Source organism: Panthera tigris, chromosome A2, assembly GCF_018350195.1.
Source record: "Panthera tigris isolate Pti1 chromosome A2, P.tigris_Pti1_mat1.1, whole genome shotgun sequence".
In the NCBI taxonomy this organism is placed as follows: Eukaryota; Metazoa; Chordata; class Mammalia; order Carnivora; family Felidae; genus Panthera; species Panthera tigris.
In genome coordinates, this window is record NC_056661.1 from 144,875,601 (window position 1) to 145,118,354 (window position 242,754).

At 45.4% G+C, this 242,754-nt stretch overlaps 7 protein-coding genes across 23 annotated transcripts; 5 read left to right on the top strand and 2 right to left on the bottom strand.

The window, feature by feature from the left end:
• Window positions 1-12,093: 12,093 nt before the first annotated feature.
• On the bottom strand, window positions 12,094-49,321 carry TMEM209 (transmembrane protein 209). 5 transcript variants are annotated; one of them, XM_042972316.1, is made up of 15 exons: window positions 49,245-49,321; window positions 47,619-47,755; window positions 47,403-47,461; window positions 46,091-46,222; window positions 45,327-45,568; window positions 40,749-40,950; window positions 35,891-36,066; window positions 35,204-35,275; window positions 32,859-32,955; window positions 26,526-26,651; window positions 23,832-23,929; window positions 21,958-22,072; window positions 21,767-21,864; window positions 19,055-19,128; window positions 12,094-13,363 (listed from the first exon to the last, which is right to left on the bottom strand). In XM_042972316.1, the coding sequence occupies exons 2-15, from the start codon at window positions 47,753-47,755 to the stop codon at window positions 13,309-13,311; spliced, it is 1,683 nt and encodes a 560-aa protein (XP_042828250.1). In that variant the 5' UTR covers window positions 49,245-49,321; the 3' UTR covers window positions 12,094-13,308. The 5 variants fall into 5 exon arrangements, 4 of the variants coding, with proteins under 4 accessions (XP_042828250.1, XP_007078144.1, XP_042828234.1 ...); XM_007078082.3 differs by lacking the exon at window positions 49,245-49,321 and adding an exon at window positions 48,899-49,042; XM_042972300.1 differs by lacking the exon at window positions 49,245-49,321 and having other exon boundaries at window positions 12,094-12,507; window positions 13,317-13,363.
• Window positions 49,322-49,528: 207 nt separating this feature from the next.
• On the top strand, window positions 49,529-60,633 carry SSMEM1 (serine rich single-pass membrane protein 1). 6 transcript variants are annotated; one of them, XM_042972370.1, is made up of 3 exons: window positions 49,529-49,611; window positions 57,241-57,295; window positions 59,787-60,633. In XM_042972370.1, exons 1-3 carry the CDS (start codon window positions 49,591-49,593, stop codon window positions 60,281-60,283), a joined length of 573 nt encoding a protein of 190 aa, XP_042828304.1. In that variant the 5' UTR covers window positions 49,529-49,590; the 3' UTR covers window positions 60,284-60,633. The 6 variants fall into 6 exon arrangements, with proteins under 6 accessions (XP_042828304.1, XP_042828284.1, XP_042828294.1 ...); XM_042972350.1 differs by having other exon boundaries at window positions 49,530-49,611; window positions 57,238-57,295; XM_042972360.1 differs by lacking the exon at window positions 49,529-49,611 and adding an exon at window positions 49,876-49,992 and having other exon boundaries at window positions 57,238-57,295.
• Window positions 60,634-83,289: 22,656 nt separating this feature from the next.
• On the top strand, window positions 83,290-104,627 carry CPA2 (carboxypeptidase A2). The gene is made up of 11 exons (XM_007078087.3): window positions 83,290-83,354; window positions 85,234-85,315; window positions 85,988-86,122; window positions 86,919-87,014; window positions 88,838-88,939; window positions 91,230-91,328; window positions 92,678-92,788; window positions 93,919-94,009; window positions 95,579-95,778; window positions 97,844-97,928; window positions 104,393-104,627. The coding sequence occupies exons 1-11, from the start codon at window positions 83,290-83,292 to the stop codon at window positions 104,578-104,580; spliced, it is 1,254 nt and encodes a 417-aa protein (XP_007078149.1). The 3' UTR covers window positions 104,581-104,627.
• Window positions 104,628-107,199: 2,572 nt separating this feature from the next.
• Window positions 107,200-127,878, top strand: CPA4 (carboxypeptidase A4). Of its 2 annotated transcripts, XM_007078094.3 has the most exons (11): window positions 107,200-107,267; window positions 111,856-111,937; window positions 112,354-112,488; window positions 113,589-113,687; window positions 116,486-116,587; window positions 117,902-118,006; window positions 118,748-118,858; window positions 120,507-120,597; window positions 121,817-122,016; window positions 122,989-123,073; window positions 127,606-127,878. In XM_007078094.3, exons 1-11 carry the CDS (start codon window positions 107,200-107,202, stop codon window positions 127,791-127,793), a joined length of 1,266 nt encoding a protein of 421 aa, XP_007078156.1. In that variant the 3' UTR covers window positions 127,794-127,878. The 2 variants fall into 2 exon arrangements, with proteins under 2 accessions (XP_007078156.1, XP_042833354.1); XM_042977420.1 differs by lacking the exon at window positions 113,589-113,687.
• Window positions 127,879-144,889: 17,011 nt separating this feature from the next.
• On the top strand, window positions 144,890-166,382 carry CPA5 (carboxypeptidase A5). 6 transcript variants are annotated; one of them, XM_007078093.3, is made up of 13 exons: window positions 144,890-145,394; window positions 145,908-145,967; window positions 146,470-146,681; window positions 148,550-148,631; window positions 149,671-149,805; window positions 158,487-158,585; window positions 159,734-159,835; window positions 161,020-161,121; window positions 161,466-161,576; window positions 162,019-162,109; window positions 164,958-165,157; window positions 165,455-165,539; window positions 166,055-166,382. In XM_007078093.3, exons 3-13 carry the CDS (start codon window positions 146,566-146,568, stop codon window positions 166,240-166,242), a joined length of 1,311 nt encoding a protein of 436 aa, XP_007078155.1. In that variant the 5' UTR covers window positions 144,890-145,394; window positions 145,908-145,967; window positions 146,470-146,565; the 3' UTR covers window positions 166,243-166,382. The 6 variants fall into 6 exon arrangements, with proteins under 6 accessions (XP_007078155.1, XP_042828343.1, XP_042828350.1 ...); XM_042972409.1 differs by having other exon boundaries at window positions 144,890-145,264; XM_042972416.1 differs by having other exon boundaries at window positions 144,890-145,260.
• Window positions 166,383-176,596: 10,214 nt separating this feature from the next.
• CPA1 (carboxypeptidase A1) lies at window positions 176,597-183,055 on the top strand. Its single transcript, XM_007078092.3, has 10 exons — window positions 176,597-176,661; window positions 177,158-177,239; window positions 177,692-177,925; window positions 178,192-178,293; window positions 178,836-178,937; window positions 179,113-179,223; window positions 179,841-179,931; window positions 180,438-180,637; window positions 181,022-181,106; window positions 182,804-183,055. Exons 1-10 carry the CDS (start codon window positions 176,597-176,599, stop codon window positions 182,989-182,991), a joined length of 1,260 nt encoding a protein of 419 aa, XP_007078154.2. The 3' UTR covers window positions 182,992-183,055.
• A 9,926-nt stretch (window positions 183,056-192,981) lies between these two features.
• Window positions 192,982-237,840, bottom strand: CEP41 (centrosomal protein 41). Of its 2 annotated transcripts, none has more exons than XM_042972421.1 (11): window positions 237,613-237,840; window positions 223,789-223,852; window positions 210,006-210,053; window positions 205,691-205,752; window positions 204,614-204,683; window positions 198,328-198,472; window positions 196,490-196,641; window positions 195,780-195,847; window positions 194,565-194,679; window positions 193,873-194,088; window positions 192,982-193,177 (listed from the first exon to the last, which is right to left on the bottom strand). In XM_042972421.1, the coding sequence occupies exons 1-11, from the start codon at window positions 237,643-237,645 to the stop codon at window positions 193,029-193,031; spliced, it is 1,122 nt and encodes a 373-aa protein (XP_042828355.1). In that variant the 5' UTR covers window positions 237,646-237,840; the 3' UTR covers window positions 192,982-193,028. The 2 variants fall into 2 exon arrangements, with proteins under 2 accessions (XP_042828355.1, XP_007078151.2); XM_007078089.3 differs by lacking the exon at window positions 237,613-237,840 and adding an exon at window positions 237,162-237,440.
• Window positions 237,841-242,754: the final 4,914 nt, after the last annotated feature.

Sequence of the window (242,754 nt, forward strand, 5' to 3'; positions counted from 1 at the left end):
CAGAGGGCTTGGTGAGCTGTGATTTCTTTCATCCTCTTCCCTGCAGGGATTCTTGTCGGTCTCTATTTTCCAGAAGACTCTCCTAATGGTTTCTGTAGGACTTTGTGCTTCGCAGGCTTCAATTAAAATTTGACTCCAGCTTGGGAGGTGGGGAGACGAAAAAGCCTGCCAAGACTTTGGACCCTTAAAGCCCCCAAATCCTCTTGCTCCATGGGGGGTTGGGGGCCGCTTGGCCTACGAGTATGGTGGGGGCTCTGAGGATGTGCTGCTCCCTCCCCTCGATCCTGCTGCCTGGGAGCTAAGGTGCAGACTCAGGTCTGGCGTCCTCTGGATAAGCTTTGAGCAGCCCAACAGCAGTGCCCCCCGTTCTGTGGGGATGGAAGGGCCTGAGCCCATCCAACCTAGCTCTCAACCACGCAGATGCAAGATGGCCGCCGGCTGGGCTGCCTCAGCTGCACCCAGCTCTGCTGTGGGTCTGCCAGGAGCTGGCCCACCCTCACATTCACGTCGTGAAGGGGGTGAGGGAGGGCGGGCGGCCCAGGCAGGTCACCTGAGCCAGGTGTGGGTGCTGAGGAGACAGGGCCTTGCAGAGAGGGGCACACTACATCTCCAGTAACCGCCACGGGCCTCTTAAGAGTCTCTCTGTTAGTACAGAGCCTGATGCGGGGCTCGAGCTCACAGACTGTGAGATCATGACCTGAGCTGAAGTCGGACGCTCAACCAGCTGAGTCTCTCTGGACCGTCTCTAAGCTGTCACCATTTTATTTAGCAAGCAGTTCAGCACCGGCTGTGTACAGAACCCCACGGTAGACCCTGGTGAGCAAAAAGGAAACAAAAGAAACAGGAACTGTGTTCTGTTTCTCAAGGATATTCTAAAAAGGTCAGGAAACACAAATATACCGACAAAATGGCCCGAGGACTAAACCACCCCAGCGGCTGTGCATACGTATTTATGGTACATAAACCATGAGGTTTCAAACGCTGAGGCAGAGGGGGCTAATCAGAGGTGACGTGAAAAGTTCTATACCACTCGGGGCACCTGGGTGGCTCAGATGGTTAAGCGTCTGGCTCCTGGTTTTGGCTCAGGTTACGTACGATCTCACGGTTTGTGAGTTCGAGCCCTGCATCGGGCTCTGTGCTGACGGCGCGGGGCCTGTTTGGGATGCTCTCTCTCCCTCTCTCTCTGCCCCTCCCACTGTCAAAATCCATAAATAAACTTTAAAAAAGTAAAATTAAAATTTTTTTAAGTTCAAAAACACGCGCACGCAGGGGATGACTGTGACCCAGGGAGGCATCTGCTACCAAGCGTGAAGATGGGCCAACCTTCACACGTCCTCGCACCTCAGCGGGTGTGAAGGAAGCCTGCCCACGCCACGCTCCCTCCAGGTGGGGGATTCCTGTGCACTCCTCAGTCATTGCCTCACGCTGGTCGGGCTGCGCGGGAAGGTGAAGGCCTCTGGCTATTGTTCCTTTACCAGCTCTGCCGTGGAGGAACCTCTTACGTCTCAGCTGAGATGTATTGATCTCATTTTTGCAGAGAAAATGGATACAGGGAAGGGCAGCGATCAGCCGCAGGTGAGAGCGGCGAGGCCCTGAGCATATTAAGAGCTCAATAAATTTGCTGACTGACGTTGAAGGCGGGGAAATGACACCGAAGTCTTGTAGCCAGATCCCTTCTTCCGAGGCCTTGTGTGGCGGTCAGGCAGTGGCGACAGAGGCCAGGGCGAGACCGGCCTGGCCCGTCCCTCTCTTAGGTCTGGCCAAGCAGGGCAGTGACCTTCAGCTTTCCGGACACACGCCAGTGCCCCCCACTCTTCTCCCCAACCAGGGCAGAGGAGCTTCTCAGGAGAGGAGCCAACTCACGTGACCACGCGGGTGTAAGAGACCCCCTCCTCCTCAGCAGCCACAGGTACAGTTTTGGAATGGCCGACATCCGGCCTGTGACACCCCCCGAGTAACCCCGTGGATACAGAGAGAAGCCAGTGGAGCTGGTGCCTGAATAGCCACAGGGACCTTCAGGAGGAGAGGCCGTTGTTTCCCTACCTCCCTCTCCCGGGCAGCAGCCTAGTTAGAGGGCAGAGGTTAGGAACAGAAGCTCCTTCCAGGCCTGCAGCTGGGGCTGCTGCAGCTTCCTGGAGAAGGGGGGCTTCCTAGTGCCCTTTCTTGCTTAATGTTTATTTATTTTTGAGGGAGAGGGAGACACAGAATCTGAAGCAGGCTCCAGGCTCTGAGCTGTCAGCACAGCCCGAGGTGGGGCTTGAACTCACCGACCGCCACATCATGACCTGAGCAGAAGCCGGAAGCTTAACTGACTGAGCCACCCAGGCCTCCCTTCCTAGTGCCTTTTCTGAGGCAGGCTCCCTCGGACCCACGGCCACCCCTCTCAGGGCCCACGTCGGGGAGGGAGAAGCAGTCGACTCTGAACAGAGCCTTCTAGAAACTCGGGCCACAGTGGGGACCCAGGTGCCTTCAGGATGAAGGCCTGAGCCACTGGCAGCCCTGCGGCCTACTGGCGGGGATGAAAACCACTTGATTTCTTTGGCCCTCGGCCCCGCACGGCACAGGGAAGCTGGTGGTCACCGGCCTGGGCGTCCCGGCCTGGCAGGGAGGCAGGGACAGCATCTGTCCTGGCCGGGAGGGCCTCCGCCGGCACAGGCAGGGCGCCCTTCCCTCCTGCGGTGCGGGGCCCGCCGCGTGCGACCGTCGGGCGGCCCCGCTTTGTCCTCCCGCCGCGGGGGGTGGGGGGGCGCGACGGGATGGGGGTGGTGGCGGCGCCGGGACCGGCAGGGCCCCGCAGGCACGGATACCAGCGCCCTCTGGATTCACGCCAGGAGCAGGTGGCCATCAGATCCCCGGCTCCGGCCCCCACCCCGCGAGGCCCCCGCAGGAAAGCTGGCACCTTTCCCGGCGCCAGCTGCGCCGCCTGGCACCGAGTCCGCACCCAGGGGAGCCCGCGGCGCGCGCCGCTGCCCGGGGACTGGATGCGTGACTCACGCCCGCTCGCTAATCGCTCCCCTCTCCTCCGCCTCGCGTCTCGCGCAGCCTTCTTTCCCCCCCCCCTCCCCCCCCCCCCCCGAGACAAGCGTGCCCATCTGACACCCCGCCCGCCCCGCTCCCCGTGACACATTCATCTGCCCTTGCGCCGGCGCGACTCCCACACGGCCGCCCTCCCCGGCCCCGGCCTCCCGCTCCCACCAGGAGGGCGTGCCTGGCCTCTACCCCGGCCAGTGCCCTCGGGGCGAGCCCTCAGCACCTACCTGGCAGGTGCGCCGCGTCCCGCCCTTGCCTCTGTGCCCACCTCCACACCAAGGCCGCGGATGCCCAGCCCGGAGGCATCTGTGGAGAGGAAGTAAGTATCAGAGCGCAGTGGCCAAGCTCTTCAAGCCACCATTCAGCTCCCGAGGACTCGTGGCACATCCCCTAGAAGGAGCCAAGGACAGAGAGCCTCCTGGTTTTGTCTGCTTTGACCGTACAGGCTGGAGGAAGAATCTAGCCCAAGTGGGCGCTGGGAGGTCCCAGGAGTGTCAACGATGCCTTGTGGCCTGGCACCACAGAGCCGGCCTGATGGGGACAAACGACTACCTCCTGCGGCACCGCGGAGTCCGAAGGCCGGACTTCTAGAGTGGCCCAAGCAGGACCCTGGGCAGGGGCAGGCCCTCTTTGGGCTTCTGGGTCTTCTGTACAATGAGACGGTCCAGCTGTTTGATCCCCAAGGCCACTTCCAGGCTTTCTAAGCTATGACAAGGAAAAACATCTCACCCCAAAACTGAAGCGGCCCCCAAAGCCAACACTGCTTGCCTGTGGTGTTTCACACAATCTAAAGAGCTCCTTGGGGCGCCCGGGTGGCTCAGTCAGTTGATCTGACTCTTGATTTCGCCTCAGGTCACGATCTCACGGTTCACGGGATTGAGCCCCACATCAGGCTCTTTGCCGGCAGTGTGGCCTCTGCTTGGGATTCTCTCTCCCTCCCCGCTCACACACTCTCTTTCAAAATAAACAAACTTAAAAAAGATACACACACACACACACATCCTTTCTTTTACTAGGCTAAACACAGAACTGGTGTCAAAGGACTGCCACCTGGACAGCCACCCAGGACCCCACACTTAGAAGGGCCTTGTGATTGGTTTAATGCTCTGTCGTGGCTGTCTTGAAATTCTTGGTAATTTTTAACAAGAGACCCCACATTTTCATTTTTTTTTTTTTTTTAATTTATTTTGAGAGAGACAGAGACAGAGAGCACTTGGGCAGGGGAGGGGCAGAGAGAGAGAATCCCAAGCAGGCTCCATGATGTCAGCGCAGAGCCCATCGCGGGGCTTGAACCTGTGAACCTTGAGATCATGACCCACGCCAGAATCAAGAGTCAGGCCAACTGATCCACCCAGGCGTGTTCCCCGCCCCCCCCCCCCAATTTTAATTTTGCACTGGGTCCCACAAATTACGTAGCTGGTGCTGGCTAAAAATACTTAGAGTGTTAAGCAGAAGCATTGTAGACGTCCCTGCAATGTTTTGCTCTACAGATCTTGGCATCCGGAACACAGAAATGTTGAACATTTCCTTATCTTCGGTGCCTGGGGACCAGGGAGAGGGTTAGGAAACCCTTGGTGAGTTAACACCGTTCCAGGGGACAGTGGACTCTGTACCATGTTCACGGCCCTTGGAGGCAGGCACAGCCAAGGCTCTGTGGGTTTGTATAGACATCTCCTCAGTGACTGCTGCTGCTGTCCAACATCCAACCCCTCCCCTTCGTCTGTAGTGCTAGGATTATTAGCTGGCCATGGCCATGATCATGGCAGACAGAACCTACTTTCCTCAGATTCCCCTGCAGCTTGATGTGTCCCTGTGATTAAGGGCTGGCCAATGGGATAGGCCTGGAAGTACCTGCCGCTATGCAGGAGACATTCTTAAAAACCAGTTGGTGGGTGTCCTTTCTTCTAAGTTGTATTTTTGAGCAGAGAAGTTTTCAATCTTTAGACTGAGCTCTGGAGTCAGAAGAATATATGCCATGTGTTATTATCATTTCATAACGGAAATTCACATAAGAGCCAATCGGCGCCCCGGTGCCCATTAACGTGCAGTTCTTAACACAGGACGATGACGCAGGCGTCCCATCTCTAAAGGGGGGCGCTGGTGGGGGTAAGTAAAGTCTCACGTATGTGCAATGAAGAAGAGCTGAGCGGGGTAAGGGAGATGGTGACAGCAGTGCCATTTTAGGGTGGCAAGAAAGCGTCCAAGGAGGTGGCATTTGAGCAGAGCTCTTCCTGAAGACAGGAAGCAGATGTTACACACAGCTGGGGGAAGAGCCTTCTGGGCCGAGTGGGAGGTTCAGGCTATTTTGCCAAAAAGGGGATCTCTTCCCTAAGATTCAGACTTTATGTTTCCAGCTATCTGTTGTCATTCCATCTGGGTGTCCCAGTTAACAGCTCGAACTCAGCGTGTTGAAAATCTCTCTTCTGCCAACCGGTTCTTCTTCCTCCGATTTCCGCGATTAGCCCTGCAATCGTCATAACCACGCAGGCCGAAGTCTCGGGGGCTGTGTCTACCAAGGTACCACGTTGTGACCGTTCCTGCTTTCACAAACGCTCTCCAAGCTTTCCTGCCCCACCTGGACTTCGGCAGCAGCCTCCCCCCAGGCCTCCCTGCCTGCTTCTGTCATCCTCGGGACAGCGGGCAGGGGCATCTTCCTTGGGCACACCTTTGACTTCAATCTCTGCTCAAAAAGTGGCGGAGTCTCTCCGGTCAACTCTGCAGCCTTAGGTGAACCTTTCCTTCGAGCCCCAACTTCCCAGGCTCTGGTAAACACGGCTCGGGTGGGATGCTTTGCAGTTTTCCAAAGTCAGCTCCCCTGCTCCTGTCTTCATGGCTAGATCCCTGCTGCTTTCTCCTGCTGAAGCCACCTGTCCCACCTCACCTTCTCACTCAGCAGAGCCTTCTCTTCCTTTGACCTGTAAAATTCTATTTTGCACCACTTTCCCCCACCCCACCCTCCTTTCTGGACTTTTTTTTTTTTTTTTTTATTGTAAAAGCGACATACCATTGAGAGGGAATTGAAAATGGAAAAACAATCATCCACGTTCCCGTTTCAACAAGTGAGTTCACATTTGGATATTCTGTTGTAGTTGGCGATCCGCATGCATATTTTTACATAATTGTAACCACAGTAGACGTACGACTTCGATTTGCTTTCACTTCTACCCGACATTTCCCCCATCTTTTTACATAGTCTTGTTAGAGTTGTAGGAATTTTAGAAAGAGGTCAAGATAAGTCTGTAAGTATCTCATTCAAGGATAGATCTCACAGAATTGAGGTACAATAATAGATTAAACCGTTCTATCACTAGACATTTGGATGGATTTTGTTTTTAGCTATTGTAGACTAGAAACCATGGGAGGGGAAAACGGGTATATTAAGTCTCCTCTGTATTCCTAGCACCTAGCAAAAGAATTTAAACAATATTTACTGGGGGGATGGATAAATCAATAGGCAAATGCTCACAATGAATATCTTTAGGCATAACTTATTTTTTTCCTGTTGAATATTTTCCTAGGATACATTTTCCTGGGATCGATGAGCCAAAGAGTATTAATATCGCAGGAGGTGGGCATTGCACTTTGTGGTAGATCGTATTTTTCAAAAACGGCCACATCAATATATGACCCATCCCACATACTCTCTCCACTGAGAGGTGGGGTCTAGGCTCCCTCCCTTTGAAAATGGTCCGTTCTTTGTAGCCGCCTCGATCAACAGGATGCAGTGGAAGAAACGTGCAACTTTCGAGTCTAGGTTATAAAAAGTAATATGCTTCTGTCCCCATCTCCCCCCTCCTTTCTCAAGATACTTGCTCTTGGAATTAAGAGGTGGCTCAGGCCGCATGTGGAAGCCCTGTGTGGGCATTCCGCCCACATTCCCAGTTAGGCCCCCGGCCAATAGCCAGCGTCGACCACGAGCCATGTGAATGAACGAGCCTTAAAGACGAGTCAGTCTTCCAGCTCCCCGGGGAAAAGTGATACTGAATGATGCTTTGGGGGAATAGTTTGTTATGCAGCAGGAGTGACGGAGATATACGTGCAGCCCCGTGTTATGTTCCGAAAAGGCCGTACTAATTTCCAGGGCCACCAGCAATGGAGGAGTGTGGCCGATCCTGGTGTGGCCGCGGGGGCACAGACTCTAACTGTGGAACGGACGGACGCTATCCCCGGAGAAAGCATGTTCCAGAGAAGCAGCTCAGGAAGTACATCTTCTGGTCCAATGAGACACATACTTGGAGGAAACTCTGCAGTGTGCCAGGGAACGGGCTGATGGTATCCCGGGACCGGATCACGGGGTTCCCAGCTCTCACACCTCGCACCTATCCTAACACAGCTCCGGCTGTGTCAGCTTGCAGGATGCCACCAATTTTGCACCCAATTGAGAAACTGCTGGCAGGTGTGCATCTAGATGGTTCCACCCACTCCCAGGCGTATACGTACTCCTTACTATTGAATTAATTTCCATAGAGCCCAATAAAGGAGGATGCATGGAAATGTAGAGTGGGTCCTCTGACCTTCTTCTCTACAAGTTTAGAGCCAACTGCCAATTCCTAGCTTTTTTTTCCCTCTCTGCCACCCTTCTACTCACCAGCCAGAGAGCTCTCTACGGTCTTCAGCATGGAAAGCACACTGAAAATTCCAGTCCAGAACAAGAAAAGGATTGCTTTTCAAGTGAATTTCTACTCAATCCACTTGGTAATCCAACAAATAGTTCCTGAGTATCTCACATGCACCTGCCCTCAAGGACCTGAAGGAAGCCAGAGTCTCACAGAAGCTCCATCATTTACAGGAGTTCCACTGCCTGCTGGGCCTCTAGTTTTCCTCGGTATTTGTTCTAGCACTGCCCCATTGTTGCACCTGCCGGGACAGGGTCAGAAGGGCAAGCCAGTGAGAGCTGCAAATCCCTCACCAGCAGAAAACTACTGCGGGTAGGTGAGAGGGGAGGGCGTATGGGTGGGGAAACAGAGTCTTGAGGTGGGAAAAAGTAGCAACTTAGAGATAGTTTCAATGAAAGATCATTTCTCTGGCTGCATAGAAAATACGTTGTGTCTCATTTAAGAGAATCCATAATTCTGGGATGTGGACGTTAGCTCCGAGTTCTAAGTACAGTCTAACCACAACTTTAAGGTAGTTAGCTCCAGGAATTTTCAAGATGGCTTAAAAAAGACTTTAAAGAACTCATGCAGAACTTTGAACTGGAAGCAGAACATCGTACCGAATTTACTTTTTTTTTCAAAAAAATTTTTTTTCCATTTATTTATTGTTGAGAGACAGAGAGAGACAGAGCACAAGTGGGGGAGGGGCAGAGAGCGAAGGAGACACAGAATCCGAAGCAGGCTCCAGGCTCTGAACTGTCAGCACAGAGCCCGACGTGGGGCTCGAACCCACAAACCGCGACATCATGACCTGAGCCGAACGCTCAACCGACTGAGCCACCCAGGCGCCCCTTACTGAATTTACTTTTAAGAGTGGTTAACTAACTTGAGACGGATGCCACGTTAACACCTTTTCAAACCACCAGGTTTGGGGGCTGAGGGCTTTAGGTCTTTCTTCTGCCAAGTCTTCCTTCCACGAGTTAGCCGGCCTGCTCTGCCCCGCAGGCTGTCCAGTGGATGATGCCCCTCCCCATTAGGAGCACAAGGGGCCTTTCTGTGGAGCTGGAGCTCAGGACGCTGATGCCTGTAGTCTGGGCCAAAACTATCACAGAGCTGCCCGGTTCCAGTCTACACACCATGTGTCTGAGGAAGAATCGTGCCTGGCCGCTGCCTGAGAAAACAAGTCTTGCCCCCAGCGGAGCAGATCACCACCTTCTGACTTTCCCCCTATGGGATGCAGTTCATGAAAGCAGAGTCTGATTCAGGGTTGTTATTTTTTCCTTCTAGTTTAGAAATGGGAAAGGAAGGAGACGGTGTTTTCTTGGTAGACCAGAAAGTCCAGCCTTCAAGGTACAAAGGTAGCACTGTCTATGCTGGGGAAGGGCCAGATCTGGGGTGGGGGGAGGAAGGAGGGAGCAGGGGGCAGATCCAGCTGGGCAAGAGCAGTTGGGGTGGGGCAAGGGCCTGTCAAGGCCATGAAGCTCTCCTGGTCCATGAAGGAGATAGTGGCTTCACAATGCCAAAGGGGCCATTTCTTACGTTTATGCTAATAGGCTGTTTGGGGACTTTGCAAAGCCAGTTTTTTCCCTACCTAAAAGCACTGTCATCCGTTATTTTAGCTTGTAGCTTCTCAGTGATCCCTGAATCAGAATCAGTGTAAAAGGTGATTACCCTGCGCCAGTCAGGGAAAAGAGCTCAGTCCTCCCAAGCCTCAGCCCATTCAGGCCAGTGGCTCTTCTAGCCAGACTGGTTTTGGAGTATTCATTTTGCTTTGGGGACATGAAAGGATGGAACTATAGCTTTACTGTATTAAAAAAAAAATTTTAATGTTTATTATTTATTTTTGAAAGAGAGAGCGAGCGGGAGAGGGGCAGAGAGGGAGACACAGAATCCAAAGCAGGCTCCAGGCTCTGAGCTGTCATTACGGCACCCACGGCAGCAGCTGGGGACTGCCTGCAGGGGACACTGCGGCGAAACATCCCTGGGTGGACGGGGTCCTGCTGGCTCTGCAGCCCCATTCTGCTGTACCGGACTCCTCTTCCTAACCCTGACTGTGGAACCCACGACCTGTCCCCGAGGTGAGTACAGCTCAGTCAGTGTGGAAGTGGAATCCTGGATGACCTTCCAGGGCTCGAATTAAAGATGTGGCTCAGAAGCAACACCTAACAACCCTCTAGACTCAGCAGAAAGCCACTGGCACACCCAGTGAGATGTGGCAACGTCACCAGGCACCAGGAAGCACAGGTGCTCGTTGTGCAAACCCCTCTCATTTTAAGTGTGCAGACAAGGCCCCCCCAGATCCTTCTCAGAAGCTTTCCCGCCAGAGAGCCCAGCCCCCTGTTGCACACAGTCACGCGTTTTTGCCTTCGGCCACTACCCACGGTCTGGAGGCGGCCGGGACCGGAGTCACCGAGGGATGGGTGCACCCCGCGCCCCTTCCCGTGGACGCTGTGGCATTTGGAACAGCGTGCTAAGGCGCAGGGCCTCACCCAGCTCACTGAGGAAGACCTTTGGGGTGCAGGGACCCGGTTGTGGCATTTTCCTCACACCTCACTCGGGCAGCCCCCCTGTTGCTGTCCGGTCCCGGGGCTGCTTCCTTCTCCTCAGGCCTAACACAGAGGGGAGGCCAGGGTGCCTGGCTGCTCGAGAGGCGTCCTTCAAAGAGGAGAATGCAAGCCTTTCCCAGAAGGTGGCTTTAGCCATTGTCAAGTCGTCCCGAACAGCAGGACAGCTCAGACTAGTAAAAAACTCCGTTCTTTTCGGCAGATGAGAAAAGATACGAGGACGCACCGTTAGACCAAAAGTCACTTCTGAATCTATTCATATGGCTGCTGAGTGCCAGAAAAGGGGCACGGATCCAATCACCCTGGGGGGAGAAATGACTGCCAGCTGGAGTGGCCAGGACTAGCTCCAAAAAATAGCAGGTTTAATCAGAGTGAAGTCTCAAGGCAGGGGCAGGCTGCTCTGGGGGTTCCCCAGAGAGTGAGGGGGACAAGCGGGAGGAAGCGCACAGAGAGCCCAGCGAGCGGCAGCCCGCCCTGGCTGGGCCCGAGGATCTGGGAGGAGAAGGCTCGCTTGGGGCCAGATTGTGGAGGGCTTTAAATGTCAGGCTAAGGAAGTGATCAGGGGAATGAAATGATCAAACAGGTGTTTCAGGAAGATGAATTTGAAGGGAACGTGCGGGATGAATTGGAAAGTCTGGAAGCGCGGCGACAATTAGGAAGCTGCGAGATGAATTAGGCTGTTGCAGTGGTCCTATGTGAGGTGATAAGGGTGCAAATGAGCACAGGGGCAGCAGAAACGGAAAGGGCCAGCTGCAAGAGGCACTGTTAAGAAAGAATGGATGAGGTTCGCTGCCTAATTGGACTGGGGACCCAGGGAGCGAAGGAATCAAAGAGGACACCGGAGGTTTGAGCGTGGGCGACTGGTAGTACAACGAACAGAAAAAGGGAGGTTAGAAGAGCGAGCGGGTTTTGGCAGATGTGAATTCAGTTCCGGTCGCAGAGTCCACAGGACACGCGAATGGAAATGTCGGACGCCAGAGCTCAGGCGGGAGAGACGTTATGGTTGGTGGTGAATTTGGGAATCAGATGCAGAGAGGTGATAAACGAAGTTGTGGAGGGAATGAGATCTCTAAGGAAAAGCAGAGACAGGGAAACACAGGACCAAGACTGACCTCTGAGGAAAAGTCCACATTTAAAAGATGGATATTCTAAAAAAATAAAGGACTTCTGTTCCAAAGCCGGGTTTAGAAGTGCCAGCCATATGCTACATGTCTTCACCACGGAAATATCAGTTTAAAGTGTACCATATATCAGTTCGAGAAAGCCAAGCAACACAGCATTTTTATGTCTTCGTGGGAACTAAATTATGAACACCTAGATATGCCCCTAAAACAAATTTGGCTGAAGTAAAGGCTGATATTCATAGCGGGGGGGGGGGGGGGGGGGGGGCGGGGAAGGATAAATGATACAGAGAACATAATCTAAAAATCAACATAATTGGTGGATCTGATCCCACAAGGATGAGTCAAGCAATGAAAAGAAAAACTCGTGAAAAATACCCTATAAATAACATTTAATTAAAGTAGGTATTTACTCATTTTAACGCAAAGACCCAAAAAATTTTACCATATTTGCAGTGCACTGTCTTCCTGACGTGTGAATGCCAACTAATTTATCAAAGTATTTTTAATAAAGGCTACATTAAAGTATAAGTTGGCTCAAACACTTGTGGAGACTAGTCAGTATAGGAAAACTACCGAGAATATAGTAACCCACGCTAGACTCACAGTATGCAAACAAAAGAGCTTTTCTTTTTTAGCATGTCTCTCTAGTCTTTTTACATGTATATTTCCCACATATTATATTTTCTTGATAGTCACAAAATAAAAATATTATAGCTTTGAATTTTTGGACTAAAAGCTGCCATAAGTCCTATAAAGAAAAAAAACCTTTGTCTTAACGTGTTAAAATTTTTCCCTTATTCCCTTTAATAAAGAATGTTAACCATGTAACAACTGTTATTCCGTGACACCTTCAATAAGTTTTGAAACAGTACTTAGATTTTCACATGTTCTCGTATTTAACATGTTTAATTGACATTTTCTTCTAAAATACCAGAGCAAACATGTTCAACATACATCAAAAGCAGTGAAAAGAAACCTCCTTTCCTCTGGACATAGGACCTTCAAAACACAGGAACGACTTGTTGAAAAACAGAATTTACAAATTATTAAAAACGGGATGCACATATAGGACCAAAATGCAGTTACTCAGAAGATTCTAGTTTTGTTTCCAGGTTTCCGTAAGGTGACAGAAGTGGTCTCTAACAGGACGTCAATCCGGAAAACAAACACACTTGCTAGCTAGCCTTCAAGGTCCTATACATAGATACGTAAGAAAATAGAGTCAAGCAAAACTCAGTCACTTCTTACTCTCCAGATATTTTGAACATATCTAAAAAAATTTAAACAGATATTGTATGATCTTAAAAGAGAACTCTTAAAATAACACAGTCAGATTGAATTATTAAAAAAGCAAGAGTTTCTTAATGTCTTCAGCCTTTTAACCTAAGACCCAGATAGTTTAACTCTGTGAGTTAATCTGAGAGCTGACTTCTAAACATGCCAACACTGTCAAACCTCTTTCAATATTATTTAAAAATGCACATGGACTAATACAAGTTGATCTCATCTCTTTACATGTGGGCCTTGGGCTGATCTATAGAACAACAGGGAAGTAAAGAGATAAAAAAGGTGAATTAGCAATTTCCTTGTTTCTTTTTAAGTATTTACACCAAATAATGCGATTGAAAAAAATAATTTTTTTGTGGGGAAAAATGAGGTGGATGATTCTCATTTGTAGGTTACAATGAAAAAGGACTCAAATTTCTTAATTAAGGGGAAACTGCAGTTTTGGGTCAGTTTTTGTCAGTTTCACAGACAACTGAAAAATCTGAAAGGTAATAAAAAAAGTGAAGGTAATGTCTTTTGGTGTAGAGAACACAGGAAATACTTTAACAAGAAGTTTCAAAATAGCTAATTTTTCGTTAAATCTAAAAGAGTCTGTTAACACACACATATGTATCTTATTTCAAAAGACACAGTGACTCAGAGATGCTTAGATTCAACTCCTGGTTCCATCAAATAAAAGTCCTAATGTTTGGAATTAAACGACCCACATTACTCGCCAAAAATCCACAAAATATTCACACCGGATAGACCAAGATTAACTCTCCTATAAAAAGAAAAAAAAAAAAACTTTTTAGTTGAATTGATTTCCAAACATAAAGGAATACATATTTAACTGATAACATTTATGCCATTCTGTAATGAGTTATGTTACCTGTGGCTTATCAGGTGGACCCTAGCAATAGTAATTGCTTTCTTCACTGGGCTTAAAACCCCAATTTAGGACAAATGCGTTTACAGGGTGTGGAAAACTCAAGGAATATTACAGAATAATTTTAGCAAGATTAAAGTAGAGGTAGCAATTAAATTTTTTACATGGAGGATATGATATAGAGCTGCTAGGTTTCTTAGAGAATTTTAACCTATTAAACCCGAATTAAGAATTTACTAATCATTATGGATGCTTTAGTGAATTTGTACATGGGAATTCTTAATATAGCTTAAACTAAACCCTACTTATATATAAACAAAAAGAAAAATCTACTTCTACTCTAGAGAGTACTATACAGTATTCAAAGTACAAAGGAGAGGACTATAAGAGAAAGAGATTTTCATCTGACAAAGTAAGAAATCAACCTCCGATGTCCCAAACTGAAGAATCAAAAGACAGCTGCATGCCTCTATTATTTGGAACTATAATAATATCAGAAGAAAAAGGCTAAGAGAGTTTCAAGTGGCTGTCTTTAGTGGGCTTGGGGAACAGGGAACTGGTTATTTCTGTCATGAACTTCTAGCACCACAGGACTTGTAAAATTACGAGTAGTTATTGCTTTTGACAAAAATTTCAAAAATATATATACATATTACAAAAATGCCCTTCAAAAAAGGTCATTTATATATTAAATGGCTTTTCCCATTTCTTCAAGGAACTCTTCACCAAAACTGCAAATGAGAGGGGCACCTGGCTGGCTCAATCAGTAGTGCATGCAAATCTTGGTATCAGGGTTGTGATGTTGGGTGTAGAGTCCCATGTTGGTATATTTAAAAAAAAAAAGAATCTCAAAAAAAAACAAAAACAAAAAAACCCTGCAAATGCTAAATGTCAATCTGATAGAAAAAAAAGTTTTAATTTTGGCTTGTTTTATATGAGGCTAACCAGCATCTTTTTGTGATTGTTAGCCATAAGCACAAAGCTTTTTTGGGTAAGTTTTTCATGTCTATGACCATTTTCTATATATTTTCTTTCTAATGAATTTATATATGCTCTTTACATATGATGGATATTAGCTTGGACTTGCTATATCTGTTGCAACTATAAAATTTTGTTTCAGTTTGTCATTTAGTTGTAGCTTTAAACTTTATTTATGGTTTATTTGCTGAACAGAACACTTAAATTGTTGTGCAGTTAATTCTGTCTAGATTTTGTCCCCCTTTTGGAAGTAAACCAGTCATCTCATTCCAGGAACTGCACAAATATCTGGCATTGACTGGATAATGTATTTGGATCAATCTGCTGCTGCTTTATGGGCATGATTCCAAATGGACTCTATTTGAGCCACTTGCTTATTTCCTTTAAGTTATAGGATAGTTTTTAAGCATTTGATTGTTTTAGAATGTATCAAGTAGATTAATCAATCATTTAAAAAGTTAATAATTTCAAAGTTTTCCCCTTGGTTAAGAAAAAAAAAATCTCAAATAAATAAAAGATGTATTAGTTTTAGTTTGAAATGTTTCTTTTCCACATTTAAGTTGCTCAATAAGATACGCACTTTAAAAATTGTATGAATTCTTCTTGGCCTCTAAGTAAGTCATTACCCCACTAAATATTTCTATCTTATTTTACTTTATTTTTTAAGTAAGCTCTATACCTAACACGTGGCTTGAACTAATAACCCAGATCAAGAGTTGCATGCTCTACAGATTGAGCCAGCCTCCTAAATACTTCTGAAAATTTTCCATTTTTATGTGGACAAAGCTTACCTAGCACTCAACACAAACTTCAAGCTATCATGACAAATCATTAATGCATCAAAATGTCAATTTGGATCTAGAGAGGACAAGATAAACTTTCAATTAAAACCAAACATTCGAGGGGTGCCTGGGTGGCTCGGTCAGTTAAGCGTCTGACTTGGGCTCAGGTCATGGTCTTGCAATTCATGGGTTCTAGCCCTGTGTCCGGCTCTATGCTGACAGTTCAGAGCCTGGAGCCTGCTTTGAATTCTGTGTCTCCCTCTCTCTCTGTTCCTCCCCAGCTCACACTCTGTCTCTCTCTCTCTCTCAAAAATAAGTAAACATTAAACAAACACTTGCTGTTGATTTAAAATATCTTTTTTTTATAAAAAAAAATATTTTTTTTAACATTTATTCATTATTTTTTTTATTATTTATTTATTTATTTATTTTAACATTTATTCATTTTTGAGAGACAGAGACAGAGCGTGAGCAGGGGAGGGGCAGAGAGAGAGAGGGAGACAGAATCCAAAGCAGACTGCGGGGCTCCGAGCTGTCAGCCCTGGGGCTCGAACCCACAAGCTTTGAGATCATGACCTGGGCCGAAGTTGGACGCTTAATCGACTGAGCCATCCAGGCGCCCCTAAAGTATTTTTCAATTAATTCTTGGCTTCAAAATAGCCCTTCTGAAGCATTAAGTGAGGAATAATTATAAAACATTATATTTATAACATATTCCATATTTCTAATACATATTCATGCACATATTTATGATTATATACTGCTAGAAATTTTAGGAAAAAGGTCTGTATTCACTGACATGGAAAAATGTCTAAGACAAACTGTGAGATTAAAAAGCAGAGCACAGGGGCGCCTGGGTGGCTCAGTCGGTTAAGCGTCTGACTTCGGCTCAGGTCATGATCTCTCACGGTTCCTGGGTTTGAGTCCCACATCGGGCTCTGTGCTGACAGCTCAGAGCCTGGAGCCTGCTTTGGATTCTGTGTCTCCCTCTCTCTCTCTGCCCCTCCCCTGCTCATGCTCTGTCTCTGTCTCTCAAAAATGAATAAATGTCAAAAAAAAAAAAAAAGATTAAAAAAAAAGCATAGGATAATATGTTTAGGCACAATACATGTTTAAACAAAATGAAAAATAAAACCCAGATCAACTTATTCCCAGAAAGTAGTCTATAAACATACACTTTTAACTGCTAACATTGGGTACTCAGAGGCAGTGGGATTGAGAGGCTGACCAGACGGGAATTTTCAATTTCTAGTCTATATACACTGCTGTAGCATTTAAGTATTTGCATATTGGGCATGTATTACTTTTGTAATTAAAAAATAAGGAAAAAAGAATAGTTTAGATGCTTCACAAAAGTGAGTTTCCTATTTAATCTTTCTTACGTTAAAACATATGTGACAATGGGACACATGGATGGCTCAGTCAGTTAAGCGTCAGACTTCGGCTTGGGTCATGATCTCACAGTCCGTGGGTTCAAGCCCCGCTGTCGGGCTTTGTGCTGTCATAACAGCTCGGAGCCTGGACACTGTTTCAGATGGTCTTCCTCTCTCTGCCCCTCCCCTGCTCGTTCTCTCTCTCTCTCAAAAATAAACATTAAAGAAAAAAATATATACATACATATATATATATATATATGTATATATGTATGTATATATATGATAAAAGGGGATCCTGCGTAGCTGGGTCGGTTAAGCATCTGACTTCAACTCAGGTCATGATCTCATGGCTCAGGAGTTCGAGCCCTGCACTGGGCTCTGTGCTGACAGCTCAGAGGCTGGAGCCTGCTTCAGATTCTGTGTCTCTTTCTCTCTGCCCACCATCCCCAAAATAAATAAATATTAAAAAAAAATTTTTATATATGCTCACTAATTTGGATGTAAATTAAAAAAAATAAAATTAAGAAGAGAACTAAAAAAAAACTTGCTAGGATTTTGATAGGAATCACATTAAAACCATACACCGATTTGGTGAAAAAAAATTTTTTTGGACTGTTTATGTCTTTTAAAAATCTTTGAATCTAATATGTTTAAGGACAAGAACTTGGCTTTCTCTAGAGCAGTACTGTCCAGTAGAAATATAATGTGATGTCAGTGAAATGCAAACCACATACATCATTTAAAATTTTTTTCTAAATATATTTTTAATTTATTTTTGTTACTTCTTAAATTTTATTTATATTTAATTTTATTTATATTTAATTTATTAAATTTATTTGTTTACATTTAATCTTATTTATATTAAAAAAAAATTTTATTTTAAGTGGGTTCTATGCCCAACCTGGGACTTGAACTCACGACCCTGAGAGATTGAGTCATGAGCTCTACTGACTGAGCTAGCCAGATGCCCCCATAATTTTAAATTTTCTAGTAGACATCTTAAAATTTTTTTAATTTTTTTTTTTTTAACATTTATTTATTTTTGAGACAGAGAGAGACACAGCATGAATGGGGGAGGGTCAGAGAGAGGGAGACACAGAATCCGAAACAGGCTCCAGCCCGACGCGGGGGGCTCGAACTCACAGACCGTGAGATCACGACCCGAGCCGAAGTCGGACGCTCAACCGACCGAGCCACCCAGGCGCCCCTTAAAATTTTTATAAAAAGTAAAAAGAAACAGGTTTAATTAATTTCAGTAATATGTTTCATTTAATCCAATATATCCAATGTATTAATTCAACAGGTAATCAATGCACAAAAGTATTAATGAGATCTTTTGTATCCCCCTTTTTCTTGGGTCTTCAAATTCTGGTCTATATACATTACACTTACAGAACATCTCAATTCAGATTAGTCCTGTTTCAAAGGCTCATTGTCACATGTGATGGATGGCTGCTCTATCAGACAATGTAGTTCTAAAACACATATAAAACAGGACGCCTAAGCTAAACTGAAAAGAGGCATGCATATCGGAACTGGAATGGACCCCAGACGTTCTCCACTCCAAGCCTTTCCCTTCACATTTTCTTAACCTCAGGTTTTGAGAGTTCTAGACCTTGCATTACGAGATTTCCCCAGCCTTAACCAGTCCTCCTGCTTCAAAATATTATTTGATACGCTAATATTTCGTATCACCAAAATGACCATATGACAATTCTGAAGTTATTGAAACAGGACGTGAGCTTCATTCTAAATATTTAGAACAACAAAGTAAACAATTTCAACTGACCATTTTTCCGTCCCAGTTAATAATATTATGGAATGGGTGCTGACTCAGTCTCTCTAGAAGTATAAACATTTTGCAGAAGGCTGTGTCTGAAATGGGATGGCTTTTGTTTTGTTCTGTTGATAAATTTTAAATTGGCAAGAGCTTGGGGCGCCTGGGTGGCTCAGTCGGTTAAGCAGCCGACTTCGGCTCAGGTCATGATCTCGCGGTCCGTGAGTTCGAGCCCCACGTCGGGCTCTGTGCTGACAGCTCGGAGCCTGGAGCCTGCTTCGGATTCTGTGTCTCCCCCTCTCTCTGACCCTCCCCCGTTCATGCTCTGTCTCTCTCTGTCTCAAAAATAAATAAACGTTAAAAAATAATTAAAAAAAAAAAATAAATAAATTGGCAAGAGCTTGATATACATCCTCAGAGTTGCTTCTTGAGGGACACAACCGTAAAGCCAGTGAGGGAAACCAGTAGGGAAATGGAGGTTGGTGAGGAATCAATGGATTTGCCCGAGAGAATAGAACTGGTTAGTGACAGGGCTGAGCCAGTGCCAAAAGCCACATCTCTTGTTCGGGCCACAATCTTTTCAATATATGATGCTGTTTCTGCAGAATCTTAACATGGGAAGAAAAACAGTAAATAAGTTAAGTACTTGCATTTTTAAAGCATCAATACCTACCCAAGCATTCCTGACTCTTTGGTTTTTATGATGTAGAGAAACATTAACAATGTATGAAACATATTATTTCGGCCCTGGAACAAAGACAAAAAAAGACAGCAAGATTTAAACCAAGCCAAGCCAAAGATTATACAAACCAAACAAAAAGATAAATGCAGATCCTATCAATTCACATTCTACTAACTCAGAATTCCGTGTAATTCAGACTTTCATTTGCATGGATTTGTACAGAAACTTCAATGGCCCAAAATATTAGCACTTATAAAGCTGGAATATTAAATTTGAAAAAAATGCAATTAATACTCTCTTCTAGGAATCTGATGGAGAACACGATTTATGATTATAGTCAATATAAAATTTTTTTGTAAAGAAGCTGGTAACAACAATAACTACAAAGCTCATCAATAGAACTGAAGTCTGCAGTTAAGAGTAAGATACCTGAATAGAAATGTAAACTGGTACATAACCTTTTGTATAAAAGTAGTTTGATGATATATTTTAAAAGCTTTGAAAATATTCTGTAACCAAGAATTCCACTTTTGGACTTTAACGAAATTACCCAAAATGTAGACCGCTATATCCATAAAGATGAATATTCAGCAGTATTTATAAAACAAAGATTTAGAACATCCAAAATGTTCAATGGTAGGGGAACGGTTGAATAAATTATGTTACAATTTTATAATAAACTTAAAACAATTCAGAAAAAAAATTTTTTTAATGTTTTTATTTATTTTTGACACACAGAGAGAGACACAGCATGAGTGGGGGAGGGGCAGAGAGAGAGGGAAACAGAATTTGAAGCAGGCTCCAGGCTCCGAGCTGTCAGCACAGAACCTGATGCGGGGCTTGAACTCACAGACTGTGAGATCGTGACCTGAGCCAAAGTCGAACGCTCAACCGACTGAGCCACCCAGGTGCCGCCCTCCCCCCCCCCAATTTTTTTTAACACTTATTTATTTTTTGAGAGACAGAGTGTGAGCAGGGGAGGGGCAGAGAGAGAGGGAGACACAGATTCTGAAGCAGGCTCCAGGCTCCAAGCTGTCTGCACAGAGCCCGATGCAGGACTTGAACTCACGAACTGCAAGATCATGACCTGAGCTGGAGTCGGATGCTTAACCGACTGAGCCACCCAGGCACCCCATATAATGATAACTTTTTTATAGCCATTAAAAAGTATTTCTATGAAATATTTTTATAGGTTGGAAAATTATATTTAAGTTAATTAAATTAAGAAAGATTTTTTTTTTCTACCATTCACTTTTAAAAAAAAATTTAAATCCAAGTTAGTTACATAGAGTGTAATAATGATTTCAGGAATAGAATTTAGTGATTCATCACTTACATATAACACCCAGTGTTCATCCCAACCAGTGTCCTCCTTAGGGCCCATCGCCCATTTAGCCCATCCCCCTACCCAACCCAACCAGCAACCCTCAGTTTGTTCTCTGTAAGAGTCTCTTACGATGTGTCTCCCTCTCTGTTTTTATCTTATTTTTGCTTCCCTTCCCCTATGTTCATCTGTTGTGTTTCTTAAATTCCACATATGAGTGAAATCATGTGATATCTTTCTCTGACTTATTTCGCTTAGCATAATACACTCTAGTTCCATCCATGTTGTTGCAAATGGCAAGATTTCATTCTTTTTGATTGCTAGGTAATATTCCATTGTATTCATATACCACATCTTCTTTATACGTTCATCTGTCGATGGACATTTGGGCTCTTTCCATACTTTGGCTATTGTTGATTGCCCTGCTATAAACATTGGGGTGCATGTGCCCCGCCAAAACAGCATTTCTGTATCCTCTGGATAAATACCTAGCAGTGCAATTACTGGGTCATAGGATAGTTCTATTTTTGATTTTTTGAGGAACCTCCATACTGTCTTCCAGAGTGGCTGCACCAGTTTGCATTCCCAGTGCAAAAGAGTTCTTTAAGGAAGTTAATTTTTAAAAGGAAATAAAACTACATAAATAATACGATTTCAACCCATAAAATAGCACAGAGAAAAGGCCAAAATGAAATTTACCAAAGGCAATACAACAAAAATGTTAACAATAGCTGCCTTTAAGTAATGGAATGAGTGATCTTTCTTTTCAGAATTTATTTATTATGAGACAAAGTGTGAGTGGGGGAGGGACAGAGAGTGAGGAGAGAGCACGGATCCCAAGCAGCCTCCGCACTGCCAATGCCGAGCCCGACGTGGGGCTCAAACCCGTGAGCTGTGAGATCATGAACTGGGCCGAAGTCACATCCTTAACCGACTGAGGCACCCAGGTGCCCCTGCTCTTTCTTCTTTATGCTTTCCCAAATTAAGCATATATTACTTTTATAGTTTAAAAAAGGGACATTTAAGAAACTCATTTTCCCTAATTTAAACAGTTTACCTGTTCCTTAGACAAGAGACTTTAATTTAAAAAATATTATCAAAGCAAGTCACCATGACCTTCCTCAGTAGCCATTTCTACATTTAGAAGTAACTTTGGGGGCACCTGGGGGGCTCCGTCGGTTAAGTGTCCGACTTTGGCTCCGCCATGATCTCACGGTTCATGAGTTCAAGCCCTGCGTCCGGCTCTGTCCTGACAGGTCAGAGCCTGGAGCCTGCTTCAGATTCTGTGTCTCCCTCTCTCTCTGCCCCCCTCCAGCTCGTACTCTGTCTCTCTCTCTCAAAAATAAATAAACACTAAAATTTTTTTTAAAAAGAAGTACCTTTGGAAGATTGTACACATGACGCTGGTAGATTAGCTCATAATGAGGAGGGTTGATAGCACTCTGATAGATGCAAAAAACATTCTCATTTGTCACATCTGTAAAGGAAATATGCTACATTAAAAAACAAGCTAAACCTCTAGATATATCTCATGTGAAAATCTCAACTCATTCTGTTAGGAGGTTTATACCTGGTTTATTTGGTGTCTGAACAAAGTGCTGAGAAGTAAATGTCTTCCCGTCAGGGTACTTAGGATGGGGAGGCAATCTGGAATCAAGGTAGGTGCAAAATACATGCATGATGATCTGAAGATGAGGAAACAATTTTTTTAAATCAGCATGAAAATCTATCATAGATATAAGCCCTTTAAAAACACTGCTGTTTATGATGACTCCAATCTTTAAATGTTTCTCTAAAGAGAGAACTAGCAAAATGCTTTCAAGTAGTTATATTTATAAGATGAAATCTATAAAATGAAAAGACAAAGCAAGACATTCCAAGTCTTCTGTTAAGTGGATCATTCATACTCATATGGTTAATAACAAAAAACCAAGATAAAAATAGACATACATTCTCAATTTGAATATCATCATTTGAAGCTTTATGTTTTCCACACTGACAGTCACTATTAAAAAATAAAAAACATGACCTTGAAACGCTTAAATGTTCAAAAACTTTACACTCTTTGATTTCATAAATCTTAATTCTAGGAATCTTTCTTAAAGCCATAATCCCCAAGAATAAACATGAACCATGATATTCCTTACAATATTAAATTTTTTTTTAACGTTTACTTTTTTTTTTTAATTTTTTTTAACGTTTATTTATTTTTAGTATATGTGCTGCCGAAGCGAGCACGACGTTTATTTATTTTTGAGACAGAGAGAGACACAGCATGAACGAGGGAGGGGCAGAGAGAGAGGGAGACACAGAATCCGAAGCAGGCTCCAGGCTCTGAGCCATCAGCCCAGAGCCCGACGCGGGGCTCGAACTCACGGACTGCGAGATCGTGACCTGAGCCGAAGTCGGACGCTTAACCGACTGAGCCACCCAGGCACCCCAATGTTTACTTATTTTTGAGAGAGAAAGAGAGAGACAGAGAGAGACAGAGCGTGAATGAGGGAGGGACAGCGAGAGAGGGAGACACAGAATTCGAAGCAGGCTCCAGCCTCTGAGCTGTCAGCACAGAGCCCGATGTGAGGCTCGAACTCACAAACCATGAAATCATGACCTGAACTGAAGACGGATGCTTAACCGACTGAGCCACCATGACGCCCCAGTTACAATATTATTTAAAACAGAAAAACAAAAGTTCCTCCCCTACCACATTTCTCAAACTTTTAGGTCCAACATAGGAAAAGTTAATGGACACTGGGTAATAATGAAAAAATACTTAAACACAACAAAAGTGGAAAAAAAAAAAAAAAAGGATACAAAATTTTATGTATGGGATAACAACTATGATAAAAACATTAAAAAATAGCACAATCTTGGGGCACCCGGGTGACTCAGTCAGTTAAGCATATGACTCTTGATTTTGGCTCAGGTCATGATCTTAGGGTTGTGAGATCAAGCCCTGCGTTAGGCTCCGTACTGAGCGTGGAGCCTGCTTAAAAGATTTTCTCTCTCCAGGGGGTGCCTGGGTGGCTCATTGGTTAAGCCTCCAACTTTGGCTCAGGTCATGATCTCACTGCTCGTGGGTTTGAACCCTGCGTCGGGCTCTGTGCTGACAGCTCAGAGCCTGGAGCCTGTTTCAGATTCTGTGTCTCCCTCTTTCTGTCCCGCCCCCACTTACACTCTGTGTCTCTTTCTCTCACAAATAAACATTAAAAAAAAATTAAAACAACAACAACAACAACAACAACAACCAAAAAACCCCACCAAACTATTAAGTGGTTTGAGATAGATGGCAGTGGTTAAGATAGATGCTGGTACAATTTTAAACTTTTATTTCTTAGTTTCTAAGTTCTTTTTAATATTTATTTTTATAATGGAAAATAAAAGCACATAAATCCAATTAACATGGGAAAATGGTAAACTGAGAAAACAGAAGTAGTGACTTACAGCTGAGTCAGTGGGCAGGTCTGTATCCCACTTCCGTCCTTTGAAGTCTCCACCTCTATTCCACCTAAATGAACTCATACAGCCTCCCTGAGAAAGTTCTGAAGCAACAAAGATGAAATTTAAGAAGCCAAAAATATGCAAAAAAAAGAAAAAAAAAAAAAAAGAAGAAGAACAAGAAAAGGCTAAGGGGTTACAATAAGGGAAGCATAACACCTTCAAAACCTGATGAAAACACCCTAACATAAACACAAGATATAAAATAGTAACTCACACATCACCATGAAAAAAAAAAAAAACCAGACAATTCCAAAACACAGAATAAAACTACCATTCGGGATTCTTAAAAAAGTCTTTGTCATGTGGGGAGAAAAGGGGGACAGAACTGTTCTAGAGAAAGAGACCAAAGAAAGATAAAACACCATAAGGTAATGTGTGAAACCAGACTCTACTCTGGTTAGGAAAAAAAAAGAGTAACATTCTTTGGACAATTGGGAAACTTGAATATGAATTATATATTAGATGATTTTAGAAATATTGGTAATTTTAAAGGTCTGTTAAATGTACTAGGTTTATGTAAGAGAATGTTCTCATTTTTAGGAATTATCATACTAACAAGTAATGATGTCTGTAATGAATTTCAAATGGTAGAGTAAAAAAAAAAGTGTGTGTGTATATATGTAGACAAGGAGAATCAACTATAGCAAAATGTTGCTGTTTAATCTAAAAGGCCTCTATCTGTTCATTGTACTTTTTTAAGTACAATTTTTAAGCTTTTTTGTATATTTGATCTAGTATATAACAATACTTTATATGTACTTTGTATATATGTGTGCACACACATTTCTTTCTGGATATACAAACACCTTGCTATCTGTCAGGCAATCTTGCCAAAATATTGCAACCTGAATTTACACGAAATACAGAGGACAGAGGATCGTGTAAAACCATACCCCATGGGCATGCATTCAGTAAAATCCACAACGTGGACAACTCTACAGGACAAACAATCCAGTTTTTTCAACAAATAAGTTGTAAATGAAAAAAAGGATGGACAGGAAACCTATAGCTTAAAAGGAACTAAAATGCTGTACCAACTAGTCACAATATATGATAATATCTGAATCCCAATTCAAGCAATACCAAAGTAATTACACATTTTATGAGATGGATGGATGGATGGAAATCCGTACATACATAGGCTATATATTTCATGATATAAAGAAATTGTTTTAAAAATAATAGGTGTGGGGGTGCCTGGGTGGCTCAGTCGGTTAAACGTCCAACTTCAACTCAGGTCACGATCTCATGGTCCGTGAATTCGAGTCCCGCGTCAGGCTCTGGGCTGATGGCTCATAGCCTGGAGCCTGCTTCGGATTCTGTGTCTCCCTCTCTCTCTGGCCCTCCCCCGTTCATGCTCTGTCTCTCTCTGTCTCAAAAATAAATAAACGTTAAAAAAATTTTTTTTTTAAAATAATAGGTGTGATAATTGTACTGAGGTTATGTTTTTAAAAGGCTTTATCTTTGAGACACATACAAAGCTGTTTACAGATGAAGTGACAACAGCACATAGAACTATATATAACACAGGAGGGGAGCAGGTAGATGGGGATATAGATAGGGCCAGGGGTGCCGAGAGGCTAAAGGCTGCCAGGCCCAGGGGCTGTGTACAGGAGGCTTGAGCACACTGTTGTGTTTAGTGTTAGGAATATCTGAATTCTCCTGATAATAAAAAGTTTTTTTAAAAGTCATGAAAAATGCTTATTTCTGAACCCCAGTCCAAACCTGGGGGAGAGAGGGTACCATAATGTTTTCAAGTTAAGATTTATGATAAATCTGAAGAGTGAAATACTATTTCTAAAGCTTTTTTTGGGGCGCCTGGGTGGCGCAGTAGGTTAAGCGTCCGACTTCAGCCAGGTCACGATCTCGCGGTCTGTGAGTTCGAGCCCCGCGTCAGGGTCTGGGCTGATGGCTGGGAGCCTGGAGCCTGTTTCCGATTCTGTGTCTCCCTCTCTCTCTGCCCCTCCCCCGTTCATGCTCTGTCTCTCTCTGTCCCAAAAATAAATAAAAAACGTTGAAAAAAAAAAAAATTAAAAAAAAAATAAAAAATAAAAAATAAAAAAAATAAAGCTTTTTTTACTGATGAGAAATTTTTACAGTTTATCCAAATAAAAGCAGGGAAGCATAAAGAGAGTTTGGGAGTATCAGGGAGGCTAACTTTCCTGATTCTCAAGTCCGTCTCCTCAGAAGATCACATTTCCCTCCAAATAATCCGAATATAACAGAAATTCAAAGTAGCAACACATTAAATATACATTACAAGAATTGAAAGAAAGAAGGACCAACATGCTAAAATGATAAGGAATGTCACAGTGGCACCCGTTCTTAGTGGTTTAAGGGTAGAAAATAGGTGAAATATTTACTGCAGCCCATGTATCTCACATTTAAGTTTCCCTCTACAGAATGCAATTAATGAGCACATTTAAGGCTAACTACATCATTTTGACAATTCTTAGGCAATATGAAATATAAAACCCAAACGTTATTCAAGTATAATAAGCCTTAATTAAGCCCTAATTAAATATATGTTCATAAAACAAAAAAAAAAGTGATACTTAAAATTTTTTTCCCCTTGTTACTTTTATTTACAAAATCTCAAAGTAGTGAAATTTTTTTCCTCTTCAAATTACTAGTTACCTTTAATCCTTTCGAACAAGTATTCCTGATTGGGTGTAAGGTCTAGATACTGCACAATCGTGTTCAAAGTCGGGATGAGAGGAGCTTTGACCAGAGCAGCTTGCTTCAAGCTAGTAATGCTAGCCTCTGTTAAAAACAAAACACATAGGACACAGATTATTCTTCATGTGGCGTTCTTCAATAGGCGTTGAAGGAATAAGTGAAAGTAAGAATAGAATAGTTTATTTTCACCATGAGCATTATCTCCTTTACCTACAATTTATTTTATTTCTGGCATGGTGGCCAGATTTATAAACACACACACCACATGCACACACATGCCAAAAGCAGCAGCCAGATCCATTCTGGTAAATCTATAAACAACTAATACAAAATTTTTTTGTGGGGGTATGTATAAAAAGATGCACGATAGCTTTCAAAATCAGGTTGAGCTGGGGTGCTTGGGTGACTCAGTCGGTTAAGTGACCAACTCTGATTTTGGCTCAGGTCACGATCTTTCAGTTGGTACGTTTGAGCCCCCAGTGGGGCTCTGCGTGTAGGGCTCATCGCTGACAGCTTAGCCTGCTTGGGATTCTCTCTCTGCCCCACCCCTACTCAGCTTGTGAGAGCTCTCTCAAAATAAACTTAAAAAGAAAAAAACGTTGAGGGGCGCCTGGGTGGCTCAGTCGGTTAAGCGGCCGACTTCAGCTCAGGTCACGATCTCGCGGTCCGTGAGTTCAAGCCCCGCGTCGGGCTCTGTGCTGACAGCTCAGAGCCTGGAGCCTGTTTCAGATTCTGTGTCTCCCTCTCTCTCTGACCTTCCCCCATTCATGCTCTCTCTCTCTCAAAAATGAATAAACGTTAAAAAAAAAAATTAAAAACAAAACAAAACAAACGTTGAGGGGTTCTGGGTGGCTCAGCTGGTTATGTGTCTAACTCGATTTTGGCTCAGGTCATGATCTCACAGTTCGTGGGTTCGAGCCCCACGTCGGGCTCTGCACCGACAGTGCCTGCTTGGGATTCTCTCCCTCTCTCTCCCTCCCCTGCTCTCTGTTCCTCTCCTGCTTGTGCTTGCTCGCTCGCTCTCTCTCAAAATAAATAAATAAACTTAAAAAAAAAAATCACATTGAGTTAAAAGTTGCCCCTTGGGGCACCTGGGTGGCTCAGTCAGCTAAGTGTCCAACTCTTGATTTTGGCTCAGGTCATGATCTCACGGCCGTGAGACAGAGTCTAGTGTTGGACTTCCTGCTGAGCATGGAGCCTAAGATTCTCATTCTTGGGGCGCCTGGGTGGCTCAGTCGGTTGAGCGTCCGACTTCAGCTCAGGTCATGATCTCACAGTCCGTGGGTTCAAGCCCCACATCAGGCTCTGTACTGACAGCTCGGAGCCTGGAGCCTGCTTCGGATTCTGTGTCTCTCTCTCTCTCTGCCCCTCCCCCGCTCATGCTCACTCGCTCGCTCTCTCTCTCTCTCTGCCAAAAATAAAAAAAAACTTAAAAAAAAAAAGATTCTCATTCCCTCTCTTTCCCTCTGCCCCTCCCACTCTCAAGTGCTCTCTCTCAAAAAAAAAAAAAAAAAAGTTGCCTCTTAAGCCACTGACAAGCAGAAACTTTTTATGACAGTGATTTCTCTTATCATATCAGGAAACACAACTATACAAAGAAATTAATAAGCAAAAATTTTCAGAACGTCCAACCTTACTAGTAATATCCAGTGTTGGGGAAAAAGGCATTCTTCTATGTGACATGGTTGCTAGAGTATAAACTGGCATAAGCTTTTCAAAGGGTTAGGTACATCATCAAAGCTTTGATGTATTTATTCCTACTGAACTAACCACTTCTTTTTTTTTTTTTAATGTTTATTTATTTTTTGAGAGAGAGAGAATGTGCGTGTGCCCACTGGTGAGGGAGGGGCAGAGAGACAGGGAGAGAATCTGAAGCAGGCTCCACGCTGACAGCAGAGAGCCCGATGCGGGGCTCTAACTCACAAGTCCTGAGATCATGACCTGAGCCAAGACCAGACGCTTAAACAAGTGAGCCACCCAGGTGCCCCAACTCCACTTCTAAGAAATTATCCCCAAGAAATCATTACAAATGTACACAAAGATTTAGGCAAAATGGTATTTACTCACAGCATTATTAATAACAACAAAGGGAAAAAGCCCTACATTTTAGATAATCAAGATCAGTTAAATACAATGTATTACACATATAAAAAAAAATACAATCTAGCCACAAAACCAGTACTGGAGAATATTTAACAAATAGAAAAACTGGGGGAAAAAGCAGTCAACAAAATTGTATGACCCTAATTTTTTTTTTTTTAATTTACATCCAAATTAGTTAGCATATAGTGCAACAATGATTTCAGGAGTAGATTCCTTAGTTCCCCTTACCCATTTAGCCCATCCCCCCTCCCACAACCCCTCCAGTAACCCTGTTTGTTCTCCATATTTATGAGTCTCTTATGCTTTGTCCCTCATCCCTGTTTTTATATTATTTTTGTTTCCCTTCCATTATGTTCATCTGTTTTGTCTCTTAAAAGTCCTCATGAGCGAAGTCATATGATATTTGTCTTTCTCTGACTAATTTCACTTAGCATAATACCCTCCAGTTCCATCCACGTAGTTGCAAATGGCAAGATTTCATTCTTCTTGATTGCTGAGTAAAACTCCATTGTGTATATATACCACATCTTCTTTATCCATTCATGTATGACCCTAATTTAAAGTGGCTCAGTTGGTTGAGCGTGTGACTTCAGCTCAGGTCATGATATTGCGGTTTATGAGTTCAAGCCCCACACTGGGCCCTCTGCTGTCAGCACAGAGCTGATTCAGATCCTCTGTCCCCCTTCCTCTGCCCCTCCCCCACTTGCACACACAAGCGCTCTCTCTCAAAAATAAACATTAAAAAAAAATGTACAGCTAGGAATTTACCCAAGGGATACAGGAATGCTGATGCATAGGGGCACTTGTACCCCAATGTTTATAGCAGCACTCTCAACAATAGCCAAATTATGGAAAGAGCCTAAATGTCCATCAACTGATGAATGGATAAAGAAATTGTGGTTTATATACACAATGGAGTACTACGTGGCAATGAGAAAGAACGAAATATGGCCCTTTGTAGCAACGTGGATGGAACTGGAGAGTGTGATGCTAAGTGAAATAAGCCATACAGAGAAAGACAGATACCATATGTTTTCACTCTTATGTGGATCCTGAGAAACTTAACAGAAACCCATGGAGGAGGGGAAGGAAAAAAAAAAAAAAGAGGTTAGAGTGGGAGAGAGCCAAAGCATAAGAGACTCTTAAAAACTGAGAACAAACTGAGGGTTGATGGGGGGTGGGAGGGAGGGGAGGGTGGCTGATGGGTATTGAGGAGGGCACCTTTTGGGATGAGCACTGGGTGTTGTATGGAAACCAATTTGACAATAAATTTCATATATTGAAAAAAAAAATGTACATGTGTGATATATGTCCTCGGCTCCTAAATATACAGTTTTTAAATTTTAATGTTATATTATGGTATAACTTACAATTGATATACATATATGTAGTTAGTATCATAATCAAAAATAATAATTGTGACTTAAAATTGATAGTTGTTATCTCTGGAAGCAGAATTATGGATAATATTCTTGTGTATTTCTGTCTCTACTTTCCAGCCTTTCTACAATGAACATAATATACACTGCATTTTGTAGTCACAAAGCAATGTTGTCCTTTTTTATTTTAAAGTTTTTATTTATTTTTGAGACAGAGTATGAACGGGTGGATGGGCAGGGATAGAGGGAGACACAGAATCTGAAGCAGGCTCTAGGCTCCAAGCTGCCAGCACAGAGTCTGATGTGGGGCTTGAACCCACAAACCGTGAGATCAAGACCTGAGTTGAAGTCAGACGCTTAACCGACTGAACCACCCAGGAGCCGCCCCAGCAATGTTGTTTTTTTTAAAAAGCACATCACACTGGTAAAATGTTGTAGAAAATAACATTTTTATAGCTTTTAAAGAAAGCTCAAAGAAAACAAGCACAGGTTCAAATAACATTACCAAGATCTAGAAAGTAACTATTCTGGGCTTTGCAGTCTAACAGCTCTGGCCTCAAAACACTATTCTGTGTTGACACTGGGCAAGATACTTAATTTGTGTCTTAGCAGCCTCATCCATAAAATGGGACACTGACAGCTAGCTTTCAAGGTTGATGTGAGGGTTATACAAATTACACGAAACATTTAGATACTGAATAGACACCTTTGGGATATACAATTCTATTCTTAGTCTCCAGAGAATAAAGGCTGATCAAAAGACACCCAAAGTAAAAAAATAAATAAATAAAAGACATGCAAAGTAAGTAGAAAGTACTAATGTGCAATCCAAAGCACTTAAATATTTCAAGGAAAAATTTATTCTCTACAAAGAGGTGGTTGAGGGGCGCCTGGGTGACTCAGTCGGTTAAGCATTCGACCTTGGCTCAAGTCATAATCTCACAGATCGTGGGTTTGAGCCCTGTGTCAGGCTCTGTGCTGACTGCTCAGAGTGTGGAGCCTGCTTCAGATTCTGTCTCCGTTTCTCTCTGCCCCATCCCTGCTCATGCTCTGTCTCTCTCTCTCTCAAATATACAACAATACAAACATTAAAAAAAATTTTTTAATAAAAACAATAAGAAAGAGGCGCTTGACTAAGATACTCCTTTTTATTTTGAAACCTAATTACTTAACCCTAAATAAGTTATGGTAAATATATTTTTGGCAAATTATATGGAACCTTAATAGTTTCATTTTTTGCAGGTAAAAGAGTTGAAAATAGGTGATTTTTCAATTAGCACTGTTACACATTCTTTATGCTTTGTACAACTTTGGAATTAATATCTGACAAGGGACTTGTATCTAGAACATAAAAAACACCTCAATGATAAAAAGACAAATAACCCAGGGACACCTGGGTGGCTCAGTCAGTTTAGCGTCCTTCTCTTGATTTTGGCTCAGGTGATGGATCTCATGGTTCATGAGTTCGAGCCCCATGTTGGGCTCTGTGCTGACAGTGTGGGACCTGCTTGGGATTCTCTCTCTCCCTCTTTCTCTTTCCTTCCCCTGCTCGTTCTCTCTCTCTCTCTCTCTCTCTCTCTCTCTCATAATAAACAAACTTAAAAAGAAAGACAAATAATTGAATTTAAAAATGGTAAAGGATCGGAAAAGGTATTTTTTTCTCCTATGAAAATGTATGAATGGCCAATGAGCACAAGAAAAGATGCTCAACATCAGTAGACATCAGGAAAATGCAAATCAAAACCACAATGAGGAACCATTTCACACCCATTAGGATAACTATAATAAAAAGGATAGACAAGTGTTGGTGAAGATGTGAGGAACTGAAACCCTCATACGCTGCTGGTGGGAATGTAAAACAGCACAGCTACTTTAGAAAATAGTCTGGCTGTTCCTCAAAAGAATAAACATGGAGTTACCACATGGCTCAGTCATTCTAGCCTGGAGAAATTAAAACCTATGTCCACACAAACACCTGCATGCAACTCTTTATAGCAGCATTATTCATGATAGCCCAAAAGTGAAAACTCAAATGTCAACCAACTGATAAATGGGTAAACAAAATGTTGTAGATCAATATAACAGGACACTGTCTGGCAATAAAATGAAACGAAGCAATGATAAATGTCACAACACGCATGGATGAACCTTGAAAACATATTAAGTGAAAGAGCCAGTCATAAATGACAACATGCTATACGATTCCATTCATATGAAATATCTAGAACACACTTATCTATAGAGATAGAAAGTAGATTTGTGGGGGGCGCCTAAGTAGCTACGTAGGTGGCTCAGTTGGTTAAGCATCCAACTTTGGCTCAGGTCATGATCTCGCAGTTTGTGGGTTTGAGCCCCACATCAGGCTCTGTGCTGACAGCTCAGAGCCTGGAGCCTGCTTCAGATTCTGTGTCTCCCTCTCTCTCTATCCCTCCCACACTCACACTCTCTCTCTCTCAAAAATAAATAAACATTAAAAAAAAATTTAAGAAAGTAAATTGGTAGTTGCCTTGGGCTGGGGAATGCGTTATTGGGAAAACAGGGTGACTGCTAAAGGTTATGTGGGGTTTCCTTTTTGGGTGATGAGATATTCTAAACTTGATTCTGTTTGCACAACTCAAATCTCTGAATTGTAGACTTTAAAGGGGTGAACTGCACGGCAAGTAAATTCTAACATATATCATAAACATTTAGTTTTGTCCTCACCTCAAGATAACAAAGGAAGTTGTTAAACAGCCCAATAAAAAAAGAAAATTTCTACTTGGCAGATTCACTGAAGGAAAATCAAATGTTGCTCTCTATTTTCACATACCTCCTATCTGAAGCTCGGGACAGCCCATTCGTCTCATCTGTGTGCTGACAGACTCAATCTCTTGTACCAGTGGCACTAATATTGTCTCATTGATCCACTAGGGAAGAAACAAGGCAAAGATTTCACACACATAATTCTAAAGTATTTCTCAAATAATGATATTCATGAAACACTAAGAATATTTTTACTGTCTTGTACTTGAATATTCTGTTAAACAGAATATAGTGAAAGAAAATGAAGTAGCAGCTACCTGAAGTCTAGACAGTGAAGTAAGCAAGCCAGCAGAGTGTAAAAAGTTATACTCTTAAAGCACATATGCCTGCTTTTTGCTGACGAAAATATAAAAATTTTAGTTAAGTTTTTCTCAAAATTTCCTGTGGTTATTATACTTAGCTAAAAAAGGATAATCTCCGATTTACATTTCTACAGCAATTATCATACATTTATCCATGTCGTGTTTATATTGGTTTGTAATTAATAAGATAGTTTTTCAAACTAACATAATTAACTCAGCAGGCTTACTCAATTTGCTAACTACGTGGAAAACAGATCTATTTGATACTGGTTTATGCATATTAAAATATTCCTTTAGGATTAGAACTTCAAGGGGCGCCTGGGTGGCGCAGTCGGTTAAGCGTCCGACTTCAGCCAGGTCACGATCTCGCGGTCCGTGAGTTCGAGCCCCGCGTCAGGCTCTGGGCTGATGGCTCGGAGCCTGGAGCCTGTTTCCGATTCTGTGTCTCCCTCTCTCTCTCTGCCCCTACCCTGTTCATGCTCTGTCTCTCTGTCCCAAAAATAAATAAAAAACGTTGAAAAAAAAATTTAAAAAAAAAAAAAAAGGATTAGAACTTCAAATGCCACTTTGGATGGCTAACATCAATCCAATTCCGGATGTGAAAAGACTGTCCAAGGAAACACCCCATTTGAGTTGTTCGTGTGTTATGTGTTTTGCGTAGGTGTTCGTGGCAACTTTAACTGCTACTTTAGTTCTGTTTCCATGCTTCTGTTTAACTATAAAATGGAAGGGTGAAAAAGTTTCCGATGAAATACAAGTCTACAATTCCTTATACAAATTTGTGAATTAAGAAATCTATAAAAACAAAACTTTTCAGTAATCCATTTAGCAAGCAAATCAGATACACCGCAAGGCCTGAACTAAATTCCAATGAGGCTATTTACACACTTAGTGTGACTATTCACATGTTTTGCTACAAATATTGATGTCTTTGATCACCGAGTGCTAACCAGACTCTGCTAGTAAGTAGTATTACACAATATTATATGCTATATGCACACTGCTTTTTAAAAAATATCCAAAAAACTTGAAACTTTCAAGACTGTAATTAGAAATAAAAGAGAGTACAGTACTAGGACATCATTTTACTCATTCATTCTTCCAACATTTACTCAATGCATTCTACTCGCGAGCCACCCTTGGGCTGCAACAAAATTACCCAAGGGGTTCAGGGCTATATTCCCTATGTTGTACCTTTCATCCTCGTGAGGGAATTTTTATGTTTAGAAAGCCATCCAGTGCTTCTGGTTCAAGAAAACAGGCTGCTATTTTCACTACTCCCTCCTGATACCTAATTAAAATTATAGTAAAAGAATAAAAAAGTAGACAAGTGATTTCAACGTATTTCTCGAAGATGTAGAGTGAGTGGATGAGTGTTGAAGGGTGAAATAGTGGAAGAAGTGGCAGCCTCCGTGGAATCCAAGCGGAACTACCTGCAGTGGAGGGGGGCCAGCGTGTCCAACAGAACTTGGGACATACAGAGACTACAGAGGGGCAGAAAGAGGTAGGGCTGAAACAAGGGAACTCACTTATTCTGTATGAATTGGCCAAAGAGAAGAGGGTTCTTCTCTAAAACAACTGAAGAAACTGAAATATTCTGAAGGAGCTTATAATATATATTACCTTCTCTCTCTAACTTAAAAGTTCCCTGAGGGCAAGGACCTCATTTTTGTTTCCCTCATATTTCCAGACATATAAAAGGTTCTGCCAGAAAAGCTCTTTGAAAAATAAAATTGAAAAAAAATTTTTGAAAAAAAAAAAAATAAAACTGCGCTGTTGGGAAGATCTTAATAACTAGATATGTTATTTCTTTATCCACTCCAAAGAAACTGATTTACTAAATATGGAGAGAAAAACAATCTGATGAAAACAGACACCATAAGGTAAATGTCATGTTTATCCTTACATGTGTGCCATCCATATTGCATTTTTCATAATAATTAATTCTGATACTCTAATTAGTAATTAACACCTCTAAATAATATTCTAATAACACACTTCGCATAGTAAGAGGCAACAGTATTATCTGAAGAGTAATGTCAGAACTTACATTTCTGAACTTAGCTGTCCACGAATCCATATGATCAAGAAGTTGTCTATTCATAGTCACTCTTGCCCAAACCTATTAAAAATATGTTTCAAATGAACAATCAGTGAGGAAAAATCTTGTCAGAAATTGGTCACTTTCCTCAACTCTCAAAAATATGTGGAAAAAAAATCTGAAAAACAACTTCATCAACACTGATATTCATCTAATTAATATGCAAGAATTTTCTTACTACCCACTTGGTTGCTATTCATGCACAGATAGATCTTTAAAATTCCTTACGTTGGTATGTTTAAAAAACATTCCTGCTTTAACAAAACAAAAATCTTATTTTTGGTATTAAACTGATAAAGTTCAAATGTTCTAATCCAAATGTATTTTAAAAGCAGGAGTCTTGTATATACAAAGTACAAATAGATACTTGAGATACCTTTTTATAAATGAATGCAGAAAAATGTTTTAGGCAGGATACTAATGTCAACTGTATGCAAGGAAGACTAAAACGTACAATACAATTCAGTTTTAGATACACGAAGTTACATAGGAGTCTCTCCAGTGTTTAATGTGTGCCAGATTTATGTTTCTGGCCAGTGAAAGTGAAGACTACAGACAAAAAATGTTCCAGAAGTAGAAGAGACTTTCTAACAATCTGCCATCAGAAATATTAAGTCATTTTTATTTTCCATTTACCTCCTCTGCAGCTTGTTTAGAACTGAGATCAGCCTCATCTTTGTTAGCACATGGGGCCTGAGACCTACAGGCAAGCTGATACTGAAACTTCTTCAAAGTCTGTGCATAATCTCCCATGGAACGATTGTAGTTCCAGAAGGTAGGACTGGTGGAAGGCGAGGTAGAATCTGGACTCCCTACAATAATGAATTTAAAGAGCATCAGTGTGTGCTGTAGTAACTGTGACACTTAGAGTTAGCACACGAACACTGGGTATCTGGGCACCTAGGCGATGGCAATCAAGGAAGACAAAGCCCCAAGGGACTCTTCTCTCCCCTCCTCCCTGACATTACCTCTTCTTTAGAGAACACAGACTGCCTGTGCTAAAAATTAAAAAGAACATTTTCTGAGCAATATCAATCAAGTGGTTGAAAGTATCTGTTTATTTTTGTTGTAAAATTAAGCTTGTTCCATTCTCTAAGACTTTCAAATGACTCAGCAAGAAACAAACAAAAGACAAATTTCCTCAGGAAATAAATAGGCTAAGGAAGTTCCTTGCCTGAATTTTTAGTAGCTCTTTCTGAATGGTACGACTACAGCTTCCTATTAACAAACTACTCTGTGGGCCAGCAGCTCCACTCACTCTTCCCTGTACTACACTGCATTCTCTTTATAGCCTGTAATAATTCCTGCGTTGCATTCAAAGAGACTGCCGATTACACTTTTAAATTTATAAATTTACTTTTAGGAAATGTTAATAGTTAATATGGGGACTTAATCCTCTAGAGGATTCTACCAGAGCAGTTATCACACTTTAAGGCTACAGTCTGTCTTTTTACCCAAACAGAATTTGAGTTCCTTGAGGGCAGGAAATATTATTTTTCCCCAGCATCCCTGTGAGCTGATGCTGTGGCTGCTCTGGAGAATTCAGTAGGCTTTGGGAAACCTATCAGCTTGGATTTCACTGCCCAAGTGGGAAATGGTAATGAGGCAAAGGAGAGGTAGGGTTGGACTCAGACCCTTTTCTCCTACCTCTATCCCCTGTAGCCAGCACAGGGCCAAGAACCTCAAATGGCCACATTCTTGTAGATAAGAAAAAAATCTGTCCACTGGCACCAGGAGATAATAAGGAAACTCATCTAAGTTGTATGGGGATTTAAAAATTATCCATTTACATATGGGTTTAGAACACCCATTTATACTACCTGTGAAATCCAGGAACCTCCTAGCCCAGAAATTACCTAAGTTAGTTCAAGGTCATAATACTCCTTAGGTACTTGGCAGAGGCAAATACAAAACTGCTAGGAGACAAGGCTTGTATCCAGCCTGCCCAGGATAGAAAAGCACAGATAGAACTGTACTGCAGATAAACTTACCAAAAACAAACAAGAAATACATAAATCACAAGAGGAAACAGGGTTCCAAGCAAAGGAATCAACAAGACAAAAATGTGAGTATTTAATCTTCGAGAACTTTAGATAACTGAACTACAGGACAGAGACTTTTAGAAAGTCATGTTTAAAGTGACTGAGATAGGAAAAAATTGAAAACATAAGAACAAAACAAGATACACTAAAATAAATCATGCATATATGAAAGAGAACCAAGTAAAACCTTGAAAACTGGAGGAAAAAAAAGAACCCACCCACAACAAATGAAAAAACTCAGTGAGTTAAACAGCAGGTTAGATACTGCTAATGGAAGAACCAACCAGCAGCACAAACTGTGGGGTGAGGGGGACAACAGAAGAATGCCAAACTACTAAATGCAGAAGAAATGAAAGTATTAGAAAGTCTCCATTTTGCAACCACCACTGCGTTAACTCATTCAGATGCTAAAACCACCAGGTAAAAGGCTGTTGGGGAACAGGACTCACAAGTCTCAAAGTATCGCACTATAGATTATTTATTAATTACAAAAGGGAAAGGCCAAGGTTGCCATCATCTTGACCAACTGATCCAATTTAATCTCACCAATAAAGGGACAAAATGGTATCATGAGTCTCCTGATGTGATATGCTGAAAGGAGCACACTGCCACCTAAGTTGTAGTCTTGCCAAAAAATCGTATTTAAACTGATTCTTATCTAATCCAATAATGAAAAATGATCACACAAATCCAAATTTGCAAAACAACTAGGCTGACTTCTTCAAATGTAAATGTCATAAAAAAACAAAACAAAGAAGCACAAATGTTCTAGATTAAAAAGGACAACAGAAGCATGGCAGCTAAATAGGAAAAATGATCCTTGATCAGATACTGCACCAGTAAAAGAAAAAAAGCTACAAAGGCCATTATTGGGTCAATTGGAAGAAATGTGAATATGAATAACACTAGTATCTCAAGTATGGTAATTACGCTATAGTCAGAAAGGAAAATGTTCACATTCTTGGGAGATGCATTCGAAATAGTTAAGGATGAAGTGACCAGGCAGCAAAAAAAGTGTGTGAGAAAGAGTAAATGTGAGTGTCTGGTTTCTTACTATTGGAGAAAGGAGTTACAAATATGAAAAGGGAGGAGGCTAGAATAAACCCTGCATAGTTGGACTGCAACTGGAGGTATCAGTATGTACTCATGGTTTTTAATATATAGATGGATGGATATGGAAACCCATATAGGTGTATTTGTGTGTGTATATATACATATATATTCCTGGCTGTCTGTTGAGAGGACCTAGAGTAATGATACCCCATCAACAATGACATATCCAGTGCCCAGACATTAATTTCTCAACATCATTCTCCGCTAAAAGCAATCATGGTCCCCTTGGAGAAATGGACTGACTCCAGAGCTAGTTAATCAGGAAAGTACAAGAGAAGCCTGGACTATCTTGTGGTGCTAGACAGTAAAACAAAACAACAAACAAAAACCAGAAACCAGAGGATCCCACTACCCAAACCTGAAACAATCTAACCACTAAAATAAATGACATAATTGGGGAGAAGAAAAAGTTCTTACCTTGCAATAGAATGCCAACAAATGAACGTAAAAGGTGGTTGCACAACAATGTGAATACCACTGAATTATACTCTTAAGAATGGTTCAAATGGTAAACCTTATGCATATTTTAAACAAAATATTTAAATTTAAGCAAATTTTAAACAAAACCTTATGCATGTTTTAAACAAAACATGTTTAAAAATGTAAAAGGGAATAATATAGAAGGAATGATGGAATGAGATAGCCACTACAACACAGTAATAATTTTGAAAAGAAACTTAAAAGGATGTTAAAGCCAGTAAGTCAAATTTGATGAGGAAGAAGATACTTATATAGTCTCAAAGTAGCTCCTCACAAAAATACTTACTATTTAATTTATATAAATACTGAATTACCTAAAACCTACAGGCACAGAGAGTTCAAAGTATAAGGATGGACACGGATACACCAGGCAAATACTAACAAAAGAAAATCAGTACAGCTGTGTTAATATCAGAGAAAACAGATTTCAAGGCAAAAAGCTTAAGATAAAGATAAAAGAAATAACTGACCAGAATGATATTAACAATCATGAATTTATATGTACTTAACATAATTTCATATACATTTAGCAAATTTAACAGAATTACGAGGACACATTTAATGTAAAACAATCAGTGGGAGCTTTTAACCGACTTTCTTACTAATAGAGCAAGTGGATGAAGATTAAGAAGATAAAGAATTTAAGAACACGTTCAGGAAGTTTGGTTCAATGAGCAAATATGGAGCCAAGTATGTAGAGACTACGCCATCCTTTTCAGCATACCAAAAACCATTTATAAAAAGTGATCACACAACAGGCCTAAATGCAAGTCTTAAAAAATACCAAAGAATTAACAGGGTAGAGGTCACAATCTCTAGTGTAGCACAATTAACTTAGGAGGAAAAATAAAAGATAATCAAGCCTTCATTTCAATGTTTGGAAATTAAAAGCAACACCAATCACTAATATAACTTTTAAACAATAATAACACTTTTAAGTAAGTCCTATGGATCAAAGAGGAAATAAAAATGGAAGCCAGAAAATATCTCAATAAGACAAAGATAGGGAGAAGGAATGACATAGGTTGTTCTTTGCATTATACTCTATATAATTTTCAGAAAACTTGAAATAGTTCAAAATTTCACAAGAAGAAAAAGCATGCATCGACAAATAACAAGATAATATTGATTTGTTTCTTTGACATTTCTGGCACTTTCAGGCAAAATTAAATTAAAAATCAATGGAGAGATTTCAAGTGACACAAAGAGCCATGGTCCAATAACGGACTTCCTCATTGTGGCCATGCTTTAGCACCTAATGTGCTTTCTGTGAAAGTTCCTGAGGGGGAAAAATCATTACGTGGCTCAATAACCTAATTTGGTTTCAAATAATTGACTTTGTTATAATCAAATCCACCCCAAATGGATTAAGATTTGCTAACACTGTTTCTCAAAGTAAACTAAAGAGAAGTTCGAAAATGTTCTGAAAAACAGCAGCACTTCTGGAGTAAATATGTTCTCCCTCCTTTATCCCTCCCTGTCATGCCAATCTTCCCAAGGACCAAAAAGAGACAACTATCACTTCAATAAGCTTTGCTCTGCACCGCTTCAAAAACATTTTATAGCCTCAATTTTTGAATAGAAAGTATAACTTATATATAGAAAAAGCTTTCAATCTTAATGTAGATAAAAGGTTCAAGAATTCTCAGTTCAACTGCATTTTACTTCTTAAATTTGGTGCACTTAAAATTCTAACTCTACAAAATATAAGAACAAAATGTATTTCTCTCTTAAGCTACACATATTAGTAAAAAAGAAGTATTTATGTACAGTTATCAAAATAATGAAAACAATAGGGTAAGGATAACATAAAAGCAACACCAAAAATGAGAGTTGGATCTGAATAAAAATATACATACCCAGCTTAACTCTATGCTGTTTCTCTTCTTCACTTCTAAGAAAAGTATCCAAAGTTCGTAGGTCTGTCATGTAGTCTTCTTTGTCAGTAGGCGAGTTATAGACGGTGGGTGAAGAACGGTAGCGAGATCTCAACCCACTGCCCTCCACTGGTCCGACAGTTGTAGGGTATGGAGAAGAAGGAGAAGGACTATAGCTTGCCAACTACACAAAATAAAAGAACTTTTTCTTATTGAAATTTACTTTTGTGTTGGTTTTTGACTTTCAGAAGGTAACGCACCCATTAGAACGGCCAAAATCCAGAACAGTGACAACACCAGAAGTCGCTAAGGATGTGGAGCAACAGGAACTCTCATTCACTGCTGGTGGGAATGCAAGATGGTACAGCCACCTTGGAAGACAGTTTGGAGGTTTCTTGCAAAACTAAACTACACTTATCATCTGATTAGCAATCGTGCTCCTTGGGACTTAGCCAAAGGAGTTGAAAACTTAGGTCTGTACAAAAACCTGCCTACAGGTATTTATGGCAGCTTTATTCCGTAATTGCCAAAACTTGGAAGCAACCAAGACATCCTTTAGTAGGTGGACGGGTAAATAAGCTGCGGTACATCTGCATAATGGAATATTATTTGGCATTGAAAAGAAATGAGCTATCAGGCCATGAAAAGACATGGAAGAACCTTAAATGCACAGGACTGACTAAAAGAAGCCAATCTGAAAATGCTACACTGTATCATTCCAATTATATGATGTTCTGAAAAAGACAAAACTATGGAAAAAGCAAAAGGATCAGTAGTTGCCAGGGATCGGGGTCAGGAGTGGGACAGGATGAATAGGTGGAGCATGAGGGACTTTTAAGGCAATGAAATTACCCTATATGATACCGTACCATAATGGTGGGTATACAGAATTATATAGTTATCTAAACCCACAGAATGTACACAACCAAGAATGAATCCTAAAGTAAACTGTGGACTCTGGGTGATAATGATGTACCAACGCAGGTTCATCAACTGGAACAGATGTACCACTCTGGTGGGGGATTTTGATATTGGGAAGGCTGTGCCCGTGGGGGGGCAAAAGGTATAGGACAGGTCTCTGTACCTTCCTCTCAGTTTTGCCGTGAAACTGTTTTGTTTTGTTTTTTGAGAGAGTGAGCGAGCGAGCGCAGTGGGGAGAGAGGCAGAGAATCCCAAGCAGGTTCCACATCAGGGCAGAGCCCCAAACCAGAGCTTGATCCCACCACCTTTGGGTCGTGACCCAAGCCGAAATCAAAAGTCAGTCGCTCAACTGACTGAGCCACCCAGGTGCCCAAACCTAAAACTGTTCTAAAATATAAAGTCTATTTTTTTTAAAAAGCACTATGTGCACATCTTAAAAAATGGAAAGTTTGAAGACAATAAGTCATACTTAGAACTACAACCTAGAGGTAATATAATCCCTTTTCATATTTTATGTATTTTCAAAATTTAAGTGCATATAGCTATATCAATATATCGTTTTTACATATTTTTTAAACAATTGTTTTTTAAACCTCATTTTTAACTTTTTTTCTACGAGAGAGAGAGAGAGAGAGAGAGAGAGAGAGACAGAGACAGCACGTATGTGTGCGCACACAAGTGGCAGAGAGGCAGAGGGAGAATCCCAGCCCCGTGTGGAGCTTGAACTCACAAAGTGTAAAATCATAACCTGAGCCCAAATCAAGAGTCGGACGCTTAACCGAGTCACCTAGGTGTCCCTAAACCTCATTGTGTTTTTAAAGGTAACCAAGGATTTTCCTATAAAAATCCTCTGTAATATTATTCTTACTAGCTATACAATATTTCATTATACATACGTACCGTTATTTATTTTTACATTCGATACATTTGAATTATCTACAAGATTTGGCCACTGTAAATAATGCTAACATCTCTGTACATAAATCTTTTCTTTTCTTTTTAGTAAGTTCCACACCCAACGTGAGGCTTGAGCTCACGACCCTGAGATCAAGAGCCACATGCCCTACCGACTGGCCAGCCAGGTGCCCCTACATAAATCTTTTCTTAATTTCTGAGAAATGTCCTTCAGGAGATTCTTAGAACAGAAATGATCTGATCAAAGCATATGAACATTTAATACATATTCCGATTCTATTAAATGAAAATGTTGTGCTAAGTACTATTCAGAAAAAAGTTGATAGGCGGACCTATTTTGGTATATGTCCATTTCACTATTTTAAAATGTTTACTGGATATAGAAGAATTTTAAAAAATTTACATTTAACTTGTGTTTCCTTATGAAGTTAAACACTTTAAAAATATGGAGGCACGTGGCTGCCTCAGTCAGAAGAGCATCCAACTCTTGATCTCAGGGTTGTGAGTTCGAGCCCCAAGTCTGGTGTAGAGACTACCTAAATAAATAAAACTTAAAAAAAATACAACTACTGGTCACTGGTACTACCTATTTTATTAACTACTTACTCCAGTATAGTGGCAAAAGAAATGAAGTTGAAAAAAAAAGAAAAATGTTACTCCTCTTCCACATTGATTTTTCTTTTTTTTGAGAGTGAAAGAGAGCGTGAGTGTGTGAGCAAGGGAGAGAGGCAGAGGGAGAGTGAGGAAGAGAATCTTAAGCAGGCTCCATGGTCAGCACAGAGCCCAACACAGGGCTCAATCTCATGACCCTGAGATCGTGACCTGAACCGAAATCAAGATTTGATGCTTAACTGACTGAGCTACCCAGGCGCCCTGCTTTCTCTTATTTATTTTTTTATTAAAAAAAAAAAAATTTTATTTGAGAAAGAGAGCATAAACAGGGAGAGGGGCAGAGGGAAAGAGACAATCCCAAGCAGGCTTCGTGCTCAGCACGGAGCCCGACCCAATCCCACAACCCTGGGATCTGACTCAAGCTGAAATCAAGAGTTGGCCACTGAACCGACTGAGCCACCCAGATGCCCCCTTCTCTAAGATCCTTCTATATGCCATGATGATATCTGCGCTATTCACTAATTGGTTTATTTTTGCTGAGGGGCACATCTTATGCATAATGTACATTATTTTATTTTATCCTCTCGATAATAAGTCAATATTACTACCATACTAATTTCAGATATGAGAGATTAGGTAATTCACTCACGATTGTCCCAGGATTTCAATCCAGTTTTCTGACTCTAGAAATGCACTGTACTAGTCCCTTCGTTTTTGTCTATGTTTCAACATTTCCATAATCAAAAGTTGAAAAGTTTCTTGAAAACTTAAAAGAACTCAATGACAAAACTTCGGAACCCTAATATATTCTGCAGATATATTTGATTAAAGTTCAAATTTTTTCTTATTTATTTAGGTTTTCTACCTATTAGTCAATCTCGGCATTTTTTCCCTAGAAAAATTACTATTCCATTTCATTAACTTTTCCATGGTATTAACTTGGTTCAACAAATATGTATATATAGCATCGATATTTCATATACTATGCTAAGAAAACAAACAAGAATAAAAACACACAATCCTGTACTCAAGAAGGTTACAGTCTAGGAGAAAAAAGATAATTAATGTTACCAAGTTTATACAGAGCTATTTAGTACAGGTTAATAGTTTTTAAGAAATAAAAATAACTTACATATTCAAGAGTAAACTATGGTGTTTCCATTAGATGAGTATTAAGTAGCCATTAAACAGAAATTATGTTTGGTTGGTAAAACTATGAGTGATTTTTTTTCTCATGAAAACAAAAACTGTAAGTCATATTTGCCTATGGGTTATTAATTATCACTACACATACATTTCCTCATAAAATTTAACTTATACAAAATTTTCTAAATGTTATTATTTGCCAAAATTGTTATTGGGTAACCAGTAGTATGCAATTTCATTACAAAGAAATATTACGTAACGGGTAAGGGCAGTGTGTTGATTTCACTTCCAGACATTCCTCATTTAACTAGCAGCTGTAGGGATGTAGTTCTAACTAGTGAGAGCATCTGAAGACGTGACCATGCCCCCTTTAACACTCCTTTTATATTCTTACACTTCAGGCAGGAGTCACAATTTCAAATTTGTCAATTTTGCTTCTATCAAACCCACTTTGTGGAAGTTGGAATGGAGGTTTCTAGTCATCCCATGAAGGGTGGTGCCCATCACGAAGAGTCAAACTACACAACAATCCCAGTTTTTAGCTTAGGAGATATTCCACATGATGAAAAGCATTAAGATTCTGTAAGGATATACAAAAGTTTCATATAAACAAGCAAAGAAAGAGGGCAAACATAGATTTAAAAAACTAAAGTAAAAAAATTATCATAGTCTCAACTTGTTTGAAAGACCCTGCAGAAAGATCCTAGAGGGTGACTCTCAGTCCATTATCTTTCCAAAAGCTGATTTTTTTCTTTCATTTTAGGGTGTGGTATACATAACGTCTGACTAGGTATCAGGATCTGGGTTCTGTTCTTGGCTCTTAAATGGGCAATTTGGGCAAGCCAATTACCCACTGTTTCTCAGTCCTGTCAGTGAGAAAATGAGGAGTTTTGATTCATTTGGTGATTTTCAAGGTAGCTCCCAATTCTAAAATAATGTGACTGGCCAGGAAAAAAGATTCATTACCTTATTATAACCACTGATGGGAGAGTAAGTCACTCCAGGGCTATAGGAACTGCTGCCACCTGATGACAGACCTTGCAGCTGAGGGCTGTATCCGGTTATACAGCTGGTGGTGAACTTGGGGCTGGTACTGGGTGAACGAGATGGGCTATAGCTCAACACGCTCTGACCCTGAATTGAAGGAGAAGGTGGCGAGGGAGGGATTTGGGTTGCTGCCAGATCGTGTGGAGGAGTAGTCTGTACAACTAGAAGGAAGGAAGGAAGGAAGGAAGGAAAGAATGAATGAATGAATGAATAAGTAAATAAATAAATAAATAATATGTGCGTGCATGTGTAAGTAAAATTTCTATAAAAACAGACTTAATGAAATGAATCTTTTTCTTCAGGAAAAGAGAAAGTAATAGAATAACTTGGCTGTTAAATTACATATTATTACCTAAGGACACAAAATAGTGGTTTACCATTTCCATACAGTTTAAAGTAAGAGATTAGCTTCAATCCATAAGGGTTAGTCATTTAATTTTAACTGTGATTAAACAATGGAACAAACTTTCATGAGGTTGTTGAATAGTATTTCCATTCAGTTTATACAAATAGGAATGATAATCATTGGTCTTAAGACAATTTATTATAGACTTGTTTAATATAGTTGAACCAGATGGCTTTAGAAGTCCCTTCCAGCTGAGTCTATAAAAAGGGCAAATTAAATTGAGAAAGATTTATTGCCAACCTTTCCCCCACCTTTGCAAAAGATATAAAACACTTACCAGCTGTTTTCAACCCTAAAAGTGTTTGCTGTCCAGGGCTAACAACCAGACTTGTTGGTGCCACAGTATATTTGAAATACCTCCAAAAATCAAATAAGGCGTTTAGGCTGAAGAGGGACGCAAGGGCAAGCTCTGGAAGAGAACAGTTTATTTTTTTTAAGGGGGAGGATGGAAGGGATAACATTTAAAGGTGAGTGGAAAACAAAACCCTTCATACTTTAGCAATTTAACAACAAAACTGAAAACTATCTTCTTAGTCCTCATAACAGTTACCATTTAATGAATGTCTATTAGGTATAATGTCTATGGCATTTACTAGTAAATTTCAAAATATTATCAGGCACCTGGCTGGCTCAGTTGGTGGAGCATGCGACTTGATCTCAGGGTTGAGTTGGAGCCCCACGTTGGGTGCAGAGATTGCTTAAAAATAAAAAAATCTTAAAAAAAAAAATCACTAACCCTCACAACCTTGTACAATAAACATTTTCACCTTCAGTTGACTAGAGGAGTCAAGTGACTTTTGCAAGAGCACACAGCTAGTTACCGAAGTCATGATTATACACTCAGGTATGCAGATCCCAAAACTCTTGCTTATTAAATTTTTTAATGTTTATTTATTTTTTGAGAGACACAGAGAGATAGAGCACGAGCAGGGAAGGAAGGGGCAGTGAGAGAGAGGGAGACACAGACTCCAAAGCAGGCTCCAGGCTCTGAGCTGTCAGCAGAGCCCAACGTGGGGTTCGAACCCACGGGCTGTGAGATCATCACCTGAGCCGAAGTCGGACGCTTATTCGACTGGGCCACCCAGGTGCTCCCAAAACTCTTGCTTATTCACTTGCCACACCATGGACTCCACATTAACATGTGTATTAGACTACAAATTCACTTTAAAGGCCGTAAAGACTCTTTATACCCTCTTTATACTGAAGAGCAGAGGGAAGTAGAGAGGAGGACAGAACGAGGAACCTGAGGAAGGCATTAATGGAATAGAAATCTGATTGTTCTTGAAAGGAGACATGGTAGGGATTTAGGGAAGGCATTTCAGAGAAAATAAATGCGAATCACCACCACCAAAAGTTATTTTTCATCAGAGAACTCTAATGATTACCTGGAACTGTACTGTTTAATTACTAGAATGTTCCTTCCATGAGGGCAAGGATCTTGTTCCCTCCCTGCTATATTCCCAGTTTTTGGAACACACTACACACTTGAATATTTATGGAGTGAAGGAATGAATACTAAGCTGAATTAAACTTGAATGCAGTTTTTCATTGGTAGCAAACCTAAATCACAGTAAAAATTAATTACTTACCAATATACCAAAGGGGCCAGTATGTCACATTATAATATGAACTAATCAACTTTCCAGTCCTGAAAAAATTAAGAAGGCTTTTCAAAATCTTAAAAAACAAACAAACAAACACAAAAACCAAACAACAGAAAACACCTAAAATCAAAAAAACACAAAAACCTGTGGAACCAACCACTGTCTTCTTTAAGTTTCACTTTTTTTGATTAATTAACTTACATTTCAGTATATATCATTCCAGCCACAGATACATTTAGGAGTCCCCAGGCTAAAACCACTTTCTTAGCTTCTGTTTCTTTTCTCATCTTGATGGTTCTGTCAATAAGGGAAGCACTAGGATTTGCCTCCCCTTGCATCTATCCAAAAACAAAAAAGCACAGGAATTAACGAAGAGAAACCACTTCCCCATTTAAGAAATCCAACTTGTGTCCTTTATAATTGGAACTAAAAACTGCACATATTTTCCCTTATCTTTAATGTCTTTCCAAAAAATTTTATTTATTATTGTATGAAAAGGAAGCCCTAAATTATAACTTTATAGGCACCATATTGTAATCAATAGGGAACTTGCTCATCACTTCAGAGAACACTTCCAATGAATAAAAATGTCTTATTTTGTAATTTAAAAGGGTGGTGATTTTATGTGCAATTATTCCGTATTGTTTTGGAATGTCACAAAGACTAGCCCCTCAAAATACCAAGCTCTGAGAGAAAATATTCCATATTAGCTACAAGCCATTAAAAACTCTCCTCTTGGGGCGCCTGGGTGGCTCAGACGGTTGAGCCTCCGACTTCAGCTCAGGTCATGAGCTCATGGTTTGTAGGTTCGAGCCCCAAGTCGGGCTCTGTGCTGATAGCTCAGTGCCTGGAGCCTGCTTCGGATTCTGTGTCTCCCTCTCTCTCTCTCTGCCCCTCCCCCGCTCATGCTCTGTCTCTGTCTCAAAGATAAATATAAATATTAAAAAAATTTTTAAGGCTCTCCTCTTAACATCTTCACGCAGAAGATCGTAAACAACTCTGCACTCGGACCGCTGGGCGCCAAAGATCCCAATTTTGTGTTGCCGCCGGCAAAGTGTGAGGACTGAAGTTTTATAAGGGTGAACGCTCCTGTTGTGAAGGGGATGAGAGCGACTGGGGAGTGTGCAGTTTGGGTCCACGCGGGATTTATATTTCCTTTGTTTCGCTAGACCTCATCTCCGGCAGAAAAACATTAAGACTTCCATATCTGGAGTCGTTGCCCAGAAAGTACAGAGCAGCGCTCTTCCCGCCACCCAGTCCGCGAGTCAAAACTACCCAGTCCCGAGAGCTTCCCTCCCTGGGTCTCCCAGCACAAACTTCAGCAACCCCCATCATTTCTTTCTTCCTTTCCGCTACAGGTGGAGGGACGCCTGGCCACACCCCCCTTTGGCTGAACCCTCTGCAGATCCGCAGTCGTGGAAACCCCACAGCACGCGTGCACTCCGCGTCCACTAAGCACAAAAATAACCCCGAAAACCCACCATGTTCTTCGGCCGGAAGCTGCTGGCTCGCGCCACTCTCTACTGCACATGCGCGAAGCCAAGCACTAAGGCGTAGGCAACCAGTTTGCCGGACGACAGTTACCGGAAGAACGGACCTTCTCGCGAGAAGAGGAGGTTGGGGAGGGCGGCTGGGAGCCCCAGGGCTAGGAACGTTACCAGGGAAACAGCTTTAGGGTTTGTGCCTCCCGCTCAGCTGCGGGGAGAAGGTTGGGCAGCAAAAATTCAGACCAAGCTCTGAACCCGCAGTAAAAAGAACTAACTGTAACAAGCTGAATTTCTATATACTAATATAACTTTAGCTTCCTTAGAGCATTTATGGACTCACTTTTTAAAGCAGATTTTATTAAGCAGGGTAGCTAATTGTAGGGTAAAGAATGTGGTAATGTGTCCAGACGCCCATCAGCCTCAGCGAAGCATTTCTCACAAAAAAAGTGTTCTGACCCAGTGTAAATTCTTAAATATCCCTGTGATGAGGTTGCAGCAGTGAGAGGAAACCCCCAAACGTGTCAAAGTTGCTAGTGGTTTTGAGGTTTAAAAAAAATGCAGTCGTTCCTTTTCTTGCATATTCTTCGGAACTGATCCCGAGGGGGAAAAGAGGTTCATCGGGGAGTTCAGTTTGGTTTCATCGAACGAATCCAAACGCCTACTTTGTGCCACTGAGCCGCGCCGGGATGCGAAAGTGGAGCTCCCTGGTTAGCGTCTGGAAGAGCTCAGCCAGCTGGTGACCTAGGTGGGCAGGAGAGGTGGGGGCAGGTGAGCCCAGAGGCGTGCCACGGATGGGCTCCCGGAAGGAGAGCTTCCTGGAAGAGGCGACGCCGGCCTAAAGCACAGAGCCAACAGCCAGGAAGAGCAGGGCGCTGGGACCCGCCGTTGGGGCTGTGGAGAAATGTTACCCTAATGAAAACATCACACCTTTCCACGAGAAGCTAGTGGATTGTTACGTCACGTACGTCTCAATGACCCAAAGGTTTCCTAAAATGCATCTAAAGTCAAATAGAAGAAAATTGGTTCCTTAATAGATAATAATTATTATTTATTTACTGCGTATCATTAATATGCAATGGAATCTGCAGGTATGCTATGCTCTTAAAAGATCTAACAGATTTTTTTTTAAACTGCGATTTTAATAATTTTTGGACTGCCTTAGCAGCAGTAGTGTTTTGCTCTGGTTTTAGATTGAGACGGACTAACTCAAAAATGGTTCGCAGTGAAAGGGTTCAATGTACAGTCAAAATTAGAATACTAGGTTCCTCCCCACCCCATGTCTCTCTCCTAGGAAATTGTATACATTTGATGTCATTTACAACAGACTCCTCGTTCCTCTCTTGATGTCCTTAAGTTATCGTGCATTTGTTGAAGGCTTAAAAAGGAACGGTACTACTATCCAAATTTGATATATAGCTGGCATTATGTATTAGTTTGCTAGGGTTACTGTAAAAAGTACCCTGGACTGGGTGGCTTAAACAACAAAAATTAAATTTTTTCACAGTTTTCCAGGTTGGAACTGTTTTCTCCTGAGGCCTCTTTCCTTGGCTTACTGACTTCTGTGTCCTCACAGGGCCTTTTTTTTCTGTGTCCACATACCCCTGGGGCGTCTCTTACTCTTCTTATAAGGACATCAGTCATATTGGATTAGGGCCCTATCTTTATGACCTCACTTAACCTTAATTATCTCTTTTTAAAAATTAATTTATTTATTCTTGAGAGCTCGTGAGCAGGGAAGGGGCAGAGAGAGGGAGAGAGAATCCCAAGCAGGCTCTGCATTGTCAGTGCAAAGCCCTATGTAGGGCTCGAACTCATGAACCTGTGAGATCATGATCTGAGTCGAAATTAAGAGTCCAATGCTTGGGGCGCCTGGGTGACTCAGTCGATAGGGCTTCTGACTTCAGCTCAGGTCATGGTCTCACAGCTTGTGAGTTCAAGCCCTGCATCAGGCTCTGTGCTGACAGCTCGGAGCCTGGAGCCTGCTTTGGATTCTGTGTCTCCCTCTCTCTCTGCCCCTACCCTGCTTGTGCTCTCTCTCTCAAATAAATAAACATTAAAACAAAAAAGAGTCCGACGCTTAACTCATGGAGCCACCCAGCTGCCCCTCACCTTAATTGTCTCCTTAAAGCCCTATCTGTGATTATAGTCAAATTGGGGGTTATTCATTCAACGTATGAATTTGGGGGAACACAATCCAGTCTATAACACATTAGACCCACGTATGTTAATCTATATATGGTATGTGATACGATACGTGTAAAAGACACTGAAAAAAATGAATGAATACCTCAGAGACTTAGATTTTATAGGCGTTAAAATTTAAGGAAAATACAGTGTATACAAATTTCAGGAAAATAAAAAAAAAAAAGATTAGGGCAGAATGCACCCTATTGACATAGGGGGTAAATACCATAACCTTTTGTAGAAATAATTTACGTAAATCTTCCAAAAGCTTAGAAATCCAAGAAGTGTTTGCCGGTTCCTGTCACAGTTACTGAAGTGTATGTCATAATAGGTTGCCAAGGAAATTGTCATACACATGGAGTGAAGTACTTCTCAGTCATCTTCATTCTTTCGAGCATGCTTTATTTCCAAAGCGAGAAGCCATCATGGGAGACCTTTTTTCCTTATTTTGGGAGGTGGATCCTCCTCCCCTACCTTTAAGTTTTCCTATTCCAAGTCAGGATTATGAATGCCAGAAGGATGACTCTTGCGGGGCAATAGGGAGCTTCCTGCTTTGGTATTTTGTCATTATATTGGTCCTGATGTTCTTTTCGCGGGCTTCTGTCTGGGTAGGCTATCCGATTTCATTTTATATAATATGTTTACTGTAGAATAGGGGATTTTCCATAAAATAAATTCACTTTACTTCGATCCAACTACTTTTTAAAAGTTATTTTAAAAATAATGCAATCTCGCTCTAGAGCATCCAAGAATATGGAAAAGGATGAAGAAGAAAATTTAAGCTAATGTAATCCTATTCTCTAGAGATAACCGTTGTTAACATTTTGGAGTATATTCTAGTTTTTTTTTTCTTTTTCTCTATCTCAATATATTTCTCTCCATTTCTCCTTGATCTTACATTGTCGGCATTGTATTGTACATATTTTTGTATCCTGCTTTTTCAAAACTTAGTATTATATTGCAACACTTCCTCAAATCGTATTCACACAGCAGCACTCCTCATGACTGCATGACTGTCTTGTGGTTGCACCAGAACAAATCTGTGATTCTGAGACATTTAGGTTTGCAGTTTGTCCATAGGCTATGTAATGCTGGGATGAACTTCCCTACTGGTGAATGACCTCCACATTCCTTTTGTAGCCACATAATTCTAATCAAAGATACTAAAGTTGTCGTATTTATAGAAGATGTGTTGTAGGATTTGGGAGTTTGTAGAATGAGGCACTATACTCTCCCGACAGATAAGATGTAGAAATAAACTAAACAGAACGAAGGTCCGCATTCTAGACCACCTACTAGCAGAAGAAAATACCATCCTCTTAGGAAGGAGATAGCCCAAATTTTCAGGACTGTGAATCTCCAACATATTATGAGCAACCGAGCTCTTATAAATTGCTGACATGGAGTCCTTGCTGGCCATTCATACAGGTTGATGATTACTCAAACCTCCATCATTTGGCATTACAGTCAGAACACAGGGCTGGCAATGGGCAGCTAGACCGAGTGCTGCATCAGCTCTAGAAGGAGAGCAGGAGGGTTGGTCTATCTATGCCAGCTGGATTCCATTATGATAATCAGAGACTCTTCCCCTCACCACCTCTTCCCCCTGAGAAGTTTCATCTAAAGTCTAAATGCTTCTTCAAGTAGATACTTTGCCAAAAGGAGATTTAGAATAGTGATCGCTGATATGTGTCCTAAACTCCCTAGCTAAGTATATTGAATTTGTCTGGATGGGCCAGAAAAGATACTTTAGAAAATTAACAAAAAATTGAAATTGATTCCTGGCAATTTCCTCATGAAGACCACTTACGAGGTCTAAGCTATTCTTCTGCTCCTTTGCTTGCGTCAGCTCTTTGGAGTCCCAGAGTCCTGAGCTTCAAGGACCTGAAGAGAGCACGTTGTCCTGCTTCCTTTCTGTAGGCGAGTAAGGTATCAGTATCCCTCCTTTTTTTTTTTTTAATTGATAAACCCCAAGGAAATCAAGTGACTTGTCCAATGTCACACAAGTGGTTAGTGACAGAGGAGATATAGACCATGGTTTCCTGCCATATACTTCGTTTGCTTCAAAGCATAGCTGAAATGTTGAATTAAATCTATTCAGTGCTGATTAAAACCTTAATTATCTTAGAGGTTTCGTCTTTCGCTTTGTATCCTTATGGCAGTTACAATTGGTTGAACTGCTTCTTCTGAAGGGTCCCAGATTTGAAATCTGAGAACCATATGAGAGCTAGTCAAGGAGGATGGAATTTTTCTTTCACTTTGAACTTCATTTTCTCTGCTAACCTATGAGCCTTTATTTACAAACCTTGAAGTAATGGTAAAAGTGTGATGGAAATGTGGTGGTAATTATCCTCCACTGCGAAGCACAGGGATTTCCTCTGGATTTGCCACTCTTCAGGATGCATGTACTTTTTTGCTTTCAGAGACTATGAATACTATATTTAGTTTACACATTTGTTTAGTGTTTATTCAGACTGCTGGTGCCGGTATTTTTCCCAACAATGCCAGTCCAAAGCTTCTTGTTTTGCATATGTGGAAACTGAGTTTAAGAGGTGTTAAGTGAATCGGAGAAATTGCAGAGTTGTCCCCTGGTAGCCTTAGCCTAGATCTCTCCTCTGTTCTACCCTACTCCTCAGGGCAGGCTCTGCTGCTGTTTTCACTCACGGAGTCACACACAGATAGTTAATAAAATGCTTTTGATAACCACAGTTCGTATGATTCCACTTAGCTTGATGCAAAATCTTTCTCAGGATTTTATGATTATGTTTTAATGTGACATTAAGTCAAATATAGAGGCTTTCTGTGAAAATGATATAAACCTAATAAATGTTTTTAAACATTCCCCCTTCCTCATCCATTACAAAAGTATGCATTATAGAAAACGTAGAAATTATAGAAAAGTGCAAGCAATGAAATAAAAATCACTCCAGATTACATGGAAATAGCCAACCACTATAATTTTTAGGCTTATAAACTGCTAATCATTTAATAATTATCTCTATACATATTCAATTTAAAATAAGCCCCCCCCATCATTTCTAAAAGAGTCATTTCTTTTATATATATATATGTATATGTATGTGTATATATGCACATATATGTATGTATATATGTATTATATATTAAATATACATTAAAATATATATTAAATTAAATATATATTATATAGAAATTAATATATATTATACTTATAAATATATATAATATATATAAATTTCTATATAATATATAAATTTATAAATATATATTTATATATATTATATAAAAATATATAGGTTAATATACATTAAAATAAATATATATTAAATATACATACATATATATATACATATATATACACATACATATATGTACATATATATTTAATTTAAATCCAAGTTAGTTAACATATAGTGTAATAATGATTTCAGGAATAGAATTTAATGATTCATGACTTACATATAACACCCAGTGCTCATCCCAACAAGTGCCCTCCTTAATGCCCATTGCATCTTTTGTTCAAAAGAGTGGTTTCTTAAAAGAAGATTCCATTCTTAAGGTTTTCAGAGAATGGTTGCCGTAACCCAAAAAGGAGAGAGGCACCTTGTTAAAGACACTTGCCTGCTATTGCAGAGATCAGATATTAAGAAAGGAATGGGCCAAGGGTCCTGGATTGTAGTTATGAATACCCAAGTACAGCACTTTCTACCCGAAGGAAGTTGGACTTTCTACAAAAATTCATTTTTTTCCTAACTGGAGACAACTTAAAAAGGTATAAGGAAAACTATCACTCTTTCACTCAAACTCAACCATTGCTAACACTTGTGGACATTTCTTAGTCTTTTTTCATATTTTTATTGAACTTGTGATCATATTGCATATACAAATTTGCATCTTGATTTTTTTAATTTTATTTTTAATTTTTTTAAATTTACATCCAAATTAGTTAGCATATAGTGCAACAGTGGTTTCAGGAGTAGATTCCTTAGTGCCCCTTTACCCTTTTAGCCCATCCCCCCTCCCACAACCCCTCCAGCAATCCTCAGTTTGTTCTCCATATTTATGAGTCTCTTCTGTTTCGTCCTCCGTTTTTATATTATTTTTGTTTCCCTTCCTTTATGTTCATCTGTTTTGTCTCTTGGATTCCTCCTATGAGTGAAGTCATAGGATTTTTGTCTTTCTCTGACTAATTTCACTTAACATAATACCCTCCAGTTCCATCCATGTAGTTGCAAATGGCAAGATTTCATTCTTTTTGATTCCCGAGTAATACTCCATTGTGTGTGTATGTGTGTGTATATATATATATATATATATATATATATATATATACCACATCTTCTTTATCCATTCATCCATCGATGGACATTTGGGCTCTTTCAATACTTTGGCTATTGTTGATAGTGCTGCTATAAACATGGGGGTGCATGTGTCCCTTCGAAACAATACACCTGTATCCCTTGGATAAATGCCTAGTAGTGCAATTGCTGGGTCGTAGGGTATTTCTATTTTTAATTTTTTGAGGAAGCTCCATACTGTTTTCCAGAGTGGCTGTACCAGCTTGCATTCCCATGCATCTTGATTTTTAACTTAATATTATAACATGCATTTTCTTATGTTGTGACGTGCCTTTATTATAATAGTTTTTACAACTATATATGATGATTGTACCATAATTTATGTAACCATTGCCCCCTTTTGAATTTTGCGTTTTATATTATCTTAATTACTTTCTGATTATTTTTGTGCATAGTCTTCTCTCTTTGGGGGATTATTCCCTGGATTATTAGATTCCTAGTGAGAATTATTGTGTGTCAAAAGTGTTACCAGTATTTCTAAAATTTTGATACATTCTGAAAGAGTTGCTTTATATTCATATCTTTTGGCAAAATCACATTCAGCATCAAAAAATGGGGCATGGATCTGAACAATGGAACAGACTTATTTATGGAATATTGGGCTAGAATATTTGAAATTGGAACTCTTCAAAGAAATCCATTTCTTTTTTGCTGCCAGATTCACAGATAATGCGTCATGGTTGCCTTTTGGAGGAAAGTTCCTGAAGGATTTAGGAGATATTAAGTTTATGAACTTTGGTAAAGATCTTCAAAGATAATAGAAAAGGAGACCTGATGAAATGTCCTTTACAAAGTAATTTAAGGGGTGCCGGGGTGGCTCACAGTCTGTTAAGCGTCTGACTTCGGCTCAGGTCATGATCTCACAGTTCACGAGTTCGAGCTGTACTGACAGCTCAGAGCCTGGAGACTGCTTCACATTCTGTGCTCCCTCTCTCTCTGCGCCTTCCCCACTCACACTGTCTGTCTCTCTCTCTCTTTCAAAACTAAATAAACATTAAAAAAATTTTTTTTTAAGTAATTTAAAATCAGTCCCAGTACCATCAAATCTGTTTTTAAATGATGTTTAGGGGCACCTGGGTGGATCAGTCGGTTCAGTATCCGACTCCTGATTTCTGCTTGGGTCATGATCCCAGGTTCAGGGGAATCAACACTGAGCATAGAGCCTGTTTGAGATTCTCTCCCTCCCTCTGTCCCTGCCCCTCTCCCCCACTCAAGTTCTCTCTCTCTCTCAAAAAAAAAAAAAAGAAAAAAGATGTTTAAATAACATGTCTTTGCAATGTGAATACAGGAAAACTTTATAACCTACAGATCCTTATCAGTATTGTTTTCTCTCAAGTCTTTGTTCCATTTGGTTTGGTTCAAAACACATTGGCAGATTTGGCATCAAAGCCTGATCTTCAGTGGGCAGCAGAAGGATCACTGTAATGGAAACTCAGTAAGAATTTATTGAATCGTACTGAATGTTTAAAATTAGACATTGTCCAAGAGTCTAGGGCAGCAGTGGAATTTTTTTTAAATTTTTAATGTTTATTTATTATTATTGAGAGACAGAGAGAAACAGAGCATGAGCAGGGGAGGGGCAGAGAGAGGGGGAGAGACACAAAATCTGAAGCGGGGTCCAGGCTCTGAGCCGTCAGCACAGAGACCGACACGGGGCTCGAACTCACAAACCGTGAGATCATGACCTGCGCTGAAGTCGGACGCTTAACCGACTGAGCCTTCCAGGTGCCCCTAGGGCAGCAGTGTTTTACAAGTAAATGTAAGCGAAAACCAACCAACTGAGATTGCTATTACTAATCTGTATTTCTGAAGCAGATGTCAGAGAAGAAAAAGGAGGAAGACAGTGGGACCAGCACCTCGGTCAGTAAAGGTGAGCGTGGGTACATATTTGGTATTGGACTGTGATGAGAGAAATATGTGCTGAATGTGGAAAGCAAAGTACAGAGGAGAACAGCCCAGAATGGTTATAGGGCCTCCCCAGACCTGTGGTGGCCCCTTGCGGGAGCTCCTTGCTTTAGCCCAGGACAGCTTACCTGCTTTTGCAGAGCCGCTAGAGGCTATAAATTACTGGTAGGTAGAGCTCAAGCTCTCGCTTCATTCCTCAACATTCTCCCTTCACATAGCTCCCTTTTCATATACCTTTATTGTTCGGGTTGCTACAGCACTGTGAGCTTTGTATGACATCTTTTTAATTTTTTTTTTTAACATTTATTTATTTTTGAGATAGAGAGAGATAGAGCATGAGCAGGGGAGGGGCAGAGAGAGAGGGAGACACAGAATCCGAAACAGACTGCAGGCTCTGAGCTGTCAGCCCAGAGCCCGACGCGGGGCTCGAACTCACGGACCGTGAGATCATGACTCACGGACCGTGAGATCATGACCTGAGCCGAAGTCGGACACCCAACCGACTGAGCCACCCAGGCGCCCCATGTATGACATCTTTTTAAATAACCTAGAAGTTGTGGTGTGCTGTTAAGTGTTTTAACAACTGACTCCCCAAAAATGTGGATGTGTGTCTACGTGGGGTTTTTTTAAATGTCGCTGACATGAAGGATGTATGTCGCACAATTTACAAGTAACAAAACATGTAATACACTTTATAGTAAATTCCATATAGATCGCCAGTTGTAGCTAAATGCTTTCCTTGATTTTTGCCAGACCCTTGCATCCTTGGCCGGCCTGTGGCTGCAACGGACGAACAAGTGTAGCTCCAAAATGAATGTTCTTTTCCTTTAAATTAAGGAGTAAGATGAAAGAAACAAGATGTATGTTAGAACTTAACCTGGTTGTTAGTGATGTGACTTCTTTGCTGAATTGGATAATAGTTTTAGAATACTCTGGAAGCATATTTCCCTTGTTTTTGGGTGCTATTCAGAATGTGGTGGCTACAGGATGACACTTTTTTTTTTTTAAGTTTATTTGTTTATTTTGAGAGAGAGAGAGCACACATGTGTGAGCAGAGGAGGGACAGAGAGAAAACCCCAAGCAGGTTCCATGCCCAGCGCAGAGCCCAACATGGGGCTCAATCCCATGACCCGGGAGATCATCACCTGCCACAACCAAGAGTCGGACACGCAACCAATGAGCCACCCAGGCACCCCATGACACTTTTATCTTTTATTTTATTTCATTTTTTTTAAAGTTTATTTATTTGAGAGAGAGGGAGGGGGACGGGGAGAGGAGAGAGAGAATCCCAAGCAGACCTTGCACTGTCAGTGAGGACCCCAATGCAGGACTTGAATTCAAGAACCAGAGATTATGACCTGAGCTGAAGTCAAGAGCCACCCAGGCGCCCTGCCCATGACACTTCGAAATGTGACCTATGTTAGTAACCTGTTTTTCATCACTTTAAGCCTAGACAATCCACAAAACCATAAACTGAGACCTGATTTTTAGTGCTTGTTGATTTCTACGCCATCCATCAAAACTGATTTCAAATTACCAGTGTGATGTTACAGGGGAGAGATGCAGGGTAGCACATGATTACGTGGTATTTCCAACCAGATAGGACAGAAATAGCTTTAAGAGCCTACCTCATAATAAAATGTAATAAAATAATTAGGAAGTGATTAGTTTTGAATATTTATCACATTTATGTAACCTAAATTGATTTAATGGCGCGTTTGTATAATTTCATTTTTACTAATGGCTGTGTTTTAACAGCTATCTTATTAAACTCCTGAAAGCTTCACAATCTGTTTTTGCCAGCCAGCTGGGCAAAAGACAACTCCAGCACACTCACTGTGTAGAGAAAAGATCCTTTTTAGTTTCCCGCTACCCAAATCACATTCACATACATACTGGAATCTTTAAGACTTCGAGGCAAGGTTAAAAAGGGTCCTTCTCGGGGCGCCTGGGTGGCTCAGTTGGTTAGGCGGCCGACTTCGGCTCAGGTCATGATCTCACGGTCCGTGAGTTCGAGCCCCGCGTCGGGCTCTGGGCTGACCGCTCAGAGCCTGGAGCCTGCCTCGGATTCTGTGTCTCCCTCTCTCTCTGCCCCTCCCCCGTTCATGCTCTGTCTCTCTCTGTCTCAAAAATAAATAAACGTTAAAAAAAAAAAAAAGGGTCCTTCTCTGGAAAGGCTTAGAGGCCTTTCCCTTGGTCTTATATCGGGGGCCCACAAAACTTCAAAAGCCGTGTGTCAAGCTTCCATTTGACCCTTCTGGTCTTTAGGAGATTTGGTGTACAAGTGGTATAGATGCAGGGAGACGCCAACACTTGCAAGTGAGTGGAGAAAAGTGGTGGCTTGGCAAATGGCAACTGAGAGTGAGTCCACACGTGCCATAGGCTTCCTTAGGGAATATGAAGTTCCGGTGACCAATAATATGCCTAACATATTCATCTGTTTCCTTGGCTGTTAGCAAGCAAAGATACTTCCTTTAAGCGGCAAAGCAAAGATGGTGACTGGGCCTCTTTACAAATGATGAAAAAACCAAAGCAGAGCCAACTCACCCCTGTAACTGAGTCTGAACTGGCTTTGGTCAACGCCTCTCTGGAACAAAGACGAGCCAGGCTCCATTCTCAATTCAGCCGGGTGAATCAGACCCAACGTGATAGTGATTCTACCGAGTGTGACGGTGAAGAATCTAACTCGGGAGCCTCTTCGTGGAAGGAGAGTGAAAGTGAACATCACCCATCGCCAGCTAGTATTCAGAAGAGGAAAATAGCTCAGAGGCAAAGGAATGCGGGAAGCTACCAAACCAGGGAAAGGCCCTGCCTCCACTGCAAAGCCATGAGAACCAGTGAGTGGTTGACACGCCATTTCCTTCAAAACACTTCAGGAACAACCCACACGAAGGCAGATATTCAAGAGGAAAATCGTGTACCTGACATTAGCACAAAATACAGCAAAATTTGAATTTTATCAAGTCCTTACCTTACACGAAGCCAAATGAAAGAGACGAATAAAACACAAAAAAATCACCAGAGCTCTAGGTAGGGAGGCTTTTACAATAGAGTCTCTCTACTAACAACAAAAACATACTTGGAACCCAAGAGGTAAAATTTCTGATAATCCTTTGTCCAAAAACAGGCCAGTGAATTTGTTTATGGCACCGTTAGAACATCAAAGGTCTGCATCTCCTATGGGTTTTTTTTTTTTTTCAAAAGAGCAGAAGACATATATTATTCCTTGCGTATTTGTATTTTGTTTATGTCTGTACTACAAACAAGGAAGCTCTTTGAAAATATACTTATGTTCACAAACCATTTACATGTATTCGTATGTTTTGACGGTCTGACTGACTGAATGAATTCGGTGACATTGGTTGGCATGGAATGGACCACATTCTCCAGGTCCATATTTTCAGGTGACTCTATCTGAGCTGCATTGTTGCACATGCATCAGCTACAGTCGGTGAGGAGGAAGAAAGCCTGGAGAAAGACCCGAATAAGTTTTGGGCAATCTAATGTACAGCATAGGGACTCTGGTTAACAATACTCTTACAATGCCATCGTTGAAAGTTGCTAAGAGTAAATCTGAAAGGTTCTCACCACACACAGCAAAATGGTAATCATGCAAGGTGATGGAGTGCTAAATAATCTTATTGTGGTAATCTGTCACAATATATATGTGTATCAGATCATCATGTTATACACCTTAAACTATACATGTTATAGATTATGCATGTTATACGCCAGTAAAGTTGGAATTATATCTCAGCAAAGTTGAGATTAAAGAATTTAAAAAAAAACTATGCCACAAAATGCTACCAAAAAAAAAAAAAAATCTATCAACCATTGCTTGAAAAGAAAAAGACTATTGTAATAGGGGTTAAATCTGTTGCCATAGGGGAGAAAATCAAGCTCAGCTCCAAATACAGCAAGGAGGAGGGGTGATTTACAGCCAAGGAGCAGGATGGGGGGTGGTTAATGAATGGAAAATTACTAAGAGGAGACATCAAGGGTAGAGGATTCTCAACAAACTGACCTAACAGGATTCTTGCTAAAGATAGTCAAGGATTTAGGCATCAAAGATAGAAGAAGAGGATATTGATCAGATATTAAGGGTAGGGAGCTCTCACTAAACTTACTTAAGGTGGATTCTTGCTAAAAGTGGGGCCAGGCACCAAAGTTGAGATCTGGGTGTGAAGAAGACTCAGAGGAGCCTGACTAAAATTTGGTCAGAGAGAGTCTTTATGGAAAGTTAGCCACAATCCGGACGTATGTGAGGTTGGGCTTTTGAGTTAAGTGGGAACCCCAGCAGTGGGACATTCAGGCAGGTCTCAGTAGATGGGTGGCCATTCTGGAGACCATTCTCCAGATGGATAGCAGAACCCCAGCTGGGATATGAAAGGAGGCCCCGGATCCCAGAGAAGAAGGCTGGCAAAGACAAGAGAAACAGCAGGGACTGTAGTCCCTGGGCTAGAGTTCAAAGAAGGCCTTGAATCTTGGGAAAGGACTTAGATATTATATATGATAAAGACTGCAACCTGATTGATACTGGGGACTGAGCCCTTCATGACTCACAAGCTATGATCACAAGCTATGATTTTTGGCTCAGGGGTTACTCCTGCTAATAGTAGCTTTAAAAAAAAATTTTTTTTTTAACCTTTATTGTTGAGAGACAGAGAGAGACAGAGTGTGAGCAGGGGAGGGGCAGAGAGAGAGGGAGACACAGAATCCGAAGCAGGTTCCAGGCTCTGGGCTGTCAGCACAGAGCCCGATGTGGGGCTCGAACTCACGAACTCTGGGATCATGACCTGAGCCAAAGTCGGACGCTTAACCGACTGAGCTACCCAGGCGCCCCTGATGGTAGATTTCTTAACTGATGGCAACAAAGGGAACTGGGGGGCAATGTGGGAACCCCAACCACTGGAACTAGGTCACTAGAATCCAGGACTTGGGTGAAATTTCTGAACTTATTTGCGGAGACTGTCTTGTTCAGATTGCCTGAGTTTTGGAACAGGTCTGAGGCCATGAGCGAAGAGCAGGACTTCAAGAGTCACCTGAAGCATCAACCTTTTCCATGAAAACTTCCCTAACTCCTTGACACCCTCTTCCACGTTGTTCCCTCAGGCAGAACTCACTGTGCACTCCCTTATGCCCTGGCGTACTTTGCAGCATTCTCTATCTCAGCATCCTTAACATTTTCATGAATGGATTTCTTTGCATGTCCCTCTGACCTCTATACATATTTGTCCACCTTTAAGGGAGAGTCCGTGATTTGTCATCTTAGTATCTCTATGACCCAGCACAGTGCCAGACAACATGACAGATAAATAATGCAGCTGAATGAATACAAAAAAGGATTCATGACTGCAGAAAGGAGGAGTTGGGGAAAGCCGGGACAGGACAGGACAGGGGCCAATATCCAAGACGTAGTGAATGATTCTGATGTTTCTAACTTGATATGATCAAGATGCTTGTTGTTTACCAAAATAGCACCAAACAAAAACCCAAATCCCCCAAAAACAACAAACACAAAAAACAAAGGAACAAGCTGAAAATATAGTAGCAGGTTGCAGGGACAAGATTTAGACCCGCATTGTCTGGCTTCAGAGGTTGGGCTCTTTTTTTTTTTTTTTTAATTTTTTTTGACGTTTATTCATTTTTGAGAGACAGAGAGAGACAGGGCATGAGCAGGGAAGGGGTAGAGAGAGAGGGAGACACAGAATCGGAAGCAGGCTCTGAGCCGTCAGCCCAGAGCCCGACACGGGGCTCGAACTCACGGACCGCGAGATCGTGACCTGAGCTGAAGTCGGACGCTTAACCGACTGAGCCACCCAGGCGCCCCTAAAAGATCTTGATTTCAAGGTAAGTCAATCACCACCTCTCACACAGCCAGAAGTGATGTCCAAGCGACATGATCTCACCAGGAAAAGGAATATGATGACTATTTTCTGGATAACAGAGTGAGGACCCATGCCTCAGATGTTTTGCTTGTGGGTTTAGAATTTAAATCACATTATATAATACAAACATTATAATCTGAAGAGTCCTATCAAAGACTGCTACTTTTCTTGGCCTTATCCATGGGGGCTAGAACAGATTAGAGTGGGGGATAGGAGATAGTGGGGGTAGAAGAAGGAATCAGGATTGAGTTAAACCAGGGGCCATAAAGATGAGATTAGGGTAAATTTGTGAATACATGAAACCAAAACAGAGGTCCAGCACAGCTGGGGGGACATCCCAAGCCAAGGAGAGAAATGCACAGAATCAATGGAACAAGGCAAAGATGGGGTAGGGGAGGATCCAAAGCATGGCCAGGCATGGTTGGAAGTGGATTAATGGGAGAGGAATAGAACCTGTGAGGTAGGAGATTATTCATGAAACCAGGGCTGCGCGCACACACACACACACACACACACACACACACAGAATCCCTAGCAGGCTCTAGGCTCTGAGATGACAGCACAGAGCTCGACGTGGGGCTGGAACCCACGAACCCGGAGATCATGACCTGAGCCCAAGTCGGAATCTTAACCAACTGAGTCACCCAGGCGCCCTCATTTTATTTTACTTTTAAAGTTTATTGGTTTTTTTGAGAGAGAGCCCAAGCAGGGAAGGGGCAGAGAGAGAGGGAGAGAGAAAATCCCAAGCAGGCTCAGAACTGTCAGCGCAGAGCCAAACGCGGGGCTCAAGCTCACGAACCGTGAGATTATGATCTGAGCCAAACTCAAGAGTGAGACACTCAGACGATTGAGCCACCCAGGTGCCCCCAGCATAAGCCCTTTTATACGGATTCACAAGCCTGCAAAATAGGTGTTTTCCCAATTTCACAGATAATGAAACTGAGGGTCAGGGAAATTGAACGACATACCCGAGGTCACGTAGCTGGTGAGTGTGGGGGTGCTGGGTCTTGGGTTTTGTCTGGCCATAAAGATTTTTGTTTTCACCGTGATGGTAATACATTATCCATGTCCTTAATGGAGAGCAATTAGATAAGAACTTGGGAGACCTAAATATCAAACCGAGCCCAGATACCAGAGGAAGACTGTTCATAGAAAATGGAGTCAAGAATCAGAGATGGGAGCAGTAGGGTAAAGCTGGGGAGGGTCCCCACCGTGGAGCGGAGAGACCTCACAGCGTCAGCTCGCCTCATCTGCCATTGGTGAGCGTGGCCAGCTTATTGATAGCTCAGGCAGAAACTCAGGGTGGCCTTTTGAAGAAAAGGAGGGAACTGGAAACTCGGCTGGGAGGGCTGGTGAGGATAGGAAACGAGCTTTGCACAGCACATCCAGGAACGAGAAGAGACAGTAGTGACTAGAGCAGTGAGGTTGATGGCCAAGGATTTGAGAGGAGAGCCAAGAAATCTGGGAGCAACCACAGCTCTTCCCCAGCACCAGCCCCTTTCTCTCAGGATGGAATGCTATCTCCCAACAGATCCTCGTGTTTTCAAAACAGCAACCCATTCATAGATTGTGAAATCAATTTTCGAGGGCTGTGACTAGCATTTAGGAAAAAATAAATAGAAAATAACAGTGTACTGCGCATAATAAGGGTAAGTACTGTTTTTGTTTCAGTGTGTGCGTACTGAGTTGCCATGCAAAATGTGTTTCTTACTCTGGCAAAATGAGAAATAAAAGCCGCGGCTCCGGAGTAGTGTTCTTTGTAGATTTTCTGTGTCAGGCAGCTTTTCCCCCAAGTTAGTGAAGGCGGTCGTCACTCTGCGTTCCTGATTACTGTATGCTAGTACTTAGTAACTCTTCACCCACACTGTAGGATGGACCAACAGTCAAGATTAGTGAAAAGCTTGAATTAAACGATACTGCTTTAAAAGAGCTTCGGTTTATTATTTTCAAATAGAGTAGGTGGAAGCAAGCTAACCAACTGTTGCTTGGTAAGCAGGGGTGGGTTTTGCCTTGATGAATAAACAAGAGTAATTTGTAATTGACATTTCAAAGAAGGCTTAGAAACAGGCCAGCCTTTGTTTAAGTCATAATTACCCTGTTTGTATGTAAAAGGATACTTCTAAAGCTTTTCAAAACAACTGGTTCTTTTAAGTAGATAATTATTCCCCTTCCAATCTTGTTTACGCTATTCAGAACTTCAGCGAACTCTTTTTTTTTCTTCCATAGATAGTACAAAGGTTAACTTCAGCCAGCCCTTCCTCAAATGATCGCAAATTCCCAATTAGTACATTCTAAACAGGGTTTCCCTGTAACAATATACCAAAGACTTGTGTGATGTGTTCTTTATTGCTTTGAATAACATCTGACAAGTTTCCAAGTACCAGGCCACCTGGATCTTCTCTATCTGTCAGGAACATGTGGTCACAGAGGTGCATGGGAGGGTAAGAGGAAATACAAATTATGCACAAACATGCAGGAATGGTGAAGGAGACAAAAAGGAGAAGATACTTTTTTTTTTTTAAAGTATCTATTGCATGTGAACCGAACTGTACGTTGATAGGCACTTTTTAGCGGAAAGAAGAGCTTCACTTTATATCTAAATTTCACGAAGCTACAGATAAAAACAGAAAACGGAGCTTTTTTTGGTATGGAGACTGGAAGTTATTAGAGAGACCTCGAGGAGTTGGCAGAGGAATGATGTATTATGAAAAAAAATAGAATTGTCCTGTTTTGAATAACTTATTTCTCATTGCAGATTTCAGCTAAGTGCGCAAAGGACATGCACGAAATACTTTTCTAAAAAACAAAAATGTTATATAATCCCAGGCAATGCCCTCTTCTAGTTCTTACCTTTTATCTTTGGAGCTTGGCCTCTTTCATAGATGCTTCCTCAAGCTGCCTTATTACAAGGACCTGTTGTCTAGTATTGTCTTCATTTATTAGGGCCTTCTGTCACCATGAAGTTCCATGGGCTCAAAATCTTGATTTAGCAGTGAGAATATCAGGCGGGGAGCCAACTCTGTTACTAATTAGTATAAATCAAGAGAGGGAAGCAGGGAGATAGAAACCAGGCCCCAGTGGAAGGGTCTGCAGCCAGAGTTAGTAAGACTAACAGGTCATTGAGTTGAGTGTGGGACAAAGGGACTTGGAAAAATGCCACCTCAGGCCAGGGTCGTCTTGTCTCTTTGCATCTGTGGGGGTTTTCATTCTTGCCCCCATTCCTTTGTCAGCGGGTGGTTCACACGTGGGCATGGCAGCTAATTCTGGAAAGGGAAGTTTGCTGGTCGGGGGCATGCTGAGAAAGGTTTCTTCAGTCTTATAAAGACCTGCACAGGGAAGAAGTGGTCCCTTTTCATTTGGTGAAAGATGTCTAGTCTGCACGCGATGGCTGCAACAGTGACAGCTACCTGTATCCAAATGGAATTACTCTGAACACTTCCCAGCAAGAATATGGAAGAGATTAGGACCTGAGTTGCTGAATTAACAAATTCTGGAAACATCCTACTTTTCGACTTCTTTTGGGGCAAGAAAATTAGCCTTATTGAGCATTTTAAGTTGGTTTTGCTGTGATTTGCAGCTAATACAGGGTCTTAGCCATCTTTTTGTTCTCTGTGATTCTTAGAGAGGCTCCTTTCACCTAGAAGATAAATAACTTCTTTCATTTATTTAAAAAAAATTTTTTTTGGGGGGCGCCTGGGTGGCTCAGTCGGTTAAGCATCTGACTTCAGCTCAGGTCATGATCTTGCGGTCCGTGAGTTCGAGCCCCGCGTCGGGCTCTGGGCTGATGGCTCAGAGCCTGGAGCCTGCTTCTGATTCTGTGTCTCCCTCTCTCTCTCTGCCCCTCCCCTGTTCATGCTCTGTCTCTCTCTGTCTCAAAAATAAATAAACGTTAAAAAAAAATTAAAAAAAATATTTTTTTAATGTTTATTTATTTTTGAGAAAGAGAGGGAGATAGAGACTGAGCAAGGGAGGGGCAGCAAGAGGAGACAGAATCCCAGGCAGGCTCCCTACTGTCAGGGCAGAGCCTGATGTGGGGCTAGAACCCACGAACCATGAGATCGTGACCTGAGCCGAAACCAAGCGTCAGACGCTTAACCAACTGAGCCAGCCACGGGCCCCTTGAAGATAAATAACTTCTAATACAGTGTGTGTGCTCCTTGGATGGGGGCTGGACTTTGCCTGTGATGATGATGGTGGGAACTATTAATCTCTGAGAAAAGATCTTCATAAATGCTGTGGACCTTTTTCAGTTGACAGCCTCATTCCTTTTTTATTCCAGGAGATTCTTTCTCCCCCTGCTTCTCATGAATGTCGGTACATAGTGATCCTGCTTGTTCCCATCTCACTTTCACCCCATGCAGGCATGGATTTCAGAAGGAAAAGGATTTTCTTCCTATCAGAGTCCCTTCCTGCAGATTTGAAATTGGGACCAGGAAAGAGATCAGTCTCAGGTGACTGGACTTAGCGGCAGATTTTGGGGGTCCACGGTTCCCTTTACTTTGGGAACCAGAGAAGGCAGGTAGTGACTGAAAGATAAGAATGAAACCGACAGTGAAGGGCAGAGAGATGTGATGGCTTCCAAGTCCCTGATTCTAGTTAATTCCTGAGACCCCTTTGTTTATGCATTCATAGGCATCCAACACTTCACTAGCAGATTCTTATAATAATTTCCCCTTTTTGCTTACTCTAGCTCAAGTGGGTTTCTATTACTGGAAACCAAAAGAATCATTAAAACAGTGGTGTGCTGGTAAACGTTTAACAATCGGCTCTGATTGTTAAAAGCCTTGATTTTGTAGCGCTTGCTGATTTGCATGATATAAATACTCCCACTATTGCTTATTTCAGCCACCAAAGTGGCATCAGTGAACGTGGAGTTGGGAAGGGAAGAGCAGGTTGGGTTCTGGCGAGCTGGTCTGAGACGGTTCCAGAACATCACTGCCTGAGGAATACAGCCCGCAGCACACTTGGCAGAAAATCCGTGTTTTATAGGAGGTCCAGGGATATATCCTGGTGGTTGCTAAATTGGGAATACTGGTATTAAAAGTTTTTAATTGGGGCGCCTGGGTGGCTCAGTCGGTTGAGCCTCCGACTTCGGCTCAGGTCATGATCTCACCACAGTTTGTGAGTTCAAGCCCTGCGTCGGGCTCTGTGCTGACAGCTCAGAGACTGGAGCCTGCTTTGGATTCTGTGTCTCCCAGTCTCTCTGACGATCCCCCCTCCCCACCCCGCCCCAGTTCATGCTCTGTCTGTCTCTGTCTCCAAAATAAATAAACATTAAAAAAAATTAAAAAAAAAATAATAATAAAAAAAATTAAAAAAAAGTTTTTAATTAATTTCAAATGTGCAGAGTCTTGGGCCTGAGGGAGTAGAGCAAGTAGGATTAAGTTTTTAAATAATACTGAAAAATTCTTTTTTTAGTGTAATAACGATCTGGGTGTATTGGGACTTCGTGGGAGGTAGGGGGCTCAGACCAAGGAAGGGAAAAAGGCTGGGAGTGCAACTGGAAAGATGTGGAAGAAGGTGACCTGTGCGAGGGCAGGATCTAGGCCTTGACCCAAAGGAGAGTGTTTACCTCCTGCCGGCGAGGAGAGGCATTCTGGGAGTGAGAAGCTAAGGCTACCACACCTGACTTAAGTTTGGTCATTCAATTATTGCCTGTACAATCTGCTGCTCTGCTTTGTTTTTGTTTGAAGTTTAAGGAGGGAAAAGCCTTTTAAGGTATGAAATGTATATGCGGGGTTGAAACAATACTTTTATCATGAATGAGGTCAAATGATCAGTCAGTAAGAAGAAGCCTGACAGTGGATCCTTTCCTCCTTTGGTGAGGGGAGGATGAGAGGACTTTAAGAAGCCCCTTCCGGCCTAACCACCTTTCCCACACTTGATTCCTCTACCTGAAATGCCAGTCACCAAATCTTCGGATGTCGGACTCCTCAAATGTTGACGCCCTCCTCGCTATTAAGACCAATCTCAAAGATCACCGCTCTAGTAAATATTTCCTGTGGCTCTTCCAGGAATGCTGGGCTCCCACAGTTAAGCCCCCTGTTGTAGCCCTGATCCTATCGTACTATAAAGAACCCCCATCCTTCTTCCTCTCATGTTTCAAGGTCAAATAACTGGAATTTTTGGACATGATGCATTGATAACGCCTAACCTCCTAGAAATTGGATTTTTGTACCTGAGGTCACAGATGAACATTTTAAGCAACTGCGTTTGTTTGCTTTCAATGGCATCGCCGTCTTTGTTCATCAATGTTTATATATCTATTTGAATATTTAGCTCTTGACATGTATACATGGAAAAGTGAATGTGTTGATGTTAGCGATAAGAAAAGGAGATTTTACAAATTTAGTTCAGTTGAGAGAAAGCTGGAAATCATTAGACATCCTCGAAGTGGTGCATTTTAGCATCAGTCACCTATTCGGACGTAAGCCGGTTGACTCTGTTCATTTGTGGGGAAAAAAGAGATCAAAATTAAAGAACATGTATAAAATGCTGAGAAACATATTCCTGAAGAATATGTCTGAAAGGTGACGCGAACCAATTCCTTATATAAAAGTTAATTCCAGATGGAACAAAACTAAAAGATAAAACAAGGAAACCACAAAAGTACTAGAAAAAAAGCACTAGTAAAAAGTTTCCTAATCTCAAGGAAGTCTTGGGAAGACTTTTCCAAGCATAATATAGCTAAAATCCAGAAGTCTTAAAAGAAAAGGGTGTTACTTGGGCTACATACAAATATTTAAACTTCTGGAGAGAGAGAGAGAGAGGGAGAGAGAGAGAAAATCTCAGTAAATAAAGTGAAAAGGCAAACTGAGAAATTTTTTGGAACACAAAATTAGGACAAGCCCTAATATCCCCAGGATGTAAAGATTTTTTAAAAAGAAGACAAAGCCAAACTAGTTAGTAGCAAAATGATCTATGGAATAGAATATATGGATAGGAAGTTCACAGAAGAGGAAATGTGAATGATTCTAAATAATATGCAGAAAGATGCTCAACCTCACAATGAATTAAACGAATACAAAATAAAACAAAGTATTGTTCTTATGTTAGCCCAGCCTAGGTCCAGTGTTTGATGATATCAGTAGTGGGAAGAAAGGCCCTTTTGAAGCAGTATTGGTGGGAAAGAAAATTGGTATAATTTCTTTGGAGGAATATAAAAAATCTTCATGCTCTGTGACCTAGCAATCTACTGTTAAGAACTGGTCCAACAGAAATACCCTTTCAGGTGTATACACAAACAAAATAGGTACATACTTCAGGATATTCATTGAAATAGTGTATGTTTAGATTGCCAGGTTTCCAGAATCTGCTATTTATTTATTTAGTTAGTTAGTTAGTTAGTTAGCTTTAGGTAGGCTCCCAACGTGGGGCTTGAACTCATGACCCTGGGTTCAAGAGTTGCATGCTCTCCCAACTGAGCCAGCCAGGTTCCCCCCCCCCCCCCTCCAACCCCAGCCCCAGAATCTTCTTCTTAAAAATGACATTTTTGTGGTGGTGTTTTCTGATTAGAAGTGCACAGGTGCATTGTAAGAAACTCACAGAACACAGTTACATTAAAATAGAGAGAAAATTCCACCCCAAATGTGGTTATTGCTAACAGTTCAGTGTATATTATTTCCAGGCCATTTTTGTGCATAAACACACGTAATAAGCTTAACTCTTGCTTTCCAAACCTAACAACTAAATAGATTTGGACAAATACCCTGAGATACGTTTCTCTGTATCTCAACTCTTACTATCCATTATCTGAAACTCAGGACCTGAATACATTCAGAAAACTTAATATCCTTCACAATCTGAATTCACTACCCAGATTTTAACACTTGCTCTCTGAATTTAGAAATAAAAAATTTGGATAGCCAGGCAAAATGGTACAAATACTTTTTCTCTTACAAAAGTTGAATTGTAATGTACACTATTCAACAATTTGCCTTTTTTGCTTACATGTATATTTTTGACACCATTCTGTGTTAATTCATAAAGATCGATCTCATTTTTCATGTCTGCATAGTATTCCACTGTATAGTTATATCATAATTTATTGAACACATTTCTTATTGATGAGCCTTTACTGGTAACTTAAGTATATGCACTAACATGGAAAAGTGTCCAGATAATACATATATTTTTCTCTTCCCTTCCTCTCTATGACTGTGGGTCTACTTTTAATTGAGAGCTACATGGTTTGGCTCTTAATTATAAGCTAGGTTATAATTATATGTTTAATGGAGGCATGTTTATCTCATCTTTCCATACGCTGTAAATTGTAGGCTCTTTGGAATGAAGGATTATCTTCACTTAGGTGTCTTCCAAAATACTTATAAAAATGCCAGGCACACATTTTTGCAGATTCTCAAAAAGTTACACATAGTGTTACCCTCTGATCCATCAATCCACTCTTTTTAAAAACAATTTTTAAATATGAATTAAAATTTCTGTTTTGTATCAACTGCATGTTTTTCTTTTTACCTTTTGACTTCCTCCACCCAAACAATCTTTTTAAGTTAAAAAGTATATTGGGCGTGGGGGGCGCCTGGGTGGCTCAGTTGGTTAAGCGTCCGACCCTTGACCTTGGCTCAGGTCATGATCTCATAGTTCATGAGTTCAAGCCCTGCGTCGGGCTCTGCACTGGCAGCGTGGAGCCTGCCTGGGATTCCCTCTCTTTCTCCCTCTCTCTGCCTCTCCCCTGCTCTCTCTCAAAACAAATAAATGAACTTTAAAAAAATTGTTTAAAAAGTATGCTGGATAGCGTGTATAGTCTGTCTAAAATTTTGTGAAAGAAAAAAATAAGCTGGTTAATATAGATACAGAAAACAATTCTGGAGGAATACTACATCCAACTGGTAACAGTCATCAGAGGTACAGATTGGGACAAGGGAGAGTGGGCAACATGAGAGGTAGTTACTTTTTGTGTTAGAGTTTTCAGTTATGTTTAAATGTTTTTACTATGCAAATATTATTTTAGAAGCAGAAAAAGTAAACGTAAAAAGTATACAAAGGTACTACAAGCAGGGCCCCTGTGTGGCTCAGTTGGTTAAGCATCCAACTCTTGATTTTGGCTCAGGTAATGATTCCATGGTCATGAGATCAAGCCCCACATCAGCCTCCAGGCACTGAGCGTGGAACCTGCTTGGGATTCTCTCTCCCTCTCCCTCTCCCTTTGCCCTCACCCCCACTCACACTCTCTCTGTCTCTCAAAATAAATAAATGAACATTAAAAAGAAAAGTACTACAAGGCTGTTTCTTAAAAGAAATTTTTTTTAATGTTTATTCATTTTTGAGAGATAGAGCATGAGCAGGGGAGGGGCAGAGAGAGAGGAAGACACAGAATCCGAAGCAGGCTCCGGGCTCTGAGCTGTCAGCACAGAGCCCGACGCGGGGCCCAGACTCACGAACCGTGAGATTGTGACCTGAGCCGAAGTCAGATGCTTAACCAACTGAGCCACCCAGGCGCCCCAGGAATGTTCTTTGTAATATTGGATGCCATAAATAAGAACTGCGTAAATATATTATAGTACATCCATATTGTGGAATATAATTCAGCTCTTCCCAGAATATAGTTATCATGTCACACTAACAAAAATAACCGATAACAACAACGTGGGTTTTTTTAATTATTATTTTTTAATTTACATCCAAATTAGTTAGCATATAGTGCAACAGTGATTTTAGGAGTAGATTCCTTAATGCCCCTTACCCATTTAGCCCATTCCTCTTCCCACAACCCTTCCTGTAACTCTCTGTTCTCCATATTGAAAGTCTCTTACGTTTTGTCCCCCTCCCTGGTTTTATGTTATTTTTGCTTCCCTTCCCTTGTGTTCATCTGTTCTATGTCTTAAAGTCCTCATATGAGTGAAGTCATATGATATTTGTCTTTCTCTGACTAATTTTGCTTAGCATAATACTTTCTAGTTCCATCTACATAGTTGCAAATGGCAAGATTTCATTCTTTTTGATTGCCGAGTAATACTCCATTGTCTATGTATACCACATCTTCTTTATCCATTCTTCTATCGATGGACATTTGGGTTCTTTCCATACTTTGTCTATTGTTGACAATGCTGCTATAAACATTGGGGTGCGTGCACCGCTTCGAAACAGCACACATGCATCCCTTGGATAAATACTTAGTAGTGCAATTCCTGGGTCCTAGGGTATTTCTATTTTTAATTTTTTGAGGAACCTCCATACTATTTTCCAGAGTGGCTGCACCAGTTTGCATTCCCACCAGCTGTGCAAAAGAGATCCTCTTTCTCTGCATCCTTGCCAACATCTGTTGTTGCCTGAGTTGTTAATGTTAGCCATTCTGATAGGTGTGAGGCAGTATCTTATTGTGGTTTTGATTTATATTTCCCTGATGATGAGTGATGTTGAGCATTTTTTCATGTGTCGGTTGGCCATCTGGATGTCTTCTTCGGAGAAATGTCTATTCATGTCTTTTGCCCATTTCTTCACTGGATTATTTGTTTTTTGGGTATTGAGTTTGATAAGCTCTTTATAGATTTTGGATACTAACCCTTTATCTGATATGTCGTTTGCAAATGTCTTCTCCCATTCCGTCCGTTGCCTTTTAGTTCTGCTGCTTGTTTCCTTTGCTGTGCAGAAGTTTTTATTTTGATGAGGTCCCAATAGTTCATTTTTGCTTTTGTTTCCTTTGCCTCTGGAGACGTGTTGAGTAAGAAGTTGCTATGGCCAAGGTCAAAGAAGCTTTTGCCTGCTTTCTCCTAAAGGATTTTGATGGCTTCCTGTCTTACATTGAGGTCTTTCATCCATTTTGAGTTTATTTGAGTTATTTTGAGTTATTTGAGTTATTTGAGTTTATTTGAGTTTATTTTTGTGTATGGTGTAAGAAAGTGGTCCAGGTTCATTCTTCTGCATGTCGCTGTCCAGTTTTCCCAGCACCACTTGCTGAAGAGATTGTCCTTATTCCATTGGGTATTCTTTCCTGCTTTGTCAAAGAGTAGTTGGCCATACATTTGTGGGTCCATTTCTGAGTTGTCTATTCTGTTTCATTGATCTGAGTGTCTGTTTTTGTGCCACTTAAAAACAATTTTTAATGTTTATTTTTGAGAGACAGAGAGAGAATGAGTGCGAGCTGGGGAGGAGCAGAGAGAGAGGGGGAGACACAGAATCCAGAGCAGGCTCCAGGCTCTGAGCTGTCAGCACAGAGCTTGGTGCAGGTCTTGAACTCATGGACCACGAGTCATGACCAGAACTGAAGTCAGACGCTTAACCAACTGAGTTACCCAGGCACCCCACAATATATTTTTTGTATAGCTAAAACCGTTCATTATTTCTTTTTTTTTTTTTTTTCAACGTTTTTTATTTATTTTTGGGACAGAGAGAGACAGAGCATGAACGGGGGAGGGGCAGAGAGAGAGGGAGACACAGAATCGGAAACAGGCTCCAGGCTCCGAGCCATCAGCCCAGAGCCTGACGCGGGGCTCGAACTCACGGACCGCGAGATCGTGACCTGGCTGAAGTCGGACGCTCAACCGACTGCGCCACCCAGGCACCCCGACCGTTCATTATTTCTAAGAGTACCTTAGCTTTCACAGTTATTTCTGTAATGTTTCAATTCTTAACAAGCAGCATGAATTACTTTTTCAATTGGGATAAAAGGTTATTACTTAATTCATGTTGAAATTGAGGATTTTACGATATTTTTTTTACCTCTTGAGAATTAATTACTCTACTCTATCAGGTAAGTCTACTGCTTAATTTTTATGTATTAGACTTTGTGCACATTTGCAGGAAACTGTAATGTATTTTAGTAGGAGACTGTTTAGATGCCACTTTTTTTTTTAAGTCTAGACAATGCTATTCAATAGAAATAACATACGTTATTTTAAATTTTCTAGTAACTACCTTTTAAAAGGTAAAAGGAGGGCGCCTGGGTGGTTCAGTCAGTTAAGTGTCTGACTTTGGCTCACTTCATGACCTCACGGTTCATGAGTTTGACCCCACATCGGGCTCTCTGCTGTCAGCACAGAGCCTGCTTGGGATCCTCTGTCTCCCTCTCTCCGTGTCTCCCCTGCTCTCTCTCGCTCTCTCTCTCTCTCTCCCTCTCTCTTTCTCTAAAAAATAAATAGACATTTATGGCACCTGGGTGGCTCAGTCAGTTAAGCGTCCATCTTTGGCTCAGGTCATAGTCTCACAGTTTGTGGGTTCGAGCCCCACATTGGGCTTTGTGCCGACAGCTCAGAGCCTAGAGCCTGCTCCGGATTCTGTGTCTCCCTCTGTCTCTGGCCCGCCCCCATTCACACTCTGTCTCTCCTTCTCTCAAACATAAATAAACATTAAAAAAATAATAAATAAATATTTTTAAAAAGGAAAAGGAAACAGAGGCAGTTAATTTTAATAATGTTCTATCAACCCAAGATATGTATACTATCTAATCTACACTAGGTATACTATCTAACAAATGCTGTCATTTGACATGCAATGAATATAAAAATTATTAATGAGATATTTTATATTCTAATTTTCATACTAGTCTTTGAAATCGCGTGTGTATTTTACACTCACAGCATATCTCAATTCGGATGCTGAATTTTCAACAGTTAAAAATGTCCTACCAACACATTAAAGTGTTTAAAGGGAAAATATTTTACACTGTTTTAGCTCTAAAATTTAGGTTAAAGTTAATTAAAATAAAATAAAATGATTCAATTCCCCAGTCACACTAGTCACATTTCTTTAAAAAAACAATTTTTTTTTTAACGTTTTATTTTTGAGACAGAGAGAGACAAAGCATGAACGGGGGAGGGTCAGAGAGAGGGAGTCACAGAGTCTGAAACAGGCTCCAGGCTCCGAGCTGTCAGCACAGAGCCCGACGTGGGGCTCGAACTCACGGACCACGAGATCATGACCTGAGCCGAAGTCGGCCGCTCAACCGACTGAGCCACCCAGGCACCCCACTAGTTGCATTTAAAGTGGTCAATAGCCACATGTGGCGGGGCACCTGGGTGGCTCAGTCACCTAAGCCTCCAACTCTTGGTTTCAGCTCAGGTCATGATCTCACGGTTCATGAGTTCGAGCCCTACATCAGGCTCCTCACTGACAGTGACAGTGAGGAGCCTGCTTGGGATTCTCTTTCACCCTGTCTCTCTGCCCTTCCCCCACTTCACGCTTCCTCTCTCTCTCTCTCTCTCAAAATAAATAAACAAACTTTTACAGAATTAATAAGGGGCACCTGAGTGGCTCAGTCGGTTAAGCGTCTGACTCTTGATTTGGGCTCAGGTCACGATCTCACGGTTTGTGAGTTCAAGCCTCGCATTAAGCTCTGTACTGACAGTTTGGAGCCTGCTTTGCTTGGGCTTCTCTCTCTCTCTCTCTTTCTCTGTCTCTGCCCCTCCCCTGCTCACTCGCTCTGTCTCTCTCAAAGTAAATAAAGAAACTTAAAAAAAAAATCGCCACATGTGGCTGGTGGCTGCTTATGGGATAGCACAGATATAGAACATTTCCATCATTATAGAAGGTCTATTGGACACCGCTGGTCTAGACATCGAGCTCTTTGGCTGATAAAATCTTATCCATCTTTGAAGCCCTATTACTTAACCGCGCCGGTCATGTCGGAGATATTCCATAAATGAGGGATCCATTAATGGATCCTGAACCGGGACCATAAATGGGATGGTCGCATTTCTGATGCAGAAAGAGAAGGATGAGAAGGATGAGAAGGAAGAGAAGGATGAGAAGACGGTTCTTCACAGTTTGGCATTGGCTGGCTCTGTTGACTTCCAGCTGAGGAAGGACGAATAGTTATTGTACTGGAGGTCGTTTGAGCTTGGTGCTGCGAACAGCAAATGATCTACGGAGTCTGTTTGTTCTCAACTGACTTAATACCAAAAAGAATTTGTGTAATGGCCCAGTGTAAACTGGATCCCACTGGATCGACACAGTGGTTGTCTGCTGGGGGCAGGAGGGGGCAGCAGAGAGCTGCCGGGGTGGTGAGCTCTGGGGAGCCCCAAAATACTGACAGGTGAGAAAACGGAGTATTAGGGGGAACTCAAATCGGGAACTCTTACAGGCCAAAAGGAAAGCCAGCCTAGAAAGCACAGTATTAGGAGGGCTGCCAAACCAAGGTGAGACCGAGGTGTAAGGAAAGATGCTGGGGTCTGTAGTTTCCTATCCCACCTCAGAGGGAGATTTGGTCTTTCTTTCTTTTTATTTAAATTTTAAGCAAAATGAAGAAAATTAACATTACTGCCAACCATGCAAAAGTTTTGGCCATTTGTGTAGACAAATCATTAGGTTAACCTTTGGGGGTATTTTCTTCCTCCGTATATAATCATTTTCTCCCCTATATAATCGTTTTGTTTTGTAAGTGGGTTTTTTCTAAAAAAATGTAATATTCTGTGAACATCTTTCCAGGTCTTTACATACTCTTTTTTTAACATTATTTTTCAAATATTTATTGAAAGCTCTTTTTTTATTATTATTATTTTTTGGAGAGAGAGAGCACACATATGAGCTGGGGAAAGGGGCAGAGGGAGAGGGAGAGAGAATCTTAAGCAGGCTCTATGCTCAGTGCGGCGCTTGATAGCGGGCTCGATCCCACAGCCCTAAGACTATGACGTGAGCCAAGATCAAGAGTTGGACACTTAACTGACTGAAGCACCCAGGCGCCCCTACAACGTCATTTTTAATGGTCCCTTCATCTTTGGTTTGTGTGGATTTCTGCCTGATTTAACCAATTGCCAGTTAGAAAACATCAGGATTCTTCCAAGTTTTCACCATTTGGAACGATATCAACCCCAGGTAAATCTTTGTGCCTGTCCATAACGATCTTCTTAGAACAAGCACCTAAGAGTAGAATGGCAGGCGCGGAGGTCCGCATTGGTAGATTTTTGGACTTCAATTGCCAAATCCCTCTCTTGGAAGGCTGTAACAGCATATACCCTTTCACTAGTGCTCATGCTCCCAAACCCTCAGCAGTTCTGGGTAATATTAAACATAAGCAAGCAAACAGACATCTATAACACTCCAAAAGCCCAACAATTTTGCCAACTTAGCAGGGAAAAAAAGTGGCATTTCATTTTTAAATATAGAATTTATCTGGTTATTAGAGATATTGAACATTTGAGAAAATTGGTCATATATTTGTGTGTATGTGTGTGTGCACTTGTGTTCCTATTGTTATTGTCCACTTTCTTTTTCTTTTTTTAAAACATTTTATTTTATTATTTTATTAATTTTTTTAATGTTTATTTATTTTTGAAGGAGAGAGAGCCAGAGCATGAGTGGGAGAGGGGAAGAGAGAGAGAGAGAGAGAGAGAGAGAGGGAGACACAGAATCCCAAGCAGGCTCTAGGCTCTGAGCTGTCAGCACAGAGCCCAATGTGAGGCTTGAATTCACGAGCCGTGAGATCATGACCTGAGCCAAAGTCGGCAGTTTAACCGATTGAGCCACCCAGGAGCCCCTAAACATTTTATTTTTAAGTAGTCTCTACACCCAGAGTGGGGCTTGAACTCACAACCTGAGATCAAGAGTCACGTGCTCTCCCGACTGAGCCAACGAGGCATCCTATGCTATTGTCAATTTTCTGTAAGATACTTTCCTGTAGAGTTTTCTAAGTGCTGTCTACATAGTGAAGATATTAATCCTTTAAAGTATATACTGCAACAAACAAATAAATAGCTGTGCGTATTTCCCACTGTATATCATCTCTTCATTGTTTTTATATGTGGCTTCCCAGAGGTTATCTTTTTTTGAAATAAACGTTTTATTTTGGAGTAATTTTTGAAACAATTTCACATTTATAGAAAAGGTGCCAGGACAGCATTGAGAGTTCCTATCTGCCTTTCACCCAGTCTGCCCTAATGTTTACTTCTTAGATAACCGTGGTGTATTTGTCCAAACAGAGCAAATACTGTAAGATTTTAAAGTTGCCTGTTCCTGGGTGCCGGACAACCAAGCAACTCCTATCGTCTTCATCTTCCTCTGATGGAAAATTTGGTTTGAAGTTTGGCTGATGGAAATTTGGAGCGCATTTGTTTTTCAGACGCTATGATTTTGTGTATTTTCCGGTCAGAGCGCAGAAGTCTATGTAATCCGGAATGTTCTGAAATACATCATTAATAGTTTACTCACAGAGCTGCAGGACTCTTTTTACTATGAATAATAATGTTTCCACACGCCAAGGCATTCAGAGTTTTGATTTTGGAGTGCTCTGGAGGCTGGAAGCTCTGCTGGAGGGTTTAATTTGTAGTCGCGTCTCCCGTGGTTCCATTTAATCCTTCACTCTCCTTACTATCAGGCCGCTTACTTCCTGGGGTTAAAGGGCAAAAGTGGGCAGTGTGCCTAACATCATCCTTAATAGAAAGTAACATGCCATTAGAGCCCTTTTCTAAAGAGAGCTATCATCTTTCTCTTTCTAAATTACAGCTTCCCCACTGATAGATTGATAAAGAAGCATTTGGTCTCAAACGGTCTTTTCCTAGAGCAGAGAAGAATTACTTGGGATAACGGGACAGGCCAGTGTCAGAGCAGTGACCCGCAGAGCGAGGACGGAGCTCCTGGTACCTTCTCCACCTCTCATCAGCCCTCATCGGGGGGGCTTTGCGTGGACCGCCTCCTCCCTGGTGCCTCATTTCCTCATCTGCAGAGCGAGGGGGCTCCGATGATCTCTTTCCGGTTGGAGATTTTCTCAGTGATTCTCAAAAATGGGCTTTATTGGGGCTGATGGATACGTTTATGATGTGGCTTGTGGTGAGGGTTTCTTGGGTGCATACACGTGTCAAAACTTACCGAGTGGCGTATTTTAAATATATGTAGCTTATTGTAGGTCAAGGATATCTCAATACGGCTATCTAAAAAGAGATTTTATCCAGTTTAATCCAGCTTCCAGAACGATGAGGCAGTGGAAAGGATGGTGCTCTGTTCTGCTAAAAATCTGGTTCCATTGTCAGTGACAGAGAGACATAAACAGTGTTTTCTGGAGTTTTCGTTACGGCCTCCAACTGAGGTTTGTGTTTTCTCCTTCTCTGATTTCTATTTGTTTTTTAAAATTACTGTTTTTGTCCGTTCCAGGCAATGTTCATTCTGCTCATCTCAGGCATCGGCCTCGAATTCTCTCTCACTCTTGAGGCTCAGGAGTGTGGGGTCCGGGCTTCTCTCGGATGCCTACTGCAGCTGTAGGCTCACTTCCTGTTTAAAAGACATTTTTGGGGGGTGCCTGGGTGGCTCAGTGGGTTGAGCATATGACTTCGGCTCAGGTCATGATCTCGCAGTTTCTGGGTTCGAGCCCTGCATCGGTCTCTGTGCTGACAGCTCAGAGCCTGGAGCCTGTTTCAGATTCTGTGTCTCCCTTTCTCTCTGCCCCTCTCCCACTCTCTCTCTCTCTCTCAAAATGCTTATTTATTTTTTGGAGGGGGGGTGGGGCAAAGAGAGAGAGACAGAATCCCAAGCAGGCTCCAGGCTGTCAGCACAGAGCCCCACATTGGAATGGAACCCCCAAACTGTGAGATCATGACGTGAGCCGAAACCAAGAGCTGGATGCTTAACCGACGGAGACACCCAGGTGCCCCTAGGTTCATTTCCAATAACCTTTTCAGGAAGAGGAGAGAACTCGCAAATCTCTGACATAGTGAATTCAGTTCATTGGGTAGTACTCCCCAGCAAAAAGTCCTCTTTGTTCGAAAGCGTGCTGTAAGGGTGATAACACAAATCCTTAAGGTGGGACTTCACAGTGTGACGCGTGGGTGCCGAGCTTTGGGGAGGCAGCGTGGAGATCGTGACCCGCCCCTCTTTTAACACCCGCCGGAAGGCATCCTGTCCCCGACTTCTCCCATCTGGTCAGGCTCCAGTCACTCACCACAGACCCGAGGTTCTCCCCCCTGCAATATCTTGGAGCCCATCTCACACATTCCCTCCGCCACCACCACCTAGTCCAGGCGCGTCACTTGCAATCTGGATTGTTCCAGGAAGCTCCTTACTTGGCTCTCTGCTTAAAGTGTCCCTGCCCTGCAGCCCATCCCGCAAGAGTCATCATTCTTAGGACTGCCTTCCTCAATCACTTACTGGCTCAGCAACCTCCTGCCGCTCTCCATAGCTCCCTTTCCTCAGGTGTAAACTCCTTCTCTTGGACTGTGAGGTCCTTACTATCGGCTCTTCTCATATTTTCTTCTCATATTTTACCTTTCTCACCATGCCCAGGGACACATCTGCCCAAGCGGTGCCCTGCTAGGCCCAACTGTCTGCCGTGTGTTCTCCAGTTCTGTACCTTTCTCATGTTTCCCTCCCCCCCAGGTCCCCCTCAGGAAATCCTGCCTTAAGACTCACTTAGCTCAGGGGCACCTGGCCGGCTCAGTCCATTAAACGGCCAACTCCTAATTTTGGCCCAGGTCACGATCTCGCAGTTTGTGAGATCGAGTCCTGTGTTCGGCTCTGGGCTGCACAGAGCCTGCTTGGGATTCTCTCTCTGTCAAAAATAAATAAATAAACGTTAAAAAAAGAAAGACTCATTCGGCTCAGACCCCATTTTTCCAAGAAGCTTTTATTGATTTTCCAAGTATATTCATTTCAATTTCTATGACTACTGTTTACTTGGTAGGTGCTGGGCATTTGAGGATGAACGATGGCCTCCATTTCTTGGTTTCTGTCTTCTCCCTGACACCCAAGAGAATGAGAAAACATGTTAATCCAGGAGTTTCTGAAACCAGACACACACTACACACACACACACACACACACACACACACACACACACACAGAGTTTTCCCCTTCAAGCAGGTACTTGAGAATTCTAACCCAGCAATGATGCAGAGGACAGACGAAATATTCCTTGTGTCTTTTTTGTGGCGTATTCTTGCTGGGCTGAACATAATGTGTGTGAATGATTAAATGCAATAAAGTATGATTCCTAAAAATAGGTAGTTCTTTTTCTTTTGCAATGAAGAACAAAGTCAGATTAATGAAGAATTACGTTTATAGACAAGGGAAGATCACCTTTGTTTAAAAAACCCTTTGCTCAGGGGCGCCTGGGTGGCTCAGTAGGTTGAGTGTCTGACTCTTGGCTTCAGCTCAGGTCATGATCTTGTGGTTTGTGGGATTGAGCCCTGTGTGGGACTCTGCACTGTCAGCTTGGAGCTTGCTTGGGATTCTGTCTCTCTCTTTGCCCCTCCCCTACTCATGCTCTCTCCCTCTCAAAATAAATAAATACACATTAAAAAACAAACAAAAAAACATTTGCTTAAAAATCAGAATGGATGGCATCATCTAATCTTCAAGGGAAAGCTCTAAAACATAGAACAAAATTTGGAAAGGTATACACCAAATGATTTTCACTGGGTGGAGGAACCATGGGTGATTAAATAAAACACACTTTTTTACCCAAACTTTCTATAACAAGCACTTTCGTTGTCATAATCAGAAAGACATTTTCATTTTGGGAAAAAGCACAGAAACAAGGACATCAATTTGGTACAAATGCTGATGGATCACTTTAGAAAGAGTCCAAAATTGAATATTAAAAGGCCTTCTGTTTTGTTTTAATATAGAGTAAGGATGGGAATGGGCCACCTCTACAGGGAGATTCAGCAGATGTGGACTGAATGGTTGCAGCATTTCAGGGTAAACATTATAAAAATAAACAAATGAGCAAACTAATGGAATGTGATAGACAGGATGCCTGAATAATTAGTCTAAATACTGTGCCCTTTTTTGTTATTTGGTTTTTGGTGTTTTGTTTTGTTTTTTAGTCAGAGACCCAGAAAGGACTTTAACCTCAGGTCTACTAATCTGGCTTCTATCACTGGTCAGAGTTGGTGGCACTTTATGTTCTAAATCATAAATACATGATTTGCCCTTGGAATGCTCTAGCAATTTTGTTTTCTTTCCATCAAAATTTGTTATCTCATGGTGGGAATGGAAAATGTACGAATTGGTGATATCACACAGGTGGGTGTTTACGACCTTGAGAATTTGACATGCAGGTGGGAATTTTAACATGTGGGCATTCACTTGAGTTCTTAGACTGCCTACAGATCAGCCTCAGCCATGGGTCCTATAAATAAAGTTCAGGAATGACACTGAATTCTGGACTCTGGGAAGACCCTCGACCATGAAGTTGATCTTGGTTTTTGGTGCCCTTTTTGGGCATATCTACTGTCGAGAAACATTTGTGGGGTAAGTTATGTCTTCTGGCGCCTCTTTGAACTTTGTTGCCTGATTCACAGAGTCTCACTGGATGGTGGCAGAATAAAAAGGTGTAAGTGTTCAGCAGTTTCAGAGAAGTCCTCTTAGATTTGGAGAGGGGATAGTGGGAATAACAGAAATGAGTGACCAAAAAAAAAAAAAAAAAAAAAAACAGAGATGAACGACATTTAAAGGAAAAAAAGTGAAATCTGAACACATATACCTTTTTCTCTCTGTATTTACTCACATCCCTTGATGATCAGAAGGTAGGGATGGTAGACATCAGTGAAAATCAAGCTGTTTGGCCTACTGTCTCTGCGCATCTCACTCAGTAAGTGATGGGTTACTCTCCTACGACCTCCTCCCAGCCATTCTGGGCTCCATCCTCCATATCTGCCCTTCAGACCGAGTGCCCCCAGCTATGGAACCTCATGAAGTCGGAGAACCGGCGCTGCAGATTTCAGCCCAAATCCAACTCTCACGGCTTTGTAGGATTCACCTTTGCTCCCAAGTGTATTGGTTCCAAGATTCTATGAAAGGTTTTAGGCAGCATTTCTTGGAGAGTGTTCCAGGGAGTTAAGGAAGTGGTCAAATAAATTTGACCCAAAGAAGTGGGTGGTCAAATAAATTTGGGAATCAGAGGGTTTAACAAACTATAGGATTTCTAGTGACTTTTACTAAATTCATATGCATTGTAAATCTATAAGAAGGGATCTAGGTTGGTACGTTTACCCATTTTTTTGATCATCAAACTCCTCCCCACTTTTCTTTTTTAACGTGCGGAGAAACTCAAAGGGTTACTCTTCCTCAAAACACAGACCAGTAAACATTAGCCCAAAGCAGTACTTTGCTCAGTACCTTCCCCTTATAAAAGAGGACTCCTGGGCGTCTGTGCACTAACCAAAAGGAATGAGACTCAAATGGAAGAATTTTCAGATCATGTGGCAGGTGGATACCTGGAGGCAGAAGAGCCTTGAAGATCTCACAGTCTGTTACTTATTTTGCTAGCGTTCACTGGAAGTTTGCACGGCACTTGGTTTCAGAAGACCCGGGTTCTGGTCCTTGTATAGGGCTCTATACCAACCCTTTCCCCACTGCACAAATGCTCAGGGAAGTGACTCAGGAAGGCAGCCTACTTGGAGAAAGCGGTAGAAGGCAAACTGCTACCACTGAGGAAGGGCTATACAAATCCAGATCTACTCCCAAATTTCTTTTCTAAGGATATGCGTTGGCTTGTTTTCCAACTTCTCTTTCCTGCCAAGGTGTCCTTGATATCCTTTATCAAGGATAAAGTGTGGATGGGTGCACGGAGTGAGAAGCACTCCATGATTTTTCAGCGTCCTAATTGTCTTTGGCACACCCCAAGTTTGGGTCACATGAATGGGCTTTGGAGACGGCACTCTGATACATTTCAGTTAATGACGACAACAAAAACGTCCTAGGTCTACCCAGATGTGAATTCGATTTCTCTCACAAGCACCAAACTAATTATTCCACTTAAAAAAAAAAAAAGCCCCAACCTCATTTCTGAGAGGCAGAAAGAGTTTTCAAAGCTATCGCTTTATGACCAGCAGGTGTTATTTTAGAAATAATCATTAGCTAAAGGAAAGGTAACTTTAATGGCAAGCTTCCTGCTAGGAGTAGGTACACCTCTTAATTATTATCTAGATACCATTTCCTCAGGGGAAGTAAACTCCTCATTCTGGGGATATGGGTCAGTATACCATTTATTAGTTTCTCGATTGTCAAAGAGATTATTAACCGCTTCATTAAACTCCTTCCTATGTGCGGAGACTAACAGCAGGCGTAACGCAACAGGAAACGGTGTCCAGGGTTTGCTTTTAAGGTCATGTCTGGTTAATATCCTTAGGGACCAGGTTCTCGAGGTCGTACCAAGGAACGAAGAACAAATAAGACATCTGGTGGAATTGGAGGCTGAAGAACACCTTCAGGTATCTGTCCTACAGGGAGTTTCTGTTTTGCCACATGACTACTGCACAGTTAGACATGATGACTGGATCTCTTACTTTGGACTGTGGCTCATCTTTGACATGGTGTGAAATGTTAACTTCTGGAGCTGGGGTGTGGAAAACCCAGGCTCCAGTTTCAAGTCTGCGACATCGGGCAAGTCACCTGCCTTCCCTGTGTCTCATGATCCCGTTCAGTATAATGAGGATAAACATGCCATTCTTCTATCTCAGAGGTTCATTGTACGAGTGAAAAGAGAGATCAAATGTGAAAGTTACTTCGAAAAATTGCCGAACAGCTTTAATGCGTTATTTCCCTCCTCCAATAATTTACGGTATTAATGTTCTGTTATGAAATGAATTGGATCACTTGAATGTCAACTGTTAAAAAAAACTGCCATAGTTTTAAATAATCTTTGCCTTCTGTCAGTTTTAATATCTAACCACAGGGGGGGAAAAACAATATAACACATATGTTCATGCTTGGATATTTAAAAAAAAGACCCTCTTGCCATATCACAGTGACTCCATAATGATTCTAGTCTTGTGGGCTGGAGGCAAAATGGATACAAATTGATTTCTGGAAATCTATCCATGCTGAGCTGTCCATTTCCCTGGAATGACCCATGTATTGCCTTGGCCTTTTACCCCTTCCAGCTTGATTTCTGGAAATCACCAACCATCCCAGGGGAGACAGCCCATGTCCGAGTTCCCTTTGTCAGCGTCCAGGCGGTCAAAGTCTTCTTGGAATCCCAGGGAATTGCTTATTCCATCATGATTGAAGATGTTCAGGTATTTATTCCACAGACCTTGCTGGTCCACATGAACTGAAGGTCCATGCTTTTTTCTCCTTGAATACCCCTCTGCCAGGGAAAGGACCTGTGGGTGCCCCAAGGGCCTTCCTGCCATCGGGGCTACCCTGCAGAGTGGGTAGGGAGGCACTGTCCGTCTCCTGTCTGCATTTGGCATGAGTAGGATATGGTAATAAAAACAAAATTTGAGGGAAAGGGCAAAAGAGAGTCCCTGGCATGAAACACAGCGCGCAAACCAAAGCATGTTAGCTGAAGTAAATAAAAGTAAAACGTCACTCATTTAATTTAAGTTTATTTATTTATTTAGAGAGATTGATCGTGTGCGCACGAATGGGGGAAGTGCAGAGAGAGAGGGAGAGAGAGAATCCCAAGCAGGATCCGCACTGTAAACGCGGAGCCCGACGTGGGGCTCAAACCCAGGAACTGTGAGTTCAGGACCTGAGCCAAAATCAAGAGTTGAATGCCTAACTGACTGAGCCACCCAGGCGCCCCTCATTTAGTTTTTAATTGGGGGTTAACTCGGGCCCTGGGTTCCCAGAAAGGCAACCACAGGACTGTCATCCTATATTTTCAGCATCTGGCTGGCCCCAAAGTCCCGTTAATGCCTCCTCCCCTTTCAGGGTGCTCTCAGAAAGGGGGAAAGGCGTGACCCCAGAGCCTGGAGGACCGGAAGAGGATGCTTGGACTGAGGACCAGGGTCTTAGCATTTCCTTCACAACTGTAGATGCAAATGCATGGCTATAAGCTAATCAGAAGTGCAACTGGTTTTATCTTAGGTTCTGTTGGACAAAGAGAACGAAGAGATGTTACTCAATCAGAGAAGAGAACGGAATGGCAACTTCAACTTTGAGGCTTATCATACTCTGGAAGAGGTAGGTGTTTCAAAATGAGTATCAGAGCAATGGGCCATTTTCTCCTCTGATGACAAGGCTTTTGCTTCGGCCTGGTGATTTAATGGCAAGTATTCTCCTACTATTTCCTAACTTCTCCAATTTTCTCTGGGATTTCACAGCCAGTATCAGTGTCCCTGCTTATTTAAGGCAGGACCTGAAGCCCACATACCCATTCCAGGAGCCATTCCATTAGTTGGAACCGTCTAGGAGAGTCTTCAGGGAGCACACAGCCGCTCATGCTGATGAGCCTCTCCCCTCAAGGCCCCTTGGCCAATTTCTGACCTGTGCTACCCACGAAGCCACCTGAGAGTTGTGCTTCATGGCTGGAATTGATGAAGACAGACACCTCTGCCTGCCAGCGGAGGGTGGGGTCTCCCAGCCTGACGGATGTGCCCAGACCTCATAGAAGCCGAGGCTTGTGAGGTCTCTGCTGTCTTTTCTGTTGGCCTGAAGAATGCCCCCTTTCCTCCAGCTGGGTCACAAGCTGCCCCCTGGACACCTGGGCAGGGCCGCACCGCACTTGCCTCTTTGTGACACTGAGCTTTTCTCAGGGTCCACAGGGGGTCTATTTGCACTAAATGATTTGGAGTGGGGGAATGGAGGGGAGGGGGTGACAAGACGGGGTGGGGGTGAGGTGGTGAGGTGGGGAGGTGGGGTTGGAGGGGAACAGGGAGAGGCGGGGGAATAGGAAAGAGCCAGGGCGGGGGAGAGATCTGGTAGGAACTCGTCCCCTAAATCACCAATTCTAAATGCCAAGAACCCTGAAATCAATCGTCCCCCCCCCCCCCCCCCCCGATTTATCCGATGGCAAAAGCTGACCCGACCTAAACGCATCTGGGGACAAACTCTGCCCTGAACTGCCTTGCTACTCATTTGTTTCACCGCCGGCAGTACGAACGTGTTCGAACACGGAGCCAGGCCACGTGCATCATGTGCAACATACGCTTCCCACGACCCTTCTGAAATTAAAACCCCAAAACGAAACGCCGCCACGATTCTTTATTTGAAATACGCAAGGCCCCGACGAAGCGCCGCCACGATTCTTTATTTGAAATACGCAAGGCCCCGACGAAGCGCCGCCACGATTCTTTATTTGAAATACGCAAGGCCCCGACGGCTTTCGGACAAGGGACTGCGAACCACTGGGGAGAGCGAGGGGAAAAGGGAGCGGAGCAAGCGAGGCGCTCCCGCGCGCTCCCCGGGCCTCGCACACCGGCGTCCGTGTCCCGCGGACAGCAGGTGCCGGCAGCGGCCCCTGGAGGGGCTGTTTTGCCTGCCGGTCACTGTCCGGACACGTCTCACGCCCAGCCCCGGACGCAGCGGCGCAGCGTTTCCATCAGCCTCGCCAAGAGGGGCCCGAGGTAGCCGGCGGCGGACGCGCCTCACGGGCCGGCGCCCCTGGCCTGCACCCGCCCCGCTGCCCGCAAAGCCACCTTTCTGCGGGTGCCCCTGGTAGTCGCGGCCCTCCGCCCGGGAGGGCGAGCGGGGGACGCCGCCCCGCAGGGCTGGGCGGGGGACGGCCTCGGGCAAGCCAGACAAGGGCCATTTTGTCGGAAGCACAAAAGTGGAACGAGCCGCCTCCGCTGCCACAAAATGGCTCCCCCCCTCGCCGGCCCCTGCAGACGCCCGGTGACTCATCATCTCTCCCCTCCGCTCCCCGCGTCCCCCATCCTGCGGCGTCGGCCGCGCGGCCCTCTCCGGGGCCCGGAGGGAGTGGGAGTGGAGGAGGGGGGAAAAGTCGCTCACGGGGGCGTCACGTCATTCATTTGCAAATGTCTGTTTGTTCATCTTAAACACTGCAGATTTCCCAAGCGATGGATAACATCGTTGCCGAGCACCCCGGTCTAGTGAGCAAAGTGAACATTGGCCATTCTTTCGAAAAGCGGCCCATGAACGTGCTCAAGGTACACAGGTGCAGCTGTGGGTTTTCCTCCCGAGAGGCTTCTAGAATCCCGCTCCTCCCAGGCGGACCGTCAGTCCTGGCTCTGCCTGCAGAGCGGGTCCTTTTTTTTTTTTTTTTTTTTCCCTTTCCCCCTTTTTTCCCCCTCCTAACCGGTCCTTGCTGGTTTTGAGTATCCAGCTCCCCACAACCCCCGCCCCCCCCTTTCTGTTTCTTTTTTCTCTTTCCTGCGCAAGCTGACGCAGGTCTGCAGGAGTGAATTAATGCTCTCATCTTGATAGATTCACTCGCCGGGAACCAGAGGCGAACGCGCCAATAGGAACGGAGGAAGGGGGAGGCGGTGCGGGCCCCAGGGCGAGGGGGGCGGATGGAGGAGGTGACGAGGGTCCCAGGGTGAGAGGGGGTGGTGGAGGAAATGACGAGGGCCCCAGAGTGAGCGAAGGTTGGGGGTGGCGGTGCGGGCCCCGCGATGAGGGGGGGGCTTTGGAGAAGGTGGTGTGGGCCCCAGGGTGAGTGGGGGGGGGGGGGGAGGAGATGGACGTAGGGGTGCCGCCTTGGGGTGAGCAGGGGAGGATGGGGGAGGTATTCTGTAATTAATCAAGATAGGAGTTCTGTACCTTGTTTCTCTTCTCTTTTTCTTTTCTCTCTCATTTTTAAAGTAAGAGATTTACAAAGAAAAAAAGCGCCAAGTACTTGCCTGAGCTGCATTTAAAAAACAGAAGCGTTCCTGCCGCGAGCAGGAGAATGACAGGGCAACTTAACTGCGCAGGCAAATGCCCAGAAAACGAAGGCTTTTCTTTTCCTTCCTTCTTTCCCTCCTTCCTTCCTTCCTTCCTTCCTTCCTTCCTTCCTTCCTTCTCTTCTTCCCTCCTTCCTTCCTTCCTCCCTTCCTCCCTCCCTTCCTTCCTTCCTTTCTTTCTTGGTGCTAGTTGAAAAGGGTTAGGGTTTTACTCCAGCCTGTAACCTCTGACAGTCTTAGTGCTGATAGTTTCAAGCTTTTGCACTTTGCCCAGAAAGAATGAAATTTATTTCCGAGTTTCCTAGAAAGAGTTTGTGAAAGAGAGAGAGAGAGGGAAAGAAAAACAGAAAGATAATGTCACAACTCCCTACTAAATTTGGAAATGTTATGGCTGAGAACCAAGGGACTCATTGGGACAGATGGATTTCTCCAGAGTGTTTCTCCCAAAGCAGGCTTGAGAGGAGTGGTTTGCTTATTTTATGACACCGTGGTACATTTGCTAATATTTACTACCTTCTTTAAAAAAAATTTCCTTTTCTGTGTTACTGCTACCATTGGGCCAGGAAATCCCAGATTCTTCTCCCCCTTGGATTGTCCTGGCCTTCTCTTATCTAGGGTGGTTCGTGGTTGAGAATGTTCTGTGTTTTTTTGAAAGGTCCGCTTTTTACAATTGAGCTCTTTGGAGGAAAAGATATGAAACCCTTTCAACTAAAACTCTCAAAGCCCATGAAATGTAATTTTTAGCAAGGATTTGCATTTCTCATTTACCTTATCTGCTATGTTTAGAATGCAGCACTGAGACAGAAGTTGATGGTGCAAACAACCATCCTCTTTTCCTTCCCATTTACTGATCCAGTTGACAAAGCCACTCTTCCAAATAAAACTGAGACCCTTAGGTCATAAAATTTAAACTCTGGAAAACACCTCCAGAGCCTACTGCCTATTCTGCTTCTATGAAGGACTCGAAAGGTTATCCCAAGCATTTTCATCACAGAAATAACACAATCGGTGCACAAGTTGGAAAACAGAAACAAAAAAGGAAAAGCATCCCCATGTTCCTAATTCCACAACTACGGGGTGATCGGTGTTAATATTTTGTTGCGTATCTTGCTATGTCTGTGTTCTCTCTTCTTCCCCCTCTTCCTTTTTTCAGATGGTTGTGTGCATACGTATATAGACATGCGTGAGCTGGCCTTTCGAGAGAATCAAAATGGCATCGCACTAGTCTGTAACCTGTTTTAGAAAATTTACCCCAAATGATGAACCTGTGTTTTCATGTCATTACGTTACCCGCAACGATTTTTTTTTACAAACATCAAAAAGAAAGTCCACGCCCTCTTGTTAGCTTGCATTTAAACTTATGGTAAAAGCACGGGGCCAGGAAAATCACGTGAAATGGGAAGAGTTAGTTGACAACATCACTGTCTACACCTCCTCCTTCTCTCTCGATCACATCAAGTACAGAACGAGGGACAGACAAGGCCCCTGGGGGGAAAGAGGGGGGACAGGAGCCCGCAGAGGTGGAGCCGTTCACGTTTCTACGCTTGTCTCACAGTTCAGCACCGGAGGAGACAAGCCGGCCATCTGGTTAGACGCCGGGATCCATGCTCGCGAGTGGGTTACCCAAGCTACTGCGCTGTGGACAGCAAATAAGGTCGTTTTTCCTAAAATTCCTCGATTATTTTGACTTTCTGGGTTAGGCCCCACCCAAACACACAACAGTCTTTGTGATCCGAACGGCCAACGCTGATGCTCTCGGGGAGGCTTTCTCTTGTCGTACTGGCAGGAAGCAGGCCCGTTCAACCTTTTTTCGTATTTCTGTATTGCACTGTCCCTGGGCCTGCCGGCCACTGTGTGCTCGGTTAACAGACACCGCCAGAAGAGATTGAGAGGGTGGTAAGTATAAGGACCCCAGGAGTCAGATTTCAGCATAAGAACAGACTAGAGAAAAATTGCTTCGCTGCCTGGAGCCGTGAGGGCTGAGGGACTTTGTGCTAGAAATCTACAAAATCACCAAAGGGGCTCAGATGGAAAATAGAAATGGGTGCCAGAAGAGTTTACTCTGGCCTACGGATCCAAAGTGAAATTAGCTAAGGGTTTTTGGGTTTTTCTGAAAAGTTTCCACATCAGGTTTTGAAGTCGGAGTGTGGCAATACCTTTCTTCCACATGTTCGTTGGAATTAGAGTCAGGACACCGGGCTGGGTGTGACCTAGTCTGGTATTGCTTAAGTAATTCAAAAATGACACGCTATAAATCAGAATGTTAATTCATGAGCAAAGGAAATCAATCCACATCAGATCATTCAAGCATGTGCAACCACGTGCATACCGACTGATACATTTTTCCCTTCAATTAAAATGCAGTTACCTTTAGGGTATTATGAAATGGATATTTAACAGTTGAATAATAATGCCTTAGGATGGCTGAGCACAGGAAATGAATAAATTTTAATCCAGCAGAAACTCCAGCCCTACTGCAATTGATGGCAAGTAGAAATTTAATTCCCCAAATGGAATTTAACCGGTTCTCTGTATCTTCAGAAAAGTCTCTACGCATTTAAGTAATCTGTTGTTTGTCATGAGTACTTTTGGAAAGCCTGCCTATGTGACGACGAAGAAAAAACTGAAAAACATTTCTTTGGTTCTTAGCTCCCCTGTAAGCCATACAACGCCATCGCGAAGTGCTTTCCCAGAATGAACAGAAAGAATTCTGCTTTTGAGAGAGAATGGATAGGTGATATCTGCGTTTTATTTCATATAAGTAAATTATCCTGACTAGAGATAAAAGTATAGACATTGACGTATTGAACACAGGAGCGTTGCAGGAGACCGGACTGTAGTCCTGGCAGGCTCTCCTTGACCGGCAGTATCTGGTCATGGTCATGACCGTGGTCATGGTATCTGGTTCATGTTTGAAAAAAAACCACATTGTCTTACTATTCCATCCCTTGTTCCCTGGTGAAAGGGGAGTGTGAGATTGACATATTTGTTGTCTCTGCTCAGATTGCCTCTGGTTATGGAACTGATGTCGCCATCACTTCCATTTTGGACACGATGGATATCTTCCTGCTGCCGGTTACGAACCCCGATGGATATGTGTTCTCTCAAACCAAAGTAAGCCTGGACCTTTTTCTTCTTCAATAAGAGTTGATGGAGATGCGTAGGACTTTAACAAACAAACGTAATCTTTCTGTTCTTGATTTAGCAAAAGTGGAATGACTAATTTCTCAGTAGTGGCCCTGGATGGAGGCACATAGTGGCGTTTATAATCACCTTATTCCAGCACATGATGTCTTTACGTATTGCCGCGGTCAGAGCCCATTTCAGCGGTTAGGCTGGGCTATTAGAGCTCAGCGTTCACAGTGAGTCACCTAGGAGATTTGTTCCGATTCTCTCTGCGTTTTTTGTGGTGGGATTGATAGAAAAGAGGAGGCGGATGCTACCTGCTGACAATTAGATGGCAGTAGGATTTGGGTAGGCAGTACAATGCATTCGGCATGTTACTTACAATCTGTAGAAGAAATCCTCTGTAATATCACTAAAAGGAGTAACGTAGTTTCTTTTCTTTTTTCATTTAAAGTCTCATTACAAAACACCGTTGTGGCAACTGTGACCCCACATATATTCAGAGTGAATCAGAGCTTCAAGTTTATTTTTGGAGGGAGCCGAGTACGGTAGTGTTTTCCAACGGGCGTTTAAAAAGAACTCGTACAAATACTAGTACTCAGATACCCTATGAATAGAGAGTTCCACAGTCAAGTTTGGGAAGTACCGCCTACTGTATCCCCCTCCTGGAGCATCGTAGAAAACATGAAAGTGTTAAAAAAAAACAAAAAAAACCCAAAAAACCCTAGAAGTGCTGAAGTAAATTAGCCAATTTAGCTCTATATTTTCCTGAAAGATTCCATCACAGAACCCTTGCTCTCTCCCCGCTTTGTTTATTGTTGTTTTTATTTTCTGTTATTGTTAAGAGAACTGGTATTCTATGGAAAATGGTTTGGCAGGTATTGACTTGAAGAGATGGGGATTATTTCTCGTCTCAGTGAAATGACCAAGAAGCTCCTGGCAGAACGCTGGAGGAGGACTATTCGCCACCTTTGTGGGCAAGGGAAATTAGCATCATTCCAAAGGGACCTTCCCGGGAGGAAGCAAGGGAAATTAACAGAATTCTAAAGGGACCGTCTCATCAGGCTGAGTGACGGTCCTTCTTTTTTTCTGTGTTCTCTTTCTGTTGGATTTTAAAGAATCGTATGTGGCGGAAGAGTCGGTCCAGGGTACCCGGAAGCCCCTGTGTTGGTGTTGATCTTAACCGGAATTGGGATGCAGGGTTTGGAGGTGAGCGCCGGGCCTTGCCCCCCAGGGATGGTCCGAAGTTGTCTGGCCCAACTGGCTATTTTGCATGGTTGTGCAGTGTCGTCAGTCTGCTAAGCCCATTCAGGATTGAAGCCATTTAAAAACCCATTTAAAAAACACTTAAGTACATTCCCTTCACAGGCGCGCAGCGCTGTCCCAGATCTCTGAGCAGCATTTAATATATTTTGTCTCACATCTTAGTTTTCCCACAAGCTGTAGCCCAGCTCGGCTTCGCTTCTGAGTTTTCAGAGCGAGACTCGGCACAATGGCGGGAGGCCTCAGGAAGCTCCAGACCAACCACTAGAGGGGGTTAGGATCTACTCAGAGGAGAAGCATTACATCATCTCTGGATGTTTCGAGAAATCAAACTAAAAAGAAGTACAAATAGGATTAGGAAATTGATTTTCAAAAACAGATTCAGAGGGAAAATGCTGGCTTGCTGCTCTGGTCTCGTTGACTCGTGGCTCTAATTTTTTGGCAGGCTGGTTGGGGGGCTCCTTTATGCTTGTAGGGACCAGTTAAAACCCCTGTGTTTCTCTAATTACAGAATTGAAATTTGTTTGTATTTTTCTCATTAGGCCTGGTAACAGTGAGGTTAGGAACTGTCTTTTTCATCGTACTATCCCTAATACGTAGTACAGGTCTGGCATGATTTAGGCGATCACTAAATATTTGTCAGACGAATGAATTAATGAGAATTATTGAACCAAGAAAGGACCCACTAGGGAATTGTGACAGGATGTGGATGAGTGGCAACTTCATTCATCGCTTTTACAATAGTTTTTTTAGCGTAGGAAAAAAAAATCAAAGCATACGATCTAAAATACCGCGCAATGCCCAGGAATTCAACGTCAGGCTCCCCACCCCCCCCAAATGTTATTGTTCTTATTAACTAATCTTGAGATAAAGTGACAGGTTGTATTTATACTTTGTTTATATCCTTTAGAGACCCTGGGGAGTCCCAGCCCCTACCCAGCCCCTCGGAGTTTTTCTAGCATTCAGAGCCCTGGCCAGGTCATAGTGGACCACTTTGGTGGTCACGAGTAACTCTAGTTGCTGAGAAAATCAAGGCCAAAGGTGGCCTCATTGTCGTCAAGTGTAGTGATTTCCTCACCGCAAAAAGGGTGTCAGGGTTCCTTGCATTTGTGGCTGTGTGATTTAGAAGTACAGATGCATAGAATCTTCTACTCTTGGACGCTAAGAATTGGAAGCAATCCCAGAAAAGAGCTTGCTCAACTCCCACCCAAGGCAGGAATTCCATCTATAATGTTAAATCTAGCTTTTCTTCCAGCGACTCCCACAGAGAGGAGATGATCTAATTTGATAGCTCTTTCTGCCATATAGAGGAACCATATTTCTAAAGAAGAGAGATGTGTCCAGAATCACTTCAGTTTGGCCTCCCCTGTGCCCTTAGACAGCAACTCGGTGTAGTGCATGGACAACCTTGGTCTGATTTCCAGAGGAAGAATTTAGTGATGCATGGTAAATGTATCCACATGGTGTCTCCTTAAAGCTCACTGTTTCTACTGGGCTTCTTCTGCATCCCATCAGGACCTGGAGCCAGCAACAACCCTTGCTCTGATTCCTACCGTGGACCCCAGGGTACCTGTGAAGTTGAAGTGAAATCCATAGTGAACTTCATCAAGAGCCATGGGAGAATCAAGGCCTTCATTACCCTCCACAGCTATTCTCAGCTGCTGATGTTCCCCTATGGGTATACATGTACCAAGCCTGATAACTTTGATGAGCTGGTAAGTTTCTGCAACTTCATTTCAGCTCAGCCACGAAGGTCCATTGTGTGGACAAGTGTCAGTTGTACAGTCAGGTACTGAGATGGGGGTGTACTAGTGACAGGTTACAAATGAATAGGTCCAATTGCTGAGAAGTTTGAGGTACTGGCAGATGTTTGAAAGACTGGTTGTGGACTTTCCTAAATTAAGTTTCTTTGGGAAATAGAATTCATGAGATTCCTGTTACCTTAATCCAGACGAGCAGGAGCCTAAATTTGACCATAAATTCCCAGGATGTGCTCTCTGTTGCTTAGGAAATAACCCACTTGAATTTGGACCCGAGGCTCTTAGCTCTGTAGTCAGATGCTGTTGTATGCCAGGGAATACTGTCGCCCAGCTCTGTGCCTCATACCTTCCTGGTGCTTTCGGCTCTATGACCGGTTATCATGCTGTGCCGATGTGTGACGTTGGGCATAAAACACTCAGCCTGCCTAACCTGCTACCTTCCATCATCTCTCCTGTTTCGGAATGAGCAAAATAGTGGTGACCTTAAGTCAGATGGTGACATCTCGGGGGCTACTTATAATTCAGCAAGAGCTATCTCCAGCTGAAGAGAATGTGCAGATATTCCCAATTTGGCTTTTAGGCTTGGTTTTCGAGACCCATGTGTTAGAGGTAAACCCTGAGATGGGACTTTTTGGTCAGTTTACTTTCAAATGCATTATTGACAGCAGCTCCTGGCAGAAATGGAATAAATTATTCCAATTCAGGCGTATCTCTCATCTCGTCAGTTGGACGTTAGCCCTGTAGGGCAATTTTCAGGGTTTTGATGGTGAGTATTACCACTCAAGGTCAAATCAGAGAGAACCTTAGGATTGAAAAGAACCTAAAAGGTACTTTTCGTGGACCCAGATGACCTTAAATTATCCAAACTGGGTGCTCACATCTCTGCCAGCCTGTGTTTGGACAGTTTTCTGCCTCCAAGGGATTCTATTCCATGTTGGGGTATAATTGATTGTTTGAGTTCTTCTTATGGAGACCCAAATCCTTCTCCTTAATGGTTTTTACCTGCCAGTCCTGGTTTATCACCTTGCTCCATAGAGCAAGTTTGTTTCCCTTTGAAAAGAAGCAAATCCGTTAATTACTTGAAGAGTGATAACCTGCTTTTCCTAGGTTTTTCCATATCCCTACTACATACCTGCTGTTCCCTCAAGCACTCATACCATGGTCCCAAGTTCCCTCACCATTCTGGTTGCTTTTCTCCCAACATGCCTTGGTTTGTGCGTGTTCTTCAAGGGTAGCTCCCAGAAGTGAGTGTAAAACTTGTGTCGTGGGTTAACCAGCACAGAGCAGAGCATGACCATCACTGCCCTCATCCAGACCGTGCACTTCTGCTTAAACAGTTGAGGGTCACGTTAGTTTTTTGGCAGTAGCATCGTGCCGTTGACTCACGTTGGGCTTGTTGACAACTGAAACCCCCAGGCTCTCTGAGGATTCTGCCGAGCCAGGTTTCCCCCATCTGGTAATTGTACGGTTGTTTTCCTGGACCCAAGTTCAAGACCTTACATTTATCCCTAGCAAGGACAGTAAAGCCTCAATCAGTCAAAATTGGAACCCTCAAATAATGGAAACTATTTTGCTGAGCTCTACTTCTTGGAAAAAGAGACAATCATAGGGAAGGAAGCCAACGTAGGGATCTAGTAAAAAAAAAAAAAAAATCCACTTCCCGGGTACATCCTGGGGTCAGTACGTATTTTCTTTAGCCCCTCACTCCCACCCTATTTCCATCCACACCCCTGAGCAAGGACAGCTGGTGGCAAAATAATGACCCTGGTGTAGCTGTTGCAAACACCTGGAAGAACACATACACAGTGAAGGTCTTCGTGTTGTATTTTCCAAGCCAACAGAAGTGAGCTAGTGCTCGCTTGTCCGTGAAAATGGCCGAAACGAAAGGGCATGGTGCTTAAGCCTAAGTTAACCGGAGTCCGGTTAATCAGACTGCCTCGTGCCACATTCTGCTATTGGGCATCTGTTCTTCAAGCGACAAGTGTTATCCATCCACCTTTCCTCGGTTCTCTCACTCTAGAATGAAGTGGCCCAAAAGGCTACCCGGTCTCTGACAAGCCTGCATGGCACCAAGTACAAAGTGGGACCTATCTGCTCAGTCATCTGTAAGTATCTGATGTGTTTTCACAAATGACCCAGGTACGATGGCCGGTACGATGTGGTTTTGGGCCAGAGCCTTGCAATGCCCTGATGTGAAATGGAGAGGTCTTCATGCATGGCACCCGGCGTTGCCCAGTTTCCCTCTGTGAGGCTAGGTCCCTCCCATGGGATACTTATTAGGTGATATCTGGAACAGAGAACTTCTTAAATATCTGAGTTACGTACGTTCCTCTCTGTTCGTCCTGATCCTTACAGCTCGCTGTCATCGTGTGGAATCTTGTGGCTGAAAAATAAGCTTTTGTCAAGACGTGGTCCTACGTTACCACTTTTATTAATTATCCCTTTCTTGGCTAAGAGGGATGGTGCTGTGGACAGGGTGTGGGGACAGAATGGGTGCGACTTTTTAAAAGGACCCCGATATTTTAGTGGATGGCCTCTATCGCAGTCCTTTGTGCAGGTACCGTTTGGGGAGCCAGAGGGGAGGATAAGTCAGAAATACCGGCAGCGTCGGGAGTAAAGCTGGGGAGCCTGCTGGCGGGCGTTCTGAGACTCCCTTCTCCCACGGTGCACTGGGATAGAAACAGGAAACTGCAGTGCTGTGGGAAAGCCTAACGCATCCGTCCAGATTCTGAGTCCCCCAGAGGAATCCCCCGCTTCCTTAGGGACAGACCCAGAAACTCAGGACCCCACAGTCGAATGCTCAGGAGTCTCCCAGTGCTCCCGTGCCCGTGGATCCTTTGGAAACAAATGTCTCTTACAGGCACGCACTCTGCTCAACACGCATTTATTAAGCATCTACTGTGTGCGCATCATTGCGCCAAGTACTACAGACATAGAGAACTCATTGTTTAGTGTGGGAGACGAACAGGAAGACAAACGAGCTTCAGTGTGCTGTGTGCAGCAGTAGGTCATAAGTGGTAGACAGCTGGAAGGATTGGACAGTGGCAGAATCAGGAAAAGCCACATACGGGAGGAGGACAGGATTTTGATGGCAGCTCACCAGATGGCCGGGGAGGAGAAAGGGATGGGGCACAGGCATGGAAGTGAGAACGTGCAGAATGGGCTCTGTGACCCACAAGGAGATTTCGGACTGCTGGGATAAAAGTGGGAACAAGGGGAGCGGGGCGCTCAGGTTTTTGCGTGCCATGGTAAGTTTAGGTTTTAACCCAGAGGGTTCTCAAAGCCTTTGGAGAGTTTTCATCCGGCAGTGAGTGCGCTGAGGCTTCGTGCTTCAGGGAAGACACAACCAGCAGCAGTGTGGAGGACGGAGTGTGGTGGGCTGGAAGTACAAACATCCCGCAGGAAGAGTAGGAATTGTTCAGGGAGAAATGGTGGTCCACGCTAGTGTAGTGCCAGTGAGGGTGGAAGGCGGACATTAAGCAGGTAAAACCAAAAGGCTTTTGTCGTTCATTAGAGGGGAGCGCTTCTCACCGAGGGGTCATTAGATCTGGGCAAGTTGAGGTTGAGAGAACTGTAGCGTTTTCAAGTGGGGATGTCCTGTAGGCTTTGGGCTACGTGGCGCTGGGATTCTGGAGAGAGGCTTAAGAGTCGTTGACGCAGAGAGGATGGTTGGAACAGGAGAGCAAGGAGATCACTTGAGAGGGAAGAGCCCTGGATGGAGGAGGGGAGCAAGATGTCGGACAACAGAAGGGGTTAGTGAGGGAGGGACACACAGTGGGCCTGGGCAGAGGGGCCGGGAAGCTTGTGTTTCGGAAACCAGGGAAGGAGCAGTTGTTGGAAAGGAGGCAGTGGTTAACCATGACGAAAGGCTACAGAAAGGTCAACTCTGACAAGGACAGAACATTTACCGTTGGATTTTTTTTTTTTGAAATGTTTACTTATTTGTTTTTTCGAGAGAGCCAGAGAGAGAGCATGAGTGGGGAAGGGGCAGAGAGCGGGGGTGGGGGACAGAGAATCCCAAGCAGACTTTGCACCGTCAGTGCAGAGCCGGGTTGTGGGGCTCGAACTCAGGAGTTGCGCGGTCGTGACCTGAGCTGAAACCATGGGTCGGAAGCTTAACCGACTGATCCACCCAGGCTCCCCCTTTGGACTTTCATCACTAGCTTATTGGTGGCCTTAACCAAAGCAGTTTCCTAAGCGTGGTGAGGGTCAGGGGAGGAGTACATGGGGTGGGGGAGAGCGGAGGTCCGGTGAGTAGACTGCTCTTTGGAGGATCTGAGATGAGAATGGAAAGAGAGAGGAATGGAAGGCTTCGTTTTTGAGATGAGAGCCTAACGTACTGACTGTGGGAAGAGGACCAATAGAGAGGGAGAGGTGGGAGATACGGGAGAGAGGAGAAGTGACCAAGGCAGTGCCGTTCCCAAGTGGAGGAGAAGAGGGGCAAGAGGGGTCCAGCAGAGGTGGGTAGATCAGGCTTGACTAGGAGGAGCAAGTGTGCAAGCATGCTCGAGGCACCAGCACGGCTCCATTTGTAGGAGGGGGGTGGTGGGAATCCAAGGGAAGGCACATTTGTTAGTCATGGGTTTCTCAATGGGAGTCTTGGAGAGCGGAGGAGGAATAGTTGACTTACCATATCTAGAACAATTGATGGAAATCCAGAAACTACTGATCATGAAAGTTTTTTTTTTTCCAGTTGGTGGTTTTTCTTTTCTATTTTTTTGCTATGATGATACATTTAAAAGACTTCATAATGGGGTGCCTGAGTGGCTCAGTTGGTTAAGCATCCGACTTCGGCTCAGGTCATGATCTCGTGGTCCGCGAGTTCGAGCCCCGCGTCAGGCTCTGTGCTGACAGCTCAGAGCCTGGAGCCTGTTTCAGATTCTGTGTCTCCCTCTCTTTCTGACCCTCCCCCCCGTTCATGCTGTCTCTCCCTGTCTCAAAAATAAATAAATGTTAAAAAAAAAATTTAAGGATAAAAGGCTTCATAGAAAAAAGAAATGGCAATAATCATCATATTTTCTTTCAATTTCATCAGTAATTTTGTCAGTGAACACAAATGTATCTAGTTGTAATCAACATCTATATTCTATTTTGTGTCCAGTTTTTTTCAGTTAACGTTGTTTCCTGTATAGTTTCATGTATTTCCACTCTAGGTACTTGTTATTCCATTACATTGCTGTATCCTGGTTATTGGGCCTTTGTATTGTCTGCTAAATGGTGCTACTACATGTTGGTACAAACTTGTTTTTCTTCTAAATGATCTCTTTGGTGTATATTCCTAAGGCAAGATTAGCAAGTCAAATGTTGAATGAACAGATTCGGAGTTATTGTTACATATTGTTTTAGGCTATTCTCTGGGAAGACTGATCTGCTTCCAGTTGCCCAGACTTTTTTTTTTTTTTTTTTTAAGTTTATTCATTTTGAGAGAGAGAGAGCATGAGCAGGGGAGGGACGGGGGGGGGGGGGGGAGAGAATCCCAAACAGGCTCCACGCTGTCCGTGCAGAGCCTGATGTGGGCTCGATCTCATGAACTGAGATCATGACCTGAGCCGAGATTAAGAGTTGGATGCTTAACCGACTGAGCTGCCGAGGTACCCCTACAGTTGTCCTGTTAAATCATGACCTTTTAAATCATGTTCCATGTGGAATTGTCCTCTCCTTTGGCAGAGGCACCTCCAAAAAGCAGAGTTCTCCGACTGGTGGCACTGGGGAGGAAGGCCATCATGGCCACTTAAGGCTGAGGAATGCACGTTTTCTCTGTTTGGCAGCCTCTGAGTGGAGGCTGGAGTTCAGAATGTCAGCAAAATGGCATCATATGTCCCCCCACATGGGATCTCAACCATTTTATTACAGGGAGTCTAGTTTTTCACCTTTCTTATCTGCGGTGTGTACAAGGGAGGTAGATCTTGGAAGCCTGAGGTTTTTTGTGCTTTTCTTGGTAAGGTTACAGATATTTCTATTTTTAAAAAGTTTATTGGAGAGTGAGAGAGGAGAGAATCTGAAGCCGGCTCCACTCTGTCAGCACAGAGCTTGATGCGGGGCCCAAACCGTCAGATCACGCCCCGAGACGAAATCGAGAGCTGGACATTAACCGACTGAGCCACCCTGGTGTCCCCAGATATTTCCTTTTTTTCTTTTTAAATGTTTAACCATTTTTGAAAAGGAGAGAGAGTGTGTGCGCACAAGCGGGGGGTGGGGGCAGAGGAGGACAGAGGATTCAAAGTGGGCTCTGTGCTGACAGCAGTGAGCCCGAGGTGGGACTCGAACTCATGAACCGGGAGATCAAGATCTGAGCCGCAGTCAGATGCTCAATTGACTTAGCCATCCAGGTGCCCCATAAATGATCAAGTATCAGACAAGCATAGCGTTTGCTGTCTGATCTTTTGGAGCCTGACCATTAATGGTCAGGCAAGTTCTGGCTGTATCTTTGCCCAGAGCTGACTCTGTTTTCGTTGATTCTGGCCTCATTCCAGCTTGGACAAGCACTGCCTCTAAGAACAAGGCTCAATTAAGTACTTTTGCCTCCTGCCCCAGATTGGTATGTAGCTCTGGGCTGAACACCTGCTTCACTCCACCCACGAGGTGGCTGGACTTCTGTGGTGGGTGAGACATTTCCTGGGTAGTTTCTCACCTGGAAAGGGCTCTGAGAAGCTGCACCACAATAGGTGTTGTTACTTGAGTTCTTTCTTAGAGAGGTAGTTGGTGAAAAACCCAGACCCTGGGGGGGGAGCGGCCTGGTTTTGAGTCCTAGTTCTGCCACTTTGAAACCAGGTGATCGCGGGCAGGCCACTCATTCTCCCTTTTTATGTATTTATCTTTTTTGTTCTTCTGTGAAGAAGCTTGTTGAGAAGCTCAAGACAAGAAGAGCTTGTTGAGAAGCTCAAAAGATAGAATGTGGAATGAAAGTGTTCACTAGCGTTAAGGCATTATATACATGTTGCTCGTTAGTTTCCTGGGGGATTACTCCCCTGCGGGTACCTCGTCTCTTTAATGTGGTCCAGATTTTTTGATAGGATCGTAGTCATTTATTCACGATGATGGTTCCAGTCACAACGGAAATTTATCGAACGCTTCTTCTGCATACTTTATCCCAGCTCCCTCACTTAATTTCTCAGAACCTCGGTTTCCTCGCTTGGAAAATGGGAATAATACTAGTATCTACCTTGTGGGGGTTAAATCAACCAATTTAGCGTAGTACCTAACACAGTTAGTAGGTGCTCAACAGGTGTTGGAGTCAGACACATAATATTATCCCACTGCATTTCTCACTGTGAGATAAGTACTGTAATATTATACCTGTTTGGCAGATGAAGCCTTTGGGAGTCAGAGAGGTAAGTGCCGTAGGTCCCCCAGCGAATGATCTGCAGAATCAGGATGCAGTCTGCAGCCAGGGTTCCGTCCACTGTGGGCCTCTTAGTGGGATAGGCTGGGTCACGTAGCATCAGTTAGTAATTTTGGTACCCTGGGGGATTTAGTGCAAGTCGGCAACCATTTGGGTGAAGGCCAAGGCACAAATCACAGGTGTTTATAGTGTTAGTTCACACAGTAACCACTAATTCTACTTCTCCCTGGTACAACGCCCTGGTCTCCCTGTCTGTCCAGCCCCATTTCTTTTTAATTTAAAACCATTTTTTATATATTTATTTTGGGAGAGAGAGAGAGAGAGAGAGAGAGAGAGAGTGTGTGTGTGTGTGTGTGTGTGTGTGTGCGCACGGGGAGGAGCAGAGAGAGGGAAAGAGAGAATCCCAGGACGCATGGCTTGAACCCATGAACCGTGAGATCATGACCTGAGCTGAAAGTAAGAGTCGGACACTTAACTGACTGAGCCACCCAGGAGCCCCTGTCTAGCCCCATTCTTAGGGGCTAGGTGACTTCTTCCATCTCTCCCATCCGTTTCTTCCATTTGACCTCTACCTACCTTCCCTGGGAGGAGCTTCAGAGCTCATCCATCGCTCAGATCTTCTGAGTCACGATTGCCATTAAGTCTTTGTAGGCTAATGCCACCTTCCTTCGTCATCTATCACGTCAGCGGCCACGTGTTAAACAGGTGCACATCACTTTATTGATGTAACCCATCACATATGGGTGCTGGGCATATTATTTGGTATCAGAATAAAACTCCCTCCACCCTTACGCTGAAAGTTCCCTGAGGGAGGGCAGGGGCCAAATCTCTTACTCTATTTGTAATCCCTCCTGTCCCATAAGAGAAAATAATGTCTACACCTAGCACTCATCTAAAGAAGGAAGTGATGGTGTGGCCTCCTTAAGGTGTAGAAGATGCCAATGAGGAGAGCAGGCAGGATTCCAAATGGGTAGATGAAGCCAGAGGCTCCTAAAAATGCCAAAGGAAGGCTAAGTATAGCGTCCATTTAAGTAACTTTTTGCTTTTCAGATTAATCTTGTAATTTTTCATAAGTGTGATCCCCTACAAAGCTATCTCTGCTTTCAAGGTCCATGAAGATAGGGGTCTGACTTACCTTTGGTAATGGTGAAACTTAACATGGAGGTTGATAGCTGGAGAGGCCAGCGGGAATAGCATAACCAAACTTTATTCTCATTTGCCCTTCAGACCAAGCCAGTGGAGGAAGCATTGACTGGTCATATGACTATGGCATCAAATACTCATTTGCCTTTGAACTGAGGGACACAGGTCGATATGGCTTCCTCCTGCCAGCCAATCAGATCTTGCCTACAGCCGAAGAGACCTGGCTTGGCTTGAAGACCATCATGGAGCATGTGCGAGACCACCCCTATTAGGGCTCTGGGGAATAAACACCATTAAAAGTTCTTTGGTTTAAAGCAAAGTTGGGTTGTGATTATTCCTTTTTCCAATCCTGATTTAGGAGCACTATTTCTTTGATTTATGTTGCCTTAAAACATAGTAAGCCACTTAGGTTACCCCTTCATCTTAAAAAAAAAATCCGTCTTGAGTAAAAAGCTTCCAACATCCTTTAAAAATTTTTTTTAATTGCAAAATATACAGATCATAAAATTGATAATTTTCACCGATTTTTTACAGGTTTATTTCTTTTGACAGAGAGAGTGAGAGAGAGAGAGAGAGAGAGAGAATGAGCAGGGGAGGGGCAGAGAGAGAGAGAGGGAGAGAGAAAGAGAATCCCAAGCAGGCTCTGTGCTGACAGTGTGGAGCCCAACAAGGGGCTCTATCCCACAAACTGCGAGATCATGACCTGGGCTGAAATCAAGAGTCGGATGCTTAACTGAGCCACCCAGTCGCCCCCATTTTCACCATTTTTAAGTATGCAATTCACTGGCATTAAGTACATTCATAAGGTTGTGCAATCGTTAACCACTGCCCATCTCCAGAGATTTTTCATTATCCCAAACCGAAATTCTATACCCATTAAGCAATAACTCCCCATTCTCCCTCCCCCCAGCCCCTCGTAACGTCCATTTGAGTTTCAGTCTCTTTGAATTTGCCTATTCCAGGTACCTCCTATAAATGAAATCATATAGGATTTGTCCTTTTGTGGTTGACTTATTTTACCTAGCATAATGTCCTCAAGGTTCAACCGTGTTGTGGCATGTGTCAGCTGCTTCACCTTAACAGAGTAGTGTTTAGAGCTAGCAAGGGACTTTCGAGTTCATTTATTCAACAAACACTAATTAAACAACTGCATTGTGCCAAGCATTATCCTAGGTGCTGTGTGCCTTTTGCTTTTTTCAATTTCTAGTGTGCCGCATTATAAAAGCAAGTGGGGACTCAAACAAGTGACACTCCTTCTTCCTGGTTGCCCCATCAAGCCTGGGCTCTCCGATTCTCTATATGTTCTTTTTAGACATTCACTTCCATTAGGGATTGAGATTTTCTTCATGTTGATGGTTTTCTCTGGGAGAAAGGGTGGGAAGTAAATTTCAGCTTGCCTGGAATTCTGGGTACTTGATTCTTTAGTTCACATTTCTTGCCGATTCAGCTCTCAGCTCTTCTTTTTACTAATTTCGGAGCTGAAATCTGTGTCGGAGCCCAGCCTTCGTTATGGACCAGGGTGGGTGCGGGAGTTCAGTTTCACTGCTGACAGGACAAGAGTCCTAATAAAGCCTCTAGCTCCATAATTCCTGACAAAGACTCCTTGGCCCAAACTTACTTAGGCTTCTCTGAGCCCTCTTTTTGACTGGGCCTTGTCCGTGGGCCCTGTCTAAGTCAGTCTTAGCAAAGGATCCTGTGAAGTCATCCCCCAGTCCTTGATATCTGATTGAGTGCCTCAACCTCCACCTTTGATGACTAAGTCCTTGGTCTGCCTGCGGCAAGAACCCTGTTAGTCCAGTTAAACAAGAAGCCCCCTAGCCCTGATGTCTTCCCTCAGCAGTTTTCCATCTACTGAACCCCCCCCCCCCACTGTCTTTACCGTCCTAGGAGTTGAACACAATTGCTCTCTTCTGATGCATGAGCCCTATTGGAATAATCTTGAATAAAGTCTTCCTTACAGTTTCAACAAGGGTCAGAACAATTTTTCTTTAACACTCCCAACCGTGATCTTTGGTTGTGCCCACTCCCCTTGGGCAAGAGCAGAACGAATGATGTAGGGCATAGGGACAGTGGGATGGGGGGAGCCTTTGGGTGTGGGGCTCCAAATTTGAGGATTTGGAGGTCCCAGGACAGACTCGAAGGCCTCAGAGTCCCTGAAGAAGTTGTGGAGATCACGAGTGCCTTTCATATGTTCTGCTGTGATTCGGCAGAAAGGACACTAGACTGAGAGTATAGCGAATGTAACAGAGTCTTATTATTAATAATACCGTTAAGCCTTACCTTTACTCAGACCCCAAGGAAAACTGAGATTTTATCCAGACTAACACTTCTTCCTATCCCATTTACCTCCTGTATTTCTACTTTTTTAGTGGAGTCGTAAGAATTAGATGTCAGATTCATAACAGAGGTCACAAACTCTCATCGTTATGACCTGTTCTGGTGAAATTCTCTGACAGGGCTTATGGAGTGTGTGGTCTTGAAGTTGGCTTGGGGTTTCTTTGATAGTCTTCACTTTCTTTCTTATTCTAGAGGTAACTTCATTTCAGGTTTACAGTTTGGCCTCTCCTATCACCGTAAATTCTTTCCAGCACTGTGGGACTTCCCTGTTTATTCAAAAAACACTATTTAAATACCAAGTGATGAGCAACGTGGCACCCTTGGCACAGGCTTTTCCAGCCTGAGGAGCAAGTTCCTGACCTTGTAAATCAAGAGGGTTGGCCTTTATCACTCGAAAGGAATGGAAGAGGCATTGGTAGGTGCCCGTCTGACCTACCATCACAGTTGCAAGGGTGATTGGGAATCGCATTAGCATTTTTGAGGACATGAGTCTGCTTCAGACTCTTTATAAATACAGCTTGACTCAGTCACTCTATGACTGACACCCTTGGGACATGAAGTGGATACTGTTCCTTGGGGCCCTTATTGGGCTCAGCTTCTGTGGCCGAGAAAAGTTTTTTGGGTAAGTTCCTTTTGGACTTATTATTATTATTATTATTATTATTATTTGGCTAGTTCAGAGATATAGGAGCCAAATGGACTTGAAAATGAATGGCTGATTGTATCTCAGGTGGAGTGGCATTGGGAAAGAAGACATGAGCTTCTGTCCCAGTCCTTCTGGGACAAGTTCCTTCTCTCTCAGGCTCAATTTATCTGTGAAATCAGGACTAGGTGGGCGCCACAGTCCCTCCCCAGCTCCCTAATCTCCCATCAGTTCTCTTACTTCCTAGTTCTTATTTTTAAGGTCAGTTCCAGGCCTTTCCTACTTTCTTCTATATTATGAATTACTGAGAATTACCAGAAAGTGTTTCTAATTTCTGCCATGCTTAGGGGGAAAACTTGGGTCTTATTAGGCTTTTTGGTTTCACCTCTTTGTTAATGGTGAAGGCTTTGTAGAGCTGGTGTTTTCTCATCAGTGCCTGGGACGTGGAGATTGCATAGGTCTTGCCTAGCCACAGCTGTGAAAATTGACACAGAAGGATACATTTGTACACTGTGTGTGTGTGTGTGTGTGTGTGTGTGTGCGTGCGGTGTGTTTGCAGAATGCTTTGCGCTTTGCAGTGGAGAGGACATTTGGGAGGTAGGTGAGATGAAGGGGTGCCTTGGTCCCCCGCTAGAAGATTGAATTCTAGTAACTCATTACCGCATAATGCTTTGCCATTTGCAAAGAGCTTTCATGTGCATTATCTTTTGGATCACGCAGCAACTCTGCCAGGCAGGGGTGTTATTTTCCTCAATTTAGACATGAAAAAACTCAGCCTTAGAAAGGTTAAGGAACCTGCCCAAGGCCACTTAGCTGGTAAGCAGGGGAGCTGCAACTCTGGAGGCAAAACCCATACCCTTTTGCTATCACCCAAGTTAGTCTCCGGACAGAATCCCGTATCTCACAGATATGTCTATATGTGTTAGTTTACTCTCTAATATACTATCTGGCTGGAGGGACTTTGGGGATGTTTACTGACGTAATTACTTATACGAGATTGAGTAATTTTTATGGTGATGATTTCTTTTCACCCCCGGTGTCTACTGTCAAAGAGCTCAGAGGGGTTGGGCATAGCAGGTGGCCAGAGAAGGAGATTTTTCCGCAGGCAGCTCAGCAGTAGGTGTGTAATAACTATGCTCGCTGCCATGTGGGCTGACACAGAGAGCCGTCAGGCTCTCACTGCAGCTATTCACGTGGCTGGAACAATCTTTATTTCTCCGGATACAGACTTCGCTTACAGCGCACTGGACGGACCCCTGAGTTGAGACAGCCGGGCCCGGCACTCGATCGCCCGCCACAGGGACTTGCACCGAAAGGGCTGCGTGCCTGAGCTAATTACAGCTGTTTTTAACTGCTGCTGTCATCCTCACCCCCCCAATCTGTTCTCATCCTATAGTAGGGAACCCAGTAAGGGTGGTGGTGGAATCCTTCCTAGGGTCCATAGACATGTCCCAGACACTTGGCTCAGTGAACGTTTCTAGCAAGGCCTTTCTGGGCATTCATGTGGTAGGAAGCCAGAACCCAGCTTGGCTGGGGGTTGGGGGGCAGTAGTGATGGAGATGAAGATAATGGTTGCTCTCCCCCCGCCCCCGTCACCCCCTAGCTTGTGTTTCTTTCACCTGACTCCTTACTTCCCCAGTGTGTCTCACTCTGCTGGGGTCTCGTGGCCTGGTCTTCGGCCATCTGAAGGATGGACGGCGGCCAGGATGCCTAGAGGTGCAGGGCAGGCAGAGAACAGGAAGTATGAAATGATGTCTTGGGGTGGCTGCAAAGCCCGGCCGGCGATCTGGGCGAGAAAGGCACAAGGGCCGGGCCTCTTGGCTTTGCCCTCATGGAAATGGGGGAAGGATAGAAGCTTGGCACTAGGGCGTCCAGAACATGGGATGAGTGTGAGGGTGAGTGAGAGGAGGTCACCAGCCATCGCGCTGGTGGCAGCGGGACAGCCCGAGGTGTGGAAGAGGACCAGAGTTAGCAAGAGCGCGGAGATCACCTGTGGGGAGCATCAGGGGTAGACGTGGCAACTTGCAAATCCCAATATATCCCCTGTCCCGGACCAATCTTGCATTTCCAGGAAGAGTTTGAGGTCTTTGACTGGATTTCCAGATGGCAGAGATAGGTTGGGTTCGGCCACCCACACTCCCAGGACCTGGAAGGAGCATTTTGCAAACAGAGACAAGGACAATTAGGGCAAGAAAATGGCTGCCTTTCACCCGGCACCTACTTATGTTCTCTCTGCTTCTAGGCACTGGCGGGCTTACGCTTATGAGAATGATGTTAGATCCCCTCAACCCCCCCCCCACTTTTTAGGGCCATCTGAAGACCATCCCTCACGTTGCCTCCGGGTTGGGGAGAACCTCATGGCTGATGACATTGGTTCTTGGAGCCTGGGTGTGAGATTGCCAGGAAGATAAGGAAAAGGGCTAGCAACCAGGTAGAGGGAACAGCATGGGCAAAGGCACGGAAGGGCAAAGTACGCAGTGAATTTGGGATTTCGGTGAGGCTGGCGCTGAGAGAGTGTAGGAGGGAGAGGGGGAGGAGAGACAGATGGGGAAGGGCCCCACTCCGCACCAGCCCTTCGACCCTGCCTCCCTGCACCCCACAGTTGTGTCTTTATCCCCGGTAGCTTGGCTGATAGGGTATGATGAAATGTGCTGTGGATTTACTCACGCTCAGGGCCAGTTCGATTCACTGTGTTCCGCTGCTGTGTGGACTATGCCCAGGAGTGTGGACGTGCTGTTGTGAACTTACCACCCTGGGAAAGTAAAACACACGTTCGGGGTGCACGTGTAGCGTGCCGTTCATACTCTCGAGAGCTCCTTGCTCTTGGTTCCTTTTTTTTCTTTTTCTATTCCCATTCCTCCTCCCTCCACTCCTTTTTTATGATTGTTCTAGTCAGCGTTGTGTTTTACAAGATGCCTCATTTTGCCAATCGAGATGTCAGTGCACAGGTGCTCTCTAGAACACTCATTTTAAAGACTCCTCGTTTCTGGAGTGCTGGGGGTGGGTTGCGACAGAGCGTAAGTTCGGCAGATGGGGCCCGGGACTTAGCCAGGAGTAAGGATTCCCCTTCTGTTTTCAACCTGTTCCTTTTTTGCGAGGCTGCTTGCCTGCGTCCGGGAAATGGTAGTCTGACTCCCCACCTTCCTAGGGCTGCAGTTCAACTCCTGGCAAGCCTGTTGGGCTCAGGCTGAGACCCCCCCCCCCCCCCACCGCCCCAGCCCAGCCAGTGGCTTCTCCAGTGTGGCCTCAACAGCTCCGGGGGGATGGGCTCAGCTGCCCACCTCCAAGGACCCTGTGGAGACTGGACGCCTTGGGAGAAAGTGAGCCCTTGGCATTGGCATTTCCACCAGACCTCCCCCCCGCAGCGGAAGCAACCCTTGCCTCCTCGGGGCTGGACTAGACGACCCCCTGGAGATTCTCCAGAACCTCCCAGAACAAAGTTAGGCCCTGAGAGCCCCATCTGGATCGAGCCGGTTTTCTGATCAGAAGATGCGGATCTGCCACGTGAGGCTGCACATTTAGCTCCCTGTGACAGAACCATTTTCTCTGTCAACAGGTCCTTCAGCCCACAGCCCTCTCCAGCAGCTCTTCCCGCATTCATTCGTGTAAAGGGATGACGCATGTGACAGCGTTGAGTGCGGATTCATTCGGGCCGTCACCTAGCAACGGGCTAATGGCTCCCCTGGCTCCCTGAGCCGGCTGAGGGCACAAAGGCAGCTTTTCAGGCTCGGCCTTCTCCCGCCCACACACAGGACTTCGGGGGGCCTCTGCCCCTGCCGCTGCTGCGGAAGCTAAATGGTGTACACGAAGCGAGTTCAGGACAGACGACAAAGGGGGGCTCGGGACTGGCCGGCTCCCTTCTGGGCCTTCTCAGGGCCCCCTCGGGAGGACTGAATCCCAAGTCAGCCCCAGCACCCTAGCCCGTATTGTAATTCGTATTTGTATAGAGTTCTGGAGCCGGACAGGATTGAGAGACCACCCAGCAAATAGCTAATAACCCTCCGAGGACAGAAGGTCTGTTCTCTTTTCCAGCTCTTTCCAGCACGGACCTTTAGCCAGAGTTTCAGTCCTAGCCCCTGACAGTGAAGAAGTGCTTCTTTATGTCTTGAGTTAGCTTTGCGTGTAACTCAGGAACATTCCTTTCTGCAAAATATATATGTTTTTCATTATAAAGTAATATGACCACATTACAGAAAACAGATACAAGGGGAAAAAAAGTAAGTCATCCATAATCCCACGACCCGGACATAAGCACTGTCAGCATTTGCTATATTTCCGTTGTCTGTTTTTCTTCCAATGCATCTGCTTTTTCCATACTTGTAATCATGGCATACATACAATTTTGTGTCCTGCTCTTTCGTTTAATATTTTCCCTTCAAGTTATACTATAAGCCCTTTTTCACATTTGCCACGTAGTCTTATTTTTAATGGCTATACATTATAACCAAAGACTAGACCGTTTCCTCTCGTTCGGCCCAGTTATGTCTGGGAGAGTAGGCTTGGGGTTTATCTGCCAGCTGAAAGCTGACCATTATCTCTTGCTTTTTTTTTTTCCCTCCCCCTCCAGGGACCAAGTTTTTAGGATTAACGTCAGAAATGGAGACGAGATCAGCAAACTAAGTCAGCTAGTGAACTCAGACAACTTTAAGGTACCTGGTTCTTCTTAGTCCTCTTGGGTATCTCTGACTTTGGTGAGAGACGATTAGCGCCGCTGGCGAGGTTGCTCCTGAAGAGTTTCTGTGCGTAGTCCTGTATCAGTCAAGTGCCTCCGCACGCCTAAGAGGGCTGTAGGTCACAGCGCTGCTGTCCTGGGAGATGGGAGGCCTCAGCAGTGGGCTCCATCTTTCTGTCTGCCATCGACTTTTTACTTCTTGGACTTTGCCAGGTATTGCCTTCTGCGTAGGCCTGACCAGACACCGCCGCGAAAAGGGCAGCGTTTGCCCTTGGGCGGAGCCCAGCTCCTCAGGGATCACCCTGGCTTTTGGCAGTTGTTCCAGAAGAATGAGCTCATTGTGCCTTTTACCTGAACTGTCCTTTAACCTGGTTTTATTTCTGTTCTCTTCAGCTCGATGTTTGGAAAGCTCCTTCCACCTTCAGTCGTCTTGTGGATGTCCTGGTCCCATCTGTCAGCCTGCAGCCAGTCAAATCCTTCCTGAAGTCCCAGGGCTTAGAGTACTCAGTGACCATCGGAGACCTGCAGGTGGGTAGAGCAAGGTCCCTAACTGGTCTTGCATAGGCCAAAGCATCCAGAGTGGATCCGAGACGCGTGCAAATCCTGGTCTTATCCTTCTCCATTCTATAGATGAGCTCATTGAGGCCTAGGGAGGTCAAGTGCAGTGACTTGTTAGTGGAACACGTAGTAGAAAAGAGCATTATGTCGGTTAGGGAACTGGGCAGATCTGGATCCAAATCCTGATTTTGCTAACTACCAGCTGTGTGACTTTGGACATGCTATTAATGTCTCGAGCCTCCACTTCTTCCTCAGTAAAATGGCACCAGGGAGGACCTACTTCCCACAATTTGTTGAGAAAATTAAGTGATTAAGCGCATGTAAAATGCCCAGCAGTGCCCGGTCTGTCGTAGGTGCCCCGCAAGTACTAAACCTCCGTCCCTTTTCGTATTTGAAGTCAGGAGGGAAGAAAAGAGTGTGCGTGTGTATGCGGGGTGGGGGGGGGTGTCGGAGACCAGTCATGAAAAGCGCCCTTTGAGAAAGAGGGAATGTCACCAACAGTTCTCAGCAGAGGGGACATCACCACCCATCCAGACACCAGCCTCACGACCTGTATCTGAGCAGCAGGACAGTGCCTGGCTCATGTTCTCTCCTTCACCGAGGTGGGTTATGGACTAATTGGTGATTTGGCCCGGGAGTTTCCTGATGGCGTGACCAGCTGTGAGCTTATTAATCATCCTCACATGTCACAGACATCTGCCAGGAGCCTTCAAAGTATGAGTGGTTGTAAGAATTTCTTTGTTTCTGAATGGTTTCCCAAGCTGTGTATTTCAGAGGCACTGGATACCAGATGCGGGCTGATGCCTAGAGAATTCACAGCGTAGAATAACCAAATAGCACATATGTTGCTTTTGGGGAGTAAGTGGGTTTCGAATGGGGTGATGTACATCGGGTGCCAAGAAGTAAGCTTTTATAGATATGGAGAAAAAAATCTGACCCCCTTTTACACCCTGGCATTTGTGTGACGAGGGTGCCGCCCTCTTGGCCAGCTCGTGCCAAGACATGGCAGAAACAACACGAACCTCCATGTCCAGTGGGTCACTTCACGACATTGCCGTGTCTTTTTTCAGGCCCTTTTAGATCATGAAGATGAAGAAATGCAACACAATGAGGGGCAAGAGCGAAGCGGTAATAACTTCAACTATGGGGCCTACCATTCCCTGGAAGCGGTAAGTGTCTCAGAGCAGGTTAAGAGAAAGGTCGTCAGAACCCTGGGTTTTGTGACCCGTTTTCTTACTTCCAGGAGGTAGGTGTTAGTCCTTAGCACAACACCCTTTTACTAAGGGGCTACAATGTGAACGCTTCAATTTCTTCGTAATTCTTGGGTCATTTATCTCCCACCAGCACCTAAGAGCACAGTGAAACACAACTGAACATTTTCTCCCACATGTATCCTTCTTTTCTAAGGCAACCCCTTAAAGAAAACCATGGAATAATTACAATCATTTCCGTCCTTGTAATTCAACCTTCTTATACCCCACCATAATCCCTGTATTTTACTCACCCAGATTAAAATGTTACTTATTCCAGGCAAGTAGACAAGTGGTTATTTCCAAGGTTAACCAAATATTTCCACTCATTTATCATGATTACTTACAACGTATATTTGTTCCCTAATGTGTTTTGGTGCTGTGTTTAGTTAAAAACCACTTTATATAGATGACTGACTTTCAAGGTAAGCCAACCCGTACAATAAAACACTTGGAGCAGAAAAATTTAATATGCTATTAGAACTCAAGGAATCAAGAGGGGCTAGAGAAGGGGACCGCATCACATATAGCAGAGTTTTGTTATGACCCTCGATGTCTTCTGCATTAGTCTGGAAGCTCTCTTCTAGCTCAGAACAACACCTCAAAACGAAATTGTTACTCTCCTTCCTGTACCTGCGTACATGTTGTTCTTTTTATCCAAAGACGGTGTTCCTGGCACGCTTTGCATGAGGCATATACTTTGAGTCGTTTTTCTTCTAGATGAGGGGTGATTTCCAAGGTTGACCAACTGTTTTCACTTCTTTCCCCTGATTGTCAGTAGCTTTGTTTATTGTGTATACTTCCAACCGCACTGGCCCTTGATCCCTCTTGTGACCAATGACACGCATCTGCAGAACAGCTGGATAAAGTTAGGAGTTCAGTCCCGGGCCATGGACAAAAGCAGAGCTCAGGGCTCACCCAGGGATCAAACCCATGACGTTAGCTTCGTTAACGTGGGCCACTCCCTAGCTGAGCTTAACCGGTTGCAAATGTCACCCAAGACCCCAGGAACTCCGTCCCCTCGCCTGCCTGCCATGGGATCCTCACTCTCTCAAGCACTTGCTTTTGCCCTCTGGCTCTAGGTGTCCCCCCCACCCCCACCCCTCCCGTGAGGGCCCCCGCTGGGCATTGGTGTGCTATCTCCCTCTTGGCTCTATCACATGTAGTTCTTTCTAAAAACAGCTTTGAAGAGCTCTCATCCCGTAGCCACTTAGGCCTTCTTACGTCTCTGGTGGGAATCTCATGTTTGCTGTTATTTCTGTCAGTTGCTCGGCCGAGTTTCCCCTCATGCCGGCAGTGTGAATTGGACCCCTCCCTCCGGATATAGCTTGGCGTTGTAACTTTACCTGGGTGACTCTCTTGCCTGTCCTGGCTCGGTGCGGGCCTCCGGCTTTGGCTTCACTTTCTGGGGTCAGTAGGTAGAGTTTCCAGGCCCTTTTCGTGGCTGGAAGGGCTGGTTCCCAGCTGTCAAGTTCCAGCCCCTTGCCCACGCCGGGTCCTGTGCTCTATGTTGCTATTCCTGGTTTGCCGCAAACCCGCAGTGCCCATGGCAGGTGTTTGGTCCCCGTGTTGCGTTTTCTACCTTGCACCCAGATGGCTAATTGTTCCCTTTTCATTTCTTGCCCCTGCGGTGTCTCCTTTCTTGAGTTTTAAACTTGGCTGTGGGTTATTCTCATTGTAGTTTGCCTGGCTTGCTGTTATGCATCTTGGGGGGGGGGGGTCGGTCTCTTGCTTCTCTGCTCAGTCTGCCATATTGACTGCAGCTCTGATAAACCATTGAAGCTTGATTTTATTTTATATTGACTGCACGTTTTTCTCCTCTGTAAAGCTCCCTCTTCCAATTTTAAGGTCTAAATATAAACTTATTTATTTCCTTCTTTTGACCCTCAAGAGGTTTGAGCAACTAAGATGGATGAACTCTATTGAAATCAAATTAAAAAAAATTGAAAACAAATGGAAGCATTTGTAACTATGATTTACAGTGCTTCACTTGTTCTCTTAAGGCCGATAGAGGAATCTCCAAAGTGGGGTGCTTGCACTACAGGGGGTAAGGAAGACGCCTCACTGGGATGGAGGAAGAAACCTTACAACTTCTATTGACGTTCTATATATGTGTATATCTACTATTAATGCAATTATTAATGTTTTTGTTTCTTTGGGTTGTTTTATAGTGTACGTAGTATATTTTTGTGGTGCATTATTCCAGTGATATAACATACATAATATATGGTATGTATGTAGAATACATAACATATGCACATTATAAAACAAATACACACACACGCGCGCACACACACACACACACACATAGGGCGTATGGTAATTTAAAAAAAAAACCTCGTGGAGAAAGTGATCGAAAAGCTTAGAGAGGATCGTTTTTCAAGAACCTTGGCTAAATGGGGCAATTGCTGATTTATCCAGTCTAGTATATGGCGCAAGGCACCACACTGTTGGAGAAGTATCTGCACAAGTCTCTCTCTAGGTTAGTGGCCTATAATTTTATGGACAAATAAAATGTGTTATTTTCTAGAATATTGTTGAAAAGGACTCTTTAGGCAGTTCTTCAAGAATAAGTATTCCAGGGCGATAATGTTGCCAATCCCACGATCACAGGGCTGGTAGAAATCACTGAGATCGGTAAGATGAAATTCGCAGATACCTACCCAGAGCTGAACAAAATTTTTCAACGCCCCTGAGTTCACTTTTTCGTGCTTCAGATTTATCATGAGATGGATAGCATTGCTGGAGATTTTCCTGATCTGGCGAGCAGAGTGAAGATTGGGCATTCATTTGAAAACCGGTCCATGTATGTACTGAAGGTGAGACCCCAGGCTCTTCAAGGGGCCAGACTTGGACTCAGGCTCCTGGTCCCTTGTGTCTAGGACCCAGCCCTCAGGCCTCTGAAGGAGACAGCGTCTTAGGATCTCCTTGACTTCAGGGGCGTGGGGAGACATCTACTGGGGTTCAGGTTTGGTCTGACAGAGAGTCCTCTGCTTTTGCCTAATGTGGAACGAGTTAGAACTTAGAAGGAATCCATCCCATTGCAAGCTTTGACTGAAAGGCAGGATCAAAGGGAGTGGGGGGTGAGGGGTAGTGGGGGTGGGCGTGGGGTGGGTTCGATTAGTATTCCAGAAAGCTCTCAGATGGGCCACAGTCTTTTGCCCTCATTCCTACCTCTGTAAAGTAAGACAAATGGGGATAGTTCTACAAATTCTCTTCTGCTTTTAGGGGTACTTATTGGAAAAGCAATCTAGGAAGCTAATTTTAGGGTTGATGTAATTTTAAGCCCAGCCTATGCTCCTTGGCTGCACAAAGCCTAATTTCTAGATATTTCTAACAGATTCAGGTCTATATTGGCAAAAGAGGTAGGGAATTTATGGCAGGGACATAAATTACATAAATAATCCAGCCAAAGGAATAAAAGGAATTTGGAGATAGGAACCACGGAGCAACTGATGGTGCTAAGCATTTGTCAAATCCTTAGCTTTGTATAAGCCGTGAGGAACCCTGGCTCGTAGCGGTGCTTGAATTACCAGCCGGAGGAGATTTGCCACTGAACTGCTTGCCCTAAAATAATCCCCATAAATTTAGATTATTTGCCAATCTGATGCAGACTCTGGCTTCATTAGCACCACACTCTGACCCAAGGCGGCCCAGCCCCACACTAAAAGGCGGGAGCCAGAATTCATTTCATGCCATTTACAAAGAGCTATAGTGAACCTCTCTCTTCCTCCTTTTAAAATCGAATTCATTTATTGCATCAACGAGAACAGGCTGGTTCATGCACTTTTGTGTCTCTCTCTGTCAGGATACCATTTGAGGTCTTTCAAGAGACATAATATTATCTCTAATCACACTGGCATTATAATTCACAATAGCAATTGTTTCCCTTTCCCATTTGCTTCCAACCCGGGGGCAGCTCAAGCTGCCCGGAGCTTCGGCTGGGCCCTGACAGCCAACCAATTAAGCTCCCTGGTCACGGAGAAGCCTGATAAATAGATGGTGCCCTCAGGAACATTTGGTCTCTGAATTATCTTAAATGGATTAAATGAATAGGGGTGAGCTGGGGAGAGGAGAGGTGAGTGGAGACGTGGGCAGGAGGGTCATTTTCTGGCCTCTTTCTCCTTCCACAGTTCGGCACTGCAGAAGGCGGGCGGCGGCCGGCCGTTTGGCTGAACGCAGGCATCCATTCCCGGGAGTGGATCTCGGTGGCCACGGCGATCTGGACTGCGAGGAAGGTCATGTCGCCTGGTATTAGCTGAGAATTCCGGTGGGCCAGGGGTGCCCCCGCAGCATCCCATGAGGCTGGGCCTGGGGGACGAGGTGGGAAGGCACTCTGCATAGACACAGTAGGCTGGGGGCCTTTTCGGATCAGAGAAGCAAGAGGTCAGAGCCCCTTGGTCAGGGCACTGCGGTTAAATGACAAAGTGCATTCATGGCAACGAGCAAGCTAATGAGCTGCAGAGGTGGCCCCGAAACACTGACCCGCAGTCAGCCCCGCAGAAAGGGAGCAGAGTCTCCTCAGCAGTGAAACTCAGACGAGCTTTGCCTTCAGTCCCATCCTAGCCCTCCAGACCCTCGAGGACCTCATGTTGTCTCCGTGTCCCTCCGGAGGGTCTGCTTTAAGGCAGCGCTAGGGAGAGGAAGGGTGCTGCGCGTGGAGGATTTATTTTCCCGAAGCTTTAGCGTGGGGGCCCAGATTCCCCCCAAACTATCATGATATGTGGCTCTTCCCTCCCCTCTTCCCACCCCCTGGAAGGAATGAATGAACCAGGCAGCCCTGGACTCCTTGCAAATGTTGACGTCCTCATTGAGCCATGTGCCCCCAGGTTTCGAAGTGCTCCAAGAGCTTTGCACGGGGCCGTGTCTATGAGGGCGGCAGGGAGGCTGCAGAGGGGCATCTGGGGAAGATACACCGGCTTAGACCTAGCACCCCAGCCTGCCCTGGCATCGCTGACGAGCTTCTCGTCTCTGCTCAGATTGCATCTGATTACGGGAAGGACCCAACCATCACCTCCATCTTGGAGAAAATGGATATTTTCTTGTTGCCTGTGGCCAATCCTGATGGATATGTGTACACACAAAGTCAAGTGAGTAATACTGAGCGGGCCGGGCTTGGAGTTAAGGAGAATTGGTTGAATCCCTTGCTTTGCCGCCTGCATAGCTGTATGAACGTGGAGAAAACTCGCACACATGTGCATGTTAGGAGCTCTCTTGGGCTCTCGTTTTTCAGTCTCTCTCTGAGCCGAGAGTCACCAGGGAATATTTTTGTTAGAGAGAAGAGTCTAATGAACTCCCTGTCATGGCTCTTGAATAATTATCAACACTTTACCAATCTTCTTTTCATTTCTTTCCCTCCCACACCTTTCCCCCCTTTTCTTTAAAAGCAAATCCCAGACATCAGGTTATTTTACCCCGAACTCCTTTAGTATGCATCTCTAGTCGATGATAATTAAAACAAAACAAAACAAAACAAAACAAAACAAAACAAAAACCCAAACAATACACCACTGTCACCTTTTAAAAAATGAATGGAAGTTCTTTCATATCATCTAATTCCCCCAATTATCTTTAAAATGTCTTTTGACTCAATTTAATGAAATCAGTACCCACATAAGGCCTGTGCTTGTATTTGGTTGTTCTCGCTCTGCAGGCTTTTTAAATCTACAGCAGTTATCCACCCCCGCCCCACACGCATCTTCTAAAATGTCATTCGTTTGTTGGGGAAATCGAGTAAATTGTCCTGCAGAATGTCTCACGTTCCGAATTTGGCTGATGGCTTCTTTGTTGTGTGTCATTTGTTTCCGGATCCCCCATATTTCCTATTCACTGGCAGTCAGATCCTGAAGTTTGACTGGATTCAGGTTGGTTTTTTAGGCAAGAATAAAATAGTTGCTGTGCACTTCCTGTCACTCGCGCCAGCGATCATTTGGGTATATGATGTCTGTTTGTCCTACTTTTGCTGAAACCGAGAGTTATCCGGTGGGTTCAGGTGGTATCAGGCTGGTTCTCGCATTATAAGGTCCTTTTTTTTTTTTTTAATTTTTTTTTAATGTTTATTTTTTTTTTCAACTTTTTTTTTTTTTTTTTTTTTTTTTTTTTTGGGACAGAGAGAGACAGAGCATGAACGGGGGAGGGGCAGAGAGAGAGGGAGACACAGAATCGGAAACAGGCTCCAGGCTCCGAGCCATCAGCCCAGAGCCTGACGCGGGGCTCGAACTCACGGACCGCGAGATCGTGACCTGGCTGAAGTCGGACGCTTAACCGACTGCGCCACCCAGGCGCCCCTTAATGTTTATTTTTGAGAGAGACAGAGACAGAATGCGAGGGGCAGAGAGAGAGAGGGAGACACAATCGGAAGCAGGCTCCAGGCTCTGAGCTGTCAGTACAGATCCTGACGCGGGGCTTGAACTCACGATCCGTGAGATCATGACCTGAGCCGAAGTCGGACGCTCAACCGACTGAGCCACCCAGGCGCCCCAATAAGGTTCTTATCAGGACACTTTGGGGGAGTCCTTCTCTCTGAGCCAGAAGGGCTAAGCCTTTCCTTCCTGGGAGATGAGCGGAGACGGCTCAGTCACTGAGGACCGGAGCCCCGGTGAAACTCCAGGCAGAGCCACAAGCAGCTTGCCCCCTCGGTGGTGCCCGTCTCCATCATAGACCCCAGAGAAAACCTTCGCCTCTCCTGTGCCCTGACCCGTCTCTGGATGTGTGTTCCTTTCTTGATGGACTTTTCAGAACCGATTATGGAGGAAGACACGGTCCATATATCCTAGAAGCCGTTGCGTTGGTACTGATCCAAACAGAAATTGGAATGCTAGTTTTGCAGGTAGGTTGGGGACATGGTTTTCAAAGCCTGGACCACAGGGCTCCCAGGTGGCGGCGAGGGAGCCAGTTTCTAGGCTGGCTCCATTCCTGCTTCACTGAGAGACTTGGGCCAGTCCCTTACACTATGTCTTGGGTTTTTGTGTTTCTTGTTTTGGATAATTCTGAAAAGGAGCAACTCTGCAATTCTTGTTCTCCTAAAAGAACACTAACATTTGGGGCACTTGGGTGGCTCAGTTGGTTAAGTGTCAGACTCTTGATTTCAGCTCAGGTCATGATCTCACGGTTCGTGAGTTCAAGCCCCGCGTCGGGCTCTGCGCTGGCCGCTCAGAGCCTGGAGCCTGCTTCAGATTCTGCGTCTCCTTCTCTCTCTGCCCCTCCTCCTGCCCCCCCCCCCCCAATAAATTAAAAAAAAAAAAAAAGGAAAGAACACTAATGTTTGAGAAACTGTTGTAGTCTTGGATATACAGATCCATGCCTTATACCCTGGTCACCCCGCTTCTCTTGGGCGGGTGGCTGGATAGATGGACGGGTTCCTGGTGGTAACTCGCAAGAGGGCAGCTTGCCTGCCACACACACCGTTGGCGGGGACAATAATGTGTCTGTGGGAAAGGAGCTGATAGAAATGTGGGAACTGAGGGCATCAAAGTGAAGTCAGATCTTCCCACAACTGGGGTGGTTTTACACTCATGCCAAATACCTCAGGGAGCTCTGTTGTGGAGTACAGAAGGCAGTATTTCTAAATGCCTGTCAAATACGAGACTTTGGCCACAACAATAGATTATTTTTGGCAGCCGTTGGCCATTAAGATCTGAACCAAGAGAATGAGTTGACACCAGAATAAATGGAGTCATTTTCGTTATTAATTGGTCTTCATATTAATTATCTCGAATACTTGTTAATTACAACCCATTGTCAGGTATGATATTAATTATTTATGACAACTGTTGAGCGATACAATACAAGGTCAACTCTATCCGTTTAAAGGATTCCTCCCAGTTTTCCTCCTCTGGAGGCAGATGCAGTACCCTAACTTCCCACTTCTGCGCCCTCCCTGCCATGTACGCAGAGTGTGGACTGACTAGTCTCTTGCGGGGGGTTCTAGCATTGACCTGTCCACTGCCAACGCCTTCCGCCCTTCTTCTGGGTTGAGTGTCCTGCATTTCTGTTTTCTTGCCTACGGGTTAATCTTTCTGCTTGGGCCACCTCCCCACCCCCCACAGGAGAGGGAGCCAGTGACAACCCTTGCTCTGAAATATACCACGGACCCCATGCCAATTCGGAAGTGGAGGTGAAATCGGTGGTAGATTTCATCCAAGAACATGGGAATTTCAAATGCTTCATCGACTTGCACAGCTACTCACAGCTGCTGATGTATCCGTATGGATACACAGTGAAGAAGGCCCCAGATGCTGATGAGCTGGTGAGTGATGGGCTACCTTCTACCGAGCCCTGGGCCTGCTTGACCCTGGGGTGCTGCCACAGTGGTTGTTCTCCAGCTTATAGGGAAAGTCCGGGAGCTTGGGCTTATTTCATCGGGCCGGGTCTTCTCTCTCTGCCCTTTGGAATGTGCCATCAGACCTCCTGGGGGCAGGTAGAAGTCCGTTCTCATTATTTCTGTGTTTGCTGTGAGTTTCAAGGACTGTACCCTGCACCTGTCCTTTCCTTCTCAATTATTTTTCTGACCAAAATGTGTTACGGACCCACTGCTTGCCAAGAACTGTGGGTGGCACTGTGGAGGGTCAGGGGGAGGTGCTCCTCATTCTGGTCAAGGTATAACTTAAGTAGGGTGCAGGCTACAGCCTAGGGGTGCTCCGTGTCACATACAGTGACTCGCCCCAGGATGTGAACAGGCACTCAGGGTGGACTGGCTCAAGCAGGGCTGCACCTGCAGGGCGACTGCGCGCTTCTCCCACTGTGCTGGTCGGTTCGAGAGCGCCCCCCTGCCCAGGGCCATAGCTGGCCTATAAGCCTCCCGGCAGATGCAGGCCTCATGCTAGGTGTGGACTAGATTCTGGTCTCAGACAGGCATTCTGCATAGGGCACATCCACATACGGTGGCCCTGTCTCACTTCCACTCCGGGAACGCCCAACTCTTAGAAGGTTTCCTCTGGGACGTAACTTGGCCTTCTCACATGTTCACGACCACGACATTCCCGTCCCTCGGGAGGGGTGAAGATGGTGGTGTATTTACTAGATTCCCAATGGGCTGGTGAGCAGCCCTCCACATCTCTGTGTATCAGGCTTTGGCTCTGGTTGGATGGGAAGGAAGGAGACCAGAAGGGAAACCCAGGGGAGGGGCCGAGAATCTTCCATACCATTGCAGTGCAGAACAGCTGGGGGATGTCAGGCTGTGGGATCCATTCTTTCTCACTCTGCCGATTCCCCCTTCTAGGACAAGGTGGCAAGGCGTGCAGCCAAAGCTCTGGCTTCCCTGTCGGGCACGACGTACCAAGTGGGTCCTACGTGCACCACTGTCTGTAAGTACTCGCTGTGTGCATCGGTTATTTAGAAAATGCTTTGAGAGGAAACTTGAGAAGAAGGAAGCGGGAGAAGAGCTGCAAGTTAGGCTTTACCGCACTGTAGCCGGATTGTTAGTTGTTAGCGGTAGACCAGATTTGTGTCAAGCCTGTGTGATCGTCCGTGCTGCAGGTGTCGTCCTCATCGGTACCGTCACCACTGCTGGGCCATTTATCACACGCCCACAGTGAGGTGAGTCCTGCTGGACTGCGTTCCTCACATTCCAGGAAAGATCCTGACGTAGGATTTTCAAAGGAAAATTCAAAGGAAAGCCACCTTTGGATCGGCAGACCGAGGTGGTGGTACTGAGGGTGGGGAGGGGGGTTCGCTCACCTTCCCGTCAGTAGTGAGCACGTGTTGGAGCACAGCATGCTGGGATCTGGGATCTTCTGTGCAATGGTTAACATCAAGCCGAACCGCCCGCCCCCCCAAAAAACCTCTACCGAGACTCCAAACCTGAAGGTGGTCTTGAGGCTCATTACCTACAGCTTCAACCTTTGTTCTGGTTTCTCACTGAAGTGTCTCATCTGAGCATTTCACTCTGTTCCTGCTGAGAACCTTCCGGTTCCCTTATTCTGTGAGCCTGATCTTTAAAGGTCAAATTGAAGAATATTCTCGTTCTCTACGAGTCTAGCTATCAAGGGGAAGTAAAAATACAAACACGAGGAGCACAATTCTGGCACCTTTTAAGATGGCGCCCTTCTTTCCCCCCCCAGTGCCTCCTCTGTAGGCAACTTTCCGACAGTTGGTCCACCCTCAGAGCCCCTGCAAACTTGCTGATACTTCTGTCCTCTTCCATCCCATGACCGTGCCATCCAACTGCTTCATCCTCGGCTAGCTTGTCCCTTTCGCCTTCCCCTTCTGGGAGGATGCTCCATCCGCCCTGCTGGGCCCTCTGGACTCTGACCTCAGCCCTCTTGTCTGCCTTTCATACACCGCTGCCATCATGGCCACCGCCACCGCCACCGTGCTGTATAAAGCAATTAGCCTGATGTTGTCATTGTGTGGCTAATTGCAGCAACCGTCCATTAATTATTCATGGTTTATTGTTATTAGTGTTGTTAAATGGGGCCTCCTCAGAGGAGAAGCACGTCAGGAGAGTCTCCATTCTCTGCTTAATTAGTGAGGACAGAGTTCGGGACTACAGAGAGCTAGAGAGACTTGGTAGGAGTCCTTTGACGAGGCCTTCTCAAAAGAGCTTTGTGGGTCACCACAGTCGGGGCTTTGGGGTCAAACTCCAGTTTAAAAGATGGCCTTGTCGTCCCACATCAAACGCATTCTTTCCAGCTTAAGCTGTGCCAAAATCAAGAGATACTCGTCGGACTCCTCCAGAGCGAGAGGAAGAAGGCTCTCCTGAGTGTCGTCCAGGAGACATAATATTTCCTAAGTCTTTCCAGAGTGCATCTTCTGTATTCTTTAAAGGCTTTGTCTGCCCCCTTGGCTTTCCAAAATGTAATCAATTTTTGTGTAATAACACCCCAATTTTATGGGTTATGATTGCATGTGCTACACGAATAGTTGACATTCGTCCCTTCAAGTGCTGGACCTTTTCTTAGATTACCCATTTTAGCTGAAAACAGTTGTCAAGTGAATTTCATACTTTCTTGCCTTCTTTCTCTTTTTCCCATTTTTGAGAGAGAGCGAGAGCGTGCAAATGTAAGCGGGGGCGGGGCCAAGAGAGAGGGAGACAAAGGATCCAAAGCAGGCTCTGTGCACACAGCAGCGAGCCCGATGTAGGGCCCGAACTACTGTGAGATCATGACCCGAGCCAAAGTCGGACCCTTGACCGACTGAGCCACCCAGGTGCCCTGCTTTCTTGCCTTCTTAAACAGAGCATGGACAAGAGATTTAAGCTCCTTTTTTTCATGATGGAGTGGCCTTCTGAGCATCATTGGTTATGTCCTGAAGGCTTTCTGTGCCATGCCGCGTTTTCAATCCCTGTGCTGGACAGCCCCAGCCCATTTTGCTTCTTTAATTCTTGTGTCTGCGTTAAAGAGTTTTCATGTCCCCTTCCTCTGGTCAGACTGTGCGGCTTCAGGCCACCTGCCTCTAGCAACCCTCGCCCCTTCCATTCACTGATTCTGGTCTACTCAGGGCTTGGACACAGGTTCTCTGGGCTCATCTGACTCGTGAGGATGAAGGATGTTCATGACAGCATCGTTTATAGTCACGGAAGACTGGTGAACACCTAAATGTCCATCAGTACAGTACTGAATAAAAGCATTCACATGGTGAGACAGTATGCCCCCTCCCCCCCCACAAATGAATGAGGTGCATTTATATGTGCTGATGGGGAATAATTTTCCAATGTTAATTTAAAAAGACAGTTTTGGGTTTTTTTTTAGTGTTTGTTTATTTTGAAAGAGAGAGAGAGAGAGGGAGAGAGAATGAGTGGGGGAGAGGCAAAGAGAGAGAGGGAGAGAGAGAATCCCAAGCAGGCTCTGCATGGTCAGCACCGAGCCCAGCTCGGGGCCCGATCCCATGAACTGTGAGATCACGACCTGAGCCAAAATCAAGAGTCAGACGCGTAACCGACTGAGCCACCCAGGTGCCCCTACGTGTGTCTTTTTTTTTTTTTTTTTTTTACGTGTGTCTTTAATAGCATATTAGTAGTGTGTTCCCACTCGTGTTAAAAGAGTGGGTAGATTCTGAGCAGAGACCCAAATAAAGTGAAGTACGTGCACTTGATCACTTTGCTCAGCAGAGATCTTCTTGGCTCCTTCCTGAATTCAAAAGGTATTCTGAAATACTTGAGTTTGCCATATAAATAACCTCTAGAAATTTCTGGTGCCATCATCTGTTTTTTATTCAGCCTTTTCCCAGGGTAGAGAAGGACGTGGTAACCGCACAAGGATTTCGGAGACTATAGGAGGGTCTGTTCCATAACCTCAGGGGGCGTGTCATCGCAGTAGAAGCAGCATCTCTAGAAAAATCACAAATGCTATCATGGGAAACAACCCTCAGGAATTGTGGGAAAACAAAAGGAACCCATGTCTTCATTTAACAGACGTGTACTCTACTCAATGGACTGGGAGGAGGTTGAAGAAAGCACGGGCTTTTATCAGCAGAGGGACCCGGGTTTCAATTCCAATCCTGCCATTTTCCGTCTGTATTTCCTTAGGTAAATTACCCACTCTGAGCCTGGATTTCCTCATCTGAAAAATAAGGACAGTGTTACCCACCTCACTGGGGTTTTTATTTTTTATTTAAAAAAAATTTTTTTTTTTTAACGTTTATTCATTTTTGAGACAGAGAGAGAGAGACAGAGCATGAATGGGGGAAGGTCAGAGAGAGAGGGAGACACAGAATCTAAAACAGGCTCCAGGCTCTGAGCTGTCAGCACAGAGCCGGACGCGGGGCTCGAACTCACGGACCGCGAGATCATGACCTGAGTCCGCCCAAGTCGGACGCCCAACCAACTGAGCCACCCAGGCGCCCCTCACTGGGGTTTTTAAAGATTAATGAGGTCATACACGTAAACTTTCCAATATAATGACGGGCTCGTGGTGGATGTTCAAGAAATGATAGTTGCTGTGGACGTCATTATTTGGCGATTCAGTGTCACCCACACTTTGCACTTTTAGCCAGTTTCTGCTCTAGTAGAGTTTGGCTGGGAAGTAGCAGGAAGGTAGGCCTCTTTCCTTTCCCCAGCCTTTTGGCAAAGGGACAGTCTCAAGGGCATGCCTCTTTCTCTCCGTGTATCCCTTATCTCTTGCTATGTAAAGAGTTATCCTAAAACTTAGCAGCTGAAAATAATATAAACATTTATTTTCTTCCACTGTTTCCCTGGGTTAGGAATTCAGGAATGGCTTAGCTGCGTGACTCTGGCTCAGGGCCTCTCCTGAGGTTGCTAGTCTAGTTCCAAGGCTAGAGTCATTTAAAGGCTCGACGGGGCCGGATAGGTCTGCTTCTAAAGTGGCTCACTCAGGTGCTTCCCAAGCGTGCTGAGTATCAGCAGGACGCCTCAGTTCTTTGCTACATAGACCTCGTCACCGTAGGACGCTTTCTGACTGTCCTACTTGGCTTTCCCCAGAGCGAATGATCCAAGAGAGCGCGGTGGAAGCCACAGTGTTTCTGGTCTAGCCTTGAAGGTCACACACCATCATTTCTGTAGCCGCCTGTCAGTTACCCAGGCCAGGTCAGCCCTACTCACTGTCGGAGTGCACCGTGCAAGGATGTGAAGACCAGGAGACAAGGATCACTGGGGCTGTCTCGGGGGCTGCCTATCATACTCTGTGCAGACTGGTTCTGAGTGACCTGAAGGAGTCTCCACAGTGAGTTAGTGACAAGGTGGGCCTAAGGGTTTAAAAATCTCTTGGCTTGAGACTGTTGAAGATGCTCATCAGGCCAGTGTTCATGGGTCGTAGGCCTGATGACCTACAGAAAGGACTCTAGGTCCCTAAAGAATCACGGGCAGGCTGAACCCCTGGCTCCTTCCCTTCTAACCCTGAAAGAAGCTGGGCTTCAAAGTGTTTTCTTTTCTGACTTACAGACCCAGCTAGTGGGAGCAGCGTTGACTGGGCATACGATAATGGCATCAAGTATGCGTTCACGTTTGAGTTGAGAGATACCGGCCACTATGGCTTCCTCCTGCCAGCCAACCAGATCATCCCCACTGCCGAGGAGACCTGGTTGGGGCTGAAGACCATCATGGAGCATGTGCGGGACAACGTCTACTAGACGAAGAGCCCCACCCTGACCCTGTCTTCCGTCATTTATCCCCGCGTCTGCCTGCCCGCTAAAGCACTACTAAAGGGAGCTTGTTCTTTCACGCGTGAGTCAGAGCCCTCTGGCTCTTTGTGGGGCACGCAGGGCAGCCCCTCTCCGGCCCTCATCCTTGAAGCTCGTATGTTCTGGTGGTGGACCTTAGAGAGGTGCTGCTGCTACCCTGCTGTGTTTTGGTCCTGCTGTTTCACTGGGCCCTTCGTAGGCCCTTCCGTTCATGTGATTGTCTGGGTAGGCCACACGTAGGGTCACTCCTTACTGGGTGGCATGCCTCTACCTCATTTTTGGAACAAAAAGACATTGAACATGGTTCTCTAGCCTTATCCAATCTAGCCTAGCTGATGACCTTGCTCTGCTGGGGCCCCAAGAGAGGCACCATGGGAGAGACCATGGCCCGTCTTTGAGATCAGTCTCTGAGATGACACCGAGCTTCCTTTCATTTATCTCACTCCTTCTTGAATATATTTGTCTTTGAAAAATAAATCTTGTAGGGCTATCCGTGGAGGTCTTCCTCTTTTGTTTTCTTTTGTTGGTTTTTGTTTGGTTTCGGTCTGATACAAAGTAGTGGATCATTTCTCCTCACTGGGCCCCAAATTCCCAGATACAACAGTCCCGATCACGGTCTTCCCTTTGTTAGGCGGTGGAACTGGGATCGCAGAAGGGGATCTGTGTCAGTGTAGGTTCCGCTCACCCAGGAACCCTTAATGAAGGGGTGAGCTAATAGCCGGATGGCTGAATTACCCCCATCTGTCCTAATGGGCTCACCTCTACTTTGCCTTTTGAACTTACTTCAAAGATCTTGCCCTCGCCCTACAGGTCCTCAATCACTCCTCTGGCCTGGATAATCTCACCACCCCGGCACATTCCTGTTTGTGCTCTGGTGCACCTTGTGTTTCTTTTGGTCTTAAAGTCAACTTCTTCTGTTTTGCATCCCGGGCCATGGGCGTCAAGATGGAGCAAGGATTCATCAGTCAGGCTTCTCTTGTTCCGTTCCTCCTCAGCACGTACCATCTGTCCTTTTTCCCCCCCTTTTTTTCAAACGTGTCCGTAAATCTTATCCTTCTGCCTAGGATTTGTGCGGCATCTGGTGTGTGCTCTTGGCCAATAAATATTCAGTATGAGTCTCATGATCACCTCCTATTCTTCGCCTTCACCTGAATGGAACCACGCCATGGTTTTGAATATGCAGCTCTTTCAAATGTCAAATGTCAATTTTAATCCCCGTCTGTATCGCGTGACATGTAGGAAGGCCTTGTCCATCAGGCCCAGGGGCCTCCAGGGCAGTGTTACCTTGGTGATTTTGCTCTGGTCCTGGGTCTCGTTCTTAGTTTTTCAGCTCAGAAGCTTGATATTCTCAGTATCCGTGTTGATTAGACTTGGGGATGCTGACTCACGCCCACAGAGCTCAGATGAGGCAGATGATAAAATCAGAATACGAATTTATTAATTTACATCATGGCATGTAACTGTTTAGTGGATTGAATCCTCACGTCGGTCTGAACAGTACATTCTCTCCCTGTAGGCAAGATACATGGGAAGCCAAATTATAATCAGAAGGTTGTTTAGTGAGCGGGGCGTCAGAGCAAGGAAAGTTAATTACAGTCTATGATTAGAATTTTTAATGGTATCCAGTTCTAATAGCATGATATATCCAATTCTATAACCAGAAGACACCTGCCAGCCAGCCAGCTGGTCGCTTGTGCTGGCTAGTCAGGGCTGCCTTGGACTAGACAATGCCCCAGTGGGCATGACAGTGCTTGCCTCTGTGACTCGCCTATAACCTGGCTCTATTTATAGACCTTCTCACCCCCAAGACTGAGATTGTCCTTTGGATTCCTTGAGGGAAAGATTTCTTACACAACACAGGAAAAGCCATAAAAGGAGTACCCGTGACTGTAATAAAACTAAGAGCCTCCGTTCCTTAGAAGACACCATAAAGAAAGTGAGAAGTGAAGTTATAAACTAGAAGGTATTCACTATATTCATAATACATACAACAAAGGACATATGAGGAACCCCGACAGATCAATAAGAAAAGCACAAATAACCAGTAGAAAAATGGACAAAAGCTATGAGCAAGCGTTTCACAGAAGAGGAAGCAGGTATATCTGATAAACATATGAAGAGGGGCACCTGGGTGGCTCATTCGGTTGAGCGTCTGACTCTTGATTTCGGCTCAGGTCGTGATCTCCTGGTTCATGGGATTCAGCCCTGCATCGGGCTCTGTGGAGCCTCCTTGGGATTCTCTCTCTCCCTCTCTTTCTTCCCCTACTCCACTCTCTTTCTCTCTCTCTCAAAATGAATAAATAAACTTAAAAAAAAAACATATGAAGAGATGGTTACTGATTGAGGACATACAAGTCAAGACCACAATGAGATGCCATTCTATACCCGTTCAACTTACAACAATCAACACGTTGGAGAGGGGGTGGATGATAGGATCTCATATATTATTGGTGGGCATGTGAATTCATAAAACCACTTTGGAAAATAGTTCGGCGTTATCTTCAAAAGTTCACGCTTCATGGTCTAGCTGTTTCACCCCAGGCATAAACCCAAGGAATTCTTGCACATATACAACAGGAGACATATATGAGAATGTTCACAGCAACCCTGTTCATAATAGCAAAAACCTAAAAACAACTCAAAAGCCCACCAGGGGGAGAATGGGCGAATAAGGTGTGGCATTTTCACATACTGGAATACTCTACAACAGTCAAAACAAAATTTAGTATGACTTCCTTTCTAGAAAGTTCCAAATAATGGAACAAAATAGAAATAATAATTCCTTTTCAGGAAGACATGTAAAATTTGACAGAACTGTATAAAAAGGGAAGAAAGATAGGAGACATGCTCAGACCTCTGTTCCTGTTCAAGTGCACGGATTCCCAGCTGCCATGAGTGTTTTCTGCCAGCAGCTCCATTCCTCTCTGGAGAATTGCCGCTAGCCAGCTGGGGGCTGACTCACCCAGGAAGCCGTGCACTTGCTTTTTCTGTATCACCTCCCCAAATGTCAGCCAATGATTGACTGACTCTGGGGCACAAACACCTCATCTTCTGCCTCAACGTAGGGTCATACCGTGGGGCAGTGTGTGCTCCAGAGCTCTGAATACCATTTCCACCTGATTCCACATCCTTGCTTAGCCTTTTTACTCTGCCCTGTCCTGCTTCCCAAACTCCCCTTCCCCTGAGAACTCCCTCAATAAGTCACCTAAACAGGATTCCCATCTCAAGCTCCATTTCCAGGGACATAGACATAAGACAACAGGAAATGAAGAGCCTGGGTTCTGAATGATGATTACCTTAGATGGGGAGGGGCAGGAGGATGAGTTAGGGGTAGGAACCTTAGGGTTAAATGCAGGGCCTTAGCTTCTGTTGTAGGTTCTGTCTTTTTTTCAGGTATTTTTTACCCGATTTAAAAAAAAAAACCAAACTAATTCAACAGCGAAATAAATCATAAAAGAGGGCCACGCATGTATCAATGAGGAACATGCCATTAGCCAAGGATTATGATTAATCTATTTCTGTGGACCTGAAGTCCGGTTTTAAAAATGTTTGTAAAGATACAGATTTCAACAAAGAAATGTTTGTGTCACAATGCATCAATATGCATTTTTTGAATGTCTAGTGTGTGCCAGGGACAGTTTTAGATGCTGGCAATGCACTGGCAAACAAGAAGACAAAATCCCTTCTTGCATGGAGTTTCATTGTAGCTGGAGAGACAGAAAGTACTCCTGAAAACAAATGAAAAATTTTAATTCGGTTACTGAGAGCTGCCATAAATAAAAGAAGACGGGCTGCTGTGAGGAGAGAGATGTGTAGTGGTGGGGTCTGTAGATTGGGAAAGTTCGAGAAGATGGTATTTGGGTTTGTGTTATAGAATTATTCTTCACTCTTTTCTTTGTATTCTTTTTGTACTCCCCAAGCCGTATGAAACATGTGGGCTAGATGTTATTATCCACATTTTGCAGGTGGAAAAATCTCAAGAGCAGTATGTTTCTTGCCTCTGGCAAATAATATTTTCTGTTCTCTAAGTGAAGACCCCGTCGAAAAAGAGAAGGCTTGAGCCATTAAGCATTCATGGACACAACTTAAATTTCTGAAACACACTGAACTTTGAAAGGCTTTCATACCTCATCAAACCAGTCTCTGTGGAATTTTCCACTATTAAGGACACCAGTGGGGATGGAAAAGGGATAATCCATTGATAATGGAAAAAAGTATTTTGAGTCCTCTTTTTTTTTTTTTTTGCAGTACTGGGGGTGGGGTGGGGTTTGCCGAGCCATTCCTAAGTCTTACACCCAGTCTTGTTGGGGTCCAAAAAGAGACCTCTGTGAAGTAGGTGACAGGGTGAGGGATACAGTCCATGGCTGCCGATGAGATTAGCTATTATGCCTGTGCTGCCCACTTGAAACTAGAACCATCCATTGAGCTGCAGCCACCTGGGGCCTGACAAACAGACCACATCTGCTTCTGTTCTAGATGGTGAGGAGCAGGAGAGTAGCCCAGCTCCTGCTCTTGGCCATGAAGGTCGTTGGGTCTTAATGTAATTTCCGGGAGCTCAAGTTTCCTGATCTTTTCTTTTTTTAAGCTTATTTATTTTGAGACAGAGAGAGAGAGAGTGCATGCATGAGTTGGGGAGAGGGGCAGAGAGAGAGAGAGAGAGAGAGAGAGAATGAATCCCAAGCAGGGCCCACTCATAGTGGGCTCAATCTCATGACCCTGGGATCATGACCGAGCTGAAATCAGCAGTTGGATGCCCAACTGACTGAGCCACCCAGGCGCCCCAGTTTTCTCATCTTTAAAATGAGAATAATGGTGGTATTTACAGTAGTGTATTAAGAGAATTCAGTAAGCTCATGCATTAAAGTATTAAGCACCTTACCTGGTAGAAGTTATGTGGTATGTGTTAGCTTGAATTATTATTCTCACCAAGTGGTAGAAATTCATTTACGAATCAGGTTATTGGCATTTCCCCTAATATCATCCTTTAGATTTTTCATGAGGCTTAATGACAAAGATTTCAACAGTTCACAAAAAGGCACTAGTTGGATGCTAAATCATTTTTAGTATTACATGGGTTTTGAAATACTGGAGTTCTTTCTCTGGGAGCTGATTTCTCATGTTAAATAGATCTTGATGCCCTTCTACGGGGTTAATACGAAGGATTATTGCCTGAAGCCGTTACAGGTCCAGCTTCCAACAATGTCAAGTCTATGGGGCCACCTTTGATTTTTACAGGTTCTGGGAAGACCCTGCTGTAAGGTAAATCTGTGGCAAGTGAAGTTGAGGGTAGGTTCTGGCTCTGGAATATCCTATGTAGGCTGCACATTGTTTAGGTCCCTATACGAGGACTGACTATGAAGAATCATTTGTATTGTTATCATCATCATCCTTATCTTTCTGTTTGATGACTTCTGGAATTTTGCCAAACCAGACAGCTTGGAAAATAAATTCTCTCTACTATTTGTATCGGGCCCTAAATCATGAACACCAGCTGTTTCTTGTATTTGAGGTAAAGCTCCAGGTGTATTGGGGGCATCCAGAGAGCACAGTTTTTTCCTCCTCTACAGTGTATGGGTGCTGTGGTGCAGCTGGGCAGCTTTCTCCTTTAATCCAAAAAGTGAATCTCATGGTTGTGTGTGTGTGTGTGTGTGCGTGTGTGTGTGTGTTTTGTATCTCCTACAAGGTCGAGCTCAGCAGCTAGTAAATATTTGTTGATTTGATTTGCTGCAGGGGCAGTGAGTTAACAATTGCATAAGCCCTACTCTCAACAAGTTAGGGCAGCAGGAAGAGGGGACTTTTTCCAACAAATATTAATCAGTGGAATTCTGGAGAATAGTTTGGAACGCAGGTGCCTGGCTAAGTTCTCGGAGAGAGCATAAATGAAGCCTTCAGAGATAAGAAAGACTTGATATGGGCTAAATTTTGTACATTCTTGTAATGATTTATAGTTTTCAAAATGCTTGTCTAGATATGGGATAATTAAATTATCACAACCACCTGGTGACATATGCAGGATGGCTGTTTCTATCCCTGTTTGACTGATGAGGAATCGGAGTTTTACGGAAGTGAGGGGATGAAGCGGATGCTCAGGAGCAGCACGATAGGTTGTTGCTTCGGAAGCAATTTGAATACCTTTAAAATCCACTGAGTTCCTCCAGTGCCTCTGGTCTCACAACCCTGTATCTTCTGCCTGGCTCCTCAAACCTTTGTTTCCCGTTTTGCAGTGATGTGGGGAGGAAACAGGAGCTAGGTCTCCCTCCCTGGCTGCCACTGCTGGCTGATGACGACCACGATGGAGGGGCATTGTGTGTGGGTCCTATGGGTCTGCTCCTCTTGTACCCACACCCGAGATTGCCATCCAGGGAGAACTTGCGGGTAATTTTCAAATTCTGATGAAACATCCAGAATGGACGCGAAACGCTATTTTCACTGTTCAGGGTCTTTATGCCCTTTCACCGGGATTCGACAACCCACAGAACCACCAAGCCCTGTCTTTAACTATTAGCTCTCAAAGTCTGGATGACAAAATGCCCACTTCTCTCAACAAGCAAATAGATACATTCTGTTTGAGTATTTCAACAACTTGGCCTAGCCTTAGGAAAATGTTAACCCAGATTTGAGGCTTGTAATTTTCTCAAGGGCAGAGCCAAGGTTTTATTTATTTTGGATCCCTAGCACCGAAGCATATACTGGTGCATCACAAAGGTATATTGAATGGATATCTGCACGCGGTGTCAGTTTCACACCTGATCCAAAAGAAGCCCGGCGTCGTCTTCCCACTTAGCTGTCTGAGGCGGCCTCCCTCCTTCAGCTCTGAGTACATTGCCGTGGCACTGTTCTTTTCTGATGGATGTGGGAAACACAGAGATCAGGGAAAGCAAAGCCCTTCTCCAATTTCAGCAAATCTCTGTTAGGGAGCTCAGAGACGCCAGGCCCAGTGGAAAGGGAAGGATGACCTAGCCCACTGTTGTGACGTGGTATTTCTAGAAGTCTTCCAGAGGCAGCTGGTGGCGGACAGGCGTTAACTTGTTAAGGAGGCACGTCGAAGCAGAAGGCACCGGATCTTCCTCCGCCCCCCTCTTGCCTAGGGCCATCAGTAGGATCAATATTTAACAGGCATGTTTCTCTGTGTCCTCAGGCTCCCTAGTACCTGGCAGGTCTGGGCCCTTCCATTTGCTCTGGAAAAGAAGTGAGGGACTTGCGTAGCCAGAAAGATATTTGATCAAGCCGGATAGTAGACAGGTTACTGGATTGGGGAAGGCCTGGTAACGAATAGCACTGGCCCTGGGGAGGGTGTTTTCCTCCCTTGCCAAGGCTTTAGGATAGTGGAAGGGTATAGATGCCAGCTCGGAGACCTCAGAGGCCAATGCCATCAATGACCTTTCGAAATGAAACGAGGAGATTAGGAAAAGTCGGTCCAGAAATATTTCCCTTATTCCCAATAGAAGAAGAAATCATAACAAGTTGATCCATGTTTTCCTGAGTTACTCAAACCCGATGTGGCTTTTCCTCCAGCAATATCAGGATTTTACTTTAAAAAAATTTTTTTTAACTTTTTTATTTATTTAAAACAATTTTTTTTAACGTTTATTCATTTTCGAGACACAGAGAGACCGGAACGTGAGCTGGGGAGGGGCAGAGAGAGGGAGACAGAATCCAAAGCAGGCTCCAGGCTCTGAGCTCTCCGCACAGAGCCCGACGCGGGGCTTGAGCTCACTGACCGAGAGATCGTGACCTGAGCCGAAGTCGGACGCTCAACCGACTGAGCCATCCACGTGCCCCTTTTTTTAATTTTTAATTTTAAGTTTTAAGTAATCTTTGTACCCAGTGTGGGCCTCGAATTTACAGCCCCGAGATCAAGAGTCACACACTCATCGGCTGAGCCAGCCAGGCAACCCCAGGATTTTGCTTGTTATTTCTCTGACCCTCGGATCCAAATTTGTGGACTCTTCCCTAACTCTTACCTTCGTCAATACGTGAGGAACGTACGGTTCGGCAACATAAGGTCGCTTAGGATTTAATGGCCCTGGGTTCTAAACCTCTGATTTTCAACCCCCCTGAGGTATCTTTCAAACAGTTTGTCATGATCTGAACACCCAGGGTATTTCTGTGGTCCTGAGAAAGGATAGGCCTTACTCTAATTGCGAGAACCGTGTCCAGCAACAGGCTCTCTTCTCCTTTCATACAGGAGAAATTCCTGAACACAGCTGTACATAAAGGCCCAAAGTATGAAAGTCTAGCAGGAGACCCAGACTATGATGAGAAGCATATTCTCAGTGAACCAAGATCTTTCTACTCAAAGTTGAATGCCAACATCCGGCTATCCCAGGGAGCTTGTCAGAATCTCTGGCTTTGCTCTGACTCACTGAATCGGAATCTGCGTTGCACATGAGTCCCAGGTAAATATACGCATATCATATACCCGGCAAAGTTTGCGAGGCCCTGAGCTAAACATGAATATTACTAATTACTTCTCACCTCATAATCTCTCGGACAGGTGGACTCCACCCTGTCTGTACATCAGAATCACCCGGGGGCTCTTGTAAACTGCTGATGCCTGGGTTCCATCCCAGATCAGTGAAAACAATCTCTAGACATTGGTTTTGTAAAAACCTGCCCAGGTGATGCTGATGGACAGCCAAGGCCGAGACCTTCTGTTTTAAACCCGGTTTCCACGGCCCTTTCCCCGGTGTTTTTACACATCGGTTGGGAGACGATTCTCCACGGATCGCTTACGTTTCTACCTGCCTGGATCACACCAGATTCAAAGAACTGAAATCATAGAAGGTTTCAGGTTCCCTTCGCTCACGGTTCCTCTTCTGTGATTCTGCCCTACTCCCCGTGAAGGTGTTACCTGGCCCCCCTTTGTGGAAAAGGGGGCCCACGGAACTGGCACAAAGACCGATATTGCCATGAGTGACAAAGTCCGTGTCTCCAGCCCCGGGATTTTTGTTTCTGCCGCCGGCATCCATGAAATTGTGGCAGGCTAACGTATTAGCTCGAAGGTAGGGCAGACTCTTCGAGCTTTCACAGCTCTGGACAACATCTTTCATAGTTTTGTTCTTCTGCCCAAATCAATACCTCGCTACCTGGGTTAATCCAACAAATGTCTGACGAGGCTATTTCCTGCGAGAATGTCAATCTCCATCGTTAGCTCAGTCGCATCAGGTTCACCTCAATTGTTTCATCATGGGCACTGGTTTACATTTTCCACGAATTTTTACAAAATATGGGCGAAACGCACGAACCCTGCTGTTTAGGTGAAATCAAATAAACTGAGAAGCTACACTGACAAGCGGTCCCCCGGCCGCCCGCTTGCGGTCCTTCCATTACTGCACAGAAGTCTGCTGTTGTAGAAGAGCCTGTATTCTGCACGCACAGGGAATGTTAGTATATAATTGGTGTCAGTCAAAGAGAGCCTGAAGTTAACATGGACCCGGCATTAGTTTTAAAATTCTTGATCCCAAAGGCCTGCCAGAGGAGGATGGTTCTTACTCTTAGTGACAAAAAGGAACAGCAAAGATTAAAATCCCCACCAGACATCAGGTTCCAAAAAGAGAACCTTGATCATAGCAGTGCTCAAAAAATAGCTCCCCCCCCCCCGCCCACCGGCCACATAATACACTGATTTCAAGGAAAGTGAAATTCTTCAATATTTGTCCACATTGACTTAAATACATTTTAAATAAAAAATCAGATTTTGCCATCCAACATAATGTGAAAGGAGAGCCACTTACAGAAACAAAAGCATGACCGAGATAAATCGGTCCCTGATCATTAGGCCAGGATTCTTCAGATGTTTTTCATCCTGCACCCATATAAGGAAAACTTTTTAGGGGTGCTCGCGTGGCTCAGTCGGTTAAGCGTCCGACTTCGGCTCAGGCCATGGTCTCACGGTTCGTGGGTTCGAGCCCTGTGTCGGGTTCTGCGATGACAGCTTGGAGCCTGGAGCCTTCTTCGGATTCTGTCTCTTGGTCTCTCTCTGTTCCTCCCCCGCTCATGCTCTGTCTGTCTGTCTCTCTCTGTCTCAAATAAATAAACATTAAAAAAAAAAAATTTAGCATATCACACCCAACATACGTAGTTACCTAGAAATCCTGTGCAAATACCATTGTACTATGTATTTTACAAAACACAAACAAAAATTGAAATAAAAAGGATGAGATAAAAGTACACCGAAGTCTTTTTTTTTTTTAATTTTTTTAACGTTTATTTATTTTTGAGAAAGAGAGAGACAGAGCATGAATGGGGGAGGGTCAGAGAGAAGGAGACACAGAATCTGAAGCAGGCTCCAGGCTCCGAGCTGTCAGCACAGAGCCCGACGCGGGGCTCGAACTCACGGACCGCGAGATCATGACCTGAGCCAAAGTTGGCTGCTCAACCTACTGAGCCACCCAGGCGCCCCAAAAGTACACAGAAGTCTTAATAATTTCTTCCTTTCCCCCCAATAGGAGCGAATGCCTCACTTTTGGAGATCATTGGATTTGATGGGAATGCTTCGAACACGGGTCTCTGATTTCCCTTGAGCTCTGTCATGGCTTCTCATAGTCTTATAAATGAATGCCTGCCTCTTCCGTTAGACCAGGAGCAGGCAAACTATAGCCTGCAGTCTAAATCTAGTCTCTACCTATTTTTCTATAGCCCCAAAGCTAAGACTGGTTTCTATATTTTTACATGTAAAAAAGATAATTCAGTGAGAACGCTTGCTCTCTCATACCTTGTGGTCCCCCCAAAGCTATTATGATTTATTTGGGGCCCTTTCTACAAAAGAGTTTGCCGCCCCCTTGGCAGGGAAAGTGTTTGGGTCACGTTCACCTTTCTTCCACACAGTTGGACTTCCTGAGCTCCTCACAGGGCCGTACAGGTGGCTCTCCAGTCCAAGGGGCTGGCCCTGGCTGTAGCTATACCCCTTGGCCTGTAGGCACCCTTTCTCCAAAGAGCAGGAAGTGGCTTCCTCAGTGGTGGCTGCCAACCCTCTGTGTTCCTGGGGACAGGCTCTTGGGCTGTGGTCCTGGGCACATCCCAGTGGTCATTAGCTGGGTTCCGGGTGGCCAGACCCTCAGCCACAGGGTGGCCAGAACAGCGGGCTGGGAGCCAGAGCACGTCACTGGACAAACCCTCGGCCCTGCAGAGACTAGGTGGAAGCCGGGGAGTGGGGGTAGCTCTGGGCTCCCTTGGTGGGTGGCCGGACCAGTGCGGAAGGGAGCAGGTGTAGTGCAGTTGGGAGGCGGCCAACAGGGTGCCCAACTGAAGGCAGCCATGTGGCAAAGGGCGGCCTAAGAGCCCGTCACCAACTGCTTGGTCTAGGTTCAGGGACGGACACCGGTCCTAGGGGAGGAGAAGGCAAGACCCTGGTATTGGAGGGCTGCTCTTAAGGGTGACACCAGGTGAGGCCTCTGACTGTGGCGGGTGGGAATGGGGTCCAGGGAACTAAAACTGGGGAGCAGAACAGAGCAAAGGTTGGGGAGCTCTGAGTGGATGGATGCAGAACTGGTGGCACAGGCAGGGGCGAAGGCCTAGGAGGCAAGTGTGGGTTCCCCAAGCTCTGGGCAGTGCTCACTGGAACGAGGGAGTCAGCGAATCAGTCAATAGGTAGGTCGTGGCCAGTGGCCTGGGCTGCACGCAGGGCTCCCGGGTCACATAGGTGAGGATGACCCAAGGAGATTGTTCCATGTCTAGACTGATGCTTGCAAACAAATAGAATCTATGCGGTTTGTGATGGTGGAGAGGGGGGCACAAGGCGTGATCAGCTAAATTAAAAGTGTGGTGAGTCAGCTATGGCTTCCCCGGGGGGGTGGCCCCAGTGTGGGGTTTTGAACCATGAAGTGGATCTGGAAACTCCAGAGCAGCATTAACCACCTTTTGGGGGGGTTATTGTTTTCTTGGATTTTCATCGCTCAAGTTCCTTGGAAAGCGCCTGTCTGGCATGTGTCTCGAAGGTGGGATAAGCCTGGTTTTTGTTAATTAAATCACATTTTGAGTGTACCGGGGGGAGCTGGCTGTAGTTAAGAAACTGTAGTAAATCCTCTTGTTAATCAAAGGATCCTTTTGTAATGTGAACGATGACACTCCTGTTATTCTGTGTTTTAAGATTCCACTTGATATATTTATTTCCGTTACACGCCCAAAGGGGACTTTTGGAAATCAAACATAATTTAGTTTGGGAGTTTTATGTGTAAATATTGGAGCACCTCATGCCATCTCTGGAGACCCTCAGGGAGGTCCCCAACCAAAGTGGGAATTAATACGTTTAATGAAGAGGGATTCAGGGCAAGAATCAGATTTCCTGCAACCTCCCCACCAGCTTCGGCTGGTTAACTCCTTCGTATCTTTACCTAACTCAGCTCAACTGCCACCCTTTTTTGAGCTTTAAGTTTTTGGTGTTGTAAAATAGGCCTAACGTGAAATTTACCACTGTCATTGTTTTAGGCGAACGGTTTCGCAGCATTAAGTGTATTCACGTTGTGCGATCGTCGGTACCATCGACTTCCAGAACTTTTTCATCTACCCCGACTGAAACCCTGCCCCAATGAAACACTACTTCCCCCGTTGCCCCCACCAGCCTTTGGAAGCCACCCTTCTATTTTCTGTCTCTGTGCATTTGACTACTCTAGGTATCCAATGCTGCTTTTTTAATTTTTAAGTTTTTATTGTTTTTATTTTATTTCATTATTTTTAAATTTTTTTTAACGTTTATTTATTTTTGAGACAGAGAGAGACAGAGCATGAATGGGGGAGGGGCAGAGAGAGAGGGAGACACAGAATGGGAAGCAGGCTCCAGGTTCTGAGCCATCAGCCCAGAGCCCGACGCGGGGCTCGAACTCACGGACCGCGAGATCGTGACCTGAGCCGAAGTCGGACGCTTAACCGACTGAGCCACCCAGGCGCCCCTTTATTTCATTATTTTTTAAAGTGTATTTATTTTGAGAGAGAGAGCATGAGCAGGAGTGGGGGAAGGGCAGAGAGAGAGAATCCCAAGCAAAGCAGGCACTGAACTGTCAGTGCAGAGCCCATTGCGGGGCTCGAACTCACAAACCATGAGATTGTGAGCTGAGCCAAGATCAATAGTTAGACGCTTAACCTACTGAGTCACCCAGGCACCCCTAATTTTTGATTTTTTAAAAGTTTATTTATTTATTTTGAGAGTGAAAGCGTGAGTGGGGGAAGGGCAGAAAGAGGAAGAAAGAGAATCCCAAGCAGGCTCCACACTGTCAGCGTGGAGCCCAATGTGGGGGGCTCGAGCTCATGAACCGCGAGATCATGACCTGAGCTGAAGTCGGACCCTCCACTGACTGAGCCACCCGGGTGCCTCTGCGATGCCACATTTTGAACTTGACTTTTATTTTAATTGGTTATACGGTACAGTGTTTAAAGAGTCAAATAGTTTCATAAGACTTGTTATAAAAAGCAGCCAAGCCCTCGTTCCTCCTTCCCACGTCTTGCTCTCCAGCGACAACCATATTGAATTCTTTTAGACTTGACATTCACATCCATAAACCTAGGTAAGGTGTTTATATTGCTACTTCTTGATTTTTCTGTTTTAGGCATTTTCTATTGATTTCTCATTGTGCAAAATAAGAATTTAGCTTTCCCATAGTTCCTTTGAAATAGATTTTATTGGGAAGTATATCCTACAAAAGCCTGTATAAAACGTCCGTAGCCTTTTAAAAATAAAATCCTGTTACTTCAGTTTAAGAATGAGACCCTGACACTGTGAGAAGCCTGCATGTGCCCCTCATGGCACTCCCTTCTCTCTTCCAGATGAAACCACTAATCTGTACTAATAATTTCCTTCCGTTTCCTTATAATTATCCTGTGTGCACATATTCCTAAACAATCTAGTGTTACCTGTTTGTGAGTGCATTTAAATGGAAACATATGGTATGTTTTCTGATTTTACTTCTTTCACTCAGCTTTATGGTTCCAAGTTTCATCCACTGGATGCATGTAGCTATAGCGGGTCCATTTCCTCTACTCTGCTGTGTCCTATAGGAACACGACTAACTACATCCCCATTTATCCAGTCTTGTCCATATAGCTGGTAACCATGAGCAAGAGTTTCTCCAGGCCACACAGGTGGGAGTGGAATTGTCAGGGCGTAGGGTGTGCGGTAACGTTTCAACTTTACTAGGAAACAACTGTTTTGCGAGGTAATTTCATCCAAGTTCCACCAGAAGTGAATGAAAGTTGCTGCCCCCCCCCCCCCCCCGCCCGCAATCCTCGCTGACACTGGCTATTGACTGACTTCTTAATTTTGGCCAATTTGGTCGGTGTGATACGGTAATTTTAGTGCAGTTTTCATTTGCTTTCCCCTATTACAAATTTTCATGTTTTGAAAAGATCACTTGTGAGTCATCTTCTGTGAAATGGCATTCATATATTTTGCCTGTGAAAAAAGTTAATGCACAGGTGTTCTTGGTACATCACGGATATCAATAGTTTACTTCCAGTTTTATGTGTTGCAAATAGGTCCTCTCAGTTTGAAGTCGGCTTTCTTTTTTTTTCTTTTTTTTTTTAATTTGAGAGAGAGAGAGTGCATGCATGCGCATGTGAGCTGGGGCAAGAGGCAGAGAGAGAGAGAGAGAGAGAGAGAACTTTAAGCAGGCTCCATACTCAGCATGGAGCCTGAGGTGGGGCTTGATCCCATGATCCTGGATCACAGCCTGAGCTGAAATCAAGAATCTGATGCTTCCTGGGGCATCTGGGTGGCTCAGCTGGTTAAATACCTCACTTCGGTTCAGGTCACGATCTCACAGTTCGTGAGTTCGAGCCCTGCGTCGGGCTCTGTGCTGACAGCTCAGAGCCTAGAGCCTGCTTCGGATTCTGTGTCTGCCTCTCTCTGCCCCTCCTCCCCTCATACTCTCTCTCTGTCTCTGTCTATCTCTGTCTCTGTCTCTCTCTCTCTCTCTCAAAAATAAACATTAAAGAGTTGGATGCTTAACCAGCTGAGCCACCCAGGTGCCCCTGAAGTCAGCTTTCTACTCTGTCAAGGGTTTTAAGAACAGAAGTTCTTAAAATTTAATTTAATTTTAATTTTCTTGATTTTATCCATCCTTCCCTTTATGGGAAGGTTTATGTTTTTTTTCCCGTTTGTGTCTTATTTAGAAAAATCATTCCCTATTCCAGTGTCAGGAGATATTCTCTATGTTGTCTTCCAAGTGTGTTATAGTTTTGCCTTTTACTTGTAAGTATTTGAATCTACCTCGAATTGTTTTTTACATGTGGTGCAATAGGGATTGAATTCCAGTTTTTCCATCTATACCTACAATTGTCCCAGTGACACGTATTGAATAGTCTGTCTGCTTCACAGTAATCTGCTGTGCCGAGTCTGTGAAAAATGAAGTTTCCAAATATGCTTCGGTTTGTTTCTGGGCTCTCTCTGTGCCAATACCATACTGTCTCAATTACTATAGCTTTACAATATGTTTTCCTGTCTGGCAGAGAAAGTCTTCTGTTCTTCAGGATCGTCTTGACTCTTCTTAGGATGTTTGCTTGTTTGTTTGTTCGTGTTTTTGGTATACATTTTTATCAGCTTGTGACAGTTGGTGAAATGGTTGGGTTTTTGACCAGAATTGCATTGAGTCTCTAGACCTATTTGGGATAGCTGAAGAATAAATACATGAAGGTAAAACTAAAGGACATCAAAGACAAGAAGATCTCCAAAGCAACCCGGGTAGGAAAAGATCACCTACTAAGGAACAGTGAATAGACGAATTAATTACCTTTTAACGGTAAAAATGGAAACCAGAAGACTGTGGGAGGATGTTTCCAATGTGCTGACAGAAAAGCAATAATCAACCTGGAATTGATACCCAGTTAAACTCTTTTAAGAATGAAAGCAAGATAACAAAAATTTCAAACAAATGGAAACGGAGACTATCACGAAAGGAAAGTTTTAAGAGCTATACTTCAAGCAGAAGGAAAATGGCCATAGACGCTAGGTATGTTCTTCCAGGAGGAAGATCAAGGACTCTGGGGTTGAGGGAACTCTTCCGTGGGGAAAATTTGCTGACTTCTCTGATGTCTGCCTTTTACTTCTTTTGGGGATCTGTAGATTCTTACTTTCATGCCCACTCAGTGATGTGTTTTAACGTTTATTTATTTTCGAGACAGAGAGAGACAGAGCATGAACGGGGGAGGGGCAGAGAGAGAGGGAGACACAGAATCGGAAGCGGGCTCCAGGCTCTGAGCCGTCAGCCCAGAGCCCGACACGGGGCTCGAACTTGCTGACCGCGAGATCTTGACCTGAGCTGAAGTCGGATGCTTAACCGACTGAGCCACCGAGGCGCCCCTCAGTGATATGTTTTAAAAGTTATTAAAAATATTTCATTTTATCCAGAATGTTAGTGGATAAAATGTTTCATGTGGGCAGGGTTGTTTGGGTGTCTAAACCACCCACTCACGGGAGGTAAAAGTCCTCCAACAAAACTTCTTTCAGGAAACTCTCCCCGTCTCAGCGCGTGCAGAGTCCTTGTTATCTGTCCTCATGGTAGATTGTATTTGCGCCTTAGAGCACATACGCCAGCTATATTTTTACAATTATTTATATGCTCTTTAAACTAATTGTCTACTCACCCCATTAGAAATCTAAGGTCCAGGTCTGTATTGTTCTCTGTTTTATTCCCATACTTTATTCCTAGTAAGAAAGTGCCTGGCACATTATTGATATGCAGTAGACGCTTATTGAGTAAATGATTAGATGAATAATTATTTTTTGGTTAGAAGCCAATATTAGGTATTAAGTCAAGCCCCGCTCTGTGTCTCTGCTTCATATCCAGCCATTGAAGGCACTGCTTTAGGGCTAGTGAATTCCCATAGAACTGTACCGTGTAATATGATAGCCATCAGCCACCGTGGTATTTAAATCAGTGAAATTAATTCAAACGAAATCAAATAAAAAATTCAATTCCTTAGTCTCACTGGCCACATTTCGAGTGGCTAGTGGCTATCCTATTGGATGGCACAGGCACGGAACATTTCCATTATCACAGAAAGTTCTACTGGAAGTTCTCAAGAATTCCGAAGTGCTCTTCTCTCTTCCTCTCTCTTTTTCTTTTGCTCTCGCTCTCTCTCTCTCTCCCTCTCTCTCTCTCTCTCATCCCACCCCTAAACCAAATACAGGGATAGTTGTCTTATTATTAGTGACTTAAATGATGCTTTTGAGCGAGACGATGCTGGGTACTTTTGGTGCCTAGCACCATCCCACTTTTTTCTTTTAAATTCCTGAGCTGTTGTTTACTAGGACATTCTTTTATTCCTGTTTCTACTAAGGCTGAATGTTACTTGGGTGGAAAGCCTAATTGCTTTCTTTTCTAGGTCCTTAAACCCTTTGTTAATGTTTCTGTCTGAGAGTTCCCAAAGCCAGGGTTCTAGGAGAGTTTGGCATGTCTGAACAACTGAACCACGAAATAATGGAGTAGGTCCGGCGGGGTGTGGGAGCAGGGCATTCTGTCAATAAAAGAGCTCCCCTCTCTGCACACATGGCCAGTTAATTGGCCATTCTGGGAAAGTATGGATGGGGAGGGGGGCTTCTGAGAATCGCCGGTGACAGTTAAGTGGCCTTTTGTTGACGTCCTCTGCTGAACAACTTTGTTGGATTTAGTCTCTGCCTTCCCCCCCCCCCCGCCCCCCGCCTCCTGTGGATTTTCTGTTAGTTTCATCATTTACCATTCACACATCATCTTTCACTCTCTCCTTCCAATATGACTGCTTTGTGTGCTGGCCTCGGCTTTATTCCTGCTATTCCCAGCCCATAAAGGGGGCTGTGTGGGCCTTCAGCAGGACTGAGAAATTGACTCTGCTGTCTGTTGAGAACTATAATGATTGCAGTGACCTTCACGTCTGGCAGAAAATCCACTACCTGTGCCGGCATAATGGCGGCCAGCTGAACATAGAGAAAAGGGAGTCTTCACTGAATTCTTTCTCGTGCTATATGGATTTCCTTTGTTCCCCTCTCTATTCCCTTCTGTCCCCCTTCTCCCCACTGCAACTGGAGTGCTGACCTAAGATGCAGCTGTGACTAAGAGTTAATGCTTGGAAATAATAATACATTCTATTTTGCAGGCTTTGCCAAGCCAGTTCACCCACGTTGTCTCATCTAATATTCCCCCCAACCCCTGTGAGGTAGGGAGGGGAGGTATTATTAACCCCATTTACTGATGAGTAAACTGAGACTTAGAGAGATTAGGGCAGTTGCCCGAGGTCTTTTAGACAGGAAGTGAGCCCATGGTCCCTGTCTCTAAACCCAGCGTTCTTTCAATGGCGTCCACACCCTTATGCGTAAGGGGGACGTGGCCCAGGGGAAGCGTGAGCGGATGGGGAGGGAGAAGGAGAGCAAAAGAAAAGAATTAAATGAGGAGGGAGGAACGGAGTGGTTTCCTGGGGCCTTCCAGCTACTCTTCTGTTTCTCCGGAGAAGGAGGACTTGATGTTCACCAGAGGCTGGCCCAGCAAACCTCCAGGGAGGAAGGAAAGCCAAGAGCCTCGTCTTCCTCTTTTCCTCTTTCCTCTTGCCAGGAGGGGATTTGCCTAGCCGTGGGAAGGGGTGGCCCTAGCTCTGTCAAGGCCCTGCGTGTGGGAGCCACATGCTGGGTCTCCCCCAGAGAGAACCTAACGCCCCTTCTCAGGCCGGGCCTGCCGGCCTTTAGGTGCTGTCCTGTCCTGAGGCTTCGGCCATGCCTGCGCACGAAGAAAGGGCTTGAAGCTCGCCTGAAGGAAGAAGCATGCAGGGGGCCCCTGGAGGAGGCGTGGGCCCTGGGCTGTCCCCTGTGGACAGGTGGACGCTCCTGGTCTTCAGCTTTATTCTGGCAGCAGCTTTGGGCCAAATGAATTTCACAGGGTGAGTGGCTGCTCCATAGTGGGAGGAAGGGCTGCTGAGAGCTTGGGGACCAGATGTGCCAGCAGGGAGGAGGCTGTCTTCCTGGGACCTGGTCAAAGTAGAGGGAGTTGGGACCTCACTTCCCATTCAGGTCCATAATCTCCCACTCTCACACTCAAGGGTGGGACAAGCAGCTGTCTTACTGTCCTTCCCCACATGAGTTCTTTCTTCTTCTTCTTCTTCTTCTTCTTCTTCTTCTTCTTTTTAAGTTTATTTATTTATTTTGAGAGAGAGAGAGCACGAGTAGGGCAGGGGCAGAGAGAGGAAAGGAGAGAGAATCCCAAGCAGGCACTGCACTGAGAGCCTGATGCGGGGCTTGAACTCATGAACCACGAGATCATGACCTGAGCAGAAGTCAGACCCAGGCGCCACCTCCCCCCCCGCCCCCCCTCCACAGCATGAGTTCTTAATCTGCAGCCCATGGGGAAGTTTCCAGGGCTCCAAGATTCCCCCGATTCTTGCTTATATGTAAAATTGTTTATCTATTTTTTTTCTGGGGGGATGGTTTCCTCTGATTTTGAAAAACTTTTTTGAATGTTTATTCATTTATTTATTTATTTTTATTAAAAATTTTTTTAAAAAGTTTATTTATTTTTGACACAGAGAGAGAGCGCGAGCATGAGCTAGGGAGGGGCAGAGAGAGAGGGAGACACAGAATCCGAAGCGGGCTCCAGGCTCCGAGCTGTCAGCACAGAGCCCGACGCGGGGCTCGAACCCACAAACCGTGAGATCATGACCTGAGCCGAAGTCGGACGCTTAACCGACTGAGCCGTCCAGGCGCTCTGAATGTTTATTTATTTTTGAGAGAAAGAGAGAGGCAGAGCGTGAGTGGGGCAGGGGCAGAGAGAGAAGGAGACACAGAATCCGAAGCAGGCTCCAGGATCCCAGCTGTCAGCTGTCAGCACAGAGCCCGACATGGGGCTCGAACTCATCAGCTGCAAGATCATGATCTGAGCTGAAGTCAGACACCTGACCGACTGAGCCACCCAAGTGCCCCTGGTTTTCTCTGATTCTTAAAGACGTTAGTAACCCCCAGAAGACTCTGTATCCCTACCATATGGATACAGTATTGTCCTCCTTCGAATACGAATAAGCATTAGGATTTTACCCCAGGCCCTCTAGGGACATGTTTCTCAGCTTCCCAGACGTCACCTAATGGAATGACCCCAAAGTATCCCCATAGTAGTGACTGGAGGGGGCTGGGGGGGCGGGGTTCATCCTCCCTGATATCCAAGCCAGTCAGGGAGGGAGTCAGCGGCATCCCGGGTGGCGGACACCGGAGGTCACGCGCACAGCCTCTCGCGGCCTCTCCCCCGGGATGGGAAGGGCTCAGCTTCCTCTCGTATGTTAGCGTGAGGCTCATCTCCCCTTCCATGTCCTCAAGCTCTTGAGAGAAGCCTGGAAGGGGCACAGGGTTTGGACAGACCACGGCCTTCGGCCCTTGTACGAAGAGCACTCGGGGCCACTGTTGGTCTCCCCTGCCCTCTGTATCTATTCTTTTCTCCCCTTCGTTCCTTTTGTTTCCCAGGCCTCCTCCATTCTCCCATATTCCTGTCCCATACTTCCTCCCCTGTCTTGCTGCTGGGTTCGTCACTAGTTGTGACGGGCTTTATTTAGTGGCTCGGGTGGTCTGTCCTTGGTCTGGAGCGACCGCTGTCCCATGCTGAAGGACTCACGTGCTTCCCAGAGTGGCACGTCCTTCTGCTCAGTCTCCTCCAGCCTCCCAGCCTTCCTGCCGGGTCCCCTCAGCCTGGTCCTCAGGGTCCCCTAGCCCAGCCTTCCAGGGAGCCGTCTCAGCATCTCCCTCCACCCTCCCTGTGTCTTTCCAGAGACCAGGTTCTTCGAGTCCTGGCTAAAAATGAGAAGCAGCTTTCACTTCTCAGGGATCTGGAGGGCCTGAAGCCCCAGAAGGTGAGGACTCCTCAGGGCTGGGGAGCGTGTTCTCCACTTTCTTACAGTGGCCTGCATCTCCAGCCCCCTGTCCTGCTCCCCGAACCCCAAACCTGCCCCTATCATATCTGCCAAAGATCACAACACCGTGGAAAATCAAATGTGGGATCTTCTTCGGGAAAGGTTGGGAACACTCGCCCGGAGAGTTGGGTGGCCTTTCTTGGCCTTCTCCCCTGTCCTAGATGGGGAGCTGCCGAGCAGACCCTGTCAGGGGCCACCTCACAAATGACTGGAATGTCCGGAAGCCACCCGGGGAGTACATAGGTCTCTGGGTGGGATGCCAAGTAGTATGCAGACTGGACACATCGGTTTCCCCCGCTGAAACGGCTCAGCTTGGCGAACCTGTGTTTTATTTGGGTTCGTCCCTGTCAGCCCGAGCATTTGTTTCCGAGAACGTTTGTCCTCTGCGAGTATTCCACAATGGAAAACATTTTCTTCAACAGTTACAGTAGAAGGGTTTTGTTTGAGGGCTGCCGAAGCAACCAGGTGTTTCTGGATGTGGCCCAAAGCCCCTGTCCCTATTCGTCTGAGTGCCCCTATCTACCAGGACTCATAACACTTTATAAGAATTCTCTCCCTTTTCCAAGTTGGTGAGTAGACGTAGCATTTGGAGGTCATGGGAATCCAGGTCGGGTTCCTCCCCCCCCTCCCCAGGGCTTGAGGGCAGTGATGCCTCCCCCTTCTGACCAGGGTTCTTGTCCATGTGAATGCCCCGTATGATGAGCTGTCTCACTTTTAGCAACTGTTTAGGGTTCTTGGGGTCCAGGCGAAGTTGGAGGGAGGCTGGGAGCGAGGGTGCTCGGAATCGGAGAAAGAAACGCAGCTCGGGGGTTTTGTTTGCCCCCATCTCTGTGCTCGGCCTGAGGGTTTTCATTTTGGAACTGGGGCCCTTTTAACAGTCTAAGAGAAGAAGACCGTCTGCCTGTCTAAGGTGCCCACAGGATCATGTATGAGGACACGCGATTAAACACATCCCATTTTCCTTTCCTTTGTGGCCAAGGTGGACTTCTGGCGTGGCCCAGCCAGGCCCAGCCTCCCGGTGGATATGAGAGTTCCTTTCTCTGAACTGAAAGACGTCAAGGCTTACCTGGGCTCTCACGGCCTTGCTTACAGCGTCATGATAAAGGACATCCAGGTGAGGTCCTGCCCCAGCACCATGGCTAGGGTTTCACCTTCCACGTGCCTTTCTGGTTTGAGCCCAGCCCAGAGGAAAGCAACCCAGGGCTCACAGTGGACAGGTTTCTAGAGTTCCGTCTGCATTCTTGTGGACCTGCTGTAGAAGGAACGACACCTCACACTTCTCAGAGAATATGTAAAATCTAGGACAGAGCCCACGGTCGGGGGAGGGGGGGACGTCCTCCTCGTGTGGTAGTGGCAGTCACTTGTGGACGAGTCCTCTTGTGGGGGGATTTGCAGCTCACAGCAGAGGAGGAGACCAGGGAGGAGGGAGACAGCAGCAGGTAGCTCGGGTCTTTCCTGGGCACCCGGGGGAGGCAGCTCTGGAAGAGTCCCTTTGCTTTTCTGACCGTCCCTGCCGTCCTGGCTGTCCCACGACACTTGTACCGCCAGGCTCTCGGTACTAGGAGGTCCCAGGCTCCTCTCCCAGGCAGGATCCTCCCAGGGGAATAGCTTTGGGAGGGCTGCACACCCACCCTCGGGTAGGACAGAGAGAGAGCCTTCATCCCGGCCGCGCCAGTGTCCCCGCCCGCCCTGGTCGGCGCAGCTCACCGTGACATTTTATTTCTGTTGTTCTGTCTTCAAGGGTATCCCAAGGAGCCCCCTTCCTAAAGCGCTTCTTGTGGGCACCGCGTGCCGGTTAGGCGCCTCTGGCCGCACCCCTCCACAGATGCTGCGGTGCCCCTGCAGGATCGCAGCCCCAGACATTCCTCCCCAGCCACGGCGCGCTGCAGCTACTCTCTGAGAACCCAGTCTCCCGGAGCGCACACACATGACATCACATGCCAAGGGATAAACGCATCAGGGGCATTCCTTTCCCGCGAACGCACCGGGCTGGGCCACTCAGATCCATGCCCAGACCTTTGTCCCTCATGGGGCACATGTGTTTGCTGCTCAGTGCGTAGGGGTGGCCTCTTCCTCTCATTAATCCCCCACAAACCCAAATGGGGAAACTCCCGCAGACAAGACAGGGGACCACATGGAAAGAAACAGCACTCAATTCTCATTTTTCGCCCACGCGGGCATCTTCAGGTTCGCATTTCCTCGCTTCTGCCCCGCCCTGAAAGCCCGCAGCATTGAGCCAGCAGAATGCGAAGAGGTCTCTCAAAATGTTCTGTTGATTTCTGCACATCAGAAATGGCCCCAGAGGCACCTCTGAGCCTGCCCCCTGGCTCCTCTGGAGCTGTCCTCTTCACGTTCCTTGGCCTGTCCTCCCCCCGTCGTCCCCAGGCTGGAATCCCTTCTGGGGGCGTTTTTACTCCCTGTCAGTAGATGCCCTGGACTGTCTGCCCTAACCCAGCCGGGCAGGATTTCCCCCAACACCTCGCTCTGTCTGCAGTGCATCAAGCTCCCATTGTCATACTTAAGATCCCATTTTGGCTTGGAGGGAGCTGGGGGGGTAGGGGAGGCTGCCGTGTTGAGTTGATTTGTGGTGGCGAGGGGGAGGGTGTCCAGGAGGAGAGAAGCTCAGAGGCGCTAACAGGAGGGGAAGGCTTTGCACCACTCAGGTTTTTGGCCTCTAGCCTTCCGGTTCGGTTATTGACGCACGGGCCTAATCTCTTCTGAATCTTCCGGATCTCTCCGCCGTAGCGTTTGGCGTAGCGTCTCTTGCACGGCGGGCCCTCAACGGTCTCCACAATGACTCTGTTGGCAGGTTCGGAAAGAGTGTGCCCAGACAGAGGCCTTGCTATTAGGTTGGTCTTTGTCTCCAGGGCCCCCTCTCCTGAGCCCCTCAAGGTCCAGGCTCGGGCCTCTTATCTATCTTTATGCCCTAGCGCCTCCCATGGCACCTGCCACTCGGTTGGGGCTTAATAAATGTTGGTTGAATTCACGGATGCGAGGAAAGGAAAGAAGTGAGGGTGTGTTTGCTCGGCAGCACGAGGCTGAGAGGGAGCGTGAAAAACCTTGGTGCCGGCTTCCGGCTTTCGCTTTGGCCAGGGGTGCTGGAGATTTTTGAGGAAGGGAAGTGTCCCCTGCTCCCCGCCCTGCCCACCCCCACCCTCCCCTAAGCTGTGATCAGACGCCTGCTTGAGATGGAAGAGCTGGGTTCGTTTGTTCCATCTACTGATCTGGAGATACCTACTGTGTGCAAGGTGCAGGAAACACAAAGACAGGAACTCCGGTTCCGGTTCCGTATCCAGGGGAGCCGGGTCGCGGGGGTGGGGAGTGGAGGCGAGTAAAGCAGTGATTACAATGGAGTGGATGAGCTTGCTGATGGAGCTGATGGCGTGCAGCAGGTTGCTATGGGAGCCGAGGACAAGAGGCTCTGCACGTAGGGAGGCTCTGAGAAGGCGGTAATTACGGTGCGGCTGAAGAGCAGGCGAAGGGGGACCGGGAGGGGAAGGGCCCCCCCCCCCCCGCCTCCCTGTTGGCAGTGAGGCCCGACCAGATCACAAGGGGCATCCTCTGTTGGGTGAAGAGGTCGAGATTTATCCCGAAAAATCATGGGGGAGCCATGGGAGGGCTCTGACGGGATCAGATTTGCATTTAAGAAAAAAAAAATCCCTCTGACAGTGACAATGTTGAGTTGGGGACAGGAGCAGGGAGAGACTGACAGGCAGGAGGGGGCTGAGGAAATTGCAGTGGGCCAGGCAAGAAATTATCTGATTCCGAGTGAGCTCTATTTGCATTTAATTTTTCTTCACCTCCCCCTTTTTTCTCAGCCCTTTGGTTTTGGTGTTGTTGTTTTTTGTTTTTTTTTTCTCTAGGATGAGTCACCATGGAAAAGCTTCACTTGAGCAATCAGCTCTGTGGATTTTAATGGCTTTTTTCTGATTACAAAATTAATAAATATTCATGTTAGATAATTTGGAAAATAGGGGAAAGCACAACGGAGAACACAAAAATCACCCGGGCTCTGAGCATCTAGAGCAAAATGCAATTTAGTGTAAATATTGCTTTGCCAATTTCCCCCTCTCTACTGGATCATTCTCATTAGCATACAAATGTAGTTATTTCTCTTACCCCCCAAAATCCTCTCTCGATCCCGTCCCCCCCGTCTCCAGCTATCACCCCATTTCTCAGCTTCCCCGTACAGCACAACTCTTGGAAATACGGGCCATACTTGTCACCTCCATCCTTCTCCGTGGGTGGACTGTCCACCCCTCACTTCACCAAAACTGCCCTTGACATTCGTCACCCACAGCTCCTACGTCCAACTCAGTGGCCAACTTTGAGTGCCCGTTGTTCTTCCACCTTATTTAGCACAGCTGGTTGCTCTCTCGTCTTTGAAACATGTCCTGTCTTGGCTTCCGGGACACTGTCCTCTCCTGGATGTTATCCCATCTAACTGGCTCTCCTTTGCATGTCATTTTCCTATTTCCCAGTTCTGTCCTTTGACTTCCCCTGGATCCTCTCATTCAAGATCACGGCGTTGGATACCTTCAGCCTCCTGAATATTCTCATACTTGCATCTCCAGCCAGACTCCTACACTCACCCTGAACTCCAGACTCGGGTCTCCAACCGCCTCTTCCTCATTTCCACCTGCCTGCCTAACGGGCGTCTCAAATGTCACCGTTCCCAACCGAGCCCCGCCCCCTCCCCCCCAACTTGCTCCTCCACAGCCCTTCTCCATCTCAGGAAATGACAACACCATCCTTCCGGTCACTCAGGCAAGAAGCCTGGAGTCGTCCTCAACTCCTTTCTCGCATCCCACATTCACCAAATCCCGTCAGCTCTCCCTTTAAATTGTATCGTACCAGGGCACCTGGCTGGCTCAGTCGGTTGAGCGTCCAGCTTCATCTCAGGTCATGATCTCACGGTTCGTGAGTTCGCGTCCTGCTGTCAGCACAGAGCCTGCTTCGGGTCCTCTGTCCCCCTCTCTCTGCCCTCCCCTGCCCCATCCCCACTCTCTCAAAAATCAACATTAAAATAAATAAATAAATAAATAAATAAATAAATAAATAAAATGATCTTACTATGCTATGCTACCACCTTGGGCCAGCACGCCGTCAGCCCCACACCTGGATTGTTCTAAGAGTTTTCTAACTGCTGTCCCTAATTCCTTCCTTGCCTCCCTGTTGCCTAGTCTCAAAACAGCACTCAGAGGGGTCCTTTAAAATTATTACTATTATTGTATATTATATCCCATTATGTCACTTCTCTGCTTAAAACCCTCAATGACTTCCTAACTGAGAGTAAAAGCCCAAGTCCTTAAAATGGCCCTGAAGTACAACACCCTCGTCACTGACTGCCCTCCCCTGGCTCCCTCTGCTCCAGAGACCTGGACCTCTTTACTGTTCCTTGAACTTGCCTGACCCATTCCTGCCCAAGGGCCCTTGATGAGATTCCCGTCTCGGGGCCTTTGCACTTACTGGTCCTTGTGAGTAGAATGCTGTTTCTGCAGATACCTGCATGACTTATTCCCTTGCTGCTTTCAAAACCTTGCTCACAGGTGAGTCACCCCCCAAATTACTGTCGCCCTGCCACCCTCCTCTTGCTCCTCCTCATGGCTTCGTGCTAGGCGACGCTCCAAGCATTTTACGTGTATTAACCCCTCTAAGCCTCACGGGAACCCCTTAAAGAATGTGCTCAAGTGTGTGCTAACGTGACCCCCATGTCTGAAGGCACAGAGAGAGATGAATACTTTGGTAAACCGAGGCCCAGAGAGATTAGTGCCCCATTAGTGATTGCGTCGAGATTTAACCAGAGGCAGCCCGGCCCCGGGCCCTGCACTCTTTGCTCCTGAGCCATCTGCCTCCTCCACAGTTGTCACTGTTGTTTGTGTGGGTGGTTTTAACTCTGCCTTTGGGGCAGTGCAGCCACCCGTTCAGCCTTGACCTCTGAGGGGGTCCGCGCTAAGAACCCCGGGTCTGTAGCCACCCACCACGTAGGCACAGACTGCATTTGCTACCAGCCACGCAGCTGCTACTGCAAATGTTGGGCCTGTTAGAGAAGGCCAGGGACACATGAGGAGAGGTGACTGCTGCTGTCACGGAGCGGGGGTGGGGGCGGGGGGGGGGGAGATGCGTCCATTTTACGTCTGCGCAGCTGGAGTTCAGCGGCCGAGTGCTGGTTCCTTTCAGGCGTCAGCTTCGCCCTTCCTGGGCCTCCCGTGGCCTCCTGCCCTCCTCCATCCTGGAGGTGCTGTTCTTTGCTTAATGTTCCCGTCCTTCCTCACCCCTGTCATAAATTAATTCACACCAAGGTATTACTTTCCTTGTCAGGTTATGGCTTCCAGGGAGGCAAATGGCTTGCTTCCGAGTCGTTTCTTTTTTTTCTCTGAGAAGCCTGACAGGGCTGTAATTAGGCTTCCCCGAGCCTGTGGCAAGACTGCGTTCTCAGTTCTCCCCTCTCCCCTCTCGGCCTTGTGAAGGGAGCCAACATCTGTGTATTTTTCAGGCCAGGGTAGATTAGCGTTCTTGGGATTGGGGCCCAGCTGTGAGGGCTGAGCATTCCCAATTTGTGAGCGGGTGTCACATCCATTCACAGGGCTGTGAGGGTGTTTGGAAAGTTATTTGCAGTTTGGTGCCCATTTCCCATTTGCCCCCAAGCCCTTCTGTGGAACAAAGAATGGCCTCCTGGGAGCTGTTTGCTGCTGTGTGGGTGTCCCTGGGCTGTGGGAAGAGCTTCCCAATTTCTCCTCCCTGTCCTCCACCTTTTCCCACCGCCTCAGGTCCTCCGCCAGTCCCTAGGAAGTTCATCTCGGTGGGACTGGAGGGGGACTTCCGGGTGCACCAGCCCCGGGCTGCTGGCTCCCTGCGGCTGCTCACCACAGCTGGTAGTGCCTGGCCCAAAGTGATGGGCACACACTGGTCACGGTGGGCTGCTGAGATTTCCGTTGGTTTCCTGGGAGAAGACAAGTCCCTTTTGTTAGAGTGTCCCAGGGAGGTGCCTGTGCCAGCAAGGGTCAAGGCTCCTCCAGGCTTCCTTACTTGCCCAGCAATCTCAGCTTTGCCCAAGTGGGAATGTATCCAGCTTAGCTAATTCAGCCAAAAAACACTGCAATCACAATTGCCTAACGTGTGGTCGGTGCCCAAAAAGAAAAGAAAATGAGGCCCAAGCAGCGATTTCCAGTCCCATTTTTAAATCTGTGAACTTGAGGGTTGTGAGCAAGCTGACCGGGGCAGCAGGGTGAGTGGGCACTGGACAACGGCCTTGTCTGCGGGGATGGTGGTGATGCCTCTTTTCCAGCCCTGGGACTGAAGAGTCCATGGCTGCTACTTTATTTTAGCCATTAGGCCTTTTTGTTTTTGTTTTAGTATTATTTATTCATTAGAAGATTTTACTTATTGAAGTAGGAGAAACATGCTGCCAAAATATAAAAATAGGGAACATTTAAAAATTGCTTGAAATCATAATCTTTCTATCCTAACAAGCATTGTTTTCATAGTGGTATTTTCTGACATTTTACTGTCTTATTTTTCTATGCTCAGGGTATTGCTTTTTTGTTATTTTTTTCAAATAGTTTTTTTTTTATGTTTATTTATTATTTTTTGAGACAGAGAGAGAGAGCATGAACGGGGGAGGGTCAGAGAGAGGGAGACACAGAATCTGAAACAGGCTCCAGGCTCCGAGCTGTCAGCACAGAGCCCGACGCGGGGCTCAAACTCACGGACCACGAGATCGTGACCTGAGCCGAAGTCGGCCGGCCAACCGACTGAGCCACCCAGGCGCCCCTCAAATAGTTTTTTAAAATGTTTTACTTTTATTTATTTTGAGAGAAAGAGAAAGAAAGCAAGTACAAGTTGGGGAGAAGCAGAGAGAGAGAGAGAGAGGGAGAGAGAGAATCCCAAGCAGGCTCTGTGCTTTGAGCGCGCAGCCCGATGTGGGGCTCAATCCCATGAACCGTGAGATCACGATCTGAGCCAAATTCAAGAGTTGGACTCTCAACTGACTAAGCCACCCAGGCACCACACTTTTTTGCTATTTCAGAACACCTTTTAATTGCAAGAATAGTATGATGGATTTTTCACCTGTTGTTAACATTTTACACATTTTCTTGCCCTCTCTGTACATACACACACATATATGTACCTACACACACACAGATAAACATATAGTGGACCCTTGAACAACCTGGGTTTGAACTGTGTGGGTATACATGGATTTTTTTTTTGATAAATGCAGTACAGTACTATAAATGTATTTTCTCTTTCTTATGATTTTCTTAATAATATTTTCTTTTCTGTAGCTTGTTTTATTGTAAGAATACAATATATAACACATATAACATACAAAATATGTGTTGTCTGTTTATGCTATTGGTAAGGCTTCTGGCCAACAGCAGGCTATTAGTAGTTAAGTTTTTTGGAAGTCAAAAGTTATGTGTGGATTTTCAACTGTGGGAGAGATGGTGCCCCTAACCCTCTCATTGTTCAAGGGTCAACATTATATACCTATAGGTATGTATATCTATCTATGGGTGCGTATATATGTTTGTTATTTAGTATTACATATAATATATACATTTATTATTCTTATTCACCTTTAGTTTTGATAGCTAGCCAGCCTTAAGGAACCCAAGGCTAGGAATAGGATGTCTGGGCTCTTACCTCACCTTTGCCCCTTGTTGGCTTTGCCATTAAGTCCCTTCACCTCTCCAATCTGTTTTATCTCTGAAACATGAATAGTGAATTCCTGCCCTGTCATTTGGTCATCTGACCAGACCAATGGAGATAATGAGGATAAGGATGCCTGGTAAACTGAAAGACTCTGCCTGAAGCAAGACATCATCAAGACTCCCTTGTGTGACTTCGGGTCGAGGTCTTCTGCTTTCCCAGCATCCTTTGTGGCAGAGAGGCCGAGGCACTTCCCATGCTGCCGGTCAGTGCAGAGTGCTGGGGTGCCTCTATCCCTGGGTGCCAGTGTAAGGGTGTGAGCCTGGGGTGAAGGGCACTTGCCCACCTCACTGAATCCCAAGCTGGGAAGAGTGTCCCAGAATGATGTGGGAGGGCAACCCAATCCAACTGTATGCCCTCCCCATGGCCAGTGAGAAGTACTGCGTGTGGGCGGAGTACCAACTCCAAATGATGCCCAGGACATTGCTTTTGGTTCATCCATACTTGTGTTTAAGAGGCAGTTAAGACAGTAAGTAAAAGATTGTTGGCATATTGGTTTTGTAATTATTTGGATCAGCTTGCTCCATAGCTGGTTTCCCAAATGGCCTGGACATCAACTGTGTAGGCTACCCCCTGGGGGTAGAGTAGAGTGGGTCGGGGGGCCCTCCGCTCCCCCAGGGGGTCCAGTGTACGTGGTTCAGCTTGAGCCTTGACTCAGCAGTGTTCATAGAGGGCAAAAACAATGTTGGCAATAGATCACGAGCCCTCTTCTAGAATACTTTCATATCCCTTATTACATCTTATCCTATGAGCTGGGCAGGGCAAGATATTGCTATCCTCATTTCCATGCTGAGGAAACTAAGGCCAAGGCTCCACAGCAAGTCGGTGGCAGACTGGGAATGCAGCTCTCCGGACTCCTCGCCCCGTGCTCATTTGGGAAATGGAGGCACGAACACCAGCTGGCCAGGCAGAATCATCCGGCAACCGGCATCTCCTCCCACTGCGCAGCTCACACTCATGGTGGCTCGTTCCCCTGTGTCGGTGGTGTCTTTGTGCGCGGCCCAGCCGATGCGGGGTTCGGAAGAGGCCTGCCTGGCCCGGTTCTCCCCTTCCCTTCCAGTATGTGCTCTTGCCTCCTAGGTGCTGCTGGATGAGGAGAGAGAAGCCATGGCCAAATCCCGCCGGTTGGAGCGTAGCACCAGCAGCTTCAGTTATGCCTCTTACCACACCCTGGAGGAGGTAGGTCTGCCCAGTTGAGCTCCGGGCTCTCTTGTCCCTTTGGGCCCTCGGGGTCTCCCGACTCAGGCAGAGACCAGTGAAAGACTCTGAGGTTCACGGGAGAGTGTGAAATGACTCTTGGGGAGTCTCTGGAGAGCAGAGCAGACACTGGGTGAAGGTCTGTCAGGCAGACAGCTTCAAACAGGTCCAGAAGCCAGGATTCATATAGGGATAGAGAGAACTCAACAGTACAACCCAGGGCAGGTCTGGGACTGAGGAAAGGTCTACTAGGCAGAACACTGAGGTAGGGATGCATCACTGGCCAGAGCAGAGCAGGTAGTGGCATCTCCAAATCCAGCACTGTGGCTGGGGACTCAGGGGTCTTGACTTCTCCACAAGCATTTCTGGTGTCAAGTGGCCCCAGCTGTGGGTCCTGGAGCATCGAAGGGACAGGAAGCCAGGCACATTGGAGAGCCATTTTGTAGAATAGAACAGAGTTGCCTCAGTTGGAGACAATTCTTGCTCCCAGTTACAGCCTGCCTTTCTGGACACCCAGCCCAGAAAGAAACTCAAGGCATAGGTTCCATTTTCATGAAAAAGATGTGATGGGATTGACATTGTCCCCTCTGGTATCACTGTCATTACTCTCCCGTTTCACATGGCCTGGAAGAGAAGATCCATTTTTTCCCATATGTTTGGTAATTCAATTATGTACATTGAAAGAGTGAGGGAAGGGGTTAATATGGCCTGTCAGTATTTACTGACATCCGAGATAAATAGTCCTGCTTTCAAACGGCTTAGAATCTCTAAGGGCCGAGAAGACCAAAACAGCTGGGTCTGTGGGGTCTGTCAAACGGACTGAATGGGCCAAGAGAGTGGAAGCAAGAGAAACTTCCACCCTGAGAGCCTTGCAGGTTGACCCTGGGGACTGGGTAGGGTGAGGACACTCCTCTTCCAGAAAGAGGCTCAGCTCTGCACAGGGCCAGTTGCCTTCGACACCAGCTCCGCGTCTTTGATGTGTGCAATTCTCCCGCCGGGTCCTTTTAGACCCTCAAGGGAGGTGGGACAGCACGGGGAGGGTGGAGTGGGGGAAGGAGGATATCCGGGGAGAGCCTGGGCCCCGCCCCTCCCTGCCTCCCTGCCGGTCTGACAAACTTCATTCCTTTCAGATATATAGCTGGATCGACAACTTTGTAGCCGAGCACTCAGATATAGTCTCAAAAATTCGGATTGGCCACAGCTTTGAAAATCGGTCCATTGTTGTCCTGAAGGTAAAAGCGGGCAGTGTTGACCACCAGACTCTACAGTGAGAGCCCCTGGCATAAGACTGAACTCACGTAGGGTCATGGCAGGGTGGGAGTTTTAGGGACAGAGAAGATGTGTACACTCCTGCCCTGAGGTGACCCACAGCTTTGGGGCTGTGGGGTTCAGGGACCTACTCTCGCAGGTATGGACAGGTGATGGTGCAGCGACCTGGCAGGTCCTGGGTCAGGAAGTAGGTGGGAGGGTTGCAAAGGAGATGGAATTGCAGGGTGGTGGTCATCACCCCTGGTCTTGGGAGGTGAATGCGTGAGTCAGCATTCTCCCTATTCCCTTGGTTGCTTCATCTGTGAAATGGGAAGGGAGATAAATAGAGGCCTCATTTACAAATGATTGAGGTCATCTGGCTCAGGCAGCCCCACAGATAGGCCCGAGTCTGTGGGGAGACCTCCCAGCCCTTCACGGGGGCCACTGGAAACAGTTGGAGCAAACTTGACGGCGGCAATGGCCTTGGTCATGAAGAAGGCAGGATAGGTAGGAGTGTGGAGTCGAGCCAAGCCCAAAACAAGTCTTAGTATGTGCCCTAAAGGGCCCCCTCAAGGCCCTTGACGTCCAGCTCTCAGACAAGACGGCGCTCCAGCTCTCGACAGCCCTGGGGGACTCTTCCAGAGGGCCCAGTGTTCTCATCTAACTTGGGACTTGACCTCCTCATTCCCTGCTTTGATTTCCCCCAGGGGCTGTCCGTGTCCTCTCTTTAATGTGACCTAGGACCTTGCTACTCAGAGTGGGGTCCTGGCACCTGCAGCAGCACCCCCGGGAGCCCGTTAGAAACGCCCAACCACAGACCCCTCCCCAGACCTACTGACTGAGAGTCTGCATTTTCGTAAGATGCGGGGGGATTCGTGTGCCCTTTAAAGTTTGAGAAACACTAGTCTCAGACACTTTCAGGCCTGGGAAGCTCTGTGCTTCCAGCTGGATCACCTTGCTTCCCCAGTGCACCACTGTGTCACCGGGGCTCCCACGCATGTGCACTTCACGGACCCATGCACAGGTCCCTGCATATACAGCCCCTGTCTCGGGACACAGGGCCGCCCCAGGCAGTGCCCATACACCTGGGGCCACCTTCTGGGAGCCTAGGGACAGCTCTGTAGCTGTCTCCGTTCAAACCTGTTTGGGACCCGGTGCTTTTACCCAGTTTAGCACTGGAGGACCTCAGCGCCGGGCCATCTGGATCGACACTGGAATCCACTCCCGGGAGTGGATCACCCATGCCACTGGCATCTGGACCGCCAAGAAGGTCAGCACAGATGATGGGGGTGGGGCTGGGGTGGCGGCTACTCGACTATTTTAGGGCGCCCCTGGTTGCGAGATTGTACTTGGCTCGTTTAAACCTCGGGGGCTCTCTACTCCCCTGTCCTTTGGAACAGCTGCCACGCGCTCTGGCCTTTTGCAGCGCAGCGCCCACATCCACCCTCCGCCTTCTAGTTGTTTAACCTCCAAGCCCGCAAAGAATGTATCTGATGGCCTGACGCCACCCCTGCCCGCGGCCACTGGCTGTGCAGAAGTCCTGACCTACCTCAGAGGAGAGCCTGCCAGCGCCTCCCATCCCTCACCCTGTACCCACTCTGCCCTGGCCTGCAGATTGTCACTGAATATGGCAAAGACCGCACGCTGACGGACCTACTGAACGCCATGGACATCTTCATGGAGATCGTCACCAACCCTGATGGGTTTGCGTTTACCCACAGCATGGTGAGGACATTCGGGAGGGAGAGGGTCAGGGGTCAGGGTCAGCTCTGTGTGTGGGGGGGGGGGATGCAGGAACGGTCACTGTGGCTTTGGGAAGCTGAGCTGAGGTTCACTGGGGGCTGGCCCCTCAGGGGCTCCTGGTGGAGAGTCTCACGAAGGCAGGCAGGTGACTCAGGTACTACAGCTGCGACTCAACCCCTGTCCTGCTGCCCAGGGAAGGCCACTGTTGGCAGCCTGTCCTCGGGCCTCTCCCCACACCACAGCTTTAACCATAGGCGATCCGCAGTCTTGGCCCAGCCTCGTAGCAGCCCCATCCTGCCTTAGGCATTCCTTCCTTTTGCCCCTCTCTGTCCCACCAGACACCCCCCACCCCTTCCTAGGACAGGATGTCGGAGGCTTCCATCCCTGGGAAAGGGGTGAATGTCCCCCACCCTGGGCTTTTCAGAACCGCCTGTGGCGGAAGAACAAGTCCACCAGACCTGGAATCTTCTGCATCGGTGTGGATCTTAACAGGAACTGGAAGTCAGGTTTTGGAGGTATGGCAATCTGCTGGACCTGGGGGCAGGGCTGGAGAAGGTCGTCTTGGCACGTCTCTCACACAGTCAGGTTATGTGGACTCATAACCGGAGAGGCAATGTAGTTAGTTAATGCGAGTGAGTCATGGCAGGAACAGGCAAGCACACGCCTAGGATTGGCTGTGCGATATGGGGAGGGGTTGCACACGCGTGGGCCATGTACGCATCCGCTCCAGCTTCGTGGGAAACGCGGGAAACGGCTCCTTGCTGCAGGGGTCAAATCCTAAATATGGCAGGGAAAGGTACAAGAGAGTCTTCAGGTTGTCCCTTCAGGAGGGACAAGATAGCCTTGCTGGTTGTTGAAAACCTAGAGTTTATATGCCCCCCAGATCTCTCCAGCCCTTCCTTGTAGGGAGCCCACCAAGAGAAAATGCCTTCAAACTCATTTCCCGAGAGTCATGACCTGAAATTTGCCCTTTGGGGAGGCCAGAACAGTAGTTTAAATCTAAAATAAGCCAAGTTCTTATCATTGACACTGACTTGAGCCTGGTTTTTACTTGCGACCCAGTTGCTTTGTAATCCTGGGCTGATGGGCTGGTGCGTATCTGCAGGGCCATATTTCTTCCAGGCAGAGGTGGGCAGCTTCCTCTCAAGTTCTTGGTGTTCTTCCTGATTATCACCCTTACCACACCGGGGACATAGGGATTAGATGGGGAAACTGAGGTCTCCAGAAAGCCTAGGGACTAGTATGTGGACCCTGGGAATGCAGCGATTTGATGAACGGGATCCTGGGTCTAGCCAAGACAGGTTGCGTGGGCACCCCCTATTCTGGGGGTGTAGTGGGGTCAGAGTTTGGCTCCACAGGAGGCAGTGCCATTGCCGTGGAAAAGCAGATCCGCAGATGGATGGCCAGACCAATGAGACAGAACATTGTAGATCTGCCCATCACTGAAAATCTAGCTTCTCTCAGTCTGTTTTCATTGAAAAATAATCGTCTAAAGCATCCAGAGCAAGGCGCTCAGCCCATGGTGTGGGGGCTGCCTGAGGATCTGGCACTGTGTGTGTAACCACTTGTGTAAGGGAACACAACCGTGTAAAAATGGGTGTTTTCACCTTCAAATGACCAGCCACTTTGCCCCAAGTTGCAATCCGTGAGGGCCCCTCAGAACCGGCTGAAGTGAGTACCCACGGACCCTGAGACAGACTGGCTAGCAGAAAGACAAATTACCTTTTAAAGAAAATAACTTTTGTGTGTTTCACCACAGGGGGCTGGAGGAAATCAGTATATATACAATGTAAAAAAAAAAAAAAACAAAACGTATGGGAAAAAAAAAAAGGCCCAGAGGGGACAAAAAGCTCCCATAATCCCACCACCCAAAGATTACTGCTTTTAATAATTTACCATGTCCTTCCAGAGATTTCCCCTTGCTACAAATTACATTTTCAGAGAAGGAAAAATAAATAGCTAATGAATCCATTAGCAGGTACTTGTGACACAGGCAGGCTCAGAGGACTTTGACTATGAACGTCAGAGAGAGGCAGGCAGCTAATTCCCATTTGGTCAGGGGAAGATTAGTTTATGCTGCTTAGCTCAAACCAGAACTAATGGCCTGAAGTGTTTCTCCATATTTGGGCAAAGCCACCTGGTCGTTGGCAGGGGAACCGCTTTCCTTGCGTGGGCTGCAAACGCAGACAAAGCTTTCAGCCTCCCCCGCTCTGCTCATCTGTTGCTGTTTGTCATTCAACAAGTGTAGCAAGTGCAGAAGCTCCCGGCAGACACAACAAACAGGGCCACTGTCCAGCCTGTGGGGCCGCTCCTCACCCTTGCTTCCTGCAGGCGCATCCCCTTCTCACCAGGGTCCCCGCCCCGGGCGAGGACCCGCAGACCGAGGGGGTCTCACTCCCCGGTGACAGAATTGCCTCCGGGCCTGCCTGTGGACAGAAATAGTGTGTGTCTGGGTTGGTGACTCAGGCTGGAAGATTTTGTTTATGGTTTTATCATTGCCTTAATTTAATTGCTGCATAATGAGTAATCTGTAGACCATCCCTCCCACTCACGCTGCCCTCCCCTGCGCTCTTGGGGAGGACCGGTTTGCTGCAATCCTAGTGCAGCATCCGAACCAGTCCATGGGCCAGGCCCCCCGGTCCTCAGGCCAGTGCACTGCCCTGAGGGTCTGGGGGCGGTGGGGGGGGGGTCCTCTGGCATCCTTGGAAGGCTCCAGAAGTTGGGGTGATCCCTGACCTCTGCATTGGGCTTGTGCGCAGTCATTTCAGGAAGGAGGAAGAAGAGGAAGAACAGGGATGGCTCCTTCCAAATAACCCCCAAATCTTGACCAGCCCCCAGCCCAGCCCCCCATGACGCGGCCCCTGGGGAGGGCAGGCAGACAGAAGAGGAAGAAAAGAAATGGAGAGCAAAGAAGGGCAACAGAGTCGCTGAGTCGTGGTGTGGTTGGCCCTCTAAGACTAGGGTTTGTGATAAATACCCATCGAAATCTCAGTGGCTTAATATAGTAAAAGTTTGTTTTTCATGCACAGGAAGCTCAATGTGGGTAGGTGACTCTCCTTGGCAGCTTTCTCCCAATCGTGAGAGAAGGATCCGGGATGCTTCCTCCATCTAGAGGTTTTTGCTTTCAACCACATAGACTGAGGAGAGTGTGGAGAAGTCATGCCTGCTCTTACCAGCCTCCAGCTAGAAGTGACACCTCATTACTGCTCACATTCTCGTTGGCCAGAAGTAGTCACATGGCCTCAACCAAACTGCAAAGGAGGCTGGGACATGTGGAGGAGTCGCTGGATATTTTGTGAGCAGTAAGTGTCTTTCCCATGCCTTGGAATTTGAAGCCTCTGGGTGCTTTTATTTTTCTTCCAGGAAATGGTTCTAATAACAACCCCTGCTCTGAGACTTATCGTGGGCCCTCCCCTCAGTCGGAGCCAGAGGTGGCTGCCATCGTGGACTTCATCACATCCCATGGGAACATCAAGGCTCTGATCTCCATTCACAGCTACTCTCAGATGCTCATGTACCCTTATGGCCGCTCACCGGAGCCTGTTCCAAACCAGAAGGAGTTGGTGAGCTTGGCTGCTGGGGGCTTGGGGGAGGCATCAGGCAGGCTCCCACAGGGTTGAGGCCCTCACTCTGAAACAAGGGTCTGGACCAGTTAGTTGACCCCACGGTAGGAAGGAGAGGAGAGCTTGTCGTGCTCCCATGTGGTCAAGTTCAAAGCCGGAGGTGCTGTGCTCCCTTCTCGTGAGAGTCATCTGCATAGCCAACTTCCAGGACGCCCGAGTTCCCGTTTCTCAGCAGCTGGTGAGGGTGTGGGAGCACGGGGAGCCCCGGCCTCTCACCCTCTGGATGTAATCTCGCAGTACGATCTTGCCAAGGACGCAGCGCAGGCCCTGTATGAGGTCCACGGGATCCGGTACATTTATGGCAGCATCAGCACCACCCTCTGTGAGTGACCCTTGCCCTGGCTGCTGCTTTCGGCACCACATCCACCGGGGGGGTGGGCCGGTGCAGTCTCTTTGCCGACTGGCAGCACTGGTTGGCCACAGGGCCGGGCCATAGGTCTGACCGGGCTGAGTCAGAGCTGGTTTCCAATCGGAATAGAAGGGTGAGTGGTGGCACCCAGAAACAGGCAGCTGCTTCTCTGCAGCACTAATTAATGCCCAACTCCCAATGCCTGGCTCTGTGATGGTCCCTGAGAGAGGAGATCTTAAGGGTGGTGGCCTCGAGGAGCTTTCCCTTTGCCGGGGAGAGAGAATGGGGAGAGAGGGCAGGGGGTGGCCCAGGTTGAGGCCTGGGTCAGGAAGCTTGATGCTGTCCGGGGTGAGTTGGGGTCAAGCTCCCAGGGCCCACTTACCACTCAGGATGCCTCTTAGCAAAACACCCTATTCTTCCTTTGGGGGCCATTTCTTTGCCCTTTTTTTTTTTTTTTAATTTTTTTTTCTTTGCCGTTTTACATCCAGATGTGGCCAGCGGGATCACTGTCGACTGGGCCTATGACAATGGCATCAAGTTCTCCTTCACTTTCGAGCTCCGGGACACGGGGCGCTATGGCTTCCTGCTGCCGGCCTCCCAGATCATCCCCACGGCCCAGGAGACGTGGCTGGCGCTTCGGACCATCATGGAACACACCTTGAATCACCCCTACTAACAACACCACCGGGGGCAGAGCGGGAAGGTTCATTCCCTTCCCCGAGGACCGGGGCTCCTCCTGAAACCCAAGTGATGCCTCCTGTTCCCCACACCCCAACCCTGACCCCTTAGGAGATAAATACAAGTTTGAACAGGCTTGATGGCCTCTGGGGCTGGCCACCAACCCCTTTGGGCTCGCATTGAGGAGGGGAGAGGGGCACTTGAAACGCCTCTTCAGTCCCCAGGTACTCAGGAGGGTGAGGGGCCAGCCGACCTTACACTTGCTCGTCCTGCAAATGTGGGTCCTCCAGGCCCACGGCAGACAACGCACCTGCTGGGGGCTGCTAGTAGGCACATTGTCCCCTTGGTGTTTACATCCTAAGATGATCCTGGACAATGTTTGATCAAAAGCAGCGGCTCTCCGGTGGCGACATTTCCGGCACCTTGAGGGAGAGGTGGGGACAGGCAGGCAGCTTCCTCCTCTTCCTGCTTCATTTCCTATGTTGGTAGGGGTCAGGGGTTCATTTCAGACTCCCCCTCTTTGAAGATCCCATTCACCCTCTAAAGGAGAGTGAACAAGTCACTGGTTTGCGACCTGCGCCTCCTGGGCACCCTCGCAGTCTCCGGTGGTCCTGGACAGAGTCACGGCCAGTCAGGGCCAGCACGGCGAAGCACCACACATCCAGGGAGAGGAAATCCTCTTTTCCCCCCTCTTTGCCACAGTCACCATGGTTGTCCTGCGCTGAGCGGTTAGTCCCGGCCCGGCATTTACTAAGTAAGCACTTTATTTAAGGGACAGAAGGGATAATATTTTGAGATAGAAGAAACAAGATGCACACCCTCCCAATCCTGAGGTTTCTTTATTTTTTTTTTTAGATTTATTTATTTATTTATTTATATTATTTATTTTGAGAGAGACAGAGACAGCATGAGCAGGGGAAGGGCAGAGAGAGAGAGAGCATCCCAAGCAGGCTCCACGCTTGGCAACGCAGAGCCCGACACGGGGCTCAAACTTACGAAACCATGAGATCATGACCTGAGCCAAAACCAAGAGTTGGACGCTTAACCCACGGAGCCTCCCAGGCGCCCCTCCTGAGGTTTTTCCTAATACTTTCCTCCTTCCTCCACCCCCAGGGAGCAGAGAGAGTGGGTCTGTTTGCCCCGCCCTCAGGGCAAGGCAGGTACTCTGAAGAAGCTGGAGGTCAACGGCAACGCTGGGTGGGCCTGTGCACGTCCAAGGCAGAAAGCGAGACTTGCATTTGCAAGGGCCAGACTTTGGTTTTGTTGCAAAAGAGGAGGATTGTGGGTACCCGGGAGCTGGCCCCTGCAGGACACAGAGCACGGGTTTTACTCTAAATCGCACACATGGAAGAAAGGAGGGTGAAGTGAGAACAAGTCCCTCTTTCCACCCTAAAAGGAGATAGAGGTTAAATTGGTAGATGGAGGGGATGGGTAGTGATCAGAACTCTAGGTAAGGCCCAGGTCCGAAAGGGCAATGAAGGAGCAGATTAACAATGGCCGAGCCAAGGGGTCTAGGCAGGTTATTAGAATGTACCCACGAGGCTGGGTACACTCTGAGCTGTTTAGCGCTCTGAGCAAAGAAATGGTGAGGAGGCCTGGGGTGGAAGCAAGAAGGCCGAGCCCGGGGGCCATGCGGCCAGCGGCCATGGTGGCACAGTGGCCATCGACTGGGGATGCCTGTGCCCAGGACCTGCCATGCCATGAGGAGGCCTGAGCAAGTCAGGGTAATGAACACCTGAAGAACCCAGATCCTCTCCAGGGGAAGAGCCAAAAGAAGGGAAGCATCCCGATTTGCGCTGTGGTTTCTCCCAGGAGACAGATTTTTTTTAAAGCTGGAAGTGATTTGAGCGAGCTAGAATTTCCAAGCTAAAGTTTTCTGCTATTAGCGGTAATATGAGGCCATGGGCTAAATTAGTATGAGCTACAGATAAATAAAGCAAGTTATACCTTTACACACCGGAGTGCGTGATTATAACTTTTGTACCCTCTGTGCAAATATTTGAATTTCAGCCTCTTGGGGAGGATATTATCAGTGTTTAAAATTTTTTTTTTCTTAATGTTTTTATTTATTTTTGAGAGAGAGACAGAGCATGAGCAGGGGAGGGGCAGAGAGAGAGGGAGACAGAATCTGAAGCAGGCTCCAGGCTCCGAGCTGTCAGCACAGAGCCTGACGTGGGGCTCGAACCCACGGACTGTGAGATCATGACCCGAGCTCAAGTCGGACACTTAACCGACTGAGCCACCCAGGTGCCCTGATATTATCAGTATTAATATGCTTGTACTTCAGATAAGGAAAGTATGATGATTATTTGGACAGGTTTTTTAATGTTTATTTATTTATTATAAAGAGAGAGAGAGAGAATGTGCATGAGTAGGAGAGGGGCAGACAGAGAGAGAGAGAGAGAGAGAGAGAGAATCCCAAGCAATCTCCATGCTGTCAGCGCAGAGCCCGATGCAGGGCTCAACCCCACGAATCGTGAGATAATGACCTGAGTGAAATCAAGAGTCGAATGCTTAACTGACTGAGCCACCCAGGTGCCCCGATTCGGAGAGATTTTAAAGGCCACACAAGATCACATGGATGGGAAGTTGTCAAAGGGGTTTTGAACTCGGGTTTGTCTAACTCCAAAACCACTATGTCTCCATTTGTCCAAGTGTGACCTGTGGCCGCATCGGCAGCAGAGTCCGTGGAGAGTAATTTAATGTGAAGATATTCGGGTTTCATTCCCAGAGTGAAACAATCTCTGGGGTGTACCCCCTCCCCCCCAAATGTGTATTTTTACCATCTGCCCCAGGAGTTCTGAGGTCCCTTAAAGGCTGAGAACCACCTGCTTTCCTGTCTCCCAGAAGAACACATTTGAGTTTCCCTGGGGGAGTTGGGGCCTTGGGTCTCCTACCTTTTGTCATTATCTGTTAGGGCCGAGGGTGGTTACAACGGCGGGACGCTGGTCATCCTTTGCCAGAGTATTGCCAAGGGGCTGCCTTAGCCTAGCCGTGGTCTGCAGACCACAGGCATCAGCATCACGTGGGAGCTTGCTGGAAATACAAACTCTCAGGCCACCCAAGACCTCCTGAATCAGAAAGAACCTCTGGGCATGGGACCAGGTGATGCCAATGCCATGCTGGAGAGGCATGGCCCTAGAGGCAGGAGGGTCTGGACCCTGATGAGCTTCTCAGTAACAACAGTGAAAATAATAACCATTTCTAGCACATACCGTGTGCCATTCATGGTTCCAAGGCATGACAGGTTTCAACACATTGCCTCCTCACGGCTCCGAGAAGTAAGACTCTCACTTTTTATTTTCAAATCAAGAGGCCCAGGATGAGGATAATAGCCAAAGGGCGCCCAGCGACTGAGAGGCAGGCCTGGGACATGAGTCTTGCCCAGAGCCCCTCAGGACCAGGGGCCAGGAGCTTGTTCTCACAGCCATGTTGGAAAGACCTCTGCGAGGCCAACAGGCTCACAAGAGTTGGGGCTGAAGCTGTTTTACAGATGGCGGTCTTCTGAAAGGCAACTTTCCCTTTAAAACCCTTCAATGACTTAACCCCCCCCCCCCCCCAGCCCAAGGTGCCACGTGGCTGGCTCTGCACACCTCTCCCGCTTTGCCTGAACACCTTGGTCATCAGCCCCAAGCTCTCTGACTTCCTCACAGCTTCTTCGGCTCCTTCCCAACTGGAAGCCCTTGCCTGTGCTCCTCCTTCTCTGGAACATTCTCTCACTCTCCCTCCAAATGACCCACTCCTTAAATTTTCCCCTTCAGTATAATTTCCTCACTTAGTCCTTCTAGGACCATCCATGAGAAGTCGATCTATTGTTCTCTTTGCCGAGGCCTTACGTACTTCCTCGATTACAGTGATAGTAACTGACTTCTTTGTTGCTTTGTCTCTGCCACTAGTTTGACTGCTCTGTAAGGGTAGGGACCACGTTCGGGTTATTCACCCTCAGTTCCTGTCAGGTGCACAGTGGGTACTCAGTGTTTGTCAAAAGAGTGCTTCTCGTCCTCGTCCTCGTTCTCGTCCGCATTAGAACTAGGTTTAGCATTAGGTGACAGAATGGCTTTAGCAGATCGGGGTTTTATTATTTTTTTTCATGTAATAAGTTGCCTGAGGTGGGTAGACCAGCCCACCTGACTGAACCTGACTCCTTGGTGCGCTGGGGACCCAGACCTTTCTGGACTGTTCTGTTTTGTCACTCGGCCATCATTTTGACCTCCAGTCTACCTCCATCACGTGACTGAATTCCAGGCAGGATGAGGGGCAAGGGCAACAAACGTGAGCCAGCGGCTGAGTTGGGCGGTCCACGGACTTCAACTTACACTTTATTGGCGGGGACTGTGTCGGTGGCCATGCTCAGCTGCAAGGGAGGCTGGGAAATCACTTTATAGCTGAGCAGATTGCTGCCCCCAGTGAAATTAGAGTTCTGCTGGGAAGGAGAAAGGGGCGAATGGATATTGGAAAGACAGCCAGCAGTCGGCTGCTGCTTCTCAGAAGGGAGAGAAGATCTGAAGGGGGTCTCTGAATCAGTTTCTTGGCTCTAGGTAATCAAGTGACTGACTAAATGATTAAGCCACAGAACTTTCCAGGGCCCTTTCAAAGCTTCTGGCCCAACCCCCTCATCTTACAGTTATGAAGGCTGGGGGGTCTCTGGACTCGCGAGGCCCTGCATGAACCTAACATCTGGGAGAAGACTAAAGCGAGGCCTCTTCTTCCTATGACCGAGGGGGTCTCCTCAGCAAGCCCAGGGACGTGATGGTTGGAGGAGTTTATCAAGTGAAAGCTCAAGACTTAAACATGTGAGTTTTAGAGATATTACAGAATAATCTCTTTTTCATAAAATCTGAACATTTTTGTTTTTCATTTCTGGGGTGTATAATGCCAAACAGGAGTTCAGTTTTTCTATATGCTGCCTGATTGGTGGTTGTTTTTTTTTTTGCCCACCCCCCCCCCCTTCCAACAAACTGCTCTTTTTAGGTTATGTTTTTTCATCCTTCTCACCAGTAAAATTTATGAGCATTTATTTAAAAGAAAAAAAAACACTGGAAAAACTGAAGAGAGAAAGAGTGATTATACATATGGAAAGCTATAAAGAACCACAGTGAATGTGCTGCGGTTATTGCTTTCTTAAAAAAACAAACCAGGCAGGCAGTTTGGAACCTGAAAGAGTCCTGTGTGAGGGCAGGCGGGTGGCAGAGGTGGAGAGCGATGGCCGAGTGGCCGCGGTCCAGGGAGCCCGGTGAGGAGCCCTTAGCTCTCCCCACCCCCACTCCCCGCCCTCCGCCATCTCCCCTCTGACCGCCCCCCGACCGGCCCAGAGAGAAAATGACTTTACTGAAATCATAAAATTAAATTAAAAAAAAAAAAAAAAAAAAGCTGCTTCAGAAAACTAAGAAGGCCCAGACAGCCACTTGCTACAGGCTGAGAGAATCCAGGGAACGTCAGCCTGTCAGTGCTCCACACACGGGTGAAGTCAGGCCACATCTTGAGGTTGGGGGGGCAAGTCGTGTTCTTCTGGGGATGGGGGGAGGGGGCCGGTGTCCCGAAGGACAACTTTAGCCTGTTCCGCCTTCCAATGTTCTCCCTCCCCAAGTATGTGGGACGGTCCTTGGCAACCGCGACGTGTTCGCAAATCCGTTGGTCCGGCTTGCTCCTCATTCACCTCTTGCTGTCTTGGCCAAACTCTGTGGCTCCCCATCTGCCCTCCTGCCCTCCCCCCATCAATTCCCCAAAGCACAGTTAAGAACGCAGGGTAACATTTCACAAAATTTGACTTGGGCATACAGAAGGGAAATACAATGTGGAAAGTTAAACCCTTCAACTGGACACTGGCTTTGGAGCTGGTTCGTGTCCCTTTGTGAGACAGCCCCTCCTTCTCCTCCACCCTCTTGACCCCATTCCCACGTTGCCTCTCCCCTCCCCCATTTTCTTTTTTCTTTTTCTTTTTCTTTTTCTTTTTCTTTTTCTTCTTCTTCTTCTTCTTCTTCTTCTTCTTCTTTTTCTTTTTCTTTTCTTTTTTACATTATGGGACATTCCTGCTTAGGTCTTCTCTCTTCCACATCTCTGTTCTGAGATTTCGCTTCTGACTTGACGCTTCCTAAAAACCCATTGAGTGTTTCTGTCTTTGGAATACGGATCCTGCCTCCCTTTTGGAGACCCACACTAGCCACTTGAAAGTGGGAGTTCTGCAGCTTCAAAGCAAACAAATAGGTCCTACAGGGTGCTCCATTAGGAAAGCGAAACTCAAGGAGGCTGCCACCAGGGCCTCGTCCTCCCAGCCTTCTATGAAGCCCCCAAGACCCGCAGCCTCCCCCTGTGGCCTCCCCCTGCAGCCTCCACAGGACGTGGCCCTCTCCACCCGCACTGTCCTGGGAACACTCATCCATCACAGGCCCCAGGACCTCTGTGGCTCTGCTCTGATCTGTTCACAAACCTGGAGAGCCAATCTCTCCCCTACCCAGACCTGTCATCACGGCTGTGATTCGTTCGGGGGTACAGAATACAAATGTCCTAGAATCATAAAGCGTTACCGCTAGAAGAGACCAAGGAGATCATTCTGTCCTACTCTCTCAATACGTTGATGAGGAAACTGAGGCTGAGGGATGTGCACGTGATCTCCCCAATCATATAATAGGTTTGTGGCGATTTATTTTTGGAAGGCATTCCCTCTCCTGTTTTTTGCTCTTTCCGGAAGTCAGAGGCTGTGTTTTTTGTTTGTTGGTTTTGTTTTTTAGGTACGTGTGATAGAAAGCCTCCTTGCTAAAGCTTGAGGGGGGAAATGGAACTAATTGGTTCTTCCAAGAGCGGGGGTGGGGGTGGGGTGGCTAGAACCGCCTGAATCACCTGGTCTTAGTTAGAGTCGGGAGGGGTGGTCCTTCGGAAGGAGGAGGACGCCGGGCAGGGAAAATGAGATGTGTTCATTACAGTCCACCGCTTAGCTGCCTCAAATTCTCATAGACTTCTCTTCCCATTCACACGAGTGTACCACATACAGCCTGAAACACACGTGCCGAAGGGAGACAGCTGAAGTCTCATCCAGCTCCTGCATCCAGTCATTTTGACTGTGCCCATTTGTGCTCTCTGCGAGGATCCCTCTTGCCCACTGTTTCCTTTGATCCCCAATATGGACATGGGGAACTGATTCTCCTGCCTTTATAACAACCCATTTTCTAGGTTTTAGTTTGGGGATCTTTAAGCATTGTCTTAGAGCCTCTGTTTATCATGCTTGGGCACTCTCTGGCAACAGGGTTGCCATGGATGGTTGTCCAGTTTGTACACTGCACAAAAACATTCTGCTGAGAGGATGAGGGACTATGTCTGCCCAGAGGGAGACTAATGCCTTTTCCCATTTCACATAAAGGCTCCCCTAGGCTAAAATTGTATTGTCTTCTGACAACACAAGCACTTTAAAAGCTTAGTAGATGCATCAGTTAGCAACAAACAATAAGCAACAGTGCTTTTTACAGTTAATAAGGAGGAAATGTATATTCTTTCATATTATATAGTCCAAAGGTGGGGCAACAGACTTGATAATATCCAGAGAAAGGTGTCTCCTTCTCAAGAGTGGAGAAACATTTTCTAGAAGCTTCCTTGCTGGCTTCCTTTCACCTCTTATTGGCCCAACGGAGTCACATGCCTACCCCCAGACCCATCACTTGCAAAAGACAATGGGGTTCCTCAATTGTCCTTTTTTTTTAATGTTTATTTTTGAGAGAGAGAGAGAGAGAGAGAGAGCATGATCAGGGGAGGGGCAGAGAGAGACAGAGACACAGAATCCGAAGCAGGCTCCAGGTTCTGAGCCATCAGCACAGAGCCTGATGTGGGGCCTGTGGAAGAAGGAGGGACGCTGGACTCTACTCCATGTGGCTTCAGCTGTCCTTCCTCTGTTTGCGTTCAGGCCTCAGCCCCGTGACTGGCCCAAGAATCTGCATACCAGGCTGGTGGCTTCTTTCTCATGCTAATAGGTCTCGATGGCCTTCATCTTTGCCCTTGCTTTGGACCAATGTGAAGCAAGCCACTGTGGAAAGGCAGTACTGTGGCCCTCTGCCCCAGGTTTCGTTCTAGCAAATTGGTTTTTGCCAAAAGGCAATTTTCAGCACCCTGAGGTGCTTTGGAGGGGCCCAGGGAATTAGGCCTAGCCTCCACCTGAGACCCAAAGTCCTCTCCCATTGTGTTTCCAGCTTCCTGCCCGTGCTGGCCCTCATTTTAGCTTGCAGCATTGAATTAATCTTTTCCAACCTTGCAAGAAAATAGATTACATGACTCTTGGACACCTTAGATGTCTGGCTGGAGGCTTCAAGAGGCCCACTTGGCGGGGCAGGGCCCTTCCCCCACCCCTCCTCCTTTCTGCAATGGGTTTGTCTTTTCTGGAAGGAATTCACAGAAGCCCCAAGAATTAGCCAACACCCCCCCCCCCGCCCCCAACATGTGTAATGTGCGTGAAACAGAGTCAAATTATAGGACAGCTTTAGAGTTAGAAATACAAAAAGAAATATTGTTTTCATAATGCAAACTGAAGGCAGGCTGTACGAAACCTCTTTTCCTGCTGGGGGACAGATTTGAAAGCTTGAGAATGTTACAGGGCACTGAGAGATGAGGGGGAGTAGGAGAGATGGCTAAGAAACAGTTCCTGGTCTGAGGAAGCTTCTAGTCTCGCTGGGAGACATACATTAAGGAGGAGCAAATGTGAGTTTGTGTTTCAGCACCGAATAGTGTAACGAACACCCCTTCCTTTCTCAGCCTAGCAAAATCCTGTCATTAAGACCCAGGTCAGATGTCACCTTCTTGGGAAAGTCTTCCCTGGACCCTGCTGGACAGGCCAACAGTGCAGAGTCCATGGCCTTACTGGTGCCTCTCACGCATGTCAGAGGAAAGGCACTGCTCGGGTCTCCTGCAGTGAGGAAAGCAAGCCAGTAAGACTTTTGCCCTTCCACCCTGGTCTTGGTGACAGCTTCTCGTAAGACCTCTTGGAGAACCGACATGTCGGTTGGTTACTTGTGTTTTTCACACCAGACCGTGAGCTCCCTGAGATCGGGGACCGGCGTGACTTGGGCATCATCCCAGGGCACAGCACAGTACCTGGGCCAGAAGAATGAATAAGGCAAGGGGTGAGCATTCGGAGGAGGGGTAGATACTTGAAAAAGAAGCCAGAGGAAGCTTCGGGGAGAAAGAGGGTCTTATCTGGGGCCTGGAGGTCAGGCAAGGCTGCTGGAGTGGAGAGGAACAGTCTTCATGAGGTTCAACGTCTGTTGAGGGTGAATTCAGTGTTTCACTGTCTTCTCAGAGCTAGGCTTGGCAGAGAGTGGGGGGTAAATCTAATGGGGTCACTCTGCCCCAGCCATAGAGGGTAGGCCAGGTAGGGGGTGGGATAGGGAGGCAGAGGGAACAGATGGAAACCAGAAAGGGCCACCTTGGCTGTTGTCAGTGTCCGAGCCTGAGCCCCTGACACAGAGCAGGGCCCCCAGATGGTGCTGGGTATCCGTCGGGGGCCCCCTGTGGATTAGGGCGGATTTGTGTTAGATGTTTCTACCATGAGATCAGCATCCAGAGCCCGAGCGAATTCCCCTTTGTGAGTTCCGGTTTCTCCTGTATACTGTGCAGTCCCCACAGGGGTCTGGCCCCGGTTCCCACCACCACGCTTTCTATTCAGATGACATCTGGTTACAGTTCCCATCAAGGGCGACCGCGATCCTGGGCCCTGTAGTGGGGGGGGCGGGGTGGTGGTGGAGGGAAACACTGGCGAGAGTCGAGTTCCTGCCCCAGCTGCGGTCGCTGTGGCCTGACTCCCGCAAGACCGCCGAGGCCGGCCAGGAGGAGTGGGGCCTTGAAGCCCCCTTCAGGGGGCTGTACCCCAGAGCGGGATGTGCCTTGTGCAGGGGAAGGGCAGCCCTGGACAGAGCCAGTGTGGTGAGAAGCCAGCGGGTACAAGCACTGGATGGGGGCAGAGAGTCCCAGCGTCCTCTGTCCCAGGAACAGAAGAGCTGGCCCTCAGGAGCGTGGGAGAAGGGGACACCCCACACGAGGCTCCAGCTGGTTGGCTGTGGGCGAGCAGGCTCCCAGCTGACCCTCAGGCTCCAGCTGACCCTCAGGCTCAGGCTGGCACTTCATGGCCAAGGGGTTGAGGCCTGGCTTATCTCCCCAGCTGCCCTGTTCCCTGCCACTTTATCAGGGAGGGCGAGAAGGTATCAGAGATCGGGGCCCTCATCCTCCCTCCCCGTGGGACAGGGCCCAGGTGCAAGGCGGGGCGGGGAGGGGACCAGCTCTCGGGCACGGTCGGAAGGACCCGGGAGACCTGGGAGAGTTTAAAAAGCCCCGGGACCTTCTCTCGGCCTCAGTTGATGTTCCCAGCTGGCTGCAGCATGAGGGGGCTGCTGATTTGGAGTGTGCTGCTAGGGGCTGTCCTTGGCAAAGAGGACTTTGTGGGGTAAGGGTATGGAGGGAAGGGGGTGCTCAGACAGGAGACGGGAGGACTCCGCCCCCAGCCAGTGTCTGGAGGAGAGAGACTGACTTATGGGATGACTCCAGAGAGGAGCAGACTAGCGGGCCCTAGGAGGCAGACTGACCGGGCACCAGGGCTGAGAAGGAAGGGGTCTGGTCCCTCTGGGCAGCTTCCCGAGCCCCCGAGAAATCTGAGCTTGAAGGAGGAGTTTTCAGGAGGGGAGGTGGGAGGAGGCCTGATGGGCTTTGGAGAGAGAGAGAAATAGTCTAAATCGGGACGGGGTAGCAGCTGTGTCCAGAAGGCTCCAAGGAGCCTGGGCCTCCCCTTGCGAAGACCCCTCGTGCTTCCCCCTGCTCAGCCCGGAGGCTCGAGCCCAGCCTGGGGCTTCCAGGCCACTGGATGCGGCGTCCTCCCACCTGGGGAGTGTGGAGGGCCAATCAGAGCTGCTCAGGCCCCCAGTGTCCCCTCCCTCTCTGCCCAGGCACCAGGTGCTCCGAATCTCTGCTGCCGATGAAGCCCAGGTCCAGAAGGTGAAGGAGTTGGAGGACCTCGAGCACCTGCAGGTCGGAAGAAGTGGGGAGTCCTCCAGGAGGCCCCAGGGCTCCTCCCAGGCCAGCCGGGCCCACCCCAGGACCCCATCATCCCCTGGGGCCACCTGGGGCCTGGCCCTGCTCTCCTCAGCCACCCAGAAAGGACCCGGGGGACTGCTTCCTGTCGGGAAACGATTTAACCTCCTAGTTCCAGACTCTTCCTGCCCTTGAGCATCCGAGCAAAGGGAGGGCCTTCTCTCTAGCGCTTCTCTTTGCTTGCCGTCTTGAAGCTCCTCCGCGATGCTTCCCGGGCCATTTCCCCGACCGTGGTGGACGCCGTCCAGGGCCCACGGTTTCCCCTCGGTGCCCGGCCCCTAACGCCCACGCCGCAGCCCCAGGTGTACGTGACCCCCTGGCGCCGGCACCCCCTCCCGGCTGGCCCTTGCCCGGCTCACCGTGACGGTGCCCGTTCTCGTCCTCTCCAGCTGGACTTCTGGCGGGGCCCTGGCCAGCCCGGCTCTCCCATCGACGTCCGAGTGCCCTTCCCCAGCATCCAGGCTGTCAAGGCCTTCCTGGAGGCCCACGGCCTCGGGTACACGATCATGATTGAGGACGTGCAGTCGTTGCTGGACGAGGAGCAGGAGCAGATGTTCGCCTTCCAGGCCCGGTCCCGCTCCACCGACACCTTCAACTACGCCACCTACCACACCCTGGAGGAGGTGAGGGGCCCCCGGGACCCCTCCGCACCGCACCGGCACGGAGCTCTACATCAGGCTGGCAGAGTGCGGCCAGAGTCAGGGGTGACCTGGGCATGCGCAGCACCCGCCCCGTCTCCGGGGGGCTCGGGGCTGGGGGGGGCGGGGGCGGGGAGGGGGGTCTGGGCTGCGGCTCCGCTACGTTGCAGGGCCTGTGGCAGGCTGGCTGACGCTGCTGCAGGGGGGAAGCGTCCGGGTGACAGCCGGCCTCCCCTTCTCTCCCTTCTCAGATCTACAGCTTCATGGATATGCTGGTGGCCGAGCACCCACAGCTTGTGAGCAAGCTCCAGATCGGCAACACCTACGAGGGGCGTCCCATCTATGTGCTGAAGGTAACGGGCACCTAGGCAAAAATGGGCACCCACATCTGTGTGTGGGGGCCTGTGGGTGAGCCCAGGGTCACCGAGAACGCTCTGCTATGTGAACCCCCCGTGCTGACATTTGGGAAGGTCGCAATTTCTATGCTGGTCTAGCCGTAGGCATACCCGGGCACACACGGTTCTTAAACTTTTAAGTGACCGAGTGTTTTCAAGCAAGCGTCCCGTTGCGGAAAGTATCCGAGAGTCCGGGTAGTCCAGATAAAATGGTTTATTTGTGACACCCCACAGAGAACTGTGTCTGGGCAGAGGAAAAGAGTAGGGCCCGGAGTTCTGGCTGAGTCATATTTGCCCCAAGGCCAGGGTGAAGGCTGGAGGCCAAGTTCTGTGGGATTCCTGCGCGGGCCCCACCCCCACCCCTCACCTGAGTGATGGCCCCACAAGGAAAGCCTTAACCTGAGATACCCAGGGAGCCGATGGCCTCTGGCCTGGCGTGTGCTCCCCTTCAAGGAGGCAAGATAAGACCCGAGCTGGATCTCTTTGCTTTTCTTGTTCAGTTCAGCACCGGGGGAAACAACCGTCCCGCCATCTGGATCGACACGGGGATCCATTCCCGGGAGTGGGTTACCCAGGCCAGCGGGGTCTGGTTTGCCAAGAAGGTAAGCTCGGGGAGGTGAGGAGGGTTCTCACCTGGTGGGCTGGTGGTCAAGGCCCACGGGAGCCCGGGCCTCCCCTTTGCATCCAGAAGCAGGGATGCAGAGGTGCAAATGTCCGTTGCTCTAGGGTGGCCGATGCCTGGCCTGACCCACTCTGCCTGCGTGTCCCCCCCACCAGATCACACAAGACTATGGCCAGGACTTCACTCTCACTGCCATTCTTGATTCCATGGACATCTTCCTGGAGATTGTCACTAACCCTGATGGTTTTGCCTTCACCCACAGCAAGGTACAGACTTCCTCTCGTTCTTGGGGAAAACACGGCGGGCCCCTGGCCTCTGAGCCCCGCAGGCTACTCACCCCGAATCTCAACCCCCAGAAGTTGAAGGAGGGGCAAACAGACCTGTTCTGCTGGACCAGGGTTCTCATCCTAGGCCTTCTTGATGAGGCCCCTCAACTCTCAACCCCTCCGTTGAGAGAGGCAAAAATGTCTTCAGACATTGCCATATATCTGGGGATGGGGAGGGGGGACAAAATCCCCCAGACCCGCTGCCCTGGACCTTATTTCCTAACTTTATTTTACTTTTATGGCAGGTACAGCCTGCTACCAATCCCGCGTGTCCGGGCAGGGGGCGGGGGGAGGGGCACCTTCGTTTCCGCCGGTAGAAACCTCTGGCCAAGTGCCGTCCACTGTTGCCTCTGTTCTCCTTCAACCAAGAGCCCCCTTTGCAGACGGACCTTCCCGACAACCTTGAACGTGGCTTCTGATCCATGCTGTGTCCACGCCCATGCTCCTGATCGGAGCGCCTCGTGTCGGTTGTGGCCGCTCGCGGCCCGCACTGCTCTCCGCGGGCTCTGGCCCCCGGCCCAGCACGGTGACCGACAGGTGTCTGGTTCCTTCCTCAGAATCGCATGTGGCGCAAGACTCGATCCCTCACACCGGGCTCCTCCTGTGTTGGGGTGGACCCCAACCGGAACTGGGATGCTGGCTTTGGGAGTAAGGCCCAGTGTGATTTGGGGGCAGGGACGGGAAACCCAGATGGCTTCTTCCCCGCCTGTGTCCTGCTGCCCCCCCTACCCCTTTCCTGCCCCAGCAGGGAGGGCAGAGATGTCAGCCTCTCCACTGAGGCTCCCAGGGAGGGAGGAGGGCCTCTGAGATTTTCTTGCTCCTCGTCCGTAGAAACATATCTCCCCCCATTGGAACTTAGGTCTGAAACCTATGTGGGGGGTTTCTAGAGTAACTTCAGCTCCTTCTCTCTGTGGTCTCTTCACTGCAAGAATGGATCTTGCTTGGGGAGCCCTCCTTCCCTCTCTGGGCACATCCACCTGGCTGGGGAGGGAGGCAGGCCCCCCAGGTTATAAAAGGCCTTGGCCTTTCCTTAATTCCAGGGTGGGGGTGAGCCCTCCTGCATCCCACCCTTATTTCCACGCAAAGAACTTGAGGGTGTGGAAGCCACGCTGCTTGGCTGTTAAGGAATGCTACCCCCCCCTCTCCTCCCACAGTGGCCGGAGCCAGCAGCAACCCCTGCACGGACACTTACCGTGGCAAGTTTGCAAATTCCGAAGTGGAGGTCAAGTCCATCGTGGACTTTGTGAAGAGCCACGGGAACATCAAGGCCTTCATCTCCATCCACAGCTACTCCCAGCTCCTCCTGTATCCCTACGGCTACAAGGCAGAGCCAGCCCCCGACCGGGACGAGCTGGTATGTGCTGATCCCTTGCTTGCCCTGCCGTGCCCAGCACCCCTTTCCACGGACCCCTGATGCCTTGGGAAGACCGGCAAGGCGGACTTGTCTCGCTTTCTGTCTGGGAAACTGAGGTACAGAGTGGCTGAGTCACTTCTGTCCCATGACACTGCAAGGGGAAGGGCTAGACTTTGAGCTTGTGCCACAAGTTCAATCTGGAGCCGCGGTGTGATCAACGGCCAGCCAGACGTCCGCGGGGTTCGGGGATCGCGGGGCTGCTGAGCTCCCGCTGTGCGCGGGGCCCCGTGCTCTCTGCTGGGCTACTTCCCAGCTAGACACTGGGCTACCCTGGCCCTGGCGTTACTGGCCGTAACAGGTGGTATCGCTTGGCATTTTCTCCAGGATCAGCTGGCCAAGTCTGCTGTGACGGCCCTGGCCTCTCTGTATGGGACCAAGTTCAAGTACGGCAGCATCATCAAAACGATTTGTAAGTGGGTGCACGGTCTCTGGGGTGGCACCGGGAGGAAGCTTAGCCGGCTTTTCCTGCCTGATGCGGTGTTCCTCCTGGAGGAAGCAGCCAGGGGTGTGCCTAGATCTGGGAGCATGGGCGAGGACAACAGCCCTCGGCGGTGCCTCGGGGAGCAGTGGGGCCCTTTCCTGAAGTGAACTCTGCCTTCGTCGATACCTTCAGACAAACCTATCAGTTCCTCTGAGAACTTTTGTCCCCTTGTCTGGGGTTAAGTCCAGCTTTAGGAGGGGATGGAGAGTTCCGCTGGCGTTTGTAGATCACCAAGAAACTCACCTTAAAAAAATACTCTTCCTCCAATGCCTTTCAGTGAGAGAATATGTCCTATCTTTTCCCAGCTTACTTGTACGTGCAATGCCCCTGCGAGGAGCACTGTTATGTCAGAATGGAATTAAGTCAGCAAATGTTCATTGAGCACCTACTCTGTACCAGGCCTTGTTTTCTGCGCTTGGGAAATAGTTGGAAATAAGCGAAGATCAGGAAACGTACGTTCTAGTCAGGGAGAGTGACAATAAACACGAATGAGTAGACGATACAGTGTGTTAGGCCACAAATGCTAGGGAGAAAAAGAAAAACTAGAACCTGGTGAGCGGAGTCAGGAATATCGGGCATGGAAGTTGGGTGGGTGGGTTGAAGGGTAGGCCTCATTGAGACAGGAAAATTTGGGCCAGTGTTGAAGGACACGAGGAAGGGCGCCAAGAGGCTATCTATCTGGGGGAAGAGCCTCGCAGGCAGAGGAACCTTCTAGAACAAAGGCCCTGCCATGTGATCTGGACTGGCGTGTTGGGGGGATAGCAGGGACAACATGGAGCCCTGGGTGATGGCCGCAGGGTGAGAGCACACGGGGGTCGTCGGGGACAGGTGGGGGGCGGGGGGGGGCAGATCCCGTAGGGCCCTGAGGAATGCAGTAAGTTTGCTGGCCGACGACAGGCAGAAGTACTGAGTCAGAGGCCGAGGACAGAGGTGAGAGGGCTTGCAGGCACCCTTCACGTACCTCCGCCCCCGCGCGCCCAGGGCTTGGTAGATGAGTGGGCCACGGTCTTACTGAGGGCTGGCCTCGCTTTTGGACTTCAGGCCTCGTTTGGAAATGGGTTTCAAACCGCACCAGAGGTTGTTGCTTCGGTCGGCGTTGCCAGGTTAAGTCCAGATATGCAGCCCACCTCCCACACCCCTGCCCAATTCAAAACCAACTTCGTTACCCGCTGTTAACCGCAAACCTGGGCAAAATTCCCTCCAGAAAGACAGACGAGGGGCCTGTGCTTTGCCTCTGGCCTTCTGCACTCTCTCCTGCAGACCAGAGCCCCAGGGGACAGATCCTGGTTACTCAAGCGGGTAACTCTGGTATATTTGGAGGTTTGACCAAAGCAGCTGTTGGAGGGAGGTGGTTTTCAGCGGGGCTTTTGCAACAGCAAGAACTTTCTCGCATTCCCCCGTGATAGGAGATCCACTGCCGGTCCTCCTGTCTGGGCCTCTGGAGCTCAGACCCCTTGGGGGACTTCCTGGGAGGGAGCCAGGCTGCTTGGTCAACAGCAGGCACTTAGTAGCCGCTGACTCCAGTCAACCCTGCATGAGGCTCCGGGTTTAGGACCATTGGCCCAGCCCGTACCAGTGTTTCTAAGTTTTTGACCTTTGCTCTCCGGCATCTGCTCCTGCCCCAGACCAAGCCAGCGGAAGCACCATCGACTGGACCTACAGCCAGGGCATCAAGTACTCCTACACCTTCGAGCTCCGGGACACGGGGCGCTATGGCTTCCTGCTGCCGGCCTCCCAGATCGTCCCCACGGCCCAGGAGACGTGGCTGGCGCTTCGGACCATCATGGAACACACCCTGAATCACCCCTACTGAACTGGTCCTTCGGCCCTCTCTTCTTCCTCCTCTCTGGCCCCACCCGGGCGACCAAATAAAGTCTGAGTGTAAGTGGAACAGAATCTTGGGGGCTCACGTGTGGGAACGTACGTGGCACGTCCGCCTTTTCAAGCTAGGGCAGAAGTGATTTAGTTCCTGCAGGCCTCGCCGGAAATGTGCGGGCGGTTGGACTAGATGACCCCTCGATTGCCCCCGCCTTCCGAGGTCCTCTGAATTTGGATCCAAGTGGCGTCTGTTTTAATTAGATCACCCTGGGCTTAGCTCATCGGTGGGGCGATGTGTTCATACCTTAGTAGCAAGCGGCAGCCACAGCTGCTGACCGAATGCGTGGGACCCCGCAGTGGTCAGGAATTCAGCTCGTACAAGAGTGTTGCCAGTTGGATCCATGTATCTACAAGAGCCGTAACTCTAAGTATGAGACAGAATAATCCTGGTGGCCACCGCTGTCCCAAACAGACATTGCAGCCAGGCCCGGCCCATTTCTGTAAAGCCAGATACGGTCTCCCACTCCTGGATTAAATCGGAAGAAAACGATTAGGTCGAATGAAATAATTTACTGAAGATAAAGAACGAACACCAATCCCAGAATCTTTTACTAACTGTGGTGCCTCGTGACGACTTTGCCTTTAGGGACAGAAGTAGCTTTCTTCTCATACGTCACATCCTTTCTAGCATCCTTCGGGTCTCCACTTCCTTTTCTATTTGACCACCATTACTCCTTATCATTTGCAACGTTTCTCACATAGAAGGCTCTCCTCTTGACACTCTCCAGAGCTCCTAAAACTCGTTGGGTTTCCTCCTTTGGCTTGGTGATTCTGCTGGCTAGGAGATCACACTCGGCGGCCAGTACACTACATAGGGCATCCCGACTCTTGTCAGAGCAAGAGTCTAACTTCTGTTCCTTCCGAGTCTCTTCGGACGCGAATGCGGAGCAGGGGTTACTCCCACGGAAGTCACTGGGGCGTGGGTGAGGGTGGATTGGTAGCTCCCCAGAGATGGAAACTGGGGGTGAAGGTGGCGGTCTTGCCCTGTATCAGCCATTTGAGGTGTTACAGGGCATCTGGCTCCAAGATCTTAAAAGTCTTGTCTTTTCCACAGAGCACGGCCTGTAGGTCAAATGCTTTTTCTCTTTCTTTCTTTCTTTTTTTTTTTTTGCTACCATTCTAAAAAGCAAAATGTACAAGGCAGGATACATACCTATTTATCAATCGTACATAAACTTAGACACATGCAAGTGTATGAGGCAAGGAAAAATGGTGTTTTAGTCTTTACGGACAAATGACCTAAAGGTTTTATAACACTCCCTTCAAGTTATCTTTCGGGAAACATTTCCATCCAACCTATGAATGGAACCCATTTTAATGGCTCAGTTTGGGCCAGTGAAAAGCCAATCTTATTTTTTGCTTAATAAAAATGGATAGGCAAAAAAATGTTAAGTTAGCAAGGACAGTAAATCTTACGAAATTGGATTACTTAGGCTTCCAGGATAGAATTGCTTAATTTAAGGTTAATTGTGCTTCCTGAGAGCAGGCAGCACTTTGGCATTCAATCTCCAAAACCACCAACAATAGTTGACGTACGGATGCCCAATAAATGTTTGTTGAGTGAATGTTCTCTACTTTTACTAATGAATGAACTTAAGAATTTTATAATCTGTAGAGTGTAGGCTCGTGAGTTATTTTGAATTCCCTGAGTTGTAGTTTAGAAAGTGAGGCTCTGAGCAAGAGTCTTTTTCCTTTTTTTAAAATTTTTAATGTTTATTATTTATTTTTTTTAATTTTTTTTTAACGTTTATTTATTTTTGAGACAGAGACAGAGCATGAATGGGGGGAGGGGCAGAGAGAGAGACACGGAATTGGAAGCAGGCTCCAGGCTCTGAGCCATCAGCCCGGCGCCTGACGTGGGGCTCGAACTCACGGACCGTGAGATTGTGACCTGAGCTGAAGTTGGACACTTAACCGACTGAGCCACCCAGGCGCCCCTACTATTTATTCTTGAGAGAGAGAGATGGAGCACGAGCGGAGGAGGGGCAGAGAGAGAGAGGGAGACACGGAATCCAAGGCAGGCTCTAGGCTCTGAGCTGGCAGCACAGAGCCTGACATGGGGCTGGAACTCTTGAACCACGAGACATGACCTGAGCCAAAGTCGGATGCTCAACCGACTGAGCCACCCAGGCGCCCCTGAGCAAGAATCTTAAGAAACCTGGTAAGACAAGGAATGAAGCACCAGAAAATTCCATGAGGGGAGAGACTGCACTGTTTTGTTCAACACATAATCCCTACTGGTCTGCCAAATACACGGCACAGAGTAGGCACTTAATAAATACTTGTTAAATGGAGATACGGAACTTGTTAATACTTTTTTTTCTATTTTCAAGTATAGGAAGAGGTTTACATTTTGTTTGCAGATACATAGTTTTACAAATCTGTGGGTAAGAAAAATTTATACATAAAAGCATGAAGCTAAAAGAGAAATAATACTTGTAGAAAATATCGCAGCGTATATGAAAAAGTATTAATATTCTTGAAGGGAAAAGAGTTCTTATAAGTAAAAGGGGTTTAAAAAATTTTTTTTAACGTTTATTTTTGAGCAGGGGGAGGGTCAGAGAGAGAGAGAGAGGGAGACACAGAATCTGAAACAGGCTCCAGGCTCTGAGTCATCAGCCCAGAGCCTGATGCGGGGCTCGAACTCACAGACTGCGAGATCATGACCTGAGCAGAAGTTGGACGCTTAACCGACTCAGCCACCCAGGCGCCCCAGTAAAAGGGGTTTTAAATAAAAAAGGACTAAAATTTCCAAAGAAAAATAAGCAATTCCCCAAAGAAGAAACACAAAAGGCCAATAAACGTATGAGAGATACTGATCCTCTGAGTGATTTTTTTGTACATTAAAGAAAGGCAAATAAATCATTTTTCTTCCATCAGATTGACAAAGAATAAAAAGACTGACAACTCAGTGCTATCAAGGGTATGAAGAAATGGGACCTGTCATGTACCATTGGTGTGAAGACAGATTTCCACCTTCCTGGGGGGCAGAAGGTGGGGTGCCACATAAATCAAAATTTCACATGTATTGTTGCCTTAACCCAGAAAGTCCACTTGGAGAAAGTTTATAAAAATATTCAGACAAATTCAAATGCATGTATGTACAAGGCCGTAATAGTAAAAAATGAAATATAAAGGAAAAGAGCCTAAACAGACACCAGTCTTGATACCCCTGTGACATGTTTAAACAATGGAGTCTCGTGAAGCCATTGCAGCCCGTGTAGACGTGGGGAAATGGGTCACGCAATACTGAAAGAAGCCAGCCACATGATGCAGATGTTCTAAAATAGGATTGTGGTAATGGCTGCACAACTCCGTGAATTTGCTGAACACTGAATTGTATACTTAAAGTGCATGGATTTTATAGTATATGATTTATACAGTTGCTTAAAGAAAAGTAGTTACAAAGTAGCATGTTGAGTATGAATTTCATTTTTGTTTGAAACACACACACACACACACACACACACAACGCCTGGAAGGATATACTCTCCAATGATAATTGAGGTTGCCCTGGATAGTGGTGATGGTTTTCCTCCTTGTACCTTTTTGGATTTGTTGCAGTAAGCTTTTATAATCAGGAAAAAAAAAAAAAACAAACTAGTTCACACACACCAAATAACCCCGTGGCTAAAGTTATCTAAAATCAACTTAATACCAACATCTAACATCTAAGCGGTCATCTTCATTTGCGCCCAGATTCTTTTTTTACAATCTGCCTCCACTCATTTCTTCTGCTCTGGCCTTCCATTTTACCACCTTGCCCAGAACAATGTATCTTATCACTGGAAAAATTTACCCTCCCGATAGAGCTGGAAGCAACCGCGTTTCTACCAAGGGAAGGGTTTTCTCCCGCTCCCAGTTGGGAGCTGTTCCCTAAGCACTCTGCCATAGCTCAGACGAAAATCCCCAAGAGCCCTTTCTGCTCACATTCAGTTCCTGCAGCAATCCGGGGAATTGATTACGCTAATGCCTATTCTCCAGGGCTTTTCAAAAATCTTTATTTTTAAAGGAACTCATTTGACTTTTTTCTGAGACCCTTGTATATGGTTCTCCGTGTGGCCTGTGAGCCATCGGAGGTCCGTGAGAATCCTTCGGGTGGTCTCTTGAATACGCTGATACGCATGTGTAGCTTTCTGGTTTTGGCTTGAAGTTAAAACTGAAATGTCATTGAATACAATCCAGGTATGACCTCACTGGTCCTTCATCCAGTGCATGGCCATTCATCATCTCAGCAAGTGCTTTGCAAGGGCAAGTGGGGCTAGGTGGGTTTGAGGATGCAGAAGGGCTCTCGCTCTAAGGACTCTAAGGACAGAAACATCATTCTGTCCCAGACGCTACTTACAGGAAACTGATATGACCAACCATAACATTCAAATTGGCCACACGAAGGAAGAGCTCTGAGAAAAAAGGCACGGGGTGCCCGTCAAATCTGAAAAACTGTCAAAGGGTAAAGGATTTTCCCCAAAGCTTTCAAGATCTGCATTAATTTGGCAACCCAGATCGCGAGCATCATCTAAGAGCCCCAGAGACCGAGACTGCCAAGTGCTTATTGCCAAACGCAAAGAAGAAAATTGAAAGTCTCCTGCTCAACCACGGCAGCGGGTTTCAAAACAGCACAGTGGAAAACAGCGCTCCGGGAACGGGGGCCGAGGCAGAGGCTTGCGGCTTGCCACGGCTTCCTCCGGGAGGCCCAGGCCTGTGGCCGTGAGCCAATTCACGCACCTTGGGTCCCCGCCTAAATCAGAGACATCACCGCAAAGCAAAGCAAAGATCAGACACGACGTCCTAGCAGTATGGTTTATTAAGTGAACGGTTCAAGTTACGAGAACAAGCCCACTTCTTTTCCAACGGTCTAGGTAAAAGTTTTTAAGTCCCATTCCTTAAGTGAGACCTCATTAGGGTTCACTCAGGAACGAAACCAATCGCAGAAACCCTGGCGCACCGGTCCTCGAGATCGGTCATTCGATGCAGACAGTGGATATAGGGAAACACGTATTCCCAGGAGATGTGCCGCCTCTGAGTTCCTGTTGCCTTTTGTGTAGACGGGGTGTGTGGGGGGCGGTGGAGGCGGCTTTTGGAGGGGCGGGGGGATCTCTGGTGACGAGGAGGGAAGGGAGGCCAACAGCCAGGGGAAAGTTGCATTTGCGTGGGTAAACTGGAGGCATCGCCGAGGGAGCGCGTGGCCGCACCTACGCAGAGCGAGCACAGAGCCGGGCGGCTGAGCGAGAACTTGATCTGAAGCCCCAATCCTCAGGCTGGCTCCTGGCGTCTCCACCTTTAGCTCAGTGAGTCAGGGCCTCACGATGAGTTGCTTAATTTCCACCTGATCCTCAGTCTCCTCCCCTGACACTGGGGCACCCATCTCACGGGACCGTCGCGAGAGCGGAGGGTCAGAACGCGTAGGAGTCTGGCCACACTGCCTGACACAGAGGGAGCACTCCACGCGTGTGTGCTGGGGTTATTCTCCCGCGAGCTTCAAGGTGTGAAACAAAAGAGAAAAAGAGCCCACTCTCGGATGGGGACGGTGTGCACCTGTGCGTGATGAATTCTAGAGGCTACTTTGAGCCCGAGGAGACCCTGCAAACAGGCCTGGCAGACTGCAGACGGCCAGGGTAATAACGACACCCCTAACGGCTCCCAGGGTGCCTCCTGCAGTAGGTAATCCAAAAATCTCAGGGTTGTGAACGCCTCTCCTACAAAAGCAGGATGTATACAGGGAGACAAAAGATAACGAGCTTTCCGGGTTTCCAGAACGGCAGACCAGCACTGAGTGGCAACCACCATGGGCACTGCCTCCCGGATTTCCGTCTCGACAGGTCCGATCGTTCACGGACGCTTACTAAAGGTCGCTGTCGTATCATTGGCCATTTTCACCCTCTGGGAGCTTATAGTCAAAATAATTTCGAACAGAAGACCTATTTGCGTCCTTTAAAAAAATGCAGTCCGTCACTCAAGAGCACTTAATAAGTGGCCTCTGTCTGTCACACGTTTTTACCAAGTGTCTCAAGATGTTACGCTGGCGGAGAGAATCTGCTTCCGCGTTCGCAACAAAGGAGGATCAGCCAGAGAGGGAGACCATAAGGGGATCGCGGCGTGACAAATATTGTTTTGTAAACACACATAAAACCAGGCACTGAATCCTGTTTTGTCAGAATTCAGTGCGGAAAAATTTCCGCCGTTACATTTTTTTTATGCTGTAACTGACCTATGGATCAGTGTGAGGGGACCGCAATAACAATTTTATTAAAAATTACTGCAATTTTAGGAGAGCAGAGTATTAATAACCAAATGTATTCTGAATGCTCTGGGAGCACAGTGTGTTTTATTTCCTGGCTTCACAGGAGAAGCGTGTTTGTTAATAAAAAAATTAATTGAACTGCGTATCAGCCTAGCATCATGCCCACATAATTGAACTGATGAATTATAATCTATGTTTCTGACATTTCTTGTAAAGAAAGAAAAGTATCATGGGAATAATATCTTTGAAAGAATTGTGAAAATAAATGCATATGAAAGACACGGGGAACATTTCGCAGGTGGGGAAAGAAAGTTTCTCAGTGATAACCATCAGTCAGGCAAGAAGGGGAGTTATGAATGTAAAACCAGGAGGACAGGAATTCATTACTGCCCCCGCCAAAACGTCGGATAACATAAAGACGGAATCTATGACCAATATGTAACATGACAGAAATCAAAACCAACACAAGAAAAATGACCTACATCTTTCTTCCTAGCCTCGGACTCTGATTTCACTGATAGGCCACCAGGGAATTAGGGAAAAGAAGGTTTTTGTTTTGTTCTGTTTTCTTGGTGAGTAGCCTAGAGTCTTAAGAATTTGTGTATAACCTTGATAGCAGCACAGGAAAAATCCCCTCAGCAGCTAATGAACACTATTTTTTCTCTTAACGATTCTGATTCACACGGAGTCCAATGTGACTGTGCTGATTCCGGTTTTCTACTAAAGGTAAAAAGATAAAATGATTTTTAGGCCATTGGCATCATTCTATACCTTTCAGTGGATTAGACCTGACATATTTACAGCCCGAGACGTTCTTTTTGTTTTCAAATGAGTTATATAGCTTTCCTTTTCAGTCTTCCCTCCTCCTTTTCTTGCTTCCTCGCTTCTCTCCTTTCTCCTTAAATATACACCCTCATAAAGCACTGAGTGTATCATCTAGACTTTGCCCATCACCACTGCTGAGGCGAAGCTGAAGTTATACATCAATAAAGCACCCACCATCATGTAGGGGGGGTCACAAGTTCCCAGGCCTTGTCACCCTTGACACACTGGCAAGGAAGTCCTGCTGTGATGTGTTTAAGGGACAGTGTCGGCCCCTGCTTGAGCAAGAGCAGAAACCCAGGCCTTCTGTCCAGAGAGCTAAGTTCGGTCCCTTACCCTAATTGGAAGGGCGTCCTGATTTTTTACGCGGAGACTGTGTGCCTTCTTGGGAGATGCAGTGAAAAGAGGTATGCTTTCAAATCCCCTCCGTCTCATGTGGCTCCCCCAAATCGTCTCAACAGAGAGGGCGAGAGAAGTGGGCAGATCTCAGCATAGTAATAGCAAACAACAAATTAACAACTATGTACTTTAATCTTCAGCATTCATAATTGCACAGAGTGTCACGGATCACTTAAATAATACATGTCCGTTAATCTAATGAAGAAACCAGTAAAGTAGAACGTTTGGGACGGTCACTTGAGCATGTAAAAACTGTCTGCGAGTGACACTTAACACGCAAAGAGCAGAAACAGAACAGGTCTTTGAGGGGTAGTTATTTAAAATCCTTACCAACAGGCGAAGCACCATGGAGAAACACACATAAATATATTCAACCTGCCAGACGCCTCAGCTAAACGCGCAGCGATTCTAATAGGTTTGGCTACAGTGACTTTCCACATATATACAGTAGGTTCTAAAACACTAGGGGGGTTTGGTGATTGGAATGCAGTGTAGGAACAAAGGGGGACTATCGTCACTTTCAGAACAGAATTGAGTGGGGAAATCTAAACTCCTGACCAGTCAACTTTAAAATGGCATAAACAGAACTTTGTTACGGAGAGAGATGGGGTTGTTTTTTTTTTTCCCCTTGAAAATGTATATGTGTCATAAATGGCTGAAAATCTTGTCCATGCTAGGGGAAAGTTGAGGGTGGAAAAATTGGCATTTTTAAAAAATCTATGCTGTAAAGAAAATAAAAAGCCAGAGCATTCTGGCATTAGCAAAAGGCTGAACTAAGTTCTCAGGCAATAAATTTATGGGGAAACATGACAGGCTCCTCATTAAAGCTATGTGTACGTTGGCTGAATTTTATACAAGATTCTTGAATCTTGTGGAAAATTGGGTACGGCCTGACATCTGAACAATGTCCCTGGTTTGTTTGATTTCTAAAGCATCGGAATATGTTGCACTTTGGAAATCAAGTAGAGAAGAATAAACACACTAAAACAGAGCTGGGCTGAATCTTAAAGTTATTTTTCCATATGTCTCTATGAGATATTTATTACCTTTGTTTCTCTTACAAACTACGCACCCCCCCCCCCATGCTAGAAATACTGCGGTGCCTTCTCTTTTTCCAGTTGTTGTTTTTTTTTTTTTTTGGTGGCGAGAAAATAGTCCCGTTAAGGCAAATCTTACCCAGCAGCGGTAACCACCTAAGGATAGGCAATTTTCAGTTGGCTTTTCAGAAGCTGGTTGCCATGACAAAGAGGACAATTTATTCCTTGGTCCCTTATCACAGCTACAGATCACAGACCATAAAAATTAACAAGGCTCTTTCCCTTTTCCTGATGATTTCAGGAGTTCCTCATCCTTACCTGAGGTCTTTTGTTCCCCCAATTAAATGGAATGAATGTCAGTCATCTAGCAATTCAATTAATGCTGATTCAAAATTCTGGCCCAAACCAGAATCTATAATCACAACCTCCTAATCACAGCTCAGTCGTGAGAATGAAAAGTAAGCAGGAAATTGCACTAATTACTCAATTAGACTAATACTGTATTTTTAAGCCAGGGTTTAAAGGGGCTGTCGGCTCTGACAAAGGACCTCGGAGTCGTCCTCACCATGTGTGCCTGCAGTGGCCCGATTGAGGCTGATGTTTTCAAGTGGCCATAATTTCTATCCATCTAAGACAGATGGACCTGAGCTGGGGAATGGAAATTTACAACCGATAAACCAACCATGAATGAGGGGCAGGTCGGGGAGGGTGGGGGGGCTTCACTGGCTCTTAACACAGGCCCGTGTAACGGACAGGGCTCTTCTGGAGGAAGCCGGTGGCCCGTGTGAAGGTGGCTGAGCACACGTCAGCACAGTGCTGGTTCCAGGAAAACATCTGGTGGGGAGCAGCACTCAGGAAGTGTGAGAGTGGCTCTAGCAAACCTCAAGATTGAGCAATGCTCAAGGTGCCAGCCTCCAAACTCACCACGGAGCCTGCGGCGTGTGCCGGGCAGAGAGCTCCTCAGCCAGTGGGCCCGCCCCCGGGGGTGGCTGAAAGCTGAGAACCATCCACCCCCAGGGACAGCTTCTGGGGCTGCAAAGCCCACCTGGACAACCTCCACGAAGCCAAGAACAGCGAGTGAAAAAGAACTGGCTGGGAAGAACGTACCGGATGTGCCCGAAGAACTTACAAAACAATGCGGGATATGAACCAATATAAGCTGGACCTAAGTAGAAAGAAAAAAAAAAAAAAAAAAAAGCCCCCAAAATTAGACTCTTTTTTCTTACTCAGGTTCAGAAACTTAAAGATTCTGTAAACAATAGGGAAGACACTAGAGCCTGCCATGCCTCTGGTTTTTGTAACACTCCCCCCGGAGCTGGATGCAGGAAGGGAGGCGGACACAGAGGAAGGAGGGCCCATCGCACACGGCGTCGTCTTTCCTCTGCAGCAGTTGCTGAAAATGACCGACTTGGGAACTGCTCAGGGGTTCCGAAAGGAGACAAAGTATTTATTTGACTAAGACAGGCAAAGTCTTTACTTCCAGGGTTTGCCTTGCAGGTGGCCACTGCTGAGCGAGCGGGGATTCGGGGGGCCACCAGGGCCCCTGGCGGGCGGGTTATGACCGCTGCGGGTGCCTGGAACCTTGGAGTCTCTTCCGGAGGCATTAGCTTGGCTCAGCCGGCCTGCAGGAGGCAAGAAAGCAGGGAGCAGAGCTGCAAGAATGACTCCAGGGACGATCTGCCAAGTATACTTTTAAGCTAATGAAGTCGTACGGTATAACCACTTGCAAGCTAATGAAGCCCTATTCAGCATCTACTCTAGGCTAAACCCTACTCTTTATCCTTGGAGGTAGGGAAGGGGCAGGGACGAAAGGAAGCCCAGCGAGCTTTTTTTTTTTCCCCCCTTCCTCTCCGTTATCCCAACCAGCTTAGTCTGGCCTTCATTTCTTCTTGGTAGAGACGGGTACAGGAGTGATTAGGGAAAAGACAAGAGAAAGTAGTGTGCTCAAGGGAAGGTTGGACGTGCTTTCAAGGTGCCCAGAAGCTGCAGAGGGAAACAAAACCTGCGGGAGAGGAAATCTAAGTGCCTCAGCTTAGCCTCTCAACTCAGCCTGAAATACATACCTTATCTGAATGATAAGTCCTTTCTCTCTATCGGCAATGCCTAATTCTCCCCACAACCTGGGATCACCTCCCCTTGCCCCCGCCCCTCCCCACACGGCACCCGCACACTCCCCATGCCCTGCAAATAACGTAAGAATCTGAATATAAGAGATCAAGCTTTTCATAGGACGATATTCCAAGCCGCAAACCTCGAAACGTTCTCCACAAAACGTACTCTACCCAAAACGTTATCTCTACAGGTCAAAATATCTTACTAGGATGGTCCGTAGGACCCTGCTCCTCTTCCAGGTAATATTCTATCTTTTTCAAGTCTTCTGGGGTAAATCTCCATTTATTCCCAGCTGGTGGAGGCGGCACCTTGGGGCTGGATCGTTTCCGGGCAGAGCCAGAAGGAAGGGGCTGCTGGCAAGATGCTGGCAGGGAACCCGTAATCAGTCCTTCTGGGAATTTCTGAGCTAAGACTTTTAGACCTAGGTGTGGAAGAGCATCAGAAAAAGCAGCATTAACACGGTGAGGCTACGGTGAAACCTGGAAAGCTGGAAAGGAGCCTGCGTGTCTCCTGGTCTTTGGTCTGCTGGCCCAAGCCAACACAAGGACGTGAAATCTTAACTGCTTCGCCATTAAGTAAATTACATGAGAAACATGGTGGTTAGGTGGGATTCTGTGAATTCCACCAGAAATCCTTCTGCTGCAGCCTTCAGCCTTAAGGCTTGCTTACAGAGCCCTAAAGCAACAGCATTATTTCTGGAATTAAAAACATGTGCCGATGGAGCTAACGGAAGTTTCACATAACTCCTGACCCCTTGCAGCCAGCATGGTTGTCTCTCTTTCCAGAATTCTTACTTCTGCGCGTGGAGAGGAAAAGGGTGACGGGGGGGGGTTGAAGGACTCTGAGTCCGACTCTCTGTCTGTCTTTTCGGTCCTAAGCAGAATACAGCCCACTCACCTCCGGAAAGCATGAAGAGGTTTTCAAATCCCCGCTCACACATGGTGGTGGCCGCCTGGCTGGCCAGCCTCTCGTCGTCGTCATACAGAATGATGATCTTGCCGTGAGCATTTTTCTAAGAGTCACATGAGTTAAGGTCCCCCCCCCACACACTGAGCTCAGGCTCCTAGACTCTAAAGAAACCCCCAAGGAACAAAGAACTGTCAAGGTTCCCCTTTCTGAGTTCAGAGAACGTCGGACAACCCCATGACCCCAGCAGTTACTGGATTTTTTCCTCTCGTGGAAACCACACAGGCGGGTAGTCTTATCTTTTAGAAACTAGTATTACCACGGTCCAAGACAGAACTAGCTCCCTGCTTGATGTCTTTTGATTCTTGTAGCTTCACAACCTTGAAAAGTTAAGTATTAACAACCTCCATTCCATAGGTGAGGAAATAGAAAAAAACCTGTGTGCCCCACGTGTCTACCGTGGCCTTATTTATAATAGTAAAAAAAAAAAAAAAAAAAAAGGGAACCACCCAAAAGCCCACTAGAGAGGAACAGTTTAGTATATCATAGTAGAGTATATAAGATGAGATAATGTAGTACAACCAAAAAGGAGTTTATAAAGAGCATGGGGAAATACACTGTACTACGGCAAGAGGAAGAGTCAAAATACTAAATTATATACACGGTATGATTTCGACTCTGGTTTTCAAAAGAATACATAGAGGACAATCTGAAATAAAGTATGCAAAAAAACATAATCGGAGTTGTTCAGTGGTGATTATCAGTCTTCCTTTTTAGATCTTCCCGAGTTGAAATTATTTTCGATTTGTGTAATTTTTGTAAGCAAAAAAAAAAAAAAAAAAAAAAAAAAAAAGTAAAATTTTAAGAAGGGAAAAATTTAAAACAGAGGGGGAAAAAAATTTCCTTAAGTTTTACTTGGGAAAGCTGTCTAGGGGAAAAAACAAAAGTCTTCGGACTAACTCTCAATAGATCACAGCCTTTAACCCAATGTTTTTTGGCCCGCTGCAGGATGGCTTAGAAACATCTGCCAGGATAGTCAGGATACTCAGCAAGAGCTAAGAACCCAAATTCTAAAATATGCTAAGTAAGCTAATTAATATCAAAGGTCCTTCACAGAGGTTTTTTTCCCTAGGAGCATGATTCATGGCGAGTTCAACTCGTACAGTCCTCAAACCACCCAACTCCATAAAATGCAACAAAGGATACGTATTCAAGAATGTCATTTGAATAAGGGTTCATTGTCCTAGACAGAGTTGCGATTGGGTAACTGTAAGCTGCAGAGAGAAGAAAAAGCTTAGGACGTTTGTTGCTTTCTGTACAATTTTGCCCCAAATTCCTGCCTGGTTTAAAGTCTAAGAGTTCAGGGGCGCCTGGGTGGCTCAGTTAGTTAAGCGTCTGACTTCGGCTCAGGTCATGATCTCGCGGTTCGTGGGTTCGAGCCCCGCGTCGGGCTCTGTGCTGCCAGCTCAGAGCCTGGAGCCTGCTTCGGATTCTGTCTCCCCCTCTCTCTGCCCCTCCCCTGCTCATGCTCTGTCTCTGTCTCTTTCTCAAAAATAAAGAAACATTAAAAAAATTTTTTTTTCAAGTCTAAGAGTTCAAAGAAATACAGTTTCAAAATCAATAAGCCATAAACGTGGACACGTTTTCGAGAGGAAAGAAACACGACACTATGAACAAAACATGAAGCTTCGTGTCACCGTTTCTGACATTTAGCCCCAGGCCGCGGGGCCATCTGAGAATGTCCCAAGCCTCTCTCAGAGCATTACGGTAGAGCCAACGTACAGGTTCCCATGGTGGATTTGGTTAACACGTCACTTCCGGAATTGCTGACCCTGGGATGTGGCTCAAGCTGGCCTGGACTAAAGAATGGGCTCTGTTCTTGGGACTCAGATGCTAGAACGTCCCCTCTCTCTTACCTCCAACGATGTGGCACTGTTGGTAGGAATCTCTGTCTCGCACATCTAGCAGCAGGAAGGGGCAGTCGGGATAAGGTCGGTCTTTGGTGTTGGGCTCGGCTTTCTTCACTAGCCCTTTGTCTAGATCCAGTTCCCCAACACCACTGATGACGCTGCAAGTGAAAAGCAGGTCGTCAGAAACCACTCAGGGGTGAGTGGCTTCAAGGTCAAATGCGTTTTTTCAGAATAGCGAGAGAGTGCTCAATGTCTTCTCAAAGGGCACGTCAAAGAAGAAGGAAAATGCATATGGTGTCTCAGTTCTGTCTCTGAATGCACGACCCTATGGATTCCTATTCTATCACACTGGACCGCGAGGAAGGGACCCATGTGTCCGTATCACCTTCAGAGAAGGCATGTTAGGTCCTTAGCATGGCTGAGGGGACAGAGACTGTAGGGCACATGCTGCCTCCAGCAACAAGAGCAGCATTCAGAGAAAAGAAAGAGGCCAACAGTTAATCTGATGGAATGTGAAAGCAGAGCGAAAGGGGAAAGAATAAGGTTGATAGGACAGGAAACACGGAGGCCTTCTCTGTCCGTCATACGTAATACAAACCAACAGCAACGTTTTAATGTATTCCCTCTACTTATAGGGTGACCTAGCCGATACGTATTTTGAACCTTAATATCGTCAATAGTTATCTGTACTTATTCCCAGGTTATAGGCCACGGCGTCGAAGTTGAAGAGGCTTCCAGATTTGGCGGCATTCGTATAACGAGACAGAGGAAAAACGAGGATCGAAGTGAGTGAGTTCACCATTGACAGTTCTGTTTCTAAGGTCGTAAGATTGGTCGCCGTACTCAGATTGGAGGCGAAATGTAGTAAAAACATGAATCAAAGGAATAAGATTAGTAGGCGTTATGAATAAGACGGCAGGTAGTGAAATATCTGTATTGGAACGAAAAGAGGACTCCTTTCCCAGGCAACTGTGAAGGCTTGCGTGCCGGACCACACGCCAGCACGCACTGACGTCTCCTCTCCCGGCACGGCAAATCAAATTCTGCGTCTAAACCTGCTAAACGCTGTCACTCGATGCCACAGAGCGCATATTTCGTTGCACCAAAGGAGAAGAAAATCTGTCTCATAGGAAACCGCGTCCTCAACGGAAGTCCCGTTGGTCCGTCTCGTAAATGCAATTTTCAAGTTCTTGCGTAAAAGTAGTTACAGAAAAATAACAGCGGTACCGATGATAGCAATTCTTTCTCTGGTAGACCTGGTTTCTCGACTACAGTTGTTTTCGCCATTGTAGAAGGGATGGTTATGTGCGGAAAATCAGCACCGTCTTATAATCAATGCCTAGTGTTTGTGAGAAAAGGGTTGCATCACAGCAAGAAGGACCCATCACGTGCGGTTTGCAAATCGACACCGAGGGCCGCTTTCCTGCTCCTTTGCACCTGTGTAATAGCAGAGTATGGTGTAGGGCACTCTATTTTTCTTGTGATCTCAGACAGGGTAATTATAAGCTGCAGCAGACAGAAAAGGGGGTGGGAGTGGGAATCAAAAGATAGGAGATGTAAAGCTGAGTCCTAACAGCAAACCTGCACACGGGAAGGCTGAGAAGAATGGAATTAAGGAGCGAAAATTAATGCTCTCCTATCAATATATTCTTACCTAAACGCACCGAGATGCTGTGAAAAGATTCAGGCGATGGCATTTATATCAAGAGAAAATAGAGGGGCTGGGATGAAAATGTGGGACTTGACTACTGCCAGTCTGCTTCTAAGGCGACTATATCACTGAAACTGGAACCCAGGTTAGTATGAAGTAAAATACAGTGAAAACATGAATCTGATTAGCATACCTCTGCAGAGTCGAGCGACTGGAGTCCCCGGCTCCCGCGCTGTTTGTGGACTGGACAGGGCTTGGCGACTGCTCCCCGGGGCTCCCTTTCCCGTTGGTCCTGGCACTGACTTCCCCATCGGGCTCCGAAGTCGCAGAATCATTGTCTAAAATTTGCAAATGAACAGGTATATTGGACCTCAGAGTTGATTTCACTTGTCGGGCAGTCCCACTGAAATGAGGTCAAGGCAAGGAAATCCTATCACAGTGATTAAATTGTCCCCTAAGTTCTAACACGTAAGTTCTCAAAATGTAGTCGCGGATCCCAGGAGTCCCCAAGACCCTTTCAGGGGGACCTGCGAGGTCTCTTTTACCGGGTTGATATCTGCCCTCAGGGTGCCAAAGAAACAGTGGCTAAAACTGTGAGCGCCTTAGTAACACTCAGGGCAGAGGCACCAAGTTTGATGAGGAATTATCGTATTTTTTTCACCAACACGAACGCACTCAGTTAATAAATACAGCGGTCACATTTTAGCCAGTCCCTGATGGAGCTGTGATAATAATTCTATTAAGTCTCATCTTTAAGTATACGCCTTTTTAACATTCTGTGTAATGACATCGGGGGCCCACATACGGTAAGTCTGCTCCATACCAAGATAACCAAGATACCCCTGGGGCCCCGAGGGAAAGTGTTAGTGTGATTATTGCTGCTTTTGCCCTGCACACCATTTTTACCCGGAAGAAAAACTGACAGGAAAATTATAGTTACTTAGACTCGTGCACGTGGCAGACATTCTCTCAAAAATGATCTAAGTGAACTTGTCGTTTCAAGGAAAAAAAACAGCTGATGGGCTCTGTTGTAGCGACTAAATCCTACCCCAAAATCAGAGTTTTGGAAACTAGCTGCCCTCAGGAGCTTGGGTGCCTCCCCGTACTTAATGATTTTTCTGATACAACAGGCGATGACGTTAATAAGTGTGATTTTTTAAAAAATTTTTTTTAACGTTTATTTATTTTTGAGACAGAGAGAGACAGAGCACGAACGGGGGAGGGGCAGAGAGAGAGGGAGACACGGAATCCGAAGCAGGCTCCAGGCTCTGAGCCATCAGCCCAGAGCCCGACGCGGGGCTCGAACTCACGGATCGCGAGATCGTGACCTGAGCTGAAGTCGGAGGCTTAACCGACTGAGCCACCCAGGCGCCCCAATAAGTGTGATTTTTTAGATGTTGTGTAACGAACAAAATTTGTCAGTATTTGGAAGATCTTCCTAACTCGGCGAATCAATATTTTCCAAGTGGCCAAAGAGTGAGGTTAGAAAATTATGCGTGGCTAAAAAGCTTCTTTCAAAGCACAGGACAGACCAAGGAGCTTAAGGTAATGGAATCCAAACCATGCACTGATCCGGTTTCAGATTCCACATTACAACTAACCTTTAAGAAGCTACCGGTTGTCAAGTTTCAGTACAGCCTCAAAGATGTGTATCCATAATTATCTGAAAGAACTATTAAAAGATTCTCTCTTTTCAACTACAGGTCTGTGTGAGGCTAGATTTCCTTCCTATACTTCAATCCAAAGAGCATATTGCCACAGAGTGAACGCAGAAGATACGAGAATCGGCTGTCCACTCTTAAGTCAGACGCGGAGGTTTACAAGAAGATGGGAAACACGGCCATGCTCAATAAACTTTTTGTTTGCTTGTTTTGGAAACACAGCTATTTTGCATTAAAAGCCTAGTTATGCGTGTCATGGGCTCAATATCACTATTTGTAAGTGAAATAGTGAATACATATTTTTAAGCTCTCAGTTAAAATTTTTTAATGCCCTCAATATCGAAAGAGGGGCGCCTGGGTGGCTCTGTCGGTTGAGCGTCCGACTTCAGCTCAGGTCACGATCTCGCGGTCAGTGGGTTCGAGCCCCGCGTCGGGCTCTGGGCTGATGGCTCAGAGCCTGGAACCTGCTTCTGATTCTGTGTCTCCCTCTCTCTCTGACCCTCCCTCGTTTGTGCTCTGTCCCTCTCTGGCTCAAAAATAAATAAACATTAAAAAAAATTAAAAAAAATAAATATCGAGAGATATAATGCACCCACACCAAAACTATTTGAGGTCCTCGATAATTCTGAAGCGTGCGGAGGGAGACTGTACCAAAACGTTCGAGAATTTGCTGTTTCCACTGGTATGATGAGCGAAGAAAGAAAGATAAGAGGCCTCGTTATTAAAGAGGACACTAAAATTTATTTTTCATATGATATAATCTACCTAGAAATTTCAGGAGAATCCTCTGAGAATAAGGGAAATAAGCGTGCATGTAGATAAAGAAAAGAAATACTAACAGGCAAACAGTTTTTCCCACATGCCAATTAGAAAGGAACATGAAGAGCATCTCATTCCCAGTAACAACTGCGGATATAAGATATGTCCTCCTAGAAAACAGGACTATTAAGAAATGCAAAGGGCCCGTACAAACTTACATCCTTTATAGGTCTTAGACAAATTTTACTTGAGAGACATTACAGAAAACCTGAATGAAGAGAGTGATGTATCTTCACATTCCTGACTGGGTGACAAAAGTGAAACGATGTTAATCCTTTCCCAATTTCATTTTTAGTCCTAAAACAATCCCAATGGGGTTTTTGAAAAGCTTAAAGGGATTGTACAAATGAGAAGGAAAAAAAATACCCCCCCCCCCCACACACATACATACGGGTAATTTGGAGAACATGCCTTACCGAATAGTAACATATGTGGCAAAGATAAATGATCAAAACAACACAGAACCACAAACCAGAACGACGGGATATAAGAGAGAACACAGAAACAAATCCCAGAATATACATAAAAGCTAACATATATTAAAGGTAACATCGCAAACGAGTGGGGGAAGGGAGAACACTTGCATAAATGGTGGTGGGATAACATGTCAACTCTCTAGAAAAATCAAATTTAGATAACCCCCTCACATCACATGCCACAAAATGTAACAAGTGGATTGATGTAGGGAGAAAACCCAAACCACCAAGCAAGGTAATAGAAGAAAATATAGCTGAATAACTTATCTTAGCTTGGATTTTACGAGTCTAAGGCAATAAAAGAAAGCACAACGCGGAAGGCTAATAGATTTAATCACATAAAGATGGAAACCTTGTGGATGTCAAAAATGAACACCAAGAAAATTAAAAGATGAGTAACAAATTAGGAAAAACATCTATGACATACATGCATTAGAAAGGCTTAATATAGCGAATTTACAGAATTAAAAAAAATTAACTAGTGCTTTAATTGGAAAAAGATCATGTGCACCAGGTAAAAATGCAAACAAGATAAATTTGTTAATATGGAAAGGAAGTCCCTTCCCACTCCTGACCTCTAGGCCCTCAGGCCCCCTCTTCCAAGGGAAACACCTGCACGTATTTATGCCTCCCTCCAGAAATAAAACAACTACGTACTTTTGCACATATTTTATTTCCTCCCCTTTTCACATATCAGGAGAACACTATCCATACTGCTCTCCGCTTAGGTTCTTGGTTTGGTCGTTGTTTTATTTTTACTTAACGATGGAGATTTGCATTTGGAAACTTCACATTGTCAAGTGAAGCCTTTTCTCGTTTTCAAGGCTGTACTTGTTTCCAATGTTTAAAGAGACCCTAATGCACGGAGCTTTTTCAAATCGGTAAAAGATGAGCGTTCCGTGAGAAAAAAAGAATGGGGAAGGACAGGTAATGTTCTCAGAAGAAGAAATGTGTGTGGCCAATAATCGCGCACATACACAAGGCTCAGTTTCATGACCGGAGAGATTCAAAAGAAAATGACCAGATACTACTTTTGACCCATCAAGTTGGCAAGCACGCGCAAAAATGAGAATTCTTCAGCACTGCCTGGGATGGGGAGGAACAGGTCTTTTCATTTATTTGCTGGGAATGCAAACGGGGAGAACCATTCGGGTTCGTTCGGGAATGCAAACGGGGAGACGGTGCGGAATCAGCGCCCGAGCGTCTGAAAATGGTTCCGCCCTTTGACCATCTGCAGCAAAATTTATCTTCAGGGAATAATCAGAACCACACTCAGGTTTACGTATTTACACAGCAGCATTATTTTAGAAAAGTGAAAAATTAGAAAAGCTGTCATGTCCAGTAGGAGAATAGTTAAATCAGTTATGGTATGTCCAAAGGACAGATGTTATATGACGACACAACCTTTACGATTAAGCTTTTGAAGTCTATTCAATGACACAGGACAGCAGGCATGATGAAATGCTAATCTGGTACAGCATAATTCAAAAGTATGCACAAAGAATATGGATTCGAGGGGCGCCTGGGTGGCTCAGTCGGTTAAGCGGCCGACTTCGGCTCAGGTCATGATCTCGCGGTGCGTGAGTTCGGGCCCCGCGTGGGGCTCTGTGCTGACAGCTCAGAGCCTGGAGCCCGTTTCAGATTCTGTGTCTCCCTCTCTCTGACCCTCCCCCGTTCATGCTCTGTCTCTCTGTCTCAAAAATAAATAAACATTAAAAAAAAAAAATTAAAAAAAAAAAAAAAGAATATGGATTCGGGTGCGCAGTTAGGGGAAAAAGTAGGGCAAAATGTTAACAGGGATTATTATTTTAATTTCCTTCCTTACATGTTTTTTGCAATTTTCTAATTTTCTAGAAATATACTTTGAAGTCGGGAAAAAAACAACAAACATCACAAAAGGAGGTTTTTTCCTCCTTCAAAAATAGCCAATATGCATACAATCTGTTCTACAGGCATTCCTGAGTGAGTTATTATTCTGTGTAGAGCGCTAGAAAAACACTAATATTACTCACACATTATGGTGTCCTACTTTACAAGAGCCTATTTTGCTGTGCAAATTTATCTCAGAAGAGAAAATTGCATGTGCCCATATGTTCTGGTGCTGTAATCTCCATGAATTCAAGGACCAAATCCAGGTACTTATATAACCAGGTTAAAATTGGGAGTACTTGTATGAGGAGACTCAATTATCTCTGTTACAAAGAACCCTTATTTCTCTGCCGTGTGAGAGGCATCTGTCAAAGATAAATTCCTGTCTTTGTCAGATGCTCTTTATCCTCCCTAACAAAAACAAGCCCAGGGAAATGACAGTTAAGTTGCACAAAGCCGGTGTTCGAACTTCCTGAGAAACTGGTCTCGAAATCCGAAGTCAAATTCCTGGCCTGCATCAACCTTAACAAAACATATTCCCCTTCAATAAACAGCCACACGTTGATGGTTGAGGGCCTCAGGATAGAATAAAGACCTTAACTCTGCGTATTCTTTTCACGACAGTGCCACTGAGAGGTTTTATTTTCGACTTCGCACTTAAGAAAGGAAACCTGGAGCTGGAAAGCTATCTTCCCAGCCCTGTCTCCAACCTAGCACCTACGCCTCCCCGGGTCATCGCCAGGCTAGATGACGCGATTCTCCAAACCCGCTCTCCGTGCCTTTTTGCTCAGGTTGCAAGACTCTCGCCCGTCACTTGCACCTGTTCAGATTCTGTTATGTTATGAACATGTTATGTTCAGCTCACAGGCTTTAAGAAAGCCTCCCTCGGTTTTCTAGCTGGAAAGCACCCTTCCTTCTTCAGAACTCCCAGAGCGAAGACCCTGGTTATGAGCGGAGACTCGCAGATTTGTACCCTACGCCCATCCCTTACTGGCTGTATCCCCTTGAGCAAGCCATTTAACCTCCGAGGCGTGGGCTTCTCATCTCTAAGCATTTGTTTCTTCCAGAGTCTCTGGTAAGGTGAAGTAAGAAAGCTGTGTGAAGTGCTTAGCAATGTATATTTAACGAATGATGACTTCTTTCTAATCCTTCATTATGAATTTCTGCCACGTTAGCAATTTCACGCTTCTGTTCTCATTTTCCTCGCCCAACACGCACACATGCGCGCACGTGTGCACACGCGACTACCCACTCCATGTGAGCAGGGCTGTGTCGTCTCTGTAGTCTCCTAGCACCTAATTCTGTGACCTGTACGTAGGTAGAAGGCACTAAAAATATCCGTTGAGAAAAAGTAATTAGTATATTAAACACACACAGAACGTTTAAAACCACGAAAACACACCAACCAACCCACCACACAAAAAAACATTAACAACTACAAATGTTAGAGCTGGAAAACCAGATGGCTTTTTAAAAGGCAGAAGAATGAACAATTAAAGCACCAGAGAGCATGTCTCGGACGGTAACAATCTAATTACAAATAGATATATCGAAGTCCCAATCCCCTGTGGACACAAGAGCAAAGGTGGACAGGGTGAGAACTCCGGTCACACGGTCAATCGGTTATTTCCCCCACGTCCTCAATTCTCATTACCTTCTAGCCTTTGAATCTCTTCAGCTGTCACTTCCAGTGTTTGATCAGATAGGGAAGCAACCTGGATGACCTGATAGAAAAAAAGAATGAAATATGTAGATGTGTTTGTGTTTGTTAGTCTTTAAACAGAGGCAATTCTGTCTTTAACAAAAGACGAGGAAACATCAAAGATCTCGTTTCAAGAAACTGTCAGTGTCCTCCACTGGAGACTAAATCTCAGGCCTCCTGACTTTTGAGGAGCGGGAATTACACCGCAGATGATCATTCCAGAAACACAGATTCGTTTAAAACATCGCACAATAAACTTAAAAGTCCAAAAGGATAATTTAGGACAAGAAACATGCGTAAATGGTCATACACATTCCAGTCCCAACATAACACACAATACTTAACCGTGACAGAATTGAATCAGCAATTCGACATTCAATGAAGAAATCAATGTCTTATGAATACATATATTTTAATGTTTATTTACTTTTGAGAAAGAGAAAGAGAGAGCGGGGGCGGGGGGGAGGGGCAGAGAAGGAGAGGGAGACACAGAATCTGAAGCAGGCTCCAGGCTCCACGCTGTCAGCACAGGGTCCCGATGCGGGGCTTGAACTCACCAACTGCAAGATCATGACCTGAGCCGAAGTCAGACGCCCAACTGACTGAGCCACCCGGGTGCCCCTGAATGTATTTATCACAACACAGTATACCCCCCACCCCCCACGGTTTTTAAAGCACTTTTCACAGCTCAGCTCATAAGACCCATGATCCACCATGTCAATGAAACTCTAGAGACCAGAATTCTAGATTCGAAACATGAAATTAAAGTGTGCATGGAAACATACAACCTAAACCATAAATGCGACGATTTAAAAGTAGAATGCACATTTTACTTTATCAAATTCTTATCAAAGAAGATAGCTCACACCATCCTTGAATGAGCTGCACACCTTTTAATCCTCCCATAGGTGAAATGTACAGACAGAAGAAACCCTTCTGCAAATATTACCTAGAGTGGAATTTAGAAATAATCACATAAACTGGCACTCATTAGAGTCTTTACCCCAATGGGAAGATCGCTGAACTTACCAGCTGGGCAAAAGTTGTAACTTTCAGTCTCTTGAAAAGCTCATCTTTTTTGTATCTGTAATCTGAAAAGCAGGATAGGACAAATAATTTTGTAGGTATACTTTTCTTTCTTAGAGGTACTCGTTCTGTCTAGTCGTCGAGTTACATGGTATGATTTTCAAGTTATTTATATGCTTTTACATATATTATCTAATATTTGATCCTCATGACATCCTCGGAATTAAGTGTGGCAGGTATGATTATCATCTCTTCATTTTTTTTCCCCTTTGCTTCAGCTGGTAGGAGGCCTAGAGTTGAGTTTATAAGCCACCCTTTTGTGTCTAGTGACTTTACCCCTCATGTTATTTCATCCATTTGCCATTTTCCTTTTACTCGGCTATCTCTCTTTGGACCGTGTTGTCTTGCATGCATGTTGTAAGCCACTTTCAATCCTTTGCAGAACAGAGCAAGGAATAAACGTCTGCATCTTACAGATGAGGACAGAGACCCAGAGAAGCTGAGTTGCCCCAGGTCAAACAGTTGGTGAGACATTTACACCCTGCTATTCTAACCCTGCCTCAAAGAGAGACCAATTCTGTTCCTGAGGTTACAAATTACACTGGAGACACGGGACAACCTTTTTTTCTCCCCGGGGTACAATGCTGGGCACAGAGTTCTTATGCCTGGTCCTGATAATCTTCTCTATCAGTTTCTCTGCATTTCCACCTTCAGTAAAAATCCACACGCTCAGTTGTACGAGATGAAAAAGTTCCCGAGATCTATCATGCAGCTGTGTGAATGTACTTAACGCTACTGAGCCGAACACTTAAAAACAGTGAAGATGGTAAATTTTATGTTATGTGTGTGTGTGTGTGTGTGTGTGTGTGTGTTTACCTCAGTTAAAAAAAAACCAAACATCCATATTTATTCACCGCTATCCTTCTGGTTCTGACTCATAACTCAAAAGGGGGTACTTCTGCACTTGTTAACATTTCTTCATATCACATTTGAATGGTCGTTTTAAAATTTTAGCCAATCTCACTTGATCTAATACCTGTCCCGTGGAGGCATGCTAAAAGTTAGCTTCCATGCAATTTTCTGGAGATGACTGCCGATTCTAAAGAATTTTTGGCATTGAACTCCCCCCCCCCACCCCCTACACTCCACTACTCGTCTCCATTTTCATATTGGTGGTCACGACTCCTCAAGTATTGCCACATTATTTCAGAATCATTAAAGGTTAGATGGATAATTACTATGGCCTTCACAGCAAAAAAAAAGTCTCCTAAACCAAGACTCCTAGCAACAAAGGAAAGGATTAGAAGTATTTAAAACGATTTACCTGGTGTTACTAATCATTTCCGTGAATTTTCTAAAAATGAACACACAACGAACACTTTGGAAGATGATGTTAGCTTGGTTTACCAAACACTTTACGAACCATGGTCAGGAAATAACAGTACGTTAAAAACTAGCCTTCTGTAAATATATCAAGACTGACTGTTACAACGAATTAAAGCTTCTCTGTTCTGAGACGCCTCAAAGAGAGCGATGTGGCTCACAAGGAACCACTACGTCTAGAAAATTCTCAGGGTAGCTTCCTCTGGACACAACAAGGTAACAAACCTAGATGCAAAGGACCTTCCAAGACTCACCGGGATGCAGCCCCAGCAGGTTGGGCAGAAGCTTGCAAAAAAATCCAACTGAATAGCTACAGCATTCCTCTCAGTCACCACCGATTTGCCCGCCAAAAGCCACTCACGTAAGTCAAAATGGTGATAAGTCAGCCAAGAAAGAGAGGCAACAGCTTGCGAGGGGTTTGTGCTGCGGCATTCGTCCACTGATCTTCTTTTGGTACAGTTACAAAGTTTGAAATACTTCCCCAATTCTTCACATGTGCAGTACAAAAGGTACACATGCAAATCCCCTTTGACTACGTACAGATGATCCCAAACCCAAACCAGGCTCTACCACATTCTACCCATTGGCATTTCTAGTACCCTCTAGGCACTACACGCCCCACTGTGCATTTGAGCCTGCACTCTACATACCTGGTTCTTGTTTAGAAGGACAGCCATCACTGGGACTTTCTGACATTATTACTCAGAGATAAAAGATCAAACTAGACGTCTGACAGTTAAGTTTTAAATGTTATGGAAAAGGATGACGGGAACACTCCGTCAGCCCGTCCTTGCAAGGGCGAACAGAGCTTTAAGAATGGAGCCTCTGCTCCCATCGTCGCTCCCCAACTCGGGGATGGAGACAAAAAATCCGAGTTGCAGATCCGTTATCAAGGTCTTCTTCTCCAGTAAGTCTGGAGTCTAAGTCTGACTCTCTCGAGTTACTGGAAGGACAGAGACCTGACTATCTAGGATGCTTCACGCTGGTGTCATCTAACCACCAGAAGCCAAGAATAGGCTTTGTGCGCGGTCAATAAGCACAGGGTGTCTGTTTTCTCGAGAGAGAGTTGAAAGAAGATTCAGATTACAAAGGAATTCTGCGTTTTCAGGGTTCTGTTAAAACACGTTATTAGCAAAGGGAAGCTGGGCTCACAGGGAAGACAAATCAAAGGAAGTAACAGAACAAGGTTTGTGATTTCACAGAAAGACACGGCATCTAAGGTAACCCGAGAAAAGTGATGAATCTAGGGTGTCAGGAAACAAGGCAATATTCTCCTCCCTTTCGACCCAAAAGAACATCTACAACAGAAAATGGGAAAAGAGAAGGAAATAGCTTCCAAAACGTAGATCTCAAACCAGAATCTGAAGTAATTCTAGTCGGGGAATCAGCACAAACTGTGTGTGAAACAAGGTGAGAGGGGCCTCCTGTCTTACTAAAAGGAAGTCCGAAACTTCTAAAGAGGGAAGCAAACATTTTCAAGGACTCTATTCTAGAGGTATTTGGGGGCGGGGGTGGGGTGGGGGAAGAGAAGCTCCATTTAAAGTTTAGATATTAAAGAAATCACATTGCGCTTTTAAGAAATGTTTTCAACAGGGCTTGGCAATCTGGGCGGGAACGGGGCGTTTTCAGGGGACAGATTTTGGTGTGGACGTGAGAACTTACGCTAAGCTACGAATGGACAGGGGAGGCAAAAGGGGACCTCAAACCCAAACAGAAGCAGGCCGGCTGAACTTTACCTGCTGTGGATGAATTACGGGCGACGACAATGAAGCATGGGTGAGTAAATGAGACTTTTTTCCTGGTTGAAAACGTTACTACATACTTAAAATATATACACTTGTGTCATGTATAATGGAATAAAGCGATAACATCTAATATAAAGGACCCGAGAAGAAAAGGATACTGTGACGTGACACATTAAAAACCAAATGTCTAGAACATTAGCCCTCATAGCTAGACATGGCAAATAATAGAATCGGCATAAAGCTGTTCCTGAGTCCACACTGATGGCTGCGGTTTCTCGATACCCCAGCAATTCAAAAGAAGCAGAAACATTATCATTTAAATGAAAAGGTCTGCTGTGTAGTAACAGAAGTCCTGGCGAATTCTGGATTTGTAGTATTCTCTTCCCAAAAGATGTCTATTACCAGAGGGAAGTCCTGAACTGTTAACCATCGGAGTGCCTCTTTACTACCATCAGCTAAATATTCCCCCGTCACTGGGCTCTTCTGCTGAGGATATGAACAAATCCGTCTTAGAAAATAGATGTTTCTACTTCTTTAATTCTCCCCTCGATGTGTACACTTTACATCTATTTTGGACACAGAATGAAAAATTATGCTTTTGTGCAAGGGGAATGCACAAAATGACTAGTAGCAGATCTTTGCAGATGAGTAGTTTTTAAGAAGGAACGCATGAAATATGATTTTTAATTAAAGGAGAGCAGAGACTGCAATGGATTTATAAGGCATAGCACCGCTTTAAGCTTTCTCCCTCACTCCTCTGTGTCTTTCATGGATACTGACTAATTTACACACACAAGGATGTTATAAAATAAGAGATAATATTATTCCCATCTCAGGTATAGAGAAAACTAAGAAAGTGGGAAAGATCATGACCTTGGAAAAGGTCGTGGAGACTGCAGTACAATGAAACCAGAAGCTTGGACTCTCGCTGCTTAAGTAGAGCTCATTCTACATTCCAACACTAACATCTCCTATGGGATGGAAGTCGGGCAGAACTTGGCCCTCAAGCAACAACCTTAGCAGCTGGCCGGGACGGTACACGGCGTTTCCCACATCCTTCTAGGCACCTGCCAGGCTCACCCACCTCCCACAGCTCTCTCTGCGTGTCAGCTGTAGGGAAGGGTTAAGGTTGTTAATAACCGACTTCTAGATGGGCTCCATTATCCCAAACCTTCAATAGGGTTACTCACTTTTTTTGATCTCTTCTAGCTTCTCAGTGTATTTAGTCATGCTGTTACCTAAAAAGAGAATAAGATAGGCTTTTTAACGGAAGAAAATGAGTAACTCTGTAAAAACAGAATGGAGTACAAGTGTTCCCTAAGCCTTCCTATCCTGTTCTTACAGAACTACAGTAGGCAAATGGGCCACACATACTTAATAGTCTTTTGGATTATACAGCATCATTAAGTGATGAGGAATCAAGGAAAAAGTTTTGGCCAAATAAACACGAGGCAGTACGGATGATCACTTTATATTTAAAAAAAATTTTAAACACTTATTTTTATTATTATTTTTAATGTTTATATATTTTTGAGAGAGAGAGAGAGAGAGAGAGAGACAAAGCACAAGCGGGGGAGGGGCAGAGAGAGAGAGGGAGACACAGAATCCGAAGCAGGCTCCAGGCTCTGAGCTGTCAGCACAGAGCCTGCCGTGGGGCTCGAACTCACCAACCTTGAGATCATGATCTGAGCTGAAGTCAGATGCCTAACCGACTGAGCCACCCAGGCGCCCCTGTAATTTTTTTTTTTTCAAGTCAAGGCTTTCCTCCTTCTTTTTTTTTAAATTCCCCCATAACCTTCTCGTGGGGAAGATGTGCGGAAGAGAGGGAAAGAAGCAATGATCTCTCAATGTCTAAAATGTGCCGCCGTGGCTACCCAAGCAATCCCTTGCCCTGCACTTAGTCTTTGTGGTTTCCCTCGCTTTCCTGAACTTGGTCTTCAACTATTCATGCTGATGTTGCAGCCTGAACTAGACCACACAGTCTGTGCAGTAGTATTCATCACGGATTTGCTCTGCTGAGAAGAGCAGATTCCCACCACCGCGAAGAGCACCCAGCCCTCGTGTTCTACAGCCTGCTTCTACAATACCAGGCTCTCGCCAAGGTGGTTTGGAGAGTTTCCACACGCTAAAACTGGGCCAGGATCGTTTTGGTTTCCGAAAGAACTGAGGTCTAGTTCCCAAGCGAGGGCTATTATTTTTTACCGGGCATGCTTCAGTTTGATTCAGTTCAACACAGCAAGCTCTGCCTGGCATTTGAAAGGTACAGCAAAAAGGGAAAACCCGTCAAAAAGAATTTCTCATTTCTAAAATCGCGCTCCTAACTTTCAAGCCTTGAGAGGGGCTCGTCAGATTCTGTCCCAACTTCAGATAAAAGAAACGCTTCCAGTTAATGGCGTGGACTGATGTTTTTAAGGACCATCCTGAACTTTTCTGCACGGCTGAGGTCAGAAGTAGAGAAAGAAAATTCTTGCTCTGAAACCCAAAATACCTTTTCAAAAAACAACTTACATCACGTTAGTATTAAATCTTCACTTATGAATCCATCCGGGAATAAAATTCTGCTGGGTTAAAAAAAAATTTTTTTTTTTTTTTTCCCGTCTGAAGACACAACTCTCCGAATCAGGACAGAACAGCAGGACTCGGTGTAGTCCTGGAGTCAGGCTGTTGCGGCCTTCCAAAAGCTCAGAGAGACATGACGGTAGTCAGGGCCGCGGGAAGGCCTGAGCCTTCTCAAGGGAGGCACTAAAAACGCCTAAGAGGTCCAAATAGCACCACAAACCAAGATTGGCCTCAAATATTATCTTTTCTAGGTTCTTCAGACTGGAATGGATCTGAGATGGGACCAGATCTCCGGAGGGAACCAGGAATTCCTCCGGAACGTACTTCCCTCTCCCCCCGCAATTTTGACCTGAGGCGGGACCCCCCCCCCCCCCAGTCAGCAGGGTAAGGGAAGAAGTGAGCTCTTCAGCGACCCGCCATCTTACTCGTCAGCTATTGTACATCACAGCTTTTGGTTCCGCGCTCCCGAGATCCTACACTTGCGTGTTTTTGGCGTGGCAGTTGGTTTCTTTTGGCTAGGGCAGCTTCAGGCAGTCTCCTCACAGGAGGCTGAGGTGCAGAAGAGATGACTGATTTGCTCAGTGACACAGCAAATTAGAAGCTAAGCCAGGATTAATATTCCCCACCTCCTTGTTTGTAGCACGGCTCACAAAAACAACACCGCTTCTCTAGTTGTGTTGGTTCAAAAACACGGTTTCACCGTGAGGTCAATACGGAGGGAGTGTTCCTTCCCTAACAGGGGCAGGTGGGAACCATTTTATGCTCTGAATTCCCCAAGGCATACCACGCATGGAAAACAACAGCCAGCCTTATTATATGGTCTTTATTATCGAAACGTTGCATTTCCAATCTACAGTGGTGGCTACTAACAAGAGTGTCGCGAGTCCACTTCTCCATCGATTATCAACATTTTTGGACTCTTCCCCACCCGCCCCCCCCCACACTTCATCTTTGTAGCAACAGAGCCTCACAACAACCCAGTGAGGTAAGGCTGTCACTCCTCCTGTTTGTTTTTCCCACCGAAGGAGAAGGCAGGGAAAACAGTCTTTTGCAGAGGTGTACAAATACTTGGCACAATTAAGAACAGATCTGAGAGGGCTACCGAGAAGAAGGTCTTTGCATGACAGACATTCATTCTGTCCAAGGAGAGGGGGGGAGAAAAGAAAATGGAGGATGTCTGCATTGGTTCAGCTGGAGGAAGACCCGGGGATGGCCGACTCATCGAGGCAAAAGGAAAAAAAAAGAAAATCCTTCAAAACGATGGTAGAAAGTACGAGATCTAGTATTTTACCCTCCTTCATACACTGCTTGTATCTTAACTACACAGCTTATCTTACTGGGTCTAATTGCATCTGAAAGCAGGTTTCTGACTACCTCTTAAAAAGGCTAGAAGTGAGTCAATTCCATAATTGGCTTATTTATAAATGCAGCTTTGTTTTATACAAGGGGAGTCTAAAAGACTATCGGCAAACCAGTTCTTTTTTAACTGAAATTACACGTTGCTGCCAGATAAATTTTCCTAGACAAGACTTTGATTAAAAAAAAAAAAAAACCAAAAATGTCAGCGGCTCCCCGCTGCTTCGTGACTGAAGTTTAAACTCCTTGCTCCAGAGCTGAAGGCGCCGACGTCTCACCTGCCTCTTCAATCTTGCCTTAATTACTAAACTTGACAAAGTCTGCGTTGGTCTTCTGTTCTCTAACAGGTCATCTTGTCCATGTAATCATAATAGCTCACCCAGCTGGAAGTGACCTTTCCCTTCTCTGAACTTCTCCAGCACTCAGCTCCCCACTCACAAGGCATTTATCATCGAGCCGCCTTATTTGTGTGCAAGCCTTATCTACCTTCTGATACGGAGAGCCAAAGGCTGTTTACACTCGCGCGCGCGCGCGCGCGCGCACACACACACACACACACACACACACACACACACACACAGACAGAATCTCTATCTCTTCCGCTGTCTAGCACGAAAGGCACTCGGAATCACTGGCTAAGTGAAATTTACTATGAAGACGTATTGTCTGAAGAATCCTTATAATAAATTCTTTTACAACACAAATAATCACATCCCAATTTGGCTTGGGTTTTTGTACACCTGATTTGCTTTAAGCTCTGCACGACCTGATCTATTACCAACCCATGTATGTACGATCTGTGTGACATCCATATGGTTTCAAGACTCAGGTAGCCTCGAAATGCTTAAGGTGGTATTTAGCTTCTACTTAGCTTACAAACCCAACTCTATCGATAGTGTTACGCAAAGACAGAGTACAATCGATAAACTGGGTGACTCATTCATTAGACTTTTTCCCTTTGTTTCCTTATTATTTAATAACATTATTTGTACTGAGCCAGTACGAAAAGCAAGTGATTCTGAGCAGCAGTAATCTAAAGTGGGCAAGATTTATAAGGCACGAACTCAGTTGCTAAGAGACAACTCCATTGCTTTATTTTTCTTCAATATTTCCCTCCTCTCCGGAGAAGTTCTTTTGGCTCAGAAGGAGCAGAAAGCGTGAAAAGAGGCACAGTGGTCCTTTGTTAATCTCAGTAAGTTATATGAGTGTATAGTGCTTTCTGCTTTGTAAGAGGCTTTCACATACATTTCTTCCTTTGACATAAAAAAAGGACAGAATTAAATACCAAATAAAAATGAAGAGTACCTAGTCTGTAATGAGTTTGAGTGCTTAAGACCAAGGCTATTAGCAAATATTCAGGAAAAGTAAAGACTAAAGAAGAAAACAGGAAACGACTAGCTTGTGGGGAGAGAACAAGAGTAATGTGAGTTTACAAAAAAATTAACAACAAGGCTAGAAAAGACTAAGTGGAGGAAATCTAGAGAATTTTAGGAAACTGAAGACATTTCAAATATGAGACTGCATCTAGACTGAAATGAGGGGATAAACGCAGGCGACAAAAGAGTGTGGGACACTGACAAAGGGAGAGCCCTGTGGTTTGGCAAGTGTCCCTGAATCGGCCTGCAGTGCTGCAGAACGGAAACCCACAGAGGGTGCTTGAGAATACACAAGAGCCCTGCGGTGGAGACTGAACAAAACGCCGTCAGGGATCTCATCGGAAGCGTAATCCATTCATGGCACAGTCTGGCAATGCTGGGGAGCGGGTAAGACACACCCAGGCACCTATGGAACAAAAGAAATATTTGAAGTTCAAAACAATTCTGCTATGTCCAGCCATGGCTATACATCAGTGTTTGGGTTTAGAGGAGAAGTGGAGTCAGAAGCATAGAAATCAAAAATAATCTTTACCCAGGAGGAAGAGAGCAGTCTTTGAAGAACTCAGGAGGTGATGTGGGTGAAGACTGGAGATACCACGCAATTCTTGATTTCTTGTGATTAACTCTGAATTGCTCACTGTTTGGTAAGAAAAGATTAAAGACCCATCTATTTAGCCTAGAAGTGAGGAATGTTCACTCATACCTGTGCCTATTTCTACTGCTGTGACTGCGGAGCTTAAAAACCTACCACTCGGGCTGTAAGGTTATTCTTGGGCTCCCTTAACCAGGACTCCTCACCCTTCGCACCTCTTGGCACCCATACAAGTGGTAACATTTGAATAGAATGCTGGCAGAGACGCTGGCTGTCCCAGGCCGATGGCTACCCAGAGAGCTAAAGGGACACAGATCGTGGCACGTAATAGGCCACGGCACATCAGGTGGATACTTTCTCTGAATACACAGGGAGGTGAGTCATAAAAATGCACAGAAAAACATGAAAATAAAATCCTCCCCTGAAATTGACTTTAAAATAATTTCTAAATTTGAAACAACAAAAAAATCGAACACTAGAATAAGATTTCTCTCCCACACTGACTTTAAAATACTTTTGAGTTTTAAGCAACGAAGTACACTTTGGCCCTTCCAAAAGCTATTATAAAACTGGTTTGGGAGACTTCTGCCTCCAGGAAGATGAGTAGGTGTACTTTTCTCTACTCCCCCAGCTAAGCACAACAAAAATACTAGACCACTCAGTAGATGGGAGGAAGTATTGGCAAATCATACTTCTGATAAGGGCCTAGTACCCAGAAGACAACAAAGAACTCTTGTAACACAACGATTAAAAAAAAAAAAAAATTAAAAACCGGGCCAACGATTTGAACAGATAGTCCTCTATGGGAGATACACAAATGCCGGTAAGCACATAAAAAGGTGCTCCACATCATTAGTCATTAGGAAAATGCAAATCAAAACCACAATGCGATACCCCTTCACATTCGCAAAGATGACTATAATCAAAATGACGGACAGTAACAAGCATCGTCGAGGATGTGGAGAAAATAGAGCCCTCCTACATCACTAGTGGGAATGCAAAGTGTTGCAGCTGCTTTGGAAAACGGTTTGGCAGTTCCTCAGAAAATTAAACACAGAGTTACCACGTACGGTCATCCGTGACTCCTAGGTATAGAACCAAGAGAATTAAAAACATATGTTCACGCAAAAATTTGCACAATAATGTGTATAGCCGCGTTATGGCCAAAAAGTATAAACAATCCACGTGTCCCTCAACTGATGCCTGGCTAACCAAAACGGGGAAGATCTATACAACAGAATATTATTTGGCGGTAAAAAGGACCGAAGTGTTGATAGATGTTGCAACAGAGATGGCCCTCGAAAACATCATGCTGAGTGAAGCCAGACACAAAAGGCCACATATTACGGGATTCCATTTATATGAAATGCTCAGAATAGACAAACTCGCAGCTACAGAAAGTAGGTTAGTGGTCACCAGGGACTGGAAAAAGTAAGGAATGAGAAGTGATTGCTATTGGATATGGGCTTTCTTTTGGGGGTGACAAAAATGTCCTGCAATTAGACAGTGATGATGGTGTCACAACCTTGTGAATGTACTAAAAACCTCTGAATTGCTTAAAAGGTTAAAAGGGTGAATTTTATGGTATGTAAATTATACTTCAATTTAAGAAAATAACATATCAGTGCGCCTGGGTGCCTCAGTCGGTTAAGCATCTGACTTTTGATTTCAGCTCAGGTCATGATCTCCCGGTTGTGAGAGGGAGCCCCGGGTCAGGCTCTGCACTCAGTGTGGAGCCCGCTTAAGATTCTCTCTCTCCCGCTCCCTCTGCCCTTCCCCTGCTCTAAAAAAAAGTTAAAAAAAAAAAAAAAGAAAAGAACGTATCAATTATAAAAAAGATTGAATAAAAAAAAAAAAACCCAAACCCTGGACATTATGTATAAAATATAAGAGAAGACTGATTGGTTGGAAAGAGGAAGGCAGACTGGCTAGAGACCTCGGGACCCAAGAACGGCATAATGGTTGAGTTACTTAGCTTTTTGTTTTGTCTGTCTGCCTGGCTGTCTGTCTGCTTGCCTCATATATCTTAGACTTAGAGCTAAAGAAGCCAGCAATCCAGAAGCACCAATGGACAGATAAGAAAAAAAGAATCCCCATCAAAGCCTGCTGTCCCCGCCCAAAGGACTGGGAAAGGGGCAGCCCAGCAAGCCGGAAAACTGTCAGACAGTAACTGCTTTTACTCCAGCCAAACAACACCCTCACCTGGCAGCAAAGGTCAAGTGGGGAGCCTTGATTTCCATCCTTGCTGGGCTATGATGTGGTGCCATCAAAGCACGGAAAGAGGATCGAGAAGGTGGGGATGAAAGAGTGCTCAAAGATACAATGGCTGAAGACTCCTCAGATCTGACAAGAGACGTAAACCTATAGATGTACCTAGGAGCCAAGTGAATGCCAAACAGAACAACCCAAAGAAACCCACATCACGATACATCATAATCAAACTTTTGAAAACCAAAGAAAAAAGAATCGTGAGAGCAGCAAGAGAAAAAATGGGTATCTTTACCTATATAAGAAAAACAGTTCAAATGACAGCAGATTTCTCATCAGAAATCATGGCAGCCAGAAGGAAGCGGCACAATATTTTCCAAGTGCTGAAGGAAAGGAATTGTCGACCTAGGCTCCCACACCCAGAGAAAATACTTTCCTTCAGGAATGAAAGGGAACCAAGACATTGGGCAGATGAAGGAAAACTAAGAGCGTTTGTCACCGAAAGACTTGCCCTAAAGAATAGCTAAAGAAAGTTCTCTATTCGGAAAGCAAAAGTAAAAGAAGGAACCTGGGAATTTCAGGAAAGAAGAAAGAATACAGAAAGCAAAAGTATGGGTATATACATTTTTTTTCAAGTACCTATGGGATATACACCAAGATAGACCATATCTTGAGTAATAAAATGGACAACGATGCGTTAAAAAAAAAAAATCAAAACATACAGAGCGTGTCCTCCAACCACAAGGGAATCAAACTGGAAATCGAAATAACAAGAAAATCTCCAAACACTTGTAAACGAAACAACACACTTCTAAATAATCCATGAATCAAAAAAGGAAGTCTCAAAGGAAATGAAAAGGTACACTGAACTGAATGAAAATAAAAATACAACATATCAAAATTTGCGTGACACGGCTAAAGCAGTGCTGAGAAATTCATAGCACGAACTATGTGTATTAAAAAAAAGAGGAAAAGTCTTAAGTCAATAAGTTAAGCTCCCACCTCAAGAATCTAGAAACAGAAGAATCTAGAAACGCAAAGCAGGACAGAATAATAAATATGAGAGCGAAAATCAATGGAATTGGAAACAGAAAAAATAGGGAAAACTGATGAAACCAAGAGTTTGTTCTTTGAAAGGATCAGTAAAATGGACAAATGTATAGCAAAGAAAAAAGGGGGCAGATGCAAATTAGCAGTATCAGGAACAAAACGGGGGCTGGCACTTCAAGAATCAGCAGGATAATAAGGGCAGATGACAAACAGTCCTGCTCACGTAAATATGAAAATTCGGATGAAATGTACTAATTTCTCAAAAAACACAAACTAGCACAACTCACTCAATAGGAAACAAATAATTTGAATATTCTCCGTAACTATGAAATAAATTGAATTCAAAATTTAAAAACTGTCAGAAATCTCCTGGTTCAGATGGTTTTACTAGAGAATTCTACCAAATGCTTAAGAAAGGATGAACACCAATTAACCAACTGTAAAAATTAACACCAAGGTTTTGTTTTGTTTTCGATTCAATCTTTTTCCTAATGGGTATGTTATTTCCTTAAATTGAGGTGCCACGTACATACAATAAAAGGCCACCCTTTTAAAGCGTGTAATTCATAATACACAATCTCTTCCAGAACACAGAACAAGTGGAAATACTTTCCAACATTTTATGATGCTGATGTTATGCTGATGTTTATGATGCTACTAACACTAGACAAAGACAGGAGAGCTTGGGTGGCTTAGTCGGTTAAGTGTCCAACTTTGGCTCAGGTAATGATTTCACGGTCCAGGAGTTCGAGCCCTGCGTTGGGCTCTGTGATGACAGCTCAGAGCCTAGAGCCTGTTTCTGGATTCTGTGTCTCCCTCTCTCTCTGCCCCTCCCCTTCTTGTACTCGCTCACTCTCTCCCTCTCTCTCAAAAATAAACATTAAAAAAAATAGAAAAATAAAAAACTAGGCAAAGACAGTCCCCCCCCAATAGAATTACAAACTAGTGTACCTCATTAATATAGACACAAAAATCTTTAACAAAATAATAAAGAGAACTGAGCAACATGTAACAAGAATTATACACCCTGACTAAGTGAGGTTTAGTCCACAGATGCAGCAATAGTACAATATTTGCAAATCAAGGTAATCCATGCTATTAACAAGCTAAAGACAAAATCATATGATTCTATCAATTGATGCGGTAAAACCATTTGATGAAATTCAAATCATACATGATGGAAAATTCTCACAAAAATAGGAATAGGAGGAAACTTCCTCAGACAAATATATGGCTCACACTGTACCTGATGATGAAAGACTGAATGCTTTCCCCCTAAGATCAGGAAAAAGACAAGGATGTTCACTCTTAACATTCTTATTTGACATAATTCTGGAAGTCCTAGCCAGTGCAATAAAGCAATAACAGGAAATAAAAGACATGTACAGACTGGCAAGGAGAAATAAAACTATTCTTTTTTTGTAGATGACATCATCATCTACATAGGAAAGCCCAAGGAATCTACCAAAAGACCCCAAACAAACAAACAAAACTCCTTTTGTACTTAATAAGTGAATTTAGCAAAGTCCCAGGATTCAAGAGAAACATACAAAAATTAGCTGTATTTCTGTATGTTAGCAATGAACACAGTAACACCAAAATTAGAAATACAATACCATTTACAACTGCTCAAAAAAAAAAAAAAAAAAGAATACTTAGGTGTAAATCTAACAAAACCTGCACAGGACCCTTATGCTGAAAACTACAGTATTGATGAAAGAAACCAAAGAAGATCTAAATAAATGGAGAGACCTATAGTAGTCTCCCTTTATCCTCAGGGGATATGTTCCAAGACCCCTCCCCTCAGTGGACACCAGGAACCATATATAGGTACTGAACCCTATATATACACTATGTTTTTCTATACATACATACCTATTATAAAGTTTAATTTATAAATTAGGCACAGTAAGAATTTAACAACAATAACTAATAATAAAAGAGAACGATTATAATACATACTATGATAGAAGTTATGTGAAAATGGTCTCTCTCTGTTTCTCAAAATAGCTTATATCCTTGGGCGCCTGGGTGGCTCAGTCGGTTACGTGCCCCACTTCTGCTCAGGTCACGATCTCAAGTTTGCGAGTTTGAGCCCCCCGTCGGGCTCTGCGCTGACAGCTCGGAGCCTGGAGCCTGCTTCAGATTCTGTGTCTCCCCATCTCAATTCCTCTCCCCAACTTGTCCTCTCTCTCTCTCTCTCCCTCTCTCTCTCAAAAATAAAAGAAACAAAAAGAAATATCTTCTACCCTTCTTCTTGTGATGACGTGAGATAATACAATGCATGATGAGAAGAAGTGAGGTGAATGACACAGGGGCTGCGACGTGGCATGAAACTACTATTGACCTTCTGAGATACGTCAGGAAGAGGAACACCTGCTTCCGGACCGCGGATGACTCTGGGTAACCGACACGGTGGGAAATGAGATCTCAGAGAAGTGGGGGGACCACCGTCCCCTAGTAATGGGTTGGCAGACTCAACATAGCAAAGGTGTCCATTCATCCTAAATTGATATACAGGCTTAACGCAACTCCTATCAAAGTCAGAGCAATGCTTTTTTGTACATGTAGATGAGATTATTCTAACACGTACCCGGGGAGGCAAAGGAATTAGAATAGCTAAAATAATTTGTAAAGAAAAATAACGTGGGGGTAATCAGTCTAACCAATTTTTAGCATCAAATTTACCATAGGGCTACAGTAACCAAGACTGAGATACTGGCAGAGGGACAGACACATAGGTCAGTGGCACAGAATAAAGAACCCCAAAATAGATCCGCGTAAATAGGCCAAGCTGGCTTCTGATAAAGGTGAACATACAATTCAATGGAGGAAAGGCAGCCTTTTAACAAATGGTGCTAGAGCAGCTGGACATCCATCCATAAGCAAAAAGTTAATCCTTATCTAAGTTGCACATCTTATGTAGAAATTACCTCAAGGTGCATCACGGACTTAACTGTAAAACCTAAAACTATAAAACTTTTAGGAAAAAAGCACGATAGAAAAATCTCTGGGATCCGGTCTCGGTAAAGAGTTCTTCGATTTGACAGCAAAAGCAGGATGCAAAACAGGAGACACCGATAAACTGGACTTCGCCACAATTACAAACTTCTGCCCGTCAGAAGGCCCTGTAAGGAGAATGGAAAGGCAAACTACAGACTGGAAGAAAATATGTGCCATCCATCCAACAAAAGGCCTGGTCGCTAGAATACACGAGGAATATTCAACACTCAAGTTAAAAAGCAAACAATCCACTCAGAACACAGGCAAAGGACATGAACAGATATTTCACCGAAGAAGACACACAGATGGCAAATGCAAATCAAAACCGCAATGAGACACCGCTGCTCGTCTATCAGAATGGCTAAAATTAAAAATGGCAACACCACCAAATGCGGGCGAGGATGTGGAGAAACTGGAGCATTCAGTCGTCGCTGGTAAGAATGTAAAACGGGGTAGCTCTTCTGGAAAACGGTTTGGCAGTTTCTTAGAGACCTGCAAACGCAACTATCATCCGACCCAGGAGTTGCGCCTGTGGGCATTTATCCCAGAGAAACGAAGACTTACATTCACCAAAAAAAATCAAGACATGGATGTTTATAGCACCCTTATTTGTAACAGTCAAAAAGCTGGAAACAGTCCAGATGTCCCTCAACAGATAAATGGTTAAACTGTGGCACATCCATACCAGGGAATACTACTCAGTAATAAAAAGGTATAAACCAATAAATGCAGCAACTTGAATGAATCTCCAGAGAATTATGCTGCGTGCAAAGCCAATTAAACAAAAAAAGTTCCATATTGTATGATTCCATATATATGGCATTTGTGAAATGCCAAAAACTATAGAAATGGAGAACAGATCTGTGGTTATCAGGGGTTAAGGAAGGACTGAGGGTAGAAAGTGGGTGGCGATGTCTTTAAAAGGGCAACAAGAGGGACCCTCGTGGTGAAGGAAATGTTCGGTATCTAGACTTGTATGTATCAATGTCAGTATCAGGGTTGTGATACTGCAGGATAGTTTCCGTAAGATGTTACTATGGGAAACTGGGTTAAGGGTACATGGAATCTCTGTATTATTTCTTAAAATTCCATCTGAATCCATAATCGCTTCAAAATAAAAGGTTTAATTAGCAAAAACACTAGTTTAAAAACCCGACGATATGAAAGGACACAGGCAATTACTATGTATTATAAAAAGCAGACTTGAGTCTCTCAGTTTCAAAAAAAATTGAAATTACTATCAGGTACTACTATTAGGTCAAATTTTGCTTATGACTTGGGGAGTTGAAGGGAAAGAAATGGGTTTTCATTTCTGTCAATTTCCAGGAGAAAAAAAACGCGAAGATACAGACAAATCTGTGTATCTGAGGTAAACCTCAGGTCTTAACACTTTTAATTTTAAGAAGGGTCCAAAAGAAATGCATTCCTTTATAGCTGTCTTTGAAATATTGTTTGGACTCCTCAGAAAAAATATGGCGTCCTTCACAGAATAGCTTATTCCAGAAGGGTGGGTCACAGCTGCAGTTAAAGGGGAGACAGGAAGACACGGAGGAGTTGAAGGCATTCGTGGTAGAAGGAATGAGGCTGGGGGGGGGGGGGGGAGGTGGGACAGCTGGCCTAAGGGACAGCGGCCAGGACTTCACACCAGATCCCCTGGTGTGCCATCGACTTCCTCACCCTGCATTCCAATCCTAGTTCTGTCTCCTGTATTGAACATCAAGCAAATCACATCATCTCCGTGCCTCAATTTCAAGCAAATCACATCATCTCTGTGCCTCAATTTCCTCCTCCTCAAAAATGGAGCTAAAAGTTTCTACCTCCTGTCAAACAGGATATTTGCAAGGATAAGTATCTGTACAGCCTGGAAATGTTTGAAAGAAAGGTCCCAAGGAATAGTATCTGCAAATGTGGTTCATTTAGAACATTCAACTGAAAGTCTATTTTATATGGGGAAACCTGCATAATGGAAGACAGTAATTTTGAAGGAGACTGGTGAAAGGGAAAGACAAAATGAATGAGCTTTAAACCCAGTCGGTAGCTCATCCGTATTTCCTCAGTTGTCCTCAGGTTACTGATGGCAAATTCAGCACTGCCCAAGCCATGTGGTGCCCCAATCCACCAGCAAAACCATCTTACTAGAACGGATTGTCCATAGCAGACGTTAAAGGATTGGAAAACGAAACAATTAAGAAACCAAAATCTCACAAGACTGCAAATCCACTAGGGACCTAAGCAGTGGTCTGCATCGTGGCACTGAAAAATGTTAAGAGCATGGAAATAAGCAGTGATGCGACTCTTCATTTCGTTTTACCTGAAGCACTAATTGAATTTTGCCCGGTATTCTAGTGACTCACTCAAGTCTGTCTGCCTGCACTTGAATCTAAGCTCTCTGATTGCAAAAGTCACAAGTCGCACTCATCTATGCCCCACAGTCCATAACTTTGCGTGTGGTCGGCGCTCAGCGACTACTGAATTGAACACATGCTCACAAATATTATCTCCCTCTCCTAGCTTGAAGGAATATACTTAAGTTGTTCCAAAGCAGAGGCCGACCCCCTGGTATTTAGCTTCAGCCTTGTTAACTTATCGAACAACGTTCTTTATCAGTTTCTCAATTTATCATAAGCTAAGGTCTGTAAGTGGAAATTTTTACTGATGATCTGGGGGGGGGGGGGGGAAGGTTTTAAAGAGAAATTCTGAGCCCAGAAGGACATGGGGCAGGACAATGAGAAACTTTGCGCTTTGACTGATATCGGGCGTAACAGCCTGCTTCTTATCAATAATTATCGGATTTTTAAAAAAAGTTTTAATTTTCTAGTATTTACTCACCAGTATCCAGTCTTGACTTGATATGCTGATACCTTGGGTTTTGTGGTATTCTTTTGGTTAGATACTAAAAAATAAGAAAATTCACAAATTAATCAGGTTAGTGTAAAAATAAGGGTGACAAAGGTGGGAAAGAGTCAGATACTTAAAAAACAGAACAGGTGATAAAATTTCATCAAATTTAATGATTTTTTAAACATTTATTTACTTATTTTGAGAGAGAGAGAAACAGGAGGGGCAGAGAGAGAGAGAGAGAGAGAGAGAGAGAGAATCCCAAGTAGAGTCCGCACCGTCAGCCCAGAGCCCAATGTGGGGCTCGAACTCATGAACTGTGAGATTGTGACCTAAGCCGAACCAAGATACGATGCTTAACCGACTGAGCCACCCAGGCACCCCAAATTTTATCAAATTTAAAGAAGGAAAGAGCCCTAGAGGTCCAACTGTCCATTCAATCTAGGACTCTTCGCCACAGCATTTCCATAGGTGAGAATGGTTATCTTGTTTCCGTCAAAATATTTTCATTTTTTGTCAAAATAATCTCATGGCACTATATAATTAGGAAGAAAAAAAAACAAAACTCGTAAAAATTATTTCTGACATTGAGCCCAAACTAGTCTCCCTTTAGTTCCATCCAGTCCACTGTCACAACCCTGGACGAGACACCCTCCACCCCCGCCTCAAGAGATCTGTTCAAATAACTAAAGGCAGCTCTCTGGTCCTTCTTTTTTAGTTTTACTCTTGGTATGATGAGGCCATCTCCTCTGGACACCCTTTAGATTTTTCTCCACATCTCCCCTAAAAAGTAGCTTTTGGACCCAGACCTGAGCACGGCGCCCAGATGCTACTAGGCCGGGACCCTGTTTGGCAGTCCTCCCCTGCTGCTTGCCTGGAGTCTGATGCTCCACCGGTGGCATTGCGATGGCATCTGCTCTCGGGGCCACTGAGGCTCATCATGGGCCCAGGGTAAGTTTGTGGTCAACAGAGAATGCCTAGGTCAGGTCTCCCTTGTCCTGTACTCTGGGAGGGACCTCTAAATCCAAGCACAAGACCTTTACCCATATTAAGTTTCACTGGCATTTGCGAGAGCCATCTAAGTGAGGGAAGGCTAGTGAATCGACATTTCAAGATCTAGATTTCTTGGGACGCCTGGGTGGCTCGGTAGGTAAAGCATCCGACTCTTGGTTTCGCTCAGGTCCTGATCTCACAGATTGTGGGTTCGGGCCCCACATCAGGCTCTGTGCTGACAGCATGGAGCCTGCTTGGGATTCTCTCCCTCTCCCTCTCTCTGCACCTCCCCTGCTCGCTTGCTCGCTCTCTCTCAAAATAAATAAATAGACATAAAAAAAAAAAAAAAAAGATCTCGCTTTCTCGCTCAGGCTTTTTTCTGGTCTACAAGTATGAAAATCGTTATGTTCAGTCACAGGTAGCTGTGGAATATGAAATTAAAACTGTTCAATACGTTTCTGGCTTCATCTTCTGCCACTCTCACACCTGACTCTATGTTAGTGTTGCCCGAGCGTTCCCTTAATGTGCTGCACTCCCTCAGATCCTCAGGCTTAGCAAATGTCTGCCTAGAATGCCTTTCCTCGACTTGTCCTTGGGCAAAACCTTACTTCCTCTGTAAGGTGTCCAAGGGGGAATTGGGCATTTCCTCTCCCAGGCTCCCAGAGTACCCTGTACCATTGTTCACACCCCACCCTTCTCTATATGCCCTTGGAGGCAGGAACAAAGACGTACTCATATCCGTGTACACCCAGGACCTAGTACGTGGTAGGCACATTTATTGAGATGCAGTCAACAAATGAATATCTAGAATGCAAAGTATATTACAGTAACTACCTGGTTCCTTGGAAGGGAACACCAAACTTTATTATTATTTCTTGAGATTATTTTTATGTATTTATTTTTTTTAAGTAATCTCTACACCCAGTGTGGGGCTTGAACTCATGATCCCAAGATTAGGAGTTGTGTGCTTTATCGACCAAAGAAAAAAAAAATCAGGTGGAGAACTAAAATTTAAAACCCCCATCATATGCTCTTGAAAACACAGTTAACTACAGCATGTCCTGTTGGCCAGAGTTTTGGATTTCAGAGACCAGGAAGAATTTCTAAGAACTGGGGGCACCCATAGAGAATTATCAACTTCTAATTTTGCCAAGAATGGTCTTTTATTGTTATTAAAAAAAACTCAGGACATTGTCTCTGGTTTTCATTTCACTCTAGGGAAGTAAAACCTTTGTCCTGAATGCTTAGCATTGGGCCTCAGATGTGTGTGTGGAACCCCTAAGCTTTTTCATCCTTAGAGAAAGCCTGGAGAGCCCCCGTTTCCATCTGACCAGTAATCTACTGTCTTTAAGACAAACTGACTCTAACACCAATTCCAACTCCGGAATTCCTAGATGAAGACGGAGAAGATTCTTAAGCGAGAGAAGGGAAATATTTAAAGACTAAAAGGGGGAACTTTAGGGCAAGACATCCCAGAAGAAGACAATATCATAGCAAAACAAAACGAAACATCAAAAAAAAAAAAAAAAAAAAAACAAAACCAAAAACCAGGGAAAACATGTGTCTGGTAAATTGAGTCAAGAAAAGCTAATAGTAGAATTCAGTTATCTTAGGCTAAGGGATTTTGTTTTCATTTTTTTCTGTACTCTGTATTTTTATAATTTCTATATGCTACCTCCTGTTTTTACTTTTGTTTTGTTTTGTTTTCTGCTAGTTTCCTAGCAAAGTGTCTTTTGAAAAACTCCAGGCTAGTCTCTGCTGAACCAAGGGGATTTGTCCATACCTAAGCCAACATAGCTAAGAAGTGAGGGTGTCTCTGGGGACCAGGTGTGGTGGCAGCAGAATGATGGGGGGGGGGGGAGTGTGGACAGCTGCAGTCGCTGGGCCCCTCCCGCCCCCGGTTTTCCCTTACATAGACTAATGAGAAATCCATATGCTGCAGTAGAAAAATGTAGTGTCTCTTTTCCATTTTCCCAATTTGGTCCAACTTCTCGTTCCTGGCTTTCGAGTGCCAACCACAACGCAAAACTCTAAGGAGACCATCAGAGACTTTATGGAACTTTCATACTTTTTTCCTTAAAATTCTTGTTTTGGGGGTGACTGTTTCTTGACCTACTGACCAACTGGCTTTTTTTTTTTTTTTCAATTATATAAACAGGATGGAATGATGGAAAATGAAAGAGCTGAGAAAAGTTCTTTCAAGAAGGACCATTCATTCATTCATTCATTCATTCAACAAAGACTTATTGAGCACCAACCCTTCAGCAGACATTTACTGGGTGTCTACTAGGAGTGAGCCGCCATGCTAAGCACACAGAGCCCTCCAGCTCTCAGTGGTGCTGGGAAGAAAGACAAGTGAACAAAGACAAGTGACCAAAAGAGTCAAGAACTGTGTCCTGAGCCATGACTTCCAGGCTGAAATCTGAGGGCTAAGAAAATGAGTCAAGCTAAAGGAGTGGTAGGTGGAAGGTAGGGTTTCTGGCAACTGGTAGACCTGGAGCATAGGGGGCAACATGGGGTCAGATGAGACTGAAGAAGCGGGTGGGGGGAGGTGGCGTTCATAAAGGGCCTTGTATCCACCCATGCTAAGGAACCTGGATTTTTTTCCCTGTAGATGACTATCCTTAAATGGGCAATTTTGCTGCCCCCCTGCTCCCAGGGACAACAGTCAATGTCTGAACACCTTTTAGGTGGGTGGTGGCTGTGGTGGGGAGGCTACCGGTATCCAGTGAGTAGAAGCCAGAGATGCTGCGAGACACCCTACAATGACAGTCCCCCACAGCAAAGAATTAGCTGGCCCAAAATGTCAATAGTGCTAAAGTTGAGAAACCTTAGTGTAGACGATTGGGGAGTTACTGAAGAAAGTAAGAAGAAGTGATGGGATTATATTTCCATTTTAGAAAGCTCATTCTGGCAGCATTCTGGAGAGCTAATAGGATCATAGTCAAGGATAGGGGCACAAAGATCAATTAAGAGGTAGGTGTGCTAAGAAGATCTATGATGCTAAGAAGGTGGCAGTAGAGATGAGGAAGAGGAGACAGCCTCAAGATGTAAAATCAGTAAGATGGAAAACTGACTGGTATAACAGGGTGAGGACAGTGTTACCATCCTCCAAAAAAGGGAATTAAGGAGGAAGCACACATTGAAAAACATGAGGTTTCTCATGTTGAGGCATGTTCAATGTGACATAATCTGTGGGTTATCCAAGACGGAAATGGTGAGCTGGCTATTTGGGTCTGGAGATCAGGAGATCTGGGGTTGCAGAAAGAAGGTTTGGTGATTGTCAGCATAAAGGCAGCAGGGGAAGCCATAGGAATGGACAAAATCACCATCAGGGACCGTTTGAGATGAAACAGCCCAGCACTTAAGGTCTGGTAGAGAAAAGCACCATGTTTGAGACTCACGAGAGGCCAGAAGAAAGTGGGTCATGAAAATTAAAGAAGAGTTTCAGGAAGAAGGGAGTGGTCAACAGTGATCGATGCTGTCAAGTCCGAGAACAAGAGGTCAAACATGAACAAGTGAGCAAGAATGAAGGCCAAGTAAGAGAATAACAAAGTAAATTTGGATTGAACAAACCAGAATGTTGTTGACGGCCCTGGTGGAAGAGGTTACAGTAAATTGACAGAAGCAGAAGCAAAACAGCAGGTTGTATGAGATGGGGAGGGAGGAAAACACAGGATAGTAGCCAGATGGCCTTTTTTTTCCCCCTTGAGAGTTGCTAAGGGATAAGTTTTTCTTGTTGATTTGTTTTGTTTTGGAAGAAAGGAGAGATTTGAGGATGTTTAGAGGCTAGATAATAGAAGTTGGAAATGGAGCAAGAAGGTATGGAAATGAGGGAGTGGCAGAGGATGAGGCCCGGAGCCCAGGCAGAAGGCTCAGCTCTGGATACTGGCTATGTATTCAAGATAAAGATACCAGATAGGCGATCACAATGAAGTTCCTCGGGAGGAGGGAGGAAGCTAAGGAAGTTCATGTTTGTGATATGATCAGGGGCTCTTGGAGAGCAATCAAAAATGTCAAAGACTCTTTGAGGGCTTACATCTCTAGAAAGGACCAAAGATAATGTCCTCCCCGTGTGGCCATGCCTCCCCAGCTACTTCACTTCCACTCTGCTTTCAAGACCCAGCACAAACATGTCTTCCAAGAAGATTCCTCTGAAGGTCTCAGTCAGATGGACATCTATTCCCTACCTGGACTGTCACGGCTCTTTGTACTAATCATGATTACTCCTTGCTTCCGGCACTTGGGACATGGCTCTACCTTCCAGATATCTGCACCTGCTGTGAGGCCTCGCACCAGCAAGAGCAGTCAGGACTGCCTAATGGATGGAGATGGTTCTCACACCTGAGCAACACACAGCATGCGTGTCAGCACCACATGACGGCCCTGGGAGTCTGAGGCAAAGGGAGCACTCACACAAGGCTGGGGGATGTGGGAGACTTTGCGGGAGAAATGGCACCGGAGCTGTGTCTCAAGGGTTGAACTTCTATGGATACGATGAGAGAGGAAACAGGTGGAAAAAGCATTCTGAGTGGAGGCAATTCTAATAGCAAAGCCACTTTAAAAGCAAGTGTAAAGAAGAGCATGTTTTCGATTTGCGAAAGAAGGTACAACAACCGTAATGAAGGCAGCCGATGCGAACATTTATTGAACATTTAACCATGTTGTCAGGCACTCGACTAAGCATTTTACCTACATTATCTCATTTAATCCTCACAACAGCCTGTGAAGTAGACACCAGCATTATCTTCATCATACATAGTAGGAAAACGGGCACAAAGTGGAGTGACCTCTCGAGGTTACTCAGCGGGTGAGAAGGATGGAACCTGGATCGAAACTGGGTCGTCTGGCTCCAGAGCCTCCACTCTTCCACACTCATTCCAGGGTTCTGAAAATCAGATCCTCTGATGGATTTTTGGTAGTCCATGAGTCCTGTGAAACTACGCAAAATTTTGTGTGTGTGTGCATTTTTATGGGGAAGGGGGTCCTTGTTTTCACCAAATTTGCAAAGAGATTTGTGACCTAAAAAGGGTTAAGAACCAGGGGTATATGAAATCCTGTGCTGTCTGGTGGGACCATGGATAGGCAGGCTCCAAGTAGAGAACCCTGAATGTAGACGAAGGGCCTGGAGTAGGCCCTGAAGACGATGGAAGGTACCAAAAATACTGAGCTGTGAGCCACATAATTGCAAGGGTATTTTGGCAGATTACTAACACACAGTTTATGAATCCATGGATGTTGGAGAGGAAGGGAGAAGTATGAGAATCAACAATGGGATTTTTCTGAAGGAAAATCACTAGAAAACGAGTGACATTGTCCGAATCTCAAATCATTCAAACACGAATGAGCTCTTCTGACTTCCCACCTCTCTCAAAATGGAACTCACAAGGTTGGTTGTATTTCAATGGCAACGTATGTAGTAAGATTTCCCTTTAAAGGATTTTTAAAAATACCATTATACATTTTGTTCAGAATTTCCCTATTTATCTCCTTTGTATAGACAGGAGGTCCATCAAATGAAGGAAATGAATTCAATCTTGAAAAGAGCCTCATTTAAGGCAATCTCGCACTTAACGTAGGTCTTTTAAAGAACTTTTTTTTTTAAATGGGAGTTTGGATCTGGCCCAATTCTACTGATCTCAAACACTAACCTGGACCCTGTATGCACATGCAGCGGCCCCTACTTTGCCAGCAGCTACTACCTATGGCTGATTGTACTTCTCAAGATGTTTGCAACAGAATTTCGCATCTCACTTACACTGTGATGTGGAGACTCCTCCCATGGTGGGGTGGGGCCAAAGTCTCCATCCCCAGCCCCACTGGAATCTGGATGGGCTAGTGAGTGTGATGGAAGCGCTGCCTTATGACTTCTGAGGCTCGATCCTAAAAGGCAATACAGCTTCCACTTACCTGTCCTGGGACATCTGTTCTTGGAATCCAGCTACCATGTTGTGAGAAAGGCCAAGCCACACGGAAAAGGCCATGTGTAGGTAGTGTGGCTGACAGCCCCAACTGAGGGCCTAGCCAACAGACTGTAATCAATGGCCTTGAAGAAGCCTTCAAGTTAGCTCTAGCCCTAGCTTCTGTCTGCCTGAAAAACCACAAGAGATCCCAAATGAGAAGTGCCTAGTCGAGCCTGGTCAGCCTCCAGGACCATAAGAGATCATAATAAAATGACTATTATTTTAAGCCACTAAACATGGGGTGATTCATGAGGAATCAATCTATGATCGGAACATATATTCCGATATATAATTGGAACACCCTCCCCTCCCCCCTTCCTTTCTAGCTAAACCACTTGGGTGGGGCGGGGGGGGGGGGACCCTTACACTGGGCATCTGCACTTTACTCCTCTATCTGTTGCATTGCAACATGGCTACCGTCCCCACTATTCTACTCTGGTTCCTATGGCAGCTGGCCAACATCAGAGATCCCCTGATTGCTGAAAAATGGCTCCTTTTCATTCTTTAACTCACTTGACCTTTCTGTACCATTTGACACTGCTATACAGCCCCACCTTCTTCAGTTTCCACTCCCTTGGCTTCAGTGATACCTCTCTCCCCTGATTCTCCAATGACACAATAGATCATTTCTGTCAGTCAGTCACTGAAGCACCATGTTCGCCAGGATTCCATCTTCTCAATCTATAGCTTCTCTGTGGGCCAAACACTTAGGTTGAATTCCATTTGCATGCTTCTGATATCCAAATAGGGAACTGTAGCCTGACTTCTCCTCCCAGCTCAGCCATATATTCATGTACTCATTCAACAAATGTTTATTTGCATGCCAGGCAGTGCGACGATGCATACAAGTTTATGTTCTTGTAAGTATGCCAGAAGTAAACAAATAAATAATTACAGATTACAAATAAAATAATTACAGATCATGATCTACTGGATGAAGATAGCATATTGAACACAGGCCTTTAATTTCACTTCCTTCCCAAACCTCAATTTTGTCTTCTATTTTAAGGACATAAAGCTCAAAAAACCAGAGAGAGTGGGAGAAGGTACAGCAATAGATTTTTGAAGTCTAGAAAGCAGATCAACAAAGGAAAATGACTTGACTGATTCAAGAAAATCAAAGGGAAGGCCAAGAACAATTCTTAAAAGGCTTAGGAAGTGACAGCTCCAGGCACCTCCAGAAGTGGGGAGTAAAAGGAGGGGCTGAAATAAGGAAGATTATTTGAAGGCTGATTGAAAAACAACTGGATCTCCAAATCCCTATCCCCTGTGTGCCCCTGAGTGACCTCTCCTCCTCCACCATGGCAGATCTCTATAGATTTATTCCCTGAAAAGAGTTTCTGGACTGGGAGGTCTCCAGACAGAGAAAGGCAGAGATATCATTACTGAAAATAGGGGCATTAAGCGAATGATGCATAGTAATGTTGAAATTTAGCTCCTAGCTCTAATTCCTCCAGGAATTCAGTTAGGCTTTTATTTTCAGGAGACTGGAGGAATTCTCTGAGCAAAATAACCAGCCTAAGAGGAAAGAGCTGAACCTACAGATTTGGGAGGATAGTTCCCCAAATCATGGCCCAGTGAGATCTTCCTGTAGTTAGGCTCACCATCAGCAAGTCCCTCTCAAATATACAGATTCAAATCACCTGTTTAAGTTTCCTTCTCAAAACATAAATTAATAATTTAGGATTATTTATTAAATTATGTATTAAATTAAAGAAGCCTGAGAACATGGCTATGAAGTGAATTGTGTCTCCCCCCCCCCCCCAAATTCATCGCAATGTTCTCAGGCTTCTTTTAATTCTAAATTATTAATTTATGTTTGGGGGTTATATTGAAGCCCTAATCCCCAATGTAACTGTATTTGGAGGCGGGGCCTTTTGGAGGTAATTAAGGTTAAATGAGGTCATAAGGGTGGGGCACAAGTGTAATAGGATTAGTGTCCTTATAAACAAAGACACCAAAAGAGCTCTCTCCCCTCTGCACAGGGCACACAGAAAGAAATCTAGTGAACACAGTGAGAAGGCAGTCATCTACAAGGCAAGAAAGATCTCTCACCAGAAACTAAACTGGCCAGCACCTTGATCCTGAACTTCCCAGCACTCCAAAACTGCCAGAAATAAATTTCCGTTGTTTAAGCAACCCAGTCTGTGACATTTTGTTATGGTGGCCTGAGTTGACTAGTACAAACATCTCCAACAAACCAAAAAGAAAAATTGCAACAGGGAGGAAATACACTATGCAGGGAAAAAAAATAGTTCAAAAAACTATCATTAGAGAAATGAAAACATATATCCACACAAAAACTTGTACATGAATATTCATAGTAACATCATTCATAATAGCTCCAAAGTAAAAACAACCCAAATGTCTATCAAAAAGAATAAAAGGAGTATGTCTACGCAAAGACTATTATCCAGTAATAAAAAGGAATGAAGTACTAATACATGATATAACATGGACGAACCTTTAAAACATTATGCTAAGTGAAAGAAACCAGTCACAAAAGACATTTTGCATGACTCCATTTATATGAAATGTAGACAATAGGCAGATCTACACGGAGTAGATTAGTGATTGTCAAGACTGGATGGGGAAGACAATGGGAAAATTGGGGAGTGATAGTTAAAGGTTACAGGATTTCTTTTTGGTGAAATGAAAATGTTCTGATCAATGATGATTGCACAGCTCTGTGAATATATTAAAACCACTGAATTGTATACTTTAAATAGGTGAATTATATATATCTCATAATGCTGTTACTAAAAAATTAAAACTTGACAAATCAAAAAAATTTTAAAAACTTTAGCTCTACAACCATACCAAGTACTCACGTAAGCGTTAAAAGAAAATAATTAAGTTGGGCTGTATTTGTCTGACATGGAAAGATCCCCAAGACTTATTGTTAAGTGCAAAAAGCAAGTCAAAAAGCCATATATCAAATGTTACAACATTTGGGTAAAACAAAACCACAAAATAAAATCCTCTCTCTTTACACACACAAGTGTGCGCACACACACACAGACACAAATCCAGAGCAAAAGTTTTGGCAAAGATAACTGGAAAAAAATTATAAATAGTGATGTAGGAAAATTTTCCTACATATTTACAAAAATAAAGGCAGATAGAAACTCCAGGAAAAACAAAAAGTGGTAAGAAAGAAAATGTAACCGTAATGATTACTGCTTTGGCAATAATCAACATTTACACAGTAACTAAAAAAACAAACACACAAACAAAACAACAGTAAAAAAAAAAAAATCCAATTAGAAATCAGGCAACAAAGAGACTGTTAAAAACTGAGAACAAACTGAGGGTTGATGGGGGGGTGGGAGGGAGGGGAGGGTGGGTGATGGGTATTGAGGAGGGCACCTTTTGGGATGAGCACTGGGTGTTGTATGGAAACCAATTTGACAGTAAATTTCATATATTAAAAAATAAATAAATAAATAAATAAATAAATAAACATTAAACAAAAAAAAAAAAAGAAATCAGGCAAAAGACAAAAACAGATATTTTGTTGAAGAAGACATATAAATGGGAAATAAGCACGTGAGAAAAATGTAAGATGTTCAACCTCAGTATCCATTGGGGAAATGCAAATTGAGACCACTATGAGATGTCACAGTGCACCTATTAAAACAACTAAAATAAAAAATATCGACAATACCAGATGTTGCCAAGAATGTGCAAAAACTGAATATCTCATACACTGGTGAGGAGAATGTAAAATGGTACAGTCACTCTGGAACATAGTTTCTAAAAAACTCACATATGCTCACATACAACCCAGCAACTACACTCCCAGGCCTCTATCCCAGAGAAATGAAAATGAACATCCATACAAACAGCTGTACCCAAAAGTTCGTCTCTTTATTTGTAATAGCCTCAAACTGAAAACAAGCAAAATATCCTATAATAAGTGAATGGGTAAACAAACTGTTATACACCCATGCCCCAGAATCCTAACCAGCAACAAAAAGGAAGAAACTATTGCCATAAGCAACAACTTGGATGTGTCTCAAGGACATTAGTCTGAGTGAAAAAAAGCCAATCTCAAAAGGTCACATATCGTGTGATCCCACTTATGTAACATTCTCAAATAACAAAATTACAGAAATGGAGAACACATTCGTGATTGCCAGCGGTTAGGATGAGGAGGAGGAAAGTGGATGGGACTAGGAAGGGATAGAACGAGGGAGATACCTGTGGTGATAGAATAGTTCTGTATTTTGATTACAAATATAAACCTGTGCAAATCTTGATTAAATCTACACGAGTGAAAAATCAGCCTAGCCTAGAACTATACATGTATTATATAACTGTCAATTTTATGGCTTTGATATTATACTATACTTACATAAAATATAATCAGTGGGGCAAAGCGGGTAAAATACATGGGACTGTACTGTTTTTGCAACTTCCTGTGAACCTATAGTTATTTCAAAATGAAAAGGTTTTTTTTTTTTTCAGATTTTATTACTTTTTTTTTTTTAGTGTTTATTTTTGAGAGTGAGAGAGAGAGAGCACACGCACATGCATGAACGACCAGGGAGCAGGGGAGGGACAGAGAGCTAGGGAGACAGAGGATCTAAAGCAGGCTCTGCACTGACAGCGAAGAGTCCAACACGGGGCTTGAACCCACAAACCGCGAGATCGTGACCTGAGCCAAAATCAAGAGTTGGGTGCTAAACCAACTGAGCCACCCAGGCACCCCACAATAAAGTCTTTTATAAGGACACATCAGGGTCCAAAACAGAGCTCTTAAGAATTAAAAACATGATGGCAGAAATTAAATAGAAGGATTACAAGATAACGTTAAATAAACAATCTCCAAAAGAGGAAAAAGACCAAGAAGTGGAAAACAGGAAATAAAACTTAAGCAAATTAGAGAATCAGTCTTACAGAAGCAACATGAGAATAATGAATTCAAGCAAGAGAATGGAGAAAGTGGAAAGAAGTCAACAACAAAATAATTCAACAAAATTTTACAGAATAGACATGAATTTCTGGTTCCCACCAAAATGAGTGAAAACAGACCCATAGCAAGGCATATCTTTGTGAGGCATAACACTGGAAACACAGAGAAGATTCTACAAGCTTCCAGAAAGGAAAAATCAAGTCACATACAAAGGAACACGTGGCTTTGGACTTCTCCACAGCCAACGCTGGATGCTAGAAGACCACAATGTAATGTTTTCAAAACGCTGATGGTCTCCCACCAAGAATTCTATACTCAACCAAACTTGCAGGCAGATAAATGTGACGGCAGAATAACAACATTTTCAGACATGCGTAACATTTTAGACAGAAATAAAAAATATTTATTCCGCATGCACTCTTTTTCAAGAAACTACTGGAAATTGTGCTCCACTGAAACAAGGAAATTGGACCTCTTCCTCTAGGACACAAATGTATGACCACACAGGGCATCCGTGCTTCTCTCCCCTTACACTCCTCTAATCTCATCAAGGGTGTCAGCACCGATGGGTAGCCCCAGCTGGGAAACTAAGTCATCCATTCCACTCTCATTTCTCAAAGCTAATCATGAAGTCTTAACGACTTAATTCCCTAAATATTTTTCATTTGTCCCTAGTTCGATGGCCTTACTTTAAGTCTGTATCATAAATACCACCTATCTAATCTGCCTGTCTCCATTCCTGGCCTCCTCAAATCCTTTCTCCACAAAGCAGCTACAGCCATCGGCCTAAAATGCAAATCTGACCACATCGCTCAGTTACTTACAACTTCTCAAAGGTTTCTCAAATTCAGACCAGCAAGCAAGATAAATATGTGGCAAACTGCCGGTCTCCACACCTACCTCCCTCGCCTCCGTGGTAGAGATTACATTCGATCCTGGCATTCTCCTGCAGAGCCCAAACTTAGCCTCACAACTTTCTCAACCTAGCTCATAGATATCCACCGCGAAATGGAATGAATTGCGACTCCTGTTCCGTATAAAGGCCAAGTAACTTTAACGAGGCACAGGGGACCCTTCCAGAATTTACTCCTGCTTCTCTATAGGGAACTGTCCACTCCCCCCGTGTCACACCTCCTCATCTTTGCTTATGCTATTCTATCTGGGACGCTCCCTCACCTGGCTCATCACCTTGCCATTTCATACCACCTCCAGGACCTTCTCTCACTTCCTTGAGTCCAATCTTTCCTCTGCGCTCTTTTAACTTGTTCCCAAACCACACTGTACTCAAATTCTGTTTACAAGTCTCCCTCACTAGGCTGCACTTACTAAAGGACAAATGCCTTGTCTTACTCTCTGTATTTCTAGCACCTACGGCAGTGTACGAGTCCCATAAACATTTGTTGAAATTAAATGCGCACAAATGCAGCAGGGTACTAGCGGTGAAACACACAAGAAAGTAAAAGGTCCCATCGGGAAGAGGGTAAACTAACGTGATAGTTTGCTTCCTTTACTCATGGCTTGATCTGCTTGTTCCTGCTCATCCTGTATCCCCAGAATCAGAAACGATGGCTCCTTTTGATTTTGCTCCTTTTAGGGTTCAGGGCGTTCATCTGCATGTTCGTTATACTGTGGAACTGCCACACCTAGACTGTAAGCCCTTTGAGGGAAGGGGCTGTGTCTTCGGGCACTTCGCTTCTCTGGGCGACAAATGGCGGGGTACAGCGAACGTTCGGGAGGGTGGTCTCTCACCACCTGATGCCGGACTTGGCTCGCAATCCCCCAGGCCCGCCCCGCCTCCCTCCGCTCTCCAGACCCCTCCTCACGGCGGCCGCCTCCCGCCTTCCGGCCGACGGAAGTCGCTAGCTGCTCTTCCCGGCCCACGTGGAGCCTTTTCCGGTGCGCCCGCCCCCTCCGGCTCTGCGATCGAGACCTGACCCTCACCTCGGGATTCCCAATGTGCCTCCGGATAGACATATCTGCTCCAACCGACCACGCCGGGATTCTAGCCTCGCCGGGAGCCTCTAACCCTAACTTCCTACCCCGACCACCTCTCTCGGCCGCCTCCTTACAACCTCTACTCCGATTGGCTTCCCTGCCCCGGCTAGCCAATGGAGGCTCTGTTTACTCTCTCTTTCCAGGGTCAAGGGGGAAGCGAGACGCCGCTCAGTGGTTGCCAGGGGCAACGGGGGGACGCCGGCTGCAGAGGCCTTTTGTGCTCTGGGCAAGGCCCGGCAGGCTGCTGCCTGAGAGCGGGAAGAGGGGCGTGGGGGGAGGGGCAGGCTGGCGCCTGCGCGTGAGCGGCTATGCGGAGCCCGGGGGAGGGGGGGGGAGGGGAGGGGGCCCCAGAGCAGGAATTGGTTAAGGGGGCTTTGGGGGGAAACAAGGAGCTAATGTGCAAGCACAGACATGGCACGGGCACTCTCCCCTCCTAAGGCCATCTTAAGCAAACATCTGGGCTACTTCTACAATAGGGAAAAGATACGAGACAGGGCTGTTCCTCAGGAATTGGAGAATCTGTAGTTTCTTATTTTCAGGTTAGGTTAATGTGCAAATCATGCGAAAATATCATGCGTCAATACAGTAATTATTGTTGCCTTAAAAGCGCTTTAGCTAGCTAGAGAATGGCAGCTTTAATTGCAAAGCGCACACACCATTCTGTGATTCATCATTCGCTTAACAAATATTTAATAAGCACCTTATGAGAAAAGCTCCAGTAGGTTTTGTGGAGGATGGGAGGATGACTAAGAACCAATCCCGTTGTCATGGAAACCATTGTGACTCCTGCCATCAGCTGCCACCTGTTCTTATTCCAGATCTGAAAATTAAGTCCCAGCCACCTTTACAAAACAATCACACACACAGTTTGACTTTGGCTCCAAAATGTCCCACCAAATCCATCAAAATTACTATTTACTTTTACATGGGAGAACAACACAGTAACCCTTTGTCCTTTGGCCGAAGTTGTTTTTCCAGGAATGGAGAAAGGTTACTCTGAACTGCTCATGTTCACTGGCTGTCTCTGCTTGTGCATAATAGCATGCAGCTGAGCTCCTTCAGGGTCTGTGCAGACGACCCATTCAGCAACATGGCCTCACGTGCCCTTGTCCTCTCAGACACTTCAGCGTTGCACCCTCAAGGCCACACCTTAAATCGTGTAGTCACTTATGGCTGCTTGACCTCCAGGATCTTAAGCTGGCCACAGCTGTCTCTTGCCCCTTCCTGCCTCCTGAGTTTGTCTGAACTTTCCTCGCGTTCTCCAGTCTTTTAACCCCTCTGAAATCCCCAGTTTCTCACTTCTCCACTAGAATAAGGAAGAGTTTAGAGGCTGCAAAAAAAAAAAAAAAAAAAAAAAAAAATGGGAAAGGGACAGTGGGGAGGATATCTTAGCATGCAGAGGCTTCTGGACACCTTGCTACTTAGAATGAATGTTTGCCAGTGCCGTGTGGAGGTGCGGTGATGATGGGGATTATGGGTAGGATAAAGAGAAGAAAGAAAAGAGAGTGATGGTAAGGAACGAAACTAAAAGGCGGTAAGAAAGAGAGGAAAAGAGTTTTAAAGGCCTTTGTAGGTCAAACGAACAGCTATTATATATGTGGGAAGTAATGAGTGCAAAGGATGGGAAGGCATCAAGGATAGCTATAATTTTTCCAACTTGGGGGACTGAACAGATGAGTGATAACGCATTAATCAAGTTAAAGAGCAGTGGAGGTCAGTAAATCAAAAGAACAGAACAGCCTTTTTGGAGTTGGAAGCTCACCTTCCGTTCTTCGGTGTTTGGGCTCACTTTTCTGGCCATCTTCCTTTTTTCCCAGAGGGTATGGGAATATCAGGTTTATTTGCCTCGGGACTCATTTTGGTTGTCCAATTTGGGCTGCCTTATTAAGCCTGCAGAGAGAGTGTAGAATGTGGGGTCTTGGGTCCAGCCATCAGAGATGCCGGTGTTTAGGGTGAGGCTTTAGGGTTTTGTAGCTAAAGAAGAATTTTTTTTTAATGTTCTTCATTTTTTAAAGAGAGGTGAGAAAATGCAAGCCGGGGAGGAGCAGAGAGAGGGAGACAGGATCTGAAGCAGGCTGCAGGCTCCGTTCTGGCAGCACAGAGCCCAGCGCAGGGCTCAAGTTCATGAACTGCAAGATCATGACCTGAGCTGAAGTTGGACGCTTAACCAAGTAAGCCTCCCAGGCGCCCCTAGGATTTTGTAATTTAATACGTGTTTCCCCGCTCCTACTCCTTGATTCTGGTGCAGAGTCCATGGGTGGCCACACCATGAGAGGCTCCGCCGTGGAGGAACTTCTCATTTTGTCTCTGGAATCCTCAGAAAGCTTAAAACTATAAATCAAAAAGCGTTTAACACCATAAATTTCCTTTCAGGATGCCTTTTGGACACAGAGCAAAACTGCATCATAATTAAACAAGGTGCTTACTGCTAATATGAAAAATAGGTAAATGTCAAAACAAGATAATTCATAGAAGAAAAGCATTTAATAAACATATGAAGAAATATCCAACTAATAATGAAAGAAATGCAAAACTGTGCAGCTAGACCTCATTTTTCCACTAACAAATGGACAAAAGTGTTTGTTTTCTCTCTTTTGTAAACAATAATGCCCAGGGCTGGCTAATGTTTCATGAAACAAGCAGGCTCATACATTGTGAGTGTGACTATAAGGAAGGGTGACCAGGGGCGCCTGGGTGGCTCAGTCGGTTGAGCGTCCGACTTCAGCTCAGGTCATGATCTCGCGGTTTGTGGGTTCGAGCCCCGCGTCGGGTGCTGTGCTGACAGCTCGGAGCCCGGAGCCTGCTTCGGATTCTGTGTCTCCCTCTCTCTCTGCTCCTCCCCCACTCATACTCTGTCTCTCAAAGATAAATAAACGTTAAAAAAAATAAAAAAAAAAAAAAGGGTGGCCGTGTTGAAAAGCAACTTGAGAGTGGGTATCATGAAGCCCTCAGATCTTCATAGTCTAAGAATTTCTTCTAAGAAAAGAATCAGATACACAAAGATTATACCCACAGATATTTACTGGAATCTTACGTAAAATGATGAAAATGGAAACAACTGATCGTCAGCTAAAACATGATCAAAAGAAGTGATGCCATATCCCTGAAAAGTAGTATTATGGAACCATTAAAAAGTATGTGTCAAGGAATAAGGCAATGGAGAACTGTTCCTGATATAGTAACAAAGAAGAGCTGGAAACAGTGTTTTACTTAACATAATCCTGATTAGTGTGGAGAATCATACAGGTGTCCACAGAAAAAAACTGAAAAAAATCTTTTTTTAATTTGTTTGAATGTTTTTACTCATTTTTGAGAGACAGAGAGAGACAGAGCATGAGCAGGGAAGGGGCAGAGAGAGGGAGACACAGAATCTGAAGACAGGCTCCAGGCTCCAAGCTGTCAGCACAGAGCCCGACGCGGGCTCGAACCCACGAACCGCGAGATCATGACCTGAGCCGAAGTTGGACGCTCAACTGACTGAGCCACCCAGGCACCCCGGAAAAAATCTTTTAATGTAAGCAATCTCTGGATTATGAAACGTGGATTTTAAAAATTCTTTATACTTCTGTGTATTTTGCAGATTTTCTTCCAGTGACTATGAATTACCTTTATACTTTAATAAAAGCCTTTTCCTTCTAAGACACAAAAAGCCTGATTCTGATTTCAGCCAGAAAATGGTCTATGGCCTTTGTCTGGGCCGACTTAGACCCGAGCTGAATTCTGCGTAATTCTGCTTTCTGAAATGCTGCTGCTCTGTCGTTCTTGGCAGTGAAAGACCCTCCAGGCACTTGAGCGAGAGCCTTGCAATCAGAGTCGTGATTGCTAAGAGGTTCAAGCTTTGTTTGCAAGAGAAGAAGTTCTGATTCTTTTCTTTAAAAGTTCCTAATCGCGCTGATTAATCTTATTTTTCATGAAGTTAGAAGTGCTCTTGTGAACTTCCAGTTGTGTGATGTCTTCTTTTTTAACCCCGTAGGTGTTCCAGAAAGCTTTGAGTCTCTACAGAGTTGGTGGGAGCCCCAGACAGGTTAAGGGTGGCTGTTGAGGAGTAGTTCACGTTCTGGGTGCTGCTGTGCTTGATCCAAGCACTCTTCCCCTCAGCCTCCCTTCCTGGGGAACTACTTGGGCATTTGGGTGTTGTGGTCTGATGCTCTCCTGAGCCTAAAACCCTTTGGACCCATCTTCAGCCTGAATCCGTGGAGCCTGAATCCAGCCCCAGGCCATCCAACTCTCCATCTCCCTCTCCCTCAGTCTCAGCCTTGTTTGCCGGTCAGAGCCCAGCAGGCTCCCCTCAGACATGTCCCATGACCTTGCTTCTCAGGTAGGGGCCTTAGCTCCCTTCCTCGGCCTCCTTTACCTTTATTCCCTAAATATAGGACTTCTAGGTGCTTAAGGACATAGTTCTGCCCAATCCAGCCCAGTCCTGGGCTGCTTTCTCTCTCCCCCAGAAATGGATCTGCAACCCGCGGCAGTGAACCCACAGATCCACAGGCCCCACCCTATGGTCAAGTCCTTGAAGTTCCGGTAACAATTGAGTGTCACTCTGCCTGGCGGTAGAATGTCCCCAAGAGAGTAGCACACCAGCCTCTGAGTGGAGGGCTGACCCTTGCCCGTGTTCAGCTTAGGCCAGACTTCAAGTGCTTGGCCTGGGCCCAGAGGCGCCAGCCATCCCTGCAGCCCCTCCCCGGGGGAGTAATACCTACCTCCCCGGATTTCTTTGGGACCACCACTGGCTACACTGCTTTCTGGTGAAACAAAATCTTGGCATCCTGGTTCCTTACATAATGGGGCTGGCATTCCCACATAGGCAATTCCGTAGCCACCTCTGAGAGGCTCATAGGATGCCTCGCTGTGATAGAAAGGATATATTGATGTCCCTTCCTGGGGAGATCCAAGACTTCCTTTACCCGTTGTGATCCCATCCCAGGGCTTTCAGTTGTCACCTGCCATGTTCTGCTTCTGTCCTGGGGTTTACACAGAACGATGCTCTGCCATAGATCCAGTTCCAAGAGGACTCAGAGATGCCAACCTAAATCTCAGAATGGTCTGCCGCTGGTGAAGGAGTCACTGCTGAGAGGTACCTGTGTCAGG

Excerpts from the sequence above, each read along its gene's own strand:
- TMEM209 (XM_007078082.3), bottom strand. Across the intron at positions 46,223-47,402 it reads CTGGCCCCTTTGGTATATTG|AGCTTGCCCTTGCGTCCCTC; the intron begins GTAAGTAATTAA and ends GTTCTCTTCCAG. Across the intron at positions 22,073-23,831 it reads ACCTGCCCACTGACTCAGCT|ATCATCATGCATGTATTTTG; the intron begins GTAAGTCACTAC and ends CCTCATCTTCAG.
- SSMEM1 (XM_042972332.1), top strand. The coding sequence starts at position 51,514 with ATGGGAGACCTTTTTTCCTTATTTTGGGAGGTGGATCCTCCTCCCCTA. Across the intron at positions 51,697-57,237 it reads TTTCGCGGGCTTCTGTCTGG|CAGATGTCAGAGAAGAAAAA; the intron begins GTAGGCTATCCG and ends GTATTTCTGAAG. Across the intron at positions 57,296-59,786 it reads CAGCACCTCGGTCAGTAAAG|CAAGCAAAGATACTTCCTTT; the intron begins GTGAGCGTGGGT and ends CTTGGCTGTTAG.
- CPA2 (XM_007078087.3), top strand. The coding sequence starts at position 83,290 with ATGAAGTTGATCTTGGTTTTTGGTGCCCTTTTTGGGCATATCTACTGT. Across the intron at positions 85,316-85,987 it reads AGGCTGAAGAACACCTTCAG|CTTGATTTCTGGAAATCACC; the intron begins GTATCTGTCCTA and ends TACCCCTTCCAG. Across the intron at positions 94,010-95,578 it reads TTGGGATGCAGGGTTTGGAG|GACCTGGAGCCAGCAACAAC; the intron begins GTGAGCGCCGGG and ends GCATCCCATCAG.
- CPA4 (XM_007078094.3), top strand. The coding sequence starts at position 107,200 with ATGAAGTGGATACTGTTCCTTGGGGCCCTTATTGGGCTCAGCTTCTGT. Across the intron at positions 113,688-116,485 it reads CCTACCATTCCCTGGAAGCG|ATTTATCATGAGATGGATAG; the intron begins GTAAGTGTCTCA and ends TTCGTGCTTCAG. Across the intron at positions 123,074-127,605 it reads TCCTACGTGCACCACTGTCT|ACCCAGCTAGTGGGAGCAGC; the intron begins GTAAGTACTCGC and ends TCTGACTTACAG.
- CPA5 (XM_042972400.1), top strand. The coding sequence starts at position 146,566 with ATGCAGGGGGCCCCTGGAGGAGGCGTGGGCCCTGGGCTGTCCCCTGTG. Across the intron at positions 146,682-148,549 it reads GGCCAAATGAATTTCACAGG|AGACCAGGTTCTTCGAGTCC; the intron begins GTGAGTGGCTGC and ends GTGTCTTTCCAG. Across the intron at positions 159,836-161,019 it reads GGTCCATTGTTGTCCTGAAG|TTTAGCACTGGAGGACCTCA; the intron begins GTAAAAGCGGGC and ends GCTTTTACCCAG.
- CPA1 (XM_007078092.3), top strand. The coding sequence starts at position 176,597 with ATGAGGGGGCTGCTGATTTGGAGTGTGCTGCTAGGGGCTGTCCTTGGC. Across the intron at positions 179,224-179,840 it reads TTGCCTTCACCCACAGCAAG|AATCGCATGTGGCGCAAGAC; the intron begins GTACAGACTTCC and ends TTCCTTCCTCAG. Across the intron at positions 179,932-180,437 it reads CTGGGATGCTGGCTTTGGGA|TGGCCGGAGCCAGCAGCAAC; the intron begins GTAAGGCCCAGT and ends CTCCTCCCACAG.
- CEP41 (XM_042972421.1), bottom strand. The coding sequence starts at position 237,645 with ATGTCTATCCGGAGGCACATTGGGAATCCCGAG. Across the intron at positions 196,642-198,327 it reads AGTCGCTCGACTCTGCAGAG|CGTCATCAGTGGTGTTGGGG; the intron begins GTATGCTAATCA and ends TTTCACTTGCAG. Across the intron at positions 194,680-195,779 it reads CAAATGACATTCTTGAATAC|AAAAATGCTCACGGCAAGAT; the intron begins GTATCCTTTGTT and ends TGTGACTCTTAG.